The 218,443-nt window shown below is 41.4% G+C and overlaps 6 protein-coding genes and 2 long non-coding RNA genes across 32 annotated transcripts; 5 read left to right on the forward strand and 3 right to left on the reverse strand.

Moving 5' to 3' along the window:
- Nucleotides 1-3,486: 3,486 nt before the first annotated feature.
- LOC133477140 (phospholipid phosphatase-related protein type 5-like) lies at nucleotides 3,487-55,802 on the reverse strand. 9 transcript variants are annotated; one of them, XM_061771554.1, is made up of 10 exons: nucleotides 55,664-55,802; nucleotides 49,238-49,317; nucleotides 47,352-47,497; nucleotides 42,703-42,810; nucleotides 25,345-25,533; nucleotides 10,306-10,426; nucleotides 8,245-8,495; nucleotides 7,341-7,517; nucleotides 7,104-7,240; nucleotides 3,487-6,707 (listed from the first exon to the last, which is right to left on the reverse strand). In XM_061771554.1, exons 4-10 carry the CDS (start codon nucleotides 42,808-42,810, stop codon nucleotides 6,605-6,607), a joined length of 1,086 nt encoding a protein of 361 aa, XP_061627538.1. In that variant the 5' UTR covers nucleotides 47,352-47,497; nucleotides 49,238-49,317; nucleotides 55,664-55,802; the 3' UTR covers nucleotides 3,487-6,604. The 9 variants fall into 9 exon arrangements, with proteins under 9 accessions (XP_061627538.1, XP_061627537.1, XP_061627539.1 ...); XM_061771553.1 differs by having other exon boundaries at nucleotides 47,352-47,760; XM_061771555.1 differs by having other exon boundaries at nucleotides 47,567-49,317.
- palm3 (paralemmin 3) lies at nucleotides 53,681-93,157 on the forward strand. Of its 10 annotated transcripts, XR_009788245.1 has the most exons (8): nucleotides 54,762-55,120; nucleotides 78,970-79,022; nucleotides 80,773-80,853; nucleotides 84,364-84,479; nucleotides 86,532-86,598; nucleotides 88,574-88,604; nucleotides 89,031-91,517; nucleotides 92,438-93,157. XR_009788245.1 is itself a non-coding variant. In XM_061771550.1 (7 exons), the coding sequence occupies exons 3-7, from the start codon at nucleotides 78,982-78,984 to the stop codon at nucleotides 89,813-89,815; spliced, it is 1,005 nt and encodes a 334-aa protein (XP_061627534.1). In that variant the 5' UTR covers nucleotides 53,681-53,703; nucleotides 54,056-54,128; nucleotides 78,970-78,981; the 3' UTR covers nucleotides 89,816-93,157. The 10 variants fall into 10 exon arrangements, 9 of the variants coding, with proteins under 9 accessions (XP_061627534.1, XP_061627525.1, XP_061627527.1 ...); XM_061771550.1 differs by lacking the exons at nucleotides 54,762-55,120; nucleotides 84,364-84,479 and adding exons at nucleotides 53,681-53,703; nucleotides 54,056-54,128 and having other exon boundaries at nucleotides 89,031-93,157; XM_061771541.1 differs by having other exon boundaries at nucleotides 89,031-93,157.
- A 5,876-nt stretch (nucleotides 93,158-99,033) lies between these two features.
- On the forward strand, nucleotides 99,034-107,554 carry misp3 (MISP family member 3). Its single transcript, XM_061771540.1, has 4 exons — nucleotides 99,034-99,475; nucleotides 101,689-103,706; nucleotides 105,017-105,090; nucleotides 106,854-107,554. The coding sequence occupies exons 2-4, from the start codon at nucleotides 101,735-101,737 to the stop codon at nucleotides 106,881-106,883; spliced, it is 2,076 nt and encodes a 691-aa protein (XP_061627524.1). The 5' UTR covers nucleotides 99,034-99,475; nucleotides 101,689-101,734; the 3' UTR covers nucleotides 106,884-107,554.
- Nucleotides 107,555-111,462: 3,908 nt separating this feature from the next.
- Nucleotides 111,463-125,497, reverse strand: LOC133477142 (uncharacterized). Of its 2 annotated transcripts, XM_061771561.1 has the most exons (12): nucleotides 125,361-125,492; nucleotides 118,749-119,288; nucleotides 118,458-118,606; nucleotides 118,230-118,383; nucleotides 116,609-116,965; nucleotides 115,535-115,816; nucleotides 114,242-114,265; nucleotides 114,069-114,170; nucleotides 113,951-113,981; nucleotides 113,826-113,875; nucleotides 113,357-113,391; nucleotides 111,463-111,894 (listed from the first exon to the last, which is right to left on the reverse strand). In XM_061771561.1, exons 2-12 carry the CDS (start codon nucleotides 119,107-119,109, stop codon nucleotides 111,805-111,807), a joined length of 1,635 nt encoding a protein of 544 aa, XP_061627545.1. In that variant the 5' UTR covers nucleotides 119,110-119,288; nucleotides 125,361-125,492; the 3' UTR covers nucleotides 111,463-111,804. The 2 variants fall into 2 exon arrangements, with proteins under 2 accessions (XP_061627545.1, XP_061627544.1); XM_061771560.1 differs by having other exon boundaries at nucleotides 113,951-114,170; nucleotides 125,361-125,497.
- LOC133477143 (uncharacterized) lies at nucleotides 112,531-114,108 on the forward strand. Its single transcript, XR_009788247.1, has 3 exons — nucleotides 112,531-113,221; nucleotides 113,742-113,850; nucleotides 113,970-114,108. It is a non-coding gene; the product is annotated as an uncharacterized LOC133477143 (long non-coding RNA).
- Nucleotides 125,498-132,949: 7,452 nt separating the features above from the next.
- Nucleotides 132,950-155,220, forward strand: rab11fip4b (RAB11 family interacting protein 4 (class II) b). 3 transcript variants are annotated; one of them, XM_061771563.1, is made up of 14 exons: nucleotides 132,950-133,058; nucleotides 133,196-133,375; nucleotides 144,088-144,320; nucleotides 144,419-144,604; nucleotides 146,223-146,357; nucleotides 147,455-147,490; nucleotides 148,880-148,979; nucleotides 149,292-149,395; nucleotides 149,503-149,643; nucleotides 149,742-149,823; nucleotides 149,949-150,086; nucleotides 150,163-150,321; nucleotides 152,530-152,673; nucleotides 153,553-155,220. In XM_061771563.1, the coding sequence occupies exons 2-14, from the start codon at nucleotides 133,298-133,300 to the stop codon at nucleotides 153,667-153,669; spliced, it is 1,653 nt and encodes a 550-aa protein (XP_061627547.1). In that variant the 5' UTR covers nucleotides 132,950-133,058; nucleotides 133,196-133,297; the 3' UTR covers nucleotides 153,670-155,220. The 3 variants fall into 3 exon arrangements, with proteins under 3 accessions (XP_061627547.1, XP_061627546.1, XP_061627548.1); XM_061771562.1 differs by having other exon boundaries at nucleotides 132,976-133,375; XM_061771564.1 differs by having other exon boundaries at nucleotides 132,976-133,316.
- Nucleotides 155,221-155,856: 636 nt separating this feature from the next.
- Nucleotides 155,857-178,377, forward strand: LOC133477145 (uncharacterized). 3 transcript variants are annotated; one of them, XM_061771567.1, is made up of 7 exons: nucleotides 155,857-155,987; nucleotides 157,555-157,751; nucleotides 157,824-157,939; nucleotides 159,050-159,133; nucleotides 159,386-159,495; nucleotides 160,193-160,358; nucleotides 176,480-178,377. In XM_061771567.1, the coding sequence occupies exons 2-7, from the start codon at nucleotides 157,563-157,565 to the stop codon at nucleotides 176,571-176,573; spliced, it is 759 nt and encodes a 252-aa protein (XP_061627551.1). In that variant the 5' UTR covers nucleotides 155,857-155,987; nucleotides 157,555-157,562; the 3' UTR covers nucleotides 176,574-178,377. The 3 variants fall into 3 exon arrangements, with proteins under 3 accessions (XP_061627551.1, XP_061627549.1, XP_061627550.1); XM_061771565.1 differs by having other exon boundaries at nucleotides 157,555-157,939; nucleotides 176,480-177,552; XM_061771566.1 differs by lacking the exon at nucleotides 176,480-178,377 and adding an exon at nucleotides 160,781-160,962 and having other exon boundaries at nucleotides 157,555-157,939.
- Nucleotides 178,378-179,209: 832 nt separating this feature from the next.
- Nucleotides 179,210-187,329, reverse strand: LOC133477146 (uncharacterized). Of its 3 annotated transcripts, XR_009788251.1 has the most exons (3): nucleotides 182,978-187,327; nucleotides 180,595-182,443; nucleotides 179,210-180,512 (listed from the first exon to the last, which is right to left on the reverse strand). It is a non-coding gene; the product is annotated as an uncharacterized LOC133477146 (long non-coding RNA). The 3 variants fall into 3 exon arrangements; XR_009788250.1 differs by having other exon boundaries at nucleotides 179,210-180,492; nucleotides 180,595-187,329; XR_009788249.1 differs by having other exon boundaries at nucleotides 180,595-187,329.
- Nucleotides 187,330-218,443: the final 31,114 nt, after the last annotated feature.

The raw sequence follows: 218,443 nt of genomic DNA on the forward strand, positions 1-218,443 counted from the left end.
CGTTTAAATGTGACATTTGCTGGGCTGAGATGCTAATAATAATAATAATAATAATAATTTAAAAAAGTAGCATATTCCTTCTAATAAGCAGTTATAGTTTCTTAGTCGCAGCACACACGCACATTTAGAGCATTACTGGTCCCATAATTGTGCGAGGCAAACCATTGAAAATAATCAAGCGCAGCACGGCGAACGTAATATTAGTCATCGGTTGTGACCTCGTTACCACTAGGGACGGTGCTAACTTTACTGCTTATACTGGTGCACAGTGCTTGTACACGAAAGACGGTTTAGTTTTAGGATGCTATCATATAAGTTACAGTAGTTCCCTCCTGTTACTTGAAATGTAATAGTTAATGCAAATGTTAGGGAGTAGAGAAGCGGGGAATATTCATTACTGCAGCTTTAATAGTCACAAATTGTCGGCAAATTATTGCAAATATATTTGCAAGGGGTGATGGCAAAGAAAAGGAAATTCTTTACTGTTGCTTTATAAGCTACAAATATTGCAAACGTCAGGAGGGGAAACTAATTCTTTCAAATTGCTTTAAATGTTATTAATGTCGCAAATCTACATGGAGTGCAGCGCGAGGAATGAATTCCTTACTAATGCTTTAAAATTCAGAACTATCAATGTAAGTGTACGTTACAAATGTAAAAGCCGTACAAGGGAAGAATGAAAAATATTACTTAGTGTAGCTTTAAAAGATACGAAGACAGTGGTGCCTTGAGATATGAGATTCATTTGTTCAATCGGCACGCTCATAACTCCAAACACTCACAGCTCAAATAATCCTTCCTCATTGCGATGAATGGAAATGCCATTAATCCATTCCAGCCCCTCCGCCCCCAAAAACCAACACAACATTTTGGAATGTGTTTTTTAATCATGAACATTGCACTGTATAATATTGTACTTAGTAAAAAAACAAAAGTGTTTTGACATCATCAATTAGAATGTTAACAGTTTTTGCCACAATTCAACGGGCATTGTGCTGCTCCTTCAGGTGCGTGCACTTGGCCACCCGGGGGGGCAGAACAATACAGACATACGGATATAGATCGAGACGGTAACTCCTCAGTAAGCCACAGTGATACTAGTAGTTCGTCACAGAGGATAAAGGATGTATGCGCGTGAGTATTGTTATATTATCTGTCTACACGTGTTGCTCCACTGCTTGTGTTCCAATATCCATTGCTTTAAAAAAATATATAACACCACGGAGACGATTTCATTCATTAGCCCGTCTATGGTGTTTTGCCAAAGCCATGTGGTTGTTTTAAATACACAACGTGTAATTTTGCCCGTTTAATGTTGAATTAGACAGTAAACGTCAACTGGGAGTGACATTAAACAGCTTAAAGCCCATTAAAAATATATATATTTATTTGAAGAATTGTACTATCTGCCAAAAGTTAATTTGCTGTTTGTATCGCAAACTTTTTGCTCACAAGTCAAAGCAACAACAACAACAAACACATCCGAACGACGGCACGTAGCTCACTTGTAAGTCAAGGCACAGCTGCTTCGCAAATGTTGTTGCGATGTTATTTAGTGTAGCTTAAAAAGCCACAAATATTACTTTATAAAATGTAAACTGAGTGCTCGGGCGGCCCAAATTTGACTTAACTCTAGCATTAAAAGTCAATCATTTCAAAACTCTGCGGAGTGGATGGAATGGGAATGAAAAAAAAAAAAAGTTCCTAAGTGTAGCTTTAAAAGTCAAATGATGATAATGACGATGCGCCCATGTAAAATGGGACTTTTTTGTTGTGGTTGCTCGCTGGATTGGGAAGTGCAAGTGGCAATCAGGATGGAGAAATTTGGTGTTGTGTGTCAATGTTAACAAGAGAGACAAATAGGACGCACAAATAGAGAGAGAGAGAGAGAGAGAGAGAGAGAGAGAGAGAGAGAGAGAGAGAGAGAGAGAGAGAGAGAGAGAAGCAGGTGCATCACTAATGGCTTTTTAAAAAGGTTACAGCGCAGAGCTCTTCTTTTCTAATGGGGCTCCGGCTGTGCTTGAGAAGCAATTTCCGGAACAGATAATGTTGTCGGGGGAGTGCACAGTGTTGTGTGTTAGTGTGTGTGTGTGTGTGTGTGTGTTGTCATTTACAAGAGTGACAAACACAACACAAAGAGAGGTGGAAGTGGGGGCTTTCGTTACATTTGTAAGTAATTGTGCCATCATGTTGCATTTATTAGCGTGGTAACAAAGGCTGGGAGTGGGTCAGTGAAGGTCACTGGTGGATTTTTCTGAAAAAAATATTCTTTTCTGCCTTTTACACAGATGTCCTTTTTTTGTTTCTTAAATCCTAATGTTCTGTTTGCTTTTTTTTTTTTTTTTTTTGAGTGCGGCTGAGTTGGACTCAAGTGTCTGTTTTTGTACCGTTTGGTGTGAAACACTGCCCCCTGCTGGATGAAGTTACTCCCTACACATTGTCTGATAAAGTGGTTGAGCATTTATACTGGCCACTAAGACTGGCAATAAACCACCAAGCAGTACAAAACATGACACAATTGTATGCGAACATGTTATTTTTCATACATTAAAATGATGACTATCATCGTGCTAACAGGCACGTGCACAGACATTTCTGGGGGCAGGCGCTCAAGTCCCAAAATTATTCATACAGTTGTTGTCTGTATTTAACTTGCACATTTAATTCTGTTAACTAAATCAACACAGTCCGTTATGCAACGATTAACAAAGGAGGTGAAGGGAGGCTAGAGTGGCTATAAAAAGTCAACACACCCCTGTCCAAATGGCAGGTTTTTGGAAGGAGAAGGAAAGGGGCTTCGGGTAAGGTGGGAGCATATGTACAATGCAGAGAGGCTAATTTATTTCGTATAAATATTGATGAATGGGGGGAGGCCTGCTGCAAAAAAGGGTATTTTCTTCATCCAGGACAAAAGGCCACCTGCTTGAGCACCACCTAGTGGCTATGTGCGCACATGCTAACTAATATACTGCCACGCTGCTGTCATTTCTCAACTATGGCATGCAAGACAGCTATTGTAATACTGTATAATTCTACCTAACGTGCCGATTGCGTCATACACTTGTACAAATAAATGCCATACCTCAAATAGACACCTACATTTTTCCCCCACAGGAAAAACATATCAGCTCATCTGTTTTGTTGTTTTTTTAAATTTTATAACACTTGAACTCATTCGGGTTGCAGGTGAGCTGGAACCTATAGCAGCCGATTATTATAAAAATATAAGCATGCCCCTTTTCTACTAACTATAGCATAAACACTACTTTTGTAATGCCATAACATACAGCACGCCAATTTACCCCAGTCAGGAAGAACCAAACCGAAGCCGCCTCCGCAGCAGACATGGCATCTGTAAAGCTGAAGCTTACAGCGGAGTTTAAAAGAGAAATTGCATTCCAGAAGCTTCTACATGACTTGAAAAGAAAAAGAAGGATTTGACGTCTGTCGAGGAGAACAGAGCATGCCTCACTGCTGAGAAGAATAGATTGTTAATATTATTCACTTTATTACAGACAATCTATCGTGAGCCGATACAAATGCAGTTTTGAATATTTCGGTTACTGCAACCAAGGTTAAAACAAGATAACAAACATATTTGGAAAAAAATCAAACCTGTGACAGTCTCAACCAATAACTGAGCATTGTTATTAGCATTTTTAAAATCTCCTTCGTGTGTTAAGATAATATCGTGTGTGTCTTACATCATTTGAAGCGACAACATTTGTGCTGTGGTAATTGCGGTTTATTTTGCTAAATACAAAACATGAAAAGAACATAATTTGGACATTTCTGAGTCACCACCCCCCCACATTTTTCTTTTTTTTTGTTAGAAAAATTCCAACTGAAACAGTTTAATGCAGATAATCTGCGAGGTATAATATTATATAATATATTGTTTTTCTTGCTGTTGGTGGACGGGGATGTTTAGTTTAGGGCTGCTTCAAGAACTCTCATAAATTGCCGAGAAAGACGTAAAGTTTGGCGCAAACCATTTTTGAGGCAATGGTGGGGTGCTGTAGTTTTTCTTGTTAAAATATTCCATTTCAAGCAAGTACTGTATGCTTTTACACTTATTGGGGCTGTTTAAAGGACATCATTTTAGGGGTGCTGAGATTCATTTTACATTCCCGGGGCTTTTGTAATCTTAACATTTGTCCCACATATTAAACATAATCATATAAGCGTATCGTGTGAGGTGTAAGAAAACATTTAATTTACTGTACAAAATTCTTCCGTGTTAGGCGCCGGTCCGAGCCGAGCCCAATATTCTGGAATTAAGCCGCAACAAAATGAACGGCACATCAATAAAGAGATCTGAAGAAAAAAAAAAAGAGAAACACACACATGAAAATATATTTTGTTAGCCTAACAGCATAATTGTCAAAGTCTTTTTGAAACTTACTGTCACAACATGAATAAAAACTACCACTGTGCTTTCTTTCTTTATGTCGGTGAAGATGCTCAGTCATAGAGGTCAAGAGGTCAAGGTTGAATTGAGGCAACTGGACTCTTCTGCTTTGTTGAATTGGTGTTTTTTTTGTTTTTTTTCTCTCTTGTTTTCTGACAGCATCCAAATATAACATAGTGACATATGTTAGTAGCTAACATTTGGTGGCGTATACAGTAAGTGTCCCTTCTATCACATCACTCAGTGCACAACACAATAACAAAAACGAGTACGTTGTTTGTCGAAGGCAAAAGCGGATAAATGACAGATGTCACGGCTGTTACTCTTATGACTCTGATGCGGTTAATTTTGTAGGATCTCTGTGTGAAAGGCCGGGTTGTCCAACTTTTCTTTCTTTCTTTTTTTTTTTTTTCTGGCCAGCGGCATGACATTTCATTGATGAGAAAACAGCTGTGAAGTTAGGAGAGTTGACAAGATAATCACACTTGTGCACAGTGTCCATAAAGTCTCTTTACAGTTGAACAAAAGGTATTACAAAAGCCAATGAATGTGAAACTGAGTTCAAGTAAATCGTAGATATTGAAGTATTTGTTGCTTTGTCATCCCGCCCTTTATCGCACACTGTCTTTGACGCCATAAACGTCTTGTGCCACGCAAAAACTGAAACGTCGTTCATACTTAATCCTGCAATCTGGAGTCTGTCTTCCATACTTGGTCCACAAATCTGATCTTGTTTTAATAAACCGCCACACACTTTGTACCTTATTTCGAAAGGTAGCCCCCCCCCCCACCTCCACTTTCCAGGGGGAGAAATCTTTCACATTTTGACCCAAATATGACCCGTTTAAAAGAAAGCAATGTTACCAATATTTATCCCTCATTGCTAGCTGACGTGCACTTGCTTCCACTAACAACAGAGCTGCAAACATAGCAATTGGGTTGCTCTAATTGCCGACGTGTACGACCCCTATAGTAACTATTTCTCAAGAAACAGTGACGAGTGAGTTCAATTCCCGCAGAACAGAAAGAAGAAAACAGGAGCAGAATCATTTCCACATTGATTTGAGAATGGAGCAATCACGAAGTCAGTCGCGCTGAAGATTCTTCCCATTTATCGTGTACATTGCAAAAGCTGTGATTTAGTCACGTAGGAATTTTTAAAAATAGATTTTGCCCAGGTCGCCTAAAACAAAGAAAACTCTGCCAATGTATTTGTCTATTTTTGCAGCTTTTTCTCTCTGTTGTAAAGTAAAACAAATACTAAAGGACAAAGTATTGTTAAAACAGTCACATGTTCTGCCTGTAATTCACACCTTTATTGTTGTCAGCTTTAAGGGACCAAAACAGAAGTACATTTATTCATTATATATTTGAAAAATTAATCGACCGCTAGAAATGCTCCGTGCATACCGGGACGTATGTGCCGCTGTGCCAAGAGAGATCATCAGGTGTGCTGCGGGAAATTATTCAACTTTATTTACGTGGTCCAAAAATGATTTATGAGCTACAAATGATTTCCCTTTGTTCATCTGCCTTTCTATTCCGGCGGTGTATAGTGACAGGCAGAATGATGAAACGCTCTTCCACGAGAGGGCAGAAGGTAAAACAGACCTGCATAATATACTTCTCGCTGATAAAACAACAACAACCCCCCTCAACCCCATGGCTCGAGAAATGTTGTGAAACACCGCTTTAGAGGATAGAAAGCATCTTTGCGATGTGTATTTGTTGACATATAAACATCTCTGAATTGTCCTGAGCGTCAAAAACAAACGACAACATAAAAACATCTCCAGTGGTCTTACGAGGCTTCTCCCCCGGTCCGCAAAGAGTCTGCTCCGCCAAGTTTGGATGATCAGAGTGTTTGATCGGCGGCAGCCAACAAGTGTTAATCTCATTGCGGAGTGTCGGCGGGGGCGAGCGGACAGGAGGTGGTGTATTGCTTCGACGCAGCTGGCTTTAACGAGCCTTTCCTCGGCTCTTTCGCTCCCGAGAGAGGAGAGGGGGGAAAAAGGACGAACAAGACAGAAGCCGGCCGGCCGGTCGGTCGGTCGCCTCGGCGGGCCGGCAAACGAGCTTGCGCCGCCGTTCCCACCGCGGGCCTTCACACCTGCGTGGACTTCACCCGGCGGAGAGGAAGCCGGCCGCCGCGGTGGGCGGGGCATGGCTGGGTGGCGCCGTCGTCAGGCCGGTCTAGACTGAGCTGGTGAGGCACCTCCGCAAGGGGTGGTGCACGGGGGTGGGGTGCGGGATGGGCCGAGGGTCATGTGATCTCAGAATATGGTAGCCCTGGAGCCTAAAGCAGAAGAAGAGCGTAAAATGGTATGATCTCATTTGGCAAACACCGAATAGACGCCATGCCCCAACCGAGCGGCTTGAATAAATAAATTCCTCGCCTCCAACATCCATTTTGTACAGCGTCGCTGCTCAGCTGGAGCCAGTCCCAGCTGACTTCTTTTATAACAACCAAATTGCAGTTTTTTGTGAGTTAATTACCCTTCAAATGTGTTTACTCAGGAACACGTCTTGTGGAAGTATTATGTTAATATTCAAATTATTTATGGACACTTTCCTTATGGGGGCATTTCACCCTGCTCTCCCCTACTAATCTACTATTATGGATTCATGAAATAAAAATGGTATTATAACTAAAACAATTCTTCACCCACCCCTTACCTGAAGGCCACTTAACTTTTCGAGTGGACTCTCAACACGAGGCAGACTCAGCAGAGGAATCCCGGCCGGCGTCTCCAAAGGTTGCGGCGCCGGACGCAGAGTGTTCGGGGTCGCTGTTTGGGCCGGCCGGAAATTGTTGATCACGCAAGACACCTGACGTGAAAAAGAAAAAGAAAAGAGGACATTAGAGACAAAGAGGGGAGGGGGTGTGGGGGGGGGGGGGGGGTGGACATTCCGCCAGTCTTCCTCTCACCAAGAAGGCGGCGATGGCTCCACCGGTGATGAACCCGGCCAGGACGTCGCTCCAGTGGTTCCTGTGCTCCGTCACCCTCACCACGCCCACCAGCACGGCCAGAGACAGCAGCACCAGGCACAGAGTCGGCTTGGTCAGACGGGTGCCCTTAGTGCGGAAAACCAGGGTCACATACATCTGGAATGGAAAGACGCACAGAAGGAAGCGGGATTTATTGCCACAAGAGGGCGCGCTTGTCAAAGGCTGACACTGGATGTAACACCTCCTGCCAAATAAGGCCAAGTAATAAAATACAAACCAGGGCAGATTTAACACTTCACTTGTTATCAGCAGTATTGCGACTCTGTTCGGGTGGAATCGACTTGCCGCTAGTTAGGAAGCCATTCTTGCACACAAGGGTAATTAAGAGGTTTGTTGGCTATTCATGAAGCGAAGCACATTTCGGCTGGACCATTTTCATGATGTGTGCGGACCTTGATGATTAAAGCCCAAAAGTGAACAGCACATGATGTATTTCCTTAAAACGGGGCAGAGAAGCTACGAAACATGGACCATAAAAAGCCAAGGAGGGCATTTGAAAGCAATTCTGAAAAGATATAAAACCTCAGAGGTTACACAAATAGGCCGATGTTGAACCGCAAATGTCCGGGGGTCCACTACATCATCGTAGTGTGGGGGATTTTGCCCAAAGCATGTCAAAGACACGTAACTAAGACACTTGGGAACTGTTTTAAAATGTGAAAGAAATTCATAAACTGTCTCCTTTACTGCAGTGGGCTGGCAACCAGTCCAGGGTGCACCCCGTCTGTCATCGAAAGTAAACCGGGATAGACTCCAGCTTCCCCGCCACCTGATTGAGGACAAAATCTATGAGAAATGGCTTGATGAAGAAATCTTTAGCTACCACAGTATAGATGGCCGAGTAAAAGCTGAGCGCCGCATCTTTGGAGGGGAATGACTTGCGCGCGGACGCCACCAAGAAAGGGTTTCCCGTGCAGGCGCGTTGCTCCGTGATGTACTGCAGCGAAGACTGGCAGCCCAGCGCCGTGTAGTTGGGCTTGCAGGCGCTCAGGAAATGAGGCGTCTGGTTGCCCGTCACCACTTGACCCGCGTTGGCGAAGATGGTGGTCGTGAAGAGGCCGAAGGAGTAGACGCCTGCGTGCGCATGAGATAGAGGAATACGTCACTGACTTCTAACAATTCCCGGGAAGGTTGGTTACATGCAGATTTGTGATTTGCAGCCTATAATTAATAATATAATTAGCTACACCAGTCAGTCAGCTTTGATTCACAGTTTCAATGCTCAATGCAAACACACAATGTAAAACATCATGGACGTGCTAACGGAATTAGCATCAATGTCGCGGTGTTATAACCCCATGAAGCGATGGACGTTTGAACACAGGCGGTGCGGCAACACGTGGAGACAATAGAACAATATTCACAGGAATGTATTCTTTATCCTCTGCAAAAAACATCTCAAATATATCTAATAATATTCATGCATATATGTGCATGAATGTGCATTGTATTCAGTTATGTTATTACTGTATGTTTGTATAAAGTACTATTTTTCTTTTTAAAATAATTTTTTTTTTTTTACGTTTTTTTTTCTTCATGGGTGGCTGAAATTCAACTTCAGTGGTAAAAAAAGTTACGTTTAGAAATATGACACAGTACATGTTTTCAAAGGCTATTTTTGAATGATTTTTTCAAAAATGATTATTATTAACGAGCTACTTAGCAGCAATTGGCTAATGGTCCCAGGATGACAACGGTTGAGAACCCCGGTATTATTCTCGTCAAAAACAAGAAGAAAGCATGCAGCATCATGAAGCGCTTCAATGCAGACTCTTTGGATTTCAGTGAGTGCTCACGTTTCAGCGCTTTTAACACAAATGAGGAATTTCAAAGTGTTTGAGTCGGTCAGAAATTAATTCCACCACTAAAACTAGTTTTTCTGTCCAGGAATATACATCAATAACTATAATTTTAGTATTTATTAGTATGATTTATTTTTTTTTTTTAGAAAATACATACTATTTATTAACTATTAATTATATTTCACCATTAAATATATAATTATAATGTGTTTTGTGCCACAACTAGGCTGGGTGAAGCCTGGGGCGGCATAGATTAACATTAGCTAACAGCATTAGCCTGTGATAAACTACACTTCCTTGATTATTATTATATATGTACTGTATAAAAATTATGTTTCAGCATTAAATACATCATCATGGTGATGCTAATATTTCAGCTACCTTATAAAGAGAGACAATGCATTAGAAACACCTGGCCCAAAACCACAATAATAAACATATTTTTTTAACGGAATACCTCTGTGGCAGCATCAGTCAAAACAAAATCAGCATTATAAAATCGCCCAATTGAATGATCATTAAGAACTCTGTGAAGCGTGTGGAATTAACTGAAGCAAATGAGACAAAATGGAGTGCGCTACTCGGCTGCACCCAATCTAAGCAGATCATTTGCTGTCCAAAGAAGTACAACATGATGTAAGCTCTGGCAAGATGAACATCGCAAGCCTTCTCCTGGCAGCGTTATCCGGCTAAATATGACACTGTATATTTGAAAAAAATGTTCATAACATTCAGAGAAACTTTCCTCTTCCTTTGAATCTTAATTAAGAAACTCTTTTAAATAGGCAATTAAGTCAAAATCTCATCCAAACTCTTTATAAAGTTGGAAGTTTGGATCCAGTTTTTGTATTATATCTCATGAGGTCGTGCAGGTGTACCTAATGAAGTGTATGGTGAGTGTAAATATGAGGAAAGATCCACCCCAAAAAACTGAAAACAAAGGCTGTTTTTGACTAGTCCACAAACTGCATGACTTTCAGCTGCGGCCCCGAAAAAAAAAACAAAAAAAGGGATGGAAACCTCTCCTGAGTTCAACAAAAGAGGCGGTTCTTATCTGCAAAAAAAAAAAGAAGAGGACTGACCCAGAAAGCGTACGATCCTGCGGAGGAGCGGGTTGAAATAGCAGCAGTCTGCGGTCACGATGGTCTTCTCCTGAGCTCCCTCTGACTTGACAAAGAAACTTGTCACCTCTCCAATCAGAATCTGGGACAGAACAGCAAGGGAGAGAATGTCAATCAAATGGAGATAAAAGTGTGCGTTTAAGCGCCGATGACCCTCTCTGGCTTTTCCGTCACTTGAATGTAGCGCACGTCAAAATTATTCATGAGTGTTCCTCCCTCCCCGCCTGCCAGCGATTATGCTGCATGTTGCCTTGGCCTGCCTGCTTTTGCTTCGCCTCGCCATTTGGCAGCTTTAGGAACGCCAAACGCTTACAATCATTCACTCGCGTCCTCGTAATCCTAAATACATTACCTGATTTCGACGAGCAATCGCTCGCACAAGCGCGAGTAGAACAAACTCCACACTGGAAGACCCGACCCGAGTTTCAAACCCAGAACTTCTTGACTGTGAGGCAGACATGCTCACCGTAATAAAATATTTCTAAAAGTTCTTTGTCAAATGTTAAAATGCTCTCTGTAGGTTTCCCTGCCTCTGCTCTAGGTCAACAAATGGGAAAAAAATAAATGAATACATTAAACCTTTTCTCCCAATTCAATCACCATTAAAATTGAACTATTGTGAGGGGATATGTCCATTCAATGAATTCCAGAAGGAACCCACCCCGCGGCATATCGATCCATTTTTGACGAGGCGATAAATTCAACTGAACAGCGCGTAAGCCGAGTCAGCGGCATGGATAGATGTAGGTTACCATCCCATACAAAATGCATGACTCACGGCCTGCAGTGGCGGCGGATGCTAATGCGCCACATGTAGCTCAACGTGTGCAGCGGTGTGACGGACAGACGGCCGGCGCCATGGGTCTCGTACAGGAAAGAGCCGCTAATGAAGGTTTCACTGGGAATGATGAGGCAGTATTTCTTTTGACTCACTTTATTTTGTAGTTAATACACAAAGGCAACACGGCATCTGTAGTCCTACTTGTATAGCCACCAAACTCTACATTCTCTTCTGTCTCTTGTGTAGGTTTTACACAGTGCCTCTATTGTTCTGACTGAGACAGCACATAACTGAAAACGCCTTGTGTTACAGGCTACATTTAAGTGAAATGTGTTAGAAAGACTCGCAGTTGGATGTTCAAATGTCAGTAATGACAAATTGCTGCATTAAAAAGTGTTATTTTGGACTACATCTTATACCATGTTCCCAACATTTTTGTAGTATGTGTTTTTGAAAACCATCATCGGTATCAAGTATTAGCACTCGGTATTGGACAGTTCTCAAATGTAAGTAAATATAAAATAAAAGTGCAAACGGTTTATCCCCGTTTGTTTTCACATCTTAATATTAACAGTGCTTAACTTGTTTTCCCAAAATAGCTGGAAAATCGCATCATTTTCGTGCAGTGGGGAAGGAGCTAGTAATAACATCTGCTAATGGGGGCAAATATCACTTTTTTTTGCAGTCTTTTGTGGTGTAAGGATTTTGTCCTACTCTTAAGAAAATAAGAAAAAAAATTGCTTAGAAGAACCGTCTTACAATTTTTACACTATTGACAAGCTTTATATTTTGTGAAAAGGTAATAGAGTATGGTTTAAGATTTACACAGTAATGCCCAATGGTGGGCACTGAAGATTAGACAGCTGGATTATATGTAGTGTTTTTTTTTTTTTTTTTACCTTCAAGCTACTAAAATTGGCCATTACCTACTGCCCACTGAATATGGCTTCATTATTCATAAGTCCATTTTAAGAATGTGCAAGTGTAGTAGTTTATGCCAACTCCAACTAACTGTATTTTTGGGACGCAGACATTACAAACTGCGGAAAATAATGGAAGACTGGAACATTATTGGTGGAACTTGTAATATTACTCACCCCCATCCAAAGTCTGCGCGCAGTTGTATACTTCACACAGCATTAGACATTTCCAACCACAAGGGGATTTCGCACACACAAAACGATGTAATATAAGATGTCGTAATAAATATATTATGTTACGCTGTGGCGATATTTAGAGCAGCAAAACGAGGCAAGAAAAATAGATACAGCATTTGAAATACCAAAGAAATGTGTGGAGTTCACAGTAAAGTTCATCAACAAAAACCATTGCAGTAGAATGTTAAAAATGAGTGCAGTAGAAATTGTAAGAAAGTTGAACAAAATCCGAAAATTGGTCCATAAGAAAATAATGTAAAGTGAATTAATTAACTGTGGCTGTTAAACCTTCACTAACTGTAAAGCAATAATTTAAGTAACATTGTAACATTCACAACTGACATTGACAAGTTTAAAAGAGGAGGCAATTGTATAATAGATCTAAGAAAGAAATTAAGTAAAATGACTTACCTAACCATAATGGCAAGGGAAAAGATGTTATCACCTAGTGGCACTTTTAGGTTTTGCTGGACATAATAAATGTTTATGGTATAATAAGTGCACACAAGTGAAACCCAGCATCTTCCCGGTTCGACGTTCCCAAATTTACATTTTCGCTGACTTTTTGGTGGGAATCTATCCTCCGTTATTTACTGACTTAATTGGAGACTCTAAATTGCCCGTAGGCATGACTGTGAGTGCGAATGGTTGTTTGTTTCTATGTGCCCTGCGATTGGCTGGCAACCAGTTCAGGGTGTACCCCGCCTCCTGCCCGATGACAGCTGGGATAGGCTCCAGCACGCCCGCGACCCTAGTGAGGAGAAGCGGCTCAGATAATGGATGAATAAGAATAAGAAAAAAAACAATCAGCTATTCGCTCTTTTTGTGCTCAGGCTAAATTTAGCCCAGTATAATTGTTGCTATAGTTGCTGATAGTTGCTTTGGCGCCGCCTTGTGGTATCTCGCTGCCTTGTGAAAGTAATCCTTTCCAATTGGTCAGCGAGCTCACGATTTGATGCTGTCACCTATTACGATGAAAGTTGTCTTTGACTATTGAGGCACGTGTGTTGAACTTGAATTTGCGCCACTTTTGGGATGCTCAACCTCAGGCTCCACTGTAATGTCCTTTTTGTATGTCACCATCTGTGAGGTGCGCAGTTGCTCGGAGAGAGAATATAAAAAGGTATCGTAGCTCACTTGCAGAATGTTGAAATGGTTTGAGAGTCAGATTTATTCTCCCTTTCAAGGGAAGATAGTATTGCATGTGCTGCACTGTGTAAAGCAACATGTGAAAATGATCGAAGGGGACAGGGAAGAGTCTGCCTCACAGTGAAAACAGTAAGTCGACTTGCCACGTCTCCTCACTTAGCAACGACTCAATTACAACTCCACCACAACGGCTTGCAGGGAGCACGTTCGATGGCGAGCGCACCCCCCGCCGATTAGCCACTTTCCCCCCCTTCAGTCATGTATTCAAGAGTACCCCACGTCAATACTCGTCCCTTCTTACAAGTATCGCACTCGGAAGGTCACTTGTTTCTGACTCAGCGAGCTCCCACTTCCATCACAATCTCAAATGAGACATCTTGACAGCCCTTTTGCTTTCCTTCTGTAAGTTGGTATTGGAACAAAGTCTTGGTTCAGACATCTCTATAAAAGATTAAGACCTTTGAGTTTGAGGCAGGATTTCTTGTTCTGCTTTTGTAATGTCTGCCTTCCAAACCAATCTGTTCGGCTCAAATGATGTCATTTCACACAGTCTTGCATGCAGGCTGCTTCTGACTGCTCCAATTTCTCTGGTACTTGTGCCACATTTCCCGAACGGAACGGAAAGTGTCGAGCTAGCTGTCACCTACCAGGTGAATTCACATCAAGGATTATATACGCTGTGCAAATTGTGAAGACTGTAAAGTCTACTTTGAATACATTTAAAGGCTATTGTGAATGGGTGATTGAGTGGGATGACAGCTGCACAACGATTTAAACCACCAGATTTCATCATCTTTCATGCATTTCATCAAAATAGGAACTTGTAGCTACAGTGGCAACTGAGCAGGCTGCCTTTAAACTTGGATTTCAATCCAAAGATTGGCCCAAAAAAATAAACGCCCCACCCTCAAACTTTCAGTTTGGTTGTGTGATAAAAGTGAAAACTATGATTCAGCAGGCCGTTGTCGTGTGGTTATGGAGATAAATGAATCATCAGTATTCAAAGGTTACAAAACACAAACTGTAATATAACTATTTTGAAGCAGATTTATGGATACCCTACGGAGGGCCCCTGGTGCCAAGGTATGAGAAAAATAAAATTCATTGATAATCTGTTCCCTCAATTTAGTAATGTGTCCCCTCAGTTTAGTAAACTGTACCCCCAATTTAGTCATCCGTTCCCTCAATTTACTTATCTGTGCCCTCAGTTTAGCAAATGTCTGGGGCTTCATATACAGTTCAGTTTCAGTTGAAAAAAAATGGAATGTAGGCTATATCACGACATGACAATTTAGTCACAGAAGTCACACCAATAAGAATATAAGATCCAAATAGAATTTACTTTACTTATACGTATAGCTACAGACATTTTGCTAAACTGAGGGAACGGATCACTAAACTGAGGGTACAGTTTACTCAACTGAGGGTACAGATCATCAATTAATTTTATTTTTCTCATACCTTGGCACCGTGGGGTCTCCGTAGATACCAGTAAACTCCTGGAATTAGGAAATAGTCAGCCAGTGGCAGAATACTACGACATAATCGCTGAAGTGGAAAGCTCTCAATGTTGGGACAATTTGGAAATCGGACCATATTTTATGACTATGGCTCTAAATTTGCAGAAACTGTTGGAATTTGAACCACCTTCATGTATGAGGTCAAACGAGACGTCAGCATGTCAAAGGCTTAACTTTGCAAGCGTGTTTTCTTTATGGCGGACCAAACCAAACAAGGGACGTGAAGCACAGAAAGTGCGTTAACGCGTTCAAAGGGTCGTCTTACTTTACTTTTAATAGTGATCGACTTCTTTTGACAAAATCATCGTAAAGTATGGAGTCATAGAAATCAGATTAGGAAAATATTAAAATAAGATGAGAGAAAAAGTACTGATGAAAACACATATGAAGAATGAGTGACAAGTTTTCTTCTGCCTCCTGTGCTGTGAGAGAAGGTACTGTCGAATCAGTACAGTAAGACTCCATAAGAGTAGCTGTTTTTTTTTTATAGTGTTCTTTTTTTCCCCCACTAAGCATCAGCAAAATTTGAAGGTGCCACACATCTAAGCAATGAAGTGCAGTTGCAAGCTCGTCTGTGGGAGACAAACAGAAGAAACTCCAAAGACTTGAGTCGCTCCTCATTTTGTGACTTTCATGTTGTAGCCTTTGTGGTGAGGTGACAGTCATATGTAACTTTGTGAAAAGTGACTCCAAATAGTGTGTGTGTCTGTTGTCCTTAGCATACCGCATGTGGTTTGCAAGCACTACCTGACAAAAACACCACTTAATGAGTTAAAATGACTTTCAACAAACCACTACAGTGTGCAGTTAGCTAGCTAGCTATGCTTACACCCTGAAAATGCATCTTCCCTGCATGCTTCAATTTGCAAAACAACTTGTTGTTGTTAGTATTCAAATTCCAAGGGGCTACGTAATTTGTTATCCAGACTACCATAATTATGTATGTTGAAACACAAAGCATTGTGGGTATATACAGTAGCTAGCAGGAAGCATACAGTATGTTCAAATGTCTGTCATGTCATGTGCCGCCGCGTTTAATAAACAATTGACTTGCCCTGAAGCGCGTCTGTCATGTGGACTCACACACGGACGCAACAGCAAGCGAGGAGGTGAAGCCGCCGATGTGCCCGCTGCCCGTCCGTCGGCTGAGAAGACCCGCGGTTAGCTTGTGAGCTAGCAGGTGACTCGCACCTCTCGCTGCGGCGTGGAAAGCCCCACAACGATCCGGTCGGATATTTTTCAACCACCGGAGGCTTTATCGCATTTGGCTTTTATCAATGCCTGTTTTTGAGTGTTTTTGGTACAGATAGGGTGTAAAAGTGGTGTCGTTTCTCGTGTTGTACGGTTAAATCATCGCTACTTTTGGTAGCGGTGAATGGTGCACCCTGAGTTAAAATGTTAGTGAAATTAATAACACTTTAGTTGCTCGCATCGTAAACGTAACACATGGCTGACCGTGACTGTTAAAAAGTAGGTTTCGCTCTATAGAGCCTTTATTCGCCCAAGCACGCTGCACAGACCATTGCTTGCTCGATGCAATTTTGTCTCTTCTCACAAGTAATAAACTGAAAAGACGAGTGTTTCCTAGTGTTTACTACCATAGAAATACAGCCACAAGAGCGATGGATGCAGCAGTAATTGTCGATTTGACGTCACACCGACCGTATAAAAAGCAACTCGGGCTCCGCGGCCAGCGTGGAAATATGCGTGAGCTTTTACATCGTTCCCATCATTGCTTACACCTCGGGCTTGTTGTGCGACGCCACTAAAATTAGACCTCCATTTACACCACAAATGGTGAATTCCATCTGTCACGGTGTTAAATGCATTATGGTCGGGTTTAGGCTGTATAATGCAGGTTTCATTGGAAGCTCTTAGCGTGTTTGCATGGTTGACGACTGTTGGAAAAAAATGACTGAAAGTCGCAGAAAAGAACCCTGTATGAGATGACAGTGCCAAGCTTCTGTAAATATCCAATGTGGACATTGCAAGTTCAGTTCTTGTCTTTAAACACACGCATGCTGGTAACCATGACAATTGAGCTACAGCTCCATTATCATCACCCACATCCTCTTCTTCCATCTCCTATCTGTCTCGCCCTGCTTTTAGTCACTTTGCCAGGGCAGCTTTCCGACTCTTTGTGGAAGAAAAACTAGGCTAGTGGAAACATTGTAATTATTTCAGTGTTTATTTCTCAGTCTCGGTTCCATACACTCCCTCCCCACTCTCAGAAAAAAGGGGAAGATTAGTTTAGCACGAGGTATGACCCCATTCCTCTTCACCTTTTTTCCTGATCTCCCTTTCCTGTTCTCCTTGCAACTTCTCTCCCTCCTTCTCAAATTATCCTTCACTTCCTCGAAATGGTTGTGTTTTCATCAAGGGTTTTATGTTGGACCCGTGTGGGAACAGATAATCTTGCAGTGCTGTGAGAGAATTGCCGGATTAGGGGGCTCTCATGTAAGGGCTGAAGTTTTTTCTTACGGGCCAGAGAGCCGGTCGGGCGTATCGTCATGAGGCCTGTCTTCATCTCTTAGGACTCCGTATCGCATGATTGCCAGTGACAGGATGAAGCAGTGATGATCTCTCCTCATGCCACGGGCCGTCGTTTTCTTATTCACTGCTCCATCGCAAAGACAAAATTGCTGACGACACGATCTTTCAATTCATCCATCTAGGTTTCTACGTCTGTTCAAGCACGTTGACGGTCAATCGCGTCAACCGAAGATCACTTCGTCTAGAACCTAGAGATTGACCCTTAAACCAATAAAATAGAGATACTGTTGAACTGATACCTCACTTACAGTGTCACTCAAACTAAATAGTATTATCGTCACTAAGGTAGATTTTTATAAATACCTTGTGCACAGGTGCATCTTCATAACTATCGTGGACAGCTTTATTTATTAGTTGTTCAACATGTGAAACTCATGTATTATATATACATTATATTCACTAAATACAGAGTGGAATATATGATCTATTGTTCATAATTTTGATGATAATAGTTTACAGCTAACAAAAATCCAGAATTTACCATCTCATGAAATTACAATAATACATAACGGCACTGTTGGGCAGAAAACTTGTCGGTCTAAATATGTTTAATTTTATATATGTAAATTTTTTTACAAATTGATATTCAGTGTCCACGAGGTCAGTTATTTTTTACATAGTAATCAATCAGATGTATTGAAAACAGCAAAAATAGCTCAAGAGCAACCCTTTTTTAAATCATTATTTTATTTTTTTACTTGTTGAAATGTAATAGTTTGGGAAATGCAAGGACTCCGCCCAAGAGTGGTGAAAAGGAGAAAAAAAATAAAAATAAAAAATATCTAACGAATTTTTAATGTAGAAATTATGCAAGAATTGTCTTTCTGAAAAGTATTTATCGATGTGTTAAATGAATCTGTATAACGTAAGAGTGTCACATGAGATGCACGTGTTTTGGAATCCACTAGAATGTTCTGTTGCATCTGGTGCTGAGACCACTGAGTGTTGGCAAATAAAGAGGATTCCGATTCAGATATCTTCCGATTCATGATGATGTCCGTGTCCTTTCATATAACAGAGCTGCTGCCAACAGTGTTGAAATCACAGTATCGCATTCACTTCAAAAAAGTACAAAGTTCCATTAATCTCCTTAATCCTTTTTTTTTTTTTTTGACAAAGATGTGACCTCATCCTCTCTCCTAAACCATCCCGAGGAGAGGACCATCATGGGAAGTGATCTTCTAAACAATCCAATGGCAAGAATGAAAAGGATGAGTTCCAGTACAAGACACAAATCTTGTCTTCCACTCTGTAGTACTTCCAAGTCTCTTCTGTCTGTCAACATGGGGCTCCATTATTCATGAGAGATTGTCCTGAGGCTTAGCAACATGCAAACTTCTGGACAATTTGCATATGGGCATCGGACGGATATGCATGTGTGTGCGCTCGTGCTTTTTTGCACATCGACGGTGTGTTGCAAAGCTGTTGACGACTGCAATCAACGGAAGAATGCCACAGACGAGGATGATTGCCACTACCTCACTTTCTTTTGAAGATGCGAACTTGGCGAATGTACGGGGGTTCGCTTGTCAAAGATGACAGGAAAAAAAAACCGCACTATTTTCTGAATAACCTGAATTTAGCATAACAACAGAGCAGACAGGGAGCATGACGAGAGCTATAATCACACGGGGCAGATACATTGAAGCATCGGTATGCCTCATAATTGGAATCGTTTTGTCTGTCCGCAATAGCTCGGTCTAGCACAGCTATGTTTCCCGAGCAGGAAAATGTTGAACGGCAAATGAAATGGGCTTTTTCTTTGTCCTCGCTGTGACGCGACGTGAAACCCCGTTTATTTTTAAATACTAATTGGTTTGTCAGAAGCCAATGCATGTCCGTGCTGATACTAACAGTAGTGTCTTCATCCCCGCTCGCCATACACAGAATTGTCAACCCCTAACATCACCCTTCCGAGCATTCTGTATATTTTGTCAGGAAAATGTTGATTTTGTCAGGAATACTTACGTTTCAGCCAAAACTAACACGCACCAGCAGAAAAGACTCCAAGCGACACTAATATGGTTGATATTAATTATGTATGATGACCTAAATTCCAAGTAGTAGTAGTGTTTTTCCTCCACCTAGTGACATCTACAAACCTTTTTATTGGGGTGTCTATTATTTGCTGGTTTTCGCTATACGCGGCAGGGCTCATTCCTTATCCAGTGCGTTTGTTCGACCTTAGTGATTCCACTGTATATGCAAATTTGCGCCACTGAGCGAAGCCCCCAAGTGGCCCTCTAACTCCACACTAAGGTTGGCTCAGGCAGAAAATACAGAGGCATCCAAGCACAATGAAGCATTGTTTACGTCCAGCTTGGTCTACAAGATATGACAGCCCAATTTTCATGCATCCGCAGCTCTCGCTAAATAAAAGCTGGCATGTCTGGATGATATGGTTTGCCGCCAAGATTTGCCACAATCTCTCCCGTCATGGAAATGCATTATGCATCAGGGCTTTTGCCGAGACGGCAACAAATAAACTTAGGGGAACTTTGCCCTGTCATGTCTTGATTTTTTTAGCGTATTGTTTTCATGATAGCTCACTAATGGTGGTGTTGTAGTAGTAGTAGTAGTAGTCGTAGTACATTGGCCTGGTTCAGTTCCCACCCAGTGACAGTGTGAATGTGTGAGTGAGTGGTTGTCTGTCTCTACATGTGCCCTGCGACTAACTGGCAGTCCAGGGTGTCGTCCACCTTTCAACCGAACTTTGACCCTGAACAGGTTCAGCGATATAGAAAATGGATGGGTGGATGTTTTCCTGATTTGATCCCTTCTGTTTCGCTACCATTCATTCACAGCATCATATCCGCCTTGCTTGTACTTGTGAGAGTGCGGCACAGTAGGAAAGCTTTGTCACATGCACCTGAAGCCTGCAATTACCATTTGATCCGTGATTGGTCAACGTCAACATCATTTGGCAGGCGGACTGAAGCGTTCTATAAGCATAGAAACACCACAAAAATGTAAAAATAATTTGCAAATGCTGTAGTTCAAATAGGAGATTATGTCACTTTTGTAGTTAGTATTGTTGCCACTAATCCCTCTCACGAGACAAATGTGCGAATTGACCTATAGGTTTTGTGAAAAAATATGACATTGACAAAATTTGGACATGGGCGGTTTCGGCCCGACGGGAGCGATATAGAACAGCGGAATCCCAACCAATAGTGCTTACCTCTTAAAACATTTTTTTGATGCTGATGACTGCTTTTAAAATACATGCGCACACACACAAATGGAACGAGGACTCACTAGCAGAGAGGATGTGCGGCGACATCCACCCACACACTCACCTTTTACTGATCCATTGAAACTTGCAGGATTATTTCCAAGTAGCACACAAGTGCCTCCATTTGCCTCTCTTGCTCAAGTCCTCATTCGCTTTCTGCCTCACATACCAACACAAAAGTCTCCATCCGTCCGTTTTCTTCCGCTCATCCGGAGTCGGGTCACGGGGGGCAGCAGCCCAAGCAGGGAAGCCCAAACCTCCCGTCAGCACTCAACAGCGGTCATTTGCGTTATTCTTGACTTGACCCGCTGTAAGCAGAATTGATTGATACCATTTTGAAGCCATATCCTTTTAATCATCATCAGTCATCAAAGCTTTAAGGTTGCCGACGCTTCTATCCATCCTGAATTATTTCAGAATACATCGCCACAACTGAAAGTCATTAAAAACATTGATTTTCTTTTAGCTAGTGCGAACATCACAGCTGTCCTTTTTTTGGGACATGCAGGCACGACTGTATGTTTTATGTTTGACATTTTTATGCTGTGTGTATACTGTATCTAACAATGGTTTATTGCTATGATGAAAAAGATAAACGAGCTGTTCATGTCCCTCTCATCTTGTAACGATGCGTATAGCAAGGTAAAATAAATTTCCACATGCCATCTAAGTCATGCATTTATTGTTGAATGGGGAAAATAATAACAGTGTTTGAAAGAAGTACTGCCTCCAAAGGTAGATAGTCTATTGTCAATCTGGCATTGTAGACAGTTTTCATTGGTTGTTTAGCATTTAACATTACAGTACATGCAGGATGATAAAGTCATAAATCTTCATAAAGTGGAAATCTAAGGATGTCATCTGACAGTTAAATTATGCTGACTTGCACAGAAAAGATCCTCTCGGACCGTGTCACTCAAAAATGTGCGTTACTATGCGTCTTTTTTTGTGATCATTTTTTTTTTAATATAACTTCTCTTTTATAAGCAGTTTAATCAACAATTATGACAAAGAAATATCACATGCATACAGGTATTTTCCCCTCCTGCGCTCTCACCCTTCGGACCTCAACAATTCAGAGAAAACAAATCATATTCATGAATACAGAAGAAAATTGCATGCTTGCATGGGTTGTCTCCAGTTACTCCGACTTCCACCCACACGTTCCAAAAACGAGCATGTTAGCTTCATTCAAGGCTCTAAATTCAACATAAGTGTGAACGGTTAGTTATCTATATGTGCCCTGTGATTGGCTGGCAATCAGCCCCCGGGTGTACCTCGCCTCTCAACCTAAATCAGCTGGGACAGGCTCCAGTTCACCCCTGACCCAAATAAGGACAAAGGCGATAGAAAATGGATGGATACATCGACCGATATCTGTCTGAATGTAATCATCTCAACACGCAACAGCCTTGCTGACAGTTAAAATGATGATTTTATTATTATTACAAAACGCAAATGATTGGCACGAACATCTATCTGTATGTTCACCCTGCACGTGGGTGTACGGGAGGGCTCACCAGTGAGTTTCAAAAGGCAATTTTGAAGATGAAGTTGGTTGATGTCAGTGGAGGAATATGTCCTTATGCTGTTCGTAACAAAGTCTGAGTCAGATTTGAAAGAGAAGTGAAACCTCCTTCCCCCCCCCCAATGTTTGAACACACAGACTTGTGGGATGGTGCGCTTTTTTCCTGAACCAAGAGTGAACACAGATGCTCTGACTTTGAGAGAGAGAAAAAAAAACAAAAAAAAACACTTCACACTCCAGGCAAAATCATGCCACTCCGCTCCCACTCTGAGAACCTCACATAGCCTCGCGCCTGCAGCCCCCCGCTAATCGACTGCAAGCTCGGCTCACATAAACACGCCGTCAAACTTGCCATCTGTGTGTTCCAAAACTATTCTGGACATTTCAGCAGAGCCTAAACTGCGATCTTAAATGTAAACAAAAGGGGGAGTGACACAGATGACAGGAGGGCTTTGTGCTTACTGTCATTCCTGTGACAAAGCACTTTGACGCTCATTGTGCTAACTGACTGATTGAGAATTAGAGTAACGATCAACTTAGAAAAGCCATGGACAAAAGTATTGGAACGTGGTTGTTATTCCTCCAGGAAGAAAATGGCTGAAATAATGCCGACCTAACAGTCTGTTCATCCCAAAAGGTGTTCGATGGGGTTGAGGTCAGCGCTCCAGTCAAGCTCTTCCACACCAAACTCAACCACGCATTCCATTTTCGAACCGTGCTTGCGTCGTGCAGTAAAGGGCCATCCCAGAACTGTTCCCACGCAAAGTCCAAAATGTAAAAGGAAACTATGTTAGCTTGACTGAATGGGCCCAATGTATTTAATAGGTGTGTCCCAAGACTTTTGTGCATACAGCTTTGATAGCAATGCTTTACTTTACCAAGTACAGCGCCAAACGAAATGAGTAGGCTCACTTGCGTGTGATCTGTTTGAGTGTGTGTGTGTGTGTTCGTGGAAGTCTGTGCGTTTGTGTGTGCATGCGCACGCCTGCACGAGTGTGTGTGTGTAATGTGCTGTTATGTCACGCAGAGGCAACCGTGTCGTAACGCCACTTTACTGTAGGACATCAAAGAGACAACAAGCCCACGGGGACACGGCAGACATGGAGACAGCCTTGATGAGGATGTGCAGATGTTTCATTATTAATAATATGCCTGCGCTTAGCCAAGAAAGTGTAACTACACTTTGGATTCATTTTTAATTGAGTATTGATAACGTGTATATTTTCTCGTGATTTATTGCTTGCAAACAAATACATGAATTATGACAGTAAAAGGCATGACCAAGAAAGGACAATTCTGTTATGATTAATCAATATAGTCCAGCCTCACTTGTTAGACGGCAATATTTGCAGGAAAAAAATATGCCTTCAATTAGCTATAAAAATTTTGTCAAAATCACCTCACTCGACCTTATTTCAGCCAGCATCGAAGGGTTAAGTCCGCATGCGTGCGTTTCATTTGGCTTTTTGTACTGTGACAGTAATTGCCCGCTGTCCGCAGGGGGATAGAGACAGAACAGTTGTAAATAGTGAAAAAAGGCTCAAATGTATTTTGTGTTATTCGGGCTTCAGTAATATGTTGGAATGTAAGGCATTGTGGAACTATAACTAGCAGGAATTGTTGTCTTGTAATGTAAGCCACAGGCTGAATGTGTCGTTGTGTTTATTAAACGGTGAACTTTCCCACAAGCGTCTCTGTTATGTGGACCCACACACCTAAACAACATCGAGCGAGGAGGCATATTGGACGACCCCTCCGCTGGTCTTCGGCATCCAGAAGCCTGTTAGCCCACGAGCTACCTGGTGGCTAACGCCTCTTGTTGTGGCATGGAAAGCCCCGCGACGACCCGGTGGGATCTATTCCAGCCACCGGAGGCTTTAAACGGATATATTTTCACGGCCCAAACATGTCGGGATGTGCAGGCATAAGAAAGATGCTAGATGTAAGGGTGTTTGATTGACAGTTGACAGGTTAGTAGGGCGTGGTTTCAGCGCATTCAGCGGACATACCAACAGCGTTTTAGAATGGAAAACAACGGCTAGATTCCTCATGATTTTGAAGCCTCATTTCATATACTTCACTACATGGTGATTTATTATTATTATTTTTTTAATTATTCAAATTTGGCGTTTTTTTTCCATTTACTTTCACTTTACAGGAACATTAAAATGTAGCCTCAGTTATGTGGTGTCTCAGTCCAAACACTAGGGGCCCCTGTGTAAATATCGAGTACACAGATGATCAACTTGTGATCAAAAGGTCGAAAAGGCGGTACAGAAAATGATCAGATGGTTACTTGTGTGACGCTTTGTGCCTAATAATGAGGAATGTAGTCCATTATCAGAGTGTTTTTACATCTTAATGGAAGACTAGATAAACTCTGCTTAATATTGTAGAACAATCCGCTATATGTGGAATGTCACGTGACCAAAGAGGAAAACAGGATAGCTGACTTCCTGTGTATGCTACACTAACGATTATGAATGGTTTGATGACATGATTGTTTTGAAGCCCAAATTGCTCAAATTTGGTTTTCTTCATGGCTGGTGTCTTGAGACTAAAGTTCAATACATGTATTTATGCAAATATGATATGATACACGTAACCACAAGCAAAGCAATACGTCCAGTTGATGCACAAGGTTTAAAGTTCTGGCAGACAAAATGGAAGGTGGCCGAGTGTCACAGAACGGATTGAGTTTGACTTTGGAGGCTCCAATGTAGTCATTTTCAAGTTTTCAGTAAGTCACAGTGGGGGGAAAAAAACAGAACAATTCAAGTAATAGCTAATTCTGTGATAAAGCCGTGAACAGAAACTCTGCATGCACACTGTGAATTTTCTCGGACGACGCTGTGGAGGACAAATTTAGTGCCGGTTGCCATGGTTAAGTCACGGCACGCATGCATACACAAACAGCCAAGCGAGACCACGAGGACAAACACCTACACACATCTCTCCTCTTTCAAACCACGAGTGCCATGTGCATCAGGGGAACTAAGTATGTGTGTGTGTGCCCGTCTCATACATTTTGAACACCTGTGGAAGCGTCGCATCTTTACTGATGGTTACTGACTCACCGTCACAGTGGGGATGGCGGTAACGAGGGAGTAGACGAGGACGGGCGGCGCCTTGCTGTAGTCCTCAGGTCCCGGGTACGGCTTGGAGTACGCTTTGTCGAAGCAGAAGAAGCCCTGGATGTGCACGGGGAAGGTGTCCGTGTACTCAAAGTAGTACGCCAACAACACGGTCCCTGCCATGATGACCAGCTGGAAATAAAACATATTGGGTCCCAGCTTTAAGGGTTGGAGCCGCTCAAAAAGTGAAACATACACCCTTAAAATCCTCAACCGAGCAAAAATGACGGATTCATCCGTGATGTGTCAAATGAATCAAGTGTGCGTTGGCGAGATAAGCGAGGGGAGAGGAGGAGGGGGGCGGGAGGGAGCGAGCGAGGAAGAGAAGTACAAATCAGGAGAAGTACGTATCGACGAGCGGTGATGAGAGCCGCAGAGCGAGCGATAGATGCCTTCAGCAGCGTGAGCGGCCAGAGAAACACATTCACGAGGAGGAGAAAACACTTTTTGGGAGAGGAGGAGGACAGGAGAGGAAGAGGGGGATGAGGCACAGATGGCGTGAATTAGAGCAGCGACGAAGGAAGACGCAGACGGAAAGCATCTTTCGGCAAAGGGTCGGCCAGATGACACGCTTACGTGACCTTTTGGCGTAACCCAACCTATTATTAAGCCGCGCTTGAACCCTGCTTTTAGAAAAGACCAGCTCCACATTATGAAAACGCACATGCCCTCAAGTATGAAATATGACATTTGACAATAGTCACATGACGCATAAAATCAAGATTGACATAAGAGAATGCAGAACATGGAAAACTCACAAAAGCAAAACAAGATGTGCTAAATATTCATTGGCACTCCAATTCTTACCAGCACACTAATTCCTGTACACAGACAAGTGTTCTAATTTCGTACGTGCAGATTTGTCTGCCTGTTCATAATCTGCAAAAGTAGTGTTAGCTACAAGAGCAATAGGTTGAGAAACACTGACCTTATACCATGAATACATATTCAATGAACAAAATGTACTGCGAGATAATGTGTTTATGGACCACAAAGTGGTTAAGGGCAGAGGTGGGCAAAGTATTGCCCATGCGTCACACATGCATTTATATTAGCAAGTCCTGTTCCATTTTAAATTTTTATTTTTACATTTATGTGGCTAAACTTCCCCCTAAAATTGGTAACTGTATGTATCATATTTGTTCATCTTATCAAATTATCGGTTAGTTGATTAATTGTAAATAATATTTGACAATACATGTCAGCATTTTAATTGAATAATTGCTTGATAATTAAATTCAAGTAATTACGAATATTGAATGAGTATTTTATTATTAAAACAGTGAATTTCAAGTTTAATTCGTTCCGTGAGCACGCTCGTAACTCAGAATTAAACAGTTTGATTTGATGTTGCTATTCATTTCATTGTGCTGCTCCTTCTGGTGTGCCTGCCTTGGCCACCGGCAGGCAGTATAACACAGTCATGCGGGCAGAAACAAAGAATAGTACTTCTACTACTACTACTGTAAGTGACTCAGTAAGCTACTGCAATATTTGTCATTTTTCGTAGAGGATAAAGAATATGTGCCAGTGAGCATTGTTACATTATCTTTCAACATGTGTTTCACCACATTGTATGTTTAAATATCCGTTGCTTAAAGTTTTCTAAAACCGTGACTATCAAAGCTAACGGTTAGCATGTCAAAAGCATTTTACATTATATATTAGTGCAGAAGAAGAGAATTCCTCTTCTTGAGACAGTGAATGAATTGCAGCTATCATGGCAAACATGTATTTCAAGGCTGCATGCCACTTCTCAATGTTTGATGTTGCAAAATTCGAAATATATTATCAAAAGAAATAGGAAACTTCATTGGCATTTAAGTGAATACAGGATGCACGTTTGTGCCGATTTTGTACTTTTGTATTAATTCCGAGTGATTTCAAGCCTCCATCAAAGCTACCACCTCATTCATTATGGAGATGAAGGGACCTGCTGCACTTAACACTCACTCAGCCTTAATATGGAAGTGCCATGCTGACCTGATTCCCTCCTTACTGAATGCTCTTTTTACATAGGAGGAACACTACAAAAGAAATATCAATTGCTGAAAGGTTTTTATATATATGTTTATATATATTTGTTTCCCATAATGTGTTAGCGTTACAATTGCTTTCAATACACAATTTGTAATTCTCCTAGTTTTATGTTTAGTTTGACAGTAATCTTCAACTGGGAGTGGCATTAAACAGCTTAAAGTCTCTTTTTCTGAAGAATTGTTCACTAGTTCCCAAAGTGCCGTTTCTTGAACATTAGCATTGGAGTAGTAATGCTAGCGCTTGTGTGAGCACTAACCTAACATAAAAGGCGTCCGCCAAACTAGTAGGTGACCCTGGGTTACTATGGCAATGTCAGAAATGCTTTTCCCCTTTCATAGTTCAAGCAGACACACCATGAACATGATTTTCTAGTAGTAATTAAAATACTACAATACCCTGGTAAAAAAAAATACTCCAAATTATTGCTTCAAAATGAGTAATCACGAAGGATGGGAGCACCCACACACTTCTCTGAACATGCTGGCAAATCCTACAAACACCCCCGGCTTCTTCCCCCCCCCCCCCCCCCCCCAACCCCGTGTGTATATATCGGCCAACAATATCAAGCAGCTCTTTCCACGGCCATTTCCCATGTTTGTCGGCTTCAACATGAGTTCCGTGTGTGTCGACTGCGTGGGAGTGTGTGTGTGTGTGTGTTTATGTTTGCAGTGTGAGAGCATGTCGGTGGGCATGTGGGTGCATTCCTTCGGCTGAGGAGGAACTCTGACACACGCCGCCGTTGAACCGTCGTCATCGGTCTTTGCTGAACCACAGAAGGCGCGCGGGAGGGATGGCGAGAGAGCGAGGTCTACGGTGGTAGGAGTGACGGGTGAAAGGGAGATTTACATTGTTTCATCAGGACGACCTTCCAAGGGGAGGTTTGGCATGTCGTTTAGCATCTGGTATTACATTTCATAAGCGTAACAGCTGACTGATCTAATTGACTATACTGTCAGTCCAACAGCTCAGACCGTTTCACCTCCACTTGAACAAATAGCCGACTTCTTGTATGCAGACCTGTCTGAATATTCATAGAGGTCACGCTAATGATTTCTCATTTCCGTCGAGTCACCGAGGACTTGCATTTGCATAAAAGTAATTCTTAAAGCAGTAAGAACACAAAGCAACTGCTGACAAACTCCGGCCAGGTCGAAAAGGGTCAAGACGGGCTGTCAGAATTCTCTGCGTCTTTTATTAGTTCAACTCGGTTTGTGAAAAGGGTGCAACCTCAAAGTGTCAAGGGAAAGGGCAAAATTCTTGAAATCACACAAAACACCTGCTTACAGTTGCTTGTCACCCTAAATACTCTTTAAACTAAAGAAGTTTATGCACATCATGCACATCGCCAGGGATTTGACAGAAAATGAGCCTCTAAAGTCGCACAAAACCTGGAGTTTTCTACTCCAAATTTTCATGTCATGATGTCACCCAGGACCTCAGGTCAGTGAGCATTAGCTTTAAGATTCCATTGACCTTAGCAGCCAAAGTAGTTGCTGACGTTGGGCCACACATAGAGAGAAAACATGCAGAACCACACTGCACGACATTTCAAATCAGAGTAAGACCTCTTCCCAAAAATCGGATATGAATCAGACATCTGCTCATGTAGACGAACAAACATATTCTACGCTTCATCTACCCAAACAAAACACTGGCAGAAAATAACCCCCCAAAAACCTACAGCAAAAACTTTGAGCATTAAATATGGCTTTAACACGTGTGGGGTACATTTCAGGTGCACACAATATTAAATCAAGAAGACAATTGCCGACAGCAACCAGCGGAGTAACATTAAGTTGACATGCATTTAACGTTAACCTGTGGGCACTTAGACACGCAAGGTAAATCAGAATCATCTTTATTTGCCAAGTATGTCCAAAAAAAAAAAAAAAAACACAAGGAATTTGTCTCCGGTAAATCCAATTGTAGATGTTCTATTGCACTTCATACTTATTGTCCACAAAATGTGCTTTGCCTGACCATTTCACTCTCATTATAGTCAAATTAAATCATTGATCCTACAGTTATTAGCCAGATAATATGAAATATTTAATCATGTGTTTTCAGATTCAGCATAGGAAAAATACAATTATTCTGACAAATAATTGAAAATAAATAATCCTTCCAATATGTCATATTATACACATAGTACATCTCTCAATCAAATGGTTGTGGTATGCTGATACCTCCGTTTCCATTCAACTAATATTTAGAACAGTCTCAGGTTTATAGAGCAGTGTGGATGAAAATTTAAGTGGTTCAGAAGATCATCTTGAAAGATGAAAGAACTCATGATTGGCTGTGTCATATCAAAGACTAACTCAATTTTCATCTGAGGAGATTCAACAGTTGGATATCACCCTCATAATAATAAGTCAGACATGTCCAATCGTTCAACAAAGTCCAAAATTGTGCACCGCTCAAGTGCAACACTCAAGATGAGTGATTTCTGTATTTAAAAAAAAAAATTAAAAAAAAAAAATATATATCACCGATAGTAAAGGCTAGTGGACCCAACTCCATCTTTTATACATCTACATCAGGGATGGCAAACTGGTGGCCTGCGGGCCACATGTGGCTCAAGCCCACACTCGGAGTGGCCCCTTGATTAATACCTTATCAGTTTTAAGTTGCAATAACACCATTCACCACTAGATGGGAGACATCGCTTAGTGGTGAATATAAAGAATGTAAAAAAAAATATATGAATATGAGGATGCTGTCAACCATGATTGAATTTGTGACACTGGTGAGTCGCTCAAGTAAACAGAGGAGCATGCTCGCATGTCCTGGTGAAGCACACTTAACTTTGCTTAGCATCAAACGGAACTGACCGGGATCTTACTGCATCTCACGAGTCACACTTTCATTTTCACAACGTGCAACAGAAATTTAACCCGACAATTAATTCAGACACACATTCAACAAACTACTGGTAAGATAGATACATTTAAATGATAATGATTAATGTTCTTATGACGTAAAAAGTTTAGCAACGCATGCTGGGAACTGAAGAGCGGCCTGTCTCAAACGTACACAAACAACAGCAATTTCTTTTTTCTTCAAAAGAACCGTTGACAGCTTGTTTGAAGTGCATGTGGCGTTACTAAAATCTGTGTCCACCAAAAATATTTAACACCGTCAATAGTGTTGCAAGCGCGCACGGTTGCTTGGACAAGAGGCAGTTGTCACGGACGGCGGACCCGCGATGCAGGACAGTGGCGACGCACCGGCTTTGCCAGAGATCCTTCAACAAATCAGATTGATTCGTGTCCTATGCTGCGTTGGATCATACAGGTGAGCGTGCTAGTTGGCGTGGCTCTGTTTTTGTCTCGATGGCGCTTGACATCTTCAACTGTACACACTTGCTAAAACAAACTACGTATTGGAAATGGTGAAACAATTTACAGAACTAGAGCAAAACATTGGAATTTGTCATCTTTCAGGTAGCTTCCGTCAGACCAGATGATGTAAAGATGATTATGGAGCATGACCCCCACCCCCTTTGACTGGGCTAGTGAACTAAAAAGGATTTATCAGACCATGCAATTAAGCTTTAATGAACATACCGCTCAACTTCAAAAGCGGCGAAAAGCAAAGGAATCAAAGCGACTGCTGTGACAGGGGGCCGGGGGGCGACGGGGAAGACTCCCATCCCTCTTGAAAGCCTTTTAACTGCACGGGTGTAAAACAAAATATGGCAATAATAGTGTGCTATGGGACCGATGTCTCTTGGGGCCAAAACGTGTGAGCGTGCACAAGGCTGCATGTCTCGTCTCTGGAGCCAGATGGCACAAGAGTCAACATGCTCACAGAGGGCGAGGAGCTGGTGGAGGAGCTGTACGTGGGTGCTGGTGTTAAGAGGACAGCTCCCTGCTGAGGGATAAAACAACAAAAACGCCACAACGCTCGGGATGAGGTGCTCTACTTTGCTCACAAGCACCTGACACGGTTTTGAGTGAGCGAAAATTACGACATTAACCGTGCATCCATCTCTTTTCTGTTCCTTCTCAGGGTCGCCGGTGAGATGTGACATTTTTTCCCAGCTGACTTTTGCCAAGAAGTGGGATATGGAAGTGGTAGACGCCAGCAAATTGTGAACTGAACTGCGCGGCTGAAGTGCTAACTAACCACTTGGCATTGCCCAAAATGTCAAAATATGTAATTGTTTTCATAACCTGCAACATGAAACTATTTTTACCTCTTCTTCTTCACATTGGTTAATTAATTTTCCAATTGTATGAAAGTTAAGAATGTTACAATGCTTGTTTGTTTGTTTCCAAACAAGCAAATGGGAGAGAAGAGTTGGTGCTGGACCTCAGAGGTTCCACTCTATACACCGTTTAGCTATATATTGCGACATACTTCATATTTCACTCCTCTATGTTCTTTTTCTGTCTTGGTGCACTATTATCATCCAATGAAGGTCGAGATAGGTTTATATACCTGATTTCACTCAGCTCCTAACCTGCAACATCATTTCAAGACCGAGCTTCCAGTGCTCGTCGCAGGAAGAAAAGCTCTTACGAGAAGTCTGCATGACAGCTACTTCAAACTGATTTTATATCTTCATCTCTCATTTGCAGGCGGTTGATAAATGCATAGACACAACTACTCCAAGGAGCACATCGTCGTGGTTAGCGCGCCTCCTACTGTCCCCAAGCTGCATTACAACGCAATGCACAAAGTGAGAACAAAATAGATGAGCGAGGAGGGGGGCACGTTTAATGAGAGGAAACTAAAGAGGAAAAATGAATGCAAATTTGCAGCATGAGGAGGAGGCTGAAGTGGAGAGAAAGGTAACGTACAAAGTGGGAACAAGGGTGAGGAAGAGGATCAAGCATCTTCACAGTCTTCCACCTTATTTGTTTCTGCACACCACGCATTTACATGCCCACCATTTTGTTTCCTGTTCCTCAATCATTTGATCTGTTCTGAGAATTTACTTGGATTTCATGCAAAAATATTATAGCACACACCCTAATGCTCATATTGCTGTAAAAACGTCCATTTGTAATCTTATATTGACTTTAAGTTGGACTCTAAATTTGTTGGCAGTGCAAAACATTCATTCATTCATTCATCTACCGTTCCACTTATCCTCAAGGGGGTCGCGGGCTTATCCCACCCAGGCGGGGTACACCCTGAACCGATCGCCAGCCAATCGCAGGGCACATAGAAACAAACAACCGTTCGCGCACACATTCACACCTAAGGGCAATTTAGAGTCCTCAATCAACCTACCACGCATGTTTTTGGGATGTGGGAGGAAACCGGAGTGCCCGGAGAAAAGCCACGCAGGCACGGGCAGAAGATGCAAACTCCACACAGGCGGGGCCGGGATTTGAACCCCGGTCCTCAGAACTGTGAGGCAGATGTGCTATCCACCGTTTCACCCACTGCAAAACGGTTTTCCCCAAATAAACAGTGGCTGTTTCTGGCGGGTGCGTTATGTCCGGCCGCACAGGGCTGAAACATGCCCCCAAAAATAATAATAATCATACCAAATTTAAAAACCGCTACGTGAAATGGTTTTCTATGGTGTACTCGGATCATTAGCGTTTGTATGGGGAATTTGCGTCTCCTTGAGGAGTGAGTCGCCCTCTGTAGAAGAGATGCAGGGCGGGGAGCAGAGGCAGATTCTTGTAATAAGGGAGGGAAGATCTCATACAAGGACATTATAGACGATTTATCATCAAGAAAGGCCAGGAGGCAACACATTTGAAATAATTTAACAATCACATTCTTAACATAAAGGAAGGCAAGAACCCAAAGCCAAAATGATTGCCTTCGGTTTGGTTTGGTTTTTGCTTTTGCAATGCAAACATTCCTTCATTCTAAATATTATTTGCTGTTGCTGTATTCTTATTTGTTCCAGGTGCAAACGTTTGAAGTCATATTTTCACATTTGAATAAGTCACCTTGCATTAAGACGTCAAGCATTTCGCTTAAGTGTAAAAAGAAGTTAGGCACAGGAAAAAAGGCTACTCACCATTAAAGTGCCAGACATGGTTATGACATGCAGGGCTGAGACTGATGCTTCTTCCTATTTGAATCTCTTTATGTTAAGACAATAAGCAGCTGACTTTGCAGTACAGACTTCATTGCATATTCAGCGGTAAAAAGGAGCTGCATATTATTATATGGCTCCGCCTCCCATCAATCTAAAGTGGTAACAGGTGGGACGCCGGCAGCTAACAGGCGTCTCCACTATCCTTTCAACAAGCGGGAAATCCCAGCGCAACCGAATATCAGGCAGGTGCTATTCATGGAAATAATGAGGGGATGATCGCTGACAGTATCTTTGCCCACGTGTGGAGGGTTTTCATATAATAATCCATGTGAACGCGCAGATTGAAAAGGGAGCCTGAACACTGTGTGAAATTTTCAATTAAATGAGCATGAAAACGCGCTCCGGAGATTAATCGTGAATATATATTTAATACAAAAGTGTGCAGCTGCCACACGTGCCTCTTCTGTCTCATTCATATTGGTATGAATTGTACTTTGGGGAGGTTACAGCTGCAACATTTAGTCTTCTTATAGTTCGGTATATAGTGTAGTACTAATGTGCCAGAAGGAGCTTCGTTAATGAGTGTATCTGGTCCTCACACATGGAAAAATTGTGAGTTTAAATTTGTTTGGGGGTGTGTTATGCAAGAGCAAAGCAGTGTGGAACAAACGATTTTTATTTGGAAAAGAGCAAACACGCGCAACAAAAGCGTTGCCTGGAGGCAAAAGATGTACGGCGGCACAGTCATTCGGGGCAAAGAATGCGGATGAAGAGCGTGAATGCAAACGGAAAGGAAGATGTTTTGTTGTTGGGAGCTGTGGGCCTGATGCAGACGGATAAATAGGATGCTATTTATAATTGGTGCAGTCAGTGCTCTGCTGAATTCACTACGGTAATAGGAGAACGACGCTCAACACACCGGCACACCTTGTGTCTGCATGCCGACGACTCACCGGGGGTCTAACAGATGATGATCAGTAAAAAAAAAAAAAAAAGGCAAAGACAAAAAGCAGGACTTGAAGACGTCATCGGTAACAGTACAGCAATGCCTCAATACTGTAGTGCAATTGCCTTGTTAGGATTCATTTTAAATTCACACTGTATACTAGGGCTTGAACGCCAAATGTCTTTCTACTCTACTACAATGCGATGAAAGTCGATTATTTAATGATGTCATTGATATTTTTGCAGCACAGAACAGCATTCCTCAACCTTTTTTTTTTTTTTTTTTGCACTGCAGACCGATTTTATGCCTGGATTTGAACCGTCGACCCTTCGGTCGCTGAATGACTGGCTCTACCAACTGATCCACAGCCACAGTTGTATGGAAAAATATTTCATAGCGCAAATGGAACATTATTCAAGCAGTGTGGGCAGTAGAATAGGTCATGTACTTTAGTAGTCACTTTCTTTTAATTTTGTTTTACTATCTGCTTAACCTCTTTTTACAATCATATGGCCATTAGGAGTATTATGAAAAATTCCCTGTACAGTGAATAGTTTAGTTTCAACGGCTCAACTTCGTTGTTAGGAAATATTTGCGTTGAAATGCACATTATTGGCGGAGGTCTGCACTCTCTTGTGTGCTTAATACCGAGGCATCGAATTCAATATGGAGTCCATCAGATTTAAAAAGGATTTTTGAATTTTAATAATGGCAGAAAATATTCATCCTCTTTGGGAGCGCAAAAGGAAAGGGAAAAGGCAGGCTCTCACATTCCACTCAACAAGAATAAGCAAACGGAAAGAAAATGATGATTCAGAGAAGAATAATGAATGAAGTAGAGACTTCAAACTTGGAAAGTTTAAGCACAAGCTAGAATGTACTATCTAAGATAGCGGCAGACCGGCCTTGAGGCAAGAAACGATAAGGAACAAAGCCGTCAACACATAGATATAAAGAAATGGAGGGCAGCAGACAGCAGATTGTGAAAAGATTCACAGTAGGAAACTAGTGAAAAGTGAGAGAGTCAGCGGCAACATTGCACTAAAGGAAGAGGAATGGGAAATAGGTAATGAGATGGTAATGTAACAACAAAGGAGTGAGCGCCCTGCGGGGGGAGCTATGTTATAGCCCGTTGCTTCAATAGGAACATTAACATGGGTGCAGAATGGAGAGAAGAAAAAAAAAAAAACTCTCCGGATCTCATTTTCATGGCAAAAAAGATTCTCATAACAAACTGCTGTGTGTTACATGAGGTGGGCATCATGACAAGATTCAAGGAAGGACAAGGTCTGTTGGGTCGCGGGAGAGGATGTCATGTCAAGACATGTCAAAGGGGAAAATGAAAATATTATGCAGCGAGAAAGGAAGCGCGAGGGTGGAGAGAGGTCTGCACGGGCACAACCTTTATTAGTCAGGAGGGAAGGCAACGGGGCCGTAATGGAGAGCTGCAATGGGTGTGCGATGGGTGCTGGAGAGCAAACACACTTGATGGATCTCCAACGTGTTGTGTCGGGGGGGAAAACTGACTGGGGAGAGGTTGAGAGGCTTTCAAAGAAAATAATGGCTGAGCTGAGAGGTGCATCATCAAAGTGTTACAAAAAAAGCTTGGAAAATCCTTTTATCTCCAAATGATGTCAAGAATAGGCCAATGTGAGCGAACAAGGAGGGAAATAAAAGCAAGCTTAAGATGCTGGCTGAACCTGGGGGATTGTGGGATATTTGTGCAGCTGCAACAAAAGGTTTGTCATGTTGCACAATATTGAGGCTATCATGCGCTGGATGCAGCGCTACGAAGACAGAGACATACAGTGAAACAGGTGCAAGCACATTCAAGCTTAAATTTCAGTCGGGTTGTAACGCTATCTATATCTCACGGTTCGGTTTTATCACAGTATTAATCTCACGGTATGATAATTATTGTACTTACTCAAAAGGGGCAAAGAGGCGAAAGCAGGTGAACTGGAAAAAAGCTCTTTTTCTTGCTCTTCTTCTTGACTCTTGCCATAGACTTTAGTAGTTTAGTTTAGTACAACCCCAATTTCAATGAAGTTGGGAGGTTGTGTTAAACATAAATAGAAACAGAATACAATGATTTGCAAATCATGTTCGACCTATATTTAATTGAATACAATACAAAGACAAGATATTTCATGTTCAAACTGATAAACTTTATTGTTTTTAGGAAATCATCATTAACTTAGAATTTTATGATTGCAACACGTTCCAAAAAAGCTGGGACAGGGTCATGTTTACCACTGTGCTACCTTTTCACCTTTTCTTTTAACAACATTCAATAAACGTTTGGGAACTGAGGACACTAATTGTTGAAGCTTTGTAGGAGGGATTCTTTCTCATTCTTGCTCGATGTACAGCTTCAGCTGTTCAACAGTCCGGGGTCTCCGTTGTCGTGTTTTACGCTTCATAATGCGCCACACATTTTCAATGGGAGACAGGTCTGGACTGCAAGTAGGCCAGTCTCGTACCCACGCTCTTTTACTACAAAGCCACGCTGTTGTAACACGTGCAGAATGTGGTTTGGCATTGTCTTGCTGAAATAAGCAGGGGCGTCCATGAAAAAGACGTTGCTTGGACGGCAGCATATGTTTCTCCAAAACCTGTATGTACCTTTCAGCATTAATGGTGCCTTCACAGATGTGCAAGTTACCCATGCCATTGGCACTAACACAGCCCCATACCATCACAGATGCTGGCTTTTGAACTTTGCGTCCATAACAGTCCGGATGGTTCTTTTCCTCTTTGGCCAGGAGGACACGACGTCGACAATTTCCAAAAACAATTTGAAATGCGGACTTGTCGGACCACAGAACACTTTTCCACTTTGCGTCAGTCAATCTTAGATGAGCTCGGGCCCAGAGAAGCCAGCGACGTTTCTGGGTGTTGTTGATAAATGGCTTTTGCCTTGCCTAGTAGAGTTTCAAGTTGTACTTACGGATGTAGCGCCGAACTGTATTTACTGACATTGGTTTTCTGCAGTGTTCCTGAGACCGTGTGGTGATATCCTTTACACATTGATGTCGGGTTTTTTTATGCAGAGCCGCTTGAGGGAGCGAAGGTCACGGGCATTCAATGTTGGTTTTCGGCCTTGCCGCTTACATGCAGTGATTTCTCCAGTTTCTCTGAACCTTTTGATGATATTATGGAGCGTAGATGATGACATCCCTAAATTCCTTGCAATTGTACGTTGAGGAACATTGTCCTTAAACTGTTCGACTATTTTCTCACGCACTTGTTCACAAAGAGGTGAACCTCGCCCCATCTTTGCTTGTGAATGACTGAGCAATTCAGGGAAGCTCCTTTTCTACCCAATCATGGCACCCACCTGTTCCCAATGAGCCTGTTCACCTGTGGGATGTTCCAAACAGGTGTTTGATGAGCATTCCTCAACTTGCCACCTGTCCCAGCTTTTCTGGAATGTGTTGCAGCCATAAAATTCTAAGTGAATTATTATTTGCTAAAAACAATCAAGTTTATCAGTTTGAACATGAAATATCTTGTCTTTGTAGTGTATTCAATTAAATATAGGTTGAACATGATTTGCAAATCATTGTATTCTGTTTTTATTTATGTTTAACACAATATCCCAACTTCATTGGAATTGGAGTTGTAGTTTAGTAGTTACTGTATTGTCATATTTTTTATTTATTATATTAGAAATCGGCGGCACGGTGGCCAACTGGTTAGAGCGTCAGCCTCACAGTTCTGAGGTGCGGGGTTCAATCCCCGTCCCCGCCTGTGTGGAGTTTGCATGTTCTCCCCGTGCCTGCGTGGGTTTTCTCCGGGCACACCGGTTTCCTCCCACATCCCAAAAACATGCATGAATTGGAGACTCTAAATTCCCCGTAGGCATGACTGTGAGTGCGAATGGTTGTTTGTTTCTATGTTCCCTGCGATTGGCTGGCAACCAGTTCAGGGTGTACCCCGCCTCCTGCCCGATGACAGCTGGGATAGGCTCCAGCACGCCCGAGACCCTAGTGAGGAGAAGAGGCTCAGAAAATGGATGGATATTAGAAATCAGATACTGCCTACGAACAGTGATTTCTTTGCTTGAGTCCGAAAATTCAAGTGAAGTCATTAAGTGAGGAGCACTCTTAAAGGCATAACAATCCTTAGTTTCTTTTCCTCTGCTTAGTAATATTGTAGGATGATTTATTTTTCTGAGCAGCCTCTATAATATGTTTTAATTTGAAATATGGACATTTTATTTGAAGAGAGGGAAGTATGTCAGATTTATTTTTACATTGAAATTTGTATTTGTATGTAGTGGACCTTTTTAATTATTTCATTTTTGGGACTACTGTAACGTATTGGCAGAGGGATATGTTATAATGGGGACTCGGAATCGGCATTCTCTCTCCCTGTGATGTTCTTTCACCCACGACTTTCGACTTGAGATAAACACTCAGTTGTGTACCACTAAAGAATGCCACTATTGCAATATGCTTAAATAATTCAGCAGATCATCTTTTCGAAGGGGAGCGATGGTGGCGGCCAGCTCAGACCGGCATAGCGGCTACGCTGTAGCCTTGGGAGGGACTCGGGGCACCGAGTTGTTTCTGCATCCCTCCCAACGCAGCCTTTTGGTCACGTGAGCAAGTCAGCCAATTAGTGTATTTTTTGTGACGTACCCACACGGTCACACGGATTATGCGTCCAATCGGGTGTGTTTATACTGTGGTGTGGCTGCGTATCATCGACTCAAAACTACGGCTCATTATTTTATACCGAGACAAGACCACAACGATATCGAGGCACTTTTAATTTTGCGATATCGCGGCATCGTGAATATTGTTACATCCCTAATTTTCATGAAGGATATGCCTTCAATGTCATACATATTGGAATGCAAAGGACCGTGCATTTTGGCATCACGATCAAGACGACTTGGTTCTGTTAACGCTTTTATTTTGTACGATTTTCTGTCCAGGGCGTGCCCCACCTCGCCCGAAGTCAGCCGGGATAGGCTCCAGCGCACCCGCGTAGAGATGGATGGATGGATTTGACCTGTTATTCCTTCCCTTTCCTGATGACTTGATAGGAAGCAGAGTCGGTATTAACCAAGTTTTTCTTAACATAGGACTTGGAGTGGGATATTTTGTATAGTATTTTAATCCATCTGTTTGTTTTTGGTGGTGACATGAAGGAGCACTGAGTTTCTATATGCTTGTCACTTGTAATCAAATGGGAAAGTGTTATGTATATGTATTTTAAAATAGCGTGAATATATATCAGACTAGTTAACATCTGCTTTCAACACTGTTTAAAAAAAAATTGAATTTTAGTTAACACATGACTTGTACAATTAATAATTTTATGATGTTGACAGTTTGGAGTCTGTACTAAATTATTTAGAATTGTAATTGATCTAAATGGGAAATTTGGTTATGAAAGTCGACCAAATCAGAAATTGAACAGTCACAAAACTGTATTTCATATACTAATCAGTTTAATTCTCTCCCCCTTTGTGGGCATCTCAGCTTTCTTGTTGCAATGTAAGCTGCAGTTATATTTATTTCAATACCCAAACCTTTCTATCGAGTTCTTACACCTTAAGCTTTAAATAATTTAACTTTACATTGTCGGGCACAATACTGAAATGCAAAATCAAGAACAAAGCTCTTTCAGCTGATTGTTGCACTGGCTCGGAGGACCTGCAGGCACGGATTGTGTTAGCAGTGGCACAGGCTAATTGGGTATCATTCCTAATTAGGTCAATTAATTAGGGAAAGCAGCTGAGACCACAAACTCTCCATCAGGTCATTTGAAGATTACGCAGAGGAGGAAGGAAGAAAGTCGTGGGAAGAGTTGAGGATTACATTCGTCAAGGTAATTCAGCCACAAATGGGGTTTCCCTTACAAAAGGAAGTGATTAATAGGGTTTTGTTTTTTGTTTTTCATTGAAATGCATTTGAATTGTCAAACTCCCCTACACTGGCTATGTTCACCCCAAGACAGCATTTGTGGGCTACATTCCTGCAGTGTGTTGAAAAAAAAAAAAAAGTCAAATGGATTATTGAAATCACTGCACACAATCCATTTACTTAATTTAACTACTGGTAAATAAAGATCAGCAATCAACAAAGCAATTCGTTCTGCAGAGAATCTGTGATGCTTGTCTGGGAACGTATCAAAGTGAATGCCTGAAAACGTCTTCAGACGCCTCCTCACAATCCTTACAGCCAAATATCCATAACAACGAGGACAACTTTAGTTTTGTTATCTTAAAAAAATAATAATAATAAAATAAAACCTGTTCTGGAACAAGTTAGGAGTTCAACATCAGTTACCATGGTGATGCAGCCATCTGAAAAGCAAACCATTGCCATGACAGCCAAGATTCTTTGCCATCATTGTACAGGCACCCATTTGGCCTTTAAACCAAGTGGAAGAGTCACATTAGATTATTTTTTTTTTTTTTGGTCTTAATTTGGAACCAGAACATTAAAATGAAAATGAAAAATATGCCTCAAGAGTCGCACAAAAATGACATCACTAGAGATGCCCTTGAGTGTTTTTCATTAGCTTTTGGTGACAGCAAAGAGGAAAAGTGCTTTGCTAATCATATAGAAACATTCATGGAAATCATTGTGACAAAGCAGCATCATATAGAGACAAAAAAGAAAGTCGCTTATATTTATTTATTCATTTTTACACGTATACAACAATTAAACAACACATTTGCTGCATTCAGAAAGCTTGTCTCTACAATTTTCTAAATGCCCAGCTGCATGGGACTACCTCTAAATGGCCTAATGAGACATCTTTTCAAATGGCTTGAAATCTATAATCAAACTTTAGCAAAGTAATTAAGACGAGAAATCGAATATTGCATTTATCATTTCGAAATAACTGTATGTGACAGATGTAATAGAGTCAACTTATCAGTGTCATTTTCTGGTCATTTCCAATTTGGCTAATTTCATCTAATCAATCGCATCTCATGGGAGCCAGCGGACTGAATAAAAAGCCAGCTAATTTCGTCACTTTCCCAACTGATGCCCATTGTTGTTTTTAATCCGCCTTGAAAAGCATGTGAAACGGTGGAATAAAGAAAAGTGAAAAAATGAAGAGAACATTGATATGCAAATGATTCATTCGTCCATCAGGTGTGGATGAGTTACTTTTCAAAATGAGTCTCATTTTCACATCCAATATAATGTGATACAGCTATACAAACATTGTGCCTCACTCCTCTCACTGTTTGAAATTGAAAACATACAATAAAGGAACATATTGTTTTGAGGTTACTATACGTTTTATAGTCCAACAATCACTGCAGTTACGTATATGAATCTGCATCTACTCTAAAAGAACATCAGATGAAGAGATTGTGGATGTCGCAGATCATTTTTCACTAAGGTCTTCAGTCTCTCCATTTACGCGACAGCGCAGTGTGGTAAGCGTCCACCTCCCTGTGAAAGTGACTGACTGATGAGCTACACTTTGGCCAATAGCAAAGCATTTCCAATTACTTAATTAGTTTGATTCAATCTAGTTTGCGTATGGACATATTTACTTGTGACAGGTGAAGCCAATGGATTTCAAAGACCTACAACACAGTAGGTACTCTTTTTTTTTTAATTGATGGACCTCCAATCATGCATACAGTCATATACGCACTGTTCTAATTAAATTACATTTCTAATTTCTATTTGATCCTGAATTAAAAAAAAAAATATATATATATAGCATGTGATTTATCTTTTTCACAGATTTCAATGACATTCACAAGTCTCGGGAAAACTGCAAGTTCCATTAATTTCCGTACAGGCGCGTAAAATTCTTTTTATTTATGTGTGAATGAGAGAGTCAGGAACTTACTTATTAAATCCTGACATTTGGCATTCACCAGTATTTCTTAACTGAATTACGACAAATCCAGTGGACATTCCATGACATACAGTATATTACGCACTTCTGTTATGACATGGTTCAACAAAATCATTAATATTATTCTCTAGTTGGATAAGATGTAGGTTAAAATTATACCCTCATCATTATAATGATTTCTCGTAATTTCCTAAAGCACTATGATCTTACAACATTAAATAACACCGCAGCAAGCCGTGGTGTATCTCCCCTCCCACCTCACGCATACCTAATTAGGACCAGCTGGCATGCTCTTGCAACGTAGGAGTTAAATTTAAGAAGACAGGTGGAAACTGTTTTGCAGCTCTCTTCATGCATCCAGCAAACTTTTCTTAAAAAGAAAATTACGATCAACTGTACAATCATATGGTGAATGAGTGAACAGGTCAAAGGTGAGCCACTTTCAATCTCTCACCTCGACAAAGAGGAAGCAGGGTACAATGTAGGTGCTGGTCTTCTGATAGCTGCTGTCACCGAGAAGTTTCATCTCCTGCCTCTGGGCCGCCAGCCGTGTGGAAATCATCTGTCAAAGGTCATTGGAAAGCTTCAGTTCACTTGCTTTATTTAGTGGGAGTCAAATGAGTGACCAAAAGAAGAAAAAAAAAAAACCAAGGTCAAGTTTTGCGACTAAAATCACTACCGCACGTAAGAAGGTGCAATTTAGGCAATTAAACACTTGAATTACAGTAATTGTATCAGATTTATTGACAATTCTACAGTTGTGTGCACCATTATTGGGAATTTGGCACCTTTGAATTTTTTTTTCATATAAAGTGTAGCTGGTCTTTTGAGATTAATTGAAATAAATGCCAAATGTGTATCATCACTATTATCAATCCATTTTCTATTCTGCTTATCCTGTTCAGGGTCACGGGGACCTGGACCTTATCCGAGCTGACTTTGGGCGATAGGCGGCCTACACCCTGGATTGGTCACCAGCCAATCACAAGGCACATATAGAGAAGCCAGACGACCATTCACATCATCACTGAGTGGCAACTGTACCCAGCGTGCCCATACACGAGTCAGAAGTGAACCACTGCACCATCAGTGACTGATGATGGCAGAGATGCTTTCATCGAAAGTACTTCAAATGAACATTTACGGTCACGGGAAAGAACACTTTGTCTCTCATTTGGAGAATGGTCAAAGTAAATTGCCAAACTAAACGTTGAATGTTCAGGTAGGGCAGATAAAATAGAAAACCAAAACTGCAAACCGTATGAAATAAAACCAAGTGGAAAGAGCAAAAAAGTGGTGCCACAACAAACAATTCACAACCAAAATGTTTCGTTTCCAGCATGATGAGGGTGTGCACATGAGCCGAGCAGATATGAATACCAATCCTAAAGCTTTCATGTATGCAGATTTGATTTAAAAGCGTGAAGAGTTGACACTTCAACATGAAGCTAATCGAAAAATTCATGAACAGTAAATACAGTTTTGGTGAGTGGAATAGAAGCTAAGAATAAACGAGAACACGATGCTCCTGGAATTGGGAAAATCCGCAAAAAAGACATCTTTGGTAAGCTGCATGGGTTACAGATGGGGGGGGAAGTTGTGGTTTATGGTCTGACCTTTATGATAAATCAACTGATAGCCATTTGTTCTTGTTGAACGCTTGCATTTTTTTTTCATCCATGGCAGGACTTTGTTAAACATTCAACTATTTACTTTTCAAAATTTATTTTGTGCTTTGCATTCCTGCTTGTGATCATTAATGTTCTCAAGTACCTACGCATCCAACCCAGATTATATTATTGCGGGTAGCACATTTCACTCAAAGATGATCCTTTAATGATCCGCAGAGGGACAATTATGATGTATAAATGAATGAATGAATGAATGAAATATATACATTGGTAATCTCTAATTTTGCGATTCATTTCTTTAGGTTTAAGAGGCAAAAGCCTCACAACATAATTCATTCTCCACCATGCTTAACTGTAGATATTTTTTTTCCCCTGTTTTCCATAGAGGTTTAATTTCAATGGTGTGCATTATCAAACAAAGTCTATATTTTCATCCCAGATAGACACTGGTCTGTTCAGAATGTCATTGACAAATATCAGTTAACATTAATTGATACACTGTTGGTAGCCAATTAAACACATCAAATACAGCTATTTTTGATACAGCTTTTGAATTAGTGCTCATTTCTCATATACTTAATGAGATGTCTTGTTTATTTTCAAGTACACATGTACAATACATACAGACACATCCACCAATTATATTAGGGTGATGAAGAAGTAATAGTGAAAGCACCGATCTGATGATCAAAAACAAAAGCCTGGTAGAAAGAGATAAGAGGGACACAAAGTCATGATGCAGACATTGAGAGAGAGAGAGAGAGACGAACGCTAGCAGGCTCAGCAGTGGGAAATAATAGCGTGGTAAAAACGGTAAAGGTTGAGTGAAAACTGTGCCACTTCCAAGAGGTACCCCAAAGTGGAACAAAAGAATGAATAGGAGCTAACAAGACAAAGACCATCTTTGAAAAATGGAGGAGTTTCTCACATGAAAAGGGAGTCTCAGCTTTGACAAAATGACTCTGTAGCAATCAGATAACAATGCTCCAAGATCATATAAGTTTCGAATCATATTTTTATCAAAAGGCCAGCAGCAACATTTCAATATTCCAGATTCCTTTTAACCTCCTCACATATTAAGTGTATTTGCTTATCTCCATGATGTCAACTTTAGAGGGGAGATCTTCCGCCGCCTTGTCAGTCCTTACCCCGATCGATGGTAGATCGTTGGGAATGGACAATTACAAAGCACAGAGCACCTGTACACCAAAGATAGGAGTGAATGAACGTTGCAATTTAAGTTCCTTAGTTTGCCTCAGTTAATTCCGCTTCTCAGCAGACTCGTGTATATCACCAAGTGTAGTTTGTGGATTTGCTTTGTTTAGGTTCCTGTTTTTGTGATGGAAATGGACTTACTGAGTTTACTGTTTCACTGCCGTTCCTCTGAATGCTGCAGCGGTCTGTATTTTTGCTGCTGTTCAGCCCTGCCTTGGCAAAATGTAACTCATTACTGACCAACAACCACATCTTGAGAAATAAAGAAATACTTAAGATCTTTGCCTTCCTCCACCGTTGTTGCTGGTTGTCTTGTGACAACTGATTTGTGAAAAGCAGTGTGAATTTTGCAGTTTCCAGCTTTGACTCTCTAAGGTGAAAAACCAACCACCCAAAATGAGGCAAGTAGACCTGGGAAGTGCAGAGGAAAATTCGGGACATGGCTATAATGACGCCTCCTTTTAACTATAACTATTAAGGTTGTAACTGTCCATTCATTGATTTTGTAGGTGACAGATGATGAGGCCTTTGCTGAGGTCTGTTGTCTGCAATTGCTCTTGCTGAGCAACAAAAGTCCTTCGTAGAGATCCAAGCAGTCGACATTCTCATTTGTGTGAAGTAAAAGTCTTTACTGAATGTTTTATTGCGACAAGCCATGAGGAATTCCATGAAGCTTGGTGACAAAGTTTGCTGAGAAGCAATTGAATCAAGGCTGTTCCACAAAGGGAGGTGAACCACTCACTGGTGTGCCACATTTCACATTGGAAGAATCAGTTATCTTTCAGTTCCAGCAGGTAACCTACCTTTCAGGTACGGAAACCAATTTATGTCGGGTTGAAAGCCTCTGAATGGTTTGTAACTTGTTATGTGAACCAGAACAGAGCTTATTCCCAGCTGCTGGTAAAGAGGTCACACATACTTCCAGCCTTCACCTTCGCTCAGGGTTACAATTATACACTGTGCACACACACAGAATATATACTGTACTGCACACACAAGAAAGATAATATTTACGTGTTCATTATTCATGCTATCTGATTTTATACTCATACGCCTCCCTTTCCCCTGTATTTCGAACTGCCTTATGGGAGATACTAATTCATTATTATGCCTGTGACTGTATTCACTAGCCTCGGCTCATTAAGTTTTTAACGAGTTTAATGGCATTCACTGAACCTATGAGGTAAGAACTTGCAATGATAATATGTAGAGAATACACTCTGTTACCAATTTACAGGGACAACCATAAAAGAAAACTGCATATTGCATTTTGAACTGTAATAAATAGCATCCTAATGAGAATTACAAAACTGGGGGTTGATTGGCGGCTGTAATCTGAGGTTATTATAATTCTTCAAATAGTGGCCACTGGTAGTAATGGCCCCAATTAATACCCCCCCCCAAAAAAAAGGGTAGTTGATCGAGGTGGCTGTAATTACCTATTACCTATTCTATAATGTGTGTTGCAATAGGCGTCGGAGTTGGAGAGAAAACTTTTAAGGTGGATTTATTGAATTTGGGACAAACACAACCGAGAAACGTGCTGAAAAATGTAATGCCAGAAAAATTGGGACAGACATCTACCCTTTATAATACATAATAGCGTCTCATATTTGTTTTAGTGAATGTAATTATTTGAGATTTAATTATATATACTGTATGTCCAAATATGTGGGGACAAATGGAACTATGTCTGAATACATTTGTACACATAAAAAGCCATCAACAGACGCCTGGCAGTAATAAAGAGGTAATACCTCACTATGCAACGTAATACAGTATTGTTAATTGTGACGTGCACTGTGCAAAACTGACAGCTGTTCTAAAGATATTGTCAAGCCAAATGCACCATGAATGTATGTCAGTGTACAGACACACACACATGCACACACACTCATGAAGTTGTGCTGGAAATGCACTATACGGCTTTTTTTTATGTGCCCATCATCTCAAGCAAGAGATGCCATCAGGCATAAAGCTGGCGTGACTGATTGTCTCTGGTGCCGCTGTCCCTGTCTTTCACACTGATGCGCTTCCATTGGCTTCCTTTGGGCACAAAGAAACCAGTTCACTATCTGGCTGGTGCGCACACACGCACACGCCCGCACACTTCCAGATCAAAATTCGGGCACATCCTCATCCATAGATTGAACACATATAATAGACACACACAAGTCATATACAATACACGTCAACTTGGATGTCAAGCCAACAAGTGGGAGCTATATAAACCTACTGTTCTACACTTGCAACTCACCTTAAACCTCTGGTTGGTTCTTGCTGTAACAAGGGCTTCCTCGGAGTCTCCCCTTCTAGCAGGATTTTCTCCAGCAGTTCATTCTGCGGTTCCGTTTCTGTTTTTTCCCCAAAGCAGAACCTCTCCTCACTTCTGCCACTTGATCACTGAAAAGTCCAAGAGGCTTAGAGTGACCGGTGAGCTTCTTGCCCGCACGCGAGACGCCCTGCACCCACCCAACCTATGTACGCCTGCTGCTAGGTCGTTGAGATGAGCATGATGATCTTCAACAGCACTTCAATGCTAATTAGTCAAGTACGACGGATCCACTGGCTCACAGAGAGAGAGGCTGCTGGGTGTCGTCGCTGGTGAATACGAGGATGGAGAGGGAAAAAAAGAGAGGGGGATGGAGAGAAAAGTGTGTGCGCATCTGCATGCATGTGTGGGAGCGGAGAGGAGGAGGGTAAAAACAGAGGGTGGGAAATGGGAATATGACAGCATGAAACGGCCAGCGTGTGCACCAGGCAGTGAGCTACGAAATGATAGAGAGTAAGAGATTTTTCGTTGGACACTGTGGCTAAAATGGAAGACAATCTGCCCTTTAAGTGCTCCATTAAGCAACCACTTTCAGACACGATAGCGGATCGGGGGGGGAGAAAAAAAAAATAAAAATAAAAAATTCAACACACCCCGGTTCAAATGTTTTGTGATATAAAAAAAAATAAATGAAAATAAAAATAAAAATTCACCATTAACGTGCAAAGAAACCTGTAAAACTCAACTGGAAAAAAAGTCATTTTTGAGAGGCAAAGTAGAACTGAACAACTGAAATAATGTGGTTGCACAAGCATACACACCCTCTGACAACTGGATATTCAAAATTAACCAATCACTATTAAACTCATGTTAAATGAGAGTCAGCACACACCTGCCACCGTTTAAAGTGCCTCTGATGAACCCCAAATAAATTTCTGATTATTCTTTTTTGCTTTCTAGCAGAAACTTGAAGCTTTTTCCCCTCCACCTTGCCAATGGTCCCAGTACCAGCTGAAGAAAAACATCCCCAAAGCATGATGCTGCCACCATAGTTTTCTTTTGGTGATGAGCAGCGTTGCCTTTGCGCCAAATATGCCTTTTGGAAATATGGCCAAAATGTTCAACCTTACTTGAACAGTCTCCAAAACACTTGTGGGAAAATGTGTTATGGTCCCATGAAATCAAGCCTGCCTCACAGTTCTGAGGTCCGGGGGTTCAATCCCCGACCCGCCTGTGTGGAGTTTGCATATTCTCCCCGTGCCTGCGTGGGTTTTCTCCGGGCACTCCGGTTTCCTCCCACATCCCAAAAACATGCATAGTAGGTCAATTGAAGACTCTAAATTTCCCGTAGGTGTGAATGTGAGTGCGAATGGTTGTTTGTTTATATGTGCCCTGCGATTGGCTGACAACCAGTTCAGGGTGTACCCCGCCTCCTGCCCGATAATAGCTGGGATTGGCTCCAGCACGCCCGCGACCCTCGTGAGGAGAAGCGGCTCAGAAAATGGATGGCTGGATGGATGGATGTTTGGTGTAAACAAAACTCATCACGAAAAGAACACATGCAACCACATTATTTTCATTGTTTATTTTTACTTACCCTCTTTAAAGTATGTTTTTTCCAGATGAATTGTACAGTACAGCTCACACAAATGGTGGAACAAGTTTTGAAATTGGTTTAATTTTTCTACATCACAAAAACCTGGCATTTGAACAGGGGTGTGTAGACTTTTTGGATCTACTGTATGTATTACAAAACCCCTACATGAATATGCATAGTGTCACACTCTGTACTCCAGTATATTATATCACACAAGCTATCACTCGCAAGATGAGGTCGAGGTTGCAGAGAAAAGTGGAAAAGTGGGACACACCGAGCACATGGTCCTAAATGGGTCAGCTGCTCACAGGTACAAGCACACCAGCAATTCTGCTCATTTTGTGCAAGTCTTACCTGGAATAAAAATGGACAGAAAAGTCAGGGACACATTACATTGATGATTGGATGTTCTGTCTTGTGACATCACACGAGCATGTACGCTAGGCAGGATGAATCAGTTTACGGTTCACAGATATGGTTAATTTTCATATATTTTGATCGATAACGGAATTGAATTTCATTTTGAAAATCAATTACATTTACTGATATGAGTACAGTATTGCAATTATTGGCAGTTGTTATTTAAAAGGTAATAATTGCTTGTAAGGGTTGAAAAAAATAAATATTTTCATATTTCTAATGCCAAAATGTCTTTACTGTTATGTGTGTAAAATAACATTTCATGATTTGCAACATTTTCTGAAGATTCAAATTACATTTTTGTATATATATATATAGGATTTTTCTCCTATTGCTTAATATGCCTTTTCCATGAAAACTAACAAATGCTTCTAGGCATCTTAAAAGTTCCTTTTTGGGGGGCGTTCTTTTACAAATGGTCCTGCTTTGTCCCTCAAGCTGTCTTTACCGTCAATGAAACTGGAGGGAGTCTCATTACCATTATGCTGTTGCAATACACCGGAGGGATCTGGGATCAGAAGTGCACCACTTGATTCAGCAGATGGGGCTGTTTTTCTTTTTTGTTTTCCTCTCTTTAACACAGACACATTTCTGACAAACATTTGTTATTGTGGTTTTTTGTTGTTGTTGTTTTTTTTTTTTTTTTTTTTTTAAATTTGATTTTGTTAGTGAGCCTCTGTCTGATTTCCTTTTCCTATTGGCTGGCTTTCTTGGAGCATGATGCCCTAAGATAGGGGTATCAAGCTCATTTTTGTTGGGGGCCACATTAAAGTTTTGGTTTTCCTCAGAGGGCCAGCAAGTTATGACTGTAAAACAATATAATTGTTTAATCCCCTCATCATATTATTAAATATACAGTACACAACAAATTTCTGGATAACCAGTTTTGAAATCAGAAGACATGGGTAATGGTTTGTTCAGGCTATTGTTCAAGCTTCTGTAAAAACGTTTTTTGTAACAAGAAATGTTTAAAATACTGTAAATCAACACAATTATTTATTACATAATGTATGACAATTTGAAAATTTTGTAAATATTTTATCAAGAATTATGGAAGTTGGAACACACATAATTTGCTTTCACGGGCCACGTAAAATGATGTGGCGAGCCGGATCTGGACCCCGGGCCTTGCATTTGACACCTATGCCCTAAGACCTTAGCTTACGCTTGAAAGAACGAGTACAATCGGCATTGTAGGGAAAGGCCAACTGCGTCATTGGCCTAATGGGCAATTATGACTGAACCCCATGAATTCTGCCTAACAACAAGAGTCAAATAGGAAAAAGTAGCTGTTGGTTTGACAGCGAGAAAGCTAAAATTTTATTTTAGTTTTAAAGTTTTAGAATGAAATACCGGTACAATTATTTTTTGGGACAATTTATAATATTACCTCTGGAAGACAAATTAGAATATTATTATTGTCATAAACTAGCATTTAACTACATTTAGCACATGTAGTTATGGCAATGAAAGTGACCTGATACTGCCAGTGCTTTTTTAAAAAACCAACAACAAACATCAACAGTGCAAAAACTCAAAATCTTAAAAAAAAAAAAAAAAAAAAAAAAAAAGCTTCATCACATTGTTTTTTGACAATTTCACTTGTTTCAAGCTATTTCTTATTTAAAATATGTAGAAAATAAAAGTTTGCCAGGGGTGTAAGTTTTTTTTTAAATATATATATACACTCCACTGGAAATGTTTTTTACATTAATTTTTTACATGATGGGTCTAATTTGGATTAGCTTTGACTAGAAATAAAATAATCTAAAAATTTTAAATTTTGCAAGGCTTATCAACTGTTCCTGCCCCATACGCCCTATATTGGCATAAGATACTTCATGGAGACATTTCATTTTGTATCAGATACCCTGGGCAAAAACTCTTTGCTATTCAATTAGCTAGCAATAGCTCCAAGTGCCTAATTAGCTTATTAGCTAATAGGTTCGCAGTGCGCACCATTACAAGCCCCTGCCGAGTCAGTGGCAACACATGACAGCAATTCAAGAGGAGGCAGTGAAGCATCGCCGTGTGGTCCACTGTCATTTCATAGATTGTGTCAGGGTCGTAAATCAATTACCTGGTCATTAGCGTTAACACAACTGGAAATGTGTGTAGTGGTTCTGACCATAGATATGAAACCTATACGCCAGCGTGCTGTAGCAGCCTGGCAAACCGACCTGCCTACGTGGCAGGCATGTTGGGAAGGTCGATGTTCCCTTCAAAGGCAACACATGGACATTGAAATTGAGTCATAAACTTGCTCGTTTATTTTTTTGGTCAATCCCAAAGCGTGTGCCATCACCACAGAACCTTTCTTAAAATATATATATATATCCATCCATCCATCCATCTTCTGAGAAAATGCAAACTCCACACAGGCGGGGACGGGGATTGAACCCTGTACTTCAGAACTGTGTGGCAAACGCTCTAACCAGTCATCACCGTGCCGCCAATATATATATATTGTTTTTTCAAATTAATTTGAGGACAAATTCATATGGCAGGCTAAGGCAAGTTTTGGTTGGGCTGGAATTGCGGCAGTGGACAGCTGGTCAAGTGTGGACATTTCCCTGGGGCGCCTGCCACACAAGACTTGAACTTGGTGTTCAATTCAGGCCTGCATACGGGGGACATAAAAGAACAGGCTCATTCAATTCCCCCGCTACCGCTTATTTGCGATGTGTGTTCAGAGTTCCTTTTCTATTATTGTGCACAATGAGGATAATGTAATTATGTGGTTAAACTCATTTTGGAATTGCTGCTCACAACTAACAGTTGTTAGGGGAGCACTGACAACTCATGGCAAATTAACTTCTTTTTTATTTTCCGCTGCTAAGAATGATCAAATCTTGTGTTGTCAAAGATGACAAGCTGCAGTTCCCATGGAAACCCACATGCATACGCTTTTAAAGAGCACATACAGTGTAGATGAAACAAGTGCCACTTGAAAATGGCCTTGCACACAAGAGAGAGAAATGAGCAAATTTGAGAGAACTGAGAGGGGGTGTATAAATTCAGCTAAGATGCCTAGGCCCTCAAATTAAATGTCAGCTAATGACTTTGAATCAACTACACTCTCTCAAATAGCTCAATCACCAGAACACGCTCGTAACCAAGCAATCTAAGAACACATTCACTTGATTCTTTTTTACTTTTGTCAATGCAAAGACCTAAAGAACACGACAGGACACTCCAGTAAGAAGTGAAAATACATCTATTCCAAATCCAAGTTAAAAATATTGGGTATAAATATCTACTTTTGTTCTGAATCTTAACCATTACCATAACTAGTACAGTACAATGACGAGGCTAAACGTTGTTTCGATGAACAAAATGATCAACCAGTGCTTTAATCGTCTAAATTAAGTTTTTGTCTGCTGTTGGTATGTTTTAGGGCTGCACCTAACCATTATTTTAACAATCGATTAATCTGCACATTTATTATTATTATTCACAGATAAATTGGATTTTAAAAAAAATATTTCCATCCCTTTATTCAAAAAGAGGACTATTTCAAAAATGCACAACCATAAAACTGATTATGATTCCGTTACTGCTTTAGTTCAACATTTTCTTTTCTTTCCTTCTTAAAATAATTAACTGCTTAGCAAATCAACTTACAGTATATTGGATTGATTTGAGCGTGTTTCATGACAAGGGGGCTCCTTTCCATTTTTCTGTTTGGGGCTCTCGGTGAAAAGTATTAAGACATCGCTGGTCTCCAATTTTCTGACAGCTGTGACACTACAGTAAACTGGATCAATCAATACATTTTCCCCCATTTGATGGAAAAAAACAAATGATGAAAAAACAAGTAAAGCAACTTAACTTCTTTTTAGACTTGTAGTCCATAAAACACAGTACATAAAGACCCGGAAGTGTACCGTGAGTCAGATCAAGGTAGCAGAGTGGTTGAATCAGAACGTTTGCTACTACTCTCAAGCATCCATTTCTTTGCTGTCTCGCCTTAGTATTCTATTGATCTCGCTCCTCTTTACCTTATCATGCGACACACGTGCACGTTTGTTCAATTTCTACAAAGGCAGACACAAACCCACACAATGCAAACAAAAAGTTTCGTTTAGAAGCTTCTAGTCCTTGTGCACACGGACACACGGGTATATAAGCACCACCTCGCTGCACTGTCAATGAAAAAGTGCAAAACGAACAAATCCCCAAGCTGACAAAGCAATGCACGACAGAACAAGTGGTGCTTTTTTTTTTTTGTTAAGAGAAAGTTATGTGCTCCAAGCACATCTGGATGCGTTTACTAAGAAGACCATCTCGTGCCATAATGGGAAATCAGAAGTAGGCCAAGTGAGTGATTGCCTGTTCTCATTTCACACACAATCACTGTGAATTACAGCCAAGGACTTTGTTACTTCAAAGATATTTAATTGATAAGCAATTGACAGGATTATCAGCAGAGGCTTGTGAATACTGTATATGATTCATGCAATTGATTTACTACCCGTCCATCTATCGCTAAGGTTGTTATACTTGTCCTTAAAACGTTTCTACCATAGCTTTGACTTTTTAAAAAGCAACCGATAAGCCCAACCGAAGTTGTAAATGCTTCATAAATGTACAATGAGTAATGACAAATGTTAAATAATACATATTGTTTTGACTGGCCTTACTGTACTTTCCTTTATTCCTCTCTCTGTAGGGGCAATGTGCTATGCGCTTTCAGCAAGTGAGGGTTTACATGAACAGCGCAAAGTTGAAGTTTGCAGGATCTGGTAAGAGTCAATGTTACAGACAAAACACATTTCTTCGCTTCTTTCTCAAAATAAATAAAGTAAAACTGAAGGCGCTCGTCTTCTCTTTATAATGTGCCTCTTGCGCTACTTGGAAAAAGTGTTAAAAACAAGGATATAAAGACTAGATACGCCAACGCGCTGCAAGAGCCCAGCTAACCAACATGTTTACGTGGCGCTGGGCGTCATGTTTGGGGAGGTCGGCATTCCCATCATACGCAATGCATAATCCATGGACATTAAATGTAAGTCATAACTTGCTCATTTCTCATCTGATTTTCACAAGGTTTACTCTTTTTGTCAGCGTATACCATGTGCTATTATTGTATAGCATGCAATGCAATGCGGGCCTTAAGAGTCTTTTCTGCTGGCCTCACCCTTCAAAATCACTGCGCTGCATTTACAACTCATATAAAATTGTATTAACTTATTTCCAAGAGTCTCTTTTACTCACTTCATAGAATGTGTCCTGGCTGAGCAGCCAGTTAATTATTTTTTTTGGGTCCAATCAGCTTTCATCTTCTACATGTGTTGCCATAGGAATGTAATCTTCCCAGGGCCTTCAGACTCAAGACGGCTGGCCGATGTTACACACAATAGGAAAAAAAAATGTTTTCCCCCAGTCTGAACCAATCAGATTTCAGATTCAATAAACACCAGTAGGTAGCGGGCCTCCGGTGACGTTGGAATATTTCCGTCCTCTGATGGGTTTAGAGCTACTTGAGTGGATTTTCCCTACATAACATTACATGAAGTCGACGGCTGAGCAAGGTGACGAAAATGACCGAAATGATGGTTAAAAATGTATTTTCAAGGCGGACCTCTCAAGACAAACTGGACATTGTGATAGTAAGTCAGACAATGTTTGTAGCTGGCTGGCATGTTTCAACCCTGTAAAGGATTTATTCGCCAGTTCAACAACATAGCTGGCTCGGAGCCAAAACAAGAGTGTCTACAAACAATACACATCCCTGGTGAGTACAAGGTGTATTACTAAAAGTTTTTAGGTCATGCTTGTCATGTTATTCGATAAATTATGGTTGTGAGAGCCACAGCAGCACTTTTGCCTGTTAAAACAGCACATTTGACTTGAGTGAGCCTGGTTTATTAAAAAATAAAAAAATAAAAATAGGAACTGTGAACGTGTCAGGCTGAAAAGTGTTCTGATGGAACTTCTTCCCCATTGTGATATATATCAGCTTGGTTCCAACATCCCATCTGTTTTTTCCCCTTAATAAATAAACTCACCATTTAAAAACTGCATTTTATGTTTACTCGGGTTATCTTTGTCTCATATTTACATTTGTGTCATTATGGTGAACATTAAAGTGTGTAAACAATGCAGAAAACAAATAATAATTTAAGAAGAGGCAAATCCTTTTTGACGGCACTGTATGACTTCCTCCCACCTGATGGACAATTAGCCGGCTAGCGTCGGCTAATTGTTGAGCACAAGTGGGCAGCCGCCGTCCCCATGACCAATTTTGGCCATTCGTTCCTTTCACTACGATACTCACAAGGCGGGTCATGGCGCCGGTTCAAGCGAGACAAGCCTCCCAACCTGTTGTGGCCGCAGGCGACATTCGGACACTCGAAGCCGCCAGCCCGCGTGGTGAAGAGGGGCCGGCCTAGCTAAATCTCACCACCGGAGTCAGGTAACCGCCGCCGCCGCCGACTGGCCTGACTTCCTAGCTTCCTAGCTTCCTTTCTCCTCCTCCTCCTCCTCCTCCTCCTCCTCTCACTCGCGAAGAGACACGGGGAGTGCGCAGGTTATCTATCACTTGTTTTTATTTGTAGTTTTCTCATGTAGCGACCCAACTTCCCCTCCACTTTTTGGACCGCAAACCATCTTTTCGTTGATGGTCAAGCGCGTGAGGCGTTTTAAGAGCACTTGCTGGCTCAGGTGTTCAAGAAACTTCCTTGTCTTGTTTCCATAAAGCTCGCACAACTGCAGCGAGCATTTGTTTGGTTATTTCCGCCACATCTCTTGGTTTTATTTGGAAGTGCACGCTCGGTTGGATTTCCGCTATCAAGCGAGCCGCATGTGAGTCTGCGTTCAGCTCCATACTTGAAACTCTACGGTATGTATTTCCCTTGCAAATGCTTCTGTCCGTGCTGTGTGTTGACACCTTTTGAAATCGGTCCAGCTGCGGGAAGTGAGTTCAGTTTAGAGTTGGACAAGCTCAACATCTGTTAACTTGTCTGACCTGAAATAGTTGAACTGGGATTATAATGTGACTTTTGTTTTTTTTAAGGCGTTGGACCTTACCTTAATGATGCAAGTGGCACGCTCATGATTCAAAAGTGTGTGTGTGTGTTTTGTTTTGTTTATACATACATACACAGTAGCCTGTTAGTTGTGTATGGGACCATAAGGAACTCTTTAAGTTTGGCTTTGAACACTTTTACAAGTAATAAAGTCCAGGTCTGCAGGCTATGTGCAACAGTTTTGTGATGCAGTAGTTTAGAAAGCCGGGCTGTCTTTTGACACTTTCAAACTCATGCTGTTCCAGTTGCTTCTCACCACTATGGGTGGATTTACGCTGCAGGGCCAAGTGCCAAATCCAGGTGAAATGCAAATGCATATGCTGATATAAATATACCGCTATTGTTCAGTTTATAATCGGAAGGAATTTGGTTGAAAAAAATGACAAGAATAAACCAATCTAACAAAAAAAATACATTTACACTCTTGGGCCACATAAAGTGATGTGGCTGGCTGCATCTGGCCTGCAGGGCTTTGGGTTTGACACCTTAAGTGAAGCGGTTCATTCTCTTGACTTGCAGTGTGGGTTCGATTCCCACTCAGTGACATGTGAATGAAAGTTTGAATGGTTGTTTGTCTTGAGTGGCGACCCCCTCCTCTCACCCAAAGTCAGCTGGGATAGACTCCATCTCACCTTCTCGCACTATAGAAATTGGATATATCGGTGGCATTTTTTTTATTTTATGCTGTGATGAGGCATATCTAAATTGTGCCACTTGAGCAAAAAAAAAAACGGAATTATTTCACTTGAGCCATGCAAGTGTAAATCACAATAATAAAAATACACACACCTGCATGCAATGTCTGAAACTCTTTCCTATTAACCACACATTTGTTTTCAGGCTTTTATGACTCACCGAGGCCTACTTGATGGCCACACCCTTGCAACCACTGCTATTCTTGGTATGCAGGTTTGTTTGTAAGAAAACTCATTTGAGCAATCCATCAAACAAACACTGCTTTTGCATGCTGATTTGCAAACAAAGATCCCAGCAGGAGCTCCTCAAATGCCGCTTCTTCTGTCAGGCTCGATCGGGAAGACCTTTTCCGCAGGGGGTGTCGCTATAATTTGACTCACACTTTTTTATTTTTTCCCCATTTTTGAAGGTTTATTAACGAGCATACTTTTGCAATAGTGAATTGGGAATGTTTTTTTTTTCCCCCCTTTGTGATTTTGAAAAGTTGTACGTACCGACCATAGTGTTGCCAAAACGACCCATGATCACACAAATTTACAAAAACAATTATTAGGGACGAGCCTTTGAATAAACATATTTGACTGGCCAAGTCTGAGCCGATTTCAAATCTGGTCAGCCGTCGTAAGTCTTACAGGGGGGAAATGAGGAACAATCAGCCGTTCCCAAACAGTCATACAGTCATACAAGGGTCGGAAGAATATCTGGTGTGTCACAAGAAGTCACTGCCAGATTTCTGATTTCAGATATCTGAGCTCCTCACAGTGCTGTGATGATGATGATGTGAAGTTCATGAACAGGGTACACAAATTAAGTATTATGTTTTGACTTGCGTACTGTGTCTATCGGTAAGACATAGTGTGAGCAGTCAAGTCTTGAGGACTTCAGTTGTTAGCATTGACTTTTTGGTATAGCTGATTAAAACTTGTACAGTGTGAGTTGGCATTTAGGACTTTTCCATTGCTAAAATTAGGGGTGAACCAACAGCACACTTTTTTAAAACCGTGAATGAGTACAAGTACTTGGATTATAGTACTCACCGATATTATACTGTAGTACTGATACTTGATAATGCCATCGGCATGATGCTGGTATTAGTAGGGGTGCATCCCTACGTAAAATTTGCCCACCGTTAGCTAATGTCATGATCATCATCTTCAGACCTTAAACTAGTTGAGACTTAATCATCTGCTGGTTGCTGTAGAGTAGTGAGCTCCGTGATTAATCAACTGCTCCGGGATAAATAAAATATAAGTTAAAAAATAAATATAATCAACAGAATTGTTAAGTCGGTTAATCAGCTTATCAATTATTATGCCCATGCTTACCTGTAATATGCATGCGAGAAAAGTAGTTGATGATGTCACTTTGTTAAAAACAAATTAAATAAAAAAAACATGGCACACGTTGTCCTGGATGTCTTTGAAATAGCGTCATTGTATATATATGAGATTAGATTTTAGATTTCAATAAATAAAACATTTCACGTGAGCGGCCTCTTAGGCCTGAGGTTTCAAGGAGATATTGAATGTAAAGAATCCCTGCGCAAGTTATGTGAGAGAATGCCACAGTAGCCAAAGAACACAATCTTCCGATGATTTGCAGCACACTAAATCACCACAGAGGCAGTTTATGGCCTAACAGAAACACAAATTGAACTACAGCTGCTGACACAGACTGTTCAAGGCTTTTTACTAAAGTGAAACAAAATGACCACGGTTGAGGTGCTGTAAATGATTTGTGATGCCCGAATTTATCACGAGGCTTCGGAGGAACTTTACACTGCTTATTGACTACAATTCACTGCTTTTTCCCCCCCTCTTGTTCATAGAGAAATACTAAGGGAGATTTTGTTCTAGAAACTAAGGTTGTTTGTATGATAGTTAACTTGTTCATTGATATATTTTTGACTCTATTCTGCGGGAGCACCATCACGTTGTTTTTTTATATTCATTGCTGATCTTGAGAAGATGTTTGCAGATGATACATACACTCATATTAATGGAGCCTCTTATGAGACAGCAGGAATTAAATACTTGCATTTACTATAGCAAGACTTGGCCCTCTTTTTGTATTGCAGAATATTTTTGAATACTTGGGTGGGTTGCAATTTTTTAATAAGGTTAACTGACAAATGTTGTCTCGCTTCACAGGTAATGTTTATTGATAGCCATGACGTTAGCACAAGCTGGTTTTGTCACACTTTGGTCTGCGACTGTTGGACACCACTGTAACGATGTGTTGGCTGCTGTTTTCAGCATGCAGTATTGTAATTATTCAAATTATTCCTAACTTCAGGACTGTATTTACGCCAGGGTACAGTATAATCTAAATTTCCCATTTTTTTTAACCCTTCTCTGTTTAAATGATTAAACATTAGTTTAGGCCAGGGTTTCTCAAACTCTGGATGTCTTTTTGTTAGGTCAACTATGTCGTCTGTATTTTGGCTGAGTCACCTTCGGTATGTCACCTACATTACTTGTACCATGTCGTCACCTACTATATGCATGGGCTTCAGTAGAGTTTGAATATTGTTCATCAGCAACTGAAAAGCGTGAATTTGGGAAAATTGTCCTATTTGCTGAGCGACATAAAGTCCTAAAAAGGGGGCATTTGGGCAATGCGGTTTATTGACACTCCCAGTTGACGTTTACTGCAAAACTAACAAAATAGAGGTAGACACATTATATATTTAACCAAATGCATAGCGTCATCATACAAACGTCCACTAGCTAAATGCTAACACTAGGGGTGTCCCTATCCAACTTTTTACTTCCGATCCGATATTGGAGCCTTGAGTTTTGCCTGTTACTGATATTGGTACGATCTGATATCGGTACGATCTGATATCAACAATAATCATGTAAACTTTACTCATTTTGTGGTATGGAATGTTAGAAAAGGTTTGATTTAGTGACATTACTCGGAGAACAATAATCAGCAACAGTAGGTATGAGGAAAAACTGACCCATTTATTGTTAACCAATGGGTTACATAGCGTCCCTTACTGTTTGTTGTCTATGATACTTACATCAGTTATTTCTCAGTTGGTGATGAGGGTAATATAAAGGTGAATTCATTTTGGCCCTTTTGAAACTATTACATTGAAACACGAGAAACAGTATAATCTAAAAAGTGGGATCTCGGTACATTTAAACAGAAACATGAAGGGGTTGAAATCAAGACGTTTCCAGGAGAGATGAAATCCACGTCTTGCCACTAGCTTGTCAACCTGGTTATGGATGGATTTTCGGGAAGAGGGAAATTCCTCATGGAGGCATTGCTCCTGGCATATCTCTCCCTCCACTCCATCACCAGACTTTCTCATCTCTTTCCCCATCACTAGCCGTAGCAATGTTACCGTTAAGGGTCTCCAATATAAACACAAAAACAAGCAGCAAACGTTTGTTTCGCTCTTACCGAATATTCAGCATAATATGAGGAAAAACAAGTCATGATAGATGTGCAAATACTAACTTAACCAAATAGTTTGAAAAATACATGCTCAAAATGTGTTCGAGGTACTTTTCCTGGTCTTAATTTAGAAAAAAACAAACAAACAGGGAAATCAATGGAAATTGAATAAATCCAATTAAAGATTTCAACATTCTTAACTGTCATACAAGTACAGTATAAACATAACCATATGTTGTGTAACAAACCTAAAAAAAAATACCTAGTTGTTTCAGGGAAGTGGAGGGGGAATTTCTGAAGGGAAGTCATTTTCATGCGGCGCAATTTTGAACATTTCTTCATTGTCATACTCACCCATAAATTTGATAACTTATGACAGATGACGACATGGTGATGAAGACACACAAAGAAACATTATTGCTTGTGGTTTGGAGGTGAATGAGATGAAACAAAGCTCTCTTCTGTAATTACTAATGTCAATTTATAGTCGCTTTAGCTACACTATACTGATCAGCAAGGACCGAGCTAAGTTTTTCCTCTTCTATTGTCATCAGCACAATTTTCCTCCAAAGACGCATACCATAATCAAAGTCTGAGATCCTGGTAATTCCTAGCATGAGAGTAATGACGGAATGCACCAGTAATTGGTTGAATGAATCCTGTTGTCTTTTGGTCGCAGTCACAAGTTCAGCATTCTACCCTAAGTTAGGATGATATGGCCCGTTAGCGCTGCTCCAACTGTGTTTAAAGGTTGCACAAAAACACTTAGTTCAGCTAAGCTTAGTTATAATGGCTTTATAATTTGCTCGTCTCACACAAAGATGGTTAGCCTGGAAACAACATTACTAAGACATGAGGTCAATGCCCTCCATTGTGTACAGATGACACTGTGTCATATCTGGACTTCCACTGTACCACAAATAGTTTTTCAGTGTGGATTTAATTTACAAATGCAGCAAGACTGTGCTTGAAGGATCGTCCGCAAAATAAGAAAAAAAATCCTGCATTAATCCTGCATCCAAAATTCCTAAATAACCGCTAATTACAATTCAATTTCAAAATACTGATGCAACATATATTTTATGTGCCTGTAATTTCTCTTATGCTTTTTTACATAGCGTTATTGAAGCACTCTGCATTTATATTCCTACTTTTAAAGTTCCCTATTAATTAAATAAATAAAGTACTTTAGTTCATTTATACCATTCAGAGATTGTATTCCTACTTCAACATTCAAGTGTGAACTATCCGTCACATTTCTGTGGGGCCAATTATACATTACTCATGCACTCACTGTAGTAGTCTCGCCACGCTGCACTATTTGCATATCTGTTGTTGACCAATACTGGCCACTCATGCCAGAGTAGCATCTGCTCCATTTGCACACTGACTGGGGAGTATCTGCAACATTTGCACAATCAACATTGTCCCAGATTATCGCACTACTCGCTTGAAGTCTCGGCGCCCTTTGCACAATGGTCATTGCACCGGACTATTGCAATATTAGTCTTTCGAACTGCTAGAGAAGTGCTAGAGGACTCTGCATCTTTTTGCACAATTGTCAAAAAAAATAAAATAATGTACCTGCATTACCAGATAACTAGCAACCCTTTATTGCTCAGTGACTGTTTTTTTGTCAATGTCTTTATGTCTCAAAAGTGTTCTCTGTCAATTGTCTGTTGTCGTAATAGAGCGGCTCCAACTACCGAAAACAAATCCCTTGTGTGTTTTTTATGGACATACTTGGCAAACAAAGATGATTCTGATTCTGATTATCTATACTTTGCGAGGACATTGTGTGTCTGTGTCGGGACAGGGACACTTTCATTTGCAATAATCTGTTGATTTAAAGTCTCAAAGTCCTACCCGAGTAGAGAGGACGGAAAAAGATTCGTCACCATTCTGTTTGCTTTGTCTGTTGTTGCAATTGCCCAGTCCTCTGCCCTTCCGTTGCCACCATCAGCAATGTATTGATCAAGCAGATGAATATTAGACTGTAAGGACATGTCGTATGGTTGTGAAGGTGATATCTTGTTATTCAATCTGTTTTAAAGCTTTCTAGACTTTTACAACTGGTAGTTTTTTTTTCCATCACTGACAATATTTTGAGTGACATTTTAACAAGTGTAAAAATGTGTTCATGTCAGTGTAAAAAGAAGAGCAGAAGCACTGTAAAAGTAGTCACAGTATGTTCATGTTAACGGTTTTGTACAACTTTAGAGGCATAATTGCTGGTCAGATTCCTATCTTTAGGACCTCCATGGTATTCAACTTCAGAGATTGTACGGTATCATGCTAAAAACACATTTGTTTGATTCTCTAGACTTATGAATGCTATACTGGTTTGCGGATGTGTTTGCACAAACGGCAAAGTATCCAAATAACGCAACCGAAGGGCTATACTGCACACGAGAAACGGCAATCGCAAACTGTAGCCAACAAATACCCGAATAGTGCTGCCTGTGCGTATTAGACATGCTTCACAGCTGGAGTCTACATTAGAAATGGGAATTGCTTTTGGTCACACAGCCCAAATACAACAATGGTGCACATATACATGCCAACTCTTGTCTTGGGTTAATCTTTGCAGCGAGATGGATGCCAACTTTTCCATTTTACACATACTCGAAACCCTAGTCAACTAAGAAAGCTTAATTTAACCAACGGTTGATATAATGAACCTACTCCATCAGCTGGACAAATCTGTCATCCCTATTTGACCAGATTTTCTTGACTGTAGTAGACAGGATGTGCAAAATAAATATTCTTTTGAGTTTTGATGACGCAGCATTGATATCTCATGTACTGGTACTTTGATTCAGGCTGCAACTGCGTCCACCATTACAAGGTTGATGTAATAAAAACATTAAAATGACAAATATTGAAGCCATCATTTATTAACAATTATTACGACTGGTACACAAATGTTCTTGACAGAATTTTGAAAATATGGAAATTCAGACAAATTTGGACAAATTGTTCTGGAAGTAAATTTTTATAGGTTGGCAACTCTCATTATTGCTCTTGTTTACTGTTGGACAAAACCAGGTCAATCAGTACAAAAAAAAAAAAGAAATTTCAACACTGACAGTGCCTCATGGGATGATTTGGAAAGTCAGTAGTAAATTATCAGGCTTTTCCACCAAGTATCATCCTATTGTTGTTGAAAACGATGACACTTCTGAGAGTGAACCGTAACTACAAAGTAGTGTAACCATGAACAGACAATAGTCTTCCTTTGTCTTTGGTTTAAGAGGCTTATGTCATGACTTCCTGTTGTCTACCTCAAAGAGTCTTTGCTGTCACTCTTGGCTTGGGTTTGATTTCTTTGCTGCAGTAATGCTACATCCAAATCTAGACGGGTCTGACTCCAGCTGTCGACTCAACTTAGGGAGAAGGCTTCAATGTTTATTTTCTGTTTGCAAGAAAATATTGATGCCAGCTTAAATATGTGAATAGCGGTAAACTGCTTTCATTATATGCCGGCCTGGATCAAGACAATTGAGCTTTGCTCTTTTGATATATTGAAGAACCAAGTGTAATACCTAAAATAGAACCTGGCAAGAAGAATGTAATTTTCCTTGTTATTACCCACTTACCAGGATTGGTCCAAAGTCTTAAAGAACCGTGATACGTAGAGGATTTGCACCATGCATGGGTAAAACATTTATTTCAAGTTAATTTTGAACCAGGTCGGTGCATACAGTACGCACTCCGCAGCACAATGTTGTCAGATGACTTGTGGGAGGTGGGGGAGATCAGGTTTAGTTTTTGCTGTCTCTAGGGCTATTGCTCCAACAATAGATTGTGGTTTTGCACTCCAGGCAGAATTCCATGGCACATGGTAGCACCAATACAGTACCATCTTTCTACTGCCTAGACAGACCACTTTTTAAGCTTTATCTTTTTTTATTATTATTTTTTTTATTTTTTACTTTCAGTCAAGACTATAAACTGTACCCTTTTATAAGAGCAAAAACCAAGGATGTCTTGGTTGACATCTACTGGGGGGAGTCAACTCATCTTCATTCAGACTGTTCAGTGTTTAAGGGGAAACGCCTGGGTTCAAAGGTCATTTTGCCCCAAGGGTTGCCATCTGGTTTTCCTTAATGCTAATCAGCATGTGCTTAATGCCACAACACAATTTTGATGGGTATTTGTCCTTTACTGTGCTATTAAGAACGACCTCTGAGTCTTCAGTCTAATTTGCTTAAAGGGGGGTTGTGATGTCACTTTGTTTGTCCTTACTGATAATTGGGAGGGAGGAAAGTTAAATATTGGACTGCCTAAGAAGCAAGGTGACCTGACTACGAAAGAAAAGTAGAAATTAATGCTTGTGGATGACCTCATTTCATTCCTCCAGACATCCTCCAGTTGTTTATGATACTATAATCGTGATGAGATGAGCTTGATTGTGTGGAACTGATTGAGAATTAATTGCACCTTGAATTAAGTAAAATAGAGTGCATTGGTTGGCTGTATGTGTAAATAGCCTACACCGGGAATTTGTTCAACAAAAGAAATTGCATTTTGAATGACACTGAATTGGTGGGGGGGAAACATAACACAATGAACGCCCGCAGAGTCACGAATACACAGATCACAGACTATTTTTTTTCTGGAACTTATCCTCCCTTATTCGCAGAAAAGCTTGTCTATTCGCTGGCATCTTATCAAGAATGCATGCTTTAAATATATGTAATTCTTGATCCTTGGAGTATTTTGACGAAAGCAAGCCAGAGACAAAAATGTCATTAAGACACCGAGCATGGGAACAATTTTAAACTTTAAAAAAAAAAAAAAAAAATGCACTTTTCCTTTTAAACCTTGCCTTTGTAATGTTTTGTTACCTCTGGCGTACAGGCCTACGGGCTTTTGATGTAATGACAATAGTGAAAATGAGTTGAGGGCAGATTATACTAGCACTGCATTCCTCTTCAAACCTATTTGACACACACACACACACACACTAATCCTGCACTCACAAAGCAAGCAAACGCAAGTCAAACACTGGAGGGAGAACGATTATCTCCGAGAGTAATGGCACACATTACACGTGCTCATGAAGCATCAAAAAAGTCATTAATAACAAGTTTCCAATCAGAATTATTGAACTTCTTGAATGATGATGAATGATTAAGCTCCCAAGGACTGTGGTGGGGAAATCTTGTACCCATTTTGAATGAATATCAGTGTGAGTAGGGAGCACAGCCCCGGTGGGTGAAAATATTTCAGAAAAAAACTCTCTCGCAAATTTGTGGTTAAAAATAAACAAAAATAAGGTCAAGCAACATAGCTAAAAGCGACTAAGTCGACCGTTGCAAAAAAATTAGTCGGCGACTCTTCGCCCCACACAAAGCGATTTTGAGGCTAAAAATAGACTATACCGTACTGTATTGTTTTTATTGAACAACAAAAACCTGGTGCAATTGTCAAGGAAGACAGATTGCCACAAAAAAATAGGAAATGGGCGAGAATAAGGAGAGGGTGTTAATATTTTGAGAGGGTTTTGGCAGTGATCGATAACTCCATTTACTGACCGCACCCGTTCATTTCCGTGACAAAGACTACAGGCTTTGCTTTCTTCTAAGTGCATATGAAATTACAAATTTAATTGTCGCCTTTGTGTCCCTAACACTTCAAACCTGTCCACAGCAATACAATTGATGCTTACCTTCATCTTGTACTCAAACCCTTCCCATTTCAGTTAAAAAATATGCACCATCAAGCTTGTAAGGGTTGAAATTCCAGTGTTCTCTAATTCGACCCCTTAAAAATTTCCATGACTGTCACTTGCCCTAACAAAATCTCAATTTAAATGGCGCAAATGGAACATTTGTGAGAAGAACAGTGAAGGCAATAGGGTAGGTCATCTACTTAAGTCATCAAATCTTTTTTTCGTGAATGTATCAATTGTTAGAGACATACAAAGTGCTTGTTCCAAGTTTTCTTTTTCTACAATTCAACCAAGATTGCGGCCAATTTTAGTGGCCACGTTGCTTTTCAAAGCCACCTTTGTTCATTTGGGGGGAATTTGGGGTCCTGTCACACATCTCTGTGCGTGCTTGTATAGACAAGTGTCGATGGGGAGGTGTCTTGGTGTGAGCTGTATGTGCATGACTGAGGTTTCAGTACCGTAAGATACAGTCGGTGACAACATGTTTGTGTCACATCCTCAGCTACCTTGTTAGGACTTGTCAGAACAGTTGCTGCCAACGCTGAGCCCCCCTGAATGCATCACTTCTACTTTGAGCTCTCCCATTCATTCTTTATTAACGTCTGACTTCTTGTTGCATCTCTGTGTTATAAATGCATGTTTCCTTGCTTTGACTTTCAATTATTTTTTTTAGTCTATCTTGGCTTTGTCTCAAGTATAGTTTATCTTTCTCCCCTTTCTGTTTACATGATGTCACAGAGAGACTATACATGTGGAGTAGTTGTTTTTTTTATTTATATCAAATAGTTTATGTATGAAGAATGAAGTGCATGGTTTGTAACAATTGGAGGTGAATCATCATAATGACCTTCATTTAGCATTTCCGGACAGATTTTCCTTCAGTCTGTGTGCCCTGTGGAAAATACTGCGATCTTGTAATCCGCATTCATTGGCAAAGCGGAACAACACTCACACACACACAGTTCCTCCTCCCATTTAAAAGCCGCTATTCACCCGCTTATTATTTGAGCCTCGACTGTCTGTACATGAAGTTTAGGAGATAAAGCTGTAATGTATAAATAAAACATTTGAAAGCAGTGTTTTAGTCCAGTAAGCCGGCAAGACTACTTACATTTCTCAGAAACTCAAGAGTTTTTTCTGATTATTTTTGCGCATCTTCAGAAGCGTATTTTGGTGGACTTTAGTGGTTGACTTTAGAGGTTCCACACAAATTATCTTGCATTTATTTTGCAAAAGCGCACTTGTGTGGCATTATCTAATCAATATTGACTTGTTTCCAAGCATGAGGACTAATCACTGTTTTATTGGTTAGCAAATAGTATTGTCCTATTTAATCCCATTAATGTAACACATCTATTTAAAAAGCCAGTTGAATGTTTCATGAATATCCGCTATGTACAGAAAGATGATATGAGATGGCTTCTCTAGAGAAACTACCACACGCTACGTGTTAAAAATGAAGCATCCTCGGAAATAACATTTGGTTAAACTCATGTAAAATCCGTCTCTTTTCACAGACGGATTTTACAGGTAATTCAGCATGTTAATCACACTTACTGTAGCGAGCCAAGATGAATCATTTAAAATAGTTTTTATTTTTTGCTTCCATCATGGCTATATACGTGCCAGATGGCCGTATTAATATGTTGGTTGATTTAATGGGTGGCTGACAGGCTCGCTTTATACAAAAGCATCATCATGCTGTCCCTTCAAATGGACTCATCTCAGAGGCTGTGAAATTTATTCTCCTCAGCAAAATCCTTCCACACTTCATGTTTTAAACGTGGGTGGCAGAAGGACATTTTGACATGGCTCGCGATGAGACACGTGCCCAGATTGGCCGCTATTTCGAGGGCAACATGGAGACAGTCACCACGATCTAAAGAATGAAGTGCTGTGTCAATCATCTTATGCTCAGACTGACAGGGTTGCAACGGTGCTCTGACCATTTCGGAAACATAATTAAGTGGCATTGCATTTTCATCCAAATGCACCTTTTATTTGCAGACTTTTAAGACTTCTGCGTACAATGGAACTTTAGTTTTCATGATTATTCAGTTCCAAAAGACTGACTAAAACCAGATCATACGAAAACCAAAGCAATATTTCCCATTGGTAGTAATGTCATTCCAAATAATCCAGACAACCAAAAATATTGACAAAAATACATTTTATAGAGCATAACTATAGTTTTACATACAGAAAGAAATTTGAAATAATTATGACTACTGAAATGGTCGCCTATTGAGCAATCACACTCAATAAATAAGCGCAAAAACGTTTACATGTTGGAGACAGGCAACACGTAATGCCCGATCAGACTACAAGACAAATTTGCTCTTTCACGATTGCACTATGTCAGACTACTGCCATAAAATCTTGTATTCCAATCCCGCATCCCGTTTTTTACGATCATTGGGCTTTATCTTGTCAACTCAAATGCGACCGGATACACTCGTTATCGTGGCGACGACAACAAGAGTGGAGCGCGTCGACTTTGTATTATAAGGACAAAATGGGGGAAATCGTGTGTTGGTGGTCACCGGTGCTCAGGACAGGAGAGGACGTTCGTTTAAGGCTTGCTTGAGGTATGTTAACGTACTTTGAATACGATACGGCTCGCAAGCAGGCAATAAAATGTTATGTAGCCTAGCAAGCTATCGGTAGCACGAACGGTTGGACGTAATCATGCCGCCGTTTATATCCGTCTAGATTAGACAATTTCTGCCGAACTAAAAATCGATGGCTGATGAAAAAGCATGTAATCACAGCTCTCGTGCTCCTGCCATAACCTGCCAGCTATAGACAGTGATTGCCTCTCTCAAGGAGTACTGTATGTGTTGCCGTTTGGCTGTCCAAGTGTGGTTTTTCCTCAGCAACGGACGATGACGAAAGCGGAGTATGTGCAGGTTCAGGGATCAGGGTCACTGCGATTGCACTTTGTTGCCAGGCATCTGGAGGACAGTAGTGTTAGTGCCTTTCCTCTTCCCACACACAAGGGTGGAAGGATGTGTGCAATCTACAGAGGCCTTAGAAGACCCCATCTCTTCATGCATAACGTGTGAAACTAATTGGAAGGACTTTAGATTAACTTCTAATCATTTTTGGCTCTATTATTTTGGTTTGTCAATGATATTTTGCCATTTACTGTAGACAATGCATTAGTGGGAAGAGCCTATTGCACTTTTTTAACATAGATTATTGCTTTTTGAAGTCGCAAAAAGGGATATGATGACCGATCATTATCATTTAAATCCACCCAAGTTATCTGATGAACCTAACCAACTTGTTCTGATCATTTGCTGATAAATTAGTTTGCTGCATTGTTCGTGATAATCTTCTCCAATGTTATCAACTCGCTTGACTGTAAATCACAAGGCAATTTCTAATATTTGTGTAACCCTCACATGCAAGGAAAATGTCACTAGAGGCAATCTATCAGATTATTAGAATTTGATCATTAATGTTAAGGCACGAGTGTTGATTAGTCTCATACGCCTCTTTACAGGACCACTCTTTAGTCATTCACTGTTTGGCAAAAGTTGAGTCGGCATCAGCCAGGCTTTGTCAACCAATATCCCAGCTCAGTGAAGCCTAGAGTAGAAAATGGCCTGACCAGCAGTTTTCATGCTCCAAACCTCCCAGTCACGTAAAAGCCCCTGTACCCCTAACCTCACCAGAAAGATATGCAACTGTATCCATGTTTGAGTGCACTGCTCTATTTCTATCATTCATGACTTGAATTCTTGGTGCCTGGGCCTTTCCTCGACAGCAAGCTGATGTCATCTGTTAGAACTACAGTTCTTTAGCAACAACATTCAACATTCTTTGAGCAGCAAGAGGCACTGGAATGATGTAAACGATGACTTGGGGCAAACATGCATGATACCGATTGCCTCTGTTGCTAGGATCAGGATTAATGCTATTCCTTTGTTTGAAAATATTAAAGGCTCTTTTTGTTATGACTTGTGGCAATGGTCTTTCAGTCTTGATTAAAAGAACAAATATTTCTGTTCCGATGTAAATATGCATTTATTTTAGAGCCACAAGCGGAAAGTTGATATTAACACAAATCTTAAAAGTTTTTCATTCTTGACACCCTGCTGTTCTTCCATCTGTTCCCACTGAGCCAATGTCACTACGCCCAGGATATAGAATCTGCCCACCCCCACTATGCAAATATACACTCTTAAATAAGCAAGCACACATACACTGAAGGCAAATATACATTTTTGGCACGGGGACAAGAAGAATGTGTGCAATTAAGTCATGATGGCAGCCCCATTGAGTAGGGAATGACAGCTGTTTGTGGTTGGTCTGGTTTTTTTGGGGTTTTTTTTTTTCACATGCGTACCTTTTTAAGATTTCATGAATATCAGAAAAATATTGCAAACGCTCAAGCCAGAAGAAATTACTCTCTTTATTATTACTAATATTACTAGCTACTGTTTGCAAATTAGATTTAATTGGCCTTAAGTTTTAGAGCTATCACATAGGTACATTCTGCACCAATAGTGCCTGCTTTTTATTTAATTTTATTTGTTTTTTTAATGATTATTCTTCTGAAAAGGGCCTAGAATGGAAGTTTGAAATGGTCATCTCTTTGATACTCTCCCTCCTGTTTCTACAAAACATGCTGGTATGACTTTGTGTGTTGTATGCATGTATTGTTCAACCAAGTTCGTAATCGATAATCTGAAAGGGTGGTGCGGCTGGACACTGACTTTTTATAGCAAGGACTGACCAACATCATATCGCAGTCAGCAAAGGGAACATCACCGCACAAGCATTAGCTAACATATATCATAATGTCAGCAAAGACAGCATATCTCCAAAAATCCTATAACTCCTCCTAGTCCATCATATAGTTTATCGCAGTCAACAATAAGTCATGAGCATACGACAGATTTATCAAGATTGAAGTCTTTAACCCCGTAATGATGGAAGGTGTGACAGATTTAGCTAGCCGGAGTCTGACAACTGCCAGGTTAGCCACTTTCGCTAACGGAAAAGCTTTAGTGAAACATGGTGTCAGACCCAGAAGCATGGAGAGTAAAGGGCTAGATCATTTTTACACGGGTATGGTTTTAATGAAACTGTAATTTGTATTATATCCGGGAGACATCAGTGGGTTTCACAGTGTGCTTTCTGAATTCCACAAGGATGTTGGTGGTAGGCGTTGTGATAAAATTCACAGTCACATATTTAACATACTGTCATTAATGAATGTAGAAATATCCCCATTTAACGGCATACTGGTTTATACTGCATTGAAGCCATACTTGTTTCACAAAACTCCAAAACAGCCACCATAAACTGTTTGGAAAAGGGGAGGCAAAAATACTTGGAATATGATTGGATGAAGTCAAGTAGAATAAGTAGAGAAAATGTAAATGCGCAAAAGAATAATGAAAAATAAATGAGGAATGCGCAATTAGCTCTTAACCCCCAAATTTTGGTCAATGGTAAGCAAACATTATTAGATACTGCATCTTAATAAAAGCAGGTCAGAAGCGAGGTTGCCTTGGCCATCCAATGACATAATATAATCGCCGTCATTCCAAGTCCATTTTTGTATAAAATAATAAGTACCCATTTGGTATTCCCAAGGAATTGTGTGGGCCATGCATGAGTGGATGGGCCATGCATGAGTGGATGGACAAATCAACACAAAAACACATTCCTGATTCTTCAGTTTGTGATATATAACACTGGGGAACAATTTGAAAAAATACATTCTGTTGAGTTAGATTTTTATCCTGATTAAAACTAAAATTGGCATGCTGATTCCAAAATAGCACTCAGTTTTTTTTCTAGCATGTCACGTTTTTCCTCCACATCTTACCCTCCATCCATCCATTTTCCTCCGCTTAGCCGAGGCCGGGTCACGTGGGCAGCAGCCTCACATAGTCTCTCCAGCGTGTCCTGGGTCGTCCCCGGGGTCTCCTCCTGGTGGGACGTGCCCGGAACACCTCACCAGGGAGGCGACCGAGAGGAATCCTAATCAGATGCCCGAGCCACCTCATCTGGCTCCTCTGAATGCGGAGGAGCAGCGGCTCTACTCTGAGCCCCTCCCGGACGACCGAGCTTCTCACCCTACCCACCCCCAGATAAGCAAAATTCCACTGATTAGCTGTAGTAAGACTTGCCAGCTGATTACGATTGGACTCATCTACAGCGATGTGGCAACTTGTTTGTGCAGTCACAATTGAGACAGTGCGGTGAGAGGTGTGTGCAGCTCCCCATAGCTCAGTACTATTAATATCTGCAAACAGAAAGCTAGCATAGTACAAATTAAGAGGATTTGTGCCATATCCTTTGTAAAACATAATAGTGTTAAATAAACATTGCAGTCATGCCTGTTTCTTTCATATTTCATTGTATGTCAATATTTGAAAAGTTTTATAAATCAAACGCATATCTTAAGTACAGTATTTTCACATTTTTTAAGAAAACTGGGATCCATAGTTCAAAAACTTGACGTGATGGAGAAAAACTGAGATCAGTTTTGGATTCCGCACCAAAAAATTCAAAACAGTTGTCAGACCTAACTCAAGAAAAATTGTGTTCCCCAGTGTAATCATGAAAGCACAGTGTGATTTTCCTAAATGAAGGCCTTCTACATCTTTACAATGACATGTTGAAAAAAAACTTTAAAATGTCACAATGTCCAATTGTGTCAAAACAACTAGTCTACTTCTTTTCTTTTGGGCTTGTCTTTTTAGGGGTCGCCATAGTGTGTCATTCTTTTCCATGTTCTCCTGCATCCTCCTTTCGAACACCAACTGCCATCATGTCTTCCCTCACGACATCCATCAACCTTTTCTTTGGTGTTCCTCGAGCTCTCTTGCCTGGCAGCTCCATCCTCATCGAAATCTGCTCTCTCTAACTTTGTCTCCAAAACATCAAACCTCGGCTGTCCCTCTGATGAGCTCATTTCTAATTTTATCCAACCTGGTCACTCCGAGAGCGAACCTCAACATCTTCATTTCCGCCACCTAAAGCTCTGCTTCCTGTTGTCTCTTCAGTGCCACTGTCTCTAATCCGTACATCATGGCTGGCCTCACCACTGTTTTATAAACTTTGCCCTTCATCCTAGCAGAGACTCTTCTGTCTCATAACAAACCTGACACCTTCCTCCACCCGTTCCAACCTGCTTGGACCCGTTTCTTCACTTCCTGACCACACTCACCATTGCTCTGGACGGTTGACCCCAAGTATTTCAAGTCCTCCACCCTTGCTATCTCTTCTCCCTGTAGCCTCACTCTTCTCCCACCACCCCTCTCATTCATGCACATATATTCTGTCTTACTTCGGCTAATCTTCATTCCTCTGCTTTCCAGTGCATGCCTCCATCTTTCTGACTGTTCCTCCACCTGCTCCCTGCTTTCACTGCAGATCACAATGTCTTCTGCAAACATCATGGTCCATGGGGATTCCAGTCTAACCTCATCTGTCAGCCTATCCATCACCACTGCAAACAGGAAGGGACTCAGGCCTGATCCCTGATGCAGTCCCACCTCCACCTGTCTGTCACACCGACAGCACACCTCACCACTGTTCTGCTACCCTCGTACATGTCCTGTATTATTCTAACATACTTCTCTGCCACTCCAGACTTCCGCATGCAGTAGCACAGTTCCTCTCTGGATACTCTGTCATAGGTTTTCTCTAGATCTACAAAGACACAATGTATCTCCTTCTGACCTTCTCTGTACTTTCCCATCAACATCCTCAAGGCAAATAATGCATCTGTGGTACTCTTTCGAGGCATTCTTTTCCATCTATCTAGCACACTACTGGCACCAGTCAACATATTTCCATCTCTATCCTTAATCACCCTAACCTGCTGCACATCCTTACCATCTCAATCCCTCTGTCTGGCCAAACTGTATAGATCCTTTTCTCCTCCTTTAGTGTCCAACCTGCCATACATGTCATCATATGACTCTTGTTTGGCCTTTGCCACCTCTACCTTTGCCCTATGTTGCATCTCAATGTATTCCTTTCGCCTCTCCTCGGTCCTCTCAGTGTCCCACCTCTTCTTAGCTAACATTTTTCCTTGTATGATTTCCTGTATTGTGAGGTTCCACAAACCAAGTCTCCTTCTCTCCTTTCCTGCCAGAAGATACACCAAGTACTCTCCCACCTGCCTCTCTGATCACCTTGGCTGCAGTGGTCCAGTCTTCTGGAAGCTCCTCCTGTCCACCGAGAGCCTGTCTCACCTCTTCCCGAAAAGCTGCACAACACTCGTCCTGTCTCAGCTTCCACCACATGGTTCTCTGCTCTGCCTTTGTCTTCCTAAACTTCCTCCCCACCACCAGAGTCATCTTACACACCACCATCCTATGCTGTCTAGCCACACTCTCCCCTACCACTACCTTACAGTCGGTAACCTCCTTCAGATTACATTGTCTGCACAAGATCTAATCCACCTGCGTGCTTCTACCTCCGCTCTTGTAGGTCACCCTATGTTCCTGCCTCTTCTGGAAAAAAGTGTTCACTACAGCCATTGGCATCCTTTTTGCAAAGTCTACCACCATCTGTCCCTCCAAGTTCCTTTCCTGGATGCCGTACTTACCCATCACTTCTTCATCACCCCTATTTCCTTCACCAACATGTCCATTACAATCTGCACAAATCACGACTCTCTCTCTGTCTGGGATGCTCAGAACTACTTCGTCTAGCTCCTTCCAGAATTTCTCTTTGACCTCTAGGTCACATCCTACCTGTGGGGCACAGCCACTAATCAGATTATACTTAACACCCTCAATTTCAACTTTCACCCTCATCACTCGATCTGATACTCATCAGAATCATCTTTATTTGTCAAGTATGTCCAAAACACACAAGGAATTTCTCTCCGGTAGTTGGAGCCGCTCTAGTACAACAGACAGTCAATTTACAGAACACTTTGGAGACATAAAGACATTGACAAAAAACAATTGTGCAAAAAGATGCAGAGTCCTCTAGCACTTAGAGCAGTTCAAATGACTAATACTGCAATAGTCCGGTGCAATGACCATTGTGCAAAGGGCGCTGAGACTTCAAGGATTGTATGCGGTTTAAAGTGACGAGTAGTGCGATAATCTGGGACAATGTTGGTTGTGCAAATGTTACAGATACTCTTCAATCAGTGTGCAAATGGAGCAGATGCTACTCTGGCATGAGTGGCCAGTATATGCAAATAGTGCAGCATGGCGAGACAACTACAGTGAGTGCACGAGTAATACATAATTGGCCCCACAGAAATGTGACAACGAACTCAAGTCAAAAAATTGCCAGCTTGTTGTAATGGAATTATAGGTTAGGTGTTTAAGAAGTTGATCGCAAGAGGGAAGAAGCTGTTGGAATGTCTACTAGTTCTAGTTTTCATTGATCGGTAGCACCTACCTGAGGGAAGGAGCTGGTGACCGGGGTGCGGAGGGTCCGAGAGGATTTTGCACGCCCTTGTCTTAGTTCTGGCAGCGTGCAAGTCCTCAATGGTGGGTAGGGGGGTACCGACAATCCTTTCAGGAGTTTTGATTGTCCGTTGCAGTCGGAGTTTGTCCTTTTTTGTAGCAGCACCAAACCAGACTGTGATGGAAGAACACAGGACTGATTCAATGACCGCTGTGTAGAACTGTCTCAGCAGCTCCTGTGGCAGGCTGTGCTTTCTCAGAAGCCGCAGGAAGTACATCCTCTGCTGGGCCTTTTTGAGGACGGAGTTGATGTTGGTCGCCCACTTCAGGTCCTGAGAGATTGTAATTCCCAGGAACTTGAAGGTCTCGACGGTTGACACCTCCAAGACATTCTTAGCCAACTCTTCTTTTAAAATAACCCCGACTCTATTTCTCTTCCCATCTACACCATGGTAAAATAATTTAAACCCTGCCCCTAAACTTCTAGCCTTACTGCCTTTCCACTTGACCTCCTGGACATACAATATATCAAACTTTCTCCTAATCATCATGTCAACCAACTCCCGAGATTTCCCTGTCATAGTCCCAACATTCAAAGTCCCCACATTCAGTTCTAGGCTCTGTGCTTTCCTCTTCTCTTTCTGCCGAAGAACCCGCTTTCCACCTCTTCTACTTCGACCCACAGTAGCTGAATTTCCACTGGCGCCCTGCAGGTTAACGGTACCGGTGGCGGACATTGTTAACCCGGGCCACGACCGATCCGCTATGGAATTCTTTGGACGAACGAATTTGTTTGGCAAAGTTTTAAGCCGGATGCCCTTCCTGACGCAACCCTCTGCATTTATCCGGGCTTGGGACCGGCCTACAGTTTGCACTGGCTTGTGCCCCCCATAGGGCTGCATTCAAAACAACTAGTCAATTTTTCATTTTGTTGAGTAGAGAGAAGGTAGTTATGCAGTCATTTCCATAAATAAAAGCTGCTACCTGGAATCACTGTGAAATGTTTTCTTCTGACAAAAATATGGGTTTATTACAACAGTTCTTAAAATACGGTTATGTAATATTGAGGCTTTAAAGGGGTTTTAAAAGGTCTTCCTTCTAGGCTTCCTTAAACCTGCAGATACCCTAAAATACTGTGTTTTTGCAAGTTGAGGAAAACCATATCTGGAGCCCCAATGACCTCGATTTCCCGTTTATTTTGGAATGGCAGATACTTTTTATCAATGTTTGTTCCCACTGACACTTTACCTCCCATGACCCTGAACTAGATAAGCGCTATGATCTTCTTCCTGCAGTCTCATATTTTTACCGTTGTGACCCACTAACAAAAATCTCTGTTTGGCGATCACAGCTTCTGTCTACAGTTGTAAAGTCATAACCTTGCTCTTTTGAGAGCTTGCTGAACTCTTGAACCATCATGAAAGCTCGGATCTGATTGACCGCAACTTAACTCTTAATGATGAGGATCTTAACAGAATCAGACTTTAGTTAACACCACCTCATTCCCTTCATCTTTGCTCTCTGACCATCTCAACTTTCCCACTCTCAAACTTTTTGACTGTGTCAGCTCGTTCCTCCTGTATTGCATCTAATTATCAGAGTCTGTGTTTGTCTTCGGGGAGCTCCTCAATATCTCTTCATCAAATCTGCCAATTGGCTCTGCTTGTTTATCTCTGCCTGCTATTTCCTCATCTGGAACCCTGTTAAGATGCAAGATTCTAGTCCCTAAGGAGTCTTATACTGTAAGCTGCCACCTCCAGTCATTGAGAGCACCAGCGATATGAGATATTGTTTCTCCTTCCTTTGTTGTGTGCATTATTTATTTAGTAAACTGCCATTCTCCATCTTGCACTTGCCCTATTCAGTAGGTTTTCCTTCCTATTATTCTTTTTTGATTATTTTGTGGTTCCTCTCCCATAACATTCATATCACTCACTCAACAGCCGTAGGGGACTGTAAGACTCCTTCCGGTGCTTTCTTGGATGTGTTTCTCACCATGATAACTAACCCTACGGTCATGAACGATCTACCACTTTGGAGAAATAACAGATTTGCCCTGAGACAAGAAAGAAGAAAGAAATATCTTTGTAAATCTTCAGCACTTATTCCCCAAAAATCAAAAAAGAATATACAAGTAAGCAGACTCAAAGTAGGAAATATCCAAATAGTTCCTTCATCAACTATGGAGAACATTAACGATCAATAACCCAACTGTGATCTTTTGAACGGTGTAGTATTAAGATGAATAGTCCTGGATGACTGAGTTGCCATATGTTGCATAGATCTAGCTGAACTTCCCAGAGGTGATGACATCAAGTTGTGGTCATACCATAGACCGCAAACTAGTTGAAACTGAATCGGCAGCACCTCTGCTGATTGCAGCCAACCCACCTCTAATTCAAAGCAATGATACTCCAGCTTCACCATCCATGTTTTTTTTTTTTTTTTTTTTTTTTTTTTTTACATTTCACGTGAGTCATTTCAGTTGTGAGATAAGTAACAATGTGAAAATGAGGGGGGATGAGTTTGGCATTTCTTCAATTCCTGGGTGTGATAATGGAGGGAAAAAAATAGAGCTGGGTTAGGTGATCTTTACATACAGTAGCTTTCCTTAAACTCAAACTTGTTTATACGATTATATGCAAAGTATGCTTTGTTGGTTGTGGTGGCGCATGCATTGTTAACTGCGCAATTTGTTTCGCAACTCTTTTCAAGGTATTTAGTGGCATTAATTGAGTTTTTAAACCAAAAGGTGGCCGTGAAAAAGCTCCGTTCTTTTTGTTTTGTTTTGTACAGAACATTTAACAAACCCTGCAAATGACATTTACAGGAAAATAACTGTTGGCCATTATATGCCAAGAATATTTGGCATTCATAAACCTCAGGAGTTCTTTGAATGGGGAAAAAAAAACAAAAAAAAGCTGTATATTATCTCCTGGGAGGTTTTAAAACTTGAGTTTTTGGAAAAAGTCAAATATTGAAATATTGTCACATTCTGCCACAGTTCCTGGTGAACAAATATTTGCTGTACAAATTTGCTTGTAGTAGCCAAAGACTGTCATGATGGAAAAAGCTTATTTAACGCGGGTGTTCATGGAATAAAGGTTAAACAACATGTTGGCCAAAATCACCTTAGTTATGTTACAAAGTTGCAGCTTTATTCCAATGTCATCGGATGGCGATTATTTTTGGTGCATACATGCACATGACTACAGAGAAATCTACAAACTACAGTTGATGGACATTAAATGAAGCATTCCTGACAAGAACTAACAAAGTTCCATTCTCTTGAGCCAGTGAACGCAGTCAACCTAGAGACAATACATGGTTGTGGTCTTTCAACTTTTTTTCACGTCTGTCTGTATCACAGGTGCCAGGATGGATGAGGCGGAGAAGTACCAACAGCGACTGGAGGCCATCGCTGTGAGTCCACAGAGGAAATCTGTTTGTTGCTCATACATAATTCAAAAAGAGTGCAAAACAACACCAGGCTGCACTGAGCATTATGAGCTGTACTGTTGTTGATATTTGGATCAACATTGGCCTTGATAGAAACACAGTGGAACTTTCAATGTCCAATACAATCTGTTATGTGCTGCTGGCTGAGTTCTAAGTTGTTCGAATAAAAATATTTTACGATACGCAGTAATGTGAATTAATTTTTTACCACTTTCAAACCATCATAACCTTTAAGTGTACATGCAATATTTTAAGTTACATTTAACATTCTTAAAGGTCCCTTTTTATCATTTTGTTTTTGTTCTTTTTTTTATAATCTTTATTGCGTTATTGATTTGTAAGATAATTTGTGTTAGAAATGCCCAAAATGTCCTTTTTCAAACTATTCTAGTTAGTCTTTTCCACCTGGCATTAATATGGGACATTTAAATAAGCTTTGCTCTCAATGGATTGCTCACCTTCCCCAATTTAAATGTAGAAAACAGCTTGGCTCTGATTGGTCCAGACGCCGGTCTGCTAGCATCTACTGTAGAAGCTCGAGGCGGCCAAACATTCATAGAGACGTAGCATCCTTCGGTGACTTACTATCATTGTGAAGCACAATTCACCAAGCGTAGGATTGTTTGGCCCACTAAAAGGGAGCGTTATGTGAGAGGGGACTGTGACGTACAAGAAAGTTCCCTGCAAACGGCGCCACTCGCTGGCGGCGACGGTGGCTGAGCACCAAATCAGCTGATCGCACGGTCCCAAACTACAAGTCAGGGGTGGCGGTAGCTTGAATGGCGTCCCGTAAATTCGTCCAGTGAGGTCGGTGGGTCATGAAAAAAAACATCAGCACCAAGCAGCAACCTCTGGTGCTCATTTGAGTACTTTTGAGTTGTCAAAAGCATGTCTTTTTATACACTCATGACTTGAAATAATGCCACCTTTTAGCACGACTATACGTATTATATAGTCATGTTTCAGTGACACGGCACAAGCTTTTACATAGTATGCAGTATTCCTATATATTGTGTGCCCTTCGCTCGAGTTGCGTTATAACACACCGCACACAAAGTCTTTGCCGTGTGGCTGTTGGCCTGTCGTATAGGCAAAGGTACAGACGACAGTACTGAAAATTACTCTGTTGGTCTTTTTTTTTTTTCTTACTCCCCAGTGCAAGGAATGCTCACCTCTTGTCTGCGCCGCTTCGCACAATAGCACACAACGCCGAATGAACAGGATGTACGGCTTGTGTGATGTCACAGCGCCGCAAAGAGACGAAGACCGGAAGGCGCATTCTGCATCATATTTATCGATTTAACTGCTGTACATCTGCCATATAATCACTTTGAAATGGCAGATGTGGTTTGTAAAGGGGTTGTAGATTTATCAAGAAAAATTTAAAAATCTTTGTCCTCTAACCTTTAAGTAGAATAAGACTGTCGGAAGACGTTTCCTTAGCCATGCCGTCATGAGCAAAATAATGCTGCTCGTTGTGAGGAGTTGATCGATAGCGCAAATGCAGTTCAACTTGTGCTTCTTTGGACAGCAATTAATTGCCACTGAATCAACAGCACCTCTGCTGGCTGCGACCAAGTAGTGCACTCCGTTGATTAATCAATTCCACACAACGTGGAGAGAAAAAAAATTAATCGATTAATCACTCAGTTTTGCTGCACAATTAGTCCGTCAATTTAATTTCTGGCCTTCTGACCTACGTGTCGTCTTGCAGGAGAAGCGGCGGCAGCAGGAGGAGCAGGAGCGAGCCAAGAGAGAGATGGAGGATGAAAAACTCAGACTGCAGCAGCTCAAGGTCTGGTACCATAGCCAGACTTTTTTTAGACATCTTATTTCATGTCTGGCCTCTCTCTCACACACGCTTTTCTCAATAGACTCATTCCGGCTTGTTCGAGAGCAGATAGTCTCCCTTGTTAATTTCCTTTTCTCAGACGCTGAACCTCTCACTTCTCATGGCCGTGTTTCCACTCAGTGCAAATCACAGAGCGCCGCCATTGTTGTCACATCATTTCCACACTGCCGTTCCCACTTCCTACTCCACCGTGTTAACGCTGCCTTGGAGCACATTCCTGAAAAACTGCGCTTTATTTTTTTGTGTGCGTGGCATTTGTTATTGTGTATGCAGGTATACAACGTCGGTAACCGTTATTTACGTCCGTCCACAAGCTTGTTGACGTTCATTATTGTAGCCATAAAACTAAGTTGAAGGTTGCTTTCATTTTTAATGAGCTAATACTTCCTACCTTCGAGACAGCTCACAGCGTTAGTGTTAACGACAGTGCTGCAGTCACGAAAGGCAGAATTTATCGACGGGTTGTTGTATTTTACCTTCCGCTAAATCTGTCACTGAAGGTCAGCTGATCGCCATTAAAAAAATAAATAAATAAAATAAAAAAATAAAAAAGGAAGGCGCATCGGTGTGAGCGCCGCTCTTGGAATGTTTGGAGACATTCTGCATGCAGCCAGCTGAAGGGGGCAGGCAAGGTAACAGAAGGGAGCTTGTTCTCTGCGGCAAGAGAAGACAGAGATGGTGTTGTGCCCGTTATAGTTAAAGAGAGGTTGCCAATTACACTGGGCAAACTTTTTGGAAACCTGAGGACGGTGGCTGCTGTGGAGATTTTCACATTTCAGATACAAGTGGAAAAACATCATGTGTCACTGTGGAACGCGCTGCGCTTAGAGTGAATTTATTGTGTGATATACAGGTGCATCTCAAGCAACTAAAATATTGTGGAAAACTTTATTTCAGTAGTTAAAATGTTTTTGTTTTTTTTAAACTAGAATATGACATCAGAAACAAAAGTATTTTAATATAGAAAATAGGTAGGAATTTGACTTCTGAAGAGTATTTTCCTCTGTTTAAAGAATCTATCAAATGTAGTTCCAGTTTTTAAATTGAGCTATGGAAATAAATTATTTTTTTCTACGATTCTCAAATGAAAAGAGATGCTTCTGCACTTATTTTCCATAAACTGTAAAGTTGGATGCCATTCGATTCAAACAACATTTTTAGGGAAAAATATGAATAAATAAGATGCGCTAATTAAAACTTATGACTCAAAATCAGCCATCGGAATGCGTCTCAGGTTTGATAAACTTCATCTATTTGCATATACTCTTCCCACAATGCGCAAAAAGAAATGTAGCGCATTTGGCAGAAACGATCCTGTTTGTGCCATTAGTAGATCAGCTTCCAGTCTGATGTGTGTGCAATCAACCTTGTGTGTCTCTTTTTTTTTTTTTTTTTTTTTCCACTCATAAACCTGAAGTAAGCTTTTTTTTTCAACACTTATTCCAAATGGTCACATGTATTATGTATGAAATCACGCAAGATATCGTATTGGCCTACATCAAAGGATTAACTCTTAGTGTGTGTTTCGACTTAAAACCAAACGTTACATGAAGTAAGCAATTCAAAGTCCAATACATGCTGTCACTTATTATCAAAATGAAGTGGTTTTATTGTTTATACGTCTAACATTGGTTAGCTTCCTTTTAGGCTTGTAATTAAGAAACGTTTAAAAAAAAGAGATGCGTTAAATGCACATACGTCATATCGAAGCGATGAATGCGTTGTTGTAATGCTTAATTCCAGCGTTAGGGGGCGCTATAAATTGCGGATTATAGCTTTAAAACATTGCCTGCAGCTAATAAAGGTTTTATAATGGCGACGGCTTGACCTGGGAATTAAATTATTACAAAATGCTCAACCAGCCTCCAAAAAAAACTGACTGTCAAATTCCCACTGAACTTGCCTGAAGGCAAAAAGTTGAGTTGGATTTTCGAGATTGCCCCAAGATTGAAGCCCTTTAGTGGAGCAGATGCTTGTAGATAAAAGAAGCCACTTAAATGAAGGTGAACAGGCTGCAACGCTGCAGGTCCTCATATTAATCTAGATGTACACTGGAACAGACCATATCATAAGAAGTTGTGGGAGGGAAATAAATAAATATGCACATTCCATCTTTGACAAAGTTCGGATGTACTTTACTTCAAATGAAAGCAGTCATTTCATTATCTGAAGCCACCAATTTGACCACCTTTTTATCCAACGTGATGAAGATGAAGAACAAAGTGAGCCGGCAGACCGCTTTGGTGTGGAGAAAAGCTACGTTCCAATCGCTTTCATTAAATGTTGCATTATGTCTGCCCTTTGAATTGCTCCAATAACATTTGCGCAATGGCAAAAATGGCTGAAATAAGTCAATTGTAATGAACATAACACAATATCTGTCTTGGGAGATGAATTGTAGGCGTGTTATACGCAGTATCTTATCATTTTCCACGGAGTCAGGAAGCATCAAAGCAATACCACCTTGGAACAGAAGTCTTTTTTTTTTTTTTTTTTTTTTTTTTTTTTTAGCAGGAGGCATGCAGAGTTAGGCAGTGATATTTATGAAAAAGATAATAGGGAATCAGCGGGAGAGGAGCCGAACAGCACATGAGGAAACAATGAAGATGAATGTATTATCGATAATTCTAACTAGAGGAGAGAACAGAGCGCAGACGTACACTAAGGTGAATCCAGCGGTACCTCCAGGTTCAATCGTGATCTGTTCCCTGATGCTGATTGAATTTGGTTTGGTTGACTTTCAAAACCAAATTTGCAATAGTTCTGTTAAGAGTACAAACTTTCACCATTATAAAACCTTTAACTGTGTGTTTTTTTGTTTCCCCCCCCTCCTGTGGGAGACGGTCCAAATGGCTTTTTCATATAATCTATAGCTCAACAATTCAGTACTATGTTGTTCTCTGTCTTTGCACATTTTGAGCACTTACCTTCAAACGTATTTAATGTATTTAGAAACAAAAGTTAGGTTCAACTTTGTCGATGACCCCGTGGCCTAGCATCTTCGATTTCTTTTTTTTTTTTTTTTTTTTTTTTTTTTTCTTCTATTTCTCAGCAGTCTGGATGCCCTGTGGTACACACATCCCGATTTTTAATTAATTTATTTTCTTCACCCCATTATATGTGGGGTCTCTCAAATTTTGTCTGCACCCCCCGGTTATAGGTCGTATCCTCTTACTTAACTAACTTTCGGTGGATATGCTACTTCTCTTCTCACACAGTCTTTTCTTAGAAAGTGTCATTAAAGGAAAAGGGTAAAACACACACAGAAATAATCCTCCGATGCTGCTTAAAATGAGGTTCACTGATGTTCTCAGACAGCTCACTGACTTTACACATGAAGACTCCAATGTTTCTGGGGCACATTTTTCTGTAAAATTGTTCCAAATAGAGCAACTTTTTCAAGCGGTTGTATCCTACTTTCCTATCGTGGACGCCTGTGCTGTGTTTCTCCAGAGGAAGTCTCTGAGGGATCAATGGTTGATGGAGGGAGCTCCTTTGTCCCCATCCTCACTGGACTCCCAGAGCCGACGCTCCCCACTGTGGGCCTCTCAGGAGGTGGGAAAGCACAGGTACAGGAGCAAACAACCGCTTATAGAATTTACACCTCATGCATAACTTATGCCGCCGTGCTCCCTTTTTTTGCTCTCTTATTTTTATTGTATTCTTTTTTTTATTTATTTATTAATATTTTTAATTCTTCTGTTGTTGTGTGTTATGCATGCTTTGGCAAGAGCTTTCACGCCGCTGCTGAACACTTTTAATTTTCTTTCCTGCACGGGACACCGTCGTCGAGATCTCGCTCCCAGGATTATTACATTGTTATTACTGTAGTCAGTTTAAATGTTGCCTCTGGGGAATGTAAGCACACTGCTTTAGTAAACCAGTGCCTGTAAAGGAGTGTCAGGTCAATAAGGGTCACATGCTAAAGAGAGAAAACGGCTAAGATGATTTAGGCATGTACATTTCTGTCATAGTCAAGAGGACATAAGAGGTTTTGTTTTGTTTTTTTGCTCCCTGGCTCCACCTGCTGCTGTGAAGTATAATTGACGCCAAGTTATTATTTTGGGAAAAAATTTTGCACCCTTTGAGATACATGCATCTTCTAGCTGGAAAGGACACAGGAGTTAATGTGCTAATAAGTTGTGTTCAAGATATTAATGACAGTTTAGTTACTATTGTCATCGTTTTTTTTTTACATTTGGAAAATGTTGAGGCATTCGCTCCTGGTATATATTATTTGCCTAATAGCATAGTTGTGTAAGTCGCATTTGAACATTTTCAAGAAACAAGAGAACAACAAATTCAACAAACAAGAAGAGTCCGCTTTGGGATTAATTACCATGACCTGGATGTCTGGGAATAAAGAAAAAAACAACAACACTATTTTTAGTAAGCACCTTGGTATTTTTTTATTGATAGTGCGATAGTAGGTGCAATGACTTCGGCAGTCATGCTATTAGGCTGAAGATATTGACAGCCTTTTAATCAACTATTCTTTTGGAACATTGAATATGCCTTCATTTATTAAGGCGCATTATATATGAATTAATTGGGTCTTAAGGTCTTTTGCTACTTGAGTCTTCAAAAAGATTCTTTTTGAAATTCACTTTATCAGAGGCTCAAGAAGACAAACATGCTCAACATGAACCGTCACGTCTCAAAATGAATGTTGGAAAGACCGTTCGGGTGCATAGCAAAGTTCGTACCCCTACTTTACACAATATACAGCACAATATTCATAGTAATATTAGGACGACTGACACTTAAGAGCTGTCATGGCTGGTCCATCAAATTCATAAAATAAACCACTCGATCCAGTGTGGCTTTGATGCTAACAGCGATGCTATTCCCTTTATTACGAGCTGTCACAATGTTTTTGAAGCTGTTCAAAACTGTTACCTCGATCTTCTTTCGAGAGTTTTGTTGCTATCGAGCAATGTTTACGCTGAGATGAGCAAATATAGAGAGGCATGTTTAAATCCTTAACACGTGTGAGGATACTGTATAACATAATATAAAGTCATGTAAGCGCCCACGTTGGCGCCTGTATTATAGGCCGGTGTTTCCCAACCTTAATGACAAATTTTACAACAAAACAAAAATGTCGCACAAAGTATGAATACTGAAATAATATTAATCTCATCTCAATTGACTGAGTGAAATCTGGGCGTGTTTAATTGAGCACAAAGCTGATATACTGGCAGGAAACCGTGACTTTTTCTGTTGTATGAATGGCAGCGGGTGGGTACACAAGTTTATTGCACCTTCCGCCATCTAATAGACGAGCCTTGAAACTGCCTATCAACGGCATAGGTAGATGAACAAAGATATTTTTTGAATTAATAAATAATTTTCCGATAAATTATGTACCAGGAGATCATTTCCCACAGCACCCGAGATGATCTCACGGCGCACGAGGATGCCACGGTGCTCTGGTTGGGAATTGCTGTTGTAGGATGTGATCCAGGGTTGCCGTGGCAATGACAGAGATGATGTTTTTCCTTTTCACAAGCCATCCATTAAGATGATATGAAGATGTTGTGTTTATTTTTATTTTGTGTAAAAGGACAACGTTGTGTAACCTTAAATATAGCTGTAATGTGTGTGTGGTCTCATTTTAGGTTGCTATCACAGAATGCGGGGTTTGCAGGGGAGGATGAAAAAGAACAGATCGCAGAGGACCAAACGGTGAGACATGGACACACGCACGCACACGCCTACATTGTGAACAAAAGCCGTTAGAATGTGTGCCAAACAAGCTTTCGCAATCATTTTCCATGAGGAAGCTTTTCTCACATTGGCGTCCATGGCGTTGTCGCTTGAATAATACATTTCCTGCCTGTGTGCTCCTCTTGCTGTCATGCCTGTAATTTTAAACTTTGGGTAGGAGAATATCTCACTGAATGTTGTGAACTCCTCTTTCCAAACAGTGTTGTATTGATTTACAGTGTAGTTCTTTGTTTAACTTTACTGCTCTCTGGACGGCAAACGACACTCAATTTATTGTAAAATGGCGTCAATAGAGCGCAAATGAATAAAAAAAAATAAAAATAATTGCTCAGACAAAAGGCGCATGCATATATTCCGCATGCAAAAGCGAGCGAGTGCTGCCCCCTCTGCTGTGCAAAGCTTAAGGCCTCTTTATACTCCGACAACGCCCGCGGCCCCTGTGCGCGCCTTCTGCCTCTCCCTCACATGGCAAAAAGTGTCGCTGCGTGTAGAATCATCTCTCGTGATTGGTCCGTTTTAGTCACATGCTGTGATGACTTACTCAGCGTGCCCCTCGGTTCTGCATACCATCTACGCCGCCGCCTTCGCAATCGATTTTGCAGCATAATTAAACGTTTCATCTGGTCGTCTAGGTCCATTTGTTCAAGCAGACACTGTTCAACGGTCACCATTGTTGTTGCTTTGTTCATTGTTACGGAAAGGAAAGTTAAAAACGGCTACTGGAAATGACCAAAAAAAATGCAGAGGATACTCCACCCTGTGGTGTCCTAGCCAATACCAGCCGTAGCGACACCCCCGACTTGGAGGTGAACTGCAGTACATTTTCAAAACTGCGCGCGTGGGTTGCGCTCGAGTCTCAAGGCAAACTGGGCGCGGGACGGCCGCAGTGACGTCAGCGCGGTCGTCGCCCGCGTGAGTATAAAGAAGCCTTTAGCCTCACGGTAGCGGCTGTACTTGGCAAATAAAGGTGATTCTGATTCGGATGTTGCTTGTTGTCAAGGAGTACATGGGTCAGTGAACCAAAGCTGAAGATAAATTTCAGCAGTTCTAGTTGTCGCCGCAGAGCACAAAGAACAAATGCCTGTTGATACTTTTGTATGTTTTATTTCTATGTGTTACTGCCGAGTTAAAAAGTTAAAAGTAACACTTGTTTAAAATTACAGCAATATCAAAGCTAATTTTCATTAGCCCTTCTATTTTGTTTCACATTGTATGTTAGCAATAAGATAGTGGATTATGTTAGGCTAATGATGATGGCAGAGATGCTGTGTTGAAAGTAATTGAATGAATGTTTATAAATAAATAAACCGCGCTTGCAGCAATAACACCTTTTGCCTCTCGGAAAATCAAATTCATGAACAGTAAACACGAATGTTAAGCCCCATATACTGTACATTAGCGTTTTGTTAAAAGCAGTTACGTAAACAGTTGAACACTTCAAGTCCCCATTAAATATGGTTCTAAAACACACACATTTTAAGCTTTGTTTCTTTAAAGTCATTGGCACAGCTTGACTCTTTTCGAAAAATCAAATTAAAATGTTCTGTTGATTAGTGATGCAGGCTGAGACGGAAGCATCTATAATGTGTGACCTTTGCACCAATTTGACAGCGACAAATCCTGCAAGAAAAACTGTTCTTGGGCACGCTGAGCGTAATTGACAGCAAATGTCTGACACTTTTTATTTTTATTAATTTGTCTTCTCCTTTCGAGTCACATAAACTCAAACGTGCTCAAAAATGTTCATAGTCTTGAAAGCAGACTGGTCTTTGTAGCACACATACAATCGTTGCTCTTTAAACTTTATGATGATGCTTTGTGAAATCATATAAGTGAAAAAACAAAGGACCGACTCCTCTGACTTTGTGGTTTGTGGCGCACTTTTACCAGCGCCATCACAGTAAACGCTAAGTATTTGCCTTTTACCCGACAGGAACCCGTGGACATGGAAGCAGGAGATGTGGGTAAGTTGGAGCATTAATTCTTTTTACACCGTGCATGTCAGAAAATCTAATATATTCTTCAAGACGTGCGCAAATGGGATGTATTCATTTCAAACACCCTGACATGTTTTAACAGCCGCACGTTGACAAGTTCAAGCTAATAGCCATCTGTCGGCCCCTTTTAATGTGTACTGTTGAGAGTTAAGCACATTAGTTGTAAATTCAGCCACTCGTAAGTCAAGGTACCACTGTTATGTTTTTAGACTTGTTAATTCATCCAGGAATGAGTTGAACACTGCCATGCTATTGTGGCAAAACAGCCTTGAATTGTAATCAAGCAACGTTGCTGCTTCACTGTCACCGAACACGTGTTTTGCTGATTAACTGCGGAGCTTTTAATATGAAATGCTTCAATGAGATGGCAAATTAATTAAGTCGTGTCTTCAGGGACAGTCGAGGAGGACATGAAGGTGATCCGGACACCATCGCGGCGTGAAGGCTCGCCTGTTCTGATCAACGGCGAAGGGGACTTGAAATCAGGCCTCAAACAACACAGCGATGACGCTCCGGAGAAGCCCGTCACCACAAACGGACCGAGCGAGAGCGTCACGGTCGAGAAACACGGCCAGCACGTTTGTCATCTTAGCCGTACGAAGGTGGCCGAAGGGATCACGGTCATGCGGGCCGAACGCGTCGTCATCACGGATGATGAGGAGGAAGTTGCGCCGCGAGAGCATCACAAGTCCACCGCAGAGGGAGGAGTGACTGCGGAGGAGGCGCAAGTAGCTTCAGAAGCTTCCACAGAGTCTGCAGAGAGGGAGACGAGTGCGGTGGAGGAGCGAGCGGGGAGTACACACGAGGAGACGAAAGACGAGGACATCAAAGTGGAAGCTTCAGCCTCAACGGGCGGTCCTCTCGAAGTGGCTCAGGTGCCGGTCTACTCACAATCACAACCCTCTTGTCCTCCTCCAGAGGCACCACAAGCCCCAGGGGAGGAGGAAGCAGCGATCACGCCAGCATCAGAGGCGACCGACGCGTCCTCAAAAGCCCAAGGCGACGCTGTCGCCACGCCCCCTCCGTTCCAGGAAGTTCCCCTGGAGAACCACAGGACTGAGGCGCGAGCTGCCGAAGAGGAGCCCCTGGTGGAGGGGGCCAAAGCCCCCGACGCACAGGAAGAAGCCGCCGCCGATAAGTCCAAGGCGAAAATCTGCCAGTGCTGCTCGCTCATGTAAACTCAACAAAAATATTAACACAACACTTCCAGTTTGCTCTCCAGTGATTATTAACACTTTTAATTGCTTTTAATTTGATTACATTGATCACAGTAGCCCCAAAGTTCACTAAACTCAGTTGCACTGACTTAATTTGTTCACCGCTCCTTTAATAAAACGGGTTTTAGTTAGTGCCTAGTTGTTTTTTGTTGTTTTTTTTAATGGCATGCGCTACATCTTTAATAGTTTTAAAATTCTACTAGCGCCAAAACTGGTTTAAAGTGTCCTTGGGTTCCATTCAAGGCCCCATTTAAGTTTATTAATCCATGTCATTAGGTCTCATTGGACACCCTATATACACATATTACATTAAATATTATTATGTGAATGTTTATTATAAGAAAACATTTGTGAAGCAACTTAAAATTCATGCTAAATGGGAGCCAAGAAAAAGTGTTGCGTTTTTATTTTTGATCTGTTTTCCGCACCATCCCAATATTCATTTTTTATTCGCACACAACAGACACAATTGGAGGAGGGTTTTTTTCCCACCTTATTTTTATTTTTTTTTGTTAAAACCACCTGTTCATTTTGGTAACAATGTCTGAATTTATATTATCAAAATAAACTCAACCCACAGCATTTTAATGCAGTAAGATGAAAAAGGCTTTATTGCAAAAGAATTCCTGTCCATAAATAATTCATTTTAGGGTAAATACAAGTTTTCTTAAAATGATTTGAGTGCTTCATAGAGGATATATTTTAATGAAGATGCTTTAAAGCTGAGTTATTAAATAGATCTGGGAGTTGCTGGATAGCTTTTGATTTATTTCAGCTACTGTAGTGTTTTTTTTTTTTTTTGGGGGGGGGGGGGAATTGTATAATACAGGTTGCATTTATTTATTTGTCCCAATTCTGAAAACCAAAGTGTGCTCTCACTGACATTCCGCTGGGTCAACATCTCATTTAACACATTTTTACTGATGTATGACTTTTGTATTTAACCAAATCTCTGTACGTGCATAACAAGAGTTGTCAAGTTTAGAAACGACTGCATTAAACATTAAACGGACATTTGACAAGTTTTGTTGGGTGGAGTTCAGCGCAGCGTTTTTCCCTCCCTCTGGACTTTTCTTATGTTGATCCAATCGGTGAAGAATGTGCTCATGTTTGCTACCCGTATCATCGCTGTCCAATACAAAGCCGAAATCTCTTAACAAATCTCATGATAACCAGGCTTTAAACGCACCAGGTGTCGTCATGTGATCAGACTTTGGACAAATGGTTACTGCTCAAGTCACTCGATTTTTACACTTATTGTGACTATGCCTGTAGTTTTGAAATATGTCTGTGGAAACCCTTAGAAAAGTAAATGACTAGGGTTTTGTTTCCTTCAGTTTACGGCTTCAACAGAACACAAATTTTCAGGAAATATTTTCCCCAAAGTTGCAAAATGTGTTGGGAGGTTGAACCGCTATCACATGATCTTGTGTGCTTTTACCATTTTGCTTTTTTGTGGTTATGACTGCAGAAGGGTATGATTGTTGGATGGATGGCTAGAAAGACTGGCGGATCATAATTATTCCCGAAGGAAAATCCATGGAAACGGATGGAATAGGAACTGGAATTTGTAGCAGCAACATTTCCGACTGACTAAAAACCAGTTGCACATCTTCCCAATCCGTGATAATGGATTTGCAAGCTACAAGAGTGGTCATCAAGGGTGAGTACTTATTTCACTGCCAACCTTTTACTCTGTGTGTGCCTGATAACGTTTCCGTTTCCGTAACACTGGAACAGAGAGTTAATTTGTTTTGAATCGAGTTCAACCTTTAGATGTCACCAGAACCTTCCACGCAATCTAACCGGTGACCCAATTGGTGCCACATCGTTTGTTGACCTCCTTGAGTAACATTTACATTGATTTCCACATTAGGAAGATGGTATGAATTGTTGTTATAATTGCTTATTTGTAATGAAATCACAACACAAATGAAGGCTGGAGCAGCAATGAGGTAAAAATAACATTATGTTGCCATTGAATATGAACGTTTTCTGTCAAGTTTGTCAAAAGTGTTTATTTTAAATCGGTCTACCGAAAGATGTCTTGTTTTGGTATGACCTCAACGCATTACTAAAGCAACACTGATTAATTTGGTTTGTACAATGACAATAGCTGCAGTGATTGCCTTTATATGACGTGTCAAAATCCAGCTGACTTTGGCCCCACCTTGTGCTGCTGATTTTCAAGAAACCACCACGTGTGAGGGAAAAAAAACAATACTAAACATACTTGGGAATAAAGCCTCTGCCTCATTTTTGATGGACACTTAGGTCTGCTACGCTACAGATTTGAATGTTTGTCATGATTGTGCTACTTGTTGTGCTAAGGTTTTTTTTTTGGGGGGTGGGTACTTGGTGCGAAATGTTTTGAGAACCACTGATCTAAAATATCAGTGTTGGACCCAGGACACCTCTGTGTAAAAACTTCATCCTTACTTCAAGTTGACGGGCGGTTAATGACTTGGAAAAGGACCTTTTATCCTATTGTTCCCCTGGGTGGCAAGGGACCGTCCATATTTGTCGTCCAAGTGAATGTTTTATGTTTGTCGTCGTCTTATTTGATTTCTGTGAATCATTCAGCTATTGGGACTTTGTCTGTCTGCGTCCTGTTTATCTGAACTGTGGAACCGGATGCTGGCCTTATAAAAGCCGCCATGAGCTATCATCATGCACACATCATCACTGTGACAAGACGCTGGTCTGCATCCCGAAGTTTCTGCCTCCTCGCTCCTTTGCCATGATTCTCCTGGCGTGCGCGGTCGCTGCGGTCTGCTTGCTGTCGGGCGCCGCTGGCGCCCCTCTGGCCTGCGAACAACTGATTAGGCCTCTGGAGGACCTAACTCCCGACCAACTGGAGGGAACCTGGGCCTTGGTCGGCGGCAGTTTGAAACGATCGGTGGACGAAGACACGCTCAAGACCAGAGACAGCGTCACGTTCGTGGCGTCCCACTCCACCTTCGTCCAACGTAACCGCGTGGCTGACAGGTGCCAGTCGTTCCTGCTCAACGCCACCAAGCAAGGCCACGTCATGACCTTGAGTGGGAACAACTACCTCTTCACGGCCACCTTCCACCATACTTCCTGCCCGACCTGTCTGTTGTTCCGCTTCGACGTGCAGGCGGCGAGCCACACCACCGTCGACCTCTACCTGGTGAGCAAGACGCGAGAGTTGGGTGACAGCGAGAAGGCGGAGTTCGCCGCACAGGCCAAGTGTCTGGGCTTGCGGGAGCCCATGTGGTTGGACCCCACCAAGGAGCTTTGTCAGGAGGCCTGACTGACCCAATAAAACGATGATGCGCACTCTGCTTTCGTGTGTTTTGTCATTGCAAAGGTTCACCTGATAAAACTCGAGGGCACTCCTCAACAAGTACAAATACTTTGGTACTGTGCTTAAGTATTGTTGCCGGGTTCTTTGTAACTTCAAAAACATTGGCCTAGTCAAAATATAGTACAGGTTTATAGTGCTAGACTGAACAAAAAAAACGCAGCAAATAATTCAGAAATACTGTTTACAACATTTAACAATGGCACTTAAGGCAAATCAAGTGAACTTTTTACTTTCAGTACTTTCCATACGCCACCAAAAAAAAAAACTTCCAAAATGGTCGCATCTATGAACCCGAGCACCACCCCCAGGGTATCGCGTGGCAGCAATTCACAACAAATGTCAATTCCTCTCTCAAAATGGAGGTCATTTTCATATTACAGTGGGGAACAGACCGTTTCCATTTTAAGAAATTGGAGAATAAAATATTGACTAGTTTCACAGTGGATGGGGCTGCAGGCACTGACTGCTACCATATTTATATGCAAGTACCGGTAAGAAGTAAATTCCTCAATTTTAAAAGACCTTGAGCTTTAAATCCAATTCTTTCACTGGTACAGTCACCAAAATGCTCTTTCGCATCGTTTTTTACACTACGTAACATCATTTTTACTTTTTTAATGAAATTTCATCAAAATTATGTCTGCATGATTACTTTTGGATACTTATTTTCCTGGGTGTATGTGTAGTTAAGTTCCTTTCTACTGAACAGATCATTGTTTTGGGTCGAAATAAATCCACATGGAATTTGTGTATAGTGCATTGAATACACAAGGCTTAACATGATTAAAAACATTAAAGCCAAAGAGAGAAACATTTAAAAACAGAACAGAAAAATATTGTAAAATACAGCTTACAAAAATATTAGTCGTTCTTTGCAGAGGATAAAGAATATATTACTGATTACTGTTATATTGTGCTGCACCGTTTGGGTTCAATCCTTTGTTTAAAGTGGTTATAGGACTGCGACATGGTGGCTATTTAGCATTAGCATTAGACTAGAGGACTAAAAGGCTAAGCTAAGTGGTTGTTTTAAAAAAAAAAAAAACATCATCCATTTTCTGAGCCGCTTATCCTCACTAGGGTCGCGGGATCGCTGGAGCCTATCCCAGCTATCATTGGGCAGGAGGCGGGGTACACCCTGAACTGGTTGCCAGCCAATCGCAGGGCACATAAACAACCATTCGCACTCACATTCACATCTACGGGCAACTTTAGTCTTCAATCAACCTACCACGCATATTTTTGGGGGGATGTGGGAGGAAACCCATGCAGGCATGGAGGGAACATACAAACGCCACATAGGCGGGGCCGGGATTTGAACCCCAGTCCTCAAAACTGAGAGGCAGACGCTATAACCAGTTGCCCACCGTGCCAGGACAACAACAACAACAAAAGCGCAATTTTCTTTTTTGATGATCAGTTTGGCAGCAAACTGAATGGCAAACAGCTTGAAGCCTCTTTTTTAAGAAATTGTCGACCAAAAGTGCTGCTTACTGTGAAGTGAGTTGAGTTGACAGCGCTCGAATCTCAAGTCTGTGCTCCCTGGACCCAAAAGGTTTGAGGCACTCTATTGGATTTCTGTGAATCATTCAACTGCTGCGCTGTGAAACTGGTCTATAAAAAGCGTCCGCGTTCCTACATCGACTTCCAAGTGAGCACAGAGGATACCAGGATGATTCTATTGGCGTGCTCTGTCGCCTTGCTCTGCTTGCTGCCCGGCGGCCTTTGCGCTCCGCCGACCTGCGACGAGCTGGTCCGGCCGCTGGTCGGCATGACCCCCGCCCTCGCGGAGGGAAGCTGGGCTGTGGTCGCCGGCAGCATGACCAGTGCGCCGGACGAAGTCCTCCTCAAGGGGAGGGACAGCATTACTTTTCACACGTACAACTTCAACTGCGTCCAAGCCAACCGCTTCGGAGACGAGTGCAAGTATTACCGCCTCAACGCCACCTTGAAAGACAATGTCGTGACCCTGAGGGCCATGGCTCTCAGCATGACGGGGACCTTCCACGTCACTTCCTGTCCAGACTGCTTGCTGTTTACCTTCAAAGTGGAAGGCCTGAACAGCACTGACCTCTATCTGGTGAGCAAGAGGCGAGAGCTGGTGCAGACCGAGAAGGAGGAATTTGCAGCTCAGGCCAAGTGTCTGGGCTTGCGCGAGCCCGTCTGGATGGATCACACCAAGGCGCTTTGTGAGAAGAAGCCGGCTGAGGACGTCACGGCCTACGGTCCTGACTTTGTAACTGAATAAAAAAAATAATAATAATCTTCATTCATCCACGCAGCCGCTCTTTGTTTTCCTTTCATACCAGTTGCGGAGAATATGTTCCAGACCCACCCACAATGGGGAAAAACACAAAAACTGAAGTTTAAACATCAAACAAAGATTTACGTTGTTTAAGTAACCAAAACACAAAATTACCAAAGTCCACTAGCTAAATACTGACACACAAGTGTAATAATTGGTGCTGCAACACATGTAGACTGACAATGTAACTGTACCCACCGGCATATATTCTTTGTCTGTGGAAAAAAAAAAAGACTTATTATACTCCGTTCCAAAAATCTTCTTTGTGTATTATGTACAGTATGTTGTGTATTATACTGCACCCTAGTGGCCAGAAGGTAACCATGTCAATGGGCATTGACGCATGAAATCATCACGAACAAAGTGCTTGATAATTTACCTTTTATGGAATTGTTTTATGAAACAAAACAAAAAAACTGTAGCATACAACTATGATAAGCACAGGTAAATATAGTGTTGATAGCATTAGCAATAGAATATATAATATTCATAGAAAGACATATCATGATCATAATGACCACAAAATTAAAAACAATTAATATACATATTGGTAATCAGTACTCCTTTCCTGAAAAACTAATCGTTGACGGATCAAAAGGTTCCATTCCTGAAAAGGGACACATCTCACACACAGGGTAAAACGTGAATGGGGCAAGTGCCCCCAGTGTCCCCCCAGTTCTGCCACCTCTGACGTTGAGCATGTGTTTCAATACATTAAAATAATATGAATAGTATGCATTTAATTATAATTGGCTTGATTTTAAAACATTATTAAATATAGAATTTATAATAACCAGTTAAAACAAAAATATTTCATCATGTTGCATCTAACTAGCTTTGTTTTTTCTTCCATTTCACAGTGGTTGACTTCTTTTTATACTTGTATCATAGTTCAAAAGGTTACTTCAAACATTGCCTGAAGTTAATAAAGCTTTTAGGGTCGTGACAGCGAAACCGTGAAACACATTATTTTTATTTCTAGTATTTCCCATTGGGGGAAAAATGCTGTTGATTGACTCTTAGGTACAATTGCACCCAAGAACAGGTTGTGATGTTCTCGGTATTGCTTCATGTCATTTCCGAGAACAGGACGGTGGAATTAGGACAGTGTTCTTCTGTTGGTCTGTATTGTGAAAGTCAAGACTTTCAGCCAAAACAAGCAATCCATAAATGTTGACTTTAGGAGACTTAGGGCAAGAGTTGGTGTTGCACCCCAGACTAGTCAGTAGCCCATTGCTGGTCAAGTATAAAACAAACAACCGTTCACACTCATATTTTCATGCACCTATGGATAATTTCCACTCTAACCTAACGTCTGTTTTTGGAATGTGGGAGGAAGCTGAAGTACCTGAAGAAAACATGAGGAGAACATGAAAACTCCACACTGGAAGACCGTAGCCCAGATTTGAAACCCCAGCCTCAGAAGTGTTAGTTGGAAGAGCTAACCACTCGCTCACCGTGCCACCTCAAAATAAGCAATTTTACAACTTGAGTCCTCGCAACTCCAAAATCGCTACTTACTTTCAGATTTTTTTTATTGATTTTTTTATTTTAACAAAACAAGCTTACTCGGATGTATGTTACTGAATTTCTTGTGTATAATGTGCATTTTTCAAATTGTCAAAAGTCAATAGTGCGCATTATACATAGGTATAGGGGGAAATGGGGGGGGGGGAATCACATTTTATAAATGTATGCCGCCATCTAGAGGTTATGAAAAAGCTGAATACTTTCATTCCAATATGCCACCGCCCCAAAAAAAAGTGTAGCCTATACTTTCATTCCAATATGACAGGGGTACGTATGACTGCATATATGTACAGTTGTGCTTATAAGTTTACATACCCTGGGTAATCAAACATATGAGCACAACTGTGTGTTTTCTCATTTACTAAATAAAAGTAGGGCTGTGAATTTCAAAATAAGAGCAAGTAAATAGAATGTATTATGTGCTCAAATAAGGTGCTTAACTTCAGAATAATTCTTTGAAAAAAACAACACTACTTACTACTTACTTACAATACTTGTTTTGAATTACATGTTTTGATCATATGGGTAGAAGCAAAATCGTGCATTGTAAAAATGCATTATACATAGGTAGAAGGATTTTCCAGAATTTTGAGGTCAACTTTGGGGGTGCGTATTATACACGAGAAATTACTATTTTCACTTGTTATTGTCTAAAAACAAAAACATCCAGACTTTAAATCTTGAGACGACATAATGCCACAAGGCTCACACAGAGGAACAATTGTTTTTTTTTGTTGGTTTTTTTTCTTTACAATTATCAGACAGTTGAGCATTCAAGAGAGTTGATTTGTTGTCAAGCTATTTTCAATTCAATACATACATTTCTTAATAATGTGTAGAAATAACAGACTAATAGTATCAATTTGTGGGGGAAACAAATGTGAAACGGACCATATTTGGACAGAGAGCGATTACATTTTACATTATTTACATTAATGTTTTTTTAATTTCATCTATGAATGACCCGTTCCTTTTTGACACCAGGTTTGTGCACTCCTAAACTAGATCATATCTGTCACTCCACACATTGTCTTGCTGGAAAACACAATATATCATTATTGGTGTTTTTTGTTGTATGTTGAGAGAAATATATTTGTTTCATTCAGTGTAACCAAAGAGTCATAGTCCAGCATGCCTCTGTGGAGTTTTTAGAATTGCACAAGTGGAAAATCCAGTATAAAAGCAGAGCGCTCTCTTCTGCAAGCAACATTGGAAAGTAACCAAAACATGCATCCGCCAAGCGCGTTTGGTCGGTGGGCCGTGTTGGCTTGCGCCTGTTGGTCCTTAGTCCGCTCCGCCCCGCTAGCCTGCGAAGACCTGCTCCGGCCTCTGGACGCGATGGACGCCGGACTCTTGGCCGGCCGCTGGGCTCTGATTTCGGGCGCTTTTGTGGACCCGGCAAAGGTTTTGTACTTCAAGCGCAGAGACAGTGCCAGCATTGACATCCGGGTGAGCCCCGGCGGCGACATCTCCTACACGCCCAGAGTAAACATGGAGGGAAAATGTCACTTCAGCACCCACAACATCACCCTGGAGGGCAGCACCCTTCACTTCCCGGACGACGTCAACGTCACCGTGACCTTCCTCTACACGTCGTGCGCCGACTGTTTGTTGATGCGCTACGACAAGGACGAGAAGACGGTGCTGCGCGCTTACCTGTTCAGCAGGAGCAGGGAGGTGACCCGGGAGGAGAGGGAGGAGTTCACGACTCAGGCGGCCTGTCTGAACATGCTTCCGCCCACTTGGCTGGACCCCAGCAAGGAGCTTTGTCCTGAGGAGAATGGCGGAGAGATTTGTGTGCCACCGTCCTAATACATACACTTCATGTCCATTTTGTTGTGTCCTTATGGATAATAAAGTACTTGTAACACAGAACTGCGTCTACTGTTAGTTACTGTTGCTAAAGCGGGATACGCACATACTGACTTTTTCTCCCCTTTCCGTCAAATTGAGCAGAGACCCAATTTCAAGATGGTTAAAAGTAGGAAGCCTCCTTGTGTTATCAATTGCTGAGTAGTTTTTTTTAATTTCTTTTTACACTTGTATGACAAAGGATGTTAAAAAGTTGCTCTTTGTGATGGTAGATTTCACTATGGCACAAATTGTTCCCTTCTTTTTTGTTTTCCACAGTTAAATGAAGCACGTGTCTTTTTCTGGCTATTGATTGCCCTCTCTAACTCATCAATTCCAGTTTGATGAATGTGAAAGTGCGAGCGGTGTGAAACCAACACGTGTCGCGCCCAAACAGGATTAGCATTTCTTAATCCACAGCGGCAATAAAGTTAAGCCTCTTGCGCCCGTGTGCGCGTTGTCATTATGGTTGATGCGTTCCAGTGCGATTGCTGGTCAGCATTGTGCGCTGCAGATGTGCACACTGACGACGATGGGAGAAGTGTGCGCACATTAGAGCAGTGATGCGTCTCCTTTTGAGCGCATCTTTGGTGCCTGTCCACGGGTAAGTGGAGTAGTTGAAAATGAAGATTGTGCTTTTATGTGTGTAATTGTGTCCTCTAAACCGGTATGCATTTATTTCCATTAATTTGCTTCTTCTTTTTTTCCCCCTTGTTAAAATGGCCTCATTTTAAGTTGAATTGGTGCCGCCTGCACTAAATGGATTTTTAATGATGTTAAAGTTTTTGCTGTTCTTTTGATAACAAAATAAATACCTCCTTTTGGATAATGAGGCAAACACAAGCCTGTTATGTAATGAGGTTTTTAATCGGCAGTCTCTTGTGGACTCTTTGTGTATCTAAGATGGCGCTAACTATGAAGTGCATGTCAGATGTACAGGAGCATTTTAATAAAGCCAAATATTGCAGAAAACCTCATTTATGGTTGTTTTTGTATAAGGATGTTCTATGTTTTTAATGGAATTATGCAAAAGATTTTCAATGGAATCAGTGTGACTAAATAAATAAAACCTCTCGTGTTACTTATGCAGCAATCAAGTTCCGTTTTCTTTAAGATGCTTAAATTTTCTATCGGAATCAATATATGCTGCGGATTACTATACGACAGCATACTCCCACTGGTGGGGAAACAAGAATTCAACAACAGAGAAGTTTAATCATCATCGTGATCCTGAACTCTAAAGAAAACACAGAAAAAAATCTTAACTTTCAATGGGAGTGTATGTGAGCACTGTTTTTTAATTGAGTGTAACATCTGAAAGTGTTGAGTATCTTACCTCAGGAAAATGTGACTATGCATGCTCAAAATACCGTAACTTTATTGACAAGTGGCGAGTTAAGTACACAATGAGTTTTCTAAGAAGAAAAAAAGTTCCACATTCCAGAAAACGTAAGTACAATGTGCAAATATGTATGCACAAACACGTACTTTCAATGGGAATTGATGAGAATTTCTTTATGGCATTTTATTTTTAGTGTGATTTCTGATCTCCAGTTAGACTAATTCACATATTTAGAAATAACACACAAATTACTATACAGGCGCCTTTATTTTATCGCCCTATTTAGTGGAACAGGGAAGAGTATTTTCCCATCTTTAAGTAACCCATCGATCCATTTTCTGAGCCGCTTCTCCTCACTCGGGTCGCGGGCGTGCTGGAGCCTATCCCAGCTGTCATCGGGCAGGAGGCGGGGTACACCCTGAACTGGTTGCCAGCCAATCGCAGGGCACATACGAACAAACAACCATTCGCACTCACATTCACACCTACGGGCAATTTAGAGTCTCCAATTAATGCATGTTTTTTTTTTAGATGTGGGAGGAAACCGGAGTGCCCGGAGAAAACCCACGCAGGCACGGGGAGAACATGCAAACTCCACACAGGCGGGGACGGGGATTGAACCCCGGTCCTCAGAACTGTGAGGCTGACGCTCTAACCGCTCGTCCACCGTGCCGCCTCTTTAAGTAACTTTAAATACAATTTTTAAAAAGCTCAAGTTTCCATAATTTTTCCCTCCTAATTCGAGTTAATTTTCTGACTAATTTCTCAAACGTAATCCATACCTACGTTCTTATATAATGTTTAGCTCCGGATGTCTATAACGCCATCTTTCCCAATTCAACCTCAGTTCACTGGTGCACATTCCCAAAAATGATTAGTCCCAAATTTGAAATTTGGAGTCTGGCCTAGCTGGAATTACCCGGAATGTGAATCGTGTGTGTGTGCGCACGTTTTACCGGCAGGCTTTAAGATGATTAAGGTGGGTTTATGAGCTGCACTAGTGCACTAATGCAGATTAACAGTATCACGTTGAAGGCAATGAAAGTGAAAATGAGGTGACAGTCATTAAGGATGAAAAGTTGAGCAAGGGTTGGCTCTGGTGCATCGTCTCATTCGAGGGCCCTGCAGTGCGCATTGGGGTCCTTGGCTACAGGCTGAGCGCGTATATTGCCCTCGATTCAAACGCTCAATATCGGCAATTACAATAACTATTGCATCATTGGCTGGCGATGCCTCATTGGGCGAGAGACTTCCATCCCTACATCTCCACTACTTATTGGTTGCCGTGTCTGAAGTCGTTACATGCAGCTACAAAAAGCTAAACTTGTAATCAGCTGCTATGCAAATGACAGTAACGTGTAAAACGCTATGTAACTTATTTGGAGGTAACATTGGTCATTGTTGTTGGCTTTGTAGTCCTGCTGTACAACAAATGATCCCTGTGGTGCTCCACTCTCTGCCTTGTGTCCTTTTAGTGCTTACTGACTGTCTACAGATCGAAAGCTCTTCATTGCCATCACCATGGCAACAATGCCCCTGCAAGAACAAGAGGGTCCCACCGACGAGCGAGAGCGGCCGATGCAACGTGACGTGGACGCTAGCCCCGATTCCACTGCGCTTGACCAAAAAGCCCCCCGAGCGGAACCAGAAGAGGACACTGAAGTGGTTCAGGGATGCGGCGATCGAGGCCAAACCGAAGAGACGATGACAGAATGGGTACGAGCTCGCCATCATCCCAAATCTCACGAGGAACCGGATGAGTTCAACAAGCTGATTGGTCAAGGTGCTTTCCTAAGACCTCCACCGAATGAGGATTTCTCCATCTTGGAGGTGGAGGTGTCAGAGTGGCCCAGTGATGACGACATCAACTCTCCTGAATGTCACCAGAATGTTCACCAACTGTCACGATGTGATGATAGTTCTCCGGCATCAGACTTTTCTCTGGGGGCAACTGAAAGTATTACTCAACTTCCACTTGATGTTTGTTCACCTCCTTTTCCTGATGAGGAAGAGGAAACAAACACGTCCTGCTCGCCATGCTCACAACCCACAGACCCAACCTCAGATGTGATTTCGTTAGACAGCCAGCAGGGGGAGCTACTTGCCCAAGGCCAACATGAGCTCACCCCCAAGGGAGCAAAGCCGGAAGCTGCTCAACAGGTGCTCGGCCAGAACTCTGCACCTTTGTCTGGCGTTGCCATAGAGCCACCCAATCGGGGCGGGGCAGCTTTGAAAGGCTCCGTCTGCGTTGTCACAGTGAGAGAAAGGCAAGCAGACAGGGAAGGGGAAAGGACAGAAGGAGCAAGCGAAACAGGAGAGCAGAATCACGGTGGACCTGGAGGGGACGAGGTGGTTGGACGAAAGCAAGGTGAAGGACTGGTGAGATCTTCCGAATTCATCCAAATACAGGAAGGGAAGAGAGAAAATAAGGACAGCGCTGAGTGTCCTAAGCCCGTCAGAATGGAGAACGACTCAAGCGAGGACAGCCAAAGCGACAGTGGATTATCAGCGGACTTCTCCCCACGCAGCACTTCGGACGTCCCCGCGGCCTCCCAAGAAACTCTACCCAAAGAGACGCCCATTGAGAGGGAGATCAGGCGGGCCATCGAGCGAGAACATAGTCTGAGAAAGTCCAGAGGGCTTCCGAAGGCATCCGCAGAGTACGTCGAGATCCCCCTGATGAAAACCATTCTCAACCAGACAGTCGCTGCCAAGTCGGAGAAATTCCATGGCATAGACCGCGAGCTGGCCGGTAAAATGATGCTGCACGAGATCCACGCGGAGGTCGGCCGAGAACAAGATCTGGTCAAGCTGGGGAAGGTTCCTGGTTTCTACGATAAGGGGACGGTTCGGAAACTGAAAGAGAAGAAACAGCTTTTTGAAGCGTTTCAAACCCACCGCAGTGAGTCATCTTTGAGCGTGTCCAGTGGGAGCAGCAGCAGTTCCAGCTCCAGTTCGGAGAGCCGGGATGAGACCTCGTCACAGGCGTCCACTGTGAGAAGCTCGGAGAGGAGACCGAGTACAGAACCTCTGAGAGGTGCTTCCGCGTCTTCAACTCCCAGAGGACCGGGCTTGTCTGAGGGATTGTCCTGCCGGGTCCTCATTGTGGAGAGGGACCCGCGTGCCCCGGCACAGAAGCACCACGGCACCGGTGCAGAGGTAGACGGCCTCGTCGGACTTGATCTAGAAGCTTCTTATGTCCTCCCATCCTTTTCGGGAGGGCACACTTTAGACCTGGAGGAAGAGGAGATGTCGCCTAAGGAGAACCCCTTCTTCAAGCTGCGTTCCCTCACAAATGGCGTTAAAGTGGAGCAGGATATCCGGGAGGCGCAAGAGAGGGAGAAGGAGCTCCGCAAGCAGAGGATCAACGTGTATGGGGGTGCGGGAGGGGGAGGTGGCGGCAGGCCAGTCGGCGTGGATAGAAGAAGCCTCCGAGCGTCTGGTCTGGATTCTTCTAGCTCTTTCCCCAGCGGAGGTAGCAAACACTCAGCAGGTCAGTCGAGCACAATGCAAAGGCTTGCTACTGGTCCAATGGTTAAGGCCACTGGCCTCCTAAACCAGGGATTGTGGGTTTGAGTTCCATCTGGGGTAGCTTCTTTTAGGGTGCAATGAGATTGAAATCATAGCTCTTCAAGATCAAATATGTATATTGCAATATAGAAACTGAGGCTGGTAGCCCATTGGGCAATGAACCACAGCCTCAACCAGGGTGCACTTGCCCATCCTCTCCTGTGCATAAGCATGTTAAACAAGAGTTTTCTTATGCATGTGTTTTGTGATCGTAAATGCAGAAAGATATCAAGAAGTAATGTTTTGAGTAAAGTTCCAGCATAGCGAATTGTCATGTAATTGTGAAATTTGTCCGTTTTCAGTTAAAAAGATTTCAATATGTATTGTGGTTGGATTACGTGTTTCGTGATACTTTAGCTATCATGTGGGAAATATCACGAGGTAACATTTTAACTAACGTTTCATCGTGGTTAAGTGTCATGTTAGTCCAAAATGTGTTCATCTTTAGTTGCACAGATGTGCACAGGCAAGTATCGTAGTTGGATTGTGTGCGTCGATCATCCGAGCGTGGTATCGTGATACTTTAGATATCATAGGCCAAATCTCCCGACATTTTAGCAACGTTAGTTGTCACGTAAGTGCCAAATTAGTCCCATTTTCAGTTACGTTGCTATCGACAAGCATCATTGTTGGATTACTTGGGTTATTTTGAATCTGCTTCACACAGAATGCGTCGTGGTGCCATGGATGTTGGAGGTGAAAGATCAAGATGTAACATGCCAATTACCATTTTATGCTGTCATCTAATGCTATTGATTAACCAACAAACATAAATGCGATACTATAGATACCTTAGGCCAGACACTGCGATGATAACATATCGGAATGTACTCTGTGATTCCCAACCCTGTTTGGATGCATAATTGTACTCACTCACCTGTCACTTGGTTACAAAATGCGTCTTTTTCGGTCAGAACTTTGCTCCGCCTCAATTTCAGGTGAATGCAAGAATGAATGTATGTTTGTTGTCAGGGAGGGTTCCCCCACAGTCTTTGTGCGGTTCTGAATTGTATCATTCATGGGACAGCCATGACAAAGTGAACGGGGTGTGTCTATGATGGCGTTGGACAAATAATTGTGTAGCTTGTGGGGGGGAAAAATAGTCATCCGTTTGGCATAGTGATGGATTAAGAGGTGTATCGCAAGACTTTCTCACCATATAGTGCGCTTCGAAACGTATAAATACTTCTTGCTGGCTTCCTAATTTAAATAAGTTCCTTCTGCCTCCGTCAGCCCGTCAATCTGTTGGAAAGCTCAGTGCGTGGCCCCCGGGCCAGGACCCTGGAGACGCAGCGTGCCAGCCGAAGGTAAGCAAAGGGGCCTCTTGACGCTTTATTATACAGTTCTTGAGAAATGAGACCTTACAATGCATTGTAATATCATGCAGTTATTCAGAAATGGGATCACAAACCCAGGGGCGAAAGCGATTTTTGCACTTTAGGGATGCTTAGCCCTCAATCAGAATATTCATCATACAGCACCTTGCAATTTGAGTTTTATTAAAAATGCAATCTTTTAGTGCGTGTGTGTGTGTGTGCATGTGTGTTTTGAATCTTTATTCTGAACCGCTGATTCGCCTCATTAAAAGACCGCTTGAACTTGATTTAAATGTGCTACACGAGCATTAATGTGGGAGTACTGCTCACAGGGAAGAGGACGACTGATACAGGACGTAGTGCAGTGCATTCTGGGACTTGCAGTATCAGCGGTTTGCGCGTTATATTGTATACCAAGTGCCCAGTTTGGACACAAAAACATTGCAATCCAAATAAAAATGTCCCCTTTGGTATCCTAACGCAGTCCATGAACCCCCTGGAATACACTCAAAACCTTTTTTTTAAATAATAATAATAATCCAACTCATAGCTTGGATTTCTAAACTGCATATTTAATAATAAGCATCATCAGACGGATGATTATCACACACTCCCAAAATGTAGGAATCCCCGCTACAGTAAATAAAAATGCCCGAAAATCACTTTCTCCGCGAGAGTACGAAGCGCAGTCAAAGGATATCTCAAGTTATCTCTGAAGGTTCACGTGCTAGCTGCAGCGAGACGACGACGGCGCATTCCGTGGGGGTGAATACAAATGTCTTGTTGCGGGCGGGAAACGAGCATCGCCGTGCCGCCAAATGTGGGCCACAAACATCTGATAACTCTCAGAACACACAGCGAGCAGCTTATCTTCGTAGATAAGTAGACAGGGAAGAAGTGTGTGTGTGTTTAGATTTCCGTTACCTGCCTTGTGGCTTCTCGCATCTATTTAAAAGTGTGCTGTCTCCTCTTTTCACTCACTTTCTTTCTGTTCATTATCTGTCACCAATTACAGTGCCGTAATAAACAGTTAAATCTCGCCTTGGGGGAGTGGGGGGGGGGGGGGGGGGGAATATAGCGGCACAAGAGCCATTCAGCAGGCAACAGCAGAATTTTGACAGAAATGTTTTAGCAGGGGAAACGCATACCGACAATGGGGCCACATTTGAGCATTTTTTCCCTTCCTTGCTTCTGATCAAAGTCAGCCCGATTATCGGGTGTCTCTACAAGATTATCCTGAGCGATTATCCTGTGGTGCGTTGAGTGATTTTGCCTGCCTGATTTGCATACAGCTGATTGGCTGATTTTTTTTTATTTTTTTTTCAAAATACATAACTGGATGGACCAAAACGTCCTTCAATTAAACCACAACCAAACCGAGGTCATTATTTTGGCAGTAAAAAAAAAAAGAGAATTGCTATTAATAAATACTGTACCTCAAGTCACTCTCTTAAAAAATGATTTAAAAAAAACACAGACCGAGTCCAAAACCTTGGTGTGCGGATAGATTGAATCTGAATCTGTACTTTTATTTTTCTGTCCTCTTTTGCTCTTTCTTTTAAAATATTTTTAATCATGTAAAGCACATGTGTGCAAAATGCACTACTGCATATAAATACATTTGTCTTGCCTTGTTTCTCCCCCCCCCCCCCCCCATCTTCTTTCACCCAGTTTTCCTCGCTTATTTGATCCCATCCGGTCTTTGTTTGCCTCGCTTGCAATGATGGCCCTTGTGCATTCTCACCGTCATTTAGGTGGCGCAGGCCTCCCGCAGCTCGAGATGAGACCCCCCTGGTGCGCCGTTGGGAGTCGGGCCTGGTCAACGGACACAAGCTGCAAGAGCAGTGATGAGGAGAAAGTCGGAAAAGTGAAGTTTTTGGGAGAGTGTCAATGAAGAAGAGAGTGCAAGTGAGGAAGTGGTCAAGATTGACGTCAGACGGGAGGAAAAATGACAGCAATTTGCAACACACGTTAATCTGAAAAACAGTTGTTCTCTTCTAATTATCAGTAATCATAGAAGTAAAAACAATCGTGCTCATGTTTTTATGATGTCTCACTTTATGACGTCCAGTAGAAAGATCTATGCAATAAATATCAGCTTCGAGTGCTTATGCCAACTAGTTTTTAACCTCTTCGATATTTGTGTTCATTTTAGATACGCACGCATAGGCTTTATGATGATATCGTTCAGTGTTGATGATTATTATTACGGTTGCTGTAGCGCACTGCATCATACTGACAGCTGTTTCTAATATTTTGTCCTCCTGCTACTACTGTTGAGCTCGTTGGTGCATGTGTACCTAATGTTGTACCGAATTCATTTCTGTATTTTTTTTTTGTGATCACAATTTCCTAATGAGCTTGTCACGCGGTGGAATGAACAAACAAAAAGGTAATCCTGGAGCCGACCTAATGCGCTGCATTCGGTTTATGGTGCAATAAAAGTTGATCTGGATTTTGCAGGTGAATTATGTTCGTCCAGAGTACACACGCGTGAATAAAAGCGCCTCTGTTGTATCTCTCCTTGACACCTTCTGGAGTCACACGTTACAGTATATCTTGAACTTTGGAATGAAACTTGATATTAGCCAGCAGGGTTGTGATGACTCTTCATAGTTTGTTTTATATTCAGTGTTAGTTTATGTTATGCAGTATGGATGGACTCCTAAATCGATGGATTTTCATATGCTTCTCGATTCCTCTCATCCAGTATTGTATTAGTAATATTGGCTTCCTACCATTACAGGTGCCATAGGTTACACCAGAAGGAGCAGCATAATGGCCATTGAATTGAAACAAAAAGTACAAGATTTTAGTGCAATTTTTTCCTCATTAAAATATACGTTACAAAATTCTATACAGTTTCTGGGGGAAGGATTGGATGAATTAATGGCATTTTCATTCATTTCAATGGGGAAAGACGATTTGAGACCTAAGTTTCATTAATAAGCCATCATTTCTTCACATCGTTATAGTACGCAAACAACATTATTATTATTTTTTGTAGGTCTATAAAGAATGTGCTCTGGAGTTGCCGTGGCAATAACAGAGATGCTATTCTCTTGTTTACAAGCCAGTTACATGCATTCTGAGGTTGGGCTACTGTTTGTGTAACAGTGCCAGTGTGTTCAAAATGTGCCAAAATGTTGGAATGAAGATAACAGAAACTACTGGGGCCCCGTTATCTGAACATCATATTATATGCGCTGCTGTCCTCATTTGGGTGTCAGGAGGTGTTTGAAATGCATCATAGATACGTTTTAGTGGCCTACTAATCACGTGTAAATATTTGATAACCTTATTCTTTCTGTACAAAACCCAGTGACACCAATAATGCTGCAATACCAGTAAAATGTCCAAATGCCCAAAATTTAAAGCTTTTTTTCCACATGGGGATTTTTTTCCTGTAGCAACATAGCCCCTCTCTATTAGCCTTCGTAGAATAACAACAAATATGGTAAGGAAATGCGCACTAAAACTGTTAAGTAAGCGTACAACAAATCATCTCAGCGGTTGTTCTGTCTCACTGTGTCACCATAAAATGCGGCATGAATAAATGAACGGCCCTTAGAAAAAAAACATGGCACAATATTTCACTTTAATAAGTCATAATGTACACTTTTTAGATATGTCAGTATCATTCACAGACATCGGAACAGATTTTTCTCCCGGACCAGCTGATTGTATTTACGGTATGAGACCGTAAACTGAAGGCTGAAAAAAACGTTTGGGCCACCGTGATTTTATTTTATTTTTTTAATGGACAGATCAGGACATTCGTAGATGATTGAAAGTTAAAATGTAAAATATGAAAAATTGTTCGTTAATACAAATAATGTAATAAGGCATTCTCATTGTATTTGCAGTATGTGCAATTCATTTAATTATAACTAATATACCGTTTATTTAATAAAAACATAAAAGGTTTTACTCTTGTTTTTTTTATTTATAAAAAAATCAATTAACCAATTCCTGAAATGAATTTTAAAAAACAATGCAACAAATATTCTCTTGATAATACAAATGCTTGGTGGGCAATGGCCACACTTTGCCCACCGTTGCTGTGAACCCTCAAACTAGACATGAAATGTGTCAAATGATTTGAATCCTCCAGGAAGACCTGTCAATGTCTACCCGGAAATATTGCTATTAAACCTAATATTTAGTCAAGCATCAGTGACTTAATTAAACCTGCCAAATTCTTAATATAAATGCTGCCACTTTCCATGTAATTATGAGGCCAAATGGGCGTGAAAGACACCGAGGGTGCTGATGACACGCCATCAACGACCACACACACACAATGTTAAAACCTTACGATGATAAATGCAGTATAAATACTGCACGTCGCATTACAGTGACTCACGCCGTACATCAAGTTATAAAAAAAAAAAAAAGGTGAGGCTGCTCCAAGAGGGGGAGATAAAAGGGGCCACAAAGTTGGTCAGCATTGTTCAAGCCGCCGTAAGTATTTTTCTGCAAATAAAACCTCACGTTGTGAAGAGAGACGGCAAACATTGCAAAACTGTCTCAATATGTCAGCCACACCTGCATTACGAATCAAACTATGCAAAACGCTTTTGACATGCTAACAGTTAGCATCGATAGTTGCGGTTTTAGAAGCGATGGATATTGGAATACAAATGGTGGGGCAACACATTTAGAGACAGGCATATATTCTACATCCGCTACGAAAATGACTTATTGACTTATTTTCAGTAGTAGTAGTACTGTTCTTCTGTTTGTTTCAGTACGACTGTACAGTATTACACTGCCTCCTGGTGGCCAAGGTGGGCACACCGGAAGGAGCAGCACAATGACAATTGGGGGCCAAAGTGAGACTACACGCTGGACTTGTCTGTCGGTCTCTATATGTGCCCTTGTAAAGACAACCATTCACACTCACATTCACACCATCACTGAATGGGAACTGAATCCACATTGCCTGCACCAAAGTCAGTCACTACATCAGTGACCAATACAATAAAATATGTGACTGTCATTTTTCTAATGATATCAATGGCATCGTGATACAGTAATTGTACGACGATCACTCGTAGTAGCTGAGAAGCACACAGTAACTCGTCCTGATATTATATCACAAACTTTTCCAACAATGTCAGTAGTATTTGCAATTTTGTATCAATATTACGCCGTCAGGGTTGAGAATGATAGAGTAACTCACAGTACAATTCCTAATCATATTTATTGTATCGTGATACGGCCACTGTATAATTATAACCATTTTAATCACAAGATTATTCTCATCATATTTTGTCGACGATATCAATAGTATCATGATACGGTGATTATACTCTGATCGCTGTTATGAATATCAGAGTAACTCGTGATACGAGCTTTTTTTTATTATTATTATTATTAAAGCTCATGACACACAGTGCAAGTGTACATAATAAACTGTCTACTGAGTGGATATGACTGTTAATGTTTTTTATTGATTGATTTATTTATTTTTCGAGTTCCACGCTGCTCTTTTGGGACAACAAAATCTTGCAATAAAAGCCAAAGTCCACTGAGTGACCTTTAGCGCTGAATTATTTTCCAGCATAAGAAGACGCAAAATGAGGCGTAAGGTGCATCGCCCTCCATTGTGCTCTTCCTCCCGTACAGCAAAAAAATAAGATGACCTTTGTGATACTTTTTTGTTTGTCTTGTCGCAGTGCAAAAGCAGGGATGACAACTCTGGTTTCTGTTGTTTGCATTTTTATTTATTTTTAATTTTTTGAACATTTTTGTCACAATCAAGAACATAATGCAGAATTCATGACAGTGTGTTTAGTTGAACAGTGATATTATACATAAACAGTGCCCTCTGCCGGATATTTAACTAAACTTAGAGTGGACGACCCATATTCAACTTCAAACCCCAATTTTGATCTCAAGGTTATCCGCACAACTCATCTGATTACAAATTACAAATGATTTTCTTTATTAATAAAACATTGCACAAGAAAAAACAAAGTTTGCTTGTGCTATTTAGAGAGGATTTCAATTGGTAACATTCTCTTAGGTGTGCTATTTCTTATTTCTGTTTGACCTTTTTTCAAGTTATTCCAAACAGGAAGAAACAAAACAGGATTCTTGTTTTGTTTTGCAAAATGTATTTCTAGAGTGAACAATAAAGATGATTTCTACAGCTTTATGATCTGACCATGGTGGTTTCCTTTTCCCATGTTGTGTGAAATGACTGTTTTCATGTTGATTGACTCAGGGTCTGTTTTTAGGCAATAGTTTGTTTGTTGTTGTTGTTTTTTTTGTTTTTTTGTTTTTTGTCTGGGGTTTTGGGAATGTACAGCTAGTTTAAATTTTGATATTTGTGTTTGAGGGTTTTGAGAAAATGGGTTGAAGTTTGAAGATTTATTTGTATTTTTTTTTAGCGCTTGTGAAAAACTGTATTACAATTAATGATGAATAATAAACACTTCCCACAATGTCATCATCACAGGTAAACGGGGCAGATTTTATTCAGTCACAGTGGCAGGTAAATAAAACAAACAACACATCCTGTCTAATTATACAAGCGTGTCTCTCCACATGAACTAGGAAGTAAGGAAATTGCTTTTCCTGTCCCGCTGTGTTTCAAGCCAACTGATGCTACACAGAAACACTATCATAAAGTACAAATGTACAAAGAGATAAAGAAAAGAACTAAAGAGAGAGAGAGCGATTGAACGAGAGACATTTCTAATGGATGGGGTTTGTGAATGTGGAGTGGGAGTTCCATATTGGGGATCTGGAGGTGGTGTCTGCGCCCATGTCACCGCTGGCCCATTCCTGTACACACGCACATGCAAAATCAACGCAATCACGACACAAGCTGCGAGCGACCCAGCATGAAAGCATTTCCTGCAGCATAGCTTCAAGTTCATCTCTCTGTTTGGTAAACTCTCACAGGGTTTTTTTTTTTTCACTTTTGGATCTGGCATTTCTCCCTAAAGCAGCAATAGGTTATAGTTTGACATTAAAATTAAAAATAAACAGCTTGAAAGATGCTATGTGATCTGAGGGCGCACTGGCTGGTCAATGCCAAATAGCGTAATGGTGGACAAGTGCGGGCAGCACTCATGTTGGCGCTAGCATTGCAGCTAATCAGTGTTTGATCAGTGATGCACGGCACGCAAGACCTCTTACGTGGTGTTAATCATTAGGATGGAGGCTAATTACCTTCTCATCACATTGGAAGACCGCCACTGACTTCTCATCACAATCAATGTTCATGTCGTGTTAGCGCGAGCAACGGCGCTTAATCAGTGGATTAGCACGGATGCTAATCCAGCGACGCAAATGCTAGAAGTAGCAACGTGACAAGATTTCCCAAAACTGACAAGTCTGTCGAAATGTTGAGTCTGCTTGCAAAGTCAACCTGAGTACAACACGCAACCCAATTCTGAAAATCAGATGATGGTGTCATATCCTGTTTTGTTTTGCCCTCTGCTGGTTGTTGTTGTTTTTTCTTTGTGTTGCAGTTTCTTGGAGGTGATCGGTGGGCGGAGTCCCCCAGCCACGCACCTGCCACGCACCTGCCAGCCATCACCATCAGTGCGATTTTTAGACGCAGGGGAGGCAGGAGGAAATTGTCACTCGGCTGACAACTTTTAGTTTTAGTTGTCATGAAGGTTTTTAGAGGCGTTTGAAGTGTTTTTTGTAGACAGTTCCACAAAGATGGCTGCCACTTGTCACCTTTCCTACTCCCATGTTGTGTTAGCACTAGCATTAGCGTTAATCCACAAATAGGTAATATGAGAGGTCTTCCTTGTTTTGTTAGCGCTAGCATCAGTGCTAATCACCTCCTAACCACGTCAGGAAACCTCTCGTGCTGTGATAGCGCTAGCGCCGATGCTAATCACTTTCTCGCCACGATGGACGATCTCTGTTAGCGATAGCATTAGCGCTAAATTAGGGTTTGAACCGCTGCTAGAGCTGGCGCAACATGAAATACCGCTCATGTTGGGTTAGCGCTAGCAACGGTGCTAACCACCACCTCCATGTTGCAATACGAGAAGTGCTCAAAGGAATACCGGTAATTCAGTTCCACTCGACTGTGTTGACCTTGACTGTCAGATTGGTTTGCGTTATCCGCTGAGAGAGTTAACGCTGCAGAGTAAGTGACATAGTCTTATCTATATTTGTACAAAGGTTGACATAAACTAGTGGCAGATCATCTACAGCGGATAAATCATTGGAGGATATTTGTTGACTTTGGCAAGTGGAGTTATAGCTGATGAGTAATAATTACCTGGGAGGTAACGCTGGTACACCTGAGTGTTAGGTCTGCAAAAAAAAATACAAATAATAATAATTGTATATAATTATCACATTATCAATACAGCACTTTACTAGTTCAGTGTTTCCCAAGCTGTATTGAGCCAAGGCACATAGAAAAATGTCAAAAATGATACGCTGTATACTGAAATAACAATGATGTCGTCTGAATTTCCTAATGTTCTTACTCACTGTTCATGTCATGACTTCTGCTGTACAAATGGCAATAAAGTGGCTACAACTATGCACCTTCTGCCATCTAGTGGAAGAGCATTGCCTGTCACTATACACCATTGGCAAAGATAGATGAACAAAGATACATTAATTGTCATAAATGAATCATTTTCTGTCCAATGAAGTGAAATTGGAGATTTTTGCACGGTGGTTGGGAATCAGAGTCCTCGAGCATCAAATTTTGCCAAAGGAATTGGAACGAGCCTCACCAACAACATGGTCCTTGGTGTGAACGTGAGTCCAAAATTTTGCCTCCATCCTAAATAAAAAAAAAAACACTTTCTTTTTCTCCGATATTAATGACAACACAACACTACTGTGCTTGAATCAGTACCTTTTCTTCTTTTTGTCAGCTGCTGCTTTGACTTCAGGAAAAGAGAGCACATTTGAGGCTGTACAAATGCACAGAGGGACATATTTGTACGTACGAAGAGGTGGACTGGCGGAAATACCTCGTTTGTGCACCACCACCAGCAGTAGGCCAAGCGAGCAAAGGAAGAGCACGACAGCGGAAAAGGAGCCAAGTATAAGAGGCCAGTCTATAGCTGACACATCTGCACACATGGGACACACACACATGTATGAATGGAGCTATGTAAATGTCTTATTATTCCTATAACACTACCTGGTGTTGATGGAGGAGGAAGACCTGGGGGAAAAAAATCAAAAATGAGCGTTAGTCCATGCAAATCTCTGTTTAAATAAAAATTTAAAAAAAAAACAATCGCTCCATTTTCAGTTGCCCTCATCCTCATTAGGGTCACGGGTGAGCAGGAACCTAGCCCAGCTGACCTTTGGGATGGGCGGGGTCGGCTCCACCCTTGGACTGGTTGCCAGCCTATCTCAGGGCTTATTTTGTAATGGTCAATGCAACAAGCATGATTCTAGCTGGAAGAAATCACCTCTACGAGTTTTCCAACATATCCATCAATCTCTTTATCATGGTTTTAGCAATGGCAAAATACCATATTTTGGTATAATATCAGTCTGGACAGCACAGTGGTTGAGTGGTAAGTACATCTGCCTCACAGTTCTGAAGTTCGAGGTTTGAATCTCGGCTCAGGCCTTCCTGTATGAAATTATGCTTATTTTATACTCTGTTTTCTCTGGGTATTTTTTAATGGTTAAATACACTCTTTGAAAAAAAAAAAAAAAAAAGTTATGCGCCACAATGCCCTCTACTGAAACTGGTTAGGCACTGTTGCACTTGCTTGATGCAAAATGATCACGAAATGCAGAAGGGTTACGTTGGTCCACATAGCAGAGAAACCACTGGGCAAGTCTGGAGTAAGAGACGTCAGACAGACTTACACGAAAATAAAATAAAGGAGTCTAAAACAGCCTGATAACGATTATGATGACACACGTTCCTTTTGCAATTTAATAGCAGGTCTGTTACGTGTAAGACCAGCCGCACACCAAGCGAGGCGGCCAAAAGCGACTGAACTGGATAATTGCAACAACAACAAAAATGATATATAAAAAACGATAAGCGATAACAAATGAGAGAGTGTGGATATTTGGTGAGGCTTTTAGCAATGATCGATCGCCTCATTCACTGACTGCGCCCGTGCATTTGGTCCTTGGATTCATTCGAGACTCCGTTCCAGCACACCTTTAGATATTCAGCGCTTAATCGCTTGGTGTGCGGCGAAGAGTTTCCGACTGTATTTGATTGGATTTGATTTTTGCCGATTGTCCAGTTCAATCTCTTCCAGCCGCATCACTCGGCGTACCAGGGGCCTAAAGCTTCCATAGGTCGAAATGTGTGTGAATGTTTGTTGTCTATGCAGTATATGCCCTGCCAGCGGGTGGCGCCCTATTCAGCGTGTACTCCACCTCTTGCCCAAAGTCAGCCGGGGGATGCGCCAGTTTACCAGCAACCGTGATGAGGACGAGCGTTCTCCACAATCGATACCTTTGGAAACGGCCAGCGGGCGGCTGCGTTCAGAATTAGTCCATTTCCCTCCCAAGAGGACGCTGTACTGGCACTGGTACAAGGCCAACAGCGTGTCCTGCACTGGCACCGGGAAGGTGGTCTCATGGCTGGTGACCGGTACATGGTGACTGGCAACGGGAAGTCGACTGTCCGGCAGGTACAGTGTGAACACTGCACCGGGGTACGAAGGGGAGCCCGTACACAGCATATGCCACACTTGAGTGTGGTGTTGGAGAACCAGGGTGGGTACAGGCAGATAACCTGGGCACATATCCCAAAAGTAGACAATTACAATTACAAATACAAAATGGAAACCAAAAAAAATGAAAGCAGTGTTTTCTCAATTTTAAACATTTCCAGGGTATCTTGGTAACATACTTATGTATGACGTGCTTTCCCTAAATATCCTAAAAATTTAGAATTTTGTCGGGCTATTTTTTTGACCCTGACAGAAATCCGCAAAGTATCGATTCTGTATTTTCATTTATAGAGGCAGCACTTCGTCACCAAGCTGTCGAATTGCACATTGTCAATTAGTGTGTGGATCTGCGCATGTGGGGCATGCAGCACATACATCGCCATGGAAGCCACGGTTAGATTGTTGGATGGACAGATTGGATGGCCAAAGGGCGTGCATAGAAAATAAAAAAGGCAAAGTTTGGTTTTTACATTGAATTAAATTCGGATTAAAATATGGACAGTTGAATAATTGTATGGCGGACAGCTGGTCAGCGAATTGGACAGACGGACGGGTTGGTGAATGGACGAAGTGCAAAAAAAAAATGATTCTATATTCATTATATAAATGCAGCCCTATGGGGGGCACAAGTCAGTGCAAACTGTAGGCCGGTCCCAAGCCCGGATAAATGCAGAGGGTTGCGTCAGGAAGGGCATCCGGCTTAAAACCTTGCCAAACAAATATGAGCGTTCATCCAAAGAATTCCATACCGGATCGGTCGTGGCCCGGGTTAACAACGTCCGCCACCGGCGCCGTCAACCTCATTATATTCATTATATACTGATTAACATGGATAGACAGACGGTGTCTATTACCTTTCACCGTGATTTGAATCTTGTTGCTGACAGTCGAATTGACTACGTCCTCTCCACTAGTCAGGTGGTAGAAGCAGGCGTACTCGCCGCCCTCTCCCTGGCTCAAAGGCCCCACGCTGAACACTCCCTCTTGGTATTCCAAGTTTGACACCCGGGTGTCGTGATGCTGACTGATCACGGACTCCCCCCCCGAGGCTGCCCTCAGCAAACTGAAGGCGCTCGGTTTGTAGGCGGACCGAAGAGCCGGCACAGAACAGCGGAAGTACAACGTGTCGCCACGTTCGACCATCCCGCTGGGGGGCTCCACTGATAAGATTGGAGGTGGCAGGGTGGGTACAGCCAGAGTGGGGGCAACATCTGGAGAGACAAGGCAAGACGCACTATATGAACAGCAGTCAAGGGCCCAACATCTTAACCAATGAATTAATCAGTTGTTGGGTTTATTTGTTCCCCCTGAATCTTCATTTTTCATCTCACTAAGGTAAAATCCTCATTATGGGTTGTGGGGGAACTGCAGCCTGTCCCTGGTGACGTACTGTAGGGCAAGAGGTGGGCTACACCCTGGACCGATCAACAGCCAATCACAGTAATCAATGAATCTTTCAATATCCTTGTTTTATGGGATGGAAGAAGCTCACTCTGAATGTTCTGGACTACTGTTTCCAAACCAGCCAGAAACGGCACCAGGCCACTTCCTGTTTAGTCACTTGGCAACCAGCAGCAAATTACGGTCAAGATGGCGTCATGCGGCCTGCTGTCCTTCGCCACCGTGCTCCCTACGGAAAATTAGGTTCCCCAATTTGTGAGAACAATTTGCATTCGAGCGGCACGGTGGCCGACTGGTTAGAGCGTCAGCCTCACAGTTATGAGGTGCGGGGTTCAATCCCCGTCCCCGCCTGTGTGGAGTTTGCATGTTCTCCCCGTGCCTGCGTGGGTTTTCTCCGGGCACTCCGGTTTCCTCCCACATCCCAAAAAACATGCATGAATTGGAGACTCTAAATTGCCCGTAGGCATGACTGTGAGTGCAAATGGTTGTTTGTTCCTATGTGCCCTGCGATTGGCTGGCAACCAGTTCAGGGTGTACCCCGCCTCCTGCCCGATGACAGCTGGGATAGGCTCCAGCACGCCTGCGACCCTAGTGAGGAGAAGCGGCTCAGAAAATGGATGGATGGATGAATTTGCATTCGGTCGGCATTGACAGCACATAAAAGACACACCCTAAGGAATAACGAATTTCATATAGTCCTTATAGTGTATCGTTGCTGAGCGTATCCTGCCGCGGTTTACCGCAGTTGTCGGCCAAACCTCCCGCTGTAACTGTCTGCAGCGTGCATTGTGTTTGATGTTGAGTGGGCGGGAGCTTTCAATATGAGATGCAGGATGTAACACCCACATCACACACACACACACACACACACACACAGATTGAGCAGAGCACAATGAGACAACACAGGGAGCACCTGCATGCAACAGCAGCGGATGGGAGTGTTTATTATTTCATGCCACATGTACCAGTAAAATCAGTGCAGATTGATTTTCTTCTTTTTTATCTATACAGTATATAAAGTCACGCGGTGGCCTGTTTGACTTTCTTATTGCATATAAGTGGAGTCGCACTTACCTGTTGGATGTTGTATGGGCAAATAGGGACTGACAGCACTGTAGAGGCCTTGCTGGTTCTTATACATACAGCAGAATAGTTCAGGTTGTGTTGCCTCTGAGCGTTGGACGGTGAAGAGGACCTCCTCAGTGGGGGACAGCTCCATTGAGTCCACCTGAAGGAATGATGAACACGCGCAATCAAGTAGACACACACACACACACAACACCTTCGACCCCCAAAACAGACCTCCTGTCTGAATCTGAACAGTCTGAAGAGAACCCCGCGGTGGCCTCCTGAGGCCCGGCAAACCAGGACCACCGAGTCCCTGGACCACGAACGGATCAGGAGTTTAGGTGCCGGCAGATTGAGAGGAGACGTGGAAGCCCAAAGTGTTTCTAGGCAAATGAAGTGGACATTACACAACAGGAATCAGTTCCCCTTTGAGATGAAGCAACAGTGCAGCCATCGCAACATGTAAACACACCGATAAGCGGTAGGAAATAATGGACGGGCTTGGAGCTGGACCGTGTTGCTTACCCCATAGTTGTAAAGAAGTTAGTAGCAGCGTTTGTATCCAAAGTGATTGTCCACTTCGCATCTTTAAATGACACAAGAAGAAGAGCGGCTGGTCGAAGTTGACTCCAGTAAAACCTGGTCTCTCTCTCTCTCTCCCTCCCCCCCCTCTCTCTTCCTCTCTCTGCTTTCTTAATGCATATGACATCCTCCTTAAGTCATGTGCAGTGTTGTGATGGAGGGGGCTGAACCTGTAAACACTTCCTTTTGTGTGGAGTCCGCCGGTCGGATGCATGATATAATCAGAATAAATAGCAGGCCCACTGTCGTCTTTTCTTTTGTCCGTTAAATCGCATTGTTTCTTCAGCCGGTGGCGATGTTTCATCAGGGGCAATGGCGGCAGTGCCTCGCCCGGTCCAGAAGGTGGTGTTTCTGTCCATATATACTTAAAATAATTCACTTGTATAAATGTATAAATGTTTTAGTCTAATTTTGTCTGACGATGTTCCTGCCGCCGTTTCTATTCCTGGTGTGGGGCAGCACGAACCATGTCCTTTATAGTCCCTATAAAGTGAAAATGACAGCATGAGAATGAGAGAAGTGTTGTTAACAACCCTGACAAATTGGAATGATTAAAAAAAATGGACAAGTATGGGAAATGAGACTTCAAAATTCGGAAAAATCTAGCCGTTGTCTCCCCTCTCAAATGCTGCGGTCGTGTCCGCAAACCACACCCCACTCAACTGTCAATCAAATACTGCTATGTCTGCAACGAGCTACACGCAGCATTACGGGAGGTCCTGTTGTGATCACGTGACCATAGTGAGCCAATCAAACCGTTTGTTTACCGGAACAGATTTGCAGGATTAACACAGGAAGACGTGGCTTGTTGCAAAGTTCAGAAAAGAGAGAATAATTTTTTAAAGAATGAATGGCTCGACAAGTACTTTTCCATTCTTCCTGAAGCTGGCTCATATCAGACTGTTGTGGCTCATATGTTGCTCATATGCCCCGCGGCTATAACAGAAAGCGGGAACTCGCAAGACAACCGAACTGAGCCCGATACAGCAGAGCTATGCAACCGAAGAGCAAAATGAATCTTTCCTCCGGGTAGCACGGAAACGCGTTTAGTGATCTTTTGGTCGTAAAAGAATGTGCCAATACAGCTGCCAAGACGTTACTTGTGGGTAAACATCACTTTTTTACTTCACAAGAACCTGTTCTGATTTACTTCAAAGTTATTAAAAAAAAAAAAAAAAAAGCTTATTTTGCCTGTTCAGTGTTATTTGAAACTTGGGCTTGAGATGACTGTGGTGCTTCAAATTGTTTTCTTCTTCTTTTTTTTTTTTTTTTTTGAGTTGCAGGCATCAAAATACAATTAGTGAAATGTAGACCTGACATGTTTGTGCCTGTTGAATGCGAACTCTTTGAAGAGTTTGGTTGTGTGTTCAAAAAGCACTTTGCATTTCTGTGTTTTGGGGAATACGTTTATGCATTGTTGTCCATTAGTAGGATCCAAATAGTTCTATTTATGGAACAAGCAGATAGTTTTTGGACGGAAATCAAAACATTGTTTTTGCAAAACCGCAAATGTTGTGGAAAGGAAATGTGCCTGGTGCCATTTCGATATTGTTTGACGTAGCGGCGCAGTGTTGACTGGTTAGCACATCCGCCTCACAATTCAGAGGTCACCGGTTCAAATTGACCCTCCGACCTCACCTCTGTGGAGTTTGCATGTTCTGCCCCGTGCCTGAGTGGCTTTTCTCCGGCTACTCTGGTTTCCTCCCACATTCCAAAAACAAGCATGGTGGATTAATTGAAAACACAAAATTGTCCTCCGCTGTGAGTGTGAATGCTTGTTTGTCGATATGTCCCCTAGCTCTCTCCTCCACCCGTAACCCGAATGAGGACAAGCGCTATCTAAAATAGATGGATTTGTACCAAATGAGCGTCTGGTGAATGTTGTTTATAGATGATCCGATAACCCTTCATGTAACCTAAATAACCGTCGGGATACGAATGTCTTTCAGCATCCCCCGCACGGCTTGAGCTGTCTCCTTGCATGTCGCGCTTCACGTGACACCCACACACTGCTGCTTGGCTTTGCAGTGTCGTGTGCAACAGCAGTCGGCCTACCAATGTGCAGGGCACTGATTAGTTGCAAGGGAAGCTTGCCACCAACCTGGGAAATGGCTGCACAGTATATATGCGCTTGTACAGTGTCACTGTAAAGTCCAGCATGTTGACAGGATTTCTTTCAGTGCATCTAATTTGACTGTAACTTTCACATGCGTATAACGTTCAATCAACCGGTAAATATTAAAACATAAAAACACACTTGACAAGCTCATGAAAGCTAGCCTGTTGGTGGTAAACCCAAGATGCTAACATAACACACTATGTCGTGACTCGTCACACAATGCTCCGTTCGTGTCAAACTGCACAAACAGAAGATGACACAAGTCCCAGAAGATCCAAATCAAAGCCCTTTGTTCGCCAGCTCTGGCCAAAAGGACGTTCATCATAGATTCATAGAAGCATCACTTCTCATTTAGCCGCATGACTCCTGGTGATCCTCGGCCGAACACGTGTAGATGCTAGCTGAAATTAGATCTAGTGAGGCGACACTGCGCAATCGTTTGTAGGCCATCATTTGCTGGAAGATTTCAATTTTAAAGGAGACCTGTTTTGCAATTTTTCACAATTTAAAATAGCTCCCAGGAGTCTTTAAAAAAATAAAATAAAAACAAATGTCTCTGACCTTTGGTAAAATACACAAAGGATGAAGAATTACAGAACACTTAAGATCCAGTTCATGCCATTCTGGGTGGTGGTTCAGTCTCATGCAAATGCAGAGTAGCATAGGGCTTTTGTTACCATGACGACCGGGGCAGCGCTAGGGCATTGCGACGAAGTGAGCGGCTACTCAGAGTTGTCAAGTTAGTGACTTTTTGGACCCCCTCTAGCAATTCTTTCATTTAAAATGTGAGCAATCTAGCGGCTTTTTATTGCGTTATTGGAGACTTCTGGAGGAGATGTTAACCGCGCTGTCCAGACTGCAAATGAATGAAGCCACCACTGGCTAATTTACCCATATACACCCCACTAGGTTGTTGAATTTCACACTTGATGCCTGGCCAGGCACAGCTGACAACCAACTATTAAAACAATTAAAAAGTCAATTTTCTATCATAGATCTCCTTTAAGGCATTCAATTTTAGAGGTTCCATGTTTAGGTTTTTGGTTTTATTTCTTAAAAATTCTTTAAAAGATGAATGGACTGTATTGAGTAATTTGCTGCATGAACCATGCACGCCATTAAATGGGTGACTCCAGCCGCCTCACACTGCTCTCCTTTTTTTGTAACCTTCACTGCGGCCCTTAACTCATTCACTGCCAGCCTTCCCAGTTAACATGGATATTTGACTTCTAAAGCCATAAATGGCAGTGAATGTGTTAAAGGTCTTAAAATAATTGAACGATACTCTGGAGCATATCTCTATGTGACCCATTTACAAGCTCCAAGGGAGTGAAGTGACCCATTTTGATCGCAGACAGTATTGTTCAGGCAAACTGCCAAGGCAAGCGTCGGGACACACCAGGCGTTTTCTAACCTGGGAAAAGGCTCTTTTCATTGGAGTCACAGGCCTCTTCTAAAATTAGCATTGTTAAATGGGAAGTATTGCTAAAACAATGATGCATAATTCAGATTGTGAGCACAAGGAGGCAGAAACCTCTTTCTGTACTGTGCGAATGATAGCGGAGCAGCTGCAAAATCAGAAATGTGTATATATATATATATATATATATATATGTATGTATATGTATCCATCCATCCATTTTCTGAGCCGCTTCTCCTCACTAGGGTCGCGGGCGTGCTGGAGCCAATCCCAGCTATCATCGGGCAGGAGGCGGGGTACACCCTGAACTGGTTGCCAGCCAATCACAGGGCACATACAAACAAACAACCATTCACATTCATGCCTACGGGCAATTTTAGAGTCTCCAATGAATGCATGTTTTTGGGATGTGGGAGGAAACCGGAGTGCCCGGAGAAAACCCACGCAGGCACGGGGAGAACATGCAAACTCCACACAGGCGGGGCCGGGGATTGAACCCCAGTCCTCAGAACTGTGAGGCAGACGCTCGAACCAGTCGCTCACCGTGCCATATATATATATATATATATATATATATATATATATATATATACAGTCATGGCTAAAAATATTGCCACAACTGTATCAAAAGACACATGCTTTTTTTTTTCTGACTGTCTGACATGAAATCAGATTTTTTTTTTTCCTCATTTAGGTCAATTCGGATTATCAAAATTATTTCTATTTGCTAAATGCCAGAATAATCAGAATAATGAGTGGGGGGTTTTCAACAAATACAGTGGGTACAGAAAGTATTCAGACCCCCTTAAAATTTTCACTCTATTGTTATATTGCAGCCATTTGGTAAAATCATTTTTTCCCACATTAATGTACACACAGCACCCCATATTAACAGAATATTCTGGGCAGATTTATTTAAAAAGAAAAACTGAGATATCACACAGCCATAAGTATTCAGACCCTTTGCTCAGTATTTAGTAGAAGCACCCCTTTGAGCTAATACAGTCATGAGTCTTTTTGGGAATGATGCAACAAGTTTTTCACACCTGGATTTGGGGATCATCTGCCATTCCTCCTTGCAGATCCAGTTCTGTCAGGTTGGATGGTGAACGTTGGTGGGCAGCATTTTCAGGTCTTTCCAGAGATGCTCAATTGGGTTTAAGTCAGGGCCCTGGCTGGTCCATTCAAAAACAGTCACGGGGTTGTTCTGAAGCCACTTCTTCTGTATTTTAGCTGTGTGCTTAGGGTCATTGTCTTTTTGGAAGGTGAACCTTCGGCCCAGTCTGAGGTTCCGAACACTTTGGAGAAGGTTTTCGTCCAGGATATCCCTGTACTTGGCCGCATTCATGTTTTCTTTGATTACAACCAGTCTCCTTGTCCCTGCAGCTGAAAAACACCCCCACAGAACCTTGGCCAGATCTGTGCCTTGCCACAATTCAGTCCCTGAGCTCTTCAGGCGGTTCCTTTGACCTCATGATTATCATTTGCTCTGACATGCACTGTGAGCTGTAAGGTCTTATATAGACAGGGGTGTGGCTTTCCTAATCAAGTCCAATCAGTATCATCAAACACAGCTGGACTCCAATGAAGGTGGAGAACCATCTCAAGGATGATCAGAAGAAATGGACAGCACCCGAGTTCAATACGAGTGTCACAGCAAAGGGTCTGAATACTTATGGCTGTGTGATATTTCAGTTTTTGTTTTTTAATAAATCTGCAAAAATGTCAACAATTCTGTTTTTGTTTTCTGTCAATATGGGCGGGTGCTGTGTGTAAAAAAATAAACTTAAATGATTTTAACAAACGGCTGCAATATAACAAAGAGTGAAAAATGTAATGGGCTCTGAAAACCTTCCGTACCCACTGTACACATTAAATAGACAGTTATGGTTAAAAACACGGCGGCACGGTGGGCGACTGGTTAGAGCGTCAGCCTCACAGTTCTGAGGACCCGGGTTCAATCCCCGGCCCCGCCTGTGTGGAGTTTGGATGTTCTCCCCGTGCCTGCGTGGGTTTTCTCCGGGCACTCCGGTTTCCTCCCACATCCCAAAAACATGCATTAATTGGAGACTCTAAAATTGCCCGTAGGCATGAGTGTGAATGGTTGTTTGTTTGTATGTGCCCTGCGATTGGCTGGCAACCAGTTCAGGGTGTACCCCGCCTCCTGCCCGATGACAGCTGGGATAGGCTCCAGCACGCCCGCGACCCTAGTGAGGAGAAGCGGCTCAGAAAATGGATGGATGGAGGGTTAAAAACACTGGCACCCAGGGATGCCAATGTATTTAACCATGACTGTGTTCTATTCTATATCCTCCGCAAAAGCAAAAAAAAGACTAATATTGCAGCTTAGTGAGTCATTTAGTTGTGAATGTGAAGCTTTTCTTCGTGTTTCATGATTGTCTGTGTTCTGCTATTACATACTTTATTCAAATCTTCAGTATTGGTTAAAGGCCGAATGTGCACGACGCATAAACACACACAGGTGCATGGTAGCAAAGCGGACGCAGATACTTCCTGTGTTATAACTAACACATTAGTTTGTGTCATAACAGAAACAAATTGAGGTGAAGCTACTCATTCAGAATCCCGTAAATGCATATACGGTTGGCAATTTGTTTGGACCCCGACTGCCATGACAGGTAGACACAAATATACGTGCATGAGCAATACATGCATTTCCCGCACGCTCTTAGTTGTTGTTATTGCAAGTGTGTTAATACACAAGACAATGATGAAATACATTGCCAGAAAGTGTTGGTGTCCACAAGGAAGTCAACAGCTCTTTCAAGTTCAGAAGCCAATTTTCACCGCAAGAATGGAAGTGGAAATAATTGCAAGTCGTTGCAGGTCAACTTTTCAGTTGTCGTACAAGTGTAAAATAAGTTGCTAATTTTCGATACTCTTAACGTATCTGTTAAAGACCCTGTAAAATGCCTGTGAATATTTTCATTCATCGAGGTCATTTCATTCTCCCAGCATTTAATCGACCGCAACTGGACTGTTCTGATTGTCTTACCGCGGATGGTGTCATTCTTTTGGAATGCAAAGAAGGAAAGTCGTTCGGATGCCTGCCAAAGAGGCCACCGTCCGAACAACGAGAGTCGTTAGGTGGACACCCTCTCATGTCAATGAGGTCGTTTCCACCTAATGACTCGGATGACTCTCAAAGTGCAGATATTCTGCCATTCCCAACGCCTTCGTTAGCCTCTGACCGATCGTCTGAGTCCAACCAGGTCAGTTTATCCTCCGACGTGGACTGAGGCCAACCGGGACACAGGATGAAGGGATGAACACCAAGGGACCTGGCAGGAATAATAAGGTGTTTATTAACACTTCAGTGCAGCTAAAGATCACCGTGCAAATGTGTGGCCTATAAATCACTGTGCTGCCTCCATTTCCTCGTGAACTGGAGTATATCTGTAACAATGCCGTTTGTTGCATGTATAGCAAAAAGGGCCACATATGCACATATGCATGATCATATTGGGATTCACTTCTTGTCATTAAGGGAAAATATTAGATATAATATATAACATTGCACAACTTTGTTTGCATTTTATTGATATTTTTTATCAGCGCATGCGTTGTACTGTACTAACACTACTGCCCACAAGGGGACAGTGTGTTGCTACAAACCTTCTCCAAACAGAGCCACTCATATTTACCTTTGATTTAAAAAATATATATTTTTTTTTAAATCACGATGTATCAGTGGGGCCTATAATCTGTAAATATATTTTGATTTGTATGAAAAGCGCCTAGTTTTGTAACGTTTTGTTATGGCATTACGTGCCTGCAATGTTAAAGGTTTTCACTGGTGCATGATGCGTATTATAATTGAGTTTCACATAACACATTAGATTCCACAACGCTTACAAAGAGCTGTAAGAGGCAGATTGTGCTCTCATAATGAAGTGCCACTCTGTAGGAAGTGTTTTTGTTTGTTCGTTTGTTTGTTTGCTTCCTAAATAAAGGGAGTAGTTAAGTGATGAAGAAAACTGAAGGTCGGTTTGGTAGCATTGTTTCCCTGGTGAGTTGTGTTTATTTGTGTTTTCTCAGGCTGTTTCTTGTACAAATGGATATTGGGTCCTTTCCTCAAGTCATGAATGTCCTCCATTCGTAACAAAAATGAATCAATGTGAGTTTTGATGAAGCTCTTTGCGTCATTTGAGTGTCAAATGTTGTAGCGAGACACGTTTAGTGAAGTTAAGTGGCTTTTTTTTTTTTACTACCGCTGGTGCCGTATAACTTTCGGGAGAGAAGTGCTCTTGAAATATTCACTGTGGGTGAAATACAACACTGTCACTACCTGCTTTGCCTCTTGACTTACAACAAGATGCTGTTCTCTTTTTGTGGACATGTTGTTCCACTTTACTAGGAAAATATCTTCTGCTCGATTTGAAGCCCCCCCCAGCTACGGGTTATTTTATGAGAGCTCTTGCTGTTTATGTGTCTTAGACAGATTCAAAAATGTGACGGAAACTGGATTTGATCCCATAATTTGGGAGAGGGAGTCTCCCTTCCAGTCAGTTTTTTTTCATGGTGTGATTCAGAAGGATGGCTCAGTTCTTTAAATGCAATCAGCTGTCGAAACATTTTTCAAACAAACCTTTAACAGGCCGTGTAGTGGCTTTTTTTCCTTGAGTGTTAAATGTGTATGAAAATAATAACAAGAGCGAGGGAGGAAGGAGACTATGTAAAGAGGCCTTGCAGAAAAGCCGCATGAGGAACTTTCCAGCGCTATTACAAAGCATTTGACCGATAGCACCACTGACATGCGTGGAAATGTCATGTGACGTGATGCCAGGCTGTGAAGCATCTGGACCGATGGGATGTGATAGCACGTGATGATCTGTCTTTTCGATTGCCTCATTTTCGATTCATCACCGGGCGGTGTGCAATTGTGTCAAGGCCACTAACGACACGGGCCTTTCACAGCTACTCCGGTTAATGTCGCTTTGCAATTGAATTCGAGAGAACTCTCATCAGCTGCCGCAGCGCTGTATGAGTTGTAAAGTGTGACAAACCTCCAAGTACCCCCGTTGGAAATGCTAATCGTAAGTAACAAACATGTTAGTTGCATTGCAGTATGTACTGCAATAGGCCAGTAGCCAAAAATCATTTGGAATTCATCAAAATTTGTTTGTTTTATTTTATTGATGGTGCATTGACTCGAAAGAGGATATGGAGCACGTGAGCGAAAGATGATTCGGATTCTGAGACGAGGATGACGACAAGAGAAAGACAGAAAGGTGGCAGATATAAAATGAACCAAGTGGAAAGACAAGACCTCGGAGGGGGATGATAACGAGATGTGAAGAGTGAATGAATGTTTGGAAAATGAACGTGATAAGGCCACCTGATGGAAGGCAGCTCATCTGCAAAGAGACAGACCGGGAACAAAGAAGAAGAATCTCAAAAGACAACAAATGGATGAAAAGAACGACACAGTCTGATGAAACAAAATGTACGTTTAATTGATTAATGGCCGAGTCACTGTGCCTGAAGTTGTTGCTGACCGGGCCAATTAGTGCAGTAAACTCTTCAAACCCAAACGGGATAGCAAACAAAATCCGTCCCAGAAGGCTGGTCAACCTCCAATTTTACAAACAAGAAGCAGCGAATAGAAATCGGGAAAAAATTCTATTTCAGACACAAAATGTTATTAACTGTACACGACAGGCAATCTTTCAGTAACATTTGAACACGTTCTAACTTCCATACAAAAAGTAGGCAAGTCAACTCCATGCATTGTGCATGCATTGTGGTGAACAAAGATTAAAGCTTATCGCTGAGTTGTCAGTGGACAATACGCTATTCTTTTATTGGTGTTTTATTTAGCATATAATTTCTCTGTACCCACTATGTTGGTGCGCCGGTTGTGTTTGAATGTTACTTAATGGTTTATACCGCAGCATTGATGCTTATTTTGTTAGCCCGTCTATGGCATATTTTATTTTATTAAGACTCAATTGAGAATGTATTTAAACAATGGTTTAAATGTTTTATTTCCTAAATGCTGTTTGGGCGCGTTTAGTGTCAGAAATAAGCATCAACAAGTCGTCACTGAAAACATTACAGCAGATAGAAGTCCAGTTTAGAACTATTTCTCAATCAAATTGTGCTGCAATTCTTCAACAGGTTGCTTGTTATTTATTTGGAAGAGAAGCAATGTCATATTTTTTCTGGCGTCAGTGTGCAGTTTTGATCAAATTTTGGAAGCGTCCGGCAAATACACACTCGCACACACACACAGACACACACACACATACACACGGTTTGAAGCGGAGGCAAAGCCCTGCAGAGCGCCACCAATGATAGTCAAGGACACCGCCGCCAAGCTGGCATGATTATCCTGTAACTATTGAGTTATAGGGGACGACTGCTAATGAACACAAACATCACTCATTCACCACGGGATGTCCTCCACCCGTACACCCGTTGGAGAACACACATTCATTTCCCTCGGAATTCATATCATTCACGACCACATGAGTACACTCGTGGGTTATTTTTCTACGAATAAAATGTTATCGGGCTCAGTTCTGTTTCTGAGCACGGCAGAGATGTGCTGCAATATTGAACAGCTCCTGAAATCTTTGTCATCGCTACATCTATTATGCAGTTTCTTACACCACATAAAAGGCACACTGCAGGCTTGAGGGAGTGTTTTGCCAATTTAGCTGGTGTAGTTTACATGACCTCAGCCTGACTTTGAGCACTGTGTCTTTTTTATTGTGTGTGTGTGTTGCCACAGGTCTAGACCGTCTGTTGCAAAGGTCATACCCCCTGCCTGGAGCATCTGCATGGATGGCATGCAGCACAGGCCGTCACACACACACACATTGGCTCAGATTCACCCTTGAAATCCAGATTCCTTCTTCACGTTGACAGTAGCAAACGACTAACGAATCAGAATTCCGAATCAAATGTTTACTCCTGATACTATTGCCAAATAAACGTCATTGTCCAACAAATTAAAAATCAAATTAGATTAATTTTTTTAAAACTACCTGTTGAACCTTGAAAGGGAATACGCTGGCATGTTTTGGCTCCCGCTTCTTCCTCTGGAAAAGTTTTGCTTTTTAGTTTAAAATGGCTTACTTTAACCAGGATACCTGGCCGTAGCATGGCCAAAAGGTAGAACCCGGGTTGGTTTAACGCCTGGTTAGCTCCTTTCCACGACTATCTGTGCGTCGGACACCTCGTTAAGCGGATATATTTCCATCCGTGATCTATGACCCACGGCAAGAGCGAACTACAACTGTGCACATGCGCAGAAACTACACACAGTAAGTCAAATGGCGTCAGTCATAAACACAGGCTAAAAATTGTTTACATTTTTTTTTTATTTTTTTTTTTTAGGTAAATGCAGCCTGCAAGTGGAAATTTGCCTTTCTATTATGTTTCAGTGCATTGCATGTCCAGTCTATAAGGGTTTTTTATGATGGTGACAGTTTGGTCCTGAAATAAAATGTAGTCCCTTTAAATGTTTCATTCATTCTAAATTTGAACAAATTGGAGGTCAACCTGAGTCTGAGTCCTTAAATATAGAAATATAAGTTCATGACCAAATATATTGTGTACATTTACTGCTATGGTATGTATCTTTCTTTTTTACGTCGAAACTTTGCTCTGTACGCCGCGCAAAGATGAATTTGATCATGAATGTAAATGTCAAAGATCTGCAACACAGGAAACTCCTGTGTTTCGTCAACAATGTCACAACAAAGTGATGTGAACAAGGCCGACTGTCCGAGTTGAATGTCCTGGAGAGTGCTTTTGTTTTCTGTGATCCAGATCAACAACTCCTTTCGTGGCCCAGTGTGCTTCGCCCTCCATCAGGCCAGTTCGCACCGATTGTTGCATTGTTTTGAGTCGGGCTCACGTGCCACCCACAAGAACCGCTTCATAGTGAAAAGGAAAGCCTCTCATTCGCAACAACCAGTACGCAAGCTCATAGCAAGCAGCAGTAGTAGGTGGCTTTCGATTGATTCTTCTTTTTTTCAACGGTATTGTCTGGGGTGATATTGAATCGTCTGTGGGTTGTACCTTGAATTACCTGCAAATACCTTCCCCTAATCTTTTTTTCCCAGTGTCACTGTGGCCATTTGTGACCAGTCAGTGTAGTGACATTGTGTTCTAGTTGTTTTCGTCTTTGGAGGAGGTGTGGACATGCAGGACCTATAAATGTGATGATGCTAATGGACTGAAACAATTGTGATGGATTGAAGTGGACAACTTTACAGGCTTGTGAGCACTGATTGGATTGTCTACACATAAACTAAATGAATGCACTTTATGTCATTTAGTACGTTTGAACTCGCTCATTGACATTCTGACGCGTTCTGGACAATAATCAATAAATTGACAAATGTGTTGGTGTTCCCTGCAAGCAAGTTTAACCTTGTCAACTGTTTCATTCATGAGGAAATGATCTATTCTGTATATTCCGTAACATTGCTCTCTGGTAATTGCATAGATTACTTATCCTCAATTCACATTAGACACTGCAAATATGTCAATCTATTTATGTTGGATTGTCTACTACGCACAATGATATATTGTTACGTGGGTCACAAAGTGCCCAATTGGGTTTGAGGAAACTGATGCTATTCATGTACACCCTTATTGTAATGCAGCGCACACTCAATGTCAAAGGATTCCCATTTTTATTGTGCGAATACGCACCTTTTTTTTTTTGTGTATAGCAGCAGACTCACACTCTTGGCCCAAATAAGCGACCTACAAACTCATTGCTGTTTAAAGTGTATCCATTTTGCACTGTTCCATCTCTCCCCGCCTCTCCGCTCTCTACATCATTCGTCTTGCTGCATTGCGAACAGCAGCAGCGGGTGGAGAATCCCGTTAGTGCTGTCTCAGCTGAACTTTGTCAACTCCAATCATTTGAGTTTCCTCGCTGTCACAGCTCACTTTTTTTTTTTTTTTTTTTTTTTTTTTTTTTTTTTTTATCTCCAAGGGGGAATCGCTGCATTCTTTTCAATGCAAAACCTTCAACAGATGCGGTCCCCTCTACGCTCTGCTTGGTGTGTCAGTGTCACACAGACCTGATTAGAATTGCAAATGGGTGCCTTTGCAAAGGGAAAGGAGCAGGTCATCCAACAAACAGCACATAAACACATAACTACAAGCCACTGGTTTATAATTGCTATTATCACTGACCTGTTTGGAGAAATGAGACCAACTCTTGTGCCCGTTTTGCGTTATTATGCAGTGCCACTGAAATCAGGTCAACTCAGTTGCTGCATGAGAAGATGTATTGCAGCTAAACTGAGGTTCATTGTGTTAATGAAGCGATTACCAATGTGGAACTCGTGGTTTGGGCCTTCAGTTTGTTATTTTACTTGTTTACTTTTTTGTGTTGTTGCGTTATAGCAAACTTTGAATCAGTTCGATAACATGCTGTAGGTGGACAGCCCTAGATAATGAAAGGTAGCCATGACATGTCCCTTTTGAGCTGCGCGCCTACGGCAATGCAAAGCTAGGAGGGTAAAAGTTGTCAGAGCATTCCATATGTGCGGACGGCAAGAAATGTCAGTACATTGTGCTGCATATCGTTGCACGACAAGCGAGTAACCTTTCACAGGTAAATAAAATAAAAAAAATTTGGGTGCTTGTTTTGTATTGTATTGATAGCCCAATGCTTTGGCGTTGACAAAAAAACTAAACTTGGTGAAAATCAGTTGAGAAATGAGCACGTTACGACTTCATTTCAATGTCCATCCGTTGCCTTTGATGGGAACGACGACCTCCCCGAAATGGCCGCCATGTAGACGTATCGGGTAGCCGAGCTGCTACAGCGCGTTGTGATCTAGTTTTCATATCTTATGTGGACAACAGTGTGTCTGCATTTAGAACATGCAATTGTTTCTCGACTTACGAGTGACCTGAGTTACGAGTTTTTCAAGATACGAGCAGCAACTCGACTGCTTTTTTTGGGGAGGAGGGGGGGGCTTTGTGCATTTAAAACAACCCATAACTTTGCCTTGGAAATATGTTAGCTTAATGCTAACATAAATTGCAAAACGTCATAGACAGGGTAACAAACATCATCAATGGTGCAGTGTTTGAACACAATGGGTGCAGCAACACACGTAGACTGACAATTTAACAGTACAAGCATACTGTATATTCATTATCCTCTGCAAAAAACAACCAATATTACTGCAACTTACTGAGTCGTTTAGTTGTGAAAGTCTTCTTGTGTATATATATATCCATCCATATGTTTGTATTATACTGTCAAAAATCTGGTTTTAAGGTTTGGGCAATAAAGTTGAAAAATTGTAATGTTACAACGTTAGTGGGGGTTTTTTTCCCCGATCTTTTTTGCATGAAAGTTCACTCAAAGGACCAATCAAATTCCTGAAGAGCAACTTCAGTTGTTTTGGGATTCCCAGTGAGCTCTGTCGCCCTTTGCTCCGTCTGCTGGAAAGTGCTGCATCACAGCAGACGCACTGTGCTCACTTGGACAATAATTCCCCACACACGGGGCCACACAGGCCGATGGGGTGGGTGGGTGTGGCTTCATATGCAAATATAGCCTGAGTGGGCGGTATCTGCAAGCCCCGCCCTACGTGAACAGTTGCCTGGCAACGAGCAACGGCCGCGGTTCTCTCTCTACTTCCCACACGGAGGAGGAGGAGGGAGCGGCCGTGAATAGAACAACTCAAGCCGGGGACGTGTGAGCTTGGTACTTGGTGCTTGTGTGTGTAACGGACAGAGAGAAGGAGCAGCTCGTTTATTTAAGCCTGCTTTTGTGCTGACCGTGCTACTTAAACTAGCAGCGACGCAACCTTTGGACTTTTTTTTTTTTTTCCTCTCTCGAAGCTTCCGAGTCGACTAGACGAGGGAAGCACCTGTTCCTGTGTCGGCTGCTGAACGGAGACGGAGGACCGACGTCCTCCCACACTTCCCCACCGGAGCGAGTGGATGAATTCGGTGGATGAAGGTCTGTGTGACGCTAAGCGGGGGGCTTTGGACGGTGGACCCCCCTCTTTAGCAAGCGAGGTGTGTAATGGGGCTTGACAAATCACACTCGGCTCAACATATTCGACACTTTTATTTTTTAAAAAAATATTATGTTTTTTTAAGAATGAAGCTAAAATCTTTTGTTGTTGTGTAGGAGTGGTTAGTAAAAAACATGTAGTCAATTTTTGTTTTTTTTAGTTTGAATTTGTTGCATTATTGGTTGCGTACTTGTCTGTCTCAGCTGTTGGTGTCCAAAACATCTCACGCCACTGTCTTCCTTGTGTCACATCATCATTGGTCTTAAATTCACTCTCACTCGCTCTCACTGGGGGATATATAAATGTTATCATAATGTGACATAATCTCATAATCATAGCCTTATCAAGATGAAAAATTAAAACAAAACAAACAATTTTAGTAATTTAAATCTTGCACAGGTGGGGAACCTGTGACCCATGGGCCATATTCAGGCCACAAAAACATTTGTCTGGGCCGCTATACAATTCTAAATAACTAATAAAGCTTCAGAACTGTAGTTCCAACATTTGATTAACAGAACAATCAGTGACATGCGGTGAGGTTAATGGTCTGGTGACGCAGATTGACAAATGTGTGAGCCAACAGAGTGGCGCATCAGCCATTACATCAGCAGCCTGGCATGGAAACTGGTATTTTCTCACCTGATGTTTGAAGTAGATCTTTAAAATCCAGTCTTGGTCCTCCTTCATTAATACGAACCACGGCAAAAAGTTTGTATTGTTTGCTGTCTGAGGGGAAAAACACGACGACTAGTTAAATATATGGACTAGCAGGACAGCTGTCTACTTGTGGAACATACAATATTCCAGTCCATTCACGAAAGAAGTCTTCTTACAGCCCTAACATTTACAAGGACACAATGTAAACACTACTAAAATGTATTTACTCACCCCAAAAATAAAAGAGGTGGTTAAATAATATTTTAGACCAGTGAGAGCTCACAAAAGGGGCTGCGAGAAATTATCCAATTTCGCTTAATTTGTCTGAAAATAGTTTATTAATTACAAATATATATTTCGATGCCAGTCTTGTACAGTGACTGGCAGAGCAATTACAATAAATGCTCTTCTATCAGATGGCAGAAGATACAATAAACGCGTAATGTTTGACTACATTTAGACCAAATCATCATCGTTCGGTATTCCTACTTTGTGTGACATCTTTCTTTGCTGGTGCACCATGAGATTTTTCTCATGGATGGATGGATCAATAAAGGTTGGGACACTTATTTAGACAATATGAGGTAAAGGTAGGTTTAGGTAGGTAAAGTTTGTACTTCTCACATGGCTGTACAAATGGTACTCACGAATTAGTCCAATAGTAGAATAGCGACATAAGTTTGTTCCGGTTGTGCTTGTCAATAGCAACATGTGATGTGTGGAATACTCCAGGAGCTGGACAGGACATTACATAATGAGATTTACTCCTTCACATAAAACCGTGTCATAAAAAACACCCCTGTTCGTACTTTTTTTTTTTTTTTTCTTCTCCCCAAGTCAACTTGTTTGAGTGTATTACCCTGTCGGATGGGATTATTACTCTCATTATTATATTTTTTATGTTGCCTTAAAGAAGATATTCAAGTCGACGGGCTCGCTGTGTACACTAGCAATTGAATAACTAGATTAACTCACCCTGTTGAGCTGTAGTGGATGAATGGGGGCTAATCTGGAGTTAAATCGGTCCTTCCTTTCCCATAATCTCTTTTATATCACCTGGTGTAGTGATACTGTGAGAGAGAAATAATGTCCACACAAAACAAATAAGACTTCAATAGAAAAACGTTCACATCTTCTGAGTCATTACGTGTCTTTAAAATCAAATATTAACCTTCACTTTGTACTCTTCTACAAATAAGTGGTTGGGCCACCAAAAAAAACAAGACTTTCTATTATGAGCACAAGTTGTATAATTACGAGTAGAAAGTTATGTACAAAGTCAAATGCTGTATTAACCTTTAATTTGTACAAATAGCTTGGCTTGTGCCTCCTACTTCCTTGTCTTATGTGATGTAAGTGCTTTGTGCCACATTGATGCCCGTGCGTCCAGCCCAGCGAAGCTTTTTGGGAGCGTCTCCGCGGTTCAACTATTGGGGAAAAAACTTTTAAATTCTTTGATTGGCAGATTTGCTTTTCAGCGAGTGTTTATGAGGCGCAAAATCTGAATTTTGATTCACAAATTGCGACGTGAAACCGCATATTCGAGCCTAGTGCTTTGATGAAATAATTGCATAAACGTTTGCGTGTTCCTGAGACAGAAGTATACAGTGAAATGTTTCCTGTAATGTCCTTTTTATCTTTTAATGTGGCTTCTTCGCACTTCCTAGTCCCCACAAAACCCTCAACATTTGTTTCTGTTTTTGCGAGAACAGTGTAATAATGCCAATGTCTCAGTGGCCAAGAGGCAGGGCCTTGACCACCTGCCGAGGGTCTGCCACGGCGCACAAAGAAATGACCCTGATTGTGTGGGCTGACAAAACAGTGCGTGGCCAGCAAGACACTTGTTGAGTGCAAACAAAGATCGGCTTGCCCTTCTCTCGGCACTGTGACATTTGAGGACACCAGACGCAAAACGCTTTGGCTGTCAAGACGGCAGCCTTGAACAATTCTTATGACAGAAGAACCTCAGCTATTTGTGCTGTTATCTCTTTTGATGTGACTGAACTATTCTGGATGTTGGAGCAGAATGGGAACTGATTGTAGTTTTAAATGTGACTGCTTCCCTGACAAAATAAGCAGCTGAAATGGTGTTGCACTATTTGCTCACACTGTCTTCTGTCCATTAGTGAGGAAGCCTGCGTTTTGGTTAAAATGCACTCTATTTGGATTTGTTTGTGGTCAGTTTGATCAAGTGTGAACGCTATCATTTCAGTATTAGTTCACACTTGGAGAATCCTATATCAGTCTCGACCAGCTTGGAACTGAACTCTGCATCTGCAATTGATAACCTCCTTCTATTTGATAGCTGGTTGAAATTTTATTTTTTATAACCCAGCATTATTGTATAGATAGTTGTGACAATACATTTCAAATGCTGCTCATTCAGGTTGTGACTTAAACATGCTTTTTACTGGGCAACCTTGGGTCAGATTATAAAAATACCACTGTGCGCTGAGTGAATGATTAAAACGCAAAGTTCTTTGGTGTGTGAACACAGCCAAGAAAAACTGTTACTGTCCTATTTCAAGGCTTAGAAAAACAAAAAACAAATCCCTGACTTGTTTGACTACCTGTCTGTTTAGTGTCACCTTCTCTGTGCTTTCTTTGTTGTCGATATGAAGTGTTGTGAGTCGTTAAACAGTCAACACAGTTCAACAGGTGTTTGCCACCCTGAGAACAAATGGACTTAAAACAACACACGTACGCTTCGTTGGGTTACGCTTGCACTTAATAATAGACTCAGCAAAACACAGTTTCTTCTTTTGAGTCTAGCCTAAGAGGTAGTGAGGTACGTTGAGATCTCGTGAGGTGCTGAGGTTGTGTGTGAGATGTCACACACAATTATTCAATGGTTTATTTTTTTGTTTCCTATAGAAGATGAAAAGGAAATACGATCTCATACTATTCATTCATTAATTCGTCTTCCGTTCCGCTTATCCTCACTAGGGTCGCGGGCGTGCTGGAGCCTATCCCAGCTATTTTCGGGCGAGAGGCGGGGTACACCCTGAACTGCTCGCCAGCCAATCGCAGGACACATATAAACGAACAACCATTCGCGCACACATTCACCCCTTAGGCCAATTTAGAGTCCTCAATCAACCTACCACGCATGTGTTTGGGATGTGGGAGGAAACCGGTGTACCCGGAGAAAACCCACCCAGGCACGGGGAGAAGATGCAAACTCTCCACACAGGTGGGGCTGGGATTTGAACCCCGGTCCTCAGAACTGTGAGGCAGATGTGCTAATCAGTCGTCCACCGTGCCGCCCTATCTCATAACATCTCTTGTAGGAAAAAGTCATATCATTACAGGAATAAAATTATTACGAGCAGACATTTTACCATTGAATATTACAAGCCTGAGTGTTTGGGTGATATTATCAGGTGTTGTCTTTTTAATTGAGGTGACGAAGGGGAAGAATTTCACTGGCATGTTGAAAAGCGAATAGTTTCTGTAATTGCCATCACAGCCCATGCTCTAAAATACTGGTTGACCAAAGAGGACAGACAGCCTTTGTATTGTGTCAGCACAATAAATAAAATGGACCACGATAGTTTTTCCGGACTCGATAAATTGTCATTGTTGTGGTGAGCCGGCGTGCGGATCACACAGTGACCCGACAGAGTTGGAAGGCTGTGTCATTTGCCGCTAGTGGGCTCATGGAACGCCTGGGGGAAGGGTACACTCTTGCCGGTGTTGGCTCCGTCCAATACTCCACAACCTTGCTTCATGTTCAATGCATAGATTCACACAACACAGACACTTAAGGGAAAGTTAACTGTTTTCGCTAGCCCGGCCGCGAGCTAACGAGCTAGCCTGCGAGCGAGCGAGCTAGCGAGTTAAGGAGCTAAACAGCTTGTTCCACCGCAGCAAAGTCATTTGTGGCTCTCAGAGTTGTTGTGTGTGTTAGTCCCCAATTAACACAAACACGGGAACGTTAACTGTTGATGAAGCATAACCTCAGTGGCGCATGTTATTCTGCCAGTAGTTGACTACAAGGAACATCAACGTTTATTTGATTGACAGGTAAAGGGCTTATCTCCAGCGGACCAACCACACAGTAGCCCGGTTTACATGGAGACCTTTTTTTGTCATTCTGATTGAAATCATTCCGATTGAAGATCTCCGGTCAACTGTTTACATGTAACGTGATCTATTCCGATCGGGTGTATACATGATGTGCACTACATTTAATTGGAACAGCCATGAGACGTGCACATCATCGTGAACGTCGTGTTATTTATCAAGATGGAGGTCCGTCGTCTATTCAGCAAAGTAGTTGGGATTGTTTTTATGCGTTAATTTTTAAAAAATCGCTTGATTAAAAACAATTTATAAGTCTCCGTCGCATATGGGTTCTGTCGGGAGCCCGCCATATTTACGCCGTGCGTAAATGATGTCACCGTGGATTCATGTCGAGATGAAGCATGCGCAGACAGAGCTTTTCCCGACTCTATTTGGGATGAATGATGGTATACATGGCGAAAAAACGGTTTGGCAAAAGGGATATTCCACCCCAGTGAAACCAAATGAAAATCCATTAGGATTCGGCCTGTTTATTCCGATTGAGGTGTTTATATGGAGCATTTTCATTCAGTTTGGGTTTCTAAACCGATTATAATCGGAATAGAAGACGCCATGTAAACCAGGCTCGTCTTGCAGACCCAGGGGGATCCATATCATAGAGTAAGGAAAAACGATTTAATAGAGAAACAAGAAAGGAAATTATAATTACAATAGTAATAATAACAATAATGAATTTAAAAGCAAAAAATAAAATATAGTACATAATACAAAATTATAAGGGCAGGCCTTATTTTTCACGATTTCAGATTAAAAAAACAACAATATTATTCTATATCGTGATAGTTTTTGGGAAACTATCATTTTGGAAAAATGATCATGACAGGCCTAGTAAGATGTCAAAATGTGACTCATAGCTTCCTTTTGATCAGCCATAAAGTTGTGAGGACGGGTTTTCACATTTGGTCTTAATGGTGGTACTGATTTCAGGTTTTCCTTGTTTAACGGCTGTTCCGCACCCTTAGTTTTAATAGATGTACAAGGACCGTGCACCACTATTAGCTTTTGGTGTTTTAATTACCTTTAATGACCACAAAACAACAAGTCCTATCGTCAAATAGTGGCCATCCCGCTAATAGTCACCGTGCCCCAATGAATCCCCATTTAAGACGAAAGACAGGGGTGCTTTTCTCACATACAGGAATGAAAGGCCAACATTTTCCAGCTTTGGAAGTAGGATCAGTGACATAACAGAGGTGGAATGGTGGCAGTTTGAACAGGAATAGCGGGAAGCCATCGCTTGGATGTGAAGGGTTGACACCCGAGAAACACACCCTATGGTGAGAGCAATCAACATTGTCGCACAAGTATCAGCTACGTCACACCGGGCTGGCACAGACGTCGGCACTTATCTAATTATCTTTTTGTCATAACCCGTGTCGCTGTGCCAATGCGTTCACAGACACTGCAATATCCTGCTTCATGAGTTGAGCCTCTTGATACGCCAATTTTACAGAAAAGCCGTGTGAAAGAAGCTAAACAAAACGCTACTGTTTTTCCTAGGAAAAAAAACTAACTGTAACTCTCACTCCATGGATTGTTCAATACATAAAACCTGCTCTGAACTCTGTTGCTAACCAAAACAGCACAGAAGCACCTAAATGTCTGTAATAATAAAGAGACTGCCTGTTACGTTGTACACCTACAGTGTAATCTGAACGTAAACAGTTCTCTGCTAATATCTTTTCAATGACACACAATTCTTGTTCTGCGTCACAAGGCAAATAAAAATGAAGCCACTTTTTCCCTTGGGTGTTCTTGTTCTTACCTGAACAGAGTTTCGGTATGAATGCCTCCACACAGCCACCACATGCCCCTCCCTGCATTGTGCTTTATCCAGGCCAACATTCTTAGTAATCCAAGCTGCTACCTGTGTCCCTTAGGACGCCATTAGAAACAAGCAAATGTCTGTCTGTGTATTTAAAACCTGTGCTCGTACAGCTATCCCCTTTGTATGCTTGCATGCACATGAGGTATGTCAGAAAGGTTCCTGGACTGGTGTCAAAACCCCCAAACATTTCAAACCCAGACTACAAGTTTGCCCCTTCAGTGTGGGACAGACTATCAACCAATATGTCTACAAAGAGATTGTGCCGCGAGTACTTCGTTCCATGCGCGAGAAGAGGCGAGAGTTGTGGCGGTACAACTCAGGGCTGCTTCGTCATGAGAATACACCTGGTCACAATGCCCTGAGCATCCGACAGTTCCTGACCGAGATCGTCGCCGTGCTTTCCCAAGCTCAAGAGGGACCCGTTCGTTGTGAAGGCGCAGACGACATCGAGTTGGCCCTGACGACAGCGCTGCGAAGGATCGCAGAAGAATCCTTCGAGGACTGCATCAAGGTGTGACAGAGAAGGCTGGAAAAATGCATTTGACTTCCAGAGGGATTACTTTGAGGGGGAACAGTGTAGTTTGAATTTGAAATATATCTTTTGTGACACCTGTCGTAGGACTTTTCTGACACACGTCATATGTCAGGATTTAGCCAAAGTTTCCATGTTGATATATTTCTTGGCTGCCAGGAAATAAAGACAAGTTTAGAAGGAGAAAGATTTATTTAAATTCTCAGAATTGTGAGTCAACAGTTCTTCCAGATTCAAACAGTTCTTTCAGTTTTAACAAACTGATAGTGAAGCATGAGTCATGACTTCCTCTGTGTGGAGCGTGTGAAATCATCAAGGATGCTACACTGGCTTGTAATATGCGGAGTCGTACTTTTGGCAGGAGACTTGGTTACCGTTCAGAGTTGCGTGTCTATGATGATGACATTAGGTTGTCGTGGAATTTGGCCTGAGCATGGACTTTGGCTTCTTTAACATAAAGGATCTCCTATCTTAGCAAATGCACCTTTATTGTTGTTGACTCTTATTTTTCCCAGTCACTTAAGAAGTAAATACTATTTATTAGCAACAAGGTGCGCCCGAGAGCCAAAACCACAATTCCTTTCTTTTATAAATCCTGTTATCAAGGCTACCGTATGTTTTCACAAGGACAATCTAGTAAAATATTTGTTTTGTTGCCTTTTTGCTTGTCTCGCATGGATGACAACGTTGATAAAACAATCCCCTTTCACGGTCAGCTGTAGAAAGAAATATAGACATTCTGCATACTGTAAACAAGCGACAAAGTTTTTTAAAATCCATTTATTGTTGAAGATTTTCCTGAATAAATTGTTCATATTCTAAGAGATTTCGATTAGATACACACAAACATTATTATTATTATTTTTATTTATTTATTTATTTATTTTACTAGAGTCAACATATTTTCCATACATTTTAGGGAATACCAATATACTGTACATAGCATAGCAGAAGGGACAATCCATCCATTCTATTTAAAATTATGCTGGCTATTTATGGATGGTTTCCTTTTTAGTCTTATAGTATGTGTATACTCATGCCCTGTGTGTGCACTTTCCCGCATTGATTTACATTCCTCACAGTGAGGTGATTTTACTGTCACTGGTCATTGATGCTATCAGTTAACTTGAGGAAATTATTATAGTGAGGTTACAAAAACATTAGATAAGTTTAGCTCCTCTGTCAAAACATTTTGCCTGAATTGTATTTTCAGTATTGTATTATCAGTATTTTGTTGAGAAATCCTCAGCCTATATTAGAACTTCAGAAAATAATTAAAAGGAGACAGGGACACTGATTTAAAAAAATCACTTCAGTTTGGAATTGTTTATCGAAAAAGCTCACGATTATCTTATATGTTCGCAAGTGTAATCCCTAAAGAAGAGCAAATCCACTTTCAGAAATTTGTAGCGTCCTCTTGGACCCACTGAATGGATGTGAGATGACACAAGCACCCACTGGCGACAGCTCGGCCTGAACATCAGACGCGAGGCATTTAATGCAGTTGCAAATCCTTTGGTGTTGCCAACGTTTCAGTCACCCGACGGCGAAGGAGTGTGAATGCAGGGAAATAGAGTTACAGACCAAACCTTTGCAGTCCCATCTCAACATTCTGCTGCACTTTCTCTCCTTGTTGTCGTCTTCCTTGTTTTCCTCTCGCGCATCCATCTGTCCATCCTCCTTTTCACTGCATCGTCCAGCCTTCAGCTCATCCCATATTCCCTTTGCTGCGCTGACTCGCACTGATTCAAAGCGTTCTTCATGCATTTAATCAATGTAGTTTTTACAGTGTGTAAGTTCATTCAGGCCCAGGTAACTGTTTTGTTGTTCCCTATTCTCTATTGCTCAGCAAGGTTTCAGTTGCACAGCCTTCGTGATTTCAACCTGTGTTTCCAACCGTATAGTCGAAATTTTCCCATATTGCTAACCTATATGAGATTCAAAGGTCCGTAATTTCAGGGTTATTTGGATTACTAGCCATGTTTCCTCCCCTCCTCTCTCCCCACGCATTGACCTAGCAGTAGCGATAGCTGCAGTTTTGCTCACTCCGATTAGATGACTTTTTTTGTCACATTTACACAGTTGGAGGAGGATTATTATAATTATCATGATTACTCTGGGAGTTGGGAAGCGGTGTGTCGCTGTTCTGCCATTGGTGGTGATACAGGTTCGTGTCTTAAGAGTAATGTGATTTCAGTTTCGACGTGTATTATCACAAGTATTAAATAGCACGTCAATGGAAAACTACTCACCCACTCTAACCTTTTCAACAGAAAAAAACAAAATATCAAGTGTTCATAACCGGTCAGCTGTACCACATGAAGCATCTTATCACGATAATGAAGTCATTTCATCAACCAGCACATGTTGCTGTACAAATAAAGTGGTACTTTGCCGGATGCTGGAATAGTTTATTGGTAAACACACCTTTCATTTCGCCTGCTGTATTGAGGTGCTCAGTGTCAGGGTCTAATACGTTTTTTATGACAAACTTTATCCTCATCTGACTTTTGCAGAGTAAGTGCAACTGGTATTTCGTTCCAATCGCAGTCAGACTGAGTATCCTCAATCTTGTCATACCTTATTTTATTTTATTTTTTTGCCCCACATTTTTGCACAATTTCCTGCTTTTGAGTGTTTCTCCTCTTTAGCAACGTTTGAATTGTTCTGTCGTCTGTCTGATCTCATCACTTCTTCACGTGCACCTCCCCCTTATGCGTTGTTGCCTTTCAGCTGCTCAGACATGCTGGGATAAGACATGTTGTATCACACAGGATTGAAACAATTGAATGCAGTGTGGCAGGACCTGTGGCCTATGACCCATCAACCTTTTCACCCCGCTTCCTCCTCATCTCCAGACCCCCTGTTATGGGCTTATGAACATTCCAACAGAGAGGAATTTACTAAATGTCTAATCCTCCATAAAACGTGATTTATAAATGTGGCACACTTAATACAAAACAACAATGTCCAAATATTTTTTAAATTAACATACATGCAGTGTCTAATAAATGTTAAGAAAACGTGCAAGTGCTTTTTATGTCAAAAGAAGAAAGGTAAATGAGCAAGATATCATGATTGACTGTAAAATACACAGAATGTATCAATAAAAATGCATCCAGTGATTACTTTGTTTAAAAAAAATAAAATAAAAAATTGATAGACAGACCTGAAAATATATTATAAAACCAACATAAAAATAAATACAATAAGAGTGGAGATACAAATAAAAAGCTAAGTAAAAGCAAGATAAATAAATATTAGTTAAAAGTGAAATGAAAAAGCCTGTTTGCTGAAAAACAAGAAGATTCTCTGCTACGTTGAGGTTCTCCGGCAGGCCCTACCTCACCAATAAGCACCATTTCTTCCTTTTTGTTTCACTCGTCGATATGATTCACCCCTCACATAGGATTGATCAGCACGGCTCATTTATATTCATAATGGGGCTTTGCATTGACCATATATGGTTGAATTTAGGTGTGGAGAGTACGGTATATGAGAATGATCTATGTGCTTTTCCGAGTGGACTAAATGATACCAATGGAATCACAATGACTTAAAAGAGTAAATGATCTTATATTGTCCCCTCTTGCCTATCACCCTCCAGTCCAGCGAGGACGAGCAGCACATTCCGGTCATCATGTGCACGCGGGGTTATCCTGACTCCTTACCCAGCAGCCCACTGTTCCCTGGAGAAGAAGAGGAGGACGAGGGCAAGGAGAGAGACTCAGACCGAGACAGCGCAGTGGAGAGCACCCAAGGGTCCGACACCTCGGAGGGTCCCACCAGACTGGGGGATAAAGAAGACATCTTGGGGGATCTCTTCTTCCCCGCTGAGAAGTAGGACACATCTCATTTCTCGGGTTTCCGATTAAGATGCAACTTTTTTTGCCGTTTTATTATACCGACAATGCATTCTTTCATTGTGTTGTCATCAGGACAAGCGGCACAAGCAACTCCGTTACCTCTGATCTGTCAACACGCTCCTCGGCTTCCCTGAACGAGGAGCAGTTTGAGGACTACGGGGAAGGGGAGGAGCCTGACTACGCTCCCAGCAGTCCCTGTCTAGACGACGAGACCCGCATCAACGGATACTCCGATCTTGGCTCATCCGTGTCCTCAAGGTAAGAAAGCCTCGGCGACACTACAAAAAAACAAAGCATGCGCTGTATAGTATTGGAGCATTTTTTTTCAAGTCCGAGTACAAATGTACAGTTCTGTATACCGATACTGGTATTGGCTCATCCTTAAATACCACTGTAAAGTACTCAGCAGCTGTAGTTTCCCCTTGATTTGATGTATGCGCCACTCTCATTACCTGACCCACAGTTTTGGAACTTTTGCCCCAGGACCACGTTAATATTCACCAGTGGCTTTTGTTTAATGCGATTAAGACTCCTGACTGATAAAGCAGAGAAAACTGCTGTGTTTCTCCCCCCCACGCATACCAAGCGGGCAAAACTTAAAAGTGAGCTGGCAAAGAGAGAATTATATTCCAAATGAGGGCCGGATTTAGGAGAAGTCTTAGATGGCCGGCTGTGGGGCCTGGGAAGGAATTTTAAATGAGTGGAAAGTAGGTTAAAGGTACAATCAAGAACAAGGCCAAACAATGGGCCAAACAACAACTATTCTAAGTACTCAAAAAAAAGATTACATTTAATTAGTTGGATCAGGATCAATTGTTTAAAAACAACAACTGCCACAGTATACCTGTGTAAATTGCCGACTGTATTTTCTCTATTAATAAAAAAAGTACTAACTGTAATGATTTCAGATCTTGTACATGTTTTTTCATTCATATGCATGATGTTAAATAGTTACTCGCTGAGCACATTGGAACTCTTTTGCCGAGCAAAACAGCAGCATCAGAGAATGTTACATCTCTCAGACGAATTTAAGTTTGGAGTCTTACCGCGTGTTGTACACAGGTTCCGTGCACGAAATTAAAGCTGATCTTCTGTTATGTGGCAACTGTGTCTTTTTCGGCAATTATCATTCGAGTTCACGTTGACGCGATCGCTACACGGTGTCGTGGCATCCATCTTTAAAGTTCCTGGAGCTACGCAAGTTCGTTTTGCCCAGTTTTCCTCAGTTTCTTTCTCCTTTTTGCTTCAAACTCCAATTTCACTTGAAATTGGTCTAATACTATAAGTAAAAATAATTATAATTGTACAGTACAGAACAAGTAAAGGCCGCTCCCTGAATAAACTCTCCCCCATCTTCAGTTAAGTAAACAAGCTATTGTATAAATATATGTGCGGTGCACTTTGGACCAGACAGTTAATAGTTAATTCAATGTGTTTAATATTCAAATTAAAGTTTAATATAGAGAATTCATCTTTGGTTTTGTGTTGTAATAGCCTTTGATTCTTGGCCAAAAAAAGGAAGAAACGATTTCACAAGTCTGCATGTCATGATAGCACCCTGACATGAAGCCATTAAGCGCTGTGAGTCCTGACACAACGAACGCAACCTGGATACCTGTCACAGTCGATCGATTTCAAACACAGACACGGAACAGTAATCAATAGCCGCTGTATGGAAAGACGATTAGATCCATAAGTGGGTGTGAAAGTGGTTTAGCGGCAGAGTTGTATTCACATAGTGTCGCTTATATATAGATGACTCAAGCGCATGACCCCCAACTTTGCCACTAAGGTTGCACGACAGTACTGGGTTAGATCCGTATGCCTCTCCTGGCAGGCAGATGAGATTCACTTCTTTGTGTCTGTGTGTCTACAGTGCGGGCCAAACACCTCGAAAGGTGCGTCAACATTACCCTAGTGAGATGGTGGACATCTACTGTTCTCAGTGCAGCAAAAAAGTCAACCTGCTGAATGACCTGGAAGCACGTCTCAAAAATCTCAAGGCCAACAGGTAGAATGCCAGTCCGTCATATGTACATATTCTTTTAGTATTGAACTATTAAACTAAATTGTTATCCACGATATTCTAATTTATCGAGATGCTCCTGAACTGTAGTAGCAGTAGCAATAGTAGTGTTTTTATTCGGTCACCATACAGCAACATATTTCATAATACAAGACACTTTAACAAAGAACAGTCACATACTTACTTATTTAAGCCTAGCCTACTTTTTATCAAATGTATCTAAAATGCTTCCAAAATCTAAGGGGGAAAAAACACAACAGACAAGTCACAACTTTACGAACAAGTATTTTGAAAAGTAAAAATGAATCACAATTGTATACAGTGTAACGAACAGTTCGAGGATGAGCGGTGAGATATTTTGTGGTTGTCTAGAAGCATGCATTTCGCGTTACATATAAAAGAAACATTGTCTTCAGCACATGTGCACGCACACCCCCTAATATAAAGGCTTAATTAATTCTTACATAAGGCTTTCACTCCCACGCTTACCTCATCAGGCATTGCAGCAGGGAATCTATTAATGGAAACACAATCCAGGGTGACCCTTAATAGCCGTACCTGCCTGCGTCCACTCATCTTTAATTCAGTGTGGGACTCGAAGCTGACTTAGGAGAAAAGGGCTCTACTGCAAATAATGCTTCATGCATTCACCTTATCAACAATAGAGTGGGCATGGGCAGAAAGAGTTGGTGATGAAATGGCAAATTAAATGAAAACGCATCAATTGGAGACATTTGACTGGAACAAGCTTGCATGCATTGTAAGCCGCTTCGTCGTTTACTGTTCATGTAATTAAAGTGATCACATTGTCGCACAGATACATTTAGTTTGTTGCATCTGGGTCATTTCGAAGATGGACTCACACATTCATGAAGTTGTAAAGTCAAATTTGTCTGGTTTATTTCCATCCCTTGAACAAAGAAGCGTAGCTATTTCATATTTTGTGTCTTACATCTCTCTTATCACACAATTTAAAAGCCCCGACCCACCCCCCGCCCAAGCCCCACTGCCTTGTTGAACTGTGATACATCTCCATGGCAATTCACTGATATAGCTCTCTCTCACATTTTTTTTGGGTGCAGCCCCAACAGGAAAATCTCCAGCACAGCCTTTGGGAGGTAAGAAAGACACTCTCTCAGTGCTTTTGTCTTTCTATCTTTGTGAGGATCCATGTTTGTTTTGAGGCCTTTTGAGGGCAAAACTGCATTGCAATTGCGTCATAGTGAGGGCTGTTCTAATACCTACTCATGTAAGACAGCCAAAGTATTACAAAGGCCACTCGGTATGGATCTTCTGATCTTCGTCGTACAACACACACTCTTTCTTCTGAGTGAAGACCAGTGTGTGTTTTGAACCCATTGTGGACACTTTTGCATTCTGACATCACTTTTCTGGTGAGTATATCAAAAACAGTATCTAAAACAATTGCGCAAAATCTTAGAAAATGTTTAAATATTTTGATGTGCTGCTGAGCACATCTGTCTCCCAGTTGTGAGGTTCGGGGTTTAAATCTCTACTTCAGCATTCGTGTTTCAGTTGGGATAGGCTCCAGCTAACCTGCGACCCTAATGAGGACAAGCGCTATAGAAGATGGACGGTATAAATTTGAGCCTATATTGCAGACACATATTTAGTGAATGAGAGCTCTTAAGTTTTTTAATAGTATGACATGTCTTTCTTAAACGCTGCTAGGGTTAAAGTAAGTAACCTTTTTTCAGGTTAAAAAGTTATTAGGTCCAACAAATAGTAAAGGAAATAAAGGTTTGCTCATTGTTTACGTAACCACAGAATAATACAGCAGATAAGCATTTACTACTTCATTTTGTCTCGGCTTCCCCGTGTAGTGTTGTACTTAAAGAGTCAGTTAATTACTAACTGCTTAAGCTAATAAAAGCTTCGACATCTCTAACAGAACGTGCTGTAAAATCATTGCTCCAGGCCAGATGCTCTGTTGGTTTGGACCGGGTTAGATGTTTTGTATCCCTTTTTCCAGCCGCACCAATTGAGTTATAGTGACAGAGTGAAAATGGCCTGTCAGAGCTGATCTATGTATTCAATATAACGCTTGATGCCTGCACTGTCCTCTCTCTCTCTCTCTCTCTCTCTCTCTCTCTCTCTCTCTCTCTCTCTCTCTCTCTCTCTCTCTCTCTCTCTCTGTCTGCTTTGGTTCTTTCTTCCCCTTTTATTGCCCTCGTTATGTGTTCCTCCTTTTAGTTTCCTCTTTTGAGTTTCCCCAAGAACGAGAGGCCGCTGTTGTTCTTTCAAGGCACGGATAACAATTGAAATGTCAATTTAGACACAAAAACACCTTATTTACAACGCCGCTAAAATAACGTGCGTGCTATTTAAATTTTGTTTGCACCACTTTCTCTAGTTGACATTCGCCTCGGGTGAAGTTCTGTCATTCTGCCTTCCTTGGAGAGATATTTGTCCTGCCCTGCACTTTCTGTTCCAGTCATGCAAACACACTAAAGAGATCTATTGTGTGCCACGGTGTGTTTGAGCAGGCAGCTGCTCCACAACAGCAACTTGAGTAGCAGCAACGGCAGCACCGAGGACCTTTTCCGAGATAGCGTCGACTCTTGTGACATCGACATCAATGAGAAGGTATGTTCATGTCTAAAGTAACAGCAAGGAGCGAGTCGGGTTTTTGAACCTTGGCTTTCTCCTTCAGTTGAAAGGTGTACTTTACTTTTTTATGTAACTGTCAATGCTAAAAGGCATTCGTTTATTAGTTAATTAACAGTCATGATCTGAGCCTAAAGAATTCAAGCCAAAGAATATACATGCTTAACGCTGAAGAACACGTAACTTATGGGTGTTATAATGAGGAGAAGCTCTATAGAAAATGGATGGTCGGTATTACAATTGTGTGGCGTGCTTGAGATTTTTTTTTACTTAACTTCTTGTCTTTGCCAGGTGAACTCTTTGGAGAAGAAAGTTGCAGAACTAGAGAATGAAATTTTGTTGAACGGTGATCTGAAGTCCAAACTGAAGCAGGATAACACGCATTTAGTACACAGGTATGGCCCAAAACGATGTGCTACAAGTTCACACGCTTTTAAAGGTTTTTGCCAATTGCCAGTATTCTGAGTAGGAGTAATATTCATTGTTGATTCAATAATCGAAGAGTTAATGAGCTGGAGGAGCAGCTGAAAGACCAGGAGACCCGTGAGAACCAAAATCTGCAGGGGGAGTTGAAACGACACAGAGAGGCCTTCAGCAAGATGGAGCAAGACAAAAACACACAGATTGAGCTGCTGAACAGCCGGTGAGAAATTCACACGAGCATATATTAGTGGTTCTTTTAATATGCCCATCCTCCTATGTGTGGCGGAATTGACGATTGTGTATGTTTCATACTTTTAGACTTAAGCAGCTGGAGGATGAGAAAAATGAAATGCACGTTAGCATGTGCAGACTCAAGACGCACACAGAGAAATTGGACGAGGTGAGCCACAATTTGTGTATATTTGCTTGCATGAGCGCATACTGTATATAGGAATGTCTTCTTTTTTTTTTTTTTTTTTTTTTTTTTTTAAATACACAAAAACATGAAAGTATGTTTGTACTCAGGAGAAGCAAAGGATGACAGATAAGCTAGAGGACACCAGCTTGCGTCTGAAGGATGAGATGGACCTGTACAGGAAAATGATGGACAAACTGCGGCAGAGCAGGAACCAGTTCCAGCAAGAGAAAGAGGCCATGCAGGAGGTGCGAATAAATATTTGGTCACGCACCACCGACATTCTATAATATGGCTCACTGTATGTCGACCCTTTTTGTGCAGCTGATCGAGGACCTGCGGCGAGAGCTGGAGCACTTGCAGCTTTTCAAGCTGGAGGCAGAGAAACCCGGACGAGGACGCAGCTCGTCTTCTAGTTTGTCCGAATACAACAGCAGGACCAGGGAGGTGGAGATGGAGTACGAGGTCAAGAGGCTCAAGCAGGTACTTTTTAATCCATTGTCAACTCTGTATAACTCCCGCTGTACAACGTCTTGCGCAATTAGCATACGTGTTTTATTACAATGAACTAATCCATGCATCCATTAATCCATTAACGTTGGCCGAAAAATTTGGTGCATCACGAGTAAATAATGTAATAATTTTCGGACCAATTAAGTGAAATTTTATTTTATTTTTTTTAGTATACAGCTAATTCTACAAATGTCCTGGTAGGTGCAATGGAGATTGGTGTATTCCTTGTATATGTATTTGATAAACATTTGTCACGCAGTCCATCCAGGAATCTAATCAACATTTTCATGGACATTTCCTCAATCACTTAATTTTCTATGTCGCTTAGCTTGTTGAGGATTCACAGGGGGCTGGAGTCTATCCCAGCTGACTTTAGGCGAAAGGCAGAATACACCCTGGACTGGTCGCCAGTTAATCACACGACACATATTGTATAGAGACAGACAACCACTGAGTGGGAATTGAACCTACGCTGCCAGCACAGACATCAGGCGAGTGAACCGCTACTCCATCAGTGACTTAATGCACATTTTAATAATCAAATTATTTGACACATCCTAAGGGTCAAATCAGAAAATGGCAGGGATGCTAGAAAATGACACAGCACATCTTTTTTTTTATAAATACTAAGAATCAACTCAAGGAGAAAATTGAGCTCAATTAATCAATTACATTGCATGCTATACAAATAGCATAGTTTCCATTATGTTGGTCTTAAAAACAACTTACTTCTTAAGGGTCTTCCTCAGACGGCAACCTCGTTACCACTAAATTAACAGTTCCTGTTCTGGTTGCGGCGGCACGGTGGCCGACTGGTTAGAGCATCAGCCTCACAGTTCTGTGGACCCGAGTTCAATCCCCGGCCCCGCCTGTGTGGAGTTTGCATGTTCTCCCCGTGCCTGCGTGGGTTTTCTCCAGGTACTCCGGTTTCCTCCCACATCCCAAAAACATGCATTAATTGGAGACTCTAAATTGCCCGTAGGTGTGACTGTGAGTGCAAATGGTTGTTTGTTTGTATGTGCCCTGCGATTGGCTGGCAACCAGTTCAGGGTGTACCCCGCCTCCTGCCCGGTGACAGCTGGGATAGGCTCCAGCACGCCCGCGACCCTAGTGAGGAGAAGCGGCTCAGAAAATGGATGGATAGATGTTCTGGTTGCAATGGAGTAGCCCACTCCATTTTGACACAATTGCTTCAAGAAAAGATTAACCAAAAATCAATTCCACAGAATTCGTAACAATCAATTAATCATAAAAAATGAAGTAGATACACTTGTTCTGTCGCAATATTAAAAATAACTTTGTGTATGTTTATTTCTGTTGCCCTTTACCAACTTCTAAACAGCATTTTAATCATTCAAACTCTGCAAGTCCATTGAGGGTTTTTTTTTGTTTGTTTGTTTATTTTATGAATCGAGGTGCATCCTGAAATGTATGTTCCTGACTTTCAATACTATTTGCTGTCTGCGTAAAGTGTACCGTCCTGCTGTTAAGTAAACATTGACAGTACGTGTATGTGTTTTTAGATGTGCCCATGATTGGCTTTGTACAGGTGTTACACTGGTGAATTACTTTCATCTATTGCCTGCGTTTACTGTTTTAGTACTTGGTCAACTTTATTTCAAATTTATGTTTTAGACAAGCAAGGGCTACCTGTAATAGGAAAACAGTCCCAGTAAAGTGTCCCATAGGAGAAACTCATTATCCCATGCTTGCCTTCACACTTGTGTAAATGTCTATACTGTGTGTGTGTGTGAAGCGATTTATGTCCCAGGACTTTCTTCCCCCTGAATTCCAGCAGCTGGGGTTGTCAGGGGCACTGCTCAGTCCCAGTTCTATGGTAAAATTGCTTTTGACCCGTCCCCTCGACATTAACCACTAATCTCAATGGAGTAGAGTGACTACCTGCCCCAGCTGACCCGGACTCAGAGCTGCTGTCCCTTTACTAATGATAAAGTAAAGCATACACGAAAAAGCAAACTCACTCTCTGGTCAACGGTCCGCTCAAGGTCATCATGGAGCTTTTATAACGCCCCAGGCAATGCACTCATAACCTGTCCCGTAGGTATTGACTGTCTTCATAGATGTGCACTGCTGCCTTTGATGCTGGGTGGCCAAGCAAGTGCAAGCGACTTCGCCCGAACACTTACCGCTTCTTTTTCTCTAATTGTCTATTTCTAGGAGAACCAGAGGCTGAAGGAGCAGAACGACGAGCTGAACGGTGAGATTCTCAGCCTGAGCCTGTACGAAGCCAAGAATCTGTTCGCCACGCAGACCAAGGCCCAGTCTCTGGCTGCAGAGATAGAGAACGCCTCCAGAGACCAGGTAAAATTCATAACACGGTGTGTGATAGTACAGTGCTTCCGGAAAGTATTCACAGCGCTTCACTTATTCCACCTTTTTTACCAGAATTCTACACACAACACTTCAAAATGACATTGTGAAATAAATTTTTTTTTTATTATATTTATTTTTTTACATTTTGGCAAATGTATTAAAAATAAAAATAAAAACATAATCACAAGTATTCACTTCCTTTGCTCACAATACTTTGTTGATGCATCTTTGGCAGCACTCTTCTTTTTGAATATGATGCAGCAAGCTTGGCACACTTGTTGTCATTATGAGGTGAAAATAAAAAAAAAAAGAATCCCATTTCCTACCGCAGTACATCTTGCTCCACCATTTACATCAAGTAAAACCAATGCTTGCACTCTAATGGGTAGCTAGATATAACTCTGGATACTGCATTATTGTACTCCACAACCTCCAATTTGCTGCAGCGGTCGGTTTTCATGCTGCCGGAATAAAATGAGTTCCCTTAACTGAGCCACATGCGGAAAACTAAAAACTGGACAGCCTTGTTCTCCAACGTTGGTGTTTTTCTTAGGGAGTGTCACTCCGCATGTAATGTAGTGCATCTGTAGAATTTTGGAAAACCGCCAACCCAAAACTGAGCCAAGCCATGACCGTGCAGTGGAGAGCAGCAAGGGATGAGTCAGCGCAGGACCGCACTGCCTGACATCGTTCCTCATCTGAGTCAATAGAGCAGATATTATGCAATATGGAGATCATCACTAGAATGATTTCTAATGCACCACTGACTTGTCATACCTAAGCGTGAATGAAAAGGACAAGCGATTACTGTGTTTATTTGCCAAACAGTTCTTTATAAATGTATGGCCTGTGCTACTATTTCCCCAGTTAATGGAAGCCCTGAAGGAACAGGAGGAAATCAACATGCGGCTGCGGCAGTACATGGACAAAATCATTCTATCCATCCTCGATCACAATCCGTCCATCCTGGAGATCAAGAAATAGCAGTGACTCTGTTTCTTAAGAGTCTGTACAGAACATGAGACACCCTGTAATGGAACATAAACAACTGGAATATCGCCCCCTGCTGTTTGTGGATTGAAAAACAGGGACATAAAGGGAAGTGACTTCATGGTTATGCTGCTGTGACTCTTGAACGTCATCCACCCTTTTTCTACTCTATCTGTGCTGTGAAGACTACTTGCTGTACTGGACTATGTGCGCACAGGTATGATAACTGGAACATTGTAAACCAGTGGACGTGTGCATTGCTATCATCTGTTGTCATATTAGTAAACGGAGCGGTTTGCTCAGTGTAGGCCAATAGTTAAGCGCTGTGAGATGTATGGCCAGTGTACTACCATCTGATCTGTAAGTGGCTATGTTTAGAGTCATGCAGGAGAATAATAATTAAAAAAAAAAAAAAAAGATATTGAGTGATGTTTGGCATTGGCATGTCTGAAAAGAAGGTTGTGAAATGTGGAAAAGGTGGTTAGAGAGAACTTTAGAATGAAATGGGTCACGTCGCCAAATGAAGGAGGGTTTAGGTGAAGTCAAAGGAGGTTATATTTGTGTCTAAAATGTCTTCCAAGAACTTTGCAATGACACATGCTGTGTCACTCACTCCTCTCAAGGTTTTTCTTCATGGGTTTTGTCATATGTCGTCACTTTAGGGAGAGGAAGGTGCACCCACCCGGAGGAATGTCTTTAAACAGGAATTTAGGTAAATGCCATTATCTCGCACCTCCCCAAGGTTTGAAATCTTAAACGGCTGTTAGCAATAATAATCTCAACAGAAATGGGACAAGGTGGAAAGAATGTGACCACTTCTGTTTGTCGCTTTGGCGTGGGACTAACGACATGACCACACAGCCCGAATGGTTGTGTGAATTTTTATAAAAGTGTAAATATCATGAATGTACATGTTGATATGCGCGAAGGGACAACAAAATGCTGTACTATGTAATTAACTGAAACTTGAGTATTGCTTCCTTGCACAAAAATGGTTTGTTTTCCCTCTGCATGGTTCATACTTTCTGTCTGTGCCTTGGGAGGACGCTTTTCAGAAGGGTACGTTCTATGTCTTATCATTCTCCTAACTTGGAAATGTTGGAATTACATAGTGATTATTTGTAAACGTGCCACTGGCTCGTCTTTTTCAAGAATCTATATTGTACGAATCTTATCAGGAAAGAACATGCAATGGCTTAAGTGTCCTATTGGTAGACTCATAGCACAATGCATTGTGTGGTAGCCGGGCAAAGGTTAGCGTTTTTGTCAATTTAAAAATTTTATAACACTGTGGGAGAATGATTTTATTGCATTTCTACACTTGTTATTGCTCACAGAAAGTCCATATAGTTTCAATTGCTTTATGGGTAGTAAACAGTCTTCCTAATCTGAACTCAATGGTGAGCATAGTGAGCAATTTTAAGTTATCCACAAATACCTGCTGTTTTGCGTCTTGCTTAGCAAATGGTTTCACTCGGGCTGTTTGTACCATTCAAGAGTTGAAATTAAAGGAGCACATGGAGCTATTAAAATATACCACATTCATATCTTTGTATTTTATTCTTCTGTAGAACTTACATGTATATGTCAATACTTTTCACTAGAACATAAGATAAGATGACAAATGATTATTATCTTAGGGTTGTTGATACAGCGCTTGTATTGGTTTTAACTTCATTGTGCTAGTGTACCCGCAACTGTACACGGAGTACATTTGAATACTTTGATCATCAAACAATGATGTGAATTTGCAAAAACAGAAAAACAATATTTTTAGTATTGTCAAATCATTGTGCCTGTGCATCTCCAATTAGAATTGTAGTTCAGTTAAAAAAACTGTAGATTGACTACAGAGTAAACCATTTTATGATTTCTTATTTTGATCATTTTAGCCTACAGCTAACAAATTTTAAATGTACATTTTACCATCTCCAAGAAGTTAGAATGTTACATAAGAAACAGTTTAATACGGAAATGAGGTTGCAATTGACCTGAAAAAATATTTTCTTGTGTTGAATGAATCTGTACAATGTATTCACTTTTGGAATTGCAATGAAATACAATGAGCTCTCCTACAGCAGTCTAATATATTGAGACTCTCCTGTATTCTCTAAAATTGTTGCCCAATGAAAAGAACACGGATGCTCCAAGTGCCGCGTGAGCCCCTGAAACTACAAATATGGCGGCTCGTTGCCAAAGTTTTGGCGACAGCAAGTGTCCAACTTCCTCTTCCAGGTGGAGGCGACTGATCGATAAACAAATCGATCACTAGCACAAGTGTACTTGCTTGTTCTTCTCATGCTACAGCACAGGTGAGGTACAACGTACTTTGAATGAAACTAATGTCAAATCAACACCGACGTTAACGTCAGTTTGTGGTTATTTCCTGTTAATGGGCTCAATTACCCGACTAAATTAGCTTAGCCTCGAGCCAAGCACGTATTGCTATCGGTTCGCCAAAGAAAACGCTTTATATATATATATATATATATATATATATATATGTAAGAGAGGTTAATTTGTGACGTTTGCCGTCAACTGTAAGTCTTTGCACTGGTTCTTGAAGAGCCAGACATTACTTCGTAAAACGGCGGACATGAAGGCATGTTGCTAAAATAATGGCTACACTGTGTTCAACTTGACGAGTGCACATTATATATATATATCTAGAATGTGGATTCATTGAACTAGTTTTATTTTTCAGAGACAAAAGTACCATAGACTAACAGCTTGGAATGCGATATTGGGAACTGTATATATGAAAGCAAATTTAAACCACTGTTTCAATTGACAAAAAAATACATTTTACAGGGATTTGTTTTATTTGGAGGGAAGACCACAACTATGATTAAAATATTTTAATGATATATTAAAGCTGTCACGATCAAACCTTTTATGAATCAATTATTCGATAGATACTTCGTTGTGTACTCGTAATTATTATTGTTTTTTTATTTTATTTTTTTATTACTAACATGCATTTTATTCTCATTTATGAGGGCTGGACTTCTATCCTTAAACTGCATATGTTGGTACAGAGTGTATGGTAGAATTTCTGTACAGAATTTGAGAAAACAAAACCAGCCTTTGCTAAATGGTTAGCATTCGCGATTAGCATTCACACGCTGGCGATTACCATTTAAGGTTAAAAAAAATGTTATTTGTACAATACACATCTAATAGTGTCTTAGATGCTCCTCTGTCGTTTTCGGCTAAGTTTATCTGTGGCCCAATACTGCGCCCGTCTGCAATAAATGTCCATTTGAAACATTGGTTCCGGCGTCACAAACATGGTTCCAGGCAGAACCTCTGGCGGAAATTCTGCGTCGACCTATTTTTGAAGTTGATTTAGCCGAGTTATTAATTTTTTTTTTTTTTTAAATATACTCCCGCGACCCTAGTGAGGATAAGCAGTTCAGAACATGGATATATACACACACTGGTCCTGCACAGTTATTGCCAAAATAACAATCACCATTATTTTGATCAATATTGTAATCATGATCATTAATCACAATTGTTCCTCGTGTTAGGGAAAAATCTTGCACAGCTTTTCAACAATCAATATCGAGCAGTTTACAGTGCAAAATCTTTAAATAATAATAAATTATAGATAATAAAAAATAAATATACCCCCCAAAAAATTCAGCTTTACCAAGGGCTAACTGAATATATATGCTATTACAAAGTGCAATCATGAATCGTAGCTTTGTTAATGCATAAACGCAATAACATTAAACTATAAGCATCGACTTTTCATTTGAAATATATACACACTGTAATGTGTAATATATATATATATATATATATAGATATAGATAGACATTACAGTGTGTCATTTTCAAATTAATGTTCTGAAAACAAGCTACTTTTATATAGGTTTCAAGATGCCTCAGTATTCTACAGATTTTGTGGATCAAACAGAAGAAGCTCATGAGAACATCTGTAGCACCAATGGTCCAAAAAGTCCTGATGTTCCAGTTCCATGTTCGTTGAAAGAACCAACTGTGTCCAGGGGCCACTCTTCAGCCGCCAGTAGAACCAGCATCAATGGCATTAATGGATACTTGAACCATGTTAAGGACAAGGCTACCAATGCAGCACATGTAAGGAATAACAGGAAACAAAGGAGCATGTTTTCTGCTGCAGGTGGCGTCTTGGTAAACGGGAACGCCAGTGAGGGTCACGTGTTGTCCACCTCTGAGCAACCAGCAACAGAACGCGACTCGCCATTGACAACAAGGGTGAAAAACAAGAGATGGAGGTAGGGCTGAATGAGTTCTTGTTTTCTGATGGAAAATTGCAATAACAGACACAGCAATCATGTAATTTCCAAAGCTGCATTTTATTTATTTATTTTAAACGACCCTGACTAACCCAGGATCTGTTGTATCATCTATTTTACACATTAATGCCATCTTCCTGCCATACCGCCAAGCTCACCAATCAGAAGCGGCAAGCTACGCATGGACAGGTCACGCTAACCAATCAGTATGAACCTGCTCCTTGTGCTTTGTGACGTTAATGTGTTTTGAAATCGCTTCAGCAGAACCAAAATTAGGTTTAGGGTGATTCAGTCTCTGATAAAAAACAGCACTTTGGTCATTTGGGTGTACAGTAGTTCCGGTTTGAGGTTGCAGATGTCAGAAAGTTTTCACGGGCGGTTTGTTGCGCTGTTACGGATAAATTGAAAATCTTCCGGAGTGGAAATTTTCCATGCTAAATTCACTTGCATGGCCCAACGTCTGCCATGAAATATAAACTTCTATCGTTTATATCTTTACATTAGTGGAACAGTTGGATCGAGCGTTAATCGATTAGTCATGCCTGGAGAGTGGGACCCGGCGGGGATGACATGCTAAAGAGCCGACTGTTACTTTTCCGCCAGTCACTAGTGAGCTGAGTTCAATGAACAGAGCCGGTGAAGTGTGCATGAGGTTTACAAGTATTAGTTTTCAGTTTTTGTTTGACAAGAGTGACTTTAAACGTCCCACCAATATTGTATGAACAATGAATGAATGCCAAGTAAGTGCAGCAACACGACTGCTTTCGGTTAGCATGTTTACATCACCCATAAATACTCGTTTACGGCACTGCTAGAGGAGCGTGGATGTAAAGAACATTGTACATTCCAAAACATCAAAATTAAATTGGAAAAAAAGTGATTGACGGTGACCTTTTTAAAACATGTGAAAGCATTAAAGTAATAGCTTTTAATGTTCTGATGGTGTGAGCCAATTGTTTGCCTTCTTTGTAAATGTTGTACATTGTGAATATGGCACTGAAGCATGACTCAAAGAAAATCATGAATTTAATTGAAATCTCATAATCTGCCAGAAAAATCTCAATGAGATCATTTCCAAAAATCTTTCAGCCCTGGGTGGAGGAGGAAAAACAAAAGGAGAGAGCCGCGTCACCTCCCCGACAGCGGCTTTGAGTGCACACAATGTATTTTAAGGTAAATTGCTCCCATTATTATTGCCCAGCTTGGGTAACTTGTTTGTGCCTTTCAAATATGAGCGGCTTAATCATGCCACAAGCATCCCCAAACTACTACCCCAAAAGTTGAGTCACTCCCTTTCTATTGTAAAACACGTAATATAGTGACAAAAATCCCGTCTGTTGCACATGAAAAATTTCAGCCAGTTAATGTCTTGATTGTGTATCAGTGAGGTTAGCAGTAAACGTAGTAATCGGACGACCTTTATAGACACACCGAACCTGCGTGTCCCAAGAAGCCAGCATTGCAGCCACCGGAGGAGGAAGACTGGGACAAAGAGTGCGAAGCCAATTTGAAGAGATTTTCAGGCCAACCTTATGGTAAAGAATAATTCCTCCTTTATTAATGACTACCTCTAGTATTTGTACACTACGTCTTCCACTGTAATGCGGACTAAGTAGAAATGCGGTTGCTTTGGATTCTGTGTTCCTTAAAATAGCATCACATTAGTGATGTCACTAATTGTTGCCCATTTAAGTTTCCTAGTTGTCACATGATAGGCGAATGTGCGAGCGTTCTTGCCAAGCTACGTCTATACAGGTTTGCACTTGCTGCGCGGCTATTAGACAATGCTGATGTGAATTTCATCACATTACTTCAAAGTACGCAGGTAGAGTTGAATAATAGAAATAAATAGATCATCAACATCTGCATCACAGTTTTGAGGTTCCCGTTTCGAACCTCCGCTCGGGCCTTCCTGTGTGGACATGCATGTTAGGTTCATTGAAGCCTTAGGGTCACGGATTTGCTGAAGCCGATCGCAGATGAATTTGGGCGAGAGGCGTGCTACACCCTGAACTGGTTGCTAGCCAATCGCAAGGCACAACAGACAAACTACCATTCACACTCATATTCACACCAATGGACAATTTCGTCTTCAATCGACTTTACATGTATGTTTTTGGAATGTGAGGTAGAAGTGCTAATCACGCTTCCACTGTGTCACCATGACCCCCCCCCCCCCCCCCCCCCCTCCCCCAACGAGTGTTTTGAAAATATTTATGTGCCCCCTTCCAGGTCCAGAAGATTTATTTGTGATGGCTTTTGGGGATTTAACGCTGGAAGAAGAAGAGAACGTGGCGCGCCCGGCTGGTTACAGTCCAGCCATGCACCACCCACACCCGCTCCCGTTGTTGTGCTTCGGCGTCGCTACCGAGCCTGAACAGTTTTCAGATGCTGATGAGTAAGCCCGCATTCTGGTAACACCACAATTCGTTGGTTTACTCGCTAGCCCTTAATGACCGAAGATTATGGGTCATATTTAAAAAAATAAAATAATAATAATAATTTTTATAGAATTTTTTTGTCGTCATTACAAGCATCGTTTAAATTATTTTTTTTTTGCTTGGCATCTGTGCAATTCATTAATTCAATACAAGGGTAGGAGATATTTTGCTGTAGCTTTTATTTTTATGTTTTTAGATTTTTAATTTTATATTTGTTGTGCTCAATATATTTTCTCGTGTGTAAAAACTGTATGTTTCTGATCTTAGTCAGTTTCAACATTCTAGCGTAAGTGCTTTTAATTTGTACTACTAGTAATTAGTTGGTGATACAGTGGACTTAGTTTTTACCTGATTATTTGTTGCCGTTTTGAATCCCCAGGTTTCGCTCCTGCGCAGCGTACAAACGCAGCACACACGATACAATTACCCACGTTTTCAGTTCCTAACCACAATAAATCAAACGATCTCAAGCTCAAACCTTGCTTTATTTTATTCACCAGTTTGTCTCCAATCTCCACGTTGAAACCGGAATGTTTGCTGTCGCGATGACTGTGTTTGGCCACTTGATGGTACAGTTGTTGCAGCTTCTTGTTATTTGCTCAAAGCAATGGGAGTTGAGTGAGTTCATTTCCAAGGACTAGCTTGCTTACTGACTGCATTTCTCCCTGGAGTTTCATTCACAGAGCACTTCATGGAGGCAAGGGAACTGTTATAGTGCTAATTAAAGGTGTTGTTATGATATGAAAACCCTTCAAATCCACAATCATCTTGTTATTTAATGGTGGTTATTCTTACTTGTTGTTCCGTATTGGATGCCTCTAAGTAACTGTAGCTACTGGTTTCTTACATTTAATGTAAATCTAAAACGTGAGAGAATGTGATGAAAGCCTTTCCAGCAACAAAATAACATATAAATCAGTCACACATTTTGAGATTTGTATTTTTTATTTATTTTTTTAATTCATTTGTTGCTATCTAAAAAGACACAAAAAGTCTCAATGTTTCTGGGTACTCAATGATGCTATAGAAAATATAAAATCAAAATGGTCAGACTGACATTTGTTTATATCTATTGTAATATATTTTAATTCAGTTATTTGGGGGAAAACATTTTGCTGCCCCCTCGTAGTAAAGACTGTATCCCTCGTAGTTCCCTAGTACTCTGCAATTGAGTCAATACATGTGCCTATCCACAGAAAAAAAAAAAATAATTGAAAATTGCATACAGCACTTTGGCAAAATGCCTTGATTAGTCTGTCTCCCGAGAGCCATTTTCAATGAAGCGCGATTAAATTAACATTAAACAATAGTCGTCTGTATGATAATGCCACAATGTCATACATGTGAAATCCCAGTGGACATTTCTAACGGTCAACGATAGCACACTTCAGTTTTTAAAAAAGCTCGTCTGTGCGTTGTATGACCGAGCGCGGTTTTGGGCGATGACGTCGGGAGTAGCAAAGCTGCGGGGCTTCGGTGCCACTTTCTTTAGATGTGATTCCCCAAGAGTTATTTCATTCATCTGGTCCCTGTGTGAGCTGTCAAGCCTGCTCTCTATTGCTCGGGTGGCAGGAGACTAGCTTGTCAGCCTCAGCGCAGGATGGAGGCTTGCGGTCGCCGCCGCTTCCTGCAGTCGGTCTTGGCGAGCACATGGCCGTCACTGTCACCCCGATTCTCCAAAGTCACTTTTGATGTGTAGTCAGATGTGCCGTCCAGATGGTGATGTTCAGCGTGTAACTGAATCATCTAGAATTGCATCAGCTCCCTTGAATTTGTCTTTCAAATTCTAACGCTGACGTGGTGTGTGTTTGGGGAGTGTATTCTATTTTACATAATTTGCATAAGGAAACAGAATCTTATGCCCAATTACCTGTTTGACTGGCAGACTTTGTAGTCGCTTTTTAGCACATAAACATGGATTCCATCTCACGAGTTAGTATTCAGTGACATGACCAATGACATATGACCAGTTCTGCCAATACAAAACATAAGGCGTAAACTACACTACATTCAACCCCCATGTTTCACAGAGGATAGTTTCCAGACCCACTTGCAATAGTTGAAAACCGCTATAGAGAGGCCCTCTCAAGAGGAAGGGGGGTGGGGTGGGGTGGGGCGGGGCGGGCGGACGGACGGACGCTTTCTTCTAGTTTTCACTCTTTATTTTCAAGAGACTCATTCGATATTACTCGTTTACTGAACACCTGATACAACCCACGTGCATACGTGTGCAAAATACACCAAAACAACGTGAGCATCATGATGAAAGTAAACAATAAAAATGACCTTGTACTAACCCTTCCGCATTGGTTTGTATGATTCTATTTGATGTTTTTCATGTCTAAAAGGGCTTAGACCCACATCCGCATTGGTCCACATGAGAAATGAAAACTGCAATTGTTTCACTTGACTTGCGGTGTAAAGTATTGTTGTTAGTCAAGTGAAGTTTATTTGTTATAGCCTTTAATCGCAAAAGAGTGTCAAAGGTCTTCACGGGCCCACAGTTGACGCAGATCGGCGACATCCCCCTCATCGTCTCATGAGAATGCTCACCCATCAGTCCTGCTAATTTGCTAGCTGCAAGATCACATTTGGCCACCGTCAGTTGGCAGCGCCAGCAGATGAATTCCTCTTTGCGCATGCAAACAGCATGCATCAATGCTGCGTGTGTCCTGCATTGGGCATAAAACACACACACAGACGGCTCATTCTCTCTTCGTCCACTGTGACTCACATTCAGTGGAGTTTTCTCATCTTGCCCTCGGTCTGTCTGCTCATCGTCAGAGCCCTCGTCCCGATCGATCCTGCGCACTACAGTGTGCTGGCACGTGAACAAAAAATGGCCGCAGCGAGCTAACCACAACCAGGCCCAAACAGTAGAAAAACAGGTTTGCGTTTGACCATTTAGGGGAGACGCTGGTGTCTGCAGTCATCTTTTGAAAATTGGAACTAGATGGAAAGCCTACAATGTGCTTCACTTTGGCTAGTTGCGTGCCAGCTTGAACCAAATTTGGACAGATATTTCACCGTTTAATTGAATGACATTCTGACTTTATAGAATTGGTGGATGGGATTTGACGGATTGTTCCAGTCTGTGAGGATGTGAGCTCATGGTGTGCCTTTAGTTCTTGTGAAGGATCCTTTTATTGTGACTTGACCCACATGGAAGGCAGCCAGGTTGTTGCGATCTGGGTGACGGATGGTTGAAGCGTTGCAGTCTGGACCCAGAAATGGTGCAAGCCCTCATGACAATACACAATGTTTCCTCATTCTAATAAATCAAACTCGCATGCTCTTGAAAGTCCCTCTTGGCCGCAAACCCTGAGTCTGATTTTTGTTGCTGCTTGTATCCCTCATTCGGGGTGGCTGTAATCATTTTAGTCCTCTTGGGTGAATTGTTCTGAAATAAAGTCTTGCCACATGTGCTACAAGAAGGGCAAGAAGAATACAAGAAGGGCAACGTGTTTAGGCAAGTCTGTGAGTCAGGACTCTTTCTAGGGTAAAATCTTCACCATATTGTGAAAGTGGAGCATAGTGTTACTGCTGCTGGAAATGAAACTGTGTGTGTGTAAAGTGTTAATGCAAAACACATTTAGTGTAACATGATTGTTGTTGAAATTGTTAACACGTGGCCTTGTAAAAACACTGTTGGGTTCGTTGAGGTTTGGTCAACTGGCTTTTTAGAGGCTTCATTTGTCAGTTTAGTCGTTGGTTTTGGTTCTTCTGACCCGACTGTTGGTCCATCCATTTTGTATCATGCTTATCGGGGTGTTGAGTTGCAGGGGGCCAGAAATTGAATTCAGCTGGATGATATTTATTGATTTAGACTACTAGACTACACCCTGGACTCATCGCCAGGCAATTTTGAATGGTACATTGATTCGGAATTAAGTATCCACCAACTTCATGAAAGCCATTTATGTGTACCACTTTTTTTTTTTCTTAATTTGCAAGCAGTTATGTAGCTGCACACTGGAAAGTAACAAAATACAATCTGTTTTCAACGAAGAAGACCATTTCGACAGGTCAAAATTGCAACGCTGATCATGTCGCACGCTCTATTTGTCCTTTTTGTGTGTGTGTGTGTGTGTGTGTGCGCGTCTGAATTCACTGAGGCACACCAGCAAGCAACATGGCATGCACTATTGTGAATTTAAAAAATCCCTGAAAGTGACAGCTGAGTACACCACATAGATGTAAAGCCAGCCAGCGTGACTTCATCTACTCCTTCCAAAGTTCTGTCAGCTGAGACCATCACAGCACCACAATTTATCCAAGGATGTTTGCACATTTTGTATCAAAATCAGTTCCAACTTTCAAAAACAGGTCCACCACGCTACCATTGTCAACAACACGTTTTAACGCCAGCCTGCCAGATTGGTGAAACAATGGGAGCTCTGAATAATGATTTTATTTTGGCATTGGTATGCTGCCTCAAGTCCGCTGGCATAATTGTAATGCAGTCAGGAATTAAAATGATGTTTGTTTGGTTTTGCTCCCGGGCTCCCCCCCCCCCTGCACAAACAAAGCAAATAAGTCGCACTTGTTGAAATGAAAAGAAAATTGAACAGTAACACAAGTGCTAACATAGACTGCTACAGTACGTGATCTAGGATCACATCTGCGAGGACGGGGGTTCTAGCCTGATATATTTTCATGGTGCTTTCTTAAGCTGCAGCACAGTGTTGTACGGGTGAGACATGGCGACTTGCTTAAGTCGACGAGCGACTAAATCGCTACGATGGCAGTACTGTCTGCGCTTTTGTAAAGCGCTTCTCGGTTCGCAGCTCTGTTGTTAGAGGGAGCAGTGCACGTCAGCTAGTGATGATTGACAGGGATTTTAATTCAGTTGAATTTGGTGATGTTCTTTTCTATTTAACAGGTCAGAATATTTAAGGTCAAATAACCAACTCAGAATAAATTCCTATGGCATTTAGGGGTGCAGGTCGAGGTTAAGTTTGATTGGCATGAGGATTATGAGGAGGTCCTTGGAAAAATGTATCCCTGTCAGTGGTCCCTGGACCCAAATATTTTGAGAGCTCCTCCAGTCTGCGTTCACTTCAAGGTTCATTGGACGCTGCAGTACCTCTCCAGGCCCAGATAGGGGCAGTGTTTATCAGCCCAGCAACTGTTGACTCTAGCCTGTTGAGATGCTGAGCTCGTAGCTCAGCCTCCAGCTCCATGCCAGCCTGTAACGACCTGCTTGTCTGGCTGCTCTGCCCACCTGTCTGCCTCCGACAAAATGGCCTTTATCATCACTCCTACCCGAAAAGCTTCCTCACACGCACCCTTACCCACTTTCGTCCCCGTTAGTTTTACTGCAGAAGCTTCCAAGCGGTTCATTCTCTCCACTTTTCTTTTGTCTGTGTGCACGCCTGCCAGTTTGGGGTCGTCTGGCTCCCCTGCCAAGGGATGTCAAGATAGGTGCTCGATAACAAGCGCCCCGCAGACCACTTCCATACGTGAGCAGGGAGCAGGCATGGCTGGGGGAGAAAGAATACAGAAATGGGAAGAATAAAGTGTGGGCAAAGCAGACAGATGGGTAGGAAAGAAGAGAAATTGGTAACGCCAAGCTATACGGACGATGGATTTGCCTTAATTTCAGGCTTGCACACTTCGGCTGTTCGTCTGCGGAGCCCAGGGACGACTCCACTGGGACTTAACATTCACAGAAAGAAACAGACCGTGACAGTCACACTCTCTCTTATTGTCTTGTATACACACACACACACACACACACACACTGTAGCAGCATCATTGTGAAGACTTACTCAATCACTGATAAGGCAAATGCAACGTGAACCTTTCTGAGCCCTGTCTCTCCCTGAATAATTTGTCATTCACGGACGTGAGTGAAGATAAACATTTCAAATTGAATGGCTACTTTTAGTGCAGCACGGTGGCATAGCGGTTCGCACGGCTGCCACACAGTCGTGTACGGGTCCAGTTTTCGATTGAGCTCGGTTAGGTTGGGTCCATTGAAGACTAAATCGTCGATAGGTGTGAATGCAAGTGTAAATGGTTGTTTGTTGACTGGAGGGGTACTTTTATGACTGCAATATAACGCTGCATTCAAGACTGTTGGAAATATACTATCCTGTCCAACAAACAAAAAACATGCCTTGACACCCTTTATAACACAATATTTGCTTTGTTTTTGAATCAATATGTCTGTCAGCAAACAATCTTTATAGGCAGCCTTAGTTATTTTTTTCTAATGCATTGTAGCTCAATGTTGCGCTGATAATGCTGCAGAATAGAAAAACATAAATGGAAATTATGAGTATGTACTGCATACTACAAAATAACATTACAGCGATGATTGTGAAAAAACTGGAGTTCTGTTTTCTGCCGCTAAATCTAATAACTGTCATTTGTGGTGTTTATAACAACTGAACCCCTGTAAAATGAATTTTATTGCTGTTGTAAAAAAAGAAAGAAAGTGACATTGTTTTCACTGGAACAGTGTAGATATAGTTGTCTAGTTTCATTTCTGCCACAAAATGATCTGACTTCATCCCAAGTAGGAAATTCCGACTTCAAGCGACGTAGTCGGAGGTTAGAAATTTCCGACTTCCCTGGAAGCCGGCACCAAAGTCCAATAAGGACGTAGAAAAACAAGTGGAGTTGTTGGCCAAACTCATTCAGCACAGAGCTGTTGCTCATAGCGTTAGCTTGCAAAATGTTTGCTCAGCTTGTCATCCTTTGATTGTGTGAGCGGGAAATTTTGCTTCGGAGAACACAATGGAAAGTGAGCGAATTAGGACCAAGCATTCTTCTTTTCTTTTTTTCAGCAACGTAGAGCCCAGCATCCTCATTCCCCACATTGCAGCGAGCCTGCTTATATGCCTCCCACGCCCATTTCTGCCATACACGCATGCACTCTGCTCACCATACATCACCCAGGAATCTGGCCTTTTCCAGATTACATTAACGTTCCTGTCTGTCTGCTTCTGCCGCTTTCTCAATCGCTCTGTCACAAAACACACTCCGACCCACTCGTGCTACAAGCTGGAGGTTGACACACAAGCATGACCGTTAACGCCGCTCCTTCCGACCGTGTGTTGTCTTTCCGTGCCTTTTGTAGCAGCGTGGCTGCAGCTGCTTGCACGCTCTTGAAGTAGCGTTCCAGAGGGGGAAAGCCCATCAGGCCACGCGTAAGAAAGGAATTTGACCTGACTGTCACACCTGATGTCCGCGCCCTTGTGTGTTAATTTGCACCTTTGCGGTAGCTGCCGTGTGATATCAGCTGTTTTCTATCACAGGAGCCTACCTTTTTGGAACTCGAGTCTGTCAAAGTCGCATCTTTTCATTTGTATAGAAGTGATTTACAATGGCTTAAGGCATCTGCTGTGTTGCTGAGCTGCTGCTATTGGGGGAGTCTATTGTACAAGAGCACAAGATTATTCCTGTTCTTTATTCTAAATGGTTCAACAGACTAGTCATTAAGTTTATCTTTTAGCACGTCTAGGTTCGGTGCAACTTTCCCAGCCTTTTCTATGGCCTGCACCCCAATAAAACTTTTAATGGTGTTACAACGCCTCCAAAGGTAATATCTCATATGAAGATGAATAAAATGAAAAATGTTATCTAATCGAGTTTTCACAGTGTTTTATCCCTGAGTAGGAAACACTTGGGTGAAGATATATGGAGAAAAAATGATTAGGATAATGATGAAGAAAAGTACAGTACTGCAAAATATTGACTTTATTATGGAGGTTTTACAGTGCAAAATGTCTGCTAAACAACAAGACAAAATACAAATTCTAAAAACATTTTTTTAACATTTTCACCATTTTTATCACTAAATATATTTCCAAAGGTGCTATTGACATGAACATTTCATCAAATAACAAATAAGATCAGAAACAAAGTTGTGTGTAATAATGTGAAATGACACAGGGAAAAAGTATTGAACACACCAACGGGTATACTTCGTACAAAAGACATGCTTTTTTTTTTTTCAGCAATGGGGTCTTGCGTGATGAGCGTCCATACAGGCCATGGCGGCAAATTTCCTTGTGACAACAGTACCTGCTAATTCCAGGCTTTTTGAATTTTATATATATATATATATATATATATATATACTCCTTCTTGAGCCATCAATTTATCGTGGTGGAGGGGTTTGTGTGTCCCGATGATCCTAGGAGCTAAGTTGTCTGGGGCTTTACACCTTTGGTGAGGGACCTGGCAAAGCACGGCTCAAATGACCCCTTATGATGATGAAAATAAATGGACCTAGGTTTCCCTTGCCCGGACGTTGGTGCTGGAGGAGGCCCCGGCGACTACCCAGGACAAGCTGCAGAGACGTCCGTTTCTCGGCTGTCCTGGGACCGCCTCGCGATCCCCCCGGAAGAGCTGGATGAAGTGGCTGGGGAGACGGAAGTCTGGACTTCCCTGCTTCAGATGCTGCCCCCTACCTGGGCATAGTAATCAATTAGTTCATCATTCAGAAATCATTTAATTGTGCGGAATTTGTTGTTGATGAATCGATCGCGTCTTGGTGTGTACTATAGCCAACTAATTTGCTGGCTAAAGAAGGCCATGACGTCAGATATCAAAACACCAACACTAGCATGGAAACGGAACATTCAAAGAGAGTCTCCCATTTTATTTTGAAAAAAAAAAAAGATGAATTCATCGATCCCCATTGTTGATCAAGAACATTTGGTCAAATGCCCTTCTCGAAGTCATGTAGTTGGGGAGTGCTTTGTCGCCACACAAATTGTGGTCAACTGTCATGGATGCATTTGCTGCTAAAATGCATTTGCAGCAAATTTTTAACCATAAAGAGCCACGAACCCATCTTAAGCAGCATTTCTGTAGAATACAAGCTTTAGTTTCATTTATTCAAACACTTGGGGAAACGTCGTCCTCACCTATAATTCCGAGTGAAAAGGGCAAGGAAAAACATTGATTTATATTTTGGAGCAGGTTAGGTCATAATCCCTGTCTTTAGATGTCTCTAAACATGAGACACTGACATAAAACAGGGCTGAATGTTGGCGCGCTTTCACTTGAACAAGGTTTAGTGGAACGGAACCACTATGCTCATTGCTGTGCAACCTGGCACCGGCAGCACGGCGATGGCTGAAAAACGGTAGGGGACACTGTATCCAGGACGAGCAAGGTCATCTGCAGGTTGATTGAGTGCTCGTAGGTGCGGGTGACCTCCTTCGCAGAAAGCGAGAGGAAGAAGGAGGATAGGCGGGATTCTGTCCCACTTTCTGCTTGTTTCTTTAATGTTTCGCCCAAATATGGGCTTATATTTAAATATGAGCATTAGGTGGACTTGTGGAATGTGCTTTAGTGTGTTTAAACGAGCCACCTTGGATCTCGTACAACATTATAGTGACGCCCAGTGAGTTTAAGTGCCTATGTGGAGTTAAGTTATTTTGTCTCAGCCACTTGTAAATCTTGACCAGCCCGCCTTGTTTTTTTTTGTTTTTTTTTGTGTGTGTGTGTGTGCTGCTCCTATTATTGTACATTAGCACAGCCATGGTTTCCACACAGCATTAATCACTGTGACAGACAAGGTTGGTGAGTCAGCTGGCGCGCACGTCCATGTGAGTCAAAGAGGCTCCTCCGAGCGAAATGTAACAGACAGGCTCCAAACCTCACCACGGCGTGCAAATGTGAAAATCATAGCAGCGCTAATCTTGAGGGCAAAGACGGAGAGCACGGGTGAATGGGGAACGCTCGAACAACTACTTACAGCGCATTTACGCTGTGCCACCTATATTATGTACTATATATGCAACACTGCTTAAACTTTGAAACTATGATCGAGAAAAACCAAAATTTTCATGTGGAAAAAAAAAAAAACGACGACATACTCAAAATGATCCCTGGCCAGAAGGACTGAAAAGGCTGTAATATGCATGCCAGGCCAGTAGTTGGCGATGCCACATCGTTGAGAAAAACTACATTCGTGTGAACAAACTCCTTGTCCTTGTAAGTTTGATCCCAAACATTTTTTTTTTGTTTTTTGTGATTTAAATGCAAGGCCAAAACTAAGAGCTTATCTCCCCAAGTTTTTATCTGACTGATGATATGTTGGCCTGAAACAACAGATAATATCTTTGCTGTTGTTGGGGTAATTTAATTTAATTAGATTTTCTTGGAAGAAGAATCACACCAAAATTTAAATTCCTAACAGCTGCAGCACCTGTTAAGCTAAAAATACTGTATTTTGCACCTGAATTGTGGCGGCCATGTGGTATTGCCTCTACCGCCTATTTCATTCTAATAGAGCCAAATGACAACTTAGTTACATTTACAATAGGCCTGAATTTGTTGGAAGGAGTAAGAAATGGGGACAGACACACATCACATTAACGTTGCATGCCGACCTGCAGTCATATTACCTGCTCTGGTAAAATGTTCTTCCTTGAGAATTATTTCGAGAGGCCGCTGCGTCAATGTCAAGTGTTCAAATTTGGTGGTAAAGTGTTTGGCTTATCAAACCAATCCCCCTAAAGTCTCTGGTAATCTGTTAGTTTCAACACATACTTTGCAATGTATAAAGGATGTCACCTACTATAAGTGGAGTATACACATACCAATTTTTAACATTTTAACCACATTTTTTACACAGGCGAAGAGGAAAAAATAGGCATGTGTCTGCTTACTGCTCTTCAAGTGTTTGGTGTACACAAGATGATATGAGACCATGCGCATAGCAATGTGTTGTAGTACCAAAATTGACCTGTGAGGGGCAGCATGGTGCCACAGGGTATCCAGACTGACAGGAAATACAACGAAGGAAGAGTAGTAATAGCTGATGGAACAGAATAAGCTAGGTAACTGTTATCTGGTAACTGTATTGCGTTTGCTAACGTTTTATTATGGGACATAACTTGTGAAACCGGTTATGCAGACACACAAAACAAACAGTTTCTCCTCTGTTAGTGTACGGCTTCAGGTCGCTTCCTAATTGGCTATCATTCTGTTTCACATCACAATCAGTCAGTTGAGCCCAACTGTTTTCTGAGCAGATCGGGGAGCAGAACTCCTTCTTAACACCCACAACACAGGATAATCGCCAGGATAATCTTTCAGAGACGTCAGGGAATCTGGCTTTTGCTAACCTGTGAAGTTTGATCCGATTTTTGCTTTGTGCGTACCCGGCTGAAGGTTCAAGTTTTCTGACTGAGCAACTTTACTTCCATTGACGTTGAGGACATTTTTGTATCTACTGCGTGGCTCAAAAGTCAATTCCACCTCATAACTGTAGATGGAGCCCTGGATCATGTAAAGCTTTAATTAAAAAAGGATTTAGCATCTCAGTACAAACAGACCATACGCCTTCTTTTGTTTCGTCATTCTTTCACGATCCTTTTTTTCTCCCCCGCCAACAACTTTTTGTAGCGTTCGTCTTTGCGCACCCTCCCTCCACTCTCCCTTCCTTCAGGCCTCGCAAGGAGTCTTTTTAAACTCCCACATGCGCGCTCCTTGTTGGCCTCCGTTGCAAACCTCGCTCAGACTTCCAACGTGTGCGAATTCGAGGACCATCTCTCGCTCCTTTTCCCCTCGTGCGCTCCTAAAACTCAGCTCCAGGATGGCTTTTTAGTTGGGAATTTTGCCCGCCGGATGGTTCTAAAAGGTGCCCTCATACGCCCTGTGTCTACGTCTGCTGAGAAATGTGCCCATGTGAGGTGCGAGTTGTGCGTGTGTGTGTGTGTGTGTGTGTTTTGGCAAGGCCTGCTGCATCCTCTGGGGCACTGAGTGTAAACAGATCTTCGTGGGCACCAGCAAATCCCCCCGGCTGGAGCGTGTGCTCTTGACTATTCCTTTCATTTTTCTCTCAAGCACGCACAAATACTCCCACTCATTCACACGTATTTCTTATCTGTTGACCAGAAGGTTCACCCTGGCACACAGTCCCCTTTCCCCTGTGTGACTGTGGGCCCTCCTCTTGCTTCCTGGAAGTGTCTAAAACCAATCTTGAGTTTCCCTTGCTTCGGTTTGAAGCTCCCAGGTGGGAAAAAAATAGACTCTGCTCTCCGTCGCCCTTGTCCAAATGCATCCCCCGCGCTTGAGTGCAAAACAAACCGACGGTCACGGGTACACAAGAACCTCTGCCTATAAGAGGCTGAACCGAAAAGATTGAGGTTAGTAGGTAGAGGTGTCGTTCAGCAATTTGTGAGCCAAACAAGGCAGCAAGTCAGTCGTGTTATGGTTTCCAGCTTCCCCCCGTAAACAGTCACACTCTCGCGCTCAGCTGGTCCGAGGACTTCGACATGTCAGATTGTTTTGAGGCGTCTACTTAATATTCCACTCGCACCGCTCACGTGGAAATATTTTCTAAATTGGGCTACGCGGACTCGTAGAAAGGAGAGCAGACACCTCAGGGAGCTCATCGTCAATCATGTGATGTAGAGTTTCGTCGCCGCTGCGTGCGTCAGGCCGCACAAAAAAAAAAAAAAAGTTACATTTTAATGATATGATTTCAGCAGCTTGTTAAGCACTTGTGGGGTGTAATTGGTGTTCATCACAGCCATTCACCAGCGTCATCAGTTCATGTTTAGGTTGTCGCACATGTAGTAGCTCGTCTGTTGCCTCTGGACCGATGCTCAAATATCATGTGACTTGGGGTATGTTCACACTTGTTGACAGCTTTGATTGACTTCAAATGAGCATTCGTTGGTATTAGTCAAGCTTCCACGCTTTTTTTCGTTTTAATATACAGTATATAAATTAACAGCGGCGCATATGCAAACAGCAAAATATGTGATCCTGCTGACAGGGTGGACATTTTTGGTTAATGTTAGCATTTAATGAGCATATGGTGGACCATTAGCAACATGGTTTAGTTAGCAAGCATACGGCATACTGTTTAACAAATCTATTTAGAATTTCTGATTTAGAATTTTTTTTTATTGACTCTATTTCACTATGACAATCACTACTCTTTGTATTTGCTTTTATTTTTGCTTTGTTTTACTTTTGCTCTCTGCAGCCAGGTCGGCCTTGCAAATGAGAATCTGTTCTCAATTGCCTTACCTGGATATATGTGTATCGTATACGTATCTTTGTGTGTGTAACTTCTATTTGACTGTGACATTATGTATATATATATTTATATATATATAAAACAGACGATCTTCAGAATTTAGTGTACAGTTCTTTCCATTACATTACAAAAAAGAAGCTTTGTATTTGTGCAGTTGCATCAACTGACCTTTATTGAGCCAGGGCATCATTCTTACAAACAAGAAAAATCCTATGGCAAATCACCACACAAAAATGTCACAAAAAATATATTCTGAAATAATGATCTCCTAATTTACTGAAGTATTTAATTATGCAACTTCTGCCAGCTAGTGAAAGAGCATTTAATTGTTCTGCCTGACATACTGAAATATGTCGCTGGCATAGACGGGTAAACAAAATTACATGAATTGTAGTAAAGAAATCCTCATTTTTGGACCAGATAATTGAAATTGAATAATAATAAATTAGTGGAAAGCGTGCTGCAAATAGGTGGCTGATTGATTTTCTGCCCTCCATAGAAAACAGCAGATTCTACGAAAGTCCTTCAAAACCTTTCACACAACAGCTCCCTCCCATTTTTGTGTTTTGGCACAACAACCTGGTGTGTGCGTGTGTGTGTGTGTGTTGTTTTTCAGGAAGGCTCATTTTGCCAGCAGCACTGAAACAATAGTGCATGGTTTTCTCAGCTCGCTGGTGTGCTGTGAAGGCCTTCGCTTGCAAATAACTTTAGGGAAACTCCAGATTTGCCACCTAATGTTTCTCCTCCTCCTCCTTCTTCATCTTCCTCCCCTCCTACTCCTCATTCTCCACCCTTCCCTCCCTCCCTACCCCCCCCCCCCCCCCCCCATTCTGATGACTCAGAGAAATGTGCTTGGCTTCTCTCCCGCTGCCAAAACACAAAGCGCCGTCTGATGAAAACAGAGTGAAATCGACAGTATATTCCTTCTCAAGAAAGGCTGGCATGAGGCGTTTAAGCACTCTCAGATGTGCTGTGTTCAAAAGGTGAAAAGCAGAGGGAAGGACTTTTTGGTGAAACGTCCAAAGAACTTGATTTCGTAAGGCCGAACCCAGAAATCAACACAGTGATAAGATTGGATTGATGTCCAAGCTAATGTTTTGTTTTGCGATAGTAGATTTATCATCATTTCAGTTGAATGTTGTTCTGTCCGATCCAACATGTTTCCTAAACCTCTCCTAAAAATCCTGAAAACAGCCTTCATGAAATAGCTTACTGTTTATTTAGTAAGTAGATTAAAAATACATCGCGGGTGGGCTGGCGCCAACGCCACCTGACTTTGAGCCAGAGGGGGGTACTCACCGGCCAATCACACGACACATATACAGTTAGACAATCAATCAATTTAGAATCTTAATTAACCCAACAAGCATGTGTTTGAAATTAAGATATTTGAACGTCAAACAGCAGGACTGTGAGGCAGATGTGCTAAAAAACCCATTAAAAATATAATGATAAAATAAATGTTATTTTAATATATTTTACAGGGTCGTAAGTGTATTTTGTGTTTTTTTTTCTTTTTTTTATACTTCAACAATGTTGACTAAAAATTATCATGTAAGAGCAAACAAAAAAAACACCATCCCGGATTCAAGGATAACTTTTGAGGCATATTTTTCCAATACATTTTTGATGTACAACCATTTTGACTTTTGGGGCTTCTAACTTTGGAGGTTCCATTGACTTGTGCCATCTTTGGCTGTTTTTTGTTGTTTGTCGTAGTTAAAAGAAGCCCTGGCTGACCTTAAATGACCGCCTGCCTTCGATTGGAATCTTCCTCTCTCCCACTCGCTACTTCCCTAATGATGAGCACTTACCAGCCAAAGGGAGGGGATTGCTCTCTCGCTCAACCCCCCCCCCCCAAAAAAAAATCATTATTTAATGTTCCTCTCCGAGTGTGTGTGATCTCGCACTTCTTCTCTGTGTAGCTTTCAGTCATAAGCCACTTAAATATTCTCTTTTTTTTATTCATCACAAACATCTGCATGCCAGAGATCTCGCACAACATACCCTCTGAAGACCCATTATTTATCTTTGTCAATAAGAAATATGTCCGCCCCCTCACGCCAATCTCAAAAACACAACACAAAATATAAAAAAACTATATAGCATCAGAGCACACTGCACACAGATGCAAAGATGTGACCGTCACAGACCATCAGAATTTCCTGGCACCGTTTTGCAATGTATTTGGTTTATAAGATGGCTCTGATGTGCCGTATTTGGCTATGTACAATAGCAGCTCTAAAGCGAGGGTCCCTCAGGGCTCATAATTTGGGCCTTCGCAGTTTCTCCTTCTTCTTTGTTCTAATCTACGCTCTCAAACATCATTGTCCCGATCACATCGCTCACCAACATATTTGTGTTAAGAGTCTGAGCGTGTGACCAACACACAAACAAAGTGTCACAAGACTCACTCTCACAAATGACACACACACACACACACACACAGAGCTAATCAAATGTCTTGTGAAACACTGGTTATAAATCTGTTTGAGGAAATGAGGCAATAGAAAAGAAAGGGCACGCTCCCTCAGCCAGTGTTGGCGTAAGTTAAATGTGTGCTCATGACAAAGACAATATTATCACTTCTTTTTGTCTATTTACAGTTCTCAGGGAACCAATGTACCATTGCACACAACAGTAAACCATCTTACGACCAACCATTTTACGCTTGAACTTCATCGGATAAGAGTGGAAAATATATATATATTTATATATATATATATATTTAGATATATATTTATATATATATTTATATATATATATTATATATAAATATATATATATATATATTTATATATATATATTTATTTATATATATTTATATATATAAATAAATATTTATATATATTTATATATAAATATTTATTTATATATATATATTATATATATATCTATATTTATTTATATATATAAATATATATATTTATATCTATATTTATTTATATATATATATATATATATATATAGCATATTTGATGTCGTTATTTACTGAACTGAGCGGGTGCCATTAACTATGCGTTTTTGGATCATTTTAAGCTATGTTACCTTTTTGTTCAGATTTATCTGGAGATTTCAACTGACTAAAAAGGACTATCATGGAGAAAGAGCAAGAATTGAGGCGGACGACAAAGTGGCACAGCTCACCAGATGATAGAGATGGACACAGACACAAAAATGTGATCACGTCAGAATCTACTGGAAGTCTCCACGTAAGAGCATCTAAAATACTTGTTTACACCACGCAGTAAGTCTCCACATATGAATTAATATGAGAGACTGTTTAGCTACCTTGGTAGTTGCTGCTGGTTCGGTTAGCAGCAGAATGCTCAGGAGGTAATTTCATATCCATATGCGAACAATAGTGTCGATGAAATGAGAGCATTACACTTTTGTTTTTTTCCTAATGGGGAAAAGGGATGAATCTGTTTGAAGGGTAAGGCCTTCATTTATCTCAAGACAAATTTTGCCATGGCAAATAGGGACTATTTTATGAAAAATATAATTCTCAGAGTTGAAACATTGCCCACTTTGAATGTGATCTATGGTCATTTACTGGCATTAATTACAGTAAATTATGCATTTGAGAAAAATGAAAGTGAGTCTACAACGGAATTCAGATTGAGCAAATTCAGTTACATTTTAATATCCTTCATTGTACATACTACCACAACACTTATTGCAGGCCTAATGTTTCTTCTTTTCAATAATGTATTTTGTTTTGTTGACAAAAAGGACTAGATTAAACATCCATCCATCCATTTACTATTGCACTTATTCTCATCGCGTGTGAGCAGGAGCTGATGCCATCTCAATATGGGTGAGAGTTTGAAGCTGATTTTGTCCTTTGACCTTTGTGTAGTTCATTTTGTGCACAAATAAAATACAGTATATACCAGTTTTGAATTTGAAATGAACCGTATTTTATTTTTTTTTCCAATTACGAAGGGTTCCGTGAATGCGGGTATGAAACCCGCGGGGGTTCAGTACCTCCAACAAGATTAAGAACCACAGCATGTGCTAGAAAAAGTCCAATCTTGCACGTACAATGAGCATCATGTAATTCAGGACTCCATGTTTGTAAGCTGTGCCACCAATTGATAAAAAAAAAAAATAATCATATTGCAAATGCCATGCACACAGCAAGCTAAGAGGTGTTTGATGGTGTTAGCTGCTCGAAATCCCAGAGTTAGCTGAGAGGCAGGCTAAGTGGTGTAAGTGTGTGTCATATGCGTGGGCAGCCTTGTGTCTGTGCGTGTGTGTGTGTGTGTGTGTGTACGCGTTTTACAAAAACGGCAGCTTGTTTGAAGCTTGCTACCGAGACTGCTATCAAGCACTGCCGCAACGCTTCGCCTCTTAGCCCCGACTCACACGAAGGCCTGTACAGACACACACACACACACACACCATAGCCACCCTTTCTCTGATGCACAAAAAATGATTATAGTCATTAACGTTACCACTCCAATTTTAGGTTCTTTAACGCGCTTGGCAGTCAGACAAGCCTTTTTGCACTATGTGGTGGCTAATGGTTAAAAAGTGGCTTTAGTGAGGTTGGCGAGCCAACACCGAGGTCCTGGTTCACATGGCCTGCCCCAGATTATATGATGACACGTTCTGTGGCTCTGATCGGAAGTACGGAACTCGCCAAAGCTAAAAATGCATCAGGGGATTTTCTATGTGACTCAAACTACCATCTCGTTCTCAATCGTTGTTTGTATCCGCCACCCTCTGTCCTCCCCCCGGGCACAGTAGGGAGGGGGGTAACAATGCCTCTTTTCCACTGCAGTGTGCCCAGGGTTTGGGTCTTCTTACACCCAAATAAGTTGTATTTATATACAATAGTTTGATCTGATGATGTTGAAATCTTCAGTTGTTTAGAAATGGCTCTCAACGCTTTCACAATTCTCCTCCTAAGATCGTAACAGAGTTCGTTTGACTTTCCACTTGTTTTGAGTATTGGTGGATCCAATGAGTGCTGTCAAACAATTTGTATGCTGGCATAGAGAAACTAGCAGCTGCAGTCAATCATGACGAGTGATGAGAAGTTAATAGGGCTTGGCCTGGTCACATTCTCCATCCTCCAGCACCACGCATGAAAGATTTAGATGAATTTGTGTTGGAAATGGCCACAGGTGACACAGGTAGACAGTTTCCCCCCTGAGGCAAAACTCCTACCTCTCAGAGCGTTCATCTTTGCCATTTCGAAGCAAATATGCTGAATAATGGACCTGCCTCCGGGGAACGGCTATGCAGAACAGCCTACTTTTCCAAGCAAATCTGCTTCACGTTCGGTAGAGTAGTAGAGCCATTATTTCCATCGCATTCATTCGTCACCGGCAACATTTAAATCAAGTCCATTAGTTTTTGTGGAAAATCTCTATCTGATTGTGAGTCCTCGAGCTTATATTCAGTACCTGGAAATACAATACATTGTATGATAGTGTCTAGTTTCTTTGGCACTAGTATTTAAATTGAAGCTTTTCATTATACACTTTAATGGGCAAACAACTTAATACCTCTGTGTTGTTTTGTTCATGAGCTGAAAGAATTACTTGTACACTACACATGTTGTTCATACAATTGTAATGTACACTTTGTGCAGTGGCAGAAGTAGGATTCGATTTGTTAAGAAGATGGTCTATTGTGTGGACTTGATTGATTGTCTCAAAGCAATTGACCCTAAAGGTAGTGCAATACCTGGCTGCTCCCAGCAGAGGCACGGTGGACTAAGCAATACTCGGATCAATATTACACAGGAACAACTGAACAACAACCCAAATCAACATATTTCAAGAGAAACATAACTTTTTAATTGCTTTGGTCTCTGGAGTACATGCGCACCTTTTTAGTGTGGAATTGCACAACGTAATTTTTTTGTGGACTACACAGAACCACTTTTATATCAAACCTTATTTTAGCAGAGCTGCAGTGTTGTATAATGCATAGATTAGCATCACCTTTTTAAAAAAATAGCAAACAAATAATTTTACATAGCCAGAAAAAAAGAAAAACGACCTCAGTCAGTTCATGTACCAGCATACAACAAGAAGCGTGAAGTGATATGAAGTTCTGAAGTAACCAGTCAGTAACATCGTTTTGTATCCGTCACTCTCCAACTTGTTCACTCTTGAACAAGTTGATTCGGGGAGCAGTGGCTCATTTGCATGAGACAGGACAACCACCCCCACAAAACATTTTGTCTTTAAAGTAAAAGTACACTGAAACCTTGATTTAACAGACTAATAGGGTGGGCAGGGGTTGTCCGTTAAATCCGATTGTCCCTTAAATTGAAGCACTTTTTTGGCCTAAAAACACCCATTGCAATACAAAATTATTGTTAAAAAAAAAAAAAAAAAAAAGCTTTAAAATGTTTGAAAAGTTTTCAAGTTTGTCCAAACTTACCTCGCTGGTATATGGGAGGGGTGATTTTGAGTTCTAACTGTACACTATTTTCTGTCCGTTAAAATCTAAAGTCCATTAAATCGAGGTTCCACTGTACTGTAATCCAAACAAGACTTTATTTCTACTGCTCCCAGTTCAACTTTGCCATGTCAGAAGCTTTTATTGTGCATTGCTACTTTTTCTCCTGCTCATGTAGTGTTTGTCATAATGATACACACAATAAACTGTAAGAGAGGAAACAAATCCACACAACATTAAATGACTTTGAGAATAGATCCGGTGTATGATTTCCTTTTCTGGCACTTGAGCACAATGAGTGATGTTGCTGGGGAAAACAAGTCAGTCAAATGCATAAATTCTTGTCGCGAGGATGCTTGGTAAAAGGCCAAGGAGGGATTGTAACCATGTGTCATGCGGGATGAAAAAGTAAGTGGCGCCTTGTATGAGGACGGATGTCTTATTATGCTTAAGTAGATTTGGTTTCTTAATGCATTTTGCTTGTATATATACTTTTTCCTCACACATGCCTTGGCTGCAGTAATGTGGTGTGAAAGCCTGATGAGGTTTGCTCCCGGCGTTTCGTTTTTTTTTTCCCGTCAACGGCACCACGCTGGTGACTTCCATGCACTTTGGTTTGGTCTCACCCGCTGCAGCAGAAGGCGGAAATCCTGCTGATGAAGACGAGTTGCTGTTAAGCAGACGATCAGGAGTCGTCGTCAGTAAATTAATGTTTTGAATGGGGCTTTTGAATGGGGTGGGACGTGACTCACCGTTCTCGCAGTGGTTGGTAGCCTTGAGGATGGTTAAAGAGTTGTGTGGTTAAGTCATTAGGAGGCTGCAAGTGGAACTGCAGGCTGATTCTGTGATCAATCTAAAAGCCTTTGAAAGAGACACTGGAAGTAGGAATAACAATTATCTCATTACCCCTGAGCTAACTGTTTTATCAATGACATAAAAGCACCTTTCAAGCTGGAGTTGACGACTTACGCCTTGCATAATCTAAATAAATACAAAAACTAGAAACAGTCCACAGAGTCAGGCATAATGGCATAATGATAATGCAAACATAGTGAGGGCAAGCGTTATAGAAAATGGATAAATATAACTTAGCAATCACTAAAAGAATGTACTTTTCAAAACTTTTATGGATAATGGGTTGTTTTGTGTTGTGTTGTGTCGTGCTGTGGCGATATGTCGTGTAACCGGGAAATACACTTAAAGTTTTGTTGTGCGTAGTCTCTAAGGGCACATCTGTGGGCTTCCAACATTGACTTTGAGGACTGTTTCAATGCTCTTTTCCTCGTGTGAGTTCTGAAATTGCAGCTTTCCCAAGTTTATGGAATGCAGCGTTGTAGGAAAAAAAAATGGCCACAGATATGTATATGTGGCCACAAATGAGGTATAATGTGCGCACAAAATACTAAATTGTGGCTACCATATGGATATAAGGGGACCCGATTTGAAGACGTGGCTGTCATCATGATGGCCTTGACGGTGCTGCGGAAGATCAGAATCAGAATCATCTTTATTTGCCAAGTATGTCCAAAAACACACAAGGAATTTGTCTCCGGGAGTTGGAGCCACTCTAGTATGACAACACAGTCAATTGGACACTTTTGAGACATAAAGACATTGAGAAAAACAGTCACTGAGCAATAAAGGGTTGCTAGATCGCGGAAGAGTCCTTCAAGGAGCAGGACGTAGTAGACACTAATATTTTTGCTTTAGCAGGCCACACAGTATCAACTATTGTTCAATTCATTTTAAAAAAGGGTTTGGTGACAAAAAAAAAAAAACATTCTTCCAATATCTCAAAGTTATAAAAATTAAGACTTTTTAAAATTTTAGTACAGATTATAGCAAAAAGCATGAAGTAGATGCACATGATTTGCTTCAGCTGGCCACATCTGCCCCCAGGCCTTGAGTTGAACACCTGTGTCCGACAAAGTTCTTCTGACATCATGTTGACTCGAGTTGTAACAAACTTGCAAATAGCGAAGCCCATGCCACCCCCCCCCCCCCCCCCCCCAAACTAATACCCCTGTGTGAAAACGCCGTGAAGGAAAAGACCCGCCACCTGTTGCGTGCGGAGGCAAATACCCTCGACTTTTGTTCCCTAGCACTCGCTGTCACCCTGGTGTGAACGAAGCCTCCACTCGAGCCCACCTCTCTGAGGAGCGCCCCCTCCCCTCTTCCGCTTGCCATCGATGTTTCAAAACCATCTGACCTGGCTGTGCTAGCGGCTGCCTATTTTGGGACGAGGATGGCAAAACCGTCTGCTACATGCAATGAGCATTGGGGGGGGGAGGGGGGAGGAAACAGATGCGATGATACAAGGCGATGTGGGGGGACTCCTCCTGTGTGTGTGTGTGTGTGTTTGTTGGGGTCAAGTGTTGCTGTGGGCCACAGGGATTGACGCTGTAACTGGAGATTTCATTACCTTGCAAAACCCAGCCGAAACTGTAGTCTGGCAGCATGTCACAGCATCAACATAGTTTTTATTAAGGCAAAAAGAGTCAAGAGACCTTACTGCACTGGTGTCCAACTCGTGGCCCGCGGGCCAGATCTGGCCCTCCACATCGTTTTATGTGGCGCGTGAAAGCAAATGATGTGCGTCGACTGAAAATATCAAAATTGCAGATATTAGTTGAAAACGTGTGTTTATAGGTGTCTGATTTCAAAACTAGTTATCTATCAATTTGTTGTATAAGCCCTGGGAGTGAAGTCACAATGTGGCCCATGACAAAAATTTGTTTGACCCACTGTTTTTCTGTTTGATTGCTGTAATATGCCAATCTTAGTACAAGTACAGTGATTTTCCACTGGTGTTAATGTCAGTTTGAATGTTTGTCCTGAGATTACCTGGGTGTACCCCGCCTCCAGCCCAAAGTCAGCTTGGGCAGGGTCCAGCTCACATGTAACCCTAATAGGACAACCACTATAAAAAAAAATAATAATAATAATGGATGGATCGACATTTGCTTGGTTAGACCTGGTTGTGGGTCCCAAGTTGAGACCAATTAAAAAGCTCTTACTAAGCAAAAGTTTCACCAGATACGCTGACCTCAAATTTGGATTGACTCCAAAGTGGGCGACAGGTTTCCAGTTTAAGTTCTAAAAGTGAATCTGGAGCTGTTAGCAGGCGCTGCATACCTTTTTGAAGTCGAGCTCTCTGTGGTGAATTATGTGTTTTGGGCCTGTGGGGGATCCTGAAGAACAGGTTGAGCGATGCAGCACGCCACACGGAGCGAATCCGTCGACCGTTTGCATCTGAAACATCACCCGCTCCCGCGTTTGCTGCCGTCGCCTGACTCATATCGAGCCCAAGGAGCGGAAGCACCGGCAGCTCACGGGGTGACTCGAGTGGCATCGTGTGAACATGAGCTTTCAACAGGGATCAGCTGTTATCGCCCTGCATCATACGTGTTCATTTAAGAGCAGGCGTGTTGCAAGTGCTGTGAAGCGCCTCATAGTCCATTTAACAAACAGAGAGGGGACAGGTCCGTGTGTGTGAGTTGGCCGGTTCCTCCGACTATTGCTGTTAACATGTCCCCTGTGCTGGAGGTGTGCAGCTGCCAGCATTGTTCACACTGACAGCGGTTTTCATTGGACCCATGTGGGCCACATTAACTTATTGTGAACAGTTTGTTTTTTGTTTTTTTCTCAATGTGGCATATGGAAGTTGGTAAGAGTGCACTGGTTTGGCTTTTTTTTTTTTTTTTTTTTTTTTTTTTTTTTTGTGAAAAATGTGTGAGTGTGTTGAGTTTCTGGCACAAATGCAGCGCAGATAAGGCGTGTCTGCATGTTTGCATGCGTTGGACTGATCCTACTGGAGTAGCTCCGGGGCGTGGATCCCTGGTGCACAAGGCAGGGGAAAGGTGCGGAGGCCTCGGGATGCGGCGCCGAGGCTGGGCTTGATTGGATGAAGATTTGGAACATGAAGCTGCAAGTAATGGTGGGCGGATCAATCCAAATATCGCTGATCTCGATTAAAGATGCAACAACTGATCGATTAATTGACAACTAATCAATTATTAAATGAATCGACAATTATTTTGATAGTCGATTAATCGTTTACAGCCATTGTTTAACTCAAAATAGTCAAAATCCTTGGAATTTCAGCCTCTCAACAGTAAATATATGCAAGATAATTTGGGTTGAAAATGCCCAGAATATCCTTTTACTCTGCTATTCTAGTTGGCCTTTTTCGCCTGGCAGTTGAGAGAGCCGGATTTCTCATTAATATACGATATGTAAGGAAGCATTGCTCTGAATCGATCCCTTATTTCAATTTAGGTATGTAAAACAGCTTTGCTCTGATTGATCCTCAGCGATAACGTGGCGCGTTGTGGCTTGTGATGGCCAAGCGTTCGACCTCGCGTTTGGATCGTTCGATGCGGGGTCTTTCTTACTATCTTTGTGAAGCAGAATTCATTGTTGGATTGGCATGTTGTTGTTTTAAGTGCTTAGTGTTCCCATAGCCTTGCTATGTGAACCGGCTAGCAAAAAAAAAATAAAAAATAAAAAAAAAGATAAATTAGCCAATGATGACTACAGAAAAAAAATACACCTCACCAGTATGTATTTTTTTGGATTAAACCGATAATTTTTGAAGAGCTGGCACAAAACAATACATTTGACAAAAATCATTCTTGTTACCAACAACATCAAACAATTCTCTTAAATGAGGCCATGAATGAGAATATTTTCCGTCTGCAAATCAGTCACCGTTATTGTTAATGCTCCCTGGTTCACGTTCCTCCATGTCGCTGCCTTACCTGAGCCCAAGGTCTCAATCAAGATTTCATGTCTTTTTGATGTGTCTTCATCCATGCAACAAGTGTATTTTGTCAAAGTAAAAAGTAGAAAATACAGGTATCTTGTTTCAAATATAGAGATTAAAAAATCATCAGGAAAAAATACTCAATGAAGTCCACATACCTTAAAAAAAAAAAAAAAAAAATCTCCTTAATTATAGTAACAAAGCATTTGTACTCATTACTTCCCACCAATGGCAGCTACCTGTACATATATCTCAAAACCTTCAAAAAAAGAAATGCCGATTCTATTCGTCGAGAAAAGACTCTTGAGATTGTGGTGCCTTATTGAATTCCAACTTCTTGAGCCACTTTCAAAACAGGTACATTGTCTTTGTTGGGTGCAGTTAATCGCTTGGTGGGGGTGGGATTCCAAAGAATGTTGTGGTTTGCCAAAACTGCTTCAGGAGCAAAAACATTCACCACAGATTCTTGAGAGATGACTAAGAGTATTAACGGCACATAGCAGAGAACAGATGCAATTAAAAGATGACCTCTTTTTACAGTAATAATATTCCCTCCATTGACACACATACACAGACTGAACTCTTTGGCAATGGTCTTGGTGAATGATCTGTCGTCGTCGTCGTCCCCCCCACTTCACTGTCACTTTGCATAGAGACTATAAGTCAAAATACTGTTTTACATGGCAGTTCTTATTTTTTTCCTGAGAACTGGAGGCGCTTTTACCCAAAATATACTCGTGCAGGTGTGTCATTCACTCAGCGTTGCTTTGCTCCCTCAGCCATAGACAATAATAATAGCATGCTTTGGTGAAATTATAACTGCATGTGACCATTCTTGAGGGGCTTGTTCCTTGGTTGAGGACGTTGCTACTGTAGGAAACTAGTGATGACGGTCGGCCACTCGTGTAAACTAGTTACCTAAGCCTTAAGCCTTTATTACTTTTGCGTTCATTTTTCATTCGAGCGGTCTAGTTCAGGTGGCTTGCACATAAGCGGTGACGTCCCGGTTACTGGATGCAGAGGGTGTGACTCAGTCATTGGCATGTGTGCCGAAATATTCATTTGGTTCGGCTGCGTGCATCAATGACAAACTGAGTAGCGACACACAAGTATACTTTGTTAATTAGCGAAAGTTACCATGCATCAATCTCTAAGTCAGCTACTTCTGATATCAGAATTGGTGCACTTTTGTGTTTCATTATCATTATTATTATCATTCAGGAAGTGCAATTTTAACTGTGTAAATGTTGGTAACTAATCAGTTGTTATTAAGTCATCTGGGATGGGGTCCATCTCAACCTATGACATTATTGAGGACAAACGCTATCGACAAATGGATGGATGAATGTTGTCCAAATTACCTTTAAGGCATTCAATGTCCACTGTATGTTTTTTATCACATTCACTGCCATTGACGGCTGTAGAAGTCAAATATCCATGTTAACTGGGCAGACTGGCATTATTATTTTGAAATTAAATTCCATCCATCCATTGATTGTATGATTCTCAAAAAGAAAAAAAGGTTTAGGCATTGAATTAGTGAATTACACTTTAAGCGGGTATTTTAATTGTTATTTCTGCTGATTTCCTCTACTTTAGAGAACCACCAGATTTCCAACAGATGCTTGAGGAAATGATGGACATGTTGAACAACACTGTGGACTTTAAGACATGGGATGGCCGTTCACACGGTTGAAACATGTCTTGTAGCCAGAATCATCAACCTTTCATGGCTTCGTTTCAAAACAAATGAATGCCATGTGTTGCCCATCGATGATTGTTAGAATAACAACACGGCTGTCATAGGATTGACAAAAATAACTTATGCGTTGGTGGTAGCCTATTAATGCAGAAAAAACTGCTTATAATATGCAGATTATTTTGACAGGACAACTTGAAAGCACGTTGTGAAAACATTGGAAAGACACAGCTGGGGAAAAAGAGGGTGTGCGTACTGGACTGTGGACTGTCCCCAGTGGAGAATTCTGGGAGAAAATAGCTTAAAGGAAAAATCTCTCCTATTTCCAGCTTATCACTTCATGTCCTTATTCATTCAAAATCATTTTTTTCTCCCCTATTCGTTAAAAACATTTTTTTTTTTTTTTAAATGTGCTACTTTCAATTTTGTGTTTATTTTTAACAACAATCACATTGTGTGGAGACTATCGATTTATTGAACATATGCTTTATCATCAGGGGTTATAAATATGCCCCATACCATTGTATTTTAAAGATATTTACATTTTAAAATAACAAAAATATAATTGGATTCATTATGAAGGAGTTTAAGAGACACTAAAAAGAAATACAAATGAGTATATGATTTTTTTGTAGAAAAATGTGGTAAAGTCATGGGAATAGTTTTTTTTTCTTTCAAGAGAATGGATGAGAAAAAAGTACATTATATAAATCAGTTGTATAATATTCCCATCACAATTATACTGTGTATATAAAAAGTCGACACACCCCTGTTCTAATACCAGGATTTGTGATGTAAAAAATGAGACCAAGATAAATAATTTCCAAATCATTCCCACCATGAATGTGACCTATAACCTGTACAGCTCAGGTAAAAATAAATAACTGAAATAATGTAGTTGCACATGTGTGCACACCCTTTCATAACTGGGATGTGGTGGTTCAGAATCACAATCAAACTCAAGTTGAATGGGAGTCAGCGTGCACCTGCCACCATTTAAACCTCTGATTAACCCGAAATAAAGTTCAGATGCTCTAGTAAGCTTTTCCTGACTTTTTTTTTTTGCTTTCGATTAAAAGCCTGAAGGTTTTGGTGGTAATACTGACTGCTATTTTGAGCTGTTTATGTGTTAGCATAAAACCTTCAGGATTCTGCTAGAAAGCAAAAAAAAAAAAAAAAGAGTTTTAGGAAAAGCCTACCAGAACAACTGAACCTTATTTAGGGTTAATCCGAGCTACTTTAAATGGTGGCAATTTTTTTCAGACTTCCATTTAGTTTGAATGTAATTGTGGTTAATTCTGAGAACAGCCACATCCCAATTATAAAAGGGTGCGCACACTTGTGCAACCACATTATTTCAGTTGTTTGATTTTACTTCCCCTCTCGAGAAGATTGAAAAAAATTCTGTTAAGTTGTAAAGGTTAAAGGACACATTAATGGTAAAAAAAAAAATTGTCACAAAAACCTGTTATTTGAACAGGGGTGTGCAGACTTTTATCCACTGTATATTTGTGTTAAGGTGAGGATTATTGAGGATGTTGTCAGGTTCCTTTTTAGTATGAACTATACTTTGCCATTTGACTGTTGTGTTTGGGTTCATGGGAATTTTGATATTCACTCGTCCCAATTCTGACTTTTTTTTTCATTAGCATATCATTTTTTGTCTGTAAAAACCAACAACTTTATGCTTGTGTAATTAGTTGCATGTTCCGTGTGGCCCTAAAACTCATTCAGAATTAATAATTTAAGATAAATCAAGCAAAAACGAATTTGGATGGAATCTGACAAGAATGTAGCAGTATGTTAATGTCTTAAACTGTCAGTTAAATAGCAAAACAAATATATTAAAATCACACACAAATAGACACTACAGGTCTTATATAAGTGTTTCTTTATTAAAAGATGGTGCCACATATCAAGTTCAAAAGACATTTGTAGAACATTTTACAGGCCTTTTATTCACTGTAACACTTTGCTATCGCAACCGGCATCATTATTGAAGGCAGACTCTCGCTCTCTCGCTCTGTCGCTCCCACTCATTGATTGAGTCCACCATTAGCCACAGTCACATACTGTACAGTATAGTCCGGCCATTCAAAGCGTTCTCCAGTTGATTTGCACACAGCCATGAGCGGCGGCGGCGGCGGGGCATCAAGACAATCAACCCTTTTCACGTTGACTGCGGATGAACCCGGCAAACTTAAGTTAGTCTAATTTCAAGAGCTCCCTTTTGGAACACGTCCACGCCGCCTCAGGCCGTCGCCGCTCTGTGATCACACCATGTGATGTCGGGATGGCCGGACACACGCGCGCCCTCACACACACACACACAGACACACACACACACACGCACACACACACGCGCACGCGGAGCAACCAAATTATTTGTAACCAAATTCCAAGAAGATTCAGAGGCGATATGAACTTTTATAACCCTTATATCCAATCATTTGCTTCCTGCTGGCCGTCTTTTCTTTTCACTGACTTTATTTTTTTTCCGAAGCAACCTTGCCCTTACCTCTCAGAGCACTTTGATTCATTAGCCACTTTTTAAAAATGTTTTTTTTTATTTAAATTTTTTTTTTTTACTGCCTGCCTACGAGCGCTATAATGAGACATCAAATTAGAAGGAATTTTCCAGAGCATTAGCACATGTATAAGATGAGACACACACTAAAGGAGCCATATTTTGCTTTTCCCCCCCCCACAATTTAACCAGTTACCAGGCGTCTTAACAACTTCTTTGTAACATGCTTTTGTCAAAATACCCCAGGGATCAATTATAGAAAACTTTACACGCTCTTTCTTGTCTTCATCCGCTCGTTTTGAGTGTGTTATGCAAATGAGCCAGCCCTAATCCTAGTAAAATGGTAAAAAAAATCATGAGTCTCTCAAGATGTACACTTGTCATTAAAAAGAGCGCAAATTCTGTTCCTTGATTCCGTGAATTACTGTCGTAAAATAAAACGTCTTTTGTCATGGCGTCTTCAAAGCTGTGTCCACCCAATTTCATGCCAGCCAATCACAGGGCACATACAAACAAACAACCATTCGCACTCACATTCACACCTACGGGCAATTTAGAGTCTTCAATGAACCCACCATGTGTGTTTTTGGGATCTGGGAGAAAACCAACGCAGGCACGGGGAGAACATGAAAACTCCACACAGGCGGGGCCGGACATTGAACCCCGGACCTCAGAACTGTGAGGCAAGACGCTCTAACCTGGCGTCTACCGTGCCGCCTAATAAAACTACTCACCCTTTAATTATGTCGTTGGACCATGCCGTGTAGCAGTATGAGAGTACCTACAGTATGTATCACCACGGTCAAAAATGTAATAAAATGGCCGTTAGGAAAGTAGTAATTGATTATTTTAGAGTTTGCGAAGAGGCGCTATACACAGTCTTCAGTAAATTCAGTTCTTGTTTTATGTAGCGTTACCAAGACAGAAACATTTGAATGCCGGTTTAATGATTCTCAAGTTGCTTTTCCTCTTTCTGTCATCCCTGGTACCCTTCTGTGGTGGCATCACATTTTTGTATTTTTGTTATAAAAGACCAAGAAAAAGCAAAAACCCACTTGAGCAGTTAATCTATACGCTGCTCACTAAAAAGTTTTTGGGAACTTTTGAAGCATATCTTTCCAAAAAAGTTGCCGTTTTTCCCAAATTGTGCCATCTTTACAACTTGAATTCATTCCATGACCATAAGTGACTTTACCAAAAGAAATTCCAAAGCTTCGTTCTTGCCTTTGTAAAAGTCTTTAAGCACTTGCTCCGCCCATTTAACCTGCCGTATCGGTCCTCGGGCTAAGCAGCCTATTTATTGACAGGACGCTGCAGCAGCTGAACGTTTTAGAAGCAGGGGATTTTCTTTTTTTTTTTCCTTTTTTCTTTTTTTTTTACGGCCCTTTGAGCCACGAGACGTGGCGTGGCGAAAGGGACGGAGGCCTCATGACTGCCCACGGACATGACAGCAGGGGCGGGGGGGGCATTAGGCCTCGTTGTGGGACGCTTTTGTCTGATAAGGAGTCACGCACCACGCCCGATTTCAGTCATGTGCTCCTCGTTGCACGGCCGCACAAGACGGCGAGGATGTGTCTGGCCCCTTTTTTTTCCCCCCCTTTTCCCTCTTTTTTCCCAGAAATGGTGTTTCATGTTATCTATCGCATCACGCTTCTAATGTGCATCCAAGCAGCCGCCGCATGCCGCTACGAAGATACGCCATGCATGTTGAGTGGCTGTGTCGGCTCTGCGTCGAGGCTTTTTAGTACATGGAGACTTTTAGCCGGCTCCTGGGGACGCTTCCTCCACACTCACACCGCATTCTGATCTATTCTCTGGACCCGATCGCCTTTGCTGAGATTAATACAGACACTGGCCCAAACATATGCTTTCAGATACATTTATATGACCCATTTGTGGTCATAATCGCTCATAGCCAAATGTCAACGGCGACCGAATGTTCTATGAAATAATTCCAGCAACCTCCATTGTCCCGCATTGACTCTAAAGCATATCGGATATAGCCTGTTAATGTGAGATCATGGAAATTGAGGCGGCTGCACAAACAACACACCCATAGTAAATCAAAATCGACAGCAAAAATTCAGAGGAGCCAAGCACCCTTTCAACCTCTCAAACAGCCTTTGCCAACATTTTCATGACACGCAACATCCACGCACCACCTTCAATGTCCTACACAGTCTTATTCGAACTCGTTGCACCCCGCGCCACCTTGAACAATCCCAAATGGGCATTCCCAAACATTTCAAACCACGCTCTACCGTCAACACCTCGACAAATTGGTGCACCCCCGCTCCCCTGCACACAACCTAAAGAAACGATAGTATTTATAGTCAATAAAGGCATCATGCCTAATCATGCTAACATTACTATTATTGCTGTAGTTTTAATAGTTTTAATTTTTTTGTTTTAAAATTTTTTATTTCCTAAAGGAAATACTGTTGACCCCTGCTATTAGCGGGGGATAGGGACTGGGCCAGACTGCAATCTGCGGATAATTGACACCCATTGTAATTGCACTGAAAGAAAAAAAATAAAATGTAATTAATATATATCCATCCATCCATCCATTCATTTTCTGAACCGCTTCTCCTCACTAGGGTCGTGGGCGTGCTGGAGCCTATCCCAGCTGTCATCGGGCACGAGGCACACCCTGAACTGGTTACTAGCCAATCACAGGGCACATACAAACAAACAACCATTCACAGTCACACCTACGGGCAATTTAGAGTCTCAAATTAACGCATGTTTTTAGGATGTGGGAGGAAACCGGAGTGCCCGGAGAAAACCCACCCAGGGACGGGAGAACATGCAAACTCCACACAGGCTGGGCCGGGGATTGAACCCGGGTCCTCAGAACTGTGAGGCTGACGCTCTAACCAGTCGTCCACCGTGCCACCTCTCTCTCTCTCTCTCTCTCTCTCTCTCTCTCTCTCTCTCTCTCTCTCTCTCTCTCTCTCTCTCTCTCTCTCTCTCTCTCTCTCTCTCTCTCTCTCTCTCTCTCTCTCTCTCTCTGAGAGAGAGAGAGAGAGAGAGAGAGAGAGAGAATATATATATATATATATATATATATTCAAACTTTTCTTCCTTTTCTTTGGTCTTCCACTCACTATTTCTCCTCGGGACGTGTCCAAACCATCAATGTCTGCTCTCTCTAACTTTCTCTCCAAAACATCGAACCTTGGCTGTCCCACTGATGAGCTCATTTCTAATTTTATCCAACCTGGTCACTCCAAGAGCAAACCTCAACATCTTCATTTCCGCCACCTCCAGCTCTGCTTCCTGTTGTCTCTTCAGTGCCACTGTCTCTAATCCGTACATCACCACTGTTTTATAAACTTTGCCCGTCATCCTAGCAGAGACTCTTCTGTCACATAACAAACCTGACACCTTCCTCCACCCGCTCCAACCTGCTTGGACCCGTTTCTTCACTTCCTGACCACACTGACCATTGCTCTGGAAGGTTAACCCCAATTATTTAAAGTCCTCCACCCTTGCTATCTATTCTCCATGTAGCCTCACTCTTCTCCCACCACCCCTCTCATTCATGCACATATATTCTGTCTTACTTCAGCTAATCTTCATTCCTCTGCTTTCCAATGCACGACTCCATCTTTCTGACTGTTCCTCCACCTGCTCCCTGCTTTCAATGCAGATCACAATCTCATCTGCAAACATCCTGGTCCACGGGGATTCCAGTCTAACCTCATCTGTCAGCCTATCCATCACCACTGCAAACAGGAAGGGGCTCAGGGCTGATCCCTGATGCAGTCCCACCTCCACCTTAAATTCGTCTGTCAGACCGACAGCACAACTCACCACTGTTCTGCTGCCCTCGTACATGTCCTGTATTATTCTAACATACTTCTCTGCCACTCCAGACTTCCGCATGCAATACCACAGTTCCTCTCTGGGTACTCTGTCATAGGCTTTCTCTAGATCTATAAAGACACAATGTAGCTCCTTCTGACCTTCTCTGTACTTTCCTATCAACATCCTCGAGGAAAATAATGCATCTGTGGTACTCTTTCGAGGCATGAAACCATACTGTTGCTCGCAAATACTCACTTCTGTCCTGAGTCTAGCCTCCACTACTCTTTCCCATGACTTCATTGTGTGCCTCATCAACTTTATTCCTCTATAGTTCCCACAGCTCTGCACATCACCCTTGTTCTTAAAAATGGTCACCAGCCCATTTTTCCTCCATTCCTCAGGCATCTTCTCACGCGCTAGAATTGTATGGAACAAGCTGGTCAAAAACTCCACAGCCACCTCTCCAAGATGCTTCCATACCTCCACAGGAATATCATCAGGACACCTTTCCATTTTTCATCCTCTTTAATGCCTTTCTAACTTCCCCCTTACTAATCATTGCCACTTCCTGGTCCACCACACTTGCCTCTTCTACTCTCCCTTCTCTCTCATTTTCCTCATTCATCAACTCCTTGAAGTATTCTTTCCATCTATCTAGCACACTACTGGCACCAGTCAACATATTTCCATCTCTATCCTTAATCACCCTAACCTGCTGCACATCCTTCCCATCTCTATCCCTCTGTCTGGCCAGCCTGGATAGATCATTTTCTCCTTCTTTAGTGTCCAACCTGTCATACATGTCATCATATGCCTCTTGTTTGGCTTTTGCCACCTCTACCTTTGCCCTGTGTCGCATCTCAATGTATTCCTGTCTCCTCGGTCCTCTCAGTGTCCCACTTCTTCTTTGTTAACCTTTTTCCTTGTATGATTTCCTGTACTGTGAGGTTCCACCACCAAGTCTCCTTCTCTCCTTTCCTGCCAGAAGATACACCAAGTACTCTCCCGCCTGCCTCTCTGATCACCTTGGCTGCAGCGGTCCAGTCTTCTGGAAGCTCCTCCTGTCCACCGAGAGCCTGTCTCACCCTTTCCGAAAAGCTGCACAACACTCGTCCTGTCTCAGCTTCCACCACATGGTTCTCTGCTCTGCCTTTGTCTTCCTAAACTTCCTCCCCACCACCAGAGTCATCTTACACACCACCATCCTATGCTGTCTAGCCACACTCTCCCCTACCACTACCTTACAGTCAGTAACCTCCTTCAGATGACATCGTCTGCACAAGATGTAATCCACCTGCGTGCTTCTACCTCCGCTCTTGTAGGTCACCCTATGTTCCTGCCTCTTCTGGGAAAAAGTGTTCACTACAGCCATTTGCATCCTTTTTGCAAAGTCTACCACCATCTGTCCCTCCAAGTTCCTTTCCTGGATGCCGTACTTACCCATGACTTCTTCATCACCCCTATTTCCTTCACCAACATGTCCATTACAATCTGCACCAATCACGACTCTCTCTCTGTCTGGGATGCTCAGAACTACTTCGTCTAGCTCCTTCCAGAATTTCTCTTTCACCTCTCGGTCACATCCTACCTGTGTGGCATAGCCACTAATCACATTATACATAACAATTTCAAGTGTCAGCCCCATCACTCGATCTGATACTCTTTTCACCTCCAAGACATTCTTAGCCAACTCTTCTTTTAAAATAACCCAGACTCTATTTCTTTTCCCATCTACACCATGGTAAAATAATTTAAACCCTGCCCCTAAACTTCTAGCCTTACTGCCGTTCCACCTGCTCTCCTGGACACACAATATATCAACCTTCTCCTAATTATCATGTCAACCAACTCCTGATATTTTCCTGTCATTTCCTCTTCTTCTTCTTTGACTACGACCCACAGTAGCTGAATTTCCACCGGCGCCCTGCAGGTTGACGGCGCCGGTGGCGGACGTTGTTAACCCGGGCCACGACCGATCCGGTATAGAATTCTTTGGATGTACGCTCATATTTGTTTGGCAAAGTTTTTAGCCGGATGCCCTTCCTGACGCAACCCTCTGCATTTATCCGGGCTTGGGACCGGCCTACAGTTTGCACTGGCTTGTGACCCCCATAGGGCTGCATTGTGTGGATACACGCACCACAGTTTGGAAATCAACCTCCATTGTCCTGCTATGACTAATTGGAAAATGACGGTATGAGCAGAAAAAAAATACAAAATTAGATATCATAATATCTGAATTTAGTCCAAGAGAAAAGACTAAATGTGACTGATGACTGTGACTTTCTGTAGGCGCGTTACTCGCCCACGGACAAACTGCAGTTGTTTGTTCACATTGAAACTCAGCTTTAAGCTAAAGTAAGTGACGTCTTGCACGCTGTGACCGCAAGATTACAATTTCAGTAACCCGACTAGCGACATCTATGATCCCGGCGTTGTCATACTGGTCGTTGGGAGACTTCAATGTTGGTCCTCTCTCTCATCTACTAACAACTTCAAACAACATACGCAACAAGGAGTGAATACAACTCTGCAACTCTTGTATGGTAAATGACAACAGAAAGGGAGCTCTTGTATGTTTTAATAAGAAAAGAATATTTAATTGAACAGAACATACTGATATTTGTAAAAGCAGACTTTTTTTTTTTTTTTTACAGTTCTTGTATTGGATCTGATTTTATTGTGCAGGTGTCTGTTAAGTGAACACAAGAGATGTCCATCTTACAGCTGAGTGCAGACACTTGTAGACGCCACAGTAGATTCTTTGTTTAAAACCATTACATTCGTCAGTGAAAACATTTTACATTACTATTTTAAAAATAATAATAATAATAAATCAATAAATTAAAAAAGTCACTTCTGGCAAGGATCTTCGAGGCAGCAATGCAACATTTGCCACTGTGTGTGTCAACAGGCAAAAATGTCTTTTCTTTCATTTGAACCGAGTGGTTTATTTGCCATGCTTTAAGTAGCCACTTGTGAATGTTTAACATTTCACATCCATTGATGGCAAGGCCAACAACTGTGCCTTTTGAGGGGGGGAAATGTTGTCACTTCCTCGTGCACACAATGATTATTTCCCTCTGGCCCGCATTGCATGTGTACAATGCAGCCCATTCTCCATCAGTGTCAGAGAGTCTCCAGCACAAAACCACAGGCACTTTTGTACCTCTGAGATGTTAGTCGAAGGGAAAAACAGCCCTCGCGTCTACTCAAACATCACTCTTATAAAAAATGTGATTACTCGGTTGGCCTGTGACACCACAGAATGTTCTGATAGAGAGAGCAGCGTTGAACACGAGCGTCAAAACCACACTCGGCTGCGAGACAAACATGAAGACACATTTAGAAATGTTCTGTCGCACTGTCTCAATACATTTCAAAGCTGTCGTTTTACGGACAAGCGTTTTGGGACATTGATTTTTACACCTTCGGGAGATGGGAAAAAAAATGTATGGAGTTTCTTCCTTGTGTCTGCCAATCAAGTGTTTCAACGCCATCTTATCCTCTATGGACACTGGGGTAGAGTCATGTCTCACACCCAAAACTGTTTCCATTAAGTTGGAGGCATAGACGTATCCAAAGATAATAAGGGTCCTAATATAATCTCTGATTTATTGATTAAGAGGTATGTCCCAATACCTTTGCCCAAATGGTGTGTTTGACATCCCATGCAAACCTCATCACAACCGTTTGATAGCGGAACCACTACAGCTGAAAGCTCCAAAATGGAATTCGGCCCAAAAAATTTCTGGAAAAATCCACCGCTAAGGACCCGTGTGACTCCAGGGCCACATTCAATTATTTAAAAATAAAAATAAATGTTTATGTAAAATGGATTCAATGATTAATACTAATAGTAAAATATCAATTAATTCTCATGTTTAAATTCTTTTATTCATAAGTGTAGTTAATTAACCAATCATTTAATAAAACACTTTTAAATAATAAAAGCCTTTTTTTCATATTTTATTTTATTAATTACATGAATAAAGATTAATGAATACAAACATTAAAAAGACTATTTTTTAATATATTTACATTTTAATTTATGAAATAAACAGCTCAATTAATGTAAGAGATATTACAGGACTCTGGCCAACGTAAATAGACGGCGGGCCGGATTAAAGAACAGAGCTGGCCGTATCTTACCCGCCCCTGCTCTAAAGCGTTATTTCCACAAATGTTTTTGGCTTTTTCAAAATTGTATCATTTCCCGTGATACACGTGATAATCTCTCACAAGACAAAAACAGTTGTTGGGAATCTTTCATGTTTGATGGCTTTTGTGGTGTTGCCGTGGCAAAAGGTGGATGAATAGTAAGATGAATTTCCCAAAAAGGTTTTATTTTCAAAAACAAAAAGGCAAACAAGGCCCGTGCAAGAATCACAATACTAAATTAACCAAGTCCCCAAAAACAAGATTCAAAGTAACGCAGGGAAACAAAACACTCACACGACAGAAAAAACAATGAACCGACACAGACTGAAAGAAAACAGGAAAAGAAATACAAAGAAATGGATGAAACAACGAGGCACACCTGGACAAAGACACGAGTGGTTGGAGGGAGCTGATTGGTAGACACAAGGAACAGGGCCGACAAGACCACATGGGGACGAAAACCAAACGAGAAGACAAGACATGAACATGGGACCCAGATAAACATGACAAAACGTGAAACAAAAAAAAATCAAATTGAAACAAAGTCAGTGAAAGCACAAACCATGACAGAATCACACCACTAGACCACTGTGCTTCCACTATCAAACAGTATTTTTATTTTACTTTAGCTTTATTACACCGTGGTTTTCGTTTAGTTTTTCCACAGTTAAGAATGGTAAAATGTTACATCTAACATCCAGACTTCTGCACTCCGCTGACGTAGCAGCTGCGGGGCCCTGACCTTAAACTAACCCAGAGAAACGCAACTCCCACTCGCATCATCGCATGTATTTGAAATGTTCAGGTCACATGGAATGGTCACAAAAAAAAAACACCCGCCCCCCCCCCACATTTTTTTTTTTTTAACTGCCTCAACAGTTTTGAGAGCGTGACGGCGCACAGTGTTCCACATACGCTCGACCTACTCATGTCCCAGGCACGCCCGCGAGTGTGTATTCAAGTGTGTCTCTGTGTTAGTGCGCGTGTCGGGAGCTCGAGTTGTAAACGCTGTCTCAAATGCCAAGCCGAAGCCAGAGAGAGGGTGAGGTGCGGGTCTTAAAAGGTCTCCGCGGGGGTTCCGTAGCGGCCTGGCAGGTGCTCGTCGTGGGCGGCTTCGGCGGCGTGCCGTCACTCTCTGATTGTTGCCGCACACGCTTCATTCAACGTACAACTTTTTTTCTCTGTTGAACACAATTTTTTTTTTTTTTATAAAATGTAGAATAATAATAATTAATAAACATGTACCATGCTAAAAATCCCAAATAAATACAGTACCGTACCTTATGTGAGCGAAACCTGCAGGTCAACAATATAAAAAAATACTTAAAATTCCCAAAAATGACAGTCTGTCAAAATGCTGAGTGAGGTTGGAATGGCCACTTTAACCTCACTAAAACGCAACAGGAATTTAGTAAACCGGATGATGGGTTCCGGGGAAATTCATTTTTTTTGTCAAAAAAAAGACCGTTTTTTCCATGTGATATTGCCTTTAGAAAATTTCGGATTTTTTTTTCTCCTAACCATATCTTCTCGACCTTTTCGTTTTGTGTGCTAATTAGGGAGTGCCTTCTCCCATTGGCTGACAAGTTTTAGTTATAAATATCCACCAATATGCAGAGGTGGGTACTAATGAGTTACATTTACTCTGTTACATTTACTCAAGTAACATTTTGGATAAATTGTACTGTGCCACGCGAGTGTTTACTTTACAGACTCCGAAAAATAACAGCCTTTGTCATGCAGCTCTTAAATTGAGACTGCCCAAACGTGTATATTTCAGCCCACTTCTAACTTGAGAAAACACTTTGCAGTAAGTTGTAAATATTTCTCTTTTTTTTTTTTTTTTTTTTTTTATTTATTTTTTTTTTTTAAATCATAACTTACGACTACTACTACTTTTACCCAAGTAAATATTTGGAGGGCTACTTTTTACTTGAGTCATCTTATTCTAAAGTAACAGTACTCTTACTTGAGTACAATACTTGGCTACTCTACCCAACCTCTGCGAATAAGGTCGTACGGGCTGAAATTCCAAGGAGTTATTCAAGTTGACCTGCGTTTCAAACAGCGTCTGGTGTCCTAAAAACTCGATTTAAATAGTGCATATGGAAAAACACCACAGTGTGAGAACGCCCAAAAAAGTGCAAGTGGAGTTTGAGATTCGAAATGAACACCATCTTAAATATGCTCCGCGTCAACATGATCCCACCACGCTGCCGTGTTCTCCCGGGGTCTTCAACCGGTTGCTTGACGACCACACTTGGCGTCAGTGCAGCATAATATTAGTTTGGCGACGGGGTCGGGGGGTCACGGTGCGCTCCTGATAGTGTGCACGCATGCAGAAGGCCTGAAAAGAAGGCTGGAAAGGAACCTAATGACATGCAGCAATTGCACTGTAGATACATGACGCAATGACTTGTTTCCAACACACAGATGAGTAAATGTAGTGGTAGAGTTACTAAGAAGACATACAACACTGTTGCAAGTCTATTTTTCCTCACATGCTCAGTGACTGGCAACATTTTCACCTATTTTGGTTGTTTTATAGCAACTCTAATAAGGAAGTCAAGTGCTTGGCAGACTTAATAGGATTATTTTATTTTTTAATCACAGTATTGTGTAAATGTTTTAGGCCACCATGAGATCTCTTGGTCTTTAAATAACTGAAAGTCGAGCACAGACAGTAGAAAGGAGGACAAAAAAAATGCACAAATAAATTGCTATGTGGGCACATTGATCCAGATTGTCAAATGTAATGGGCTCTTCCTTACTCTGTAGTATCACATCGCCATTAAGTATCATAGAAAGTTTCTTTCTTTTTTTTTTTACTGTGTTGTACTATTTACTGTTTTATATTCGTGTTGTGAAAGGGGCCAACAAAACAAAATGAGTGGCAGTGCTGTACTTTTAGAGATTTGTAATAAAAGTAGACCAGATAGAAACTATCATCAAGATATTGGATCATTTTTTACAATTACGTTTTCCTCATATTACGACTTTATTATAAAATTCCAACTCTTTTCTCATTATGACTGTATTGTCATAAATGTCCAACTTTGTACCCTATATTTCAACTTTAGTTTTTTTTAAATTCCAACTTTTTACCCTCATATTTTGACTTTATTTTCATACAATTACATTTTTTCTCATATTTCGACTATAAATTTCCGTAATTCTTTCCTCATATCACGATTATTGATATTATTACAATAATAATTATCAAATTGTATAACTTAAAATGACAAACTTCATCTTAAAATGACAAACTTCATCTGAATGTGATCTTTAAAAGAGGAAAAAAAGTAATTATTTTCCCCTAAAATTCTACATTTTAACTATTCATGATATGACTTAATTAATAATTGATTCTAATATTATCTTGTTTTCAGTGCTAATACACTGACTATTTAGCTCATCGCACGCTAGGTGACATACGCTGCTAATGTCACAGGCTAAATTGAATTGAAACTCTGGATCGTGAAAATGTTCTCGTGAGGCTCAAATTAATACATAATGATTTATAATCATGGGGTCTAATTGGCCAAACAGAGTTGTGTCTGTTTTATTTTTAGGACAAAAAAAGACATTGTTGACAGTAACTGGTTATACAGTATTCAATTTGCTAGCAAACTGACGTCCTGAACACAAAAACAACTGCAAGCGCGAAACAATATGCTGGGTTGTAGTTTGTAGGGTAGCGCAACGAAATTGCTTCAGTCAGTCATCGGCTACGTCGTAGAATTAACAAATACGGTTTGTTTGTTTCTTTGCATTAAGCTAAGCGACGTGGTTGTTTTAAATACACAACATAAAAATAAAACATCGACTAAAGTATGAAGGTACTTTTTGAATGAAGTACAGTGTCACTCCTTTTATTGGAAAGTGGCTTTCACTTCTGACTTTCCTCCACTTGGACACGCTCACGATGGCTTTGTGAGCCATATACAGTAAAAGAGAGCAGAACGTTCGAAGGTGGGGGAGAGAACTCGGCACCGCTCGGCTCCATCTCCGCTTCCACTGGTGACCCCGCTGGTGTAAATCTCCAGTTTTTGGAGGGCCGTCGAGTGAAGTCACTGTTGTATATGGACTGGTTCTGATCCCCACTGGCAAGTCGTGTTTTTAAGCAAAGTCAATCCCCCCGCTGATCTCCGTGCAGATGTGTAGAGTTTGTGGTAAAACGTGAGATTGAGGAGCTATGATCAGGACTGACGCGACAACAATTGTGGCTGTCAACTTTTTTTTTTTTTTTTACGTCTTTGTGAGACGCCCCAACTAAAACAAATCCCTTTGGCCGTACATTTGCAAAAACAAGTCCGACTTCTTTTTTGTACTCCTACTCATTAAGCGTGCCTCACATTCACACCCACTTACTTCCAAGCTGCGGCAAAAAAGCAACACTACATGAGAGATGACCATGAATTTAATGACCACAACGTATAACCCGGATGGATTCACCAAAGTAGCAGTGGGTACGTTTTAGTTTAACTGACTTAAAATGAAAAGAAAAAAAAAAAGTCCCTGCAATTTTACATAGACTGAATAAAAGAGTGCCGCCACCACACCAATGTTTGTGTCCCAAATAACCTGGCACATGAACGATGAAACCGTGTCATCCTGTTCCAAAAGAGCATGAATAAATTACTAGTAAGGAAGGAGAAAATGTTCCTTCAATTTCACAAAAAACTTCCATGGGAATTTTAGCTGGGGAATTTGGGATATATTCACTGTCGGCATCTGAATAATAAGGGAAATAACTGTTACGTTAGCTGTAATTATTATCCGTCCATCCCTTTTCTGTAGCGCTCGAGCAATATCACTCGAGAGGGAGGGATGTTGTACTCACCAGCGTTTTTGAAACACAGAGCTACTTAATGTGGATTGGTGGATGGATGGAGAGAAAAAGGTTCAAACATATCGGGACTGTTCAATCTTCAAAAGCATTATTATTTATCGGGAAATTCAAATAATGGCCTTTTCTTTTAGTGAATAAACATTGTATCGTTCAAGTTGTCAAACTACTTTCAACAATGTAGAGTAGCTAATAATTTGTAAAAACATCAGAGCAGACCCAACTGACCAATAGTATCGATTTGTGAAAAAATATGAAATCGACCAAATTTGGACATATCTATATAATATTATATTATACTGTATATAATATACAGTGTGTGTGTGTATATAGATAGATAGATGGATTATTATTTTTAAAAATGCATTTGTGAAAATAAAGGGCATCTAGTAATACATTCTAAAAAAAGGCACCCATTTTACAAAAATCTCACAGCACACCATAAAACACAAAAGTGTCAGAAAAAGTAAGAACGCTGAAAAAAATGATCTTGTCTCAATTTACTCACAAATTGACATACTCAGTTTTAAATCTGAGTTTATATACAGTAGTTCAACACAAAATTATTGTTGGCAACACATGGATACAAAAGTTAATTGTACCTTCCGCAATCTAGTGTTGGTCACTATGCAACACTGGCATAGATAGATGAACAAAGATACCTTTTGAATTAATAGTTAGGGCCAATAATTCTTTGACAAATTAAGTGAAATTTAATAATTTCCCGCGACATGCCTGGTCGGGAATCACTGCCCTAAGAGATAAGCCGTACTCCCTGCAGTTGAGGAAATAACCCCCCAAGGCCTATTAATGAGGAAATACAATCTCTGTGCAAATTATGTTGTTTTTTTGGGGGGGGGGTTTCGAGCTAAAGAAGAGAATCCCAATGTTGTCAACAGGAAGTGTCTCTATTTTGGCAAAACAACACATGATCAAGAGCTTTTTAGCAGTTAGGAAATGTCACATATCACATTTGATCTTGTATCTGCGTATAAATGTGTCATCTGATGCTTCAAGTCAGTCACACGACAGGACTTGAGTTCAATAGTGGAACAACACAAGCGTTGCATGGGCAGGATGCTTTGGGAGTGACTATTACTCCTCTATAACGTAGCATCTTGTACCTTAGGTCACGTTTATAAAAAAAAAAAAAATTTTACATTTTTTTTTTAAAAATAGGCCTATTAGTCATTTTTATTGTCTCCGTCTCATTCGGTACCAAAATTAAATCAGAGCTTCCAGCAGCCAAGTGCAAACTTGAGCGTCTCCATAAATCAAGCGCTTATTTTGGCATTGTGAGCGGCTGCCGCCTGCGTTCAAGGTGTACGGTTACCGACGACGGTGGATGTAATGGATACACAGCCAGCTGGAAAAGACACACGGACGGGGACGCGTCGCATCATTTCACTTAAAAAGCTTGTCGTGGATGACTTTTTATTTGAAATGAACCATTCACTTTCAATCTTCTGTTAAAGTGCAAAAGCCAATCAGCCGATATTGCGATATAATGTGACAAATGTGTGAGGCTGTTTACAGTCCGCTGCTTTTTTTTTTTTTTTTTTAAACGAAGCGATGAAAGGAAGCTTTCACATCGTTAATGAGTTAGCTTTGCTTGCAAGCGGCCAATGAGGACGCTGATAAGTCAGTCGGCATTAAGCACACGTTATTCTTGCGTCACCCATTTGACCCATCTTCTCATACATTTAATATTATGTTCATTTATGATTCAACTTGCCAAGGCTCTGCATGCACTTTTGTCATCACTTTGAGATTTTCTTCTTTATGCGCCAGTGCAATATATTCGCATCTAGACCATTAAGCTACAGAAGTGTTACTTGCTATGAGAGATGACTGAATGTGAGAGATCACCATATTAATATTTCATATTCTCCCAAAGTACTCTGTCGTAGAACCAAAAGGTATCAGAAGGTGCACCCTATATTTATGGCCTGTTTTTCATAAGAACCTTTACTGTAATTATGACATTTCGAGGTTACGAACGTGCAACGACCCGGTTTACGCCATCATGCGGCACAAGGCGATAGACTCTTACCGCTTTACAGTGCTTACTGTTTTTCAGTTAGATTGTTTCATATTACTGACTTAGGAGTTTTTCATATAAATAATTACAGTACTGTAATTCCGACTTTACTACTGTGTTGGCATAGGTAAGTGACTACAGCATGTTCCAACTTTTGTATAAATTCATGTTTCGTCGCCGACATAGGAATGCGACTCCGTCTTGAACCGATGCCCCCCTCTTGTCGATGTCGAGAACAATCATTTACAACAGGGGTGTCAAACGTACGGCCCGCGGGCCAGAACCGGCCCGTCTAGGGGTCTAATCCGGCCCACGGGCACTGTTCTGCCCATCACTCAAGTTTTAGTTTATTTATATGAAAAGACTCTTATTTTCAAACTCATGCTTTTATTTTGACACAACTACAATAGAACCGGACGTGCTGTGAGTCACATGACATGACATGCACGAAGCTGAGAGAGAGAATAGATCGGCCCAGCGGGACAAGCCTCCAATCAATATGCAGTAGGAGAATGAGACTTTGTGCGAAGCAATGCCAATGTATGTATTATATCATGTTTGTTCAATAATTTCATGTGCAAATGTGCAGTTACAAAATGAGTTTGTGAAGTTCATTGGGACATGGGTTTATTAAAGCCCGGATGAACATGGTTAGGTTACGTCAGGCAAACAAATCATGTGAGTGACTCACTGTGGTGGCGACCCCCTGACAAAGAAAAGATGGAAGTCTTTAGTGAGCTATAATTTGATCCATGCTAATAGTTGGAGAGGGGTTTGCTAATTGTTTGTGCAGACTAATGCTAACTTCATATAAATTCATTGCTTTTTATGGCAAGCTACTAATTAAATAAGGAGCAAATTTGAGTTTCTATTTGGCACTTACTGTGGATATGTGTCCTTAATAGACAATATAATACATTTATTATGTTTTCATTTTGTTGTTTCACTCTGTCAATCTGCCTGTATACTTTTACAAGGCAGGAGGATAACTGCACTTTCATTCTAAAAAGTTTCCACTTTAGTTTGTATGGTGTGATGAGTCAGTTGAGCCTGTCACGATTTTCAGACGGATGTGGAAATGTATGTAAATTTAAAAACAAATTCTAAATAGGTTGTTTTATAAAAGGTGCATACAGTTTGTAGAGCGACTGTGATCTCTAAGTTGCAACTATAGATGAAAACACAGATTCATAGTATTGTTGTTGTAGTATTTTTATGACATTCGAGATTGCTTATATGATTTGAAACAAGATTGGCAACAAGATAATAATCAATAAATGTAAATATTTTCCCAAATGGAGTTGTAATTATGTGCCCCCCAAGAAAGTTGAATTGTCGTCGTTATTAATAGCTTATAAGGCCACGTATATACTGGCCCGGCCCACTTGAGATCAAATTGGGTTGGATGTGGCCCGCGAACTAAAATGAGTTTGATACCCCTGATTTACAACTTCTGATTGAATCAAAATTTTGAAAAATTAGCCAATGAAAAAAGCAAAACATGCAGCGTAACTCCTTTGCTGCTCGCAGAACTTATGAGGCATGCTAAGGTCAAAGGCCAAAATGCTAATGTTTTTCATCACATCATGCATGACGAGGGAAGGTCCAAATTTATTGCATTATTGACAATATACCATATTTTTCACCTTGTTAAATGCATTATTCCTGCTAATGAGATCTAAGAAATGCATTATACACTTCATTACCACGCCACCCCATAATCTCTTATGAGGTATGCGTCATATTTTTTTCCCTGCCATAGTAATGGTTAAAGTACAAAATCTGTAAAATTCCCTTTTTCTGAACATCACAAGAACATATTAAGGATACCCAGTGAATTACATTACAAGCACTACAGAAAATGGATACGATATTATGTGTTTACAATACGAAACATGGAACAGCCTTCCTTGCAGCTTTATCATCAAAAGTGAAATCAGCCAATAAGAAAATTCTACAGATAGATGCTGGTCATTTATATGTTTGTGTAAATTTGTAGCGACCCGGCAAAGTTCAAGTGACAACAGACCGGTGTGACTACTATTATATTAAAGAAGATGAGTCAGCTTATTGTATTGAAGCGTGCGTGTGCGCGTGTGTTTGTGTGTGTGTGTGTGCGTGCGTGTGGTACTCACTTTCATTTCAAAACTGTTCCAAAACAATAGCCCATCATGAAAAACAAGAGAGAGGGAAAGAACACCCTGTCAACTTGAATAACTGCCATGGTAGTGTGTATTTGAATATTTAGCATGCAAATGTGTCTTTGTCCAAGTTGTTGATGGCGGAATCAAATGTGGTCTGTTGCTGTTGGACTGAAGGAATGAGACGGAGCCTCCAAGAAGGCACATGGCAGCGCTTGGAGTGGCCTTGTTCCTGTCACACTGTGGCTGACATCACTTTTAGTGCCAACACAAAAACATCAAGTCCAACAGCACAAATTGGAAATTTCAGGGAAAATGTGCCTTTAAAGCCACATAAAACTTTGAATTATTTGGATACATTTCTACAACAGTATATTGTAGATGAATGACCTATTGTTGTTTATAGAGATTAAGGGGTAAGGGTAGTAGATACTGTATGTTTTTTTTCTTTCTCCTGTTCCTTGTAAACTGTGCCGAATAATGTATTTATTTTATACGGTTTTTTTTCTTTATTTCCTTTCAACTTATTTGATTTTGTTTTTATTTTTTTGTTCCAATAAACCAATCAGTCCATGTAACTGACAATCGCGTACCTCATAAGACCTGAGTTCAGTGAGCATCAAGTGATTACTTCCGCATTTTTCCGATTACATTTTAGAAAGTAAGTCATGCTACCAATGTAGCAGGGGTGGCTAAGCTCAGCTTGTTAACAGCGCTGATGCTAGCTTAGCCTTGCTAGCGCTGCTATTTTGTTGCTATGCTTTCTCTGTGACTCACGATTACGCACTTTCATAATCGCATGCCGTTGTGAATGGCCATGTTTGAGAGTCGCGCTTGTGCACGTTAGTGAGGGGCGTGGCTTAATGAAATGAGGCTACGTGCTAGCGGTTTCAACACTTCTTAGTCTTCTTACACTTCTGTGACAATTAGGGTTAGCGTGTAAAAATGTGAAATGGTTGAGGTGCAATTACGACGTCGGACTTTTGCATTACGCCTTTGTCGTTAGACTGTATTGTATTGCTGTTTTTACGTTTTGTGAACAGCAGTAGCGATAAAGTGAGATGCGTGAAGTGCATTTGTGAAGCAACTTATTATGCTGTGCATTACTTCTTTGTCGTTTGTCATGAAAGTAAAATTTGAGTGATTTTCTAAATGTTTAGATTTTAGCCATGGTTAATTTCTTTTAACACTTGTTGCTGGTATGTTGTTACTAACAAATTCCTTGAAAATATTCCTTAACGTTGTACAAAAATAAAGTGACACAAGGTTGGTGATTATTAAAGGATTAATTCTGCATGTTTTTGTTTGTTTTTGAAGAAGCAAGGGCTGCTAAGAGAAGAACCTGCATGGGAAATTACATGAAGTTAAAGCAGTGTTTTGTTTTGGTTTTACATTTTAGTATTAGGGCTGGCTCCTATGTGGAGTTTGCTTCGGTTTTCTCCAGCTACTCCAGTTTCCCATAAAAAAATTTCAAGTTCATTGTCCATACGATCTCCATAACTCGGATCGGCTCGAGCTCCCTGAGGACAAGCGCTGTAGAAAATAAATAGATTCTACTATTAAGTGGTTAACTTTGTTTGACACAAATAGACGTGGGCCAGTGTCCCGGAGTGGATACTCTCTTATAAAGACACATTCCACACATACGCATACAATTATTTCTTGTTTACATTGGTTGTTACAAGTTACAGTTCTAAGAAGAGTCCCACAACCATGAATGTGATTACGCCAACGCAGAGACAGCTGATGTTTTCCAAGCGTCTTGAATAACTTCCATTGATGACCTTAATAGAAACGGGAAACCAATTTTCTGCCATGGAAGAAGCAGTTTTGGAATTCCCTTTATTTTTCTGTTGTTGTTTTACTATCTTGAGAGCCAAGCCTGGCATGGAGGCCCCCTGAACTTGAAGGCCAAACTAACAATGAGCCTTCAAGTGAGCCCCAGCAGCAGCCATGAGGCGCTGCTCTCGCCCTGATTAACTGCAAATCCTCACCAGTTCCTCTTGTTTACTGCACCATGCCGCTGCCTCTTTTTTTTTTTTTTTTTTTTTATCATTCTTATTTTTACAACACAGACCTAAGCCGCCCTCTGAGTGTGTGTGTGTGTGTGTGTGTGGCAAAATGGGCACCTTTTCATGACAGTGAAGAGGTGGGAAGGATAAAAGACTCCGCGCTTGCTACGGGTTCGTTTGGTGAGCTTTGGCAGCCTCTTTGGCAAAGCGCCTCGCTGCCAAGGCAAACACCCACTTTCATTTTTTCTGACTCCACATACACACACACACACACACACACACACACACAAGTATGACTGTATCTTCGGCATGGAACACGTCTGCCAATCGCCCCGTGGAGTTGCACAACACACAACTGCTCTGCCGAGCCTCTGACCGAGTTTGGCCGCGCTGTGCCAACGTGCACGGTTGACCCCAAATGGGCGGAAAACAACTGGAAACCAAAGTGGCTCGACGGATGCTTGGCAGAACTTCCCCCACTGCGAGGGCTGCTGGAATACTTTCACACAATGCAAATACGGCAACATTGGAAGCAAACACCGGCGTGGAGACAAACATGAGCGCTGCTGATTGAACTGAACTGGTGCAGAAAGGCACAATGGCATTCCTTATGGGTCGGCGTGTACACATGGACCGCTCGAAAGATCCTCAACGGTCCTGCACTTCATGTAGACAGTCATGTGACGTGTTTATGTTGAGCCTTTCAGTCTGCCATGGGGCCTGTTATGAGGCTGTATACACTTGCAACATTGTGTCGACGCTACGTTTCAAAAGGCCACATGCATGCGGCGACCGGCCATACAAATAGTTCTACAGAAATTATTTTCTATACGGTGAGACCCACCCGTAATAAGTCTGGGGTCTGGAATATAGAGACCATATATAAAATAAATATAATTATACCCCACCTACACAGTTTAAACAAACAACTTGTTAAAATGTGTAAAAAGATAAAACATATTCAAACTAAAAAAGCAAAAAAAATCATTAGAATTGCCTATAGTTTACACATGATTGCGGCAAAGCACTACTTTTGTCAAAATGAAGCTCCTCAACTCCAATATAGTTCCTAAGCACCAAGAAGCCACAAAATGGCGCAAAAACAGCAAATAGGTGAGTTTTCCAGCAAATAAAGAAATTGCCAAATAAAAAAATTCTCCTTTTACAAAGATAATACTCAGTTATTCATTTGGCAATATATCATATGACTATGTTTATGATAGTGGTTGCAGTTTGCAGTGATGTAGAACACACGTTTGTAACATTCATTGTAACAGTAGGAGTCCTGCATCGGTGTTGTTACAAGTAGGCTTATTGTGAAACTGTGTGTAAATTCCGAAGGTCGCGTAGCTTAATGACCACCAAAATATCAGTATGATACAGTGCACTTCGACTCAACAATAATAAACATACATTATCAAAAAGTGTCAATCAAAACTGAGCATAATTTTTGTAAATGCATCTTATCTGTTCTTTTTGTAACCTAGCACTAATATACATGGCAACCATTTTAGGAGGTATACAGTGATTTTTGGTGAGTGTGAAATTTCAAATCAGTCCAGAAGTGCTAATCAAATTTCCATAATTTATTCTCCAGTCTAAACGCGTCACGTAACACACTTAAGCAGAGAAAATCCGACATTTATACCTTTAGGATTGGCCTTAAAAAATTAAAAAATAAAAATAAAATAAAGAGCTTTGCTAGCCAGCTCCAGGTTGACTCGTTACTAAGGACTTGTGATCTCCAAGGGACATTGAACAGCCTGATGGGGTGAGAGCAGGTCAGAGGGTTTGTGTTGGTTGTTAAGGTAAGGCGCAATCGGCTTTTTCTCGCCTTCTCTCTTTTGTCTACATTATTTGCTCTGCATTCAAGTGGTACCTCGAGTGTTGCGTGGCCGTCAGCATACAGCCCGTAAACAATGTCGAGCTTGGTTCAACATCGGCTCGCGGGTGTGCTCCTTTCACCTGTTCAGTCTTTCCACCTTGCTCTATTTCTTAGGCTAGGATTACTTTGCAGTCTTTTCACATGTACATAAATGACATTTTATCTGTAATGTTACAACTTTAATCTTGTAAAATAACTTTATTCTCGTAATTTTATGAGTTTAATTTCATTAAAATGTCCCAAAATTCAAGATTAATTCTCATAGATTACGTCTTCAATCTCATAAAATGACAACTTTTTTTCTCATCACACTAAAATTATATTATTTTTGTATGTGACTCTAACCTCGAAAAATGAGTTTTTTTTCAATGAAAACTTGAATATTGCAATACTACTACTTTCATTTCTTTCAATGTATCCTTTATTCTCATTATGTTACAACAATAACCTCATAAAATATTTTTTTACATTATATTACAATTCTATTCTCAAACAATTCCACTTCTCATGAATTTCAATATATGAATTTAATTTAAATCTTTTTAAAAATGACAACTTTATTCTGATAATTACTTACTTCGAGCCATTGCTTCAAGCTTATGAAATGACAACTTTTTTTCCTCATATTTAATTTTCATATTATCACATCTTTAATGCTGTAAAATGACGACTTATTTCTTATCCCTATAACTTTATTCCCGTAATAATACAACTTTATTTTCATGAAATTAATTATTTGTGTCTTATAATACAGCAACTTTTTTATCAACTTTATCGTCATGGTGCGCTAACTTTATTCCTGTAATTTTACAACTTTAGGATAATAGTGTTGTTCATTTTTTTTATGATGATTATTAATTATCATGATTATGTTCTATCTGCCACGTGGCCAACATAAGGACTCGAGTTCTATTGACTGATTTTGATGACGGTAGGGCCAATTCAATCAGTCTGCTTACATTGCAGGCACATATCCAATATCTAATTTAGCCACATATGATCAAGCCCTGATTGGATACGAGAATATCCGATTCCATGTTGTTTTGCGTTTTTTTTTCTGCTTATGACTGCCATGACACACATTTAAAGATGCTATGTAAAGCCAGCCTTACTTGTTGCAATTAGTCACATACAAGCAGGAAAAGCTTAGTGATGGGTAGATGGCACACATAAATACTCAGGTGGGCGGCACAAACGCCATCAAGTGAGAGCCATCTGTTGGCTAGCTTGAGGCACAGATCCAGGGAAGTTACATTGACCAAGAACGAGCGTGCGGTTGGCATTGTGGCATTTTATCACAGCAGACATGAAGTCGCCTCGCCGTTGTGGGAAAACTCTCCGATCAAGCCACTTTCAGTTCTTACGTCGGTTAAATATTTGGATGGTGTTACCTAATTTGTGGCGGGAGAAGAGCAACCTGGGCCGACTTGCTGTAATATAAAACCCAAATACAAGCCGACCAACTGCGGCATATTTACACTGCAAATACGCGTCTTTTTAAAAAAAAACATTTTTAATTTAGTCTGGCTGTCTCTCCGACCGCACTCAGGTGGGGAAACTACAGTAGCACTCGAGCAGCCAGCTCTCTGGAACTTCAAACAACTTTGAGAGATAATAAAGTGCATTTTCATAAGCAAGGACTCCTGAGGGGGTTGAGGGGGGAGTCATCATGGGACTGTGTTTTTGAAAAACAAGTCTTAAAAACTCACTTATGTTCCGATGATCACAAGCGTGACGCCTGGAGGAGTCTCAGAGAAGAGCGTTAGAAAGCTTCCTGTGTGATCGGGATGCACCACAATGGATACGATCACTCACTTCCTTGTTTGGGAGAGTGATGTCAATCGGGGGGGGGGGGGGGAGCTTGATGCCCACGGGGGAAACACACGGTCAGTCCTGTGATAGCCGTATGAGATTCCACATGCGCCGATGAGTAATTCCTTCCTCCCTTATCCATCACCATGTGGTTCATGGCCCTGAGTCATCGTCCACGCTATGCCTCGCTCCCCCCTTCCATGTTTCTGTCAGTCCAACTGTCTCGCTCTCCTATCCTCCGTACTCAGAGGATTCTTCCGAAAAGACTCAACAGAATAATTCCTAATGACTCATTCGCCGACACTGACAGACCGCCACGCCACGCCACACCAAACCAAACCACACCCAGGCACGGATCCCAAATGCGCCGCAGCCGGTCCCGTTTCCGTCTGAAACTGAGCCTACACATGGAAATTAGAGCACTTATTGAGCCGTCTATTCTTCCATTTTCTATACAGCTTCTCCTCAGGGTTGGGGATTGACACTGTTACTGAAAAGAACTCTGGTGAAGACCTACACTAAGAAACCACAATGGATTTCTTGTCCACTGCCTCAACCTGGTCAGCACACTTTCAAACTATAGTACTACTTGTTGAAACAGTACAATTTCATGATTTACACAAATACATTCAATTCATTTGGAACACAATTGAGGTTAGCATGTTGGCATGGCCCTCGACAATTGTTCCAGTTTCTCACATGGCCCTTTTGGAAAATGAACGGTCCACCCTAATTTACAATCTTCATGGAACACGAACTGATATGCATGTTTTGGGAATGTGGAAACCAGTTCATGAAGTAACCAGAGGAAAACCCCATGCACGTACCGGGAGAACATGCAAACTCCTCAGCCGAGATTAGAACCCTGAACCTCAGAGCTGTTGTTTTCTATTCCACTCGTTCTCATTAAGCGGGCACCATGTTGATGTATTCCCCAAGGACCACATGGTTAGCACCCGGGACTGTTCTAGAAATAGCTCCCCGGTGATGGGACATTGTGATTTCCTAGGAACGTTATAGAAGTGATCATTTAAAAGGAGATTTATAGAAATAGTGTTGCATATTGATGTTTATGTTTCCTACTTTGTTCAATTGTTGTGAAGAAATCATGAACATGAAGAGCGTCTTCACATAGATGAATATCATTAATTACTAAGAAGAATACCATTAAAGGTAATTTCAGTACATTTGTTACGTCAGAAGGGTGTATGTAACTGGTCACCCAAGTAGTAGCTCTCAGTTTCAAAGGTTGGCGACCCCTGCTCGAGCCTAACCCAGCTGACCTTGGACTGATCGCCAGCCAATCACAGGGCACACATAGACAGACAACCATTCGCACTCACATTGACACATACGGACAATTTAGAGTCCCAAACTCCCGATCTTAAACTCAAAAGTGACACAGTTGTTAGCTTTGACTGTCCATCAGTCTCTGTTGTCATTGGCATTCAACACAACATTTGTCAACTCAAACAGTGTCTGCCGTGCGTTACGTCTTTCCATCTCGCTTGCCATTTTCTGTCTATATACAGCTGCTGTGCTGTCTCTGCCAGCGCGCTCATCTGCTGCCTGTCAAGATGTCTCCTTGTTTATGACTCCTAACACTCGCCTCGGCCTCCCTCAATTGCAACCGGCTCGTACCACGCACTCCTTTTCGCTCTACCTGCCTGACACTCTCTCTTTCGGAGACACGGAACAGCAACCGGGCATGCTCCAAGTCCGCCTTGCGATAAGTGGCGATGAGAACATTGCGATTGTTAGACGGCGAGATGCTTTTCAAGGTGCATGCGCAGCCCCCCGATGGATTTGTTAACATTTCCAGCTCGCTAATCAGCGTCAGCAAACAATGTTTGGGAAAGTTAGGAGAGCAAAACGCTCCTCGCGGAACCCTCGCAACAGGTTGTTGACGTATCTCAGCAGTTTTTTTTTTTTGTGGAGCATTGCAAGAGCAATAAGGATTTTTAGGGGCATTATGACTGGGTTAATAAAACACAGCTGCCCCTAAAAGTCCCTCACTTTTCTTGCTGCCTTTTCTCTCCCTCCCTCCCTCCCTAGCGTAACATCTTCTCTGTCTTCTTCCAGACTTTTCACATCAAACTGGAACACTTCGCGGATTCTGCGGTGCCATTAGCTGCAAAGTGCAACATGGTGACCTCCGTAATTGGCACACACCAAGAAGGATTTGGAGTATTTACCAAATGTGTACATATGCGGCGGGGGTTTATTGGCGTCTCAAGTGACGTTTTTTTTTTTGTTTTTTTTTAAAGGACTGGTTGACTGAGTTCATTCCCGGGAAAAGTTAAACAAAGCATTTATCTCCGGGCTCCTCGAAACGCGGACGTGATCGGCTTGTTATGATCCGATGGACGAACGGAGGGAAGCAGGCAGGACCCGAGGGAGAAAACAACCTGGGGAGGGGGGCTCTATTTAAAGTACGTCTACAAGCCTGCATACAAATAGTGTGAGAATCTGAGACAGGGAGCGAAAACGAAGATGCAAGCAGCCAGCGGCGAGGCGGCTCCGATTGTTGAGGGCCGAGGGCGCGCGGTAGCAGCTGACACTGTTTAATATCATATCTTCATGATATTAATTAGCCACCCTGTGGTCGTGTTGCTTATTCAGACCAGGCTCTCATTCCTTTAGCATGCAAGCTGCGCCGCTCTGCTGCAGCTTATAAGGACAACGTTTAGCACCACTAGCGCGCTCATCCGTCGTCAACAATGGAACGGATTTTATTGGAGACTTGTTTCGGCTAAGATTAGTTGAAAGATTGAGCTTTAAAGATTGAAATAAGTCCTTCTTTCTGACAGTCCAAATCAACTGATCATAAAGGAGGTGGCATGGTGAAAAAAAAAAAAAAAACTTTTCAAATGTATCTTTTTATATGGCACTCATTGAAGTGATATCAATTTGAACTGCAATTATTCTAATGTATTAGGAAAGTTTAAATGTTTCATCATTATATATTGATGACATACCACTATAATAAACGTATTTGACATTATTGATATTATTAATATGAATGAATTTTAAAAAATAATAACAACAGTCCAACTTTCTTATTGTTGTAGTTGATTTTTCTATCTCGATTGGTTGGGAGCAGTCACATGGTTCTAGTGCGTCACAGTGAGGCATTTGGTATCCATTTTGGAAACCAAATATGGTCCCCCCCCTGCCCTAAAGTGTGATGACAGATCGCCTATCCATCCATCCATTTTCTGAGCCGCTTCTCCTCACTAGGGTCGCGGGCATGCTGGAGCCTATCCCAGCTATCATCGGGCAGGAGGCGGGGTACACCCTGAACTGGTTGCCACAGCCTATTCCTTTTGAAAACTATATTAAACCTTTATAGGGCGCTCATTGAAATAAATGTAAGCCCCTAAAATGATTGTATTCCGTTCCAAGACTTTTTTTTTTTGCTTTCTGCTCACAGTTTCAAAATGTTTGATTATCATCATATTAATACTATATATGACATACCAGTGTAAGACAAATTCATATTTACTGCACCCTGTGGTGCTACAACACAGAAAACCATTAAGTAAGCGCTAGTCTTTGTTTTAATATATTAAACCTTTATCGTGTCGTCTATGAAAATGTTTCATTACTATGCTCATTGATATGCCAGCGTAAAATGCATTTAAATGTACAGTGTACGCCCGCGCATTCACCTATTTGTGGATTTATTCATTTTTTTCAATTTTGTTTGCAACCCCGAAAACACTTATTGTCAGTTTATTCCTGCTTATTCAAGAATTTGGGGGGTTTAAAAAACGAGAGAAAATCCAGCGCAATTATAATGGCCGTTAATTATCTGTGTATTTTGGCGATTTGCGGTCCAGCCTGGTCCCTATCTCACACGAATAGCGGGGGGCCACTGTATTACATTTCAAAAATGATATTATAATCTTTACCTGCATTATATTGATTGGCTGGGAGAAATCACATGGTTCTCCTTTTTTCAATTTTGCCTTTACAGTGAGGCACGTGGCTTCCATTTTGGGAACCAAATGTGGTTCCTTGCCCTATAAAATGCTCCTACACACAGTAAACTTGAATATTCTTTTTTTTTTTTTTTTTTTTAAATTACACCTTTATAGGACACACATTGAAATATTTTAGCTTTTTGTCCATTACTCCCGCGACCCTAACCAGGATAAGCGGTGTTGAAAATGGATGGATGGATGTTGTCCATTACAAGACTTTTGTTTGTTTGTTTGTTTCAAAACATTGAATGGCTAACATAATTTAAATACTATTGATATTCAATGATTGCTATATATTGATTGGCTGGGGGAAATCATATAGTTCTCCTGCCTTTACATTGAGGCATTTTGCATCCATTTTGGGAACCAAATGTGGTTCATTGCCTGTTAAATTTTCACTTTTACAGTTCCCGAATGTTTAATTATCATCATCCTATTAATACTATTCATACACCAGTGTATGATGTATTTATTTCATTATATTTCAACTATTTGATGATAATTATTAGCTTTCTTTATTAGTTGGCTTGGACATATCACATGCTTGTGTGTCATCCATTTTGACAAGTTTAATTTACCATATCTGTTTCCTTGCCCTATAAAAGGATACAAATGGCACAGAGATGACATTTAAACGCTGAATTATTCTTTGTGACTACGGAGAGCCCTTTTAATACTGATGATGTTGGCTTCTTTTTTCAAGAAAATAATATTGAGTACGAGGCTTCAGCGAATGCCTTACCTACGTGTCACTTGCGGCATGGCGATGCCACCGTGACCCTTCTCCCTTCTATATTAATTGCATAAAGCATCTAGTGTCAGGATGCTAAATTCATTAGGGAAGTATGTACGGCACGCCAGGGTCGGGACAGATATAGAAGCGGGACTCCATAACAACTTCTTCTCCACCTGTTCAATGTAACGGAGCTATGCTAGATTTGGGCTTTATAGGCACACTTTTAACTACTTTTTGTACAGAATAAGAGCATCAAGACTTGGTCATTGTTGTTAAAAGTGAAGCGTGTAAACTAAGATAATGCTGCTGAAGGCACAGAAAGATGGCCACTTTTTTTGATAGCTTACTTGAAAGCCATATTAAAAGTTGGGGTAACTTGAACTGTCCACGAACTTTCATCTAAAACTTCTCCAACCTCTATCCTGTTTTTTTGTGTGTTTTTTTTTACTACTGTTGGGCAGTGTTGGGGTGGTCACGTGTCGCTGTGAGTGTGTTGCATTCACGGTCTCAACATGTTTGGGGGATCAGTAGAAAGTTTTGGGTTTTTTTGTTTGTTTGTTTTTTAATTAACCTCGTTCCCGCTGCCGTGCTGTTATACAGGGTATTGTACTTGATAGAAACGTACAGTAATAACATAACTAAATAGAATGTAAAGAAACAGTTGTGGAAACATGATTAAGATTTTAATCTTAATCGCAATTAATCTTTGAGTCTCCACTTGGTCCCTATACACACACCCGCAACTAGATCTTAGTGATAATTGAACCTGCAGTCAACTGATGAGCTTTTCATTTGGGTAAGAACGCCGCATAATATCAATATAGGATTAATATAACATCCTTATCCAATCAAAGGCATGTGCAATATATCCAACTTTTGGGGGTTTTTATCTAGAAAAATGGCTAAATAGAGATAAATAATTATATTTGGAGGGAGGCCTACGTGCCTTATTTACAGTATTTCATGTGCACTCGTAGTCTTTTGGAAGTATTTTGTCTGTTCCACCTGGCGAGCTTCCTATGCGTCCTTTAACTTGCTGCTCACGTGAGCCAGAAACTGGGACTTTGTAGGCCAGTTGAACAGATGTAGGACTCACCTTGCCCGCAAAGACCCAGCTTCTAACGCACACACATACATCATCATCATCATCATCATCATCATCATTATCATGATCACAGAGGACGATAAGCACTGTGCTGCTTACTAAATCTTGTACTCGCAACAGTAAAATCAATGGTGAGGATTATTTTACGTGGGATTTGCCTAACGTTTTCAGTTTGGGACTCAAACGTACTAAAATACATCACCACGACATTGACGGGGACAGTACAAAAATATAGAAATAAAAACATGAGAAAAATCCAAGAAAATGTAGAAAAATGCTTATGAGTAAAAATACCTGACAGCAATTGATTATGACCTTCCCAAAAATTGCCTGCGAGCAATTTTTCGGACCCCGAGCCACAGTTTGGCTGCTCATATTGATACATACCGAGTGAAGGTGATGCTGCCTGGTTGCTCTGTTGGTGGGTTGCTGTCACCTCCATGCAGCAGCATCCACAGTAGCCTCGAGGAGGGAGGGAGGGAGGGAGGGAGGGAAGGAGAGGGGGGGGGGCAGCCACCGCTGTTTGGTGGTCTGGCTCTCTGCAGGAAAGTCCAAACTTCCCCCGTGCATCCACAATATCCTTTAAGAAGGGTGGGTGGGCAAATCTTCTTGTGCAACAGCTCGGACAGTCCCCCAGCAGCACCAGCAGCAGCAGCCGCACAACCACCCCTCCTTGCGCATGATCGTCTCCTCAAACACACGCAACAGTGTCCTCAAAAAAGAAAAAAAAGAACAAAAAAAGAAAAAGCCCCCACCCAGGGTGGGTGGGTGAACCCCCCTCCCCTCCACCCCACCCTCCAGCCAAAGCGCCGTGTCAGGGTGAGCCAAGCCGGCAGGAGGCAGACGGAGAAAGCCCCTCCTCCTCCTCCTCGCCGTGTGGCGTGAAGACGGTGAGTGAACAGGGGTGATATTCCCAAACAGCTGGAAAAGGAGGAGCTGACGCCACCCGCCCCCACCCCACCCCCCAAAAAAAATTTAAAAAATTAAATAAAAAGCGAGGAAGTGAGTGTTAACCTGGTTATTATCAACGTGTCTCCGCTGGCTCCTCTGGTAGATCTTGAGTGGGGAG

This window comes from Phyllopteryx taeniolatus, chromosome 4 (assembly GCF_024500385.1).
Source record: "Phyllopteryx taeniolatus isolate TA_2022b chromosome 4, UOR_Ptae_1.2, whole genome shotgun sequence".
Classification (NCBI taxonomy): Eukaryota; Metazoa; Chordata; class Actinopteri; order Syngnathiformes; family Syngnathidae; genus Phyllopteryx; species Phyllopteryx taeniolatus.

Excerpts from the sequence above, each read along its gene's own strand:
- LOC133477145 (XM_061771565.1), top strand. The coding sequence starts at position 157,563 with ATGCCTCAGTATTCTACAGATTTTGTGGATCAAACAGAAGAAGCTCAT. Across the intron at positions 159,496-160,192 it reads ATTTTCAGGCCAACCTTATG|GTCCAGAAGATTTATTTGTG; the intron begins GTAAAGAATAAT and ends GCCCCCTTCCAG. Across the intron at positions 160,359-176,479 it reads CAGTTTTCAGATGCTGATGA|ATTTATCTGGAGATTTCAAC; the intron begins GTAAGCCCGCAT and ends CTTTTTGTTCAG.
- palm3 (XM_061771541.1), top strand. The coding sequence starts at position 55,027 with ATGTTTCAACCCTGTAAAGGATTTATTCGCCAGTTCAACAACATAGCT. Across the intron at positions 79,023-80,772 it reads AGCGACTGGAGGCCATCGCT|GAGAAGCGGCGGCAGCAGGA; the intron begins GTGAGTCCACAG and ends GTCGTCTTGCAG. Across the intron at positions 80,854-84,363 it reads TCAGACTGCAGCAGCTCAAG|AGGAAGTCTCTGAGGGATCA; the intron begins GTCTGGTACCAT and ends GTGTTTCTCCAG.
- rab11fip4b (XM_061771563.1), top strand. The coding sequence starts at position 133,298 with ATGAATTCGGTGGATGAAGGTCTGTGTGACGCTAAGCGGGGGGCTTTG. Across the intron at positions 133,376-144,087 it reads CCCCCTCTTTAGCAAGCGAG|TCCAGCGAGGACGAGCAGCA; the intron begins GTGTGTAATGGG and ends ATCACCCTCCAG. Across the intron at positions 152,674-153,552 it reads AGAACGCCTCCAGAGACCAG|TTAATGGAAGCCCTGAAGGA; the intron begins GTAAAATTCATA and ends CTATTTCCCCAG.
- LOC133477142 (XM_061771560.1), bottom strand. The coding sequence starts at position 119,109 with ATGAAACATCGCCACCGGCTGAAGAAACAATGCGATTTAACGGACAAA. Across the intron at positions 118,607-118,748 it reads AACTTCTTTACAACTATGGG|AAACACTTTGGGCTTCCACG; the intron begins GTAAGCAACACG and ends TCATTTGCCTAG. Across the intron at positions 114,171-114,241 it reads TCCTCCTCCATCAACACCAG|ATGTGTCAGCTATAGACTGG; the intron begins GTAGTGTTATAG and ends CCATGTGTGCAG.
- LOC133477140 (XM_061771551.1), bottom strand. Across the intron at positions 10,427-25,344 it reads CCGCCATCCCCACTGTGACG|ATTCTGATTGGAGAGGTGAC; the intron begins GTGAGTCAGTAA and ends GTTCTGTCCCAG. Across the intron at positions 8,496-10,305 it reads CAGGATCGTACGCTTTCTGG|GCGTCTACTCCTTCGGCCTC; the intron begins GTCAGTCCTCTT and ends ATGCGCACGCAG.
- misp3 (XM_061771540.1), top strand. The coding sequence starts at position 101,735 with ATGGCAACAATGCCCCTGCAAGAACAAGAGGGTCCCACCGACGAGCGA. Across the intron at positions 103,707-105,016 it reads AGGTAGCAAACACTCAGCAG|CCCGTCAATCTGTTGGAAAG; the intron begins GTCAGTCGAGCA and ends TGCCTCCGTCAG. Across the intron at positions 105,091-106,853 it reads ACGCAGCGTGCCAGCCGAAG|GTGGCGCAGGCCTCCCGCAG; the intron begins GTAAGCAAAGGG and ends ACCGTCATTTAG.